Source organism: Sinohyriopsis cumingii, chromosome 16 (genome assembly GCF_028554795.1).
Source record: "Sinohyriopsis cumingii isolate HCF-2022 chromosome 16, ASM2855479v2, whole genome shotgun sequence".
NCBI classification, from domain to species: domain Eukaryota; kingdom Metazoa; phylum Mollusca; class Bivalvia; order Unionida; family Unionidae; genus Sinohyriopsis; species Sinohyriopsis cumingii.
The window spans coordinates 81,651,511-81,895,303 of NC_142976.1; the positions used below are offsets into that span (position 1 = coordinate 81,651,511).

At 36.6% G+C, this 243,793-nt stretch overlaps 4 protein-coding genes across 4 annotated transcripts; 2 read left to right on the top strand and 2 right to left on the bottom strand.

Moving 5' to 3' along the window:
* Nucleotides 1-3,168: 3,168 nt before the first annotated feature.
* Nucleotides 3,169-9,058, top strand: LOC149780892 (uncharacterized). The gene has a single exon (XM_089937989.1). It carries the CDS (start codon nt 3,246-3,248, stop codon nt 4,371-4,373), a length of 1,128 nt encoding a protein of 375 aa, XP_089794115.1. The 5' UTR covers nt 3,169-3,245; the 3' UTR covers nt 4,374-9,058.
* A 14,353-nt stretch (nt 9,059-23,411) lies between these two features.
* LOC149780893 (transmembrane prolyl 4-hydroxylase-like) lies at nt 23,412-59,451 on the bottom strand. Its single transcript, XM_089936433.1, has 9 exons — nt 59,031-59,451; nt 56,486-56,890; nt 48,299-48,380; nt 47,213-47,417; nt 33,563-33,620; nt 32,831-33,003; nt 29,901-29,991; nt 28,475-28,600; nt 23,412-24,658 (listed from the first exon to the last, which is right to left on the bottom strand). Exons 2-9 carry the CDS (start codon nt 56,864-56,866, stop codon nt 24,512-24,514), a joined length of 1,263 nt encoding a protein of 420 aa, XP_089792559.1. The 5' UTR covers nt 56,867-56,890; nt 59,031-59,451; the 3' UTR covers nt 23,412-24,511.
* Nucleotides 59,452-102,261: 42,810 nt separating this feature from the next.
* Nucleotides 102,262-242,775, bottom strand: LOC149780894 (transmembrane prolyl 4-hydroxylase-like). The gene is made up of 9 exons (XM_089936245.1): nt 242,697-242,775; nt 141,213-141,656; nt 132,650-132,731; nt 131,531-131,735; nt 111,128-111,185; nt 108,255-108,424; nt 107,087-107,177; nt 105,207-105,332; nt 102,262-102,408 (listed from the first exon to the last, which is right to left on the bottom strand). The coding sequence occupies exons 2-9, from the start codon at nt 141,630-141,632 to the stop codon at nt 102,262-102,264; spliced, it is 1,299 nt and encodes a 432-aa protein (XP_089792371.1). The 5' UTR covers nt 141,633-141,656; nt 242,697-242,775.
* Nucleotides 211,411-228,114, top strand: LOC149780895 (uncharacterized). Its single transcript, XM_089937991.1, has 2 exons — nt 211,411-211,764; nt 222,472-228,114. Exons 1-2 carry the CDS (start codon nt 211,665-211,667, stop codon nt 223,389-223,391), a joined length of 1,020 nt encoding a protein of 339 aa, XP_089794117.1. The 5' UTR covers nt 211,411-211,664; the 3' UTR covers nt 223,392-228,114.
* Nucleotides 242,776-243,793: the final 1,018 nt, after the last annotated feature.

The window sequence follows — 243,793 nt, forward strand, 5'->3', positions numbered from 1 at the left end:
AAACACAAGGACGTTAGCATTTGTGTTAGCCATCTCGCGTCACACTACATCAACAATCAATCAATCATCAGATCAAGGCTATCTACATCTTTGGTCACGCATTCGTGCACATCGAAAAACCCACACGTTCTTATAGAAACAACGTTGCAATAAGAGCGGTATCCTACTTATCATACAGAAATCACTAAATTGCGTCACACACACACACACACACACACACACATATATATATATATATATATATATATATATATATATATATATATATATATATATATATATATATATATATATATATATATATATATATATATATATATATATTCTTAATCTCATTATTCTCAACAATATCACAACAATCCGACGCATTTCTGTACATTACACTCCCACAAGTGTACACAAATATTCAAATATCCATATTATTTAAATTTACACACTGCAACCATTTCCAAAGTTACAATTTAATTCAGCAATTGCAAAATCTAGAATATCACAAAAATAAATACACTAATTTACCACGAAGTAACTAAATAGCGAATTACAATATTAATTCTGACGAGCGAGCAATCTACATAATCATAGCTCATTTCTCAAGTACGCATGTAAATTAAACAATACAAAGGTAATTCTACGTACTAACGATTCTAGTAAGTAAATATACATACTGCACATAATTACAATTACAATGCCGTAACATTCTGCAACAATCGAGCAAATAACTCACTGACCTTTACGAAGCTTTCTGTCCTTGAATGTACCAAGGGTTTCTTTTCCCGCCAAATCACGAGTGGCTCCAGGATTTATTGCTACAAATTGTCAACACGATGCTTCACAATGACTAATTCGTTCCCAGCCCAAATGACTGTTAAATTCTGGTTCGAATTGATGGCCCCACCCTTCATCAGTTCCGATTGGATATCAATTCTACCCCAGTCGGTTCAGTTAACAGACGAGCCTCAGGCCATCTGTCAACGCGGGGAGATTTACAACAGCATCGAGGGTCCTTTGTTCGAGCACGAAGCTTCTAACGTCTACATGTTAGTTTTAACACCTAACGGAGAGAACTCTTGTACAAACACAAGTCGCCACGGCAGAGCAGGGTCGACATATTCATGGCGTTTCCAATTTCTTGAATATAAACTACAATGTCTTTTATAGTTGTTTTTACTCGTGTTTAAAATTAAACATTTTAACAATTATACATTTTTAATTTATGCCTGAATTTAATAACATTCATTTTGGTCCAAATTAGAAGCTGACTTCAATCTGTAAATCAAAATGTGGTCATATATTTATCCCTTTTGGACGATTTAAGCACGTGCTGTAATATTTAAGGCTGTCCTATATTCTTACCTGTGCTATTTTTCAGCATCTACAGTAAATGTTTTACATGATCAGGGCATATTTTCATTAGTCTGATACGTGGTGCTTTTGAAATCAGCCGTAATCAAACATGCTTTTTGAGCAACTTTCTTTTTTTTGGGGGGGGGTGTGGTCTTGTCAAGAACTTGTATTTTTGTAGTACCTTTTTGTTTTCATTTTCACAATATTCCCTTTTGATAGGTTTTGGTATACAACTTGTAAACTTCAAGGATTCGTGGATTTTTGCAATTCAAATTTAAATCTTTTTTATATTAAATTCCTTTTATATTTAAAATATGTAAGAAATCAGAATGTAAGAAAACTTATAAATTATAAATAATTAATGTCGTCGACATTTCATGATTCGTGTACGATGTTTCTCGCGATATCAAGTGCTTCTTTTGAGATCCTGGTGTAATTAACTGTCAGCACCGTTAGTTGACAGTGACAGTGCTGATTAAGATATATTGACGAAATAATATTTAAATGCGTACTTCAATTCAGTTAAAATAAAACACAGTGGAAATGTCAAATTTAACTAATACCATATTTGCCACAAGGCTGTGGCCCTGAAGTGAGTGCAAGCTGTTCAAGTCTTGGCAGATGTTCAGATGTTGGTTTTCTTTACCTATTTAAGAGGAAAACCCACAACAGAGATTTTTTCAGAGGGAAACCCAACAGAGATTTTTCAGAGGGAAACCCACAACAGAGATTTTTTCAGAGGGAAACCCAAAACAGAGATTTTTAAAGAGGGAAACCCAAAACAGATGTTTAAGAGGGAAACCCACAACAGAGATTTTTAACATGGAAACCCACAGCAGAGACTTTTAAGAGGGAAACCCATAAAAGAGATTTTTAAGAGGGAAACTTGCAACAGATGATTTTACGAGGGAAACCCACAACATAGATTTTTGATGCGGCAAAGAAAAATATAAAGTGCAATTTTAATATCATGTTATAAAATATAAATCTAAAACTGAGAACTATACAGTAAAAAATATTTCACTGAAATATTTTAATATAAGGAACATAACATTTTGGTTGTGAAATAATATGCAGATATATATTTTGAAAGTTCACACCTAGAATATAATACATTTATCGAAAAACCTGACCTCCCCCCACAAAAAATGTAATACATGCATCATGATTTTGTTTGATATTTATTCATCATTATTTATGTAGTTAATATGCGTTTGAATGAAACAAAAACGTTACAGACTGCAAATATTAAAATTACAACGTAGACGATCGATTTCTACACCATGACATATTTATCACATTCCGATCTTACATCAAGTGACACTTAATTCAGGGACACTAACCAAAGTAATACTTTTGGAAATGGAGAAGTTTGTGACGCCGTCGAAAAGGAAAGTAGCTTGAAAAGAGTTTGGAGTGTTTATAAATATTTGTCAGCAATGAAAAAGTCATATAAATAGAGTTTGGAATGTTTATAAATATTTGTCAACAATAAAATAATCATATAAATAGAGTTGAACGCTTAATATGACGATTTTAATAGTTTCTTGCAATAATATAATAAAAGCGTTTAAATTCACGTTGAAGGACTAAACCATGGTACGTCGAGGATAATACTTGAATAACTGTATATGAACCATGGTACGTCCAGGATAATACTTGAATAACTGCATAATCCATCAAATACTATTTCCTTTCAAAGTAATGACAGAGCAGTTTATACAAGCGTCGTTTAGATTTATCGGTCACATGTCAAGCACTCGTATGAACCATTAAGTTAGTTCAAGTGCCCGATATTCTGTAAGAGCTTTAGTTCCTGTTCAACTTCCTCACTGCCTTCTACATTTATTTGCAACATCACAGCTGCTTAAATATACAGTTATACATTTTCTTGAGACAGTATGATTGCAGGAGTTTCTTGTTTGTTATTCCCACTTTTGATTGTTTGTGTTAGTGGAAATCAGTTTGACCCACATTTATTCCCTAAAATGGGCCCCTTTTTTGAGGGATGGTACATGAGAATTACGGATTTCGACAGGCGCGACAGCCTTGGGATTTTGTTTGGACATGTATTGCCTAAGCAAGGAATAAATACTTCCGAGCCATTGGTAATGGCATCGATTCTTCGGAGGGAAAACTGTCAGAAAAGAGTTTGCCAACTTGTTTCATACAACGCCAAATTTACGCCCGCTCAAACAAAAGTTACCGTCAACGGAAAGCCCGTCATTTCAAACCCGGATGATACATCCTCAGCGAATTTCCAGTTTGAGATGAATTCTGGATCAGAAGGAGGTTTATTCACCCAGAATGCCAACTCGACAACCTTTAACTTTAGGATCGGTAACTTGTCTCTCAGAGGGGAATTAGGGCCCAATGTTCCATGGGCCCCAAAAAGAGGGGGACCTGAAGGTTGGTTAAGTAATCTACCTCTTCCGCTCCACTGGTTTGTGTACAGTCTTCGTTCTCCTCTCAAAATGTACGATCTCACTGATATTGGAAGAAAGCAGACGATTGTAGGACACCATGGTGTCGCCCATCTTGAAAAGAACTGGGGACTTTCTTTTCCCAAAGCATGGATATGGGCCGAAGGTGTTTCAGATTACACCCAGAACATTTCATTCGCACTCTCGGGTGGACTAGTTCAATTTCCATTGATTTCTTTGAGTGCATATCTCATTGGATATCGGAACCCTCTTGAAAATATTGATATTAACTTCCGACCTGATAATAGTGTTGTCAACTTACAAAAAGATGACTGTAAAATGGAAGTGAACATCAGTGCAAAATCTTTGTTTTACACCCTCAAGATAAATCTCTTCAGCACAAATTCTTCTTTCAGTTCGTGTCTATTTGGGCCGCAGGAAACTGGTTTCAGGAAAGCTTGTGTCGAAAGCTATGATGCCATTGCCAACATACAGGTTTATAAAGCATCCGTCTTTGTTCGTAAGCTCATCGACAAACAAACGCTGACAGATATTGCATTGGAATTTGGTGGAACATATGTTTGCGGGAATATGTGTATGACATAACTGTGATTTTATCTTGAGTCTCATTTTGAAGTTTGTAGTCCATCTTGACTTAATACAAGTTCTTGCTTTCTAATTTTCTTTTACCTATAACTTCTTCTTTGGAGTCATACAAATGGCTCATACAAACGACGGAAGATTCCACTTTGCATGCATAGCTATGCATACCAATTAATAATTAACAAAAAATAGTGGCTTTTTGCAGACTTTCTTGGAAATTGTCAACATGGGCGACACAGTTTGACATTGAAGATTCACGATCACACTTTGACATCTGTTCCAGTCAGAATTACTTCCCTTAGAATTGATATTGGCCATCTCTAGCGTCTACAATCCTTGGAGTTATTAATGAGAGGAACAGTGATTTATTTTTACTTATCATAATATAAATACTGCGAAATAGATCTAAAAATACCGGTTATACTACACATTGTATTAGTTCTATTCTTGTAAAAGTCGTTTTATGTATTTTTTTCAAGACATATCGGTATCTTGTACTCATTCGGTTTTGATGGAATTAATTTCTCTCATAAATATTTTTTTTTAAATGGCAGTCTTAACCAGAATATGGCGGACGGTGATTACAAGGGAAATAAATATAAAAGCCTATGGCAATGTATGATGCTTTCATTTTAAAAAAGTATCATGTTTTGACAATAGTAGAGGAAAAGAGGGGGACCTTGATTCTGACAGGAACCATATAAGTACAACCCAACCAAATGAAACAAATTAAAAATATTATAAAACTTATAGAGAAACCCCTGCAACATAATAACTATCTGAAAAATTTTTTTCGTCAAAATTCTTTTTGATGTTTTACTGGATGACAAACGTACAGCAACTAGTGGAGGATAAAAAAGACATTTAAAGTCTTTAAAATTTTAGGAGGCCATGGGTGGGGGGACGGAACACTTCAAGAGCCGATAGCTTAATATAAATGAAAATATTAAGACTTTTTACTGTTAACCATTTTGGAAGTATCCAGCAACTCTAAAGAATTTTTTTAATTTGTTTTGTTTTTAATGATGGTATGTTACTAAATATTTAGTAAATGAGAGTTGATTCTGATTTCACTTCTACTAATTACACCCATTATGGAAGTGTTATATGATGGATAACGATGCTTGCATAATATATGTGATTTCTTGTGAAGAGTTCAGTCTAGTTTGCACGCACTCTGTTATTCAAATTAGCTCGTGTAGAGGTAGTAATGATTAAAAAGTAAAACAAGATATTTATTTCTAGAAGGTTTTATATGAGTGTTAAGTTTTCAATTGAGCAGCCACGGTTTTTCACTGGTTAGCATGTCGAAAGTTGTGGGTTTTAATCATACCGTTGGATTAAGAGAATCCATGTTGGAGTTTGCAACGAGGCAAGGAAATCCCAGTTAAGGGTTTATATTATTTGTCTCCCCGCGAAGCTCTGCAGAGTGTGTGTGTGTGGAGGGGGGGGGGAGGGACAAAAAATTGTAACTGGGATTTCCTTGTCTTGGTAAGAACACCGACATAGATTATTTTTCTCACCTAGAGTTTTCCATTTAAATTAAAACAATTATAATTGCCTCTCACTCTTATAAAGGTGATCAGGTTTTGTATTTTTTAATGAAAATCTGAATAATCATATTAATGAGGGCAATGGGATGCCCAGTCGACTCTATAATCATGTTAATGAGGGCAATGGAGTTCCCAGTCGACTCTAAGTACACAAGTTCTACGCATAAGCAAATAGAAACATAAAATCATTTGATATTATTACTGTATTATCATATTTAATCGAAGATGAAAATAACAATAAACAATGAATGTCTTATATACCGAGAACTTTTAACTTTCCACAGTTCTAATTTGGAAAACGTTGCATCGTAAGCGAAGGTACAATAAAGTACACAGCTTTAACGAAGTGTATAATGACTGAGCAGATTTCTAATTCTTGATATTCTTGACAATTTATATTTCCTGTCCTGGAAATATGGCAAGTGTTGCTATTACTGGTACAACGATACACTACATGGAAATCTTGTGGAAAAGCGTGTGGGCTGATGAATGAACCACTCTGATTGGTAAGTGCAGGAATTTTCATTTGTTTGCAAAGTTTGATTCAACTGGGGCTGGTTGGGGTTTATTGTATACTCGAATTAAACAAGTGGGTATACAGTATGCTCGAATTAAACACGTGGGTACACATTATAGTCGAATTAAACACGAGATTACAAAGTATACTCGAATTAAACACGTGGGTAAGCAGTATACTCAAAATAAACACGAGGGTACACTGTATAATCGAATTAAACACGGACTTCAGCATTGTAGCCTTGTATTTTACAGTGTCCCTTTTCTGACTTGCAATTCCATTCTATCTCGGTTACAGTGTCGCTTAATGGGGGTCTTACGAAACTCCATGACGGTTAATTTGTCATTCAATGGGGATGTTAAGAAACTCCCTTAATATTCTTGTGAATCAGTTTAAATAAAAAGTCGATAATTGATTTTTGATAATCAACAACCTTTGGTTTGAATCTGTTGGACATAGTGTCTGCATTGCTCATGGATAATTTCATTTCCGCCTGGTTGAGTTGCCTGTGTCCCTGAGCGTGTAACGGCTAATCAGTACATTTGTCGTCTGTCATGTTTTGGAGGCTTGGGATGTACTAAATAAAGTAAGTTTATATTATATGTAATTTGTTATTCACAAATTTTACTTGTCCTGAATGATTTTGTCCCGAAAAGTAGAACGGTTTAAAATAAAGAGCATTAATCGTTAGTGGGGGGGGGGGAGCATTCAACTATCGTTTAGAATATTTGGTCTTTTGGCTATTCCAAGCAATCTTTGATTGTTTTTTATTGATCGTTACTATCTCTAAATATAAAAGCCGAAGTAAGATATTTCAATTTGCAACAGTTGCATACTGGACACAGTTCGTGTGTATTGTGAAAGCCAACGTCATATATATATTTCAGTTTGCAAACAGAGAAAAATTGATTATAATTCTTTTGTATTAAAAGGTCACATTTGTGAATTTGTTCTTGTGCAAATGTACGTATGAAGTTTTCATATGATCAGTATCTTAAACCCTTCCATAATTACAGAGGGGTGTGGGTGTGTGGGTGGGTGTGTGGGTGGGTGTGTGCGATAGAGACAGAATTTTACGTTGTTACGAATCTTTGTTCTTAAATTAAGTAACTAAAAGATACAAAACCAACAAGTTTTGAAAAACTTAGCAAATAATTGTAATTATCTAAGTTATAAAATGAACATTTAAAGGGAGCTTACAGTATTATGAATTAAATCCAAAATAATCCTCTAAAATTCCATAAGTTCAAAAGAATCGAGTGTTCCGAATTTGTTCCAGGTCTTTGAATATACCGCTGTTCCAATAGTCTCAACGTAATAGTTTAGTCAGAGTCAAAGAGCACCTTGTAAGTACAACGAATAATCCAAACAAATGGTTTACTTTCAGATTATCTCTAAACACAACACAAAACGCATTTGCAGACTGATATTAAAACAAGAACCTATGAAATAAGAATATAGGAATTAAATAACTGTTCAACTCTTTCTCCTTATGCACACTCTTACGGCTCTACATTGCAATAATGTTTACGTGACTTATATCACAATTTTCCTCGTCTCAATTAACTCAACAATATATAAATAACACGTCATGTATCCATTTATTTATAATAATGAGAGAAATTACCATGTCATGAGTTTTTCAGCTATTCCTGAATTATGCCCCTTGCTTAGCAATTATCTCATGCTCAGAATTCATGAAATAAGAACCCAACGCTGTTTTTTGGTAGGTTAATTCAGAAGAGACATGTAGCATATTTGTCTGTGCATATGTTGTCCGTCTATATTTCTTCGTCGATCCTTTACAGAGTGTGTCAATTATAGGTAAAGTTTTGCACTTAGATCAGTTTCTGGCGCACTGTTGGCTTTCCGTTTGTGCACCTTTGTGTGTGTTTGCGTCATGGTGAGTACTACGGCCAAATGCAGATATCTGACCAACATTTCACTTTTTTGTGGAATAATGACTGCATTGACAAGATATAAAATTTTGTGAGAAGTGGCATGGAGGTCATTCTTTTTTCCTCGTTTATTTTCCAGGCATTAGTTAAACACATCACTCAGTTCACACTCAGGTATACGCGAGTAAAATAAACGTTTATTTTCCCTGACATGTAATGAACGTCATATCTATATTTCATTACAGATGTGAAAATTTATTGAATTCGTGTTTCAAGAAGATATTATGGGTGGATATTTCAAATATTTTGTTCGGTCTCTCTTGTTCTTGGCTGCTATTTTTGCGTCATTTGTCTCTCTGTTTATTCAATTCTTCGCCCATCGCTCAAATATATATTCGAAATAGTCAAGAGATTTCAAATTGGTCTCGCACTTGCGAATTTGTATATAAAAGCTTCGAAACAACTCGAACCTCTCTCTCTCTCTCTCTCTCTCTCACACACACACACACACACACACACACACACAAGTCCTGTGTGTATCTGTGAGAGAGAGAGAGAGAGAGAGAGAGAGAGAGAGAGAGAGAGAGAGATTTGTTTCGAAGGTTTTATTGTGTTGGTAATTATTTGCTTATTATTTATTTAGTAATTATCAACTTAAAAATTACGAACAAGCACGGTTAGATAATTTCACATGGCCCAATAAAGACTTTTAAGCCTCTAGCTGTAATTTCTTTTTTCTTTGCTTGTTGAACAAAGTTTGAAACTTGCAAACCGTACATTTGCCTTACATAATCTTGTTTATCATGACAAGGTTTCAAGTACTTCATTACTTCCGGCCTGTTAACAGAATAATAATTGCTGTCTCCACCAGAAATGACGATAAACTGATATTGCTATCGAGTCTGATTCTACACAAATATTAAATGTCCTTAGTGATTGGTTGATGAATAACCCAAGTTCAAACTTGAGTTCAGAAGCTTTATGATCGAAGTCAGACGGGTTTTTCTAGTTTGACGCGTACACTTTTAAAATGTCACTCGTAATGAAACGCTTGTAATCGCACGAGCTGTTTCAGTTCAAGTGTTTCCTTTACTCGTCGCCTTTCTTATACATAGGTAATACATCATTAACAACATGATGTGCGACACGTTTACCGCGGCACTCGGAAAAGACTTTTGAACCCTCGAGCTCAAACTCTCTTCCCTCATGCAATGACAAACGTGTCTCAAAGTCAGCGGTACCTGATTCACTTAATATTAGGTTCAAGTATTTAGAACTGATACCATCGAAATGTAAAAAATAGTTCTTACTGATTTCGAAACAGAAGCTTTTGTATTATATGCTATATTACTACTTCTACTACTTTGTCTTATTCCGCATGCAACCAGTTTCATCCGATTGCCATATTTGTTTAATTGCACTGATATAATACCATAAAATTTATAGGGCTTAAAGTCCTTCATAAATTCACATGCAACTTTATGTCGAAAATTCATTTTTTTCGGTAACAAGTTTATCATGCGAATGGAACTCTGCAGAGCCCAAACCTGGCTTTCTGTGTCTCCACAACCAGATGGTTTGCCGGGAAGTAGGTAGCTTGTTCGTATCTATGAATGTTTATAGTTGTGATTTTGATAATTTAAAACATAATATATAAAACTGTAAATGTAATAAAATCTACTTAAATGAAGTTCATAAGCGTGTATATATATATATATATATATATATATATATATATATATATATATATATATATATATATATATATTAGATAAATAGCACTCAGCTAATAAGTTGATAACCCAGCAATAAGGAGTCTACGCACATTAGGTTGGACTTTTGTGCATTGAAAGTCCGCTACCAGCGCCAATTAACACAGCCATAAAAGAGTGTGTTGTCTCTCATTCAACTGAGTCTTGAAATATCACAAAAGTTACACATCATTTGCTTGATCTAAGTAAAACCATGAGACCTAAATCTCCAAGAGATAGATATAGATTAAAAATGACAATCCCACAGTCTATTTGCTAAAATCCTAGTTGTCTTGTGTAGAATAACTTTGTAAAAGCCTTGTTTTGTGGCTTATAAATGTATATATATTTTTTTCTCGTTTTGTTGTAAAAGTTGATAGTTTGATAAACGGGCCATTTGTTAGTCTATATTCTTCCTAAGATGCCTCGGTGCTGACGGAAAATAGAAATCAATTTCATATTTTATAAGTAGTGCTAATTTGTCTCAATGTTTTCAGTACTGATTTTATTTTGTTTCCTTCTTTTTACATTCTATGTAATTTATTAGCAGATACTAGATAAGACTTATTCTCTCGTGGCTACAATACAATATTTATACTCAAGACTTTTAGTTTTGACTTTAAAAATATTCCAAATACATCCATTTATTAATCTCTATGCCTTATTTACCAAGCCATACTTTTCTTTGATGATTCTGGTAGTGGATACATATCCGGCATATATCAGACATTGCGGAGACATATTTATTCAATGATACATACTTAAGCCAAAGTACTTCCGCATGGCACGCTCTATTAGCTTGACCAAGGATAGGATCGAGGAAGTAATACTAGTTGAATGTAATCAACTGTAGCCTGTTTCCATAGATTTCTCTTCCGGTCGGATTAAAATGTTTTCACTGAACTAGCACTTGCTAATTGGGCGCTGTGTAGCCCCCCGCCCTCCGCAGTTTTAATTGATTTTTGGCAAGAAATGTTTCTTTGCTGTTAGATAATTTTCTAGACATGATCCAGTATTGTAGATAGCAATTTAACTGGCATCATCGTCTCTTTCGAAACTGAATTGTTACTTCTTTCTTTAGTCTGTCAAACTCTTGTCGGTTTTCAGAGTTGTTTTCTTTCTTTTTATTACAATAGCACTTCAATATACGAATGTAACTTGTTTATATCTTCTTTTAGTCAAGCGGGAAAGTTGTCGGTTCTGAGATTTTTTATTTGAAATTTCTTCATTAAAATCTAATGCTTTGCATTTCTCCATAGAGCATCTGTTTATATTTTCCAATATTTATTTTTCAATAACATATTACCTTTTTCTTTTTGTAATTAGTTGAAAGACAAACTGGCAAACGCTAAAGAAAAAAACGAAATACAGCAGTTACAACGCTTGTAGTCATTCCAGGTTTTAACAATAAAGAAGTGACAGCCCAAGATATACATCAGAAATCCCCATGTACAAACAGTAGAAATATAAGTGAAGACAGACAGCATAATCAATTTTCAAAAGAGTTAGCGCAAAAGGATTCCATAAAACTAATGTAAAAACCCACCATGGTGCAATAGTGAACACTATTATGTGGAAAATATTGAAAATGGATATGTCGCAATATCATACTCTGATTCTTGTAATTGGTGGCAACAATTACAGTAATTGCCAATATCTAAATGCCATTAGGTCCAAAGATACAGTGCAAATTATCATCTTAGGTCTACAGCCAAGAAAGGATGTACATGTGACTCCAGTAAATGATATCTTCCGTACTTTGTGTGAAAACTTTCAATTGCACTTTGTTCCACAATACAAGTGGTATGGACTTCTTAATAACATTCTAAGCAAACATGCATCAACAAAAATAAAACGAGTCAAACACCAATATTAGCCTAAATGGACAACTGCTGAAATACAGGAGACAAGGCATATAATGGATACATTTCATCAAAATAAAGAATAGAAAGGTCGTAGAAAATGACGAAATAAAGTAAATGTTTTAATACGTAAATCTAACAAAAATTGCCATATAACTTGTATTAAAGAAAACAAACATTCTAGCTACTCGTGGCAGGATCTGAATGAGCTCCAGTCCATTAAAAACATTCCATTCCAACTCACCTGAGCTATAATGACGTCCTTGCTTCTTCAGTGCATGATATAGCTGACATGTTTAACCAGTTTCTCACCAAAGAGACGTTCTTTACACCCTTAGCAAAATAACTCAAAACGGCATGTTCTAAAGATCAAGTGTGACCAAATGTTCTACAGTTATCTGCACCAGATCTGTTATCTACTTGATTAACCTCAAATGTTTCCCAAATAAGCTAAAATATGCTAATATTACTCCTATTTTTAAAGACGTTATCCTGTAAATAATAGACTAGCACATTTGTCAAAAACGTTTGAAAACCATGTAGCGAAACAGGTTTATAACTACTTTAATACCTTTTCCCCTTTCCACAAAGAGCAGTAAGGTTTCCGCAAAGGGCATTCATGTCACAAAATTGACTGCTCAATGGCTGAAAGAAATGAATCATGGTGACCTAACTGGCATACAATTGTTGGACTATCAGAAAGCCTTTGATCTCGTTTAGCATAACATTCTCCTAAGTAAGCGACATTGTTATGGATTTCTTAACCATTCAAAAAATTGGTTTAATTCATATTTACTTGATATGAAGTAGCAAGTCTCTATTATAATGTCGACTCTGTCCCAGTTACATAAAACATGGTTCTCCACAAGGCGCTGAACTTGGCCCCCTTCTCTTTCTTTTATTTACCAGTGACCTTCCACTATGTATTCAACATAAAAATACTGACACTTTTTCAGACGATGCAACAAGTTCTTCATAAAGTAGCAATGTCTATACCCTGGAATGCAAACTAAGCCCAGACCTTACATTGATTGAGGAGTGGTCAAAACAAAAAAAGATGGTAGTAAAGGAATCTAAGATAAAATAGATGCTTATATTAACATTTTAAATTTTTTAAAAGAAAAATGATTATCACTGTTTATTAATAATATGGCAATTGACAATGTACACGATGAGAGGCTGTTGTGAGTATTCGTTGAAAGAAATCTTAAGTGGGGAAAAGAAGTAGATAATATGTGTAGGTCTCTCACATAATTTTTTATTATTTCTTAGTAGAATAAACAAGTACCTGACGCTGGACTTCATGATGCTCTACTATAACGCTTATATACTTCCAATAACTGACTACTGTTCAACAATATGGAGAATGTGTACTAGTTCCCAACTAGACATGATTAACAAGCTTCAACATCGAGCTGCTCGATTGATTATTACTGTCCTCATTGATGCATCATTATCAGACATATGCACATAATTAAAATGGAAAAAAATAGACGAGAGAATACATTTTCTAAAAGCTATTCTGGTTTTAAAATAATAATAAGGGAGATTTCCAGAGTACATGACTAAGTTATTTTGCAAAATGTCTTCTCTCTATAATCCAAAATTGAATTTTAAGAATTTAGAATAACTAAAACTTTGCATTGAACAATCGGAAAGACGTTTACAGTATTCAGGGGCTGGATTATGGAACTCATTTCCTGCTCACATTCGATCTTCTAATTATGTTAAATCCTTTAAAAAATGTACATGCAGTATTTCAAACCTACATATTAACGAACTAGAAAAAAAATTGAGCTCGGGGATTAATCGTAACTGAACTCTTCAAATTTATCACTTGCTTGTTTTTCATCTTTTATATTAGCATATTTTCAAAGTATGTAAAACTCTCTTATGTATATAAATGCACTTATTAACATCTCTCTGGTTGTACCTAATGTTGTTTTACGAAAAAGTATTATACCGATGTAAACTTTATTACATGCCACATATCTACAGAATAGCTTAATGCTACATCTAAGCTGAAGTGATCATTAACTGATGTGTATACATGAAGATCTTGTTGAAAGTCATTTTCATAACATTATTGCAGAGATGAGACAAAAATTTATATACGCAGTTGAACCCTCCAACATTCATCATTTATATTGGTATGTATTTGTAGACGCGCTTACTTGTAAATATTTATTTTCATGAGAGAGAAAAATGTGCCTATAAATATACTTGTTGTTTTTTTTTTGTTTTTTTGACAGGGCCTTAGGGGAGATTAGTTGTATTGAACTGAGATATCTCTTTAAATAAAGACATTATTATTATTATTATTATTATTATTATTATTCTATCTTGTAACGAGCACATTCAGAGCATCTGTAGTGGCAGAAAACTTTAGGAGTTCTGAATGATCAGACTCGGCCATATTCACAACTGCTCGGTCAGTCCAGCAGGTCATATTTCGAATGTACGCTTATGACTGACGTTTAGACCACCTCGGCTATTTACAAAACAGGTTAGACAGAGAACTTGCGAATGTAAGGAAATGTTTTTCATTCGAAACTTCTCAGTCAGTGGTGTGGTCTACCCAACTGTAGAAATAGGGCAATTCGAATAGATTGCGGCTTCTTTCTTTTTGAAAGTACTTCTGTCGAACAAAATCTATGATTTTCTGCAAATTACAACACCGACACATATCTGATTTCTTTGTTTTTTGTTTTTTGTTCTGCAGAAGCAGCCAAGATGGTCATAATGAGGGGTCAAATGGGAACACCCCAGGCCTATCCACTAATGATGAGAAATAATACAACCAGCTAAAGTTGTCCTAATTTCAGAGATAAAGAGAACCGAGAAGGTCACGTAACAAAGGATCACTGAGTGATTAATTCATTTTTGGCACAGAGGGAATGCGTATTCTTTCCTTTAATCATGCATAATGTCCTGACATCTGGGTATAGGGCAATAGGACTCTACCCTAAACCCTGAGGATGGCACTCTCTCAGCCATAGACCTAACCATCACTACCCCAAAATTGGCTCAAATCACAAATTGGTGGGTGGATCAGGAAGATAAGTTAGGAAGTGACCATTTTCCCATCACAATCAATATTCAAACAAAAACTCAACACATTCCAAACGAAACCCCACCTAAATGGAGGTACCAACAGGCAGACTGGGACCAATTCCAATTATTACTAGCTAGAGTAAATCCAGATAACTTAGAAAGCCCAAGTATTGACATGTATTATGATAACATAACAGACACAATTATAGAAGCAGCTAACCGATGCATACCAAAGACAACTAATATCCAAAATAAAAACCCTGTACCATGGTGGACTAAACAGTGCACTATAGCACATAAAGACAAAGAAAGGGCCTTAAATAAATATGAACGCACCAAAAATTATATCTACTTCCAGCAATATAAAGATAAAGAAAAAGCACTAAAACAAACTATAAAAACTGCTAAAATTAATCTATGGCAAACCTTTTGCTCTAAACTGAGTCTAAAATCAAACTCAAAACAAATATGGGACGAGATAAAAGTCATCAAAGGGAAAGCAACTACCTCAGCCCCAAAAATTAAAAATGCCATAACAAAAGGCAGACCTCCTAGCGAAGCATTTTTCGAACATGAGTAGCAACAATAATCACACCAGAAATTTTCAAGAACACAAAAAAACTAATGGAGGGAACCCAACCTCAAATGTTTCAAGACCAAGGAACAAAATATAGCGACATCACAGTACATGAATGGAAGATAGCCCTACGATCCAAAAGCGGAACGTCCCCGGTAAGGATCAGTTAGGTTACATTATCTACAAAAAAACTACCTATCAATATAGCAATAGCCATAATCAAACTCTTTAATAGGATATGGGATAAAGGCCAACTACCCACCAAATGGAAACAGGCCATAGTAATACCAATCCCCAAGCTAGGTAAAGATCCCAACAACATAAATTCGTACCGACCCATCTCCCTTAACAAACAATATTTGCAAAATAATGGAGACAATAATTGCAAATAGGTTAAAACACCACCTAGAAACCAAAAACCTACTCTCCATAAATCAATGTGGCTTTCGGAACAAACGGTCCACCACTGACCAACTTCTCAGATTGGAAACAGACATCAAACTCGCTTTTAACGCACATAGGAAAACCGATCGCAACCTCATAGCGGTTTTTTTAGACCTAGAAAAAGCTTTCGACCTAGTATGGACCAATGGACTAATGGCCAAATTAAACCAATTTGGAATAACTGGACGCTTGTTCAACTGGATTGGCGATTTCCTCACAGGCCGGAAAATTACCACAAGAATAGGCAACACCCATTCGGAAGAATTTTCACTTGAAAATGGAACACCGCAAGGTAGTGTAATAAGTCCCTTACTATTTAACCTAATGGTAAACGACCTTGACCTCAATGCAGCCTCCACAAAAATAAACTTGTCACAATTTGCAGATGATAGTGGCATATGGAGGAATGGAAATCCTGCCAATAATACAGTAGTTAAAGAAATCCAGCAGAGCCTAGACAACATAGGGAGATGGGCGGACAAATGGGGTTTCAAAATATCTCATGAAAAAACTGTGGCAATCATATTCACCCCCAAACGAAATAACAACCTAGTCTATCCAAACTTCTATATACAAAATCAATTAATCAAATACGTAACAGTAGTAAAATTCCTAGGAATGTTCTTTGACAACCACCTCACATGGAAACAGCACATTGAACAACTCACCCAGAATTGTAACAAAGATCTCAATTTACTCAGGAACATCAGAGGGACTGACTGGGGATCCAACCAGGAAACCCTCCTCACGATATATAAAAGCCTAATTAGATCAAAACTGGATTACGGTTGCCAAGCATATAACTCGGCTAAGCAACCTGTACTACAAAAACTTGACACTATCCAGAGAAAAGCCTTACTATTATGCACAGGAACACTCCCCTCAACATCATTAGAAGAACTACAAACACTAACAGGAGAACTACCCTTAAAATTACGTAGGCAAGAACTGCTCCTCCGATACTCCATTCGATTAGATACCCACCAAGACAACCATCCCACCAAAATAACTATAAATAAGTGTAAAGTTGTCTTCAAACCCAAAATCATACCCATCACACCAAGTGGCAAAGTAATCTTTGAACTAAGAGAAAAGATACCTCTACTAAAAAAAACAGGTAACAAACAATACAGACCAGAACAAATCACCATGGTTCCAAAACCACTAAGGATTAACACTGAAGCTACCAAATTAGGCAATAAAGAAGGACAAGAAAACTTACTAAAACCTGTACTGGTAAACGAAATCAACCAAAAATACCCGGACTATGTTAAAATATATACCGATGGATCAAAAACAAACAACCCACCAAGAACAGCAGCAGCAATAGTCATCCCTGAATTCAATATACAAACGGGATCCAGATTACCTGACTATTGCTGCATTTACACCACTGAATTCTGGGCTATACTTGAATCACTACAATAGATCAAAGACAACCAAATACCTAAAGCAGTCATTATAAGCGATTCCCTAAGCGTTATCAAATCGATCCAAAATCGCAATACACACTTTAGGGAACAATTCCTCGACAGAGCATGCCAATTAATCGACGATATCACCACAGCACATCAATTAGTCGAGCTCATGTGGATACCGTCGCACATTGGAATCTCTGGCAACGAAACAGCAGACAAAGTTGCAAAAACCAAACTAGGAGATCAAAACTCTATCAAGCTTAACTATAGCTCTACAGAAGCAATAAGCTTCGCACAAACATATATAGACCAAACATGGCAAGATTTGGAACTCCTCCACAAAAGGTAAAAAGCACCATGAAACCAAAATAAAAAACGTAGATAGGAACATACAGCTACCTAAGGGTACCTATTTAGAACAGAAAACCATAAACAGGATAATAACTGGAAAAACTAAACTAGCAAGCAGTTTTGGAAGGTTTATAGGACCCAAACCAGCAACCATTAACTGCTTTAACTGCCACACCACCGAAGATCTACACCACGTATTCAATATATGCCCAAAATATCAACCCGCTCGGAAAATATTTATCAAAAACCAAAAAGAGATTGGATCACCACACACATACCCAGATTTACTTATGGACTCTAATAAAAATAAACAATCAGCATATAAAAATATAAATCAATTCATAGACTCAGCAGGACCTAGGAACAAAATATAATTACTATCCCCACAAAACCAAAAGACCCAGTAACTAGCTAAATAAATGTAGAAGCCACCACATAAAAAACCATAACATATCATTCAGTTTTATAAAGTATTAATAAATAATTCACTTACGAAGCACCTATAAAAAAGTAAGGAAACCGCAAAATCGGATGTCCTAGATGTCCTTAACGAACCGAGTAATCAGCTAGGATTCCGGTCCTAGATGTCCTTAACGAACCGTGTAATCGGGTAGGACTCCGGTCTCTTGCTAAATAAAGTATAAATAACATTCAATCTCTAAAAACATCAATTAATAAATAACTTAAAGAGGTAATATCTAAAAACTTATAAATAACATAACGTAGAAAACACACCCTAAACACCTCAACTAGTAATACCATAATAACCTTGAAAATCTCTCTCATACATGATATCTACTAAGAACCTCTATAAACAGCATAGAAGATCCCCCCTCCTTTAGAACATTTTGAAGAAGAAAAAAAAAATCGAAAAAAAAAATGAAAAAAAAAATCGCAAGAAACACCAGGCAAATGCAACAAGAAACCAGCGATGTAAAGCAAGCAGGACCGTTCCCGAGCTCTCCTTCCCACTAATGACAGCCAACCATTCAACTGTAGGGACCTTTATGGACCCACAGATTGAGGCCAAACTATCAGGGTTCCTTGAATCCATAAAAGCCTGGGGGAGGTGGCACTATCCCCTTCCCCAGGAACAACTAGCAGACTGCGGTGCAGTCAGAAAAAAGTGGTACATGCACAATTGTGCGCACGCCACTATAATTAAACTCAACAACAACAACAACCCTTCAATTCACAAGGGCACGCCAGGCGACCAAAATTGGACCAACTAGTAGGGTTGGAAATACGATGGGTGAGGAATTGTGCCTCCCCTTGTGTATTATTGTTATAGTATGTATAAAACGCACTCAGTCTATTTTTAGGGCATTTTTCCTTTTGAATTTCTTTCTTTGTTATTCTTGAGTTAGATTTAGGCATTCCTGGTATTGAACATAAATTGTTTATTCTTTATATTATTTGCATTATAGTGGGATTGTGTGTATGCATGTCTCTGTGTGTGTGTGTGTACGTGGTTTTACGACGGCTTTTAAGACAAACTAGCAGGGTTCGAAATACCTTCCCTTGTGTAATATTGTTACTACTTGTGTCAAATGCAATCTCACATAAATTTAAGTTATTTTTTCTGTCTTATTGTTTCTTTTTTTTTATTATCCTTGACATAGTTCTAGGCATTGTTAGAACTGATTTAAAAGTGATTTTTTAATTCTATATAACTTGACCATTAGTGTGTGGGTGTGGGTGTGTATGTATGTGTGTGTGTGTGTGTGTGTGTGTTTCGGCGACAGTGCATAGTGAGTAGTTTATGCGTGCCCATAAGCGAAACCACTGACCCATAGCACTTTCTTTTGTTTACAGTTCAGCCTCGCAAAGATAATGCAGGTTAACCTATGACACGAACTTCATCGCCAGGTTATCTTTGCTTAGCATAATATTTTTATTAGGATTCAGGAACATAGGAAAGTTCATTACTGACAAACAAATGCAGAGCATGTAAAGGGTAAGCAGTTGTTATCAAAGTCCATATGTTAGAACTGGGGGTTGAAACAGACAACGCGAGGTAAAAAAAAAAACAAAAAAAAAAAACAAACAAAAAAAAACAACAACAACAAAAAAACAGCGTTATGGCATTTTAGTTTGTATGAATGAAGTCTACTTGCAATCAACCCTTTATCGAAGCTGCTCATTCAACTTTATGCAGGGTTGGCAAATAGAACCCCAGCATCATGACCCTAAAAATTTACATAACAACTGTCGGTCCGATATTAAATGTGGGGCAACAGTCACAAAAACAAACTGACGAATCTGTAGAGAATTTCTCCAAATCTAGTCGACGTGGTTTCTCCAAATTGATCTAGATTATCCTATCTTTCAATCCAGAAGACCAATGTATAACCATTGCAATTGGAAATTTCACCTGTATTTTCCAAGCAAGCAATCTCAGACCACGTGAGTCTAGTGTTTGTAGCTTGATGAAAAGCTACCATCTGGGAATTTTCAGTAAATGTGCAATATTCTGTAAATATTGTGAATCAATGTCATGTTAAAGAAGGAAAAATAAACATAGGCTAATATGATAACATACAATGTTCATCTCATCAATTTCAGAGTTCTTGAACTTTTCCACATGTTCATACGCATGCCCCCTGCAGCTGTGTGTCGTAAACTATACAGACACTCAGGAAACACGTTTTTGTATACTTTTAGCTGTTTAACGTTTAATAATATGCATAATAACTTGTGTACCCGAATAGAATTATTCCATTAGTTTGTGTCGTTGATATATAGATATGTAACTAGCGCCCGAACATCTGTTTCCCAGTAATTGCCTTCTACTTCCATTACCTAATCGCCTAAAGATATGTTTCCCAGTAATTGTCTTCTACTTGCATTATCTAAGCGTCTGAAGATCTGTTTCCCAGTAATTGCCTTCTACTTCCATTATCTAAGCGTCTGAAGATCTGTTTCCCAGTAATTGCCTTCTATTTCCATTATCTAAGCGTCTGAAGATCTGTTTCCCAGTAATTGCCTTCTACTTCCATTACCTAATCGTCTAAAGATATGTTTCCCAGTAATTGCCTTCTACTTCCATTACCTAAGCGTCTGAAGATCTGTTTCCCAGTAATTGCCTTCTACTTCCATTATCTCAGTGTCTGAAGATCTGTTTCCCAGTAATTGCCTTCTACTTCCATTACCTAATCGTCTAAAGATATGTTTCCCAGTAATTGCCTTCTACTTCCATTACCTAATCGTCTAAAGATATGTTTCCCAGTAATTGCCTTCTACTTCCATTACCTAATCGTCTAAAGATATGTTTCCCAGTAATTGCCTTCTACTTCCATTACCTAATCGTCTAAAGATATGTTTCCTAGTAATTGCCTTCTACTTCCATTACCTAAGCGTCTGAAGATCTGTTTCCCAGTAATTGCCTTCTACTTCAATTATCTAAGCGTCTGATGATCGGTTTCCCAGTAATTGCCTTCTACTTCCATTACCTAAGCGTCTGAAGATCTGTTTCCCAGTAATTGCCTTCTACTTCCATTATCTAAGCGTCTGAAGATCTGTTTGCCAGTATATTCCCTTCTACTTCAATTATCTAAGCGTCTGATGATCTGTTTCAGAGTAATTGCCTTCTACTTCCATTATCTAAGTGTCTGAAGATTCAAGAAATGGGAAATCTTATAGACATTTGTTTGGGTTGCAACTTTTGTGTTTCCTTTCTTTTATTACTGCTAGTCCGTTAAGCTTGGCACATATAATATACCAGTCTCATAAGTATGACACATATAAGCTACTAGTCTAATAAGTATGGCACATATAATATACTAGTCTCATAAGTATGGCACACATAATCTACTTGTCTAATAAGTATCAAACACGAGATCTACTAGTCTCATAAATAAAGCACATCCAATCTACTAGACAAATTAGTATGGCTTATCAAATCTACTAGTCTAACAAGTATGGCATATCCAATCTACTTGTCTAATAAGAATGTCACATCTCATGTAGTAGTCCAACAAGTACGATACATTTATTCTACTAGTCTAATACGTATGGTTTATCCAACAATCTACTAGACTAATAACTATGAAACATGAGATCTATTAACCTAACAAGTATGGCATATCCAATCTACCGGTCTAAAAATTACGGCACATCCAATCAACCGGTCAAATAAATATGCCACATCTCATCTAGTAGTCTAAAAAGTATATATCAAAATTATTGCACATCAAATAAACTGGTTTAAAAATCATGGCACAGATAATCTACTAGTCTAATAAGTTTGGTACAACTAATCTACTAGTCTAAAAAGAATACCAATTTTGATGAGCCATCGTGAATGGATTTTGAGTTGTACTCTAATAAACGAAAGTAGTAGTGAAGGATGGATAGGAGGACAGATAAACGGATGAAAACATTTTTAAAAATCGAAGCTGCAGAATCGTAATCAGAAAAGGTACATCTGGACCACCTACTAGTCTAATATATGTAACAAATTTCATGGAGAAGTCTCAAAGATGTTTGGAGTTTTGCTTTGAAATGAACTTGTGGAGGAATAGATGCTACCATGGACCGACCAATTTACAAAAAGATCAATTGTGTTGAAGGCGAATTTGTTTCAATATAAAATGTGTACCTGATTTCACAAAGATATCTAGAAAGGTTTTGGAGTTATGCTCTGGAAACGAAAAGAATGACAGACTGACGGATGTGTAGATTAACTTCGTTAAGCCAGAATGAAAAAGCATAAGAAAATTCTGAATAATCGATTAACGCAAGAACAAAATTAGTTTTTAACGTTTACTTTATTTAATCTTGTTCGAGTCTTATATAAATTTTTCTTTGAAATTCACGATATAGAATACCTGCATAATCATCGAATGAAATTTATGAAATTTTGCTTAAACCTAGATTTAAACAAATTGACGGCACTCCAGTTAGCCCCATCTAGATTAGTCCAGTCTACTAGCTCGAGTTCACAAAACTGTGTACATAAAAGCAGAATATATTTCATTTGGACAGGTATCTATACTCATGAAAATGCATAATCAGTTTAGACTACAAGCGCCATGTTCGCATTCCGAGGAAGAGAGAGAAAATTCACCAGCTTTTGTTAGTCTCTTTTTGAGTCGTTATTACAGTCGTTTTGCGTTGAATTTTGGCGGAAAAGTTTACAGCAAGCAATGAGAATGCTCAAGTTCTTTGCAGAGGTCCTAACATTTTTATATTCTATGCTGCCATTTATATATCCGAAGAAAAAAAGGTAAAAAGACAATAGCAAGAGCTTAGGCAATAAATTGGCTGGGTTCAACACTTTAGCAGCTAGTGACAACTTTCCATCATCGCAAGGCACGAACGAAAATCCGCCACTTTCTTCTATCACAGTTGGCTGCTTGTGATATGATTTTCTCATTGCCTTTAACATGGATTAACAAACGGTCTTAATCAACAGCACAATTAGAACAAGTTCTTACACGCCATCGAATGTGCCCTTTTTACGATCGATAAGTGACTGTGTTTCGAACAGAAAGTAGGATTTGCTCGTTCAAACAGAATGAAAGCTCACGTGGGGTCAACTTTCCGAAAACGTTTACTCTGGCCTGAAATGATTGGTTAATCAAGTCTATGCATGTTCATTATAAACGAGGAAATCTAGCCACTGGCAGTCACGGGTGAAAAGGAAGTGTAGCTAATTTTTGGCCGTGCTTTGCGACGGTGCGTCATATCAATGATGCCATTATGTAATGGTCACATCATTTCGCGCCGTGCAGGAAGCATTCATTTGCAAAAGCAAACATAAATTATGTGCCATCAAAAGTATGTGTTTAAATAATGATCAATGAAACTCAATATACAACAGGTAAATCTAGACACAGTAATAACACTTTCAAACCATTTTATTATCTCTCCTTCTTTACAACATGGCAGAAATCAGCTAAATACTGATAGAAAATAGCAACTGTTTCTACTACTGCTGCTAGCTAAAGTTAATATTGTCATTGTTTTTTGTACGATGTACACTGTAGAGGGAATATCATATTGCTAGATAGAGGTATTTACGAACAAGAAAAGAGCTGGATTATTGGCATTCCGCCGTAACAATATGTATTGTTTTCGCTACTTGCTATGTTATCGTACATTCCAAACGAACCTTACAAGTTCCATTGGCCATTGCAGGTCAACCATTGTGGACAAAACTCAGAAGTGGAAGAACATATCTTGATAATTATAAATGTTCCTTCTTATTGCTATGGATGTCACACAGTTGTTAGGGTAGCTGCAGGCAGTAACATACGGTTACTTGGTATTAGGACAGGCGAATCGAAAAGAAGGATAAGTTGTAACATACATAACTATAATAAGAGTCCAAAAGCTAAATGCATTTGCATTATGGCAATATACACACAAACATACGTTCAAAGTAATAAGAGAAGAGGAATTCTATAAGAATTTATATACATTTCAAATAAAATCCAAAAAATACATTAACAATAAAATCAGATGTCAGAAAAAGGGGACTTTTTACAAATGGATCAGAAAGCTCATGTGTCTATAAATGTATCTAAATTTGCACTTCCCCTGTGAGCAGATACTGTGACAATATGACGAAAGTAAAAGTAATAATGCCAAACGGTAAACGGTTATTGGAAATTACATATGCAGTCCTGTTTGTAATCCATACATTTAGGAAATAGTGTGATAGAAAGAAAAAATAGACTTCTAAATGCATCCTTCAGGAAGAAGAATTAATTTCACTTTCTCTTGTAAAAAACACTTGGTTTTAAGCGATCGTGATAAGGTGGTGTGGAGATCCAGGAATTAGCAATCCATTTTGATCCCTTCAGAACGTCGCAGCCCCCGTGATAGGACCTATTGTCAATAAGTCCAAGGTACCCAGTCTGAAACAAATAGTTTAAACGATGTTTATACGCAGGGTTCTAAATATATTGCTTTTTAACATATATTTTAGTATTCATCTGCATTGCCTTTGATGTCCTCAGTCCTGTCCAATGCTAACATTGTGTTACTGATATATGTATCATCTATTGAACTTATAGCTTGTATTTAAGTCATTTATGTTTATGACATTTATATTTTCAATTCTAAAATTCAGTAGCTGGCTAGCACTATAGCAAAGTACGTGTATATTACATTGTAGTAATCTCATTCATAATCCACAGTAGATCGCTCTGATCAACTTAACAACTATTTAGGTCAAGTGTGCCACGCTTTATCTTGAATGGAGGTCATGTGAACATATGATTCTAGGTGCACATTTGTACTGTGGATACATCGCGAGCGCCCTAACCGCTTTTTTGGATAATAAATCAAAAAGTATTGCTGACGAAGGTATTTTGAAAGGGAATAAGAGAATTTAATTGTTCCAGACTAGTTTGGTGAATCAAACCATGTTTATTTGGTGAGCATATAGGGACTGTATAATAGGGATTCACGCACCACATATTCCATTCTACGGTTATGCCTCATCTGTAAGATTCGTTGAGTAGAAATAATGATTTATTCGTATTTGTTCGTTGCATCTATGAGAAATGTCATTAATATAAACAGTCAACATATGTGAATATATTCAACAACGGTCGCACACACACACACACACACACACACACACACACACATCAAATTAACAGTTTGAACGAAAAATATTACCAAGAGTGAACATACGATATACTCACTAAGCAATACTGACGTTGCGATTTTAAGGAAATATATGTGTTCATACAAGATACCCGTACTGCGTGGAAAGCAAGTTGTCATTCGTATATGGATGTGTTTTGAGAACATAAAGCAGACATATATTGACAGAAGTGCAGGGACGGGGATGTGTGGCCCCACATACCTCGCTTAGCGTTTTGGCCGACGAATGCTAAATTAGAAGTGCAGGGAAGGGGTGTGTGTGTGTGTATGTGTGTGTGTGTGACCCCACAGATCTCGCCAAGCGTTTTGGCCGGTGAAGGGGTAAGTTTGAAGTGCCGAGTGGGTGACGCGATCAGACAAACCTCATTGAGTGTTCTGGCCGGTGATGTGGATATTCTAAAACGTCAGCAGGTAAAGCAAAGATATAGTGTTGAATTATGGGACAATAAATGTAATTGAATTGTCTGCATATATGGACGTTAATTCGTAAATAATAAGTATATATATATATATATATATATATATATATATATATATATATATATATATATATATATATATATATATATATATATATTGATTGCTGACGTAAGGATGATACACTGAGTGATTTCAGGATCAAGTATAATAATTGACTTTGGTGAGTTCCTAATATAGTTCAATAATTGAAATGGACAATCAAATGAGCGAGCTGAATACAAGGACTTGAATCAGTCCTATTGTTCTTGCATTTATCCTTTTATTGCCATCCTGAGAGGAAGAGTTAGTACAATATTACTGTCTGTAAGTGTCATATTATTTGTATAATGTGCGCTGTCCATCTTCGTTCTTTGAGTGTTTATCACATTAACCCTCCCCTGTTTTAAGTATTTGACTAAGTGTAGGGGAATTCGGTACAAAGACTTGAATATTTAAATAACTCTATTGTATTATATGAATCTTTCAAACACTTTAGTCATATTCTTCGTTGGCAGGATTATATTGCATTAAAACATTTGGACTGAGAACTGTGATAATTCAATGATGCTAGCACGGTAGCACATAAGCACTTTATAACCTGCATTCGGAATCCTTGGACAGTTTGATGATTAGCGAGAATTTGACATTACAATTTAGGATAACATTCTAGGAATTCAATCAATTGTAAGTTATTATTAATTCGTTTATATTTTGGGTTTAATATTTTATTTAAATAAATTTATATTTTGGACAATTTAATGCTAGTTTGGTTTTACATGGTCTTGTTACTTAAGTTTAAGACCCTTGATGTAACAATTGATAACAAGTACAAAACTGTAATGGACGACCTGATTTCTTTAATAATCCTATGAATAAGAGTTGGTTTGTTTAACTGAGTTTATCGAGTACAGTTAATGTTGATACAATGGTCTCTCGCTGTAAATTCCTCAGTATAACACAGGCATCATCATTGATCTGGATATATGGGTTGAATTATTATTGTTATATGATATACAGGCAACTATTTAACAGTACATTGTCATGACTCCCCTGAACAGTGTTATAATGAGGGACAATTGTTTATTTGTGTGTATTGTAGTGAGGTAAATTATCGATTTTTGTCTTGTAGTGTGGGGCAACTGTAGATTTTGATGAATCAGAATTCAGCTCTACAATAATGTTTTATATTTAATCAATATTAACATCATTTAGTTGTAAATCAAATTGGCTGACAAGGACCATATTCAACTTTTGCGTTTTCTGTTGGACTTAAGAGTTTTGTGTTCGAAAAGCCTGATCTAGAGTGTCATACTATAATGATTCTGATAATGACAAAGCTAGTCTCAGACTGTTTACTTTGACTTACATAGGACTAATCATCGTTTGTAAATATATACATTTTATGGATGTAGAGTCTGAGTAGTCGTCGACATTGACCCTTTCCATTATATCATCATACCGCTGAATTACAGTTCGGTATGCGTGTCTCGTGGTACATTGTATAACGTACAATGTGCTATCTATAAAACAGCACGCCACCAGCTACTAATATCCACAAAAAAGATATTTTATTCATTTTACCGATGCAGTAAGTACTAGTAGCTTCAGCTTTGCTGCTCTGAACATTTCAATATCTGAGTTCTCACGTTTACTCTTAATAACACTCTCTGCTAACTAGATTTCATTTATAACATTTAAAATTGAGTAAATAATGTTTAGCTTATCAGTTACATTTACTCTTAATAACACTCCCTTAATAACACTATCTGCTAACTAGATTTTGTTTATAGCATTTAAAATTGAGTAAATAATCTTTTGCTTATCAGTTACAAGATTGACAAGAAAATACACATGTAGAGCTAATATAGTTAATTGAAAACACTTTAACATTTTTATAAAATTAAAGGAAAGAGATTTTCAGAAGAACAAAATTTGCAGAACAACGTGATTGTGGCATGGAAATTTTGATGTACGCATTAACGCCGCCAGGGGTTTGATTGAAGTGGTTTGACATAAGAAAGTCTACAGAGTGAATCAAGTCACATCAAGTCGTCTCTTTGACAAGACTTGAAATGTGTCCATGTAATAAATACATTGGAAGAAAGATTGTTTCCGTTGAAAAAGCATAAATACTGTATATGTCAATCAGGAGCAATAACTATGTTAAATTTTGTTAGAAACTTTGAAAAACTGAAATTTATATACTTTTCCTTAATATAAACTCTGACACCATACCTAGTTTCAATTCGGTCCTTAACATCTACTCATTGAAACGGAAATTAGAGTTAGATATAATGTGACTTACTGACATATATTAGTAACAAAAATCACCTTCAGTGGACTATGGTGGATATAACAAATATTTAAAATCATGTGACTTCCTAATAGAGATTAAATTTGTTTCTTCCTTAAACGGATTGAAGAGAATGTAATTTCATAACAATGCTTAGGGTCGATGATTACGAAAAATGCAATGTTTTAAAAATGTCAAATTCATTTGTTTCCAAGTAAAGAAAACTTCGAGGAACATAAATGCATCCTTTCCACACTTTATAACTAACTATGACAATAATCGACTGGAATTTCATCTTATATTTTACCTCTGGATCAACATGATGATTATACCACATTATGGCTGTCCCCTTCTTAGGATTCAATATGAAGGAGGCATTGTAGCAGTAATAGCTCAGATTGTACCATAGAAAATCTGTTTCTTTCAATGTGGCCTGAAAATCAATCAGTTAATCATTAAGTCAATTAATCAATTAACCAGTTATCATTGCATTTACTGAATTGAAAGTAGTAAACCATGATATACTTCTTGTGATCAAATACAAAACAATCTCCCATACAATTCATCTTCCGAAAAAGGTATCTCTCATTAATCTGGTTTTCCTTCCATTTCATTTATCTAAATATAAAACATCTCATTGACAAATCAACCATAATTTATCCATTCTCTCCGTGACTGTTTAAGACCAGTACCATGGTGGAATCAGTCTTAAATGGACAGCCAAGAAACCATACAAATTTGTCCTTTATAGGAAGCTATCGTCTATGTAGACGAAAACCTTGTATGAGAAATAACAAAAGCGACCAATCAACTTTGCTTTTCATCAATAGATGTCCTATTAATGATATAATTGTATGTGTCCACTAAAGAAGGGTTCCTGTATAAAATAAATTGAAGCTAAATATGAAATTAAGTGAACTTGTTGATAATGCATATCATGATGCAGTTTAGCTAAGTAAACTAGTCAACCAAAAGACCAACTCAGTTTTCAGTCATTTCATTATTGTAAGGAATTTCTTGTTGTAAGGGCTCATGCCAATAATTTTTTTGTTGTCAAACAAGATTGTATAAATGGGAAGAAAGAGTAAAATTAGAAATATTTACTTAATGTCACATATTCTTGTACTTATTTTATGATATATTTTTGTTAAAAGTAAAATCCCGAGGAATGAAAATGTAGTTATATATTATAGAATTTAACGCAAATATGCCTGTTTGCTTTGGGAATTTATTGTCGGAGTCGGAAGCTGAACATTCCATCATAATGAAAAAACTTACCATCGGACACTTTGGTTCCAATATATTCTATACCGAAAGTAAAAAGTATCTTTGTAATGAAATTTGTTGAAACAAGGGACTTGCTTACATTAACACATGATGCAGTTCACTAGACTGCAAAAGGAGCGAACATTGATGTGAGTATTTGATGCAATGTCCTCTACCGTAGGACCATCGAGAATGTACAATTTTGCTAGGTTACAATCATGCTGGGTTTCAATTTTGCTGAGTTACAATCATGTTCGGTTTCAATTTTGCTGGGTTACAGTCATGTTGGGTTTCAATTTTGCTGGGTTACAATCATTTTGGGTCGTAATTTTGCTGAGTTACTATCTTTTTGTATTGCGATCTTGTTGGGCTGGGTTGACTCTACATCTCTGGTAAGAATATTCATAAAATAAAACAACTTTAAATAATTGTCTGTTCTAATTCATCTAGCTCAGCCATCCCTGTACCTCATATCTATCATCAGGCATATCTGCAAACAGAAAGGCCGTCTCTCCTCCTGCTGGAACGTCAGATAGGTAATACATCACTGTAATGTACCTGTCAGATTATAACATGTATACAGTTACACAGTTTACTCATAAAAATAACTGAGATACCGTATGTATTGATTGGTCGTAGATGCATAAAAAATTGTTGAAAGTCTCAATGATTCTGTTAAACAAAATTACTTAAAATTCTAATAAAGAATTATTTTTTGCATCTCGTAATTTAACGTAGTCACATTATTAATCACAAAACATAAATTGAAATGCAGAACCTAACAGCTAAAGCAACATCTTGATTTCAAAGTATTAACTACAGATGCTATAAAAACAGATTCTCAAATTATTAAATGGGCTCTCTGTTAAAGAAACAATATATCATTGACATAATTGACAATAATTTTCAAAGTTAATGAGCCTTTGTACACAACAATTAAATCTCTTTTGATGTCTAATAGTACTGCAATTCTCAGCTCTAAATGTCCAGACTTGCAAATTGTACAGAAGATGACCCATTGTTTCAGATTGTAATCAATTAATGAAAAAGTATCCAAATTTATTGACAGTGTTTTGCAACCTTTAATGCGATCACTCTCTTTATACAAAAAAGATGCTACTGATTTCATTGAAAACTTTAAGTCTCTTCCACCGCTGATAATTCATTCCTTGTATCTTTTGATGTAACATTGCTGTATGTATAGGTTACTGCATCTGTATGGGAAAATATGAACGAGTTTTTAGGATGTAATACCGCACGACCTTGGGAGTGCATATATCCATCCGACAAAACGAGTTCATATTTTCCCATACAAATGCAGTAACCTTTTTATTATATGCTCATTTTCTTATTCTATCTAAGGCTTAATTATATAAACAAAATATACTAAAAGAAACAAAGTAAATGAATGTATGCCGTATTCCAAACTAAATACGGAAGAGAAGATTCGTCATTACACAACAACAACATTATTAATGCGCACATAACTCCGCCCAGATAAATTTGAACTTAGTCACGCGCTAGACATAAGCTTCGAAAGAAAATGGCGTTTTTGTCTACTTAAAATTGAAATTTATAGTCATATTGTGAATGAATGCGCATTGCAACAAGTTTTCCATTTGATCTGGAATGAATATATTTTTTTTGTATTTTTGTCGATTCTACGAAATTTCGTGATTGTGGACTGGATTTATATTTGACAATTCCACATGAAATACATCCGATTGAAGAAGCGAGAGAGAAGCGTATTGGCATCTGCTAATGTGTTTCTGTTTCTGTCATTGACTGTTTGAAATCATAATGTGGGAAAAATATGAAGTCTTTCAATTGCAATTATCAAAAAGACGCTGTGGAATTTAATGCTTATTTCATTTTGAGTGCAGTAAAGAGGCTGTAATTGCACTTATATTGGAAATTACAATACAATTTCGAAATGTGTAATCAAGATTGAGAACCTATAACATTAATTCGGATTTGCAGAACTAAGAAAGTACATTTTGAGGAAATTCAGGATGTAAAACTGTAAGTATATATTTTTACCATTCTTATTACCAGCTAAAGAAGACAATTTATGCCTTGTCACTTGTATGTTATTTGTAAGGACATTTTCTTGAGGCTACTGTATAGCAAGCCTAAGTCCGAAACATTGTATCAAAAACGTTAACGCGGAGTGTGCCAAAGCAGATGGTATGTGGCACTCCACGAAATATTTGCTTTACTTCATTCAGAAACAAATTTCATCAACCAAAACGTAAAGAGCCTACTACGCGAGTGTACATGATTTGTTTGCAAATCAAAAGTGCTGGCGTCTGCGTCCATTGTTTGCTTACAGTAGAAAGTAGTTTCTTTATGTACGTGAATGCAATATGAAGGTGTGCAATATCGTAAAATACTGAACGATTCTGACAACGTAAAGTTAACGGAGAACAAAATGAGCATATAATAAACAAATATACCGCATACAGATGGTATTAAGGAGTGTAAGTATGTTCTCGACACCGATCCTAATAAATACAATCTATCGATTGAGGGTATTTGCAAAATATTAAAAGTAATCTTAGAAAATGATAATTTCCAATTTAATAGTACAAATTACAGCGAAATAATGGGTACAGCAATGGTTAGTCATATTGATCCTTTATACTCTTCCTTTTTCATGGGTAAATTAGAAAAACGAGAACTTTAATCCAACTGTTTGCTTAAGATTTTTAGATGACATCGTTATGATCTGGAACTATTCAGAAGAAGAACTGCATAATTTGATTGATCGCCTATATCATTTTCAACGGACGATTAAATTTAATTATACTGCATCCAGTACGCATGCATAAATTTCTTAAATGTAAATGTAATTTAAAAAAATTTATAATGCTATCGATACAAATGCTCATGTAGAATAAACTAATATCCATCAAGATGGGGTAAATTCTTTTCGTCATCCCAGGTCACAAAGAAACGGTATTCCATACAGCCAGGTCAAAAGATACTGACACTTTTTTTTCTGGTGATTGTCAAATACAAAATTCCTTCCATGAGATAAAACCCCATTTCCAAAATAGAAATCAAAACACTCTACAACAAACAATTTTTTGCTAATAGAAGACCTAATTTGCAAGACGTTTTGATTAGAACGAAATTGACCGAGAATATATAAAGTTTTTCGTCATCTAAATGTAACAGACTTCGGAGTCAGAGTCAATGTACAAATATTAGAGAAAGTACCTATTAGTAGCTCCAACAGTAGTAATTAAAGGTGAATGAGTAATCTGCAAAATGAATTAATTATTTAATTGATTGAGTGGTAACAGTCAACAGCTGATGATTTTGCCAACATTTTTTAACTGGTAGCGTGCTATGATGCACTATATTCCGTATTCCTCTTTCCATAGTAACTTACCTACACATACGACAGCAAGTTTCCCAAATTGGTGTGTCTGCAACATGACCACAGTTATTCATCTGGAAACAGCATGGACTATGAGATGAATCTTCCTCCTCCTCATAAGAAGCATAGGTTCTGGAGCTGTCTAGATGGGCATGGAAATGTCCCCCTTCTTCATATCTAGCAACCTGTTAACAAGGGAAGAATATACTACTTTTCCTATACAACTGTGTATAGTAAAGGGACACGACACGACCATTTCTTCTATAATATAAAGGACAACACTATTTCTTCTATAACAAATCCAAGAGTGTAACTATTTCTCCTGTGACATAACCAGACAGAGGTATTTATAAGCTTGTATTTTGTTTTTAAAATCTTTTTTTAAAATGAAATTTACCGTTTTATTTTCAAATGATAATCGGTAATGAGAGACATAAATCGATAACTCGGGTATTGCAGAATGATATCTCAAATCATATTCAGTGTATGCTATGAATTGTGAATGTCAGATAACACCGATATTGTTTACCACCTTATTATTGGTATTGGTATTGTATGCAATTATCGTTAAAATGGATGATTTATTTTTCGTGTTTTTATATTTGCATGAATCAAAGGGCCAAATAAACATGTAATAATTAATGCCAGTGCTTACTTGCACATTCTTTACAGAAGGCCAAAGCTTGTACAAATTTATAAAATTACCAGTATGTAAAAGTTCATTATTATTTAAGGAATTCGTACCTGGAGGCTTTCACTTCTTTCTATGACTTCTAATGGCAGCTGTGTAATACTAGCAACTCTTGAACAAAAGATAAATAATTAAGACTGAAATTTGAGACATAGCTTTATAATTACTTCCAAATTTCCTAGCGATTCTGCATGGCAAAAATTATAACTCGTAATGGAAAAAAATGAATATTTTGCTCTGTCTATATATCCTATGGTAGTAAAAAATCATGTTATGCATTCATGAATTTCAGCTCAGTATTAGTGTATGTAATGTTGCTGTTATTTTCATTTTGTAAAGTTATTTAAAAACACCTACATCTTGTCCTACTGTACACTTCAAGTCCACAGGCAGAAGCCGGTGGGCATAAGATTGCTCAGCTAATCTACCTAAATGAGAAATTCCAGATCAGTTTGCAAAGAATTGTTTTTAATACGCTGCCTTTGCTAATTTCTTCACATTCTTTCACTTTTTTGCGAAAGAAAAATATGTTTAAAGTTTATCTACTTTTTTAACCAGATGTAACGACAGCTGTATCATTTGTATACAATTTAAAGCACATTAAGATAGAACGTTTTATTTTATTGTGTCAAAGTCTTTAAGAAAGTCTTTCTTAATTTTTTTTTTTTTTTTTTTTTTTTTTTTTTTTTTTTTTTTTTATAGCAACGTTGACTATATTACATGGCATATTAAGGCCATTATCAGACTTTGTATAGGCCTTCATGCAAATATATTTTCTGTAAACTTAATTATTATGAGTAGTATTGATAAGTCCTTTTGTGGTTTTTCTGTCTTTAGTATTGATGGTCACAATTGATAATTGCAGAACAGCATCATTTGAAAACATACTGAAGGGCCTTCTTTGCCAGGACCCTTTTTGTCGAATCTAGTTTAATTCTGTTCATGTATTTCTTGAGAATAATCATTTCAAGGTTTTTATTGTTACTTTTCGTAATTACCACCTTATTTGATCGACATAAATTGTAACAAGCTGAAGAAACTTTAAGCAAATATACATTTTGCCAAATTTGGTCTAATTTTCTAAATCCGTTTTGAGAAAGAGTAGTTTAAGGAGTTTTCTTTCGGCATTAGTAGTACAAAATGTGAAAAGTTTTTACGTTAATATCTTTTGGTTTGATTCCATTTAGGAGACGTCATTTAACCTTTTGGGGATTTTGTTATTAATGGTAGCCTTACCCGTCCTAATTCGAACGGCCTTTATTTTGTTATTAATGATAGCCATGTCTGTACTAATTTTGAAAGGCCTTTATATTGTTATTAATGGTAGCCATATCTGTACTAATTTGAAAGGCCTTTATATTGTTATTAATGGTAGCCATATTTTACTAATTTTGAAAGGCCTTTATATTGTTATTAATGGTAGCCATATCTGTACTAATTTGAAAGGTCATTATTTTGTTATTAATGGTAGCCATATTTTACTAATTTGAAAGGTCTTTATATTGTTATTAATGGTAGCCATATCTTACTAATTTGAAAGGTCTTTATTTTGTTATTAATGGTAGCCATATTTTACTAATTTGAAAGGTCTTTATATTGTTATTAATGGTAGCCGTATCTGTACTAATTTGAAAGCTCTTAATTTTGTTATTAATGGCAGTCATATCTGTACTAATTTGAAAGGTCTTTATATTGTTCTTAATGGTAGCCATATTTTGCTAATTTGAAAGGTCTTAAATTTGTTAATAATGGTAGCCATATCTTTCTAATTTGAAAGGTCTTAATTTTGTTATTAATGGTAGCCATATATGTGCTTGAAAGGCCTTTATATTGTTAATAATGGTAGCCATATCTGTACTAATTTGAAAGGTCTTAAATTTGTTATTAATGGTAGCCATATCTTACTAATTTGAAAATTCTTTATCTTGTTATTAATGGTAGCCATATCTGTGTCTATCTCAAAGGCCTTTATTTTGTTATTATTGATAGCCATATCTTACTAATTTGAAAGGTCTTTATATTGTTATTAATGGTAGCCATATCTTATTTATTTGAAAGGTCTTTATATTGTTATTAATGGTAGCCATATCTTACTAATTTGAAAGGTCTTTATTTTGTTATTAATGGTAGTCATATCTGTGTCTATCTCAAAGCCTTTATATTGTTATTATTGATAGCCATATCTTACTAATTTGAAAGGTCTTTATATTGTTATTAATGGTAGCCGTATCTTATTTATTTGAAAGGTCTTAATTTTGTTATTAATGGTAGCCATATCTGTACTAATCTGAAAGACCCTTGTATTGTTATCGCTGGTAGCCATATCTGTACTAATTTGAAAGGCCATTATATTGTTATCACTGGTAGCCATATCTGTACTAATTTAGAAAGTCTTAATTTTGTTATTACTGGTAGCCATATCTGTACTAATTTAGAAAGTCTTAATTTTGTTATTACTGGTAGCCATATCTGTACTAATTTAGAAAATCTTAATTTGGTTGTTACTGGTAGCCATATCTGTACTAATTTTAAAGGCCTGAATATAATGTTGACGTAGATTGCATAACTGAATATAAGCTATTACAGCACATACTTCCATTTTGCGATTCTATTCGTTCTGATTATAAATGCACTTGTAAGGTCGAGGATATTTCCTCTAATAGCACGTTAATAAAATGTGGTAAAGAAGGAGTTGCAATCTTCTGCAAAACTTCTCTCATGAGATATGCTAACTTTATAGATGAAGTTAATAGTGACAGAGTTGTTGGCATATAATTCAAATTTGCAGATATGCAAAATGTTTATATATTTTGTGTATATATGCCGACCCTATTGTATGGCATATATTGTTACAAAGCGCGAACTGAATTGATTCAAAATCTGTATGATCAGTACTCACAGCTGGGGAACGTGTATTTTACTGGTGATTTCAATGCAGTAGCTGAACCGGATACTTTCAGAGATTACAAAGATAGGGTATTTCATGAGTTCTTGCGATATAATAATCTAGTGAGTGCTGGACATTTAATAATATGCACTGGTTCCCGTTATACGTTCACCCCAGCAAGAACGGTGATTGATATCTCACCACCTCCCTATCCTTACTTTCCTTCGTACAGTGACCTGTGGGAGACACTTCAGACATTCTATAAAGAGAAATAACATAGCTTGGAATAAATTAGACGCTGATATCTTGAAAAACTATCAATCTGAGCTGGACCTTCGCCTGAAAACTTTAGATATAGATACTATTTCGGACAATGTTGATAGACTTTACGAGCACATTGTTAATGCAATACAGCAGTCAAGCGACATCGCGCTTCCAAAGTCTAAATTCAATTATCATGCCAAACCATACTGGTCAAATGAACTCAAAGAAGCACATAAACTTCAAAGACAAGCTAGGTATACTTGGATAAATGAGGGAAGACCGAGGGGTAGTCAGTATAATTCTTACAGAGAACATAAAGATAAAAAGAGAGACTTTAGAAACGTTCAAAAACTGGCTGTGGAAAAATATATGGGGGAGGTGTATGAAGAAATTGAAAAAGCACATGAATGCGATGTAAGACACTTTTGGAAAATGATCAACGTTAAGAGAGGGAACACTATAATTTTTTGTCAGGAACTATCAACTGATGGAGTTTGTATCCGTGATGATGATTCCATCGCAAATGGCTTTGCCAGATACTATGAGAACATTCACACGCCGAATTTTAGCCATAGTTTTGACGGAAACTTTTATGAATTTATAGAGAGAGAGAGAGAATTAAATCGGGGTCTACAGGACGGAGTAAGCCATATCGAGGCCTTACAGACCAGTATCAGTTTAAACGAAGTAAGAGAAATCATTAGAAGTCTAAAGAAATCAAAAGCATCGGGCCATGATCAAATTTGCAATGAACATTTGATATATGGCAGCGACTACCTCATCGAATGTATGACAATTTTATTTACTCGGATGACTGATCAATCTTACATACCTTTAGATTGCAAAACAGGGTTAGTAATACCACTGTACAAAGGTAACCGAAAATCAAAGAACTCCCTCGAAAGTTACAGGCCTGTTACTTTACTGCCTGTTATCTACAAAACCTTTGAGAACTTGGCTCAAAGATACTAATTCTAGTATACCCAGTTCACAACAACATGGTTACCAAAAAGGTTTAGGCTGCACAACAGCGAGTTTTGTGCTGTTGCAATCAGTACAATATAATATAAACATGGGTTCACTGGTTTTTGCTGCTTTTCTTGATACAAAAAGGCATCTGATACCGTGTGGCACAAAGGACTGCTTTTTAAATTATTCATGTTGGGAATTACGGGTAAATCCCTTTTGATATTTTTTAACATGTATACAAATTTACAGAGTAAAGTTCTCGTCAATGGGCAATTTTCAGATTGGTTCTCAATTGACCAATGAGTGAGACAAGGGGGTGTTTTGTCAACCTTGATGTACACAATATTTATAAATGACTTGCTGCTACAGTTAGAAAATAGTGGATTTGGAGCAAAGATTGGATCCTTAGCTGTGGGAAATCCAACCCTAGCTGATGATATTTCACTTTTGGCTATATACCTTGCAATCTACAAAAGCTGTTAGATATAGCATACGACTACAGTAATAAGTGGCGATTCGAGCTTAGTGTCACAAAGTCATACATTATCATTTTTGGTCCCCAATACAAAAATTATATCAATATGAAATGGTATATTGGCCCGTCATGTTTGCCGGTTACTGATTCGGCAACACACCTGGGTCACCGGATTAACTCAAAGCTGACGTCGCATGACGCATTATCGATGCATGCAAGAAAGGGAAGAAAAAAATCTTTTCACGGTCTGTTTGGTATTGGCATTAAACCGAATGGTTTAAATCCTTTGGTTGCTGCAAATGTAATTAAAAAGGTAATTTTCCCTTCAATGTTTTATGGAAGTGAATTATGGTGTAACATTCCAAAAAGTGACCTCTCTTTATTGGATAAAACTCTGAGGTATTTTGCCAAACATTCACAAGGTTTTCCAACACATACAAGATCAGACATCGCCCTGGGAATGATAGGATGGACATCAGCGAAATTGATAGAAGAAAATTGATGTTTTTACACAGATTGTGTTTGATGCCTAACAACGCACATACTAAAGGTATGTTTAACGCTGCGTTATTTCACTTCATTTTGAGCAGATGCATGTCAAGATACGGGTTAATTTCAAATTTATATTATACCTCAAAGAAGTTTGACTTACTCGGGTATCTAACTGATGATTTGCATCATTCTGAGATTCCAGATAAACAAAATTGGAAAGAAATTGTAAGGTCAAAAAGTGTTGGTCTTGAAAATAGCCTTCGGAGAGTTCGTATGTCTAATCAAGCAGATTTTGATAGATTCTCTTGGATACACGAATACTTACAACCTGCCTCGGTGTGACAGTCAGCTAAAACCAGACAACACACTAAGGTATTTACATATATAGCTAAACTATGGGTTGCTGTTCCTCAAACACAGCTTGATATGTGTATTAGATGTGGGAATGTTTATACAGACTTGATCTTCATTGTTTTGTTAGTTGTCCTTATATGTCGAATTTTATAAACTCTTTCTGGGATTTCCTTACTGATAAATTTCCACTGAGCCTGCACATTACGTTATTTAATGCAACTACAATAACTTCTAGGTAAAAGGTTACCATCAGGTGTAATCGACAAAGAAAACTCCAAGCTATTCGTCCTGTATGCAGCATACTTTGTCATGCAGTGTGCAGCTATCTTCTGCAAATAAGGTACTGAAACTTGCAACTTATGCAGTTGACGAACACTTTGTTGACTGATAAAGTGTAAGAATTTGTATTCTAATATAATTTCTTTTTTTATTTCTTTTTTTAAATACTTATCTATTGATTGTATTCAGATGATTTATTCTTATATCATGTAATCTTCCATGGAAGGAAATAAAGATGATGATGATGATGATGATGATGTGAAAGGTCTTAAATTTGTTATTAATGGCAGCCATATCTTTCTAATTTGAAAGGTCTTAATTTTGTGGTAGCCATATCTGTACTAATTTGAAAGACCCTTATATTATTATCACTGGTAGCCATATCTGTACTAATTTAGAAAGTCTTAATTTTGTTATTAATTGTAGCCATATCTTTCTAATTTGAAAGGTCTTAATTTTGTGGTAGCCATATCTGTACTAATTTGAAAGACCCTTATATTATTATCACTGGTAGCCATATCTGTACTAATTTAGAAAGTCTTAATTTTGTTATTAATTGTAGCCATATCTTACTAATTTGAAAGGTTTTTATTTTGTTATTAATGGTAGCCAGAGCTGTACTAATTTGAAAAGCCTTTATTTTGTTGTTAATGTTAGCCATATCTTACTAATTTAAAAAGTCTTAATTTTGTTATTAATGGTAGCCATATCTGTACTAATTTGAAAGGTTTATATTTTGTTATTAATGGTATCCAGAGCTGTACTAATTTGAAAGGCCTTTATTTTGTTGTTAATGGTAGCAATATCTGTAATAATTTAAAAAGTCTAAATTTTGTTATTAATGGTAGCAATATCTTACCAATTTGAAAGGCCTTTATATTGTTATTACTGGTAGCCAGAGCTGTACTAATTTGAAAGGTCTTTATTTTGTTGTTAATGGTAGCAATATCTGTACTAATTTTAAAGGCCATTGTTTTGTTATTAATGCTAGCCATATCTGTACCAATTTGAAAGGCCTTTACTTTGTTATTAATGGTAGCCATATCCGTACCTATCTGAATGGCCTTTATTTTGCTATTAATGGTAGGCATTCTGTACTAATTTGAAGGGCCTTTATATTATTCTTAATAGTATCCATATATGTAATAATTTGAATGGCCTTTTATTTTGTGATTAATGGTAGCCCTAGCTGTACTTCTTTGAAAGGCCTTTCTTTTGTTCTTAATAGTAGCCATACATTTAATAATTTGAATGGCCTTTATTATGTGATTAATGGTAGCCTGATATGTACTATTCTGAAAGGTCTTCCTTTTGTTCTTAATAGTAGCCATGTATGTAATGATTTGAATTGCCTTTATTTTGTTATTAATGGTAGCCATATCTGTACTAATTTGAAAGACCTTCCTTTTGTCCTTAATCGTAGCCATATCTGTAATAAAATTTGAATGGCCTTTATTTTGTTGTTAATGATAGCCATACCTGTATAATTTGAAAGGCCTTTATATTGTTATTAATTATAGCCATATATTTGCTAATTTGAATGGCCTATGTATCAGAATGATTTCTGTCAATATTAATCAAAATCTGCTAAGCAGTTTCTGAGAGACAGTTATTTATACCGTTCCTATTTCAGTAATATCTCATGACAGGTTAGCATTGTTTATATAATAATGTGAAAGGATTACATACGATAATACTTTTTGTCAAACCTTTCCTTAAATTCCGTGGAGCCATTTTGGGGGCAAAGAGATTCTAGTAAGATTTTATTATTTGTTAGCAACGGTGGCCATTTTTGTTAGCAATGGTGGCCATTATTGATAGCCGATCAGCCTAATCTGCATACATTTTAAAGACCTTTATGCAGGATGCTCTGTGTCACTTTGACCAAATGTTGGTGAGCGGTTTCTATTCCTAAATGCTCTCTGTCTGTTTGTATACATCTGAAAGGTTCCTATTGATACATGCTATCAGGTGAGCGGATTTTGACAATATGTTATTTAAGTGTTCTGGTGTTAGTAGCAGCGCCATATTTAAAGAAAGATCATCATCCTTTGTAACCAGTTGTAAGGTTTTTGTAACGGGTTGCTTCTTGTTAAATCCAGCTGTATCCTCGTGGCTTTTGACACGAAATCAATAAATATTTTGTTTCGTTTTGTGTGTAGTTGCTAATGGTGGCCATAGTTACAGACAACTTTGAATAATTTGTAAAAGCGTGAAAATACTGTATACTATAATGCTATCTTTCACAATTTTAAGGTATTTCTATTTACGGTAGTGGTGACCATATTTAGTTGTTGATCAAGAAAATTTCCACAAAATTGAAAGGCTTCTGTGTTGGATATATTGAAATTTTTATCAAATTCTAAGGGGCAGTTTTGAAAAGAATTTTTTTTGAATGATTTTATAATTTTAGTAATGATGGCTGTATCTGGTAGCAGATCGGCATCATTGGTATAAATATGAAAGACAGTTGTGCCATAGTGTTTCTACCGAATATTGTTCCAACAGTGTTCCAAAATGGTTTAAACTAAAAAAATAACAAATAGCAAACGGATGCGCAACTTAATAGAGACATCACAATATGGTATCACCAATAGTAGCCTGTAAAGGTTTGAAAGTAGTTTTCGAAATCAAAACATTAAAAACATGTTGGCCCTCATAGTGAACATGATCGAGTCTAATCAGGCTATGCGTATGTATGCCACACTCATGCTCACATACACTCATACAGGAACCAGTGTGTTCAAAGTTCCGATCTAGCTGATATTCTTAAAAATGGCAGGCATAAGACACTTCATCAACGAGAAGCCTCATTGAATACTTCAGAGTAAATTTAAACAAAAACAGAAACAATAGCACAAGTAATAAAATGCTAGCTACGTAACGGATGAGATGATTTCAAAGTTGATGAATGACTTTTCGGCATCAAATTTTCGAAAACGACGGTTACCTAAGTGTTTTTCACCAACTTTTGAACCTCCATTTTCGACATTGTGATTGTTGCTGAAATGGTTCGCACTAATTTTCTGAATCTATGTTTTAGAAAGAAAAAACTTTAAATATATTTAGTTACCTTGGTCAGCCACCATAGTGATACGATATTGATTTTAATCTAGTTTCGGATCTGGATAAATTTTTAATATGTCCTATCAAATTGCAATGCAGGATAACAAACACAATCACAACTGTATCATACATTTTATGTGTTATGAAGGTAGTTTGAAAACTATTATCATGCAGTCAATGTGCTGTTTTGACATCTTGGGTTCTAGGCCTGAAAGGTGTCACCTTAAATGAAAACTTATTTCTGAACCAGAGGCCGCAAATGTCCCGACCGTCTGACATCTGCCTAATAGCAAAATGCAAGACCAGTTGAACTATAAATATGTCATCAAGACTATATCCTTTAAACGTTCATTTATTGCTCTTGATTTCATCTATTTTTTATTAATATTTTTTCAAGGTTTCTCTAGGTTTTGTATCTTCGTCTATGTTCGATGTCACGTACAATCATTTGTCAAATATCGAACGCTCTTATGCCAAACCAGTTTATGTCAGGTTTGCCCAGTTCTGTTCAGATTTGAGAACTGATTTGTGTGAATGTTTATTCTTCCTTTAGTAATGGTTGCGATATTCTTTGATAGTGGAACAGTATAATTTCTATACACTTGAAAAGCGTTCAAACAAGGACACGTTCTGTAAAATTTCACGAAGTCTGTTAAGCGGAGCTTTTCTTGAAGAAGTAATCGAGGACTTTTCTATCTTCACTAACTACAGCCATATCTGATACCATATTGGCTGCATTATTTCGAGCCTTTCATGGCAGAATGTTCCTTTATAACATTTAATCAAATTATGTGCACCGGCTTTTGAGAAGTAGTTAAAAGGCTTTCCATTTTTAGTTTATCCCGTATTTGATGGGGAATCGACTTCATTTTTGTAAATTTGAAAGCTTTTATTATCAAAATGCTGTCAAATCTAATCAATGTAAGTATTATAGGTTCTTGAGACGAAGTGGTTTAAATGGGGAGAAGGGATAATTTTATTTTTTAACAACTATGGCCACATTTGACATTAGATCTGCGTTATCTGTACAATATAAAATACTTCTATACAGGAATGTTACCTGTCAAAATTTGATCAAGTTATGCTCAGAATTTTTGGAGTAAAAATGTCATCTAATGGTTTTTTTTTTTGTTTGTTTATTTGTTGTATATTTAGTTTTAATAATGGTGACCATATTTAATGACTGATCATTTGTATAGTTTGAAATGACTTCATGTCTTTGTGCGAAACTTGTTTTAATTCTATTAAGCGGTCTTGGAGACGAGGACGTTTACATGTTTTTCTGTTTTCAGTAACAGTGGCTGTATTTGAAGGTATATACGAATTATTTGCACATGTTTGAAAGAACTTCCTGCTGTGATGGTTCTATTCAACAGTTTAGTGTTTTAGTAACAGTCACCATATTGATAGCGGATCATTTGTTCAGATCGTAATGGTCTTCAAGCCAAGATGTACTCTGGCTAGTTTGGTCATTTATATTCATTGGTTTTCAATAAGAAATAATTTTCTATTTTAGCAACATTGGGCATATCTGACAGTGCATTGGCATCATTCATATAACACTGGACAACAAATTTTTACAAAAGTCATGTTACTGAAATAAAATTAGTCAATTCTTATCAATTTTTATGTGCTGAACACGAATATGACAGTCAAATTGCAAAATTGGCTCTAGTTTTTTTGTAATCTGCAAGAAATTAATGTTTACATAACGAAATGCATTCCAATAGTAAAAGGTCAACTGTAATAGCCTACCTATAAAAAATCAAGTCATTGACTACATCTTAGATTTCTTCGCCTGTCTCTTGTACAGCTGTTCGGGAGCATCTCTGAGGAGTGTCCAGCAGTAGTCAGCCAGCATTGTAGTGGACCATTTTCCCTGGTATCTTTGTTCCATTGTTGCGATATCTTGATGAAAACGTTCGCCGTGTTCATCACTAACAATACCACAGTTGCTAGGAAAGAAATCCAAATGGGAATGAAGGAAGTGAATCTTTAGAGACATATTGCAGCCAAGTTTCTTATACTTCATCAACATGTCTTCTACTAGTTCCTTATAGTTTTCTGCCCTAACATTTCCGAGGAAGTTTGTAGAAACTAGGCGAAAAGCATTCCATGCTTGTTTCGCGTCACCTTCCAGCAAGTTGTTGAACCGGTCATCTTTGAAAAGCTCTCGAATCTGAGGACCCACAAAAACTCCCTCTTTAATCTTTGCTTCGCTGAGTCGAGGGAATTTTTCATGCAGGTATCGGAATGCTGGCAAAGTCCGGTCAATGGCTTTCACGAAGTTCTTCATCAAACCTAGTTTGATGTGAAGGGGTGGTAGCAAGATTTTCTGAGCCTCAACCAGAGCTGGGTGTTGGATATTCTTCTCTCCAATGGCTACATTCTGCCTGTGAGTCCATTCCTTCCTCATGTAGTGCATTTCCCTTGCTCGGCTATCCCACTCGCATAAGAAACACATGTATTTTGTATATCCTTGCTGCAGTCCCATTAAAAGGGCAACTACCTTCAAATCACCACAGAGGTGCCAGCTGTACTTGTTATACTCAATGGAATTCAGTAGCTGCCTTAAGTTATCGTATGTCTCTTTCATGTGGACAGCATACGCTACTGGAATAGATGGAAGAATGTTTCCATTGTGCAAAAGCACAGCCTTGAGACTCAGTTTCGAAGAGTCCACAAATAGTCTCCATTCTTGTGGGTCATGAGTGATTTTTAAAGCATTCATGAGGCCCTCAATATCGGAACAGAATATCAGATTACTTTCCTTTCTGAAGAAAGGCTCCAATTGCTGGTGGCGCTTTCGATATGCAGTAATTGTGACATCTTCTTCTAGAAGATTCCATTGTTGGAGTCTTGATCCTAGCAATTCTGCCTTGTTCTTTGATAAGTCCAAATCACGAATCAGGTCATTTAGTTCTTCCTGTGTTATTCTGTGTGGGGTTGATGATGCAAAACAGTGAAAATCTGGATCACTGCATGCTGATGGACCAGGAGAAGAACAGGTCGACTCACCTTTGTCTTCGTCAGATGAATCAAGAGAATATTCTGCTGGAGGTTCTGGAATAGGAAGTCCCTCACCATGTGGAACTGGTCTCAATGCAGACGGAATGTTTGGGTAGACTATTCTCGACTTCTTTCGCTTCGTTATTCCGCCGGAAAGAGGAGGAACCAAGCAGAAGTAACAGTCGTTTAGGTGGTTGCTTGGCTCTCTCCACACCATTGGGACTGCAAACGGCATTGATGACCTTTTGCAATTCAACCACTGTGAAAGCTGTGTTGTACATGTAGCACAGCATATATGCGGAGCCCAAGGCTTGTCTTGGTCACCAACCTTGCATCCGAAGTAAAGATGATATGCCTTCTTCACTTGAGAATTGATACTTTTCTTCTGGTTGGCAAATGTCACTTCCCCACAAATATAGCAAAAATTGTCCGCGGTATTAACACACTTTCGAGGCATTACTGTTCTTTATTGTACGTAAATGGATAAAATAATAAGTTTTATGTAACAGTAGCTTGAACTGTCTCGCACAACGTCTAAAATATTTTAAATGCTGAACCTATCTGATTGGGCTTTATATAGTACACTGCTTACGTCAGCTTCAGCAGCCGCCTGGCATTAGTATAATAGGCCTACACATGTATAGTACACTGCTGACGTCAACTTACTTCAGCAGCCGCATGGCATTAGTATTGCATTGCATCAGAAAATGATGCAATCAACTGTGGATGATGTGAGCATGATGGTATTATGCAATGTTACATCATTATTCCGGATGTTGCTGCAGTCCTACTGGAGAAATTTACACAGTGAAACACAGAAAATGAGGTATATGAATATCTTCAAAACGAGAGCCAATACAAATTTTTCACGGTTATATTCGTGTTCGGCACACCAAAATACTACAGATTAGGGCCTTTTCAAGTCAGTAATGATTTTACTGTTGACCAGTGTAATTTGTAATGTCAAGATTCATCTGTCAAATATGATTACATTTTGCTCAGTGAATTTAAAGAGAATAGTAGTTTTAAACTGTGTCTATTTTCAGCAATGGTTACTACATTTGATGAGAGATCAGCATCATTAGTAACATTGTATAGCCCTCTATGACATAATGCTTTCTGTCAAACCTTTTCCGATGATGTTAAACCATTTTTAACAAACGACCTCCATATTTGATGGTTGATCAGTATCATATATATAGTTTAAAAAGGATTATAAGTCATTATGTTTTGTGCCCAGTTTGGTTGACATTGGTCTGGTGAGTTTCCAGAAGATAAGAATTGCAATCGCTGATATCTGACTTTTTTGTAATATTTTAGCAACTGTATAACTTGAAAAGTCTTCCAAATAGAAAGGTCTCAGTCACATTTCATCAAATTCTATTAGACAGTTTTGAAAAGGCGCCTGAGTTTTCTATATTTAGTAACAGGGTCAGTATAAACTTATGCCACGATGTTTTCTGCCAAATGCAGTCAAAATCAGTCTAGTGGCTTCAGAGAAAATTTTAAAATAGCAATTGATGACGGGCACATCACAGGCACAGGGCGTGTGTGTGTGTGTGTGTGTGTGACCAGAAAATCTCTTTAATGCAATATACAGATATTTGGAAGGAAAGGGAATTGGGGTAGGTATAAACATCAATAAATGACTGATTGTGAACCATGCCTGCAAACATAAAAACTATAGCTTCAAAGAAGAGATTTCAATATTAGATTTTTCTTTTCAGCAGATATTTGATCTGTACAGCCAGTTTTTCAATGAAATGAGCAACAATTGTGGGTGAAGGACGAACCACACCTCTCCAAAGCCATTGAGGAAAACTTGTGGATGAAAGTCTAATAACACCTTTCTCAAGCCACCCCACCCCTCTAGCGATGTACATGAGTAAAGTATATTTGCTTGACTACCTGTTTAATAAAGACGTCCCCAGATCTCCAAGTTCTGCCATTTTGAGCGCGACCTGATCGCTGACGCGGAAGACATCGGCAATGTTTTTCGTCTTAAACTCTTGATCAATATTTTTTCCATTGACCATACTCCTTTTAAGTCCCAGATTCTTCGCTAGTTGGATAATATTATCACACTCCTCTGGGGTCAGGAACTCAGGAATTTCTGACAATAAGGAAATAACTCTTTAATAATTGCCTATCGGTTGTACAAGGAATTTCAACAATACTATAAATTCTGCAAAGCTAACTGTAGCTATTTGTGTACTACTATTATTGTATGACGGGGTCTTTTATGTAACTTAAAGGCATACGGACATATAATTAAATACACACCACATCAAAGGCTTCCTCCCGAAAATACAAATGCAGAAAATATTGGACATAATGAACAGTATGATGGTGCAGGCTGCCGTAGCAGTTTGTTGCCCAGGCACTGTCTTTATTCCACCAAGTTTTAATTAAAACGTATAAGTTTTGTAATATCAAACATATTCATTGAAATTAAAAGATTGCTTTTTTATTTTGTAGTTCTTTTTTAGTGAAGGAATACATTATAATTATGAATGTTATACACAACTCTGCCGACTGGTTATCAAAATTACAATAATTAAAAAAAGTGGTGCAAGGGAGACAATTCATCCCGATATAACAAAAAATGCTCGAGTTACAACCAATAACATGATTTAACAACTTTGGATTGGCTTCACATAATATTAATATCAAAGCACTAAATCAACATGCTATTTGTTACCCTTTATAGAAACGTACAGAAATGAACGGCAACATGCATTGGCAGGTGAACCTTGATGGCCTGAGAAGTGAGGGAGTGCGAGGTAGAGGGGAGGGGGAATAGTCACTAATCTCGTCCAATTCTTGTTGAAATAAAGAATTTATACCATAGTTGTCATGCCGAATTTAATCACATGCTAATTAAAATTGTTATATACAATCTACAATCACGTGTGCGTAAGTATGAGAAAACAAAGAAACAAGTACAACACATCAATGTTAAGGCAAAAATGTATATCAATAATGACAAGTTACCAAATATTGGTGGCTGTACTGCTCGCGTTATCAGCTTCAAGACTTGTCCTGGTGAATACTCTACTTCCTGTGTATCACCAACCTGAATGTAAAAGTACAGTTTGATTAAATAATATTAAAACATGACTTTTATTTAAAATATAATTTACCGGAATACATCGATATGGTTACATGTATTATAGATGACATTTTGTTGTACAGTTTTTATCCCTGACTGGCACATTGTGCGATACATTATCGAATTCTAATTGGCTATTACATGAATTTTTTTCATATATCATCACGTATCTAGTTTTCCCACTGTGGGTTCGGGGTTATACCACCCTATCTTCGAGATTACTAACAAGCTAATGTCAAGGAACAAATCAACACCACTTCCAACTACCTTCTCTCCAGTCGACCTTCCGGACATGTTTGCAAATTTCTTCCATGACAAAGTACAAACCATTAGAGATAAGCTTGATACAACAATTTCAATTGACTCGTCGTCACCATACAGTTGGGATACAGAATTTGAGCGGCAACCATTAGCAGCATTTGAACCAGTCTCTATGGATTTGGTACGTACAATCCTGATGAAGAGTGTACCAAAGTCATGTGAACTTGATCCAATTCAAACATCACTGCTGCTTGAGTGCTTAGATCCAGTATTGCCTTCACTAACTGATGTTATTAATGCCTCTCTGCTGAAGAAACCAACACTAGACCATAACGATTTAAAGAACTACCGCCCAGTTTCTAATTTCCCATTCATATAAAAAAAATCTTAGAAAATGTTGTTCTATCCCAGCTTGTATCTCATCTAAATTCAAACAGTCTTTTTAGCAATGTACAATCTGCATATCGCCCTTGCTACAGTACTGAAACTACTCTTCTAAAAGTAGTTAATGCCATTCTCTCTGCGTTGGATAGCGAAAAGATTACAGTCCTCAATCTCCTTGATTTGTCTGCAGCATTTGACACAATAGACCATGATATATTACTTCACCGTCTCCAGCATGTATTTGGCATTCAGGATACAGTCTTAGTGTGGTTCAAGTCCTACTTGGTCAACAGGACACAAATTGTATCTGCAAATGGAATACACTCCAGCCCAATTGATCTATATTGTGGTGTTCCACAGGGGTCTGTTCTTGGACCTGTTCTCTTCATTCTGTACACTCAGTCGCTCTCAAGTGTCATAGATCATCATCCAATGTCTCACCAATTGTACGCTGATGACACCCAAATATACAAATCTAGCCACCCAACTCAAGTTGATGCTACCATCCAAGGTGCAGAGAGGTGCATTTCTGATGTGAAATCATGGATGACATGTAACAAGCTGCAGATGAATGATGATAAAACTGAGGCCATTCTGATCACAACACAAAGACTTTCTCATTCACATCCTTTACCTCAAACAATAAATATCAGCAACGCCAACATTAAATTCACACAATCAGTACGAAACCTAGGTGTTACTCTGGACAGTATTCTCAAATTGCACCAACATGTCATGAACATATGCAAGGCTGCGTTTCTTGAGCTGAGACGCATCAGCTGAATTCGCAAATATCTTTCAGTTGATGCCACTAAAATACTTGTATGTTCATTAGTACTTTCAAGACTGGACTATTGTAACTCAATTATGTCTGGTTCATCTCAATATCTACTCCAGAAACTTCAAAAAGTTCAAAACACAGCTGCTCGGATCATACTTAGAGTACCACGATCAGAGCACACCTCCCCGCTGCTCTGTACCCTACACTGGATATCCATTCGATCCAGAATCAAACACAAAATTTGTTCTCTGTGCTACGTTTCACTGTCGGACTCTAGTCCAACATACCTATCCGATCTCACCCATGTGTACACACCAGCTAGATACTTACGCTCCTCTTCTGACAATCGTATACTCATTATTCCCACTATGTAAACAAAGTCATATGGACAGCGTTCTTTTGCATACCAGGGCCCAGCAACGTGGAATGAATTGCCCACTGAACACAGTGATCACATTCAAGAGGGCTCTCAAAACTCACTTATTTCGACTGCAAGAACAAACTTAAAGACCTAATAATGTTTCCTACCTGAAATATTATCGGCATGTTTTTTATATTTTAATGTTTTTCTAATTTCATGGTGTTTGTTTTTGTAATAATATTATTATGTTTTTTTATCTTATAGTTGTTGTCTAATGTTGTAAAGCGCTTAGAGCTTCTAAAGATTAGGCGCTATACAAAGCCCTCATTATTATTATTATTATTATTATTATTATTATCCGGTATCTCGCAAGAGGTGACGAAAGGAAGCAAGGTCCATGGAGATTCTGTGGTTCGAGATCATACTTTAGTATTATTTGGTTAAACATTAACCATATCTCAAAAAAAGGATAACTCAAAATCTGCAGTAAGTTATTCTGATGAGAATGAGGACTAGATCTTGAATAAAAGCAGCTCAGTCGATATTATGCCTACCTCTATTCGCCAGTTTGTGACATTACAACTGCAATTAGAAACCAGCATCCGTAAAAGAATTATAAGATCCGATGAAACAAACATGGAAGAGAAAGAGAGAATTGCTTCATATGAATGAAACAGCCAAACTAGACTCAAAAATGAAGTACACGACCAATGTGATATTTAAAGATTGCCGCAATAAACACCTAGATCAAACAGTTACTAAAAAGAAATTGAAAATATAAGTGACCGAAAAGCACATGAAAATCTCAGCGAAATAAGGGAAGGAGTAGCTTCAATAACAAATCTTACCCGAAATAACAACATATCAATGAAAGAGAAAAAAGAGAGAAGTTCGTGCTTTAAATACAAATAGAAAACGATAAGATAATGAGGCTAATGAAAATGCTGTAAAAGCAAGCTAGGAAAAGTCGGAGATGGTATACGAGCTACTCGCGTCAATGAAACATATCTTCAAAAGGGTGGAAGATGTTGAGCAATATTCCAGAGTGAACAATGCTTGTGTATGCAGAATGTATGACAGAAACAAGAATGTGTCTTCAAAAGAAACTGTAGAAAAAATAAAAAATCAGGCTGGAAAAGAGACAAATTGGTGATGTGAATATATACTCTGCAAAGATTCGTGCCATATAAATACGCGAGAACAGACCGATAATCTGTAAATCTGTACTATTCTTAGTGAAAATGAGGTTGCTAAGAAACAGGAAAAAAGCCATTGAGGTTCTTTGACGATAAGGAAGATATTACTCAGTGAAACAATTAGCAGCTGGACAAGCTAGCAGAGTAGTCATCCATAACATCATCTTGCGTTTTTGACTGAAGCTAGCAGAGTAGTCATCCATAACATCATCTTGAGTTTTTGACTGAAGCTAGCAGAGTAGTCATCCATAACATCATCTTGAGTTTTTGACTGAAGCTAGCAGAGTAGTCACCCATAACATCATCTTGAGTTTTTGACTGCAAAGAATTTGCATATTTCAGCAATGACAAAACAGGGAATTTTTTAACACCAAAAACTATTATCTTTGGTACAAAAGAAAAGCAATCAATCGTACAAAATAAGAAAATAACGAAATTCGGTACTCAATGAAATTACCACACACACACACACACACACACACACACACACACACATATATATATATATATATATATATATATATATATATATATATATATATATATATATATAATTTCAAAGACCTATTAATGTGACCTAACTCATCCAATATACATACCACCTGACCGACTGGTCCAATGGGAAAAAAAAGAATCTCGTAAACATTTTTAACAACAATTGTATTATTAGCAACTGTCAACACATACGTGAACATATATCTATAGATCATGTGCAATTTTACGTTTTATAATAACTTAAAAAAGACCCCATGCACGTACGAAATCCAGCTATATAGAATCACTACAATTTACAGTCATCAATTAAAAAAATAAACAATTAGATAAAACCATGTATCAGGAGTTTAAAAAATATAGATATACATAACAATGTATAAATAAATAATATGTATTTCTTTTTATAATACGAAATGACATAAATACTATAATTTGTTGTATACTATAGTTTGCTGAGTAGAACAAGATGACGTGTCATCATTAGCATGAACGTTATAAGGAAGGTAATTAAACTACATTAAAAATTAAGGATTATTTATTTGTTAACCTATGCTGCAGGTTCATCATAAAATAATATATACGAGAACAAAATCGAGAAACTGAAGCGAACATGTACATAATATGTGAATACAAAATAGTGTATCCTTTTCTTGTCTACGTAACAAATGGTTGAGAAAAGTATACATGTAATAACATGTAACACACAAAGGTAGTACGTTGGTACTCTGCTACATTCTTTAAGTGTAACACAGTTATTCACATTACGTGCGATACACATATGTAACACGGTTATTCACATTACGGGCGATACACAGATGTAACACAGTTATTCACATTACGTGCGATACACAGATGTAACACAGTTATTCACATTACGTGCGATACATAGACGTTGTTTACAGAAGCAACATTAAAAACCTTAAATAGATTTTGAATACGTTTGACCCCAAATTGAAAAGCGAGAACATAACATACGTTTTACCAATGTATCAAATATTTGAAAGCATCTTTATACGTAAAGTACCAAATCTCCCTTAGTAGTAAAACTACATATAACATATTTGAAACTCTCTGCTAATAATTTGTTCCTTAGAAGCCTTTGTTCAAGATAATTTGAGTGCAATCACACGTCCCATCTATTTGTAAAATGAAGCTATAGCATTATACTCTCAGCGGGGATGCCAGAGCAATAGGATTCTTAATTAGACTGTCGACTGGTTGAACTAATTGTAACTTTTTTCACATAAAATTAGAAAATATCGCTAGATTGTTTGCTTGGAGTCATTTTGTGTGTGTGTGTGTGTGTGTGTGTGTGTGTGTGTGTGTGTTTTAAATTACATTTCTGTTTTCATTTTGTAGATTTTATTCAAATTCACAATGAGATCTTTAAAAAAAGGTGCCGTGCTTTATCGAGATTATAAGCATTGAAGTCTGGACATGGTTAAACTTACAAGCTTTATTAAAATATCGATGCTATCAAAGTTGAGAAAAGACATTCAAAAAAAAGAATAAATGGATGCATTTACCGTGTGTCAATTTAAAGAACACGCTAACTTTGGAATTAATCATTTATTACTTTAATATCTTACCAAAATGTTATGGAAAACTGTACCGGAAGCATGACAAGAATTTAATAAGAGGTCGAAATGTGGTACAAATAAAAATGTTTTAATTGTTTTAAGCAATAAGGCTTCGTTCAACTAATATATTATGGTCAATGAAATGTATGTGAATTGAAGAAAGATTCAATTCAAATGACAGTTTAGGATTAAGTTAAAATTGAAACTAAAGGATAATTGTAATAATACGAAGACATTTAACAAAATAAAAATATTCGGAACCGATGGTACATAATAAAGATAAGAAATTTGACAGAACTATGATTTTGGAACGGTTTGTCCAAATGGTATTTCCTTTCTCATATGGATAACAAATCAATTATATTTAACGAGCAAAAATTTTGAAACACTACAATTAATGTAATTATTGATTAATGTAATTATTCTGCTCTTTATTGGTGTTTTATTGCATACAAAAATACACATTATATCTTTAAAGTATTTTGCCAAAACTATTTGACGTTCTTGCTATACAAACTACCGTGTCTACTAGCTTAAAAAGCGAGTCAAACTTTAAACTACACAAACCAAGATCTGCCGTCGCATAATGAACAAGCAGATTTTGGTATGTGATGTTCATTAAGAGAAATCGGTACAACAGACAGCTTAAACCCTGATCTGCAGCCGCATTATGCTACGGCATGTATGGTTTTGTGATGTTTGCAGCTCGAGTCGCTTTTTAAGCGAGTATATAAGTTCTGTGTTGTCTGCAGGATAATTCAACTTATAAACGAGTTTAAATAGTACGTCATTGTTGATAGGGCGAGATGTAAAAAAAATAATATTGTAAGATCCATTAAAAAATCATATACACAAAAAATACATGCGAAAATCCATCGTGGCGTCTTAAAATTCCCAGAATGAATCACTTCCGATGACGTAGGTTGTAGGTGGTGGTTACATTGTAATGGAACGCTATAAATATATGATCTTACTTGAGTAGTCTTTTAATGAAACAAGCTTCGTAACTTTTATTTCCTATGAAGCCATTAATAAAAACTATTCGGATATAAAAATCGGAAAAGATTCATGGAATTTATTTTTACCATGTTACTCATATATAAGTTATAACCATCTGTTATCATGATATAGTCATATCTGCCATCCCATAATTTGCCAGTATATCAGAGTATACACTACAGACCAATGTCAACATTCAAAGAGAAGACGTAAGAGTTAGGTCCCACAACCACAAAACAGAGCACACCAGGGCAAAACCGATCAACATTTAGAGGCAACAGAAACTGTTTACACAAAAAAAAGTCAGTCAAAATTTTTACAGGTTTTTGTTTTTCAAATTAATCTGATGTATTTGCATGAAGTCACCACTGAGAATAATGCAATGTTTTCCCAAATAACCTCTGACCTATTGCAGTGGTCCTAACTCCAATGTCCCCAATAACCTCTAAGCTATTGCAGTGATACTAACTCTCCTGTCCCCAATACCCTCTAACCTATTGCAGTGGTCCTAACTCTCATGTCCCCAATAACTTTTAATCTATTGCAGTGGTCCTAACTCTCATGTCCCCAATAACCTCTAACCTATTGCATTGGTCGTAACTCTCATGTCGCCTCATAATATGTGCTGACGGGTTTGTAATTCAATAACGCAAGTACAGAAACCAGTGTTAATCCTAATCTTCCATTGCATTATACATTACCAGGTGTACATTGCAAACAAACGGGAGTGTATATATTACAAGAAATACGGTACTCCTTCAAGGGGATTTCCAGTGAAATGTTTGTGTTGGGTCTCTTTTATGTTTATATATAGTAAACGTTGAAAGCAGTCCAAAATCATGAGAACATTACAAAGAAGAATATAGGAAAACGCCTGTCACTATTTGCACTTAAAATAATAAGTGTAGGAGTATTTAAAACAAATTCAAAATTTGCAAAGACCGAGAATAGCTGACTTTTCTTATCAAAAGAAAACGATTTTTTTTACTAGGATACGGCTGTTGAGATCACATATACTTTGTACAACATAACGTCTGCCTGGCCGATTTATGCATGTCATTAAAGTTGATAAAGATTTGTAATGGTCTCGTTTCATTCACTACAATTTTCCTTCTTTGCTGTTAATCACACGTATATTTTGGTGTTATTAACATCATACTTATTTGCGTAAAAAAATAAAAATCGACGAATTGGATGATTTTAAGAACATTGTTTTCCAAAAAGAATAAAGAATAGTTTTGAACAAAATATTATTCCGTTTAGGTTGCTTTATTATAATGTTATGTTACAGATCTATTTAACTCCATTTTTTTCTGGTAGCAATTTTGCCACTCTTTGTAGTTCGTTAACAATATCATATAATTAAATTTTATTTGTTTAATTTTGTCTGCACTCCTTTCAAAACAGTAGAAATAATTACACCAAGGGTGCTGGATTGGATAATATTTGGAAGCTTCCAATATGATTAACCCTAGGAAATATACATGCATGGAAACTTTACGAAATAATATAGCGACATTGGTAGCTTCCATACATAATAAATACAATGATGTCTGAACTTTTTTATCTGGATAAGTGAAACGGGTTTACTTTTGTTAAGGCTAAAGTTGACAAAAATTATATTCAGAATTAACCTGAAACCTCATATTTCAAAGGATATCCTGAATGAATGAGTGTAATTTAACTGTTTGCGGAAGAAAGATGGGGTTGACTTATTAGCTATCTTTCCTTTACACTAAATTTGAAATAATAAATTAAAGATATATTTTAGATTTAAAAAATTCCCTACAGATTGAGTGAGATTAAAATGGAAGTTTTACTTAAATCTTTTCGAATGACCATTGGCCAAATCGCACCTGTTAGTGAAGCAAGAGCTGTTTTGTATATATTTAGCAACTATAATGAAGTTTGCAATTGAAAAAGAGAGAAATGTCGTCATGTTATAAAATAATCCCCCTAATCACATAATCTGACGCCGGAATAAATTATGGGTATGGAACATTATGAATTACCTTTCTTGGATCTCTCCTTGTCAATATTGGATATTCATATGTGGGTAACACTGAATCCGCCGCCTCGGGATACCTAGGTTGACCGACACGGCTTGTCTCAGGATATCTAGGTTGGCCTGCGTCATTTGTCTTTAGCTCAGAGTAATCAAACTGATCAAAACCAAATAAAGATCTATTCGTATTTTCTTCATCCTCATCAGTGATCATGTCAGGATTATAAAGAGTATGGTCATTAAGAGTTTTCTCCCGTCCCCAGTTCCCCTGTTGGATGCAGGTGTTGTCCTTTTCAGCTTCAGTGCCATTTGCTTTGATTATTGTTTCCTTGGCAACAACAGCGAGAAGAAACAGTAAACACAGGATTATTAACTTATTGGTTTCCATAATGAATTGGTTTCTCTCTTTTCTCTGCAAAAAAAATGTGGTATACTTGTCAGTGAAGATTTCATATTCTTTATACACACCTGTTTGTACATGTCACTCGAGCAAACTAAAATCCTAATATATATATATATATATATATATATATATATATATATATATATATATATATATATATATATATATATATATATATATATATATATATATATATACATACATACATACATACATACATACATACATAATACACACCTGTTTGTACATGTCACTCGAGCAAACTAAAATCCTAATATATATATATATATATATATATATATATATATATATATATATATATATATATATATATATATATATATATATATATACATACATACATACATACATACATACATACATACATATAACAGCATATAAAGCAAGGACTATAAATGTGTTGTGTCATTTGTAATAATAATGATAATAATAATAATATGACTGAAAAATTAATAAAGCTACGTTAAAAATCTAAAACACACACAAATAATAATAATAATAATAATAATAATAATAATAATTATTTATGATCAGTAATCAATGACCTGATTACCCCCACGGAAGAAAACAAATATATAAAGAATACTTAAAAACAAATTATGCACATTATGATATGTACATATTCATTCCAACTGTCATGTTTTTGTCCCGAGGACAAATTGTCAGAAATGTGAGAGGATAACTACATAACTACGTGCATAGTTTTTAATTCATTGATAAAATGTTTACATGTGTTCTGTTGCTGATAATTGCATGTTGTTTATCTGTATACAAATTTTACATGAAAGAATCCTGTACTATTAAAAATGCTGTCAGGTAATACCCGATCATCTACATTGCAAAAAAAAATAAATGTCCCAACCATTACCATAGCTATGTACTCTATGGCTTCCACTGCTCCATCTGGCACTTTATTACACAGGCAGGTGGGATAGAGAGACACCTTGAAATATAGGGGCTAATGGTTATGGAGGTATATTTGTTATATGTGGTTATACCATAGCTATGGGGTCCATGTATACCAATAATGAAACCATAGCAAGCCGAAACAGATGGCATGCAGTGGGTGCCCAATCACAATTTACTTCCATTAGGCAAATGTCAAGTAGGTGGAGTAGATGTGCACAATGCATGCACCTTGGTAACAATACTGGTAGGTACGTTGATAAACTGACTTGAAGTGGACAAAGTAAAAGCACTTTCCGATATACTTCAAATCTATATACCAATCAGGATGTTGAATCTGTTAATTTATACTTTGCCTACTCTGTTTGATCGTCTTAGGTGAAACAATACAGACGGGATAGCTAGCTTTCCTGTACACACACACACACACACACACACACACACACACATATATATATATATATATAACGAGCAAGAGGCTGCCACGGGGGCAACAAAACTACCATGGTCAAAATCTTAGGTTTGTGATAACTACATAATTAAATGAGGCATATAACATAACAACATACCTATTGATGTGAATCAGATTATTATGCTTCAATATAATGAATTGTTTTTGAAACTCTTTCCGACGAACACTCGTCGAGGAACTGCCTTCACTATAAAACACGTCTAGCAAGTCCAACGTAAAGTATCAGCTTGAGGTACGATATAGAAACTACAGCGTAAAAAAATAATGGGATAACTAATTTCACGTATCATTTGCAGATTGCATGCAGTACGGCATCCATATTAGATCATCGATATATTCAAGCACATCAATATGTCAGAGACATGCATAATTTAAAACACGTGGTAGCTCTCCTATTCAGAGTTACACAATGATTCTGACAAACGGGTCAAAACGTATGTAATCTCCAGAGCTACCAAGCAAACCTTATGCAAGATTTGTGACGTGCCTTAACCTATTATGTCTGATTGGACCTGTGCCAGTCTGGTGGGTGAATTAATCTTATCCCTGCCTGTTGGAATGCGCGAGCTCACGAACACTTAAACCTGGAGTGGTTTATCCCCAGCACACCCGCGATCATTTGTCTTATGCAGGCAATTATATCTCCTTAAGTAGCCTGCGCACAATAGCCACAAAACAAAAATACCAAAACCGGAATTTATTTGCTAGAGCTAGCATTGTTAGGCAATCGTATATTATCAATATACAAACCTTAGCGTCTTCTTCTTCTATTCCTCTCTAACTCTCTCTATGTATTTTCTAAGTTGTCTTGACCAACTAAGTTTAGATTGGATAAATGCCCAAACCACCCTATCGTGTACCCAGCTGCTCGAATTATGTTGGCTGAATACGCTCAGCTTTTGATTGGACGATGCAGGACAAACGGAGCTGATGTATAAGAATTGGAAAGAATCCGTGCATCCAGAGTGGCTAACAGGAAAGAATGGTTCCATACTTCCTATGTTCCACGTGTTACACTCCTCATCCTCAGGTCAGGTGAACACAGAAACCATAATGTGCTATCGAAACAAAACGGCCGGCATACGGAGAATGCAAGGCTTCCACGTAGAACGATATATCAATATCAATATAAAATTTATCAACGAATCCATTTCAAGTATAATTATTTTGATGCCGCAGTGGGAAATAAGCAATATTAGCAAAACAATCAACACCCTCACATCCTCGTAGAAGAGGGTTGGTAATATGTGACAATATTAAAACTGTGATACATCGCCTCGTACCAATTTCAACGTAAACTATATCACGGAATCAACTGCAGAAGAAATTCTTGAGATAGCAAGTTGGAAAAGTGCAATACTGACAACATCTTGTTGTGTGTACTCCCTTCCTCCATCTTCGCCTACAAGTAAAAATATTTATAAAATAATTATATGGCCGAATTGCTAGGTAAGCTTGAACACTATATAACGACTTATATAGATCAAACCGAAAGTATTGTTGTGGGGTTTTTTTCTTCAATAAGAAACACAAAATCAAAAGATTAAATCTGCCACAGTTTCATTACCAGGCTTTCTCCATATGCGATCATTTTGTTGAAATCACATGACTATATGTTGCCGGCGTTTATCTGACTTCGTTTAGCGGAGTGCAACGTAGGGAACATACGAATCAGAGACCCAGACTATGCCAATCCCTTTCTAACAATCAGTTTACGATGGACAAGACTGATCTGTGAAGCTCGATCTAATACGGTATCTCTCTAATAAATCACTACACTAGTATCGGCTTGTTGAGTCCAGTTATTAAAGTAAGCAATACCACTACGTAAAATCCATGACTGGTTTTGATTTATTGCTTTTTTAGACCGAATGAGGGATCATAACCAGTTATCTTCTCTTTAAATCGATAGGTGGAAGCGTGTTTACTATGTTCTTGCTGCTGTCTTCCAGAAAGTAATTTGAGGTTTAAACATACAACTTATTATTATCTTCAGTATGACTACTATGTTTCTTATTTAAAATGAGTTTAATCTGACTTTAAGACCATAGATGACTCTGACAGACAGACAGATATTTACATGTGTGTGTGTTTGTCTGTGTACAATATAAATGTCAGATTAGTCAGAAGTGTAAAAATATTTTATTTTTATTTTATTCAGACTACCTATACACAAATTATTACTTGGAAGGGTCAAAAGGAGAGAAAATATCATGGTCTAAATAAAGTTATATTGCTCTTGACATGTTTTCATATTTGAAACGACAGCTTATAACGAGATTTAGAACATCACATTGGATTTTGTCGTGATAGAAGATATGAAGTAAGAATTTAAAAAGGAACTGTTGCGGATTAACAGACACAGACACACATGTTCATTGATGTATTGATCATATATTTACACAGAGCCTGACTATTTTCATAGAGGTAATTATTATAAATTTATACTAAGTTTATCTACCTCTCCATGAACTTATATTTCACAGTTGTTCACCGGATAAATGCATCTATTTAATTTGGTTTGAGGTGTACAAACGAAAATGTTCACTCTTTTGATTTGCGTGTATTTAATTGTCTTATAATGAGTGAGTAAAATATACAGCAATAAGTTGTACTTTTGTATTTACTTGTAAAGTTTATTCTTTTGCGTACCTTTCTTCCTTGTACGGAATGGTAGTTTGCAGCATGTCCTTTTCAACTTTTGTTTAGGAGATTTGTGTTAAGCCACACTAATCAGGAGATTTCACTAAGCCACACTAATCAGGAGATTTCACTAAGCCACACTAATCAGGAGATTTTCACTAAGCCACACTAATCAGGAGATTTTCACTAAGCCACACTAATCAGGAGATTTCACTAAGCCACACTAATCAGAAGATTTTCACAAAGACACACTAATCAGGGTAGATTTTATAAAGCCACTTATATCAGCAGATAATAAATTAAGTTAACAGCGTTAAAATTTGATACGTAATAAGTTGCCGCTAAGGTTTTAAAGAAAAGGAGTCCAAAAGTAAAATGATATACTATTTTAATTAAACTTTAAAATATAAAAACTGGCAATATTGGCGTCTTGCAGTGCTAAAGTAGCATATAATTTGATTCACCGAAAAACGAAATATTTGCTTTGATTGATACAAGTATTATTTTAGTTTTGACAGTTGTTTATCGCCTGATCAACAATTGATTGTTCTGGCTAACAATAAACTCCGAGGATAACCAACTATCGGGACATGGTTTTTCTGTCTCCATCTATTCGAAAGATAACTTGCAAAATCCGTCATTAAAATAATTGTTTTGCTTCATAAATCTACTTTATAAACAAAGTTTCTTCATGGCTTTTTAATCGTACAGAGGTGTTTTACCTACAATTTCATACAATGTTCCATTATGTAAATAACACGGAGAAACAACTCACTAAATATGCATACAAGATACATAAAATTAGATCATTAAGATACACATGTCTATATTAAAAATATGCATACAAGATACATAAAACTTTATCCTTAAGATACCCATGGCTATATTAATAATATGCATACAAGATACATAAAACTAGATCATTAAGATACTTATGTCTATATTAATAATATGCATACAAGATACATAAAACATTATCCTTAAGATACCCATGGCTATATTAATAATGTGCATACAAGATACAAAAAACTAGATCATTAAGATACCCATGTCTATATAAAAAATGTGCATACAAGATACATAAAATGAATATTCAACATCTCCGTGTCTGTATTACAAAATATAGCAGTAGAACATATATAAATAATAGAGGATACCGGTTTTATTTTCTTTCAAATATGTAGAACTTATTAAATATTATGAATTTATCAATTCATGAAGTTTATACATGATCTTAGACTTTAAACCTTTTGGATAGACAGCGTTCAAAAGGTGAATCACATATATTTCCTTTAATAAACGTTCCATTTCAGAATAAATAGTATGCATTAGCAGAAATGAAAAATCTTGTAACTTATGGAAGCGGTTGTTAAAATGCGGGAGAACACAAGAAGACGTTATTTGTGTAAAAGCTATGTTTGTTTATTTATTTATATACTTCCTCATGAGTTTGAACAATGTACCTTATCCACACTTTCCAAGTATTTAAACAAAGAACATTTCAAATTGCACAGTTGATATGAAATTGTATCTTTAATTTTCGGTAGTATTACTGATATTGAAAAAAGTACTTTAAGTTAAAGAAGAAAAAAACAGTGAGAACATCTGCAGCTAGGATCTTTAGTTGATGATCGAATTGTAAATGGTATCTTTATAAACTTAAACCAAACAAGGAAATTGGTAAGATTCTTTGTTCGTTTATAAGCAAGTGTATGCTCATGACTGAGTCTATTCTCAACAAGGAAAGAAAAAATAGTTGGATCCTATTTACCGAGAGAAGTTACAGTTTTATTATCATCAGTGTGTCGTATATTTGTCTAGAGAGAAGTTACAGTTTCAATATATTTGTCCGGAGAGAAATTACAGTTTCAATATATTTGTCTGGATAGAAGTTACAGTTTCAATATATATGTCTGGAGAGAAACTACAGTTTCACTATAAGCTTGTTGTTTTCACTCTTTTCTGTTAATTATTTTACGAGGTTAGACTCGTAACACTGTCAACAGTGTGTGATATATATGTCAAGCGAGAAGTTAGTATCACTAACGTCAGTGTGTGATATATTTGTTATTACGACTCTATGGTCGTAAATTAATAATAGAACAGAGCGAAAACCAACACGTTTTGTAAGCTTTTATAAATATATAAGTGTAGTATATTTTTCTAGCGAGAAGATACGGTTTTACTATTATCAGTGTGTAGTATATTAGTCCAGAGAGAAGATATGGTTTTACTAGTATCAGTGTGTAGTATATTAGTCCAGAGAGAACATACAGCTTCAAAACCATCAGTGTGTGGTACATTTGTCTAGAGAGAAGTTACGGTTTCATTACCATCAGTGTGTGGTATATTTGTCTAGAGAAAAGTTACGGTTTTACTATTATCAGTGTGTGGTATATTTGTTCAGAGAAGTTACATTTTCACTATCATCAGTGTGTATGATATATTTGTCTAGAGAAATGTTAGTCTCAAATCTTCAGTGTGTGATATATTTGTCCAGAGAAAATTACATTTTCACTTTCATATATATCCGGAGAGAAGTTGCATCAAGTGAGACGAGGAAAGATTTGTCTGGTTATTTCGAAAGCGATTTCAATTTACTGATGAATTCGGCAGTGCCTTTGAGAGTTGCGTTATGGGTGATAAATATGATCAACATATGATATATTATAAGTATAATGGTTACGGGAAGAAACTATAAACCTACTAGGTACCCTACAGATAGTGATTTATCACATGACTCATGTGCTTTTCTTAGAATGTAAAACTGAGATGTGCGGGGAATGCCTCATTCATCATATAGGGACTAATTGTTTCTATATATGAACTGGCTTATTGTGGCTTTTATTTCCTGAGAACGATTAACAGAAAGTTTTGTCTACTACATTTTGTCATTCAGCTGTTGTTCTAGATCGTTAATAAAATCCTCTTAATTCCTTATAACTATAGTGCTAGATTTATAAGATTTTATTATCCTTTTTGACAGGCTGTGCACAGTCGCCAAAATAAACGTAGACAACCACACCATATGCTCAAATTCTAAAACATACACAATTACCTTTACATCAATACCAAGAATGTCGAAATCGTCTCTAGTGGATGCACCAAAATGAGATAAAATTGCTTTAAAAATAGACCGGGACGGCATTAGTGTGTACTGAACCGGAAGTAACAAATGTGACCCGAGTCAAAATATACATTCCTTGAGAATATTAATGAGATGAATGGTAATCATTTTACATTTCATATTATTAATATTCGTAACAAATATAGAAACACAATTTTTGCTGTAAAGTTAATTGTTTTATATTTTAAGGTAATTTTTAAAGACATTTGTTTGTTGTGCTCATTTCGTTTGTATGTAGTTAATTTCTCCGCTATATTTGTGGTAGAATGGCTCAGGCGATGGCCGACAGCGACTTCAAGGGAAATAACAATGAAAACATTCGACACTGAATGAAAACTATCTAAGGTTGTACGTCGCATTTACTGTTGACATTTACAAAGGTATACATCAGCTCCAAATATTGTGTGTTATTGTTGTTGTTGTTGCTGCTGCTTTTGTTTTTATGTTCAGAAAGGAAATGAACGTATGCTTTTCAAAATGGTGGAATTGCAGAGTTGATTCTGATTTCACTTTCACTAAATACACACAATCTTTGGAAGTTAGTATATTATGGATAACAACGCTTGCATAATATATGTAAATCCTTGATAAGCACTTAGTCTAGTTTGTACTTTACTTATTACATGATGCTCGCTGAAGCACGCACTATTTTATTCAAATTCACTTACTTGAATTAGTAAGATTAGAAAAAAAATGTTATTATTCTATTAAGGAGCAGCCAGTATCTCAGTGGTTTGCGTGCGAAGGCAAGGGTACAAAACCTACCTACCGCTGGATTATCTCGTGGCTGCTGTAGCGTGGCTCTGGGAAAGGGACTTTACTCCAGCAACCTCTTGTACTAAATTATCATACAGGTATAACGGTACCAATTGCGCAAGTCCAGGTGGGTGGAGCTTAAGGTGCAGGAACACTGCATTCAGAAATAAAGAACAACACTAGCTGTGATTGGTGCATTATGTAAGAGTTGTACTTCTGTTAGGCTTAAAAGAAAGTTCAGCCTCTTGGCAACATGTGAGATTATGTTAATTCCTATCTAGATCATATTTTGTATTTTTTAGGATTTTTTTAAAATGTGGTACACCTGGATGAAACTGAGTCTGTTGTGACTAGATAACTCTTACCCCTGTCTAGTTCCAGCAGAGTTATCTCTCTTAAATGCAATGGAGTACCTGGTTTTGTCCTTATCAAATTGACAATCTAGCATTGTTCTCTATGACAGTGTGTGACATGCATGCTGAGGTAGGATAGAAAGTATATTTATTTCACAAAACATTATCATTGAGGTATATGGAAAAACAATTGATACCGTGATACCTACAGGGCACACGGTACAAATGCTATGAAAAAATGGGAAGCAGGCTGGAAATGGGTAAATATAAAATAGAGTATATATGGGTTTGGCTGACCAGGATTGGTTAATAATGTAAATTATGTTTTAGGAAAAAGAATCTTTTGAGAGCTTATCCTAGTTGCAAGTATAAAAAAATAGACATTGTTTTATTTATGGAATTTCAGTCCTTTAACAGTCTTGAGTTTGGAACATTCATCACTAAAATTAGCACCTGACTCGTTGATGCGGAATTGAAAGCACATGTTTCAAACCATTTAGGTCCAGAAAATGCCACGGTTCATATCCTTTCCTCTACACAGAAGCTGACATCCAGGTTTCATCTACACTGACAAATATAGGTTTGATCATGAGCAAATTTAAGTTATTGAATTTGTAATATCATAGTGTATGCATAGGTTTACTAAAGGAACTGAATTAGTACCGTGAGTCCTGTATACAACAGTTGTCCAAGCAAACCAATAAATGTTTAATTAACATTTATGAAAAAGGAGCTGAATGATTTCTACTTCTTCGTGGCCTGCAAATATTTAAATAAAAGTGCTCAGTGATCGTTTATGTTATTGGAAATGAGTACAAATATAATGATCAATTGATCGCATGATGAATTCACTGTTTTTATTCAGTATAACCTCAAAATATGATAGGCATTCAGATGTCTGGGCCAAAACGCAATTGTCTTCTATTACATCTTTGAACGCTTGTATAAATATGAGGGCTATTTGAAAAGTATTAGATATTTCTAGTCACTTTTTCTTTGTTTGAATCTGGAAATGAATTATACACAGATTGGTAGACCATATCGCGTTCTGTAAAACGAATTGCAGCTACAAGTTCAGACTACCGGTCACCTGCAGATAGATGCATATGACGTAACATAGGTAAATGACAGTGACCTTAAAATGTCGGAGAAGCACAAACGTTTTTCCTTCTGTGCAAAGTGCGTATTGTGAAATACGTGTGTTCTGATTAGGGGTAAAACGATTAATCGATATATCGATGCATCGATACTTTTGCTGAAACGATACACATATCGATACAAGAGACGGATACAAAACTATACTTACCGTATGCATGTTATTTCAGTCTTCAGCAGTCGTGAATATTTATTATTAGTTGCTTTGTTATTCTGTAAAATTATAATCCATCTGAAACAGCATTTGCAGTCACTGGCACTCATGTTTATTAGTAAAATCGAAAAAGATCATTTGAGAATACCAACTCGCCGTCTAGAAATTAACACAAAGTGACATGGTTCGTAATCTGCCCTACCCCCTTTCATGCTAATTAACTTAGCCCAGAAGTATGTTCAGCATATATTATACATTCCACACGTATTCCACATTGATAATGAAGTACTTCACTCATCATTCAATAAACACTATCGCGCAAAGATTCTGCTTTGAATCGTATCTTGACTCCTCTGGTCGATTTGAAAACTACGATACCGATGTGTTGCACGTTGAAATATGTTACATTGACTTCTCATTTTTGGTTATTGCTTGTTCCGCTCCAGGTTAGCAGTGAAGTGGGACGATAGGGCGACAATGGGAATTAGCATTAAAAACACCCCTGGGACCATATAGCGACAATAGGAAATTTAACATTATGAAAACCCCTGGGACTATATAGCGACAAGGGAAATTAACATGGGAAATATATTTTGGGACTGTTGAGCGACAATGGGAAATTAACATGGGGAATATATTTTGGGACTGTTGAGCGACAATGGGAAATTAACATGGGGAATATATTTTGGGACTGTTGAGCGACAATGGGAAATTAACATGAGAATAGATAGTGGGACTGTATAGCGACAAGGGAAATTTAACATGGGATTTGTTTTAAAAAATAAAAAAAATAAAAAGGGGTAGGCAATTGAAAGTCTATCTCTTTTCGAGAGATTGGAGTGGCCCTGAAAAGGGCCTTTGGTTTTCTTCTTCTTCTTCTAATTTCTTCTATTTCTCCACCAGCTTCTTATTTTCTGTCCTACACTTTTTCTATTCTTTTCTTTCTTTTCTTCCTCCTTTTTCTTCTTTTTCTCTTCTTTCTGCTTCTCCTCCTCTTCTTTCTTCCTCTTCTCATTTTCTTCTTCCTTTTCAATTTTTTCGTTCCATACTCTCATCCTTATCCTTTCCTCTTCATCCTCCTTCTCCTCCTTTATTTCTTTCATCAGATCACTGATCATTTCCTTTACTTTTCTTAAATTGTTGATCTCCATCTTCACTCGATGGGGACTATAAGAATAGTGATCCTCGTTTAGGTTAACTAACATTTGCTCTATCATACCCAAATTGTCCAGGACGTCTTGCAATTTTTTCATTTTGTCAAGTTGGTTTGAAGCCATCTTCTTTTTTATTCTTTGTAGAATGGTTTGAACGACGAATACTGTGGGGTCTTATAAGGAAAGCATCCCCCTAAAACAAAATTTATATTACCTAGATCATGACCAAACAACGCGCGGACGTTAAGGAAAACATCCCCTACTTTTCTCATCTCATATTATCTACTATCCACATACGTGAAGCAGCAATAAACAAACCCCAAATCTAATATCCACACACGCAAAGCATTAAAATGAAACCCAAATCTACTATCCACACAGACCAACTAAAGCGCTTACAAAACCCAATAATCTACTATCTACACAAACGTACGTGAGCGCTTACAAACATAAACACACACACTCACACTAGGAAAAAAGAGTCAGTGTTTATATTCACACTACTCTACATACACACAGTGGCAAATAGGTTACTATATCTTTTCTAAAGGTTTGGGTAGCCCTGAAAAGGGCTGTTTGTTTTGAACTCCAGGGCACCTGGTTAATGATGGCACCTTCCAGGCCTGGCACCACACACACATCTTCTACTCCAATCTCCTTTCACTCTTCTTTTGACTGGGAGCGCAGAGGGAGGATGATTGGCTTCAGCACCCCAATCCTCTGTCTCTGGTATATTGTAAGTCATCCTCTCTCCTATTTTCTGTTCCTCCTCTTCCCTCTGTCTTCTCTCCTCCTCTTCCTTCTTTATCCTTTCCTCTTCGACTATGGCCTCTGCAGCCAGCTCATTCACTATACGCCTGGCATATTCCAGGTGCATCTGGAGTTCTAGAAGTTTCACAATCCTTGTATTCATTGTCTTGCTGTTAACAGGTCGACGATGGGTAACCCAGCTGACGATTAGTTTTCAATTTATACTAAAAGCACGGACGTGAAGGAAAACATCCCCCTAAAACAAAAGTTATATTACCTAGATCATGACCAAACAACGCGCGGACCTAAAAGAAACACTCACTCACTTTTTTATACTACCCATTACTAATTTAAAAATTTTCATTTTAAAAAATAATATACTATCCACATACGTAAAGCAGCCAAATCAAACCCAAATTTGCTATCCCCACACTTCAAACAACAAAAAACATTATCATCACCTACTATCCACACAAACGTACGTGAGCGCTTACAGTGGCACAAACACACACACACACACACACACACACACACACACACACACATTTTTTAACTAAGCAAGATAAATAATTCATGTGCTTATACACGCACTTCTATTTTTTAACTTCTTATAGGCAATCGATTGTTATTTCTTTTCTAGAGGTATGGGTAGCCCTGAAAAGGGCAGTTTTTGTTTGCTATGGCTATCTTTTATATTCTAAGAATGCGACGTCCTCTGACGATGACTTTCTGACGATAGGTCTGCTTCTTCGGAAAGAGAAGAAGAACTCTTTGGTGTCGATACGACCATCGACAAAGCCTCTGTCAGGTTCAGGTTGCTGCTGCTGCTGCTGCTGCTGCTGCTGTTGCTGCTCTCTCTGTTGTTTCTGAGGTCTGTACTTCTCTGTCCATTCTTCTTTCTCCCTGTTCATTTCTTCTCTGAAGAGCGCTTCTATCAGGTCTTCAGTGACTTTTAACATTCTCACATTCTCTATGTCTTCTGGCTTCGGTATCAGACTGTCTGACCCTATGCAAATTCACGCAGGCTTCGTTTAGCTTAGCTAGTCTGGAGCACATCTTCGTAGGAGGATGAGTCGACAATGGATGGTTAGACTGGAGGCTACCCCGGCATTAAAGTCAAAGCGCGGACGTGAAGGAAAACATCCCTCTACGGTTTTCGAGCCGGAACGTTCAATGAGTGTTATGAGAGGGATAGTAAGACGTCAAAGAGCATGAATCAAGATTCCTATAGCCAAACAAAAGAAAAAAGGCATTTTTTTTCAAAACACAACATTTTTTATTCAAAATCACTTAACCCTAACAAACAACTATAACATTTTTAACAATAATCAAACAATATAACATCAAACATTTTTTTCTTCAAATACCAAACATTTTTTCAACTAACACATTATTTTGGACAGGGTTGTCAACGTTGTGAATGAAATTGTCATTTCCACTGTTGGAAGTCATTAGGCCATTGATGGACACTACGTTTCCTAGCTTGAGACAAAAGACCAGTATAATGGTCACAAAACCATTTATCTACTTTCACATCGTTTCTAGAAGAAGAACGAGGATCAAAATGAGTCACTAAATGTTCTAAGGAATAGCCCAGGCTGCGATGATGCAGAAAATACACACAATATTGTCCACACACCAAGGAATCTGTGCCTTGTAATTTCACATTATTGAATCGGGTGGTTTGAGCATTTCTTCTCATAAAGTCAATGATATCGTCTTCCAAAGGAGGCAATCCATAGGAATCGAAATATTCCACACATCCTTCTTGAGGAAAGTAGACGGCTACCCAGTGGGTTTCTGGGAGATGACTGTCGTCCGTGTTGATCACATAAGCTTGATGATTTTGAGGTGTGCGATGAGGCAGTTCATCTTTAGCACAGACGACAGGATTCCAAGAAGCAGTGTACGAACTGTGGTTCAAAAGATAATAAAGTTCCCAGGTATCCATTTGAGTGTTTTTCTTCTTCTTCACAGGTAACGATAAGTGATCAATTCGATCCTGACATTTTGCTTGAAAATGTCTGACAAGTAAAAGGCGTTTAGATCCGACTTCTTATTCTGGTCAAAGAGAGATTCGATGCGACGGCACTCCAGAGACGTTAATGGAGGAGAAGAATGTTTATCTAAGCCTTTATACCACTCGTTCAACACGAATTCTATCTCGATGAGACCCCAATCTTTGTCCAGATATTCGTCCAATTTTTCTTCTTGACTCAACATCAGACATTTGTCGTGTTGAATTTGACTGGGATGATCGTTGTGACATCCATAGCACTCTTCCTTGATCAATTCTTTCATTATATCTGCCAGGAATGTAGCAAAACAGGAGACTAAATGGGCTTCTTGTTCTGACCATCTTGACTTCATCATGATAACTTCTTCGTCTTTGTCTTGGGATTCTTCTTCCCCGGTCTCCTCACATTCCATGTCCAAAGTTTCTCCACTAGGTAAAGAGGGATAACAGTCTTCCATAGCTTCTAATAATCTAGAATGACTTCTCTTAAATTGTTGATTTCTAGGGTATTGTCAAATTCTGCATACAGGAGGACGTTCACTGTGTCAGGTAGAGGATTAGTAAACTGAAGTTTCACACGAATCTGGCCGGATTTTATAGGGTGGAAATGTCCCTCGTCGCTGCCTTGGTCTGAAGTGAAATCAAACGCCCACAAACCGTAGCCTCCTGTATAATCCTCGTACGATATGCCGTGACTGGTGTTCCTAACTGTCCGGTGGCTTCGTACAGGGACAAGTACGACCTCAAGTAATTCCTGTCACCAAACTAAGGCTCAAACGGTCGGGTACACAGTGTCTTGCCATCGCGACTGACTTCGATCTTGGCTACGTTGTAATGATGAAACAGGAAAGGATTTTCGTTGTGGACTCCGTTGAAGGCTGAATTCTTGACGATACCAAGGATCAAACGCTTGGGTAACTGTCCTTGGAACAGATGATCTTCGATCATGGATCGCTGTCCAGCAGGAATGGTGAATGTTTTTACTTCCACGCGTCGTATCGGATACTTGGCGGTCGTTCTGCTCAACGTTTGACTGATGTCGTTTCCCACTTTGGGTAACACTTCCAAGCGTCGCACGTAGAGCCTGGCTTATTGGATGATGGTTTTGTACTCGTTAGCATGGGCCAACAAATGGAAAGCGGTACTGCTACGATTCAGTCTCAGGCGAATATCCACCCCGTTCAGTAAATACTTTTCTTGTAACCACATGTCCAAATGCAAACGATCCATCAGTTCTAAACTACGTCCGTGCAGAATTTTATTGTGAGGATCGTCATCTGCTGTGAGGGCTGTATCGTTAAACGTGTTATCACCCGCTGTGTCAGGTTTCCATACCACGCAAGCATCCAGATGAGTATTCTTGGCTTCTTTTCCGTACGTCAAGAGATTTTCCAGGTAGGCACGATACGGGTAAGTATCCATGCTGCTGCTGACCAGTTTGTTATTCAAGTACAAGTCCACTTCGCTGAACAAGGAATGCATGAAATTGTTGACAGGAGCTACTCTAGCATCGCCTCCTGGATTGGTGTTGTCCGTTTTGATTACTCTGACTTTCAAATACAGGTAACTGCTATTCAGATCGATGTAATCTTCGGGTTGACCTTTGATATCAAACTCGATGGGAGCGGAATCGGTCAAAGAGGAGATGGGGTGAAATTCCACCCATTGGGATTCTTGTATGGTCATCATGGTGGGTGGCATGGCAAACAGATCCAGTTCCGACTTGGAACAAGCGCAAGACTCTCGGTGCATCATTTTTTTTCTCTTTCTCAATAATCGAAAACGTCTAAGTCTCGAACGGTTTTTCTTTTCTTTTTCTTTCTAGCTTTAGACGTGTGAAGTCTGGTAAAAATGTTTTTTCTTCGTCGTCTTTTTCTGCCTTGTCCTTGCTGTGGCTTCAAGGAAGTAGGAATGCCTGACTCGGTAGCGTGTAGGGCATTTATAGGTGTTTCCCGTCGGCCCCAAAGGTCTTTACCCGTTTGAAGCAAGACATTTTTGCCTGCTCAAGAAAGCTTCTTTGGGGTTTTGTTTGTCGATGATGACATTTTGGAGAAATTCTTTGCCGTGTGTCAATCCCGCATCTTTCAAGGCGTGCAATCCGCGTGTCACCATCGGTTTCAACACCGGATCCACTGAATGAAAAGCCGATTTTAACATATCTCCTAAACCGTGTCCTCGCTATCGAGCAACCCCTCGGTACACTGGATACATGACTTACAACTCGTGAGAGAATCGTTTTCGAAAATGGAGTTTCACCGTGACTTTCCCTTTGGTGAATGAAATATTTTGTCCCAGATCTCCTTTTATAGCAATGTTGACCGTGTCCAAATACGACTTGCTGACAGGCAAATAGTGAGGATGTACAAATTCGTGGTTGACGTGGTAAGTGTTTCCACCTTCTTCGTCAGCGAGGGTGACAGAATCCACTTTGAAAGGAATGACACGCAGTAACGGTACGGAGGTGTGTCCCACCACGTTAAACTCCACCACATCGGAGTACACAAAGATCAAATTCAGTCCTTGGTTCAGTTCTACCGGGAAACGAAATAACTTGCTAAAAGAATCGTTGTCGGAAATGACTGGTAATTCGTTTTTCTTGATCATGGCCATTCTCATGTCCATGTCCCCGCCCAACATGTCAAACAATTCAGGACAAAATATAATAGACATGATTTTACCTCCGTCAAATTCCATCAGGAAGCGACGAGCTGCTTTGTGGTACTCCAGGTGACACTTTTTTGACACTTTCCAAAGCTTTCAGAAACACGACATTAAATCTGGAGGTAATGGTGCTGACCAAATGTTGACCACTAAAATAATAGCCTGGGGGAATAAACAAGTGGTAGGACCACTTTTGAGTTTTGTCATCATAGCTTTTGTGACCATATTTGACATGGGTATTCAAGTACTTTTGCATTGGCTCGTCATGAACTTCCACCGTAAAAAATTTTTGATTGGGAAGAACATTGAGGACTTGGGTCGGCTGAATGATTTCTACCAAAGCCACTTCCCAATGGGCTTCGTGATCTAATTGGATGGCCTGAGATAATTTGGCCGTGTAACAGCACAACGTGTTCTTGGGAAACACCTCCATGGAACTGTCATTGGGTAAGGTTAAGTAAAATTGGTTTTGGTGACTCATAATTCCAGATTTCTGTGGCTGTCCGAGGGGTTACTGGACGTCAGAGGCGTGTCTCCGCCCAAAATGGGATTATTGTTGTTGGAGTGGTGACTGGCACTGACACTGGACACAAGGTTCCCGTGGTTCCCGTTCGAGGTGAATTTCAGGGAGGGATTAGGAAGCAGGTAACCGATGCAACTGCTAAATAAAATGGTCCACAATTGTTTGTCTCCTTGTTGCAAACTCAAATTGGCAATGGCTGCCCCGATGACACAATACACCACGAAGATTTGGCAGAAAAAGACGATATGCGTTTTAGGCACACGTTCTCCACACCACACCCACAAGGGTTGTTTTTGTAAATCTTGCAGAGAAGAACTGGGTGAAGGAGTGGTCAACGTAGCTGCGTCTGTGTGAAAGGGCATGATGGTCACTTCTTTTTATAGTCGATGACTTGCGAAGCGTCGATCCAAGAATCAAAACTGGGTGGATATCCTTTCCAACGTACTTTGACTTCTTTGACACTTCGTTTTCCCACTTTACGGGTTCTGCGTTCGAGAATGCTTTCGATGTCGTACACGTCGTCTTCTTTTTTGGTGACACGTTGTAACTCGGGCAAATAAAACGTTCCTTTGAGCACTTCTCCGTTCATGTCTTCCAATTTATAGACGGCAGGATCACGACCATGCACTCGTCCAGTGACACGAAACAATTCGGTCGTCCATTTAGGCAAGTAACCTTTGTCGAAAGTGCGTTTGGTTTTGCCAATGCGTACCCAATAACCTGCGGCCAACACTCCACTTTTCTTGGGGACAGCTCTCGTTGGGGACGTACCAAACACACGCTCAAACACCAGCACTTCGTTGTCGGAAGTCACTTCTTGAGGGGCACGTCCGATGCTTCGATGGTAAGATTGGTTGTACGCTTGCACCAAGTGCGGTAAGAAGTCGATGTACTTCAGAGTGTGATGATGCGTAAAATATTTCCACATGCGTTCTTTCCACGATGCTAGTTTGGTTTAAGGATTCTCGGTGGTAAAAAAATGAATGTCACGTTTCATTAATTCTTTCTGGTAAGCTTGGTTCAGAAATTCGGTACCTTTGTCCGTTTGCCATCGAAGAGGATGACGACCGTTTTGTTTCAACACTCGTTGCAGGGCTCGCACTAACTCACTGCTCGATTTGGAAGTCAAGGGTACGACCCAGGCAAATTTGGAAAAGACAAATATTTATAACCGCTATTGTAGCTGGCCAAATGAGAGACATCGGCTAAATCGGCTTGCCATCGATGATCGATGCCTTCCACTCGGGTGCTACTTCTGGAAAACTTGCGTCGAATGGGTTTGTGTAAAGTGTAGGTAGCTTGTTCTTGTAACCATCGTTGCACTTGCGGTAAAAAGAGACTTTTCAGTCGCGTTTTGGCAGCACGATACAATTTTTGAACTCCTGCGTAACCTGCAGGATGCGAGGGATCGTAGTAAATGCTGGCTAACACTTTTTCCATTTTTTGTTTGTTTGTTAATAAGGGACCCACTCTTGGAGGATGCTACTCTTTTTCTCTTGGGGTATTTTCTTGGATTGCAATGCTTTGCGTGTGCGACCAGCAATAGGTGTCGAGGTGAAGGATATCTGAACAGTTGATATCGGTTCTTGTTTCACTTCTGTCTTCACCTTCTTTTTCTCTTTTGATGAAGAAGCGGTAATCATCATCTTTTTAATCCATCCAATTCTGGAGGTAGGTGGTGTTTTTAACTTGCGTACTTTTTCTGGTGGAGTTTGAAACCCTTCCTCTTCTTCTTCTTCTCCTTTTTCTGTCTTGGTCACTGGTAGCAGTGGTGGTAGTGGTGATGATGGTGGACTTTTCATCAAGGTCTTAAAATCTTTCAGAGTGGGAATAGCTGTTTCGTCTAAAGTTTTCTGGTGAAAGAGTTGCAGTCGTTGCAAGGGTTGACCGTACTTTTGCGATTTTTCTGTTTCGGAGAAATCTTGGCGATCCATCAAGGTTTGCAATTCGTGTTGTAACTGGGACATCTCGCTCAAATGGGGATTGGGAGGTAAATGAGGGGTGCATTGTTCTTGCCAACGATGGTATTCAATCCATCGTTTGTAAGGTACTAAAGCTAGTTTTCGTCCTTCCATGGGATGTCAGGGGTCGATTCTGAGATCTTGGGACTTCAGAGGGTCTTTTTATCTTGCTCCCATCAGTCCTCCCAACATGGTTCCCAAGACTCCTTTCAGTAATGGGCCTAACAAGAGGGGTAAAATTCCTCCATGTTGGACCAACATCTTCTTCTTTTGTCCGATGGGAATTTTCTTTTGAACCATTTGACGAAGAACGTGACCATGTTTGCCTAAGCATTGTTTCTGGTGTTTGGACAAAGGGATCGTGCCTTTCAAGACGTTCAAACAACATTCGCACACGGTATTGATGACCTCTTTGGAGGCTGATTGAATGAGTTTTTTTTGTAGGGGTGGAGAAGCTTTGGACAGGACAGATAACATGTCCCCATGTTTGACTAAACGTGGAGGCAGTTCTTTCCTTTTCTTTCCTTGGGGTTGTTTAGAAGAGGGATGTTTTCTGGAGGGTGACATCTTCAGGAGCACCAAAACACTGATACCCTACTTGGTCACACAACTTTTTTATACTGGAACGCGTCGCCACTGATTGTCTTTACGTCGTATCAACTTCAGGACAGGCATGACACGTCGTGCAGGGGTACGCAACGGACTAAATCGAGCCAGTTCTTGCTTGGACAAATCCAGTAAACTTTGTAACATGCCCGATCTTTCTTGAACTTTGATTTTGGGAGAAGGTACTTTGTGAGCAGCAGCCACTGCCACTAAATTGGAGGGTCCTGCCACTGGGGAAGTTCTTGGGGTCATCAACGGAGAATTTCTTGGTGTGATCAACGTCTCCAAGTACTTTTCAGTTCTTGGTGTCATCAACAGAGAAGTGACTGAACCTGAGGCTACCGGAGACGCGGTCACCGCCGTGGCAGGTCGTGATTTGCGAGCATAAGGTTGCGTCCTGGCCAAAGTGCCTCTCTTGCGACTAGTTTTCTGTGGTCTTTTCTTTTTCTGGTGTCTTTTTCTCTGCTTCTTTTTCTGGGGGCTTCTTTTCTTTTTCCGGGGTGATGTCTGGTAAGAGGAGGGTCCCGCCACTGGAGAAGTTCTTGGAGACACAGGTCTCCTTGGGGACCTGGTCTTTTTCTTCTTCTTGGAACTTCGTTTGACTTTTTTCTTGGGGAGAACTTTGGGGGCATTAGGATCCCATCTTAAGAGAGAGCGAATGATGACCCCTCCTAGAGTACCGCTCCCTCCAGGTTTCAAAATGATTTGTTTTTCGGTTTGAGTGTCGATGCGGGGATTGGCCAGTTGGGTCAAAGCGACTTTGTTTCGATCAAAATAGCGTTTGGTTTGATGAGGAATCTGAATGATCCCTTGCAGTAATTGACGTGCAGTCATCGTGAACCATCGTAAGACTTCTTTGAGACTAGCTTCTAAGACACGAGCCCGTATTTGTGGGTTTTTTTTTCTCGACTGATGCCATACAAGGCACGAATTAATTTGACGGGGAGATGTGATTGAAGGGACGTCATGTTCAAACTGTGTGAGACAGACGAAAAGTGTTTGAGGTTTTTATAGATTTTTTTTGGTGCGGTTAAGTCGAGGACGGAGACGTGTACAAGACAGGCCCTCCGTCTTGGCCCCAGTGGTGAAACAATTGGGTACGAAATCGCAAATCATCGGGGGTCGTAGGTTTCAAATCGACGAGTAAATAAGCGTTTGGAGTTTGAGTGGCATCGTCGTACGCCTGACTCAGCCAAGGCGTTCCTAACTGTTTGGCTAAGACTTGCACTTGCGATTTATCTCGAGGGCTTTTAAACAAGACCACGTAATGTGCATTGAGACTGATGGTGCGATGGGCTTTACTTTGTTGAAACAAATTTTGAGTGATGTAAACGACACTGGCATTACGGTGATGCCCTTTGCGCGTGAACCACAGTTTAATTTCTTCTTCGTCTTCTCCTAACATGTCGTCGAAAATGACCAAACGGGTTTGACGGGAGTCAGAGACGATGCCGTCGTCTTCTTTAGGAATGCCTTCCACAAACACGATGGAATCGCCTTGACTTTCTCGCAAGAGGCTGTACGCCGATTGCCACTCTTTGTAACACCACACGATCCGTTGAGGTGGCCGATCGATCAAATGATGTTTATGTTCGATCAAACGTTTGACGAATTCGGTTTTGCCTGAACCGCTAGGTCCAGCAATGAGCATGTTAAAGGGATGGCGAAGATACAAAGCCTCCCAACTGGCACGATCTAAGTGTTCGTCGATGACTTTGACAGTGGAGAAAGAGGGAGCGGAGACAGCAGAGGTAGTCATAGTATCAGGAATGTCACTTGTGACACGAAAACAAACAAGACAAGAGTTTATATACTTTTTTCAGAACACGTTTATTGAATGCTTTAAACATGAACACGAAAGACAAAATTACATAAAAGCCAAAGGCTTAAGTACAACGATAAAAGGCACATGAAAATCATTAACGTGGAATAAAAACAAGTGTCTGTACAACATGATTTGGGTAATGTTCTGACCAGTTCTATAGGGGGTAAGGTCACACAAGTGTCCTCCCGAAAGGGTCTTTCAGGCATGTCCACGACAGTCCTATCCTGGGTAACGGGTTCTTCTGGCACCGTCACTAACACTGGTTGAAAAGTGACTTTTTTCCTTGAACAACTCTCGTGCATACTGGGGCACTTCTTGGGTCCAAGCCTCAAAACCCCCTTTTTTCCAGGCACGGACATCTGTCCAGTGGGGGTGTATGTCACAAGCTACACACACATCGTCATAAACGTCTTCGGTAGCTAAAAGTTGACGAATCTTTTCTTCCTGTTGAGGTCGAGAAGTATCCAGATGAAAACGCAAGGCCTTGAGCAAAAGGAGTCTTTCGTGACCATTTAAGGACATTTGGGTGGTAAGTACTGTTCGTAAAGAGTCCACAAGGAATCGGCTGGTAAACGAAATCCCAGAGAACAAGTCACTAAGACACACACTATGCGTCGTCCCAAATTGATTGGATACAGTTCTTGTAATAATTGATGGTAATGATCCACGGTTTGAATATGGTCATTGAGTTCCTTCCACGGAATCAGCTCAATCACATGTGATAAAAACCTCGGCATGACAGCCTGTTTTTATATTATCTTTTTTATGCAATAGACGTACTTTCTACCCAGCGATCTTCGTTCTCCAGTTGGAAATTTAAATGCTCCAAACTGTAATCTAAACTTCAAACTTCGTTTAGGAGTTTCCTCTGCCTCCAAGTAGATTCCACGTAAAATATGTTGGTAATCCTTTAACTTGTCTTCCTCAATGCGTTGCTCTAGGTGAATCTCGAAGTAACCAAAATTATGAACATGTCGATCATTGGTGACCTCAAAGTGTTGAACAAGGTCTGACCACTGAAACAATTTCTGACGAATCAGTTATTTTATACCATTCAGGTACCAGTGGTTAAACATCTGGTGACGTAACGGATGCAATTGTTCTTTACGTTTCACTTGTATTTTGATCAGCTCTCGGTAAATTGTATTTTGATCAGCTCTCGGTAAATGCGTTCTCTCAACTCCACAGGCAAAGCACGAATGTTCTCTTGTAAAGTATCCATCAATAGGTTAGTCCGTACAATTCACAATCTTCTCCTAGAGTAAAAGTAATTCACATAGTGAGTAATTTCTGACCACTGCCATTCAGGGTAACGTCCAAGAATCTCATTGAACTCTTTCGATGTAAACGGTCTAGAGTGATATAATAGTATGAATGCCCACTTGACCCAGAGAAATCTAACACATTGATTAATTTTTTTCACTTTCCTCTTGTGATTTTCTCGACACAAAAGTTCTACAGTTACCCATTGAGATTTCACTCTGGCAAGTCCCTGCCAAACTTCCTTATAAATCTTCTCTTGCAGTTCTTTAGGTAATGATTCAATATCGTTTTTGAAATGAAGCTTAAATACTGGTCTCGGTGATGTCCAACATTTGATTCCTAACCTATCTGGTTTCTTCTTCAACGACATGGTAAGTTACTTCAATGTCTCGGTCCCACTAAGGGTAAGTAATGACAATTCGGTGACCAACGAGCATGTTCTAGATAGGCGCAATCTTGTGGTTCCCAGTGGTGAAGTGACACAACGCAACTGAAGCACTTGACTTTATCCCCTTCCCCCAAGTAGAAAAATCCGGCTCTGGCTAATTCTTCGGGGGTTGGTCCTCCCAGATACTTAGGCCATTTTCCTTTGAACGATTGAAGACGATTTTCAAAGTCGCAGTATTCAAACAAACGCACAGGGAACGAATATTCGTCTTTCACAGGTTCGTTTCGATGAGGGAAGGGTGACATGGACAGAAGTTTGCTCAGGGCTGGATGACATCCGTAGGGGGGTAAACGTGAAGGTGGACATCCACATCGACCATGAAACCCAGTAAAGTGTCCAAGAGGACGAGCGGCATCGCTTTCGCATCCCTCAGGTTTGACACGCACAGCATCACTTTCCATGATAGGGGCAGTGAGAACAAAGTTCCCATGATGCTTTACGGCATCGCTAAGGTCACAACGTACAGCATCGCTCCCATCGCAAGGCTCACAATCGCATTCCACTTCAGAGACCCCAAACTTGAATTGTGCCTGTCTGAACTTGTTTTGTGTTTCTCTGAAAGTATTCATCTTGTTCGCTTGGTCTTAGTAGTCACAATGAACTATCGATCTTGCTTAGGGTTCCTTTTTATATACAGACCAATACCGACGTGTCCATACGGTAAGGTGAAGTGATTGGGAAGTCGCACTCGCTTCTGGTACACGATTTGATAGACTTTTTCCAAGGATCAACTGACGATGTGGTGAGTGGGTAAACGTACAATGTTATTGGGTTGATAGGTGGTCACTTTAAAGTGTTCATCTTCTCTAGACTGCAAGGCTTCTTTCAATACGTCAAAGTTCACCACTTGACTGGTACGATAATTCAGAGTCAATCCTTTCACTTTGCACTGCGTGTGCACTTCTCCTTGTTTGTCCCGGTATTCGTAACCGTAATTTTTAGGACCACCACTGACGAAACTTAGAATCTTGTCGTCGGGGTGCTCGTCTGTCCAGGCTCCTAAACGGTCTCCTTCGATGTCAGGGTGCTGTTGACTCGGGTGATGGATGTAAATGCAACTGTCAGTGTCAAAGTACAGGACACGTTCCCCTAACAGTTCTAAAGCTTCGTACAATTTTAAGCGAGCATGAGCTGTCCCGTAAGCCGCAATGATGACATTTCCAAGGGGTCGTCTTGTACAAAGTCCAGATCTTCTTCGTAATTGACCAAGATCAAATTGTCGCGAACGACGTCCACGTGTTTCATGAATTTGGTTTTGTCGTGAATCATCTGAAAGTAGCGGGAAGGTTCGGTCAAATATTCCGTCTTGGGTAAACACGGTCGTTGTGCCATTTTACCCCACAAACAATTTAACATCACTTTGGCAAACGATCGCCTGCCTTCGTTTTTCTCGATGTGATCTAAAGTGATGCCTTCTTGTTCTCGGTATTTCTCTTTGAATGTCTTTTGGTCTTCGGGAGTGTGACACCAGGAAGGATAGCCACTGACTTCTTGTTTCAGTTTCAAAAAGGCATCCATTTAGTCTGCGAAAATGCCTTTCTGCGTGGGGTCACCCTTGTGGTATTGTTGTGTCTTGGGAAAGTGACAAATTTCGTACACTTCTAACAGTTGGTATCCCATGTCCATAGCTTTGAACAATTCTACGCTGACCCAGGTTCCCGTCAACACCCGTTCTTCCTGGGTGTGCTGACAAGTCTGGTCTTGGTTGCACGTTTCGGCACAAGTACGGCACAAAGGAAACATCAGTTTGCCTTGGCAATGGTGAGGCAAGACGGGATGGTACAAGTCCGTGGGAGGCAAGACTATGCACTTGATCAGACCTTCGTATTGTTGAATGTTTTTCAGGTCGATGTGTTCCGTCAACAATTGTGGGTGCCTTGCAGGAAAGCGACAATCTTTGCACAGGTAGGGATACAGCGAACACACGTCCAAGTATTTGATTTCTTCTCCTTTCTCTTCGTCGGCTTGGTACAGCAAACAAGTGGCATTGGTCCTTCCTCCGTACAAACTATCCCTCGGGTTCAGGGGGTCCATGAACTGGTAACTTTCCACGAGACGTTTAAACTCGGGATCGGTTTTCAAACGGTGATCGTATTCGTGTTCCCACATTTCCACCACTTGGTATCCTTGCTGTTCTAACTTTAGGCGTCGCTGACAAGTGTCCTGGTACAAGTCTTCCATGGTTCGTTGTAAAAACTGATTTTTAGTGCCACGGTCAGGGTAACAGATGGGACATCCGTGAAATAAGCAACCGTTAAACTCGTACACGATCTTGGGGTTTTCTAAGTCCCAGCCATCGATCGAATGCGTTCCGATGGTCTTTTCACCCCCTCCGTTGCGGGCATGCTGAATCCATTTGTCTTCCTTGTCGCACAAGTAATGTAACCAGCGTAGAGCTTTGACTGAGTATTGACGTTTGACATAGTTGGTCGTTTGAGGACTGATGACAGCCACGGTGTTTTCAGGCATGAATTGTTGCCGGTACACTAAGGAACACGCTTTGGCAATGGTGCAAGCTTCTTTCAAAGGATCATCCCCTCCGTGTTCCATGAACAGTTCTCGAAATTTTCCACAGGATCGACGTAAAATGTCCACGTCGGAACGACAATACTTTAGCATTTCTTCCTGAAAGTCGAAAGGGTCCGAGGCGTGAGCCTGGTACCAAGCGTAGAAAGCTTCTCGTTGTTCGGTACGCATGTTGTCGGGGTCGTAGTCTTTAGCCTCAGGCAAATGGGGTAGAACGGCATGTTGATTGGCTTCCGTATTGAAAAAGTGTGGAAAGTACCCTTTAGCCATTTCTGTCATTCCAAACGTTTTAGGCATTCGACTCAAAGGCATGGCCAAGTAACTCATCGAATCTTTAAACTGCACTTGTCCCACTTACATGAAAATGATTTTGGTTCCGTTCAAAGTCACTTTAGGACGTTCGGTGCCATGTTCCGTATAGTACCTCAAAAGAAACTGTCCATCGTATCCGGACAAATTGTGAACCATCACCGTGGCATGGCGATGACAATCTCCGTAACGTTCGATGTCCTCTTTGCTCCACGTCTTGTCGATGGGGTCTAAGACCCATCGGGCGAGATCGGCTAGCGTGTTCGGTCCTCGAAAGATTTTTTCACGCCCTCCATGAATCTCACTGCAGTGAGGGCAATGACTGAAAATAGGTTCTTGAATGCACTTTTCGCACGCTCGATGAGCCACGCAGAAATTAGGAATGTGAATGCCGGTCTCTTGCATGCATTCGAAATCGAAAAAGATGAAATTGCCTTTTTATTCTTGTGACCGTCCTCTTTCTCTGGTTGGGGTTGGTATTTTTGCACGTAGCATTGGTGTTCCAAGTCCACGATGTGGTGACAAATGTGACATTTTTTCTTTCCTCGACATACGTGTGCCTTGGCATTATTGGTAAGTATGCCTTGTCCACACGTAGGGCACAATCTCAGCAGTTGACAAGTACATTTCTTCTGTGAACCTTGCGTCTTTAAATGTTGTTGGTAACAGGCAGGGCTCTCAAACGTGCGCAGACAAGTTCAACAATGCACTGGTTCTTGCCCTTCGCTCAGACAGGGTGGAGAGGCCAAACATCCTGAGCATTTCGATCCACAATGCTTGTGTTGCTCTCGATTGTTATAGCCATAGTCACATTTCTCACAGTAATAACCGTATCCCAGGAATGCGGTGATACTGGTAATGGTATCGAAATGGTCATCGTGATGATAAAGGTGAATGTATTTTCCATCCTTAAAGTCTTTCCCTCGAAACAACAGAGACCCGCACACTTCTTGAGGGTGCACTTTCAAGGTGTAGAGTGGAGCTAGGACATCTTGCAAGTTTTGCAGCTCAGGAATGCCACAGGGTGTATCTGTGGACAGACCAGCTTGTTGCAACAGGAGTTCTGCTTCGTTTTGTTAATTGGCTCGGTCCGATTTTTGAATAGTTTTCCAGGCTCTTTTCCATTCTGCCGTGTCGTTCTTGTTGGCATAGGTTCGTCCCACCACGATAGCCCTGGCTAAACACATCTGGTCTTGAGGGTTGTGAATTTGGACGAGGCTACGCTTAATGCTGCGAAGGTCGTTCACCAATAACACCTTACTGCGTTGTCCGGTCCCTTGAGGAGGTGAAACGTGGGTCATGTCCAGTGTGGCTTTTCCATCGGTGATGTCAAACTGGTCATTGGATTGTTGCACGTGTTGAATCTTGTCCATGACTTTGGAAGCGGTCAATTCTGCAGGGCTGCTAAACTCGATCCAAACAGGGGATTTCAAGCCGTCGTGTTGTATGGAAAGTCTCAAGCGATCGTCTTCTTTGGGTTGACATTGTCGCTTGAGTGTGGTGAGCAAAGAATCATACATCTCGGTGATGAACCCTTCTGCTTTCTCTAACGGTACTTCGGACTTGAAATCTTTAAACTTCACCGTGTATGTGTAAGCCGTGGTTCTAAATTTTCTAGAGGGACGCTTTTCCGTCTCTTGAATGGAATAGTACTTTTCAGGGTTGACTAAGGGTGGTGAACTTTGTTTAGAGGGTTTAGATTCTGGTTCACTCATGTCCTCTTCAAAATCACTGGCATGAATTTGTGCCAAGACTTCAGCCCTGGTACGAGGCGATAGATCACGTTTCTGCCTCTTACTTTCTTCTTCTTTCTTCTCAAAGGAATTGGATCGTTTCATCTTGAGTGAAAAACGTCAAATGACTCAAGTTTAAACACCATGGACTAATTTATAGTCATGGCAGGCCAGCGTATATAATGGGTATGTGTCTTGTCCTTTCACTATTCATTTCACTCTCAAACCGAGTAGAACGATGGAAGAGACTACCCAGATCGAACGTTTCATCAGAGCTTTGCGAGGGGTCATTAGAAAATTTTCTTCAGATCAGCCTTCGGACTACTCTCCTTCTTTTCGAGATAAAAGTGAAGATACTTGCTATATCTGTCAGAAGAAAGGGCATTGGTCTTCAGAGTGTCCAGACAGTCAAAAAAGAAAAAAGAGGGGTTAGAAAAGACAAAAGTCAAGATACCTGTTATTATTGTCAAGAAAAAGGACACTGGTCTCCAGATTGCCCAAAAAAGAAACAAGAGGAGTCAGAAGAAAAGAGGGATTCTTCAGAGAAAGAAGACGAAGAGGAAGAAGAGGAGGAAGAAAGCAGACAGGTAAAGAAAAAGAAACAGGAGAAGAAAAGAAGAAGGGAAGAAAGTGAGGAGGAAGAAGAGGAAAAGACTGTGACTGTGAAGAAATTTAAAAAACAGAGAGAGTAAATAATGAGACAGAAGAAATCTATGAACTTTTTAAAAGTGTTTTGTTGTGAACTGTGAATTGAATTGTAAATATTAATAAAAGAATAAATTAATTATAAAAGGTAAGTGTCTTTGGGCTTTTGATTTTAAAATAAGAACCTATACTCACGCACTCATACACAGACACGTACTACTGGGGTAAAATGTTTTTATTTTGAGTTATTGGCAATTGAAAGTCTATCTCTTTTCGAGAGATAGGGGTGGCCCTGAAAAGGGCCTTTTTTGGTGTAGGGGTGAATTTAAGCAATCAACTTTAACTGCCTTAAGCCTTTGCCACGGCCGAGGCCTACTTCTGATGATGATTTGGTTGAAATCACTAAGGGTGGTACGGTAGGCTTAGTCACATGGCTGGAGTGTTTAGCTCGGGAAGATCGTATTCTCTTCGGTCGTGATAAAGAAGTCTGATACATTTGTTTCAGACTTCCTAACTCCGCTAAAATGTCCAACAGTACCGTGACGGTTTGACTTTCACCCTCTTGTTTCTTTGCTACTTCTTCTTCTTCTTGTTTTTTTTTCTTACCTCTTCTTCTTATTGCTGCTGTTGCTGTAGAAGAAAAGCTTGTTCTGCTTCCTTTTGCTGCTGTATAAATTTCTCCAATTCTTCTTTCTGTCTCTGTCTAAAATTCTCCACGTGTGGTAATGAAGGAGAAGGTGACGAAGGTTCTGGAACAAATTCTTGCGAGGTAAGAAAATCCACATAATCCAAATTCACCTCTTCTGAAAGTAAGTCCGGGTTTCCTTGTGTAGTCTCAACGGCTGGTACACCCCAATTGATCGTTTTCTGAGTTTCCGTCATGTTGAAAAAACTGTCGCATGGATTGAGTGCGCACAGGCGCTAGCGAATCTATATAGACTACGTGACGTCACAGACTGCTCCCTTCGGATTGGACGTGGGCTGACTGAATTTTGTAACGCGTGTTTGGAATGGTCAACGAACTCAATCCGTTTCAATCCTTTCTCTTCCTATAAATAAGTTCAGTTCACTGCATTCCTTCACCTGTTAGTCGGCGCCTCAAGATGTGGACCGATGTGCAATCTTCTACGCTTGTGTCAACGATGATGTTCAGGACGGACATACCAATGTATGTCCGATCCGAGTGGACAATTGTCCATAGGACCGCCAGAAGCCTATGGATACGTAGGATTTACGTGGAGAGGCAAGGATGCCTCAAAAGAGTGTTAGTCTATGGACCTACCATTAGACGAAGCCTAAGACGAAGAAGATGTTGCAGATGCCCTTTATGTTAAGGGCATATTAACATAAACCCAAAGGCCCTTTTCAGGGCCACTCCAATCTATCGAAAAGAGATAGACATTCAATTGCCTACCCCTTTTTATTTTTTTTATTTTAAAAAAAAATCCCATGTTAAATTTCCCTTGTCGCTATACAGTCCCACTATCTATTCCCATGTTAATTTCCCATTGTCGCTCAACAGTCCCAAAATATATTCCCCATGTTAATTTCCCATTGTCGCTCAACAGTCCCAAAATATATTTCCCATGTTAATTTCCCTTGTCGCTATATAGTCCCAGGGGTTTTCGTAATGTTAAATTTCCCATCGTTGCTATATGGTCCCAGGGGTGTTTTTAATGCTAATTCCCATTGTCGCCCTATCGTCCCACTTCACTACTCAGGTTAAACAATAACCACCAATCAGAAATCAATGTAGCTTGTTCTCTGCGTGACAAACAGGAAGTATTGGCAGAGCAACAGAGAGACTTCGCGGAAAACTCCTTAGATATGTCAAGTACTTAAGTGGAGATGATGTCAGGATGTGTCATTGCGCGAATCGTGCAAAATTGTTACGAATTCTCGTACTTGGAGATCGAAAAACGAAAACTCCCGCAAATTCGTTGAAAGTCCCACATTTAAAAATGTGTTCGACGAAGTATACAATTTTTATTTAACCATTCTTGTCGAAACATCTGCTTTTCGGGTAAAAACTGTTCCACGTCTGGGTTCTTCAAGCACGACATAAATGGTTGTGAAACTAAATTTAATTAGAAATACTAGCCCAGGAATAAAAGTTATGGCGTAGTTTGAACCATTCATGAATAACGTTTTACAAATGCATGTTTAAAATACGGGCTACCTAGAAAACCCAAAATGTCTGATTCTCAGCGTGGTTCATTACGATTTCTTTCGGCAAATACTTACTGATGATAGCGATGATGAAAATAATTTTTAAAGTTATGAAGTTGTAACAAGATAACCGGGTTAATTTTGGATTTACAACAGAACACATTTGATGGTGATACAAATACAATGTTTATTGATGAATGAGAAAAGAATTATGATTAATACGTGCGTATATAAGATCCAAATATTGGACAAATTAACATAATCCGCATGAACCTAATAATGCAACAAATGAAAACAAATAAAAGACCTTACACAGTAAAAGAACAAAGGTGATTTCACACGACGAAAAGAATGATGTGTTTTACTCAAATAGTAAAAAATGTGGTACTTTAGTCACTGATCACCATTTAATTCCTTGGTCAATCAAGCAATCAGCGCCCACCAAATCGGTCAGCACGCCCGATTATCTACTACTCCACCAGCAACACTGTTAACTCAGCTCTACGGCTGCTATAGTTTAACTTTACTACTGCTATGGTCAACTTCTGTGCTTGGCTCTACAGCTGGTATCACGTCGACTCCGATCAGTTCAACAACTACGACTCCGATCAGCTCTACAACTGTGAATCCGATCAGATGATAACACATCTAACACCGTGTACTATGCATGACAAGGGCATACGCGATAAAACGTAATGTACGTTGTATACGGTAATTTATACAGATTACATTATCGGCACAATAATTACAAAACAATATACAGGTTCAGAAGTAAACCTACCCGTGCCCGATAAGAATCCTACGGTACTAAACGTTTCTTAAAAATGCAACTTCATATTGCTAATATAAATCTCTTGCTAAGTCACAAACAAGAATAGAATAGAACATATTTGCATTATACTACGTAAGCCGAAGCTACATAGAAAATATACAAAAATAAACGCGGTAGTACAATAGTTATAACTTATACACAAGAAATTAATAAATAACTCACATACCTCTACAGCTGAAGATGTGCAAGTCCTTAAAGTATACCGCTCACTGACGGGACGTTCCGTGAAGTTTTACGGTGAGGCATTTATACAGATGATGTCTCCATACATCGTCTGTAAGCTGAAAGTATTCGGTTCTTCACATCGAAGGCACTTGCACGTGCGGCATAGGATGAACCGAATTCACTGTTTCGAAATATTGTACAATATACATAAATCACCCTCGGGTATCGTTGTACACAAAGAAAAAGCGAAACCCGAGTACATGTATTTAATAAGTAAAAGGATTTATACAATTCGGTGACCGAAGTATATCAGATTATTGGAGCATAGAAAGTGTTAATGGAGACACCAGTGAGTGAATTCGAGCCCAATATGGTGTTAAATACGAGTCAGAAGTATATGCTGGATGGATAAAAAAATAGACCACATGACCCTTTCAGTGGTATTTCGAAATTAAATGTACAACGGGCAGAATACTAAGTCTAATGAAATTACAGATAATTTAAAAGTATAATGCACTTTTCATTTTTTATTCATCAAATTCGCGCTGCGGGTCATATGCTAAAAAACCATATACATGTATCCATATCAGAGTTAAGTTAAATTGAATAAAATAAGGGTTAAAAATGCAATTAAGAAGCAAAGATATTATTTTAATAAAAAGCAATTAATAAGTAAAGATATTTTATTTTAATACCTCTATCTGCACAAGCATTGATGGACTAAATACCCTTATACAGCATTATATAACAGAGAAGAAATTTGGCGTTGTAGTCAGTAAACTACAGATTTTGCAAAGGATGTTTGTGTTAGTGAAAACTCCTATTTTGGAGCAGATATATCCAAAAGATAACATCTATGATCTCTGGAAAATTGTACATAACCGTCACAAAGAGCAGTGTTCCAACATATTGAAGCCGACAAAGCTAGCATATGCCCCTTCAGAAAGAAGCACAGAACAATACTGAATCAAAGAAAAGGAGCAGAGTATGCTCAGAATTAATAGATTAATGATAACAGATTAACGATTACACAACTTGATGTGACATCTGTCAAAGATGTTGATTTCAGTAGAGCTATAATAAAATGGAGCAGGACGAGAGAGATATTGAAGTTTAGATAAATATTGATCTATGACCATTTTTCTTAGATAAAGGGGGAGGTCTACCTTAAGATAAAATCCAGTCATCATCTAAATTGTAAATGGGAAACAAATCTGGAATTTCTTTATTATGTACAGATATTTAACCAGTGAATGAAGGTGCTGATGGAATAAATGAAATTAGCAAATAGTGAGCCATGGACAGATTTCAAACTGCTCAAGTTTATCACCTTGTGTAAGATAAACGAAAACTGTAGAATAGGACTGGGTGTAGTCAATAGTTTTCCTTCTTCAATAACAAATACAAGTACCTGTGGCTGCAGCAGTCTTTTGCTTCTGCAGGAAATAAAATGTGATAGAGATTTTGGTATTCAACAGTAATGTGTGTGTGTGTGTGTGTGTGTGTGTGTGTGTGTGTGTGTGTGTGTGTGTAGTTAGATGGAATTCTCGTTGATGACAGTACTTTCAAACAGACTGTATGTTGGTTTCACTGTGATTTATCCATCATTATATGCCATTTAATGATGGCTCCATTTAACTCCCACTGAATGAGTTGGAAACATATTATTACCAATTTCGTGCCTCAGTTACATTTGGAAGACAGTACGATGCTATCTTCAAAACGGAAAAAATAATGCAATCTCCTTGTGCAAAAAATCTCTCTCTCTCTCTATCTCTCTCTCTCACACACACACACACACATAAACACATACATACATACATACATATATATATATATATATATATATATATATATATATATATATATATATATATATATATATATATATATATATATATATATATATATATATATATATATATATATATATATATATATATATATATATAAATCATGACACCCCGAATCCAAAACTTCCTCCATACAGTCCTGATTTAGCTTTAAGTGATATTTAGCTGACTCCAGTTATTCAAGAGTAGGACAGAAGAGTTGTTAGTCGCCATGTGGTTAGAAGAATATAACAAAAAAGTGAATACAAAATTGCATTTGATAATTGGATATTCAGACTGAGAATGTGTGTAGAAAATATAGATAGATGAGACGTTTCATCAAATGAATTATTTTACGACTTTGCTCAATTATCTTTACATGAGACTAAAAATATTTTCGACTTTACTTGATATATGATATTGACTTTTAACAACATACCCAAAAACATGCACCAACAAATTAAAAACATGTCAAACTTCAATATAAAAAGCAAATCTAAGAAAAGTTGCTATGCAACTTGTACTAAAAGAAAACAAACATTCTAGCTCCATATGAATGATCTCAATCCGTCAAAATAGCACTCCATTCCAGGCGTATATATATATTCAGTGTTTCACTTATATGCTTGTACTTAATGTTATTTAATGAAAAGTATAATACTGATGTCATCTTTGCATCATGCCACATTTTTGGACAATAGCTCTAAAGGTACATCTAAGTAGAAGTGATCATTAACTGCTGTGTATACGTCAAGATCTAGCTGAAAGTCATTTTCAAAACAGCTACTGGAGAGATTAAATAAAAAAATTATATTTGTATTTAAATCATCCAACCTCATGATGTAATTTAGTATGTATGTTTAGATTTGTTTACTTGTAAATAGTTATCTTCATAGCAGAGAAAAAAATGTACGTGTGTATATATTTTAGTGTGAACCGCATCAATGCAGTTTAGTTGCATGTAACTGAGTTCCTCTCTTTAAATAAAGACCTTATTATTATTATTATTATTATTATTGGCATCTTGGCCTTATCTGTAGTGGCAGAAAACTCTCTGAGTTCTGAATTGTTGTTCTGCAGAAGCAGCCGAGATGGTGATTCTGGTGCAATCGGAAAACCCCAGGCCTTTCCGCCAATGATAAGAAATAATACAACCATCTCAAGTGTATCTTGGTTTCCAAGATAAAGATAACCGAAAGGGTCACATAACAAAATACCACTTACATTCATCTAAGACTGAGTCATTAATTAAATTTTGGTACAGAAGGAATGCGTAATTTTGTTAAATAACGCATAATGTCCTGACATCAAGGAATCTGGCAATAGGACTCTACCTTTCAATTCAAAGGAGCCTGAGACGAAAATAGGACCAACTAGTAGGGCTGGAAATACCGACGGATGAGTAATTGTGCTTTCACTGGTGTCATATTGTTACAACTTGTAGCAAATTCAGTCTCAATATAGTTTTAGAGCAGTTTTTCCTCTCTTTTTTCTTTCTTTCTTTGTTACCCTAGACTGTGATTTGCATATTCTTGGTATTGATTTAACAAATATTATTATTTATATTATGAGCATTATAGTGTGTGTGTGTGTGTGTGTGTGTGTGTGTATGTGTGTTTTGGCGACGGTGCAGTGAGTAATCTGCCACTGTTGCGTGCACGGAAGTGAACTCACTGACCCATGGCACGTTGTTTTGTTTACCGTTCAGCCTCTCAAACGTAATGCCGTTAACCTATGACAAGAACTTCACCGTGAGATCATCTTTGAAGATTCGTTAGATTAAGATATGATTTATTAGGATGTTTCTCTTTTTGAATTCATTTCACAATATTCTCATGCTAATTTTCGTAACAAATATCCAAAGGTCAAGTTTGAGCTGAAATTGTGAAATGTTCCACTTTTGCAAGATTTCAAAATTCGTACGAACGAATGATACCTTTCATCTACGGATGAACGCTGTCGTTTCTCGCAGTTCTTATTCTAGTACTGGATTCACTCGTTGATGTATGTCTTTTTAATTTTCGGTCACTTTTGAATGGTATATATTTTTCTTTTGAGTAGTTTGAAAAGTTTGTTATGAGCATGTATGGTTACATATAATTGTAGTCAACGGTAGGAGAAAAAACCTTACCAAAAAATTATCATAACAGGCAAACAGAGAATGTTACTATGGTAAGTTGGTAGGAAAATAACCAGATCTAAAGAAAATTATTGACCTTCGTAAAGAACATGTCATTTACCTTTGATTCAAATTTCCAACATCTGAAGACCTGAAACTTTACATGGAAAATAAAACACATTATTTTGCACACACACACACACACACATATACACTATGAAACGAAGTGTGCATGATGGATAGAGGGTGGATGACGAAATAAATGGCTGTAAACTTGAATAATATTTAAACTGAAAAATTGTGATTAATCAAAGAGACAACATATGTACAAAACTTCATGGAGACGTCTTAAACATTTGAAGAAGTTTTACACAGAACCGAGAGTGAAGATATTGCATCGACAGATGAATAAATAACGGAGCGAAAACATTATTGAAAAGTTAAGAACTGTTCTTATGTATTATACTATGTAAATTATTGTCCCTGATTATAGCTAGTAAGGGTTATTTAGTTAATAATATTTTTAATGTTAATATTGCTTATGATAAAAGATTTGCACTTGAAAGAAGAGGTCACTCTCGTAAGCGTAGTGCGTAAAATTCCTTCATAAGTTTCAAGATTGAGTTGTACTATTGTTAAAGAAAACATCGCGTGATCTGACTTGAGGATACGTGTTCTGGTGAAAGAGGAAGCTAACCGAATTCCTGATTGGTTAGTGTAAAGCAACTGACCTTGTTTACGAATACGGGTCATGAATATGCGTGTTTCATTTTGCTTTTGCGTTTTAGTTATCTTTAAAACAGTTGTTTTCCTAACAATTCCTTATTCCTAGCATTAACATCAGTCGTGGAAGACATTTTACTTCTTATCATATTTAGACGACCAGTCTATTTCATTCAATCATTTATTGGAATTTTAAAGTGCTCGAACATTGAAATTGTAACTATTTTGGAGTTACTGTGAATTCATTTGAAGACATTTTCGGATTTTATCGCTGTGATTGATTGGTGATAAAGGTACATAAGCACATTAGTGAAAACGTCATTTGGAATACCATTGAAACTCTCGATACTTTTGAACTTAATAGAAGAATTATGGCTATTTTGGATTTTTCACTTTGTTTATTAAGGAATTAAACTTATATTTTCAATATAAGAAAGCTTGGTAGTTTTCAATTATTTGTGTTACCTAGTTCAAGACAATAGAGTCGAAACACTGAAACCAGCACATCAAATCTACTGGTCTAATAAGTAGGGTTTATCCATTCTACTGGGCTAATAGGTATGGTACATCCAAGCTACTGGTCTAATAAGTATGGTACATCCAATCTACTGATCTAATATGTATGATACATCCATTTTACTGGTATAATAAGTATGCTACATCAATTTTACTGTTATAATAAGTATGGTACATCCGATCTACTGGTCGAATAAGTATGGCACATCGAATCTACTGGTCTAATAAATATGGTACATCCATTCTACTGGTCAAATAAGTATGGCACATCCAATCTACTGGTCCAGTAGGTATGGTACATCTAATCTACTGGTCTAATAAGTATGGTACATCCATTCTACTGGGGTAAATACAATCTACTTGTCTAATAAGTATGGTGCATCCAAGCTACTGATCTAATTAGTATGGTACATCCAATCTACTGGTCGATCTAATAAGTATTGTACATCCGATCTACTGGTCGAATATGTATGGTACATCCAAGCTACTGATCTAATATGTATGGTACATCCAACCTAATGGTCTAATAAGTATGGTACATCCAAGCTACTGAGCTAATATATATGGTACATCCAAGCTACTGGTCTAATAAGTATGGTACATCCATTCTACTGGGGTAAATACAATCTACTGGTCTAATAAGTATGGTGCATCCAAGCTACTGATCTAATTAGTATGGTACATCCAATCTACTGGTCGATCTAATAAGTATTGTACATCCGATCTACTGGTCGAATATGTATGGTACATCCAAGCTACTGATCTAATATGTATGGTACATCCAACCTAATGGTCTAATAAGTATGGTACATCCAAGCTACTGAGCTAATATATATGGTACATCCAAGCTACTGGTCTAATAAGTATGGTACATCCAACCTAATGGTCTCATAAGTATGGTACATCCAACCTAATGGTCTCATAAATATGGTACATCGATGCTCTTGAGCTGATGTATATGGTACATCCAATCTACTGATCTAATAAGAATGGTACATCCATTTTACTGGTATAATAAGTATGGTACATCCATTCTACTGGTCAAATAAGTATGGCACATCCAATCTACTGGTCCAATAAGTATGGTACATCTAATCTACTGGTCTAATAAGTATGGTACATCCATTCTACTGGGGTAAATACAATCTACTGGTCTAATAAGTATGGTGCATCCAAGCTACTGATCTAATTAGTATGGTACATCCAATCTACTGGTCGGTCTAATAAGTATTGTACATCCGATCTACTGGTCGAATATGTATGGTACATCCAAGCTACTGATCTAATATGTATGGTACATCCAACCTAATGGTCTAATAAGTATGGTACATCCAAGCTACTGGGCTAATATATATGGTACATCCAAGCTACTGGTCTAATAAGTATGGTACATCCAACCTAATGGTCTAATAAGTATGGTACATCCAAGCTCTTGAGCTAATATATACGGTACATCCAATCTACTGATCTAATAAGAATGGTACATCAATTTTACTGGTATAATAAGTATGGTACATCCATTCTACTGGTCAAATAAGTATGGCACATCCAATATACTGGTCCAATAAGTATGGTACATCTACTCTACTGGTCTAATAAATATGGTGCATCCAAGCTACTGGTCTTATAAGTATGGTACATCCAATATACTGGTCTAATAAACATGGTATATCCAATCTACCGGTCGAATATGTATGGTACATTCAAGCTACTGGTCTAATATGTATGGTACATCCAACCTAATGGTCTAATATGTATGGTACATCCAATCTACTGATCTAATAAGTATGGACATCCATTTTACTGGTATAATAAGTATGGTACATCCAATCTATTGGTCTAATAAGTATGGTACATCCAATCTACTAGTCTAATAAGTATGGTACATCCAATCTACTGGTCTAATAAGTGTGGTACATCCGATCTACTGGTCTAATAAATATGGTAAATCCAATCTGCTGGTCTAATAAATATGGTACATCCAATCTACTGGTCTAATAAGTATGGTACATCCAATCTGCTCATCTAATAAGTATGGTACATCCATTTTACTGATATGATAAGTATGGTGCATCCGATTTACTGGTCTAATAAGTATGGCACATCAAATATACTGGTCTAATAAATATGGTACGTCCATTCTACTGGTTTAATAAGTATGGTACATCCATTCTACTGGTCTAATAAGTTAGGTACATCCAATCTACTGGTCTAATAAGTATAGTACATCCATTTTGCTGGTATAATATGTATGGTACATCAATTTTGCTGTATAATAAGTATGGTACATCCGATCTACTAGTCTAATAAATATGGTACATCCAATCTATTGGTCTAATAAGTATGGTACATCCAATCTACTAGTCCAATAAATATGGTACATCCAATCTACTGGTTTAATAAGTATGGCACGTCCAATCTACAGGTCTAATAAATATGGTACATCCAATTTACTGGTCTAATAAGTATGACATATTCAATCTAATTGCCTAGTAAGAATGGCACATCCGATCGACTGGCCAAATAAATACGGTTTATCCAATCTAATTAGTCTAACAATTATGACATTCCTAATCGACTATTCTAATAAGTATTGCATTTCAAATCTACTAATCTAGTACGTTTGATACAACTAATCTACTAGTCAAAAATTAATGTACATCAAATCTTTCTGTCTAATAAGTTTGACACAACTAATCTACTAGTCAAATAATTAATGTACATCAAATCTTTCTGTCTAATATGTTTGACAACTAATCTACTAGTCAAAAATTAATGTACATCAAATATTTCTGTCTAATAAGTTTGACACAACTAATCTACTAGTCAAATAATTAATGTACATCAAATTTTTCTGTCTAATAAATTTGACACAACTACTCTACTAGTCAAATAATGTACATCAAATCTTTCTAATACGTTGGACGCAACTAATCTACTAGTCAGATAAGTTTGGTACAGCTAATCTACTGTCTAATATGTATGGTACATCTAATCTGACTGGTCTGTTATGTTTGGTACAACTAATCTGACTGGTCTATTATGTTTGGTACAACTAATCTGACTGGTCTATTATGTTTGGTACAGTTAATCGAACTGGTCTATTATGTTTGGTACAACTAATCTGACTGGTCTATTATGTTTGGTACAGCTAATCGAACTGGTCTATTATGTTTGGTACAACTAATATGACTGGTCTGTTATGTTTGGTAAAACTAATCTGACTGGTTTATTATGTTTGGTACAACTAATCTGACTGGTCTATTATGTGTGGTACAACTAATCGGACTGGTCTATTATGTTTGGTACAACTAATCTAATCATTTAAAAAGTAAGGCACATATAATCTACTGTCTAATTAGTGTGGTATTTGTAATCTTTTAGTCTAAAATGTATACGAAGTCTGATATGTTATCTTGAACGGATTTGGAGCGTTATTCTAGGAAACGAATGAAGGATGGATAGATGGACAGACAAATAGATGAAAGCATTTTCATAATTGGAGCTGAAGAATTGTGACCAACAAAAGGTATTCTGGAACACTTATATAATATATGTAACAAATTTAATGTAGATGTCTTTCAGATGTTTGGAGATTTGCCCCGAAATGAACTTATGGGTGAATTGATACATGCTTGCAACATGGATAGACAAATGGACAAAAAACATCAACAGTGCTGAAGGTGAAAATCTAACTTTGATTTCACAGAGCCATCAAGAACGGTTTTGGAGTTATGTTTTGGAAACGAAAGCAATAACAGACACACTTGATGGATAGATGAACTTTGTTGAGTGGGTAATGAAAAAGCATGGAGAAATTCTGAATAATTGAATATAAAAATGACATCATTTTTTAACGTTTAAATTATTAATCTTGTGCTAGTCGTGTGGGTCCATAAAGATCCCTACAGTTGAATGGTTGGCTGTCATTAGTGGGAAGGAGAGCTCGGGAACGGTCCTGCTTGCTTTACATCGCTGGTTTCTTGTTGCATTTGCCTTTTTTTTTCTTTTTTTTTTTCGAGATTTGTTTTTTTTTTTCGAGATTTTTTTTTTTCTTCTTCAAAATGTTCTAAAAGGAGGGGGGATGTTCTATGCTGTTTATAGAGGTTCTTAGTAGATATCATGTATGAGAGAGATTTTCAAGGTTATTATGGTATTACTAGTCGAGGTGTTTAGGGTGTGTTTTCTACGTTATGTTATTTATAAGTTTTTAGATATTACCTCTTTAAGTTATTTATTAATTGATGTTTTTAGAGATTGAATGTTATTTATACTTTATTTAGCAAGAGACCGGAGTTCTAGCCGATTACACGGTTCGTTAAGGACATCTAGGACCGGAATCCTAGCTGATTACTCGGTTCGTTAAGGACATCTAGGACATCCGATTTTGCGGTTTCCTTACTTTTTTATAGGTGCTTCGTAAGTGAATTATTTATTAATACTTTATAAAACTGAATGATATGTTATGGTTTTTTATGTGGTGGCTTCTACATTTATTTAGCTAGTTACTGGGTCTTTTGGTTTTGTGGGGATAGTAATTATATTTTGTTCCTAAGTCCTGCTGAGTCTATGAATTGATTTATATTTTTATATGCTGATTGTTTATTTTTATTAGAGTCCATAAGTAACTCTGGGTATGTGTGTGGTGATCCAATCTCTTTTTGGTTTTTGATAATTATTTTCCGAGCGGGTTGATATTTTGGGCATATATTGAATACGTGGTGTAGATCTTCGGTGGTGTGGCAGTTAAAGCAGTTAATGGTTGCTGGTTTGGGTCCTATAAACCTTCCAAAACTGCTTGCTAGTTTAGTTTTTCCAGTTATTATCCTGTTTATGGTTTTCTGTTCTAAATAGGTATCCTTAGGTAGCTGTATGTTCCTATCTACGTTTTTTGGGGTTTCATGGTGATTTTTCCCTTTTGTGGAGGAGTTCCAAAAATCTTGCCATGTTTGGTCTATATATGTTTGTGCGAAGCTTATTGCTTCTGTAGAGCTATAGTTAAGCTTGATAGAGTTTTGATCTCCTAGTTTGGTTTTTGCAACTTTGTCTGCTGTTTCGTTGCCAGAGAGTCCAATGTGCGACGGTATCCACATGAGCTCGACTAACTGGTGTGCTGTGGTGATATCGTCGATTAATTGGCATGCTCTGTCGAGGAATTGTTCCCTAGAGTGTGTATTGCGATTTTGGATCGATTTGATAACGCTTAGGGAATCGCTTATAATGACTGCTTTAGGTATTTGGTTGTCTTTGATCCATTGTAGTGATTCAAGTATAGCCAAGAATTCAGTGGTGTAAATGGAGTAATAGTCAGGTAATCTCGATTTGTATATTGAATTCAGGGATGACTATTGCTGCTGCTGTTCTTGGTGGGTTGTTTGTTTTTGATCCATCGGTATATATTTTAACATAGTCCGGGTATTTTTGTTTGATTTCGTTTACCAGTACAGGTTTTAGTAAGTTTTCTTTTCCCTCTTTATTGCCTAATTTGGTAGCTTCAGTGTTAATCCTTGGTGGTTTTTGTAACCATGGTGATTTGTTCTGGTGTGTATTGTTTGTTACCTGTTTTTTTAGTAGAGGTATCTTTTCTCTTAGTTCAAGGATTACTTTGCCACTTGGTGTGATGGGTATGATTTTGGGTTTGAAGACAACTTTACACTTATTTATAGCTATTTTGGTGGGATGGTTGTCTGGGTGGGTATCTAATCGAATGGAGTATCGGAGGAGCAGTTCTTGCCTACGTAATTTTAAGGGTAGTTCTCCTGTTAGTGTTTGTAGTTCTTCTAATGATGTTGAGGGGAGTGTTCCTGTGCATAATAGTAAGGCTTTTCTCTGGATAGTGTCAAGTTTTTGTAGTACAGGTTGCTTAGCCGAGTTATATGCTTGGCAACCGTAATCCAGTTTTGATCTAATTAGGCTTTTATATATCGTGAGGAGGGTTTCCTGGTTGGATCTCCAGTCAGTCCCTGTGATGTTCCTGAGTAAAATGAGATCTTTGTTACAATTCTATGTGAGTTGTTCAATGTGCTGTTTCCATGTGAGGTGGTTGTCAAAGAACATTCCTAGGAATTTTACTACTGTTACGTATTTGATTAATTGATTTTGTATATAGAAGTTTGGATAGACTAGGTTGTTATTTCGTTTGGGGTGAATATGATTACCACAGTTTTTTCATGAGATATTTTGAAACCCCATTTGTCCGCCCATCTCCCTATGTTGTCTAGGCTCTGCTGGATTTCTTTAACTACTGTATTATTGGCAGGATTTCCCTTTCTTTGTCTTTATGTGCTATAGTGCACTGTTTAGTCCACCATGGTACAGGGTTTTTATTTTGGATATTAGTTGTCTTTGGTATGCATCAGTTAGCTGCTTCTATAATTGTGTCTGTTATGTTATCATAATACATGTCAATACTTGCGCTTTCTAAGTTATCTGGATTTACTCTAGCTAGTAATAATTGGAATTGGTCCCAGTCTGCCTGTTGGTACCTCCATTTAGGTGGGGTTTCGTTAGGAATGTGTTGAGTTTTTGTTTGAATATTGATTGTGATGGGAAAATGGTCACTTCCTAACGTATCTTCCTGATCCACCCACCAATTTGTGATTTGAGCCAATTTTGGGGTAGTGATGGTTAGGTCTATGGCTGAGAGAGCGCCATCCTCAGGGTTTAATCTAGTGTTCGACCCGTCATTTAAGATGACCAGATTGTTCTCAGTTATCCATTTTTCAACCATTTTTCCTCTTTGATCTTTCTTTTTACCTCCCCATAATTCAATGCCAGTCCACTGGCTCGACGTCACAACTGTGTACGTAAAAGCACAATATATCTCATTTACAAAGGTCTTTATACTGACGAAAAATGTATTATCAGCTTAGACTACAAGCGCTATGTTAGCATTCCGAGAAATGAGAGATATTTCACGTGCTTCTGATGGCCTCTCTTTGAATTTTTATTTCAGTCGTTTTGCGTTGAATTTTAGCGGGGGAAAAAGTGTTCAATGACAGTGCACATGTTCTTGGAAAATAGGCCTTAAATTTCTATATTTTATGCTACCATTTTAAATCTCATGAATAAAATGTTTTTAAAAAAAGATAATTGAACGTGTTTCTGCAAGAAATTCCCTGGCTTCAACACTTTAGTAACAAATGACGCAATACCATCATTACCAGCCACGAAGGAACATCAGCTATCCTCTTTTGTCCTTAATCACCAGTGATTGATTGGGATACCATTTCTTCGTTGCCATAAATAAGGATGAACAAAATGTCATGATCAACAGCACAATGAAAACAAGTTATTTCACCTCAACGAAAGTGCCCTTTTTTCGATTGATAAATGACTGCATTTGGAAGAGAAAATCTGATTTGCTCATTCAAGCAGAATAAAAGATTATGTTGGGTCAACGTTCCGAAAATATTTACTAGGGCCCGAAGTGACCTATTAAGCAGCTGTATGCGTGTTCATTATAAACGAGGAAATCTTGCCATTGGCAGCAATGGGAGAAAAGGGATTGTACTGGATTCCTGGCGGTGCTTTGCGACGATCATATCAATGATGTCAAGATGTAATGGTCACTACATTCATTTACAAAACAGACATAAATTATGTACCATCACAAGTAAGTGTTTAAAATATGCACATATATTCACGATAGCAAAATTAAACGTAAAAGCGGTATATCTGGACACAGTAAGAAAGCTTTTAAACCATTTTAATATCTTAAGTATTTTCAATAGAGCAGATATCAGCTAGATTTTGAAATAAAAACAAAAGAAGAGGTGCCGTTCTATGCATAACACTGGCCAGAAAAATGCCATGGAATGTTTAATTACGACCATGTTGTAATGTACATATCTTATTGAATCTTGTATGTGTTCATTCCTTACTAGGTTATCAGGTTCATGTACATAAATAACATTAGTCAAATACTTCATTTAATTGAAGTATAATGCTTGACAATTAAAATTTGGTAGTATACTAATACTAGTATACTAGCATAGTAGTAATAGCAGTGTTTAGTAAATGCAGGTAAATGTAGTTGAAGCTGTAATCGCACTAGTGGGACTGCGTTCGGGAACATTACTAATACTTTTAATTAAAAAAAGGACAACACCAATCGCAAATACATCTACTACCGCTGCTAGCTAAAGCTAATATTGTCATTGCTTTCTGTACGATGTACACTGTAGAGGGAATATCGTATTGTTAGACACAGGTATTTACCAAAAAAGAAAAGAGTTGGATTATTGGTATTCCGCAACCATATGGATTGTTATAGCTGCCTTCGTGCATTCCAAACGAACCTTACCGGTGTCGGTCATTGCAGTTCAACCGCCGTGGAGAAAACGCAAATTTGGTAGAACATATCCTTATAAACACACATTTTCATTGCAATGGAAGCCACATATTTGTTGAGTAGCCGAGGTCAACACTTAACAGTTATTTGGCCATAGGACAGGTAAAGTAAAAACAAGGATAATTTGTAAAATACATAAAACAACTATGAATCCCTGCATCCCCTTGCATTTGCATCATGAAAAAATACACACAAGAACACAATCAAAGTAGAAAAGGAAAAAAAAAATCCAGAAGGGTTAATATAGATTAAAGGACAGTGTAAAGATAAATTTACAATAAAATCAGATGTCAAACATTAGGGATCAAAATATTTAAATGAATCAGAGCTAAAATTTGCGTAAATGAATCGAATTGGACACATTTAAAACTTTGTAAACTTCACTTTTGAACAGATACTGTGACAAAATGAAGACAACAATTAAACTATTGTTTAACTTCGCATTTTCAGTTTTACAAAAGGGCTAATTATCGGCAAAATATCACAGTTCGAAATATATTTTGGCTCGATTCCAATAAATCAAGAAGGCAGATTTATTTTTAATTAAAAAGGGTCTTTAAAAAACATCTGCCATCTTGCATCTAACTCCTACTTTTAGTAAATAATGGGGTACAAAGAAAACTTAAAATTATAAATGCATCCATGAGGAAGAAAGAATTCATTTTATTTTCCCTTATAATGAAGACTTGGTATTAAGCGATTGAGATATGGTGGTGTGGAGATCCATGTGTTTGCAATCCATTTTGAACCCGTCAGAACGTCGCAGCCTCCGTGATAGGACCGATTGTCAGTAAGGCCAAGGTACCCCGTCTGAAACACGTAATTTTAGCTATGCTTACAAGCATCAGATGACAATTTAATGTAAGTGTTCTAAATATTTTGTTATTAAACATATATTTTAGCAGTTCTCTGCATGATCTTTGATGTATTCATTCCTGGCAAGTGCTAAAATTATAACAATTACAAAAAATATATTGGACAACCTGGTTTGTTTGATAATCCTGAGAAAAAGTATTGGCCTGTTAAATTGGTGTTATCAAGCACAGATAATATCAATACAGTATTTCTTCGATTTAAATCCCATCAGTACATCAGAGCCCATGGTATGTTAATGGATCTGTTTGTATGACTTGAATTCTAGAATATCTCTGTACCCTTTAATGGCTCCTGAAGAGTATTGTAGTGATGTATAATTGTAGATGTTTGTGTTATTGTGAGGGACAACTGTAGATTCTTGCGTTGTAGTGAGAAACAACTGTAGATTTTTGTCTTATTTTCAGGGACAACTGTAGATTGTTGTTTGTAGTGAGGGACAAATGTAGAAGTTTATGTTGTTGCGAGTGACAGCTGTAGATTCTTGTGTTGTAGTGATGGACAACCTTAGATTGTTGTGCTTTTTGTGAGGTATGACTGTAGACTTTTGTAAATGAAAGAATTCCGTTTTGGATGACAAGATTACATATGTAATCAATAGTAACATCATTTAGTTGTAAACCAAAATGGCTGACAATGACGTCTTCCAGTAAAGCAGAATACTGCTCAGATGACTGCGTAGGTTGCTGTCATTATACGTGTCTGCTTTATAACTATTTTACTGAGACAGCAATCATGGAGCTGATAAGTTGCTGGCTTCGGTGGACCCATCCACAAATTTGAGACAGTCAATTTATTCTGCGTTCATTTGTAGGTCTAGGTCATACAAATAAACGTATGAATATCAATCCAATTTACCCCAATAAAATAGAAGAAAATGCATCGTTCTGCTCGAGTTGATGATGGATAGGTAGTATAGCCCCCCCCCCCCCGCCCAAAAGTAAAGTTATACATGATATTATTACCGCTATTAAAACCATTCTTCAGGTAGTCAAGTCATTTTACAATCTCTCATACAATGGTCTCAGCTTGGTGTCACGTTTAGCTTAATATATCTTTTCTGACACGAAAATTTATTTACTAAACTTGTCCGATTTCTAATTGAAACGAGTTATCCAGACATGTCTGCTTGGTTAAACTAAGAAAATATTCCTATTTGCGTCTTGATGTCGCCATTAAGTTCTATATAAACTTATTCCCGTTTTACATTAAAAAAGATTGCAATAAATTTATTTCAAGTCTGGTGAAAATACGTTGGTTGTAAGAAGTAGATTGAAACAAATTTAAAACGCTGAATGTAAAAATATTTTTAAAAAATTTAATCGCTGGTTTAATGAATCCTGTGTAAAATATGGCTGGCATTATAAAAGTGTATTCCGATTGAAATCCCAGCTCTAGCTGAATATCTAATAATCTGGACAGTCTGTAGCTTGAATTAAAATGAATTTGGAACCACATAACATTCAGTATTTTGTTTACTTCGGTTGCTCACCTTTCTTTATTAAATGGACAGTCTGTAGCTTGAATTAAAATGAATTTGAAATGACATAACATTCAGTATGTTGTTTACTTCGGTTGCTCACCTTTCTTTATTAAATAGACAGTCTGTAGCTTGAATTCAAATGAATTTGGAATGACATAACATTCAGTATTTTGTTTACTTCGGTTGCTCACCTTTCTTTATTAAATGGACAGTCTGTAGCTTGAATTAAAATGAATTTGGAATGACATAACATTCAGTATTTTGTTCACTTCGGTTGTTCACCTTTCTTTAATAAAGGGACAGTCTGTAATTTGAATTAAAATGAATTTGGAATGACATAACATTCAGTATTTTGTTTACTTCGGTTGCTCACCTTTCTTTATTAAATGGACAGTCTGTAGCTTGAATTAAAATGAATTTGGAATGACATAACATTCAGTATTTTGTTCACTTCGGTTGTTCACCTTTCTTTAATAAAGGGACAGTCTGTAATTTGAATTAAAATGAATTTGGAATGACATAACATTCAGTATTTTGTTTACTTCGGTTGCTCACCTTTCTTTATTAAATGGACAGTCTGTAGCTTGAATTAAAATGAATTTGGAATGACATAACATTCAGTATTTTGTTTACTTCGGTTGTTCACCTTTCTTTAATAAAGGAACAGTCTGTAATTTGAATTAAAATGAATTTGGAATGACATAACATTCAGTATTTTGTTTACTTCGGTTGCTCACCTTTCTTTATTAAATGGACAGTCTGTAGCTTAAATTAAAATGAATTTGGAATGACATAACATTCAGTATTTTGTTTACTTCGGTTGCTCACCTTTCTTTATTAAATGGACAGTCTGTAATTTGAATTAAAATGAATTTGGAATGACATAACATTCAGTAGTTTCTTTACTTCGGTTGCTCACCTTTCTTTATTAAATGGATTGAAGTGAATATAATTTGATAGAAATGTAGATGAATTATTATGGGATGATGTGTGACCCCTTAAAACTAAAAGTAGAAAATATTTAAGAGTAATATGTGTAAGGATCTTTCCTTTAGTTGCCAATGAAATGGTTAACCTCAAACAAAAAAAAAATCATAAGGCAGATGATTGAGAAAAATGCAATTATTTTTTTTCAAAAAAAGTAAAATTGATTTGTTTCCATGTATTGAACTTTTGTGTCTATGCCTAATGCATTCCTTTCACATTTTCGGACTAAACATGACATTAGTGGGATTTCTTCCTACATAGTTACCTCTGGATCGACATGATGATTGTACCACATTATGGCTGTCCCCTTCTTGGGCCTCAGTATCAATGAGGCATTGTAGCAAAAATAGCTCAGATTGGACCAGAGAAAGTTGTTGTCTTTCAGCATGTCCTAAAAATCAAAAAGGACGCAATTAATTAGTCAGTAAATGAATTGAAAAGTGTATATTGCCCATGGCAAGATCCTTATGTTTCAATACAAAATAATCTCCCATACTCGTCATCATCCTCAAACGGCACCTCTCATTAATAGCCAGCATCTGTTTTCCTTCTCTTTCATTTATCTAAATATTAAATATATCCATTACAGATCAAACAACATAATGTATCCATTCTCTCTGTGGCCGTTAAAGACCATTAACTCTGCAGGGTCTATAATGGTCAGTCAAGAACCATACAGATGTGTCCATCATAGGACGTAATCATCTATACAGAGGTAAACATTATATGAGAATAAAGAAAAGCAACCAATCAACTTTGCTTTTAAGGAACAGCTCTCCATTTCATGATATAAAAGCAGGTTTCTGTAAACGAATTTTTCAAGCCAAACATGAAATTTCTTGAACGTTTTAATAATAATAACAAGACACTTGGTGTCAACGTAAATTATATTGACTCTAGTTTAAATGAATAACTTCATTTCCAATCATTTAATTGTTGTGACGAATTTGTTGTTGTAATGGATTATGCCTATGCTTTCGAGGAATTATCTTCTTTGTTTTGTCGTCGACAAACATGCTTGATTCAATGAGGAGAACGAGTCGAACTAAAAATATGTACTTAATATCAAATACTATTGTACTTATTGTTCTATGGTGTATTTATGGTAACAACAAAATCCCAAGGAATGACAATATAGTTGTTAAGAATAAATTTTAACGCAAATATACCTGCTTGATATTAGTACTGACGTAGCATAATATGCCTGTAAAATCAGGGTTATGTTATTTGTTCTACTGATTAATCCTAGTAATCTGCACAATATGCGACGGTAGATCTGTGTCTTTGGAGTTTTCAGTTGTACTCGACTTATAATGGGATATATACGGTATTAACAAGTGACGAAGCTCAGTATGCTGCCAAAAGACCAAGACACGATTTAATTATTTGATACAATGATACCTGCTTAAGGACCAACAAGAATATACAATCTTGCTGGTTTACAGTCTTGTTGGGTTACAGTCTTGTTGGGCTGAGTTGATTCTACGTCTGTGGTAAGTATTTTCATAAAATAAAGTTAGTTTGTCCTCTTCGTCCCGTCTGTTTTATTAGGGTGCAACTATCTTCCGCCATCCAGGTCGGTCTGGAGCAATGGGTTGTACCTCGACCAAGGAAACTCCTATCTCATCCATCTAGGTCATCACTGTCCTTCGCCAGGTTATCTTTAACCGTCCACATTTACGCTTACCATCTGGTGTCCATCTGAGGGCTACCTTGGGTATCCGTTCTTGGGGATCTTCATTACGTGGCTGAGCCATTTGATCCTGCGCATCTTGATCTCCAGGGAAATTTTGTTACATCCCGTCTTTTCATATAGGTTGACTTCGGAGATCTTATTTGGCCAATAAATGTTGCAGATTTTACGGAGACAGCTACTGTGAAATGAGTTTACTCTGCTCATACCTGTCTTCACTACTATCCAACATTCGAAGCAGTACAACAGTACCGACTTTATGTTGCTGTTGTAAAGTGTGATCTTTATCCTGAGGCTATATTCTTTTAATTTCCTTTCAGGGCGGGGTCTGCTGAAAGCACTTCTGGGTTTATTTTATAAAATAAAGCAGTGTAAATAATTGTCTGCTATAAATACAATCAACCATACATGTTCCTGAAAGCAATCTTAAATGAAATCATCCATCCCTGTACCTGATATATATCTTCAGGGATATCAGCAAGTGGAAAAGCAGTCTCTCCTCCTGCTATAACATCCGTTAGGTAATACATCACTGTGATATACCTGACAATTTATGAAATGTATAAAATCAGCTATACAATGTACTGATAAATGAACCTGAGATAGTTTATGTATCGATTGATCATAGATGGATACTATATTTGTAGAGAGTTTCAAAGATTCTTTTAAAATAAAATTAATAAAAATTCTTATTATTTTTACAGCTCCTAATTTAACCTAGATTCACATCAATATTCAAAAAACATAACATCAAATGCAGAACCTAACAGTTTCCTATTAGTTAACAGAGCATTTTTAGAAAATTTAATTCCGACCTAGGTCTGTTTAGAGGGGTATATAATCGTGTTACATTGTGATTATTCATTCGTGACTTAACCTATGAAGCAAAGTCATTCTTATCGTTGTGTTCAGTTTTTAATTTGGGTGGAAATTATTCAAATTATATTCATTGGAATTACAAAGTGCGCTATAATATTTTTGGAAAGAAACATTAATCGGGAATTATAGTGAATTCACACCAGAATATTTTGGATTATATTAGAGTGATACATAAAAATACTGTTAGCACATGTCCACACATCATACCATTGACGCTATAGCACGTTTTAGACTATAGGTACATCGGCACACCCCATGTCATAATTTATTTTGAATACCACTGGAATTCAATTGGAACTTCATACACTTGGACATGTGATATAAATTTTAGGACCTTTGAGATTAAATTTACAATACTGTAAGTTTGTTGTGTTTTACGTTTTTGTTCGTTTGTTTTGTAATTTTCACTTTGTACCTTTGTATTCTAGAGAAATAAATTATTATTTGTTTCGTATAATAATACAAAACTTGTTGGTTTTCGGTCTTTATGTGAGTGACAGAGAGACAGAGAGAATGAATGAAAACCGCAGAACATTAAAAAATGATAACGATCTGACAATGCAAGATTACACTCTATGTATTTATTTTTAGATAACCTCAGTGGGTGATCCTAAGGGACTTTGTGATAGATGAGACGCTGATTTGTAATTTGAATATTTCACTATACAAATATTGTATTTCCCAAAATGTTTAACGGTGATTGGGGATGCATAACTTATGCCTCTTTCCAAAATAACTTACCTACATAGACGACAACAAGTTTCCCAATTTGGTGTCTCCGCATTACACCGAATTTTCATCTGGAAACAGCATGGGATGTGAGATGGATCTTCCTCCTCCTTATACGTAGCATAGATTCTGGAGCTGTCTAGATGGGCATGGAAATGTCCCCCTTCTTTATAACTAGCAACCTGTTACCAAGGGAAGCATAAACAATGTATCATATGCAATTGTAGATCAGAAAGGGACAGCACTATTTATTCCATAATGTATCCAAGGGCAACACAAATGTTTCTATAATATATCCAAGAGCAACACCATTTCTCTTGTAATGTCACAAGAAAGCAGTAATGATATTATTCGAAAAGGAAGCTAGAATTATCACTGCCAATATTTTTCCAATTCTCAACTGAAAATCACCAACAAGAGTACCATGAACGGAATAGTATAAGACCACTGCAGATTTAATAGTCCTATTAGGGCATTGTTGGTAGCCTATTATTTAATAAGTAGACCCAGTGATCCGAATCTTTGGTCAAGGTTTTGAACAAAAGTTACTGTACACAATCCAGTACTTGAATGTGACTTGCCATGATCATTCCCTTTAACAGTGAGACCCCAGAATCTGTTTCTGTATTACCCTAAGTGCAAGTCGTCCAAAAAAGTCAAGGAACTTACTTTTGAGCAAAAGTTTTAAAAAATTATTGGATCCGCAGTAACCTCTACATTTGACATTTCACAAATACCACCGAGAAAACGATTTCATTTTTGCCTTTTTTGCATGCTGTTATTGTTGTTGTTGGGTTTTACGCCATTTTTCAGCACACGATAGGCTATACATGGCGGTCAGTATTAATGGTGGAGGAAGAACCCGGGAAAACCCCAGAAAGAACCACCGAACCACGAGAAGCTACTGGCAAGCTTTCTCACATAACCAAAATGGCTGAATCCGAGATTCGAACCCACGTAGACAGAGGTGAGATGGCAGTGATCCGTAACGGAGAGCGCTTTAGATCACTCGGCCACTCAGGGCCCCGCCTTTTTTGCAAGCCCTACATAAACTCTGGTTATGTTAGGATATCTGGAACTAAAGTTATTATGCAAAATATCATTTGTCAATCACAGCAATCACATTGACCCCTATCTTTGACCTTTTGACTAAAAATATTAATGGATTTCTATCTTACTCAATGTATAAATCATCCATAATCATTGGTGAAGATACGTGGTAGAGATCTGAAGAAAAGAAAAAACATTTTTCTTCTTTCAGTCAATGACTTTGAGTTTTGACTTTTATCCCCAAAATTGATCGGCTTCATTTTTACTACAAGTGCAATCCATCCACAAAGTTTGTCGCAAGTTTGTGATTTGTAACTTATGGCCATCACTTTTGACCTATAATCCCAAAATGGGCGTGTTTTTTTTTTTTTTTTTTATTGCTTCACTGTGCGCCCTCAAGAAAGTCTGGTCCAGCCAATCGGTCTAAAATTAGTGTTATTGTGCAGAAACTATTTGTCTTCTGTAAGTAATTATTCTAGACCTTTAACTTCCAAATCAATTGGCATTGACCTGTCCGAAAGTGCAAGCATTCCCCAGGATTTCCTAACTCTGGATTATGGAGATCTCCAGTGCGGAAACGAAAATGGTAATAGACGACAAACCGACTAATATATACACAGATCGATGGATGAGAAATTGGACGGAGAGACAGCATCATACCATAGTTAACTCACCCCTATGGCAGGCATATAGCAATGTCTTGAAATAGGGTATGGGCTTATCATCAAACATGAGTTTATTACGGTTACAAAGGTAATACAGTTGATATTTATAATCAAGCACAAAAACTATTAAAACCTTCATTCAAAAACAAATTTTAAAAAATCCAGTTTAAAACCTCTAAAACTCAGAAACCAGTACACTTGATTTTTGGGGGTGCGGTTGGTGGATAGGTGTGAGACCTGGTTTGTAAGGCAAATTCATATAACATTTAACTTAATTTGCAATATATCATTGTGTTTATGTACTCTAATATTATTCATATTTAATCATCAAGATTTGGCATTTTCATATCAATTGGTCAAAAATGCTTAGAAATTATAGTAAAGTGTACCAAATTTCACACATTTCAAAATTACTAGAAAAATCATGAAAAATTAATAAAATGCTGTCATTAAAATTCCAAAAAATGTGTCTACTTCTTCCAGTTCCTACTGAACTCTGCTTTCCCAGCTTAGATACGTGGATGTGACTAACAATGGTCAGCAACTGCCTACAGTGGTCAGTCGATTTCCATGAAGAAAACAAATAACAGATACCTTCATGCCAAACCTAATAATAGTTCTTTTCACTGATCCATCGTATAAAGAAACATTTTAAAAATTGAAGTTCAAAGGAATCAAAATTTGAAAAATGTCTTGCTATGTAATGCCTTCGAATATTTTGACCCTTTGTTACGGCTCCAGTGCCTTTATTTAGAAGGTTGAATGCAGAGAATCCCTTTTAATCCAATGAAAATATTTGATTACGCTGTTGGATTTCTTCGGGTCTTTCTCAAAGAATTTTTCAGGTCAACGGTAATTAACACAAATAAAAATCAAGTGAACCAGTCTTTTCTTTCTGACAAGCATGAAATTTATTTTTCTTGTTGGCAAAATAATGTCATTGCTTAAATACCGGGGTATTTTCAAGTAGTATTCAAAAATGAGAGACACTCAGTTATTGTGGAATAAAAATAAAAATGTCAATTCATATTAAGAATTTTGAACGATGTAGAACATGTCTATATTGCATGCTAGTTTATTACTGCCATGTCTATTGTATACATTTACGGTGAAAAAATAGATGAGTTAATTTTTACGTGCTTATTTTAAGCACAAATGAAGAAGTTATACCTGAAGGTCTTCACTTCTTTCTATGACTTCTCTTGGTAGCTGTGCTATACTAGCAACTCTGCAACAAAAGATAAATGTTTAAGGTTAAATGTTCTGACAGAAGTTTTGTAACTGCTGTTTCTTAGTGATTTTGCACACCTAATATTGTAACTCAAAATGAGAAAATTAATATTAAGCTGTCTCCATATTTTGCGTTCATGCCTTTCGCCTCTTTATTAGCATGTTTATTTTTGCTGTTATTTACATTTACATTTCTTTAAAGTCATTAAAAAACAACGGCAGCCTAGACCTACTTCACACTTCAAGTCCAGAGACCAACCCCAAGTGAGCCTACCATACGCGCGCACACACATACACACAAAAAAACACACACACAATCACACACACACACCAGATAGGGAAGGAGAAAAAAACCAACATCTCCTATAAAAAATACCCCAATATTTACTGTCAAAACCCCCAGTATCAACTATACACACAAACGTACGCGAACGCATACAAGCACACAAATATATACACACACACCACAAAGAAGGAAGGAGAAAAAGACCAATATCTACTATCAAAAATACCCCATTATCTACTATCCACACAATCGCACGCGCACGCATGCAAACACTTATTCTACTATCCACACAGAAGGGAGGGGTAAAGAACCCAATATCTACTATAAAAAAATACCCCAATATTTACTATAAAAAAAGCAAATCTAATATCTGCACAAACAAACGGGAACGCTAACAAGCCCCGAATACACTATCGACACACGGGAAGAAGAAGAAGAAGAAAATACTATCCACACAGAGGGAAGAGGAAAGAAACACACACACACTCTACTATCCACCCAAACCCAAATGTACTATTCACACAGCGTACGGACACGCATACAAACACACACTCTACTATCCACACAAGCACACACTCTACTATCCACACAAACGTAACGCATGCATACAAACACACAAATACGCACACAACACACATAGGGAACAAGGAAAAACAAACATAAAATATACTATCCACACAGAGGGAAGAGGAAAGAAACACACACACACTCTACTATCCACACAAACCCAAATATTCTATTCACACAACGTATGCGCACTCATAAAAACACACACTCCATTATCCACAAAAACGTGCACGCGCGCATACAAACAAATATTCAACTATCCACACAAACGTACGCGCACGCATACAAACACACACTCTACTATCCACACAGAAGCGCAGGGTAAAAAACCGAATATCTACTATCAAAAATACCACAATATTTACTATCAAACAACCCCAAAATCTACTACCACACAAACGTACGCGAACGCATACAAACACACACTCTACTATCCACACAAACACACACTCTACATTCTACACAAACACACTCTACTATTCACACAAACGTACGAGCACGCATACAAACCCCAAAAATCTACTATCCACACAAACGTACTTGAACGCATACAAACACACACTCTACTATCCACACAAGCGTACTCGAATGCATGCAAATAAACACTCTACTATCCACACAAACACACGCTCTACTATCCATACAAACGTACGCGCACACATACAAACCCCAAAATCTACTATCCACACATACGTGTGTGTGTGTGTGTGTGTGATTTTGATTTTTAACGTAGCTTTAACAATTTTTCAGTCATATCGCTACGATGTCTGCAATGTGGCAGTTTATAGTGATGTCTAGCACTGGGGCATCATGCTGCAGACATGTAGCATGATGTCCCACCCAGTCACATTATCCTGACACCGGGCCGACCAGTCCTAACACTAACCTCTTAATGCTGAGCGCCAAGCGAGGCAGCTGTTAATACCATTTTTGTAAGTCTTTGGTATGACTCGGCCGGGGATCGAACCCACGACCTCCCGCATCCGAGGCGGACGCTCTAACCACTAGGCCACCGGAGCGGTATCCCACACATACGTATGCGAACGCATACAAACACACGATCTAAGCAGCAGGGAGGTTCTACAGACCAGACCGTTCCAATAAAAAAATCCTCCTACGAGAACATTTCCCGTAGAAACCTCAGAAAGCAGAAATAAACCTTTCCAGAAAAACTAATTTGCGTAAATTCGACCCCGAATGTAATTTTTGTGTGCAAATTATATCATTCTGGACAAAGAAAAAATACGATTTTTTAGGGGTGGGGGGTGGGAAAAAGTTCGGGTGTCGAGTGTGCATGCAAGAAAAGGCTGCAATTTCATGAGTAAATTTGATCAAGACCGATTCGATACCTACTACGCGGATCATGAAGATTAATCGTGATAAATCCGTGCGGTGTTGCTTGAGCGTGACTGAAGAAATTTTTAAATTTATTTATATCCATATCGCCGTTACACCAAGTCTGATGAATGTTTCTCAGCGTGTGAGTATCAACGCCATTGAATACTGATAAAATATTACAATTGTCCCTAATTACTTTTGGAATTTGTGTATATCGCTGCGTCACGTAAATCACATCAGTATTCTTGTGACGGCCACGCGAGAATATCCTAGCCGGATTAGTTTGCTTATCTAGCATCACATCATCGAAAACAACAAGATTATTAACATCGCCATCTAAATTTTCCACTGATGGAGCTTCATTGATATCTGTGATGAATTCGATTGTTCCTTCGTCAGTATTATCGCTAAATTCTTTTAGTACTTGATAACATCGCTGATCATCAACAGATGGCGCAACCAAATACAATTTATCCCATTTCAACCATCGCATTATCAAATTTAATAACAACTGCGTTTTTCCAGATCCTGACGGTCCAATGATTATCATTCTTATCGAATTTGGTAACGCCGCGGTGTGTTTTATTTGCTCGCGTTTCTTCGTGGCCGAAAAATCAATTACATTCATGTTACTAGAATACATGGATCTATATTGTGTTAAGTGTCGCACTCGCACAGATACGATAAATCCAATCGAAATCGTTACACGCAACAACAGGAACGCAATCAAGGGTGAATGCGCAGTTTGCAAGACAATCAAATTTAGATTTGTAAAAAAAAAAGTAGAACCGGAGGAGACATCACAACCTCCTTAACAAATTTACCTGGAGCTCCTTGGGCGAAATATCCGGGAGAGAAGCATCTGCCAGGATACAATTACTGTGGACCCGGCACGAGGTTAGATATAAGACTCAATAATAATAATCAACCAAATCCCGGTGAGGATCCAGTAAACGCTATCGATAACGCATGTTACTACCACGATCTTGCATATCGTAGCGGGGATTTACAACAAAGGCATCTCGCTGATATCAGGCTAATTCATGCAATAGACGCAATTCCTAACAAAAATTTTAAAGAGAAATTGGCAACTTGGCTGGTAAAGGGTGCGATGAAAGGTAAATTAGTTCTCGGTGCTGGTAAATTATAATGGAGCAGATATATTATTCTCCGCGAGGTTTTTGGCGAGGAAAATCAGCAATTGCCAAACTTGCCAAGGCAGCAAAAGTAAAACAGTCCGTTGCTGCGTCATGGTTATCGAAACAGGCAGTCTGGCAATTGTATCTTCCTCCACCTAAAAAAATACCGTACGCGAGTTTCTCTGTGAACGTACCTAATGAAGTTCATCAGGCTGATTTAATGTTTCTTCCTCACGATACCGTTGACGGAGTTACATACAAGTACGTATTAACGGTTGTTGATATTGCTAGCAGATACAAAGAAGCAGAACCACTATCGAATAAAACAGCAACGGAAATTGCAAAGGCATTTGAGAAAATTTATTCACGATCCCCGTTGACATGGCCAAATCTTCTTCAGGTTGATCCAGGTCGAGAATTTCTTGGCGCGGTTACTTCATTGATGAAAAAGAATAATGTTAAAATCCGTCGCGGTATTGTAGGTGTTCATCACAATCAAGCTATCGTCGAAAGATTCAACAAAACGCTTGCAGAACGATTATTCGGATACCAGTACGCGCGTGAATTTATTCAAGATAATCGATCTCACGATTGGGTATCAAGATTGCCTCAGGTAATTAACGCGCTGAATAATGAGACGACTCGAACAATATCAATGAAGCCCGCAACTGCAATTACAAAAACAAATATACCCCTAAAGCGAGATTCTACAATTCAGCCTGTACTAGGTAGCGTCACGGTCAGATATTTATATAAGGAAGGAGAAGCCGAAGGAGGAAGAAAAAGAGCAACCGATCCAACTTGGAGCGTTACGACACATAAAATATCAGCCGTAACAAGATCATCAGGAAGACCAGCAATTTATTTTCTAGATTCGTTAGCGCCACAACGCGGATTTACCAAAGAAGAATTACAAATAATACCAAAGGATACTCAATTACCGCCATCGTCGTTAATGTAAAATTTAATTCTACCTAACTGAGATAATTTTCTTACTCGAGATACGGCTAGATACACTAAATTTGACCAGGAAATTCTATCATCGACGATCCAAACTTGGCCATCTACTGTCAATCCCTGCGATGAATGTATCGTTGTTGCGTATCCGAGTTTCCATGGAGATCTTTCCGCGTTTATCGCATCATTGACAAGATTAATATCAACGAAAATAATATCATTCAAAACCATCATTTTTTCTTCTCCGCATGGCAAAGTAACATTAATATTTTGTTTCCTGGTATCAGCTGGCCTGTAACACAACGGTACCTGCAATGTTGAAAATTTCTCACAATGAAGTTTGAATAACATTTCCTGAATAGCATCGCGAACAATCTTTCTGCTAGCAACAATCAGATGATCTGGACGCCACGAATTTAGAAAATTATCCATCGGAGTTTCGTCGATTATTCTTCTCATCACGTCACATTGAAACTTATTCGGTTGTAATCGAATTATTTTCTTAAATTCGGTCAGTAAAATATCATCGGATCTATAATCAGCGTCAATTTCTTCATAATAGTCAACGAATTTTCTGAGCCATTCATGAGGAGATTCGCCATCAATAGGATCTGGCTGACCATGATCTCCGCACATTATTACAGCGGTATTTTTCTCCTCTAACCAACCCAGGAATGATTTTAGTGTGATTAAATTTACCGTGCAAATTTCATCAAATATAATGATTTTGTTGATATATTTGTTTCCCATGCGAGCCGAATCCCACAATCCACCGCTGTACTTGAAATAACTATGATACGTACAAGAATCAACGCCGCGTTGTCTTATTTCTCGCGTTAATCTGTGAGTTGGAGTCAGCACGATCATATCAGATTTTGAAAATAAATTTATCGCTCTTGTTGTTTTACCGCTACCGCCAGGACCGTTCATGTAGACAAATTTACTTCGTGAAATCGGATCAAATGCAGATGCGGCCGTTGATACTTCATCGCATTTATCTCGATGAAACTTATCGCAATCTTCGACATCGGCGTCTTCGCAATAATCTAGAATATCCTCGTTTTTTATTCTCCAAGTTCCCCAAGAACCATCAGTGATTAAATTTTCTAGCCTGCATTGATATTTCTTATCGATATAAAACGAGTCCGTTGCAACCCTTACCGCGATATCAGCAAATTTATTTATCATCGATAACAAATTTATACTCACATAAGCGAGCATCGACGATCTCAAATGAGTATATTGCGCTGATTCTCCATCGAGATAACTAATCACGGTACCCAACTTCGTTCCATCAATGATAATATTCTCTCTGTTGCAGAATATCCCTCTCGATACTGTATCAGCAATAATAAAATCCATCTCGGCATCATTGATAAACAACCTAGCGTGCCGATGTTTATGATCAACGGATCCTCCTTGAGTAAATTTGCCAATTATTTTTCTTCCGATATCTTTCGCATTTTCACAATCCGTTGGCAACCACACCTCGGTCTGTTTCCTGTACGATATAATCGCCTCGCTCACCGTCAACGATATTAACATCGACGAATCCAGCATATATCTCAACAATACCGTAGGGACCCATCTGCGTTGAGATAAATGCCGACCAAACCAAATATAGCAGATTTTATGTAAGTTTTCAGCAAACTCGAATGAAGTAACATAAGCGAATCCTGTCATGACAAAATCGGGTAACGGTCCGTTAATCGATACCCTTGTCATATCGCTGGTTGGATGACCAAATTTAGCAAAATAATCAGCACAATCGCCATATCCGAGAAAACTTCCAGGATAACATGCGCTCATGTCAACGGAGATCATATCCTCGAAATAATACTTGGTATTCCATAATCCTCCATGGCCGTATTCGATACAGCTAAGTTGAATATCAGTGAGAAATTCGTTCCTTGTAGGTTTCCACGAGTTTCTCTCTCTGGCAGCGTGAGCAGTAACAGATGGAACAGTAAAGCAGTTCGTTAATAACTGATCAGGATTTGACGAATATTTCACCGCGATATTTTTCATCGATTTATGTAATATTTCATCACGGTAAATATCTCCTCGCGGTAAGATAAACTGATCATATTTTTCTTCGCTAGAAAATAACCAGACCGATATTGGATCGGACGCGGCTAATATTTTGATATACCTGAACATTGCATCGGAATTGTCTTTCACATCATCAACGGGATAAAATTTAATGGAGCGATCCCTCGGGAATATCATTACCGACTGCGACCACGCGTGCGAATTATGATCAACAATTTCGATTGGTGTTCCTCGAGAACTATACGGTGATGAATATAATATTTCACCCGATAGTGTTTTAACCGTGATAGGAAATTTAAGTTTCTTGCTCAACACAGCAACATCGTCAATCGATGCACCATTAACAACCGTCTTCGCCCATGAGTTAATTTTATCCAACCTCAATTGAGTCAAGCCAGATCCGCGTCGGGCATTTTTCATGTGCTCGATAACTCGCTCGGCAACACAATTTATCATCGGCGATTCTTTCATCGCAGGTAGATTTTTTACATCAGGATTATTATTCAGCCGATAGATTCCATAAACAACAGCACTAGATGGATAAGCTCTAGCATAATAAGGACCATCAATCCCTAATAATAATCCCGGCTTCGAATTTTTATCAAGAACAACATTTTTCTTACCGCCGCGTACTGGATCTCGTTTATCGCGAATGATCCAAGTATCATCAGGTATTTGTGCGATAAATTTTATTCCAAAAATAAATCGTTCTTCTTTATGTGAGTTTTTTATATGATCGATTATCTTCTTCGCTCGCTCTAGATTCATCGTAGCATTAACGAAGTTAGTTTTCCATGTTGACCAGGTATGAATCGCTCCATCATCGAAAAATTCCTTCTTCGCACGATCAACTTCAGGAATGATAAATTCTGCCTCATCAAGATCAAATATATCCATTATTATATTTTAGACAAATGTTTAAATATAATGAATCAGTGTTCATGGATACTAATCGGATCAACAAAATCATGTGACAAATCCTGCAGAGGTGAATATTGCGGCGCTCATATATACGCAATTCGACGAGGCAGTAAAGGACCACAGCGATGTTTAGTTTGTCAAATTGGCACCCGAGGAAAGACACGATTGTGTTTCTCCTGTGGAGGAAAAAAATATCGTGAGTTACGGAGATATTATGAAAGAAGATCTTCCTCAGTGATAAAATGTGAAGAAGATTATATTAATAGATTCAAGGCAAATTTCGATTTAGACATATAAATATTATATAATGGATTCAAAATCAACGATTCCTACACACGAATATAGATCACATCCAACAATCATTGGATACGAGGCATCTGCCGATGGTAATGTCAGACACATCAAAACAAAAAATTGTATTGGTAGTGTTGTTAATTCGGGTTATCTCAGCTTCACCGCCTCCCGCAAAAACAAAACAAGATATTATAATCACAGATTCATTTACGAGTGTTTTTGAGGACCAATAGAAATTGGACTTGTTATTGATCATATCGATGGAAATAAACTCAATAACAAACTAAATAACCTTCGAGCGGTAACCCAGAGTCAAAATTGCGCCTTTGGTAATACAGGTGGTTCACGATTCGCTAAAGCTGTCAAATCGATAAATCAGGAAACAGGCGAAGAACTTGCATTCGAATCAATGAATGCTGCTGCAAAACATTATGAAATTAATTCCATCACAGTATGGCGAGTAGCAGAAGGAAAAATTCACGCTACATTTTCATATAATTCCGACGCATGGATCAGATTCACCTACATCCAAATAATACCAGACTCAGATAACGAAGATTTTGAAGAATAATTGAATATTACAAAATTAATATAATGAACGAACAAATCATAAGCAATATCATCGAAGCGATTGATGATCTGAAGAAAAAAATAAATCTTTCATCGGAGTTAGACACGAATAAAATTCGATCGGAATTCGAAACAATTGTTCAAGGAAAACTCGAATACAAATACACACTGCCGTCCGAATACAAATTAATAAAAAAAATCCAAATTGCGATGTATCAATCGCTAGCTACAGTCAACGATGATCGCATCGAGGATTTCGTTAAATTATCTACGCTAGTGGAGAAAGCTAGGTTGATTTTATCTGACGCATATGAATCACGAAAAATTACAAGTTCGCGTGTCAGACAGTTGAAAAAACTTGTCGATGAAAACAAAATTAGGGAATCTTCCGATTCCTAATTCCACAAAACAAAAAAAAAAGATTAATTTTGAAAATTTCCCTGGATTTTATTTATTTTTTTCGCCCATTTTTTCCCGTGGACAGATTTAAAAATCTCTGATTTAAAAGTCAGAGACTCTCACTCACGATCTTACTAGCAAATTGATACTTACAGTCTCTCCTCGTATATCAAGTAAATTTCCTTTTTGATCCGTTAGTTTGAAATTTATTCTCGACAATAATCGATTATGACATCGCAGGTAAAACGGATTAACTGGCTCCTTTATTATCAAATAACCAGGAGAGGCGCTAGGAGAAAACGAATACAAAATAAAACCTTGATGCGCTTGATTTGACACTGACGAATCAACATTATAGCTACCCTCGACAACATCCGCGTGAAGATAAATCGCGATAACATCCGTTATATTAACAATACGAGGAGATATATGTCGTCCACCTTTGTCAGGATCGTTATTGTGTTTGAGAATTAATTCTGAATATACTTTTTTAGTCCACGCGGCATGTAATTTCGGAAATAAATCATCGATGGTATCAGTGACAGATTTTCTCATCGCATCAAAATCAGAATTGGGAAATTTGAAATTTGGTAGCTTTTCCTCGGTTAATTCAAATACTCTCATGAATTTTTGTTTTTCTCCTGAGTTTTTGATCAACTCGAATTTGCTAATAGGGAGAACATAGTCGGCAATTGATATATCGTCGACTATCGCCTGAATGAACATATCATGATAATATTCAATATCATTCGCAAGCTGATTTAAAATCTTCACGTGCCTTATAATTTCGCTACATGAACCAGATTTATTTAGGATGCATTCATGAAATGATCCGCGCAATAAATTTAATTGTAATTCGTGTTCTTGAATAAACTCGTCTAGGGTTCTTCTTACCAAGATACCGTCTATGGGGGCTATTATCCTGTTAATGTGGGTATCGTCGAAGATTTTCACATCCGGGGGAATTTTAGGAAGAGGTAACCACGAGAGAATTCTTTCGTTAATAAAAGTGAAAGCGAACATTACTAGATTAAATTTGTGGTTATTCATGAGATTGATGGCGCTGTGGATCAAGGGTTTGTGTTTGTTATCTCCGTACCATCCTTCGTCGGTGGTAAAATCCGATTTTTTTGGTTCCGGTAGTTCTGGAAGGGTTTCATCATACCAACCTGGAATAATAACATCTGGTTTTTTTGGTTCTACCAGAGGTGCGACCTCGGGCCAACCTAATATATTCCTAATCGATGATTGGTAAATATCTACCACGTACGGTGATTTCACTTCTATCATTGACGATAGTGTTGGATCATGTGAAGATATCTTTATTCCCGGAGTAGCATCGCCGGTTAAATTTGATATTCTGGTAGTAAACTCATTATTCAGCTGATCAATTTCATAACTGCCCGTTGGTATACCAACGACGATCCAATCGGGTGTTCCATCGGGTTTATTTTTATTTGCAAAAACAAGTGAATTATTTGGCATCAAATTACCGAATGATTTTGATCTAACATTAGGCCAGCTATTGTAGACGCGCAATTGTGTTAATGCAATTTCGTTGACGCTGATTGGTGTTGAAAAATTAATGCTAAATTCTGGTTTCGTTGAACTTAACGATATTAACGTTGTTGTCGGCGGTGTCGTGTTTGTCACGATCTGGGCTAGCTCGGACATTATTAATATTCATTTGTTCAATCTCCGAGTAAATATTGATCATTGTAGAAAATTCTAGATCGGATATAATACCATCGTTGAGACTTTCGGAAAGTAGCGATGATAACTTCGAGTACGCGTCATTGATCTTAGTTAGTTTACTTTTATACGATGATAACTTTTCACTTGTGCACGATGATATTTTCTTCGCGATGATATTTAAAACACCCGCGATTGTTGTTGTTGACGAGATTATTATTGTTGCTACGATCGGCGCGATTGTTGTCACTACGGATAAAATTATTCCTGCACCAGCGACTACAGCTGATACTGCGTAAACAGCAACATCAATAGTAACTAATCTACGTTGATACTTCTTTATTTTTGTCTGATAATCATCGAGAAGTTTTTTTAGTGAATCCTGCCATGATCGCGCCTGATTGTATCGGTAATCCGATGCGGTCATTTATTAATCTACGATAACAATTACGGGATTACCATGTTTATCCTGGAATACCAACTGTTCCCAATCCCGATAAATATTCGAAAATTACAAAATAATCCACCGGTCCTGTGGTGGTTCTATCTGGCGGTTCTAGATCGCATGTCACGCCGGTATTTTTTTCTATAGAAATAATAAAAAATCCGGGGTAGAATTCATGAATTTCACGATTCGATTGTATTTTAAATTTTATCTTGGAAATAACATATACTCGATATACGCCGGTAATTGACACGGTGAAATAAAATCCGATACTACCTTTTTTAGGGTCCCAATCATAATTGTATGTCTTAAATACAAATGGCACATTACAGGGTAGATTTTTTGTTTCTACTTCCTCTGGTATCGAAATTCGCGATAATCTTCCAAGTTTCATTGATGATAATTTTGTGCTGATTTCGTTGGTTTTTGTTGTTAAGGTAAGAAATTTCTCATTGATAGATTTTATTTCTCCGTAATACACTGATGGATCGAGTTTTTTATGTGTGAGTTCAAACATCTTGTTGATATTGTCGTTAACTTCCTTAATGGTTTTCTTTGTTTCATCATGTGATGTTTTATCGACCTTTTGTTGCACTAATTCACGTATCGCTTCGATATCATCGTTCGATACTTTACTCGCTGCGGAATTTGCATTATTTTTCTGATTCGTCAATATTCGAGCTGCGTTTATTTGCTCGATATCTTCATTGATTTTTGTTATTTTTTTATTAAGTTCGTCATGTGTAATTGAGGAGACATCCGTGAACTTTTTTATATCATCATCAAGTTTTTTTCCAAGTTTACTTGATGCATCGTCGAATTTTTTAATATCGCTAAATAGTTTGTTGAGTCGCTTATTTATTTTATCTTGGGCGTCGTTGTGTGATGCTAACGCCGCTGATAACTCGTTATTTTTTTGTTTTATATCCACGAGATCGGCCTTTGGTGGAAACTCTGCGATGATATCGGTAATATCAGCGATAGATTTTAATACCATATCCGATTGACGAGTAAATTGACTGATATGATCATTATATTCTTCTCGCTTGATTATATCAGCTATTTTGATATTACTAGTTTGTAATCGCCCTTCGGTATTTTGAAAAACAGCAACTTCGCCAGGATCCACTTCTGACAACGATAGAAGATTGTTAATATCGCTCTTGGTTGCAAATTTTGATGTATCGATGTCGGCTGTTGTTTCTCTTTTTTCCTTCCTAAAGAGGGATCTACCGTAAATGTCAACCATGATATTTATCTACGGTATATTCAAATAAAATTTTGCGATAAGGGTTGGATGATTTTGAAATTGCATCGAGGACGTTAATTGATTCTGGACCGCATATTGGTGGATCTGCTAGTGTTTGTGTTGGAAGTGTTGAATACCAAATTGGAATATTTAGTTTTGACACATACCTAATAAATTCATTTGGCGGCGTTAATCCATACGAATCGAAGTAAATAACTTCGCGAGGATTAATCGCGTAAGCAACCCAGTGAGTGCCAGGGCCGGAATTTTTATCGAGATTTATTATTCCTGTCTCGGTACGATTCGGTTTATCTGGTAGTTGATCTCGCATAAATACGCCTCTGAAAAATTTTATTTTCTTTTTTTTTGCTTCATTGATTAAATCTAAATTTGAGGCTGGTAGGCTAGATTTAACCCGGATCCGTATGGGGGGCGTCTTAGATAAAGGCCCGATCCTTGTGTTTGCTGTTGCCGTTTTCGTGCTGCTCCTAACATTGCCATGGCTAGAAGAGGAGGAAATATCCCTCCCTTTTTTTTGCGATATCTTCCTCCGACGACCTTTTTTCCTAATACGGAACCTATCCCACCAAGTGCACCTAATCCTACTGCCTTTCCAATCATGGGGAGAGCTCCAGCTATCAATCCTGGAATAGCGGCCAATAGAGGGAAAATACCACCTACTTTGATCATATCTCTGATTGCTCCTATTGAGAGATTCAGACGAATACCAGTATTTGCTGATCTGGCTCTGGTGAAATGTCCATGTTGATTTTTAGTTAACGATAGTTTGTTAGGTCCACCGTGAAGCTGATTGCTTTTTAAGGTTAAACTTAAACCTCGTCGCGCTGTTGTTGCCGATTGAAGCTTTTTTATCTGACCGGGAGTCAGAGTTACGCTGACGTGATCGTATGGCATATTAATAACCGATTAATCTAAATTTGGAATTTGTTACATGTTTTCTACGGGCGCGTCGATGACTCTCATTCTACCGCTGATGCCTTCCAGAAACATTGTTCTATCGCTGAGAATAACCGCAATGGCTTTTGCGTTTTGTCCAAGTGTGTTAATTCTGGCCTTGAAGTGAATATCGACAACCGACTGTTTTACCAAATCGAGATGTTCCAGGGAAAAGTAATAGATGGGATAGAGAGTATTAAAATCCAATTGTGATATTTGCAATCCCGTATCAATATTTTGATCACGGCCCATAAAACTTAGTAATCGATGACATGCGCGTGCCGTGGAGTAATTTTCAAAATTGATAGCTATTTCTTCGGTTGGCTCCTGTTGGCCATTTATTCTCAATGATACGTTTGTTGCCACAAATCTATCGAATATCATGTGACTGTGTTCTTGATCGTATCTAGCCATATTTTGTATAACAACAAAGATGTGTCTTGGTGCGGATGAGCCCTGTTGTGACGCAATTCGCCAAGTAAATATTCCGTTAATATTAACATTTTCGATAGAATCAGTCATTGTTGTCAACCAAGACATAACGGATTTTCCCCCCTGATTCATAAATGATAATAATTTTTCTTCTATGATCATCGATGGTGTTATCGCTGGCATCCACAAAGTAAATTTTTCAAGGACAACTTTACCGACATCAGCTGCTGCGCCACCTACTCGCCAGATGGCTCTATTATCACTGGCATCCCGAACGAAAGTTATCGTATGCTTCGCTCCGTAAATAACTTTTCTAAAATGTCTACAAAATCCAAAAATATGAGATAATGGAATTGCACAAGAGAATCTTCGACTATTTCCCAGTAACATTTTTTTTCGCACATGAAATCCAAGGTTATAACGGTCATTAACGCTAATTATCATATCTTCAACAGGAGCGGGAGCAGCGGCGCGATCATTAGGTTGTCTGACGACATACGGAAAATGATCGGGGTCATTAGTATTATCCTTCACAAACATCATACTAGGACCGGCTGATCTGGTAAAATCATCCGAGTATCTTGCTAATCCTATAATCGTCGTTGCTACATCAACGTTATTCGTAATTGATTCAATCTCCTTTCCATCGATCATGTAAGTGGCGCTATTGAATAGTGCCATAATTCCATTATTAACAAACCCAACTTTAAAATCCGCTCCAAAGTCAGTATCATCGGTCCTAACAAGCCTTCCAACAAATTCAATATACGCCTCAGATGGAAGAAAATATCTTGTTGTATCGTGGACTTGTATTTCCTTTCGATTTCTTGAATCTGGCTCAACTGTATCGTACGAGAAATACTGGAAATCTCGCACTGATGTATCCCTACCTACTGGTTCATCCATGTCAAATACTTCATTTGACACTTGTGCGAACATTTATTATTAATAATATCGTCTAAAACGAAGACCATCGCCTGAAATGAAACTTGTATTTGCTAGATTTGTATTAGCAACTTCATTTGCAATATTTGTCTTAGCAACCTCCTGCGCTAGATTTGTTATAGCAGCTTCTTGTGCTAGATCATTTATTTTTTTATTTGCCGCATCATTTATGGCCTTACTGACTTCAGGTGGCATTTCGCTGGTAATGGGTAATTTGACGGGTTGTTTTTTACGTACTAAACTTAATATTTTATTTTTGATGGCGTTGAAGCCTTTACTAGCCAAATTACCGATACCAGAAACAGCAGTCTCACCTATCTTTCCTATCGCTTTCAATCCTAGTTGTTTTACCATTGGTCCAATTTTAGGTATTACTCGCGTAACGAGACTTCCAACAATATCGCCGAATCCGTTGCCGTGGATATATTTGTACACGGGCAATCGAGAGTTAACTACGCGGACCTGTCTTGGTCTGCGCTGATGTTTGTGAACAATCATGTTATTTCAATTGTGTTATTTTAATCGATAAGCTCATCGACGAGTTCCTTGTAAATGTGAGAATCAATGATACCACCACGAAATAATCGCTGACAAATATCTGAGGCTTCGTTGATTATTTCACGAGAGTTATTTCCAGCTCGTTTTCCTCCGATTAATACTTCGAGGCGAGATACGTCGTTGACAACACTGTCAGGACAGATGGTATATCCACTTCCTGTTTTGGGTTCATCTTCAGGTTCATCTTCAGGTTCTTCGGGCGGTTTTAATATTTCTTCCTGATCTAATCGTCTTATTTCTCTTGTAAAAATTTTGTAATCAGGATCTTCGATATCAATAGGTTTTCCCACAGAAGCAAAATACACAGTAGGTATCCATTGTTCCCTTGACATTTTTAAATCACGATGTTTTGTTTTCAAATAATTTTCTGGTTCTATAAAACCAAACCTTGCGATTTGAATTAATTCATCTTGGTCACTAAATTTTTCAAGAGCAGCACTGGTAAAATATCTTGATGGCATGATTCTTTTTTGTCTAATTTCTGGAAATTTGGGTTCAAACTCTTCTGATTCAGTTTCAACTTTGTGAAATGAAGGCAAAGATAGCGATAATGGTTTAGATTTGTATATCTTTTCATAATTATCTACCAAAAGAATAAATTTAGTATATTCTGGATCATTAATTTTAACTACTTTGACATTCTTGTATGCATAATATACCCACCTTTTCCAATTTGCGAATACTACTTTCTCGGATTGACCCGGTTTCATCAGTTTTTTTCGTCTGTTTTTCTCAAAATTTTCCACAGTAAATTTTACAATCTCATCCGAATTCATTGATTTTATTCTTGCGATAGTTTCATCGGTAAATTTATCGGAACCCGAAAATTTTATTTTTTCACCTTGAGGTTGTTCTTGCGGCAATTGTTCTCGCTGTTCTTGTTCTCGCTGCAATTGTTCTTGTTGTGCTCGTACTTCTGCTCGTTCTTGCGTTTGTATTCGTGTTTGTTCTTGTTCACGTCGAATTTGCTCAAGTTGACCCGGAACCACTCGGGTATGTTGCTCGATATCTCTTGTCATAGGAATAACCCCGAGCTTCCTTAATTCCTCATCCTTCTTTTTATCACCATATGCAAACTGCTCAATTACTCCGGTAACTGGACTCAGCCATTTTGACGATACCTCACCAATATGATGTTGAGAATCATCGTACTCACGAACTTTTTTCTTAAATAATTGTTTTGTCGGGATGAGCTTCCTTACTGCCGCTAATTCTTCTCGCGTTAATCTAGCAGAATGAGGTTCTCCAACTCTACTAATTTTCCGACTCATCTTATTTTCAACTATATTGTTTTAATGTGAGATAAAATTAGTATCTGCAGCCTTTTCTTGCATGCACACTCGACACCCGAACTTTTTCCCACCCCCCACCCCTAAAAAATCGTATTTTTTCTTTGTCCAGAATGATATAATTTGCACACAAAAATTACATTCGGGGTCGAATTTACGCAAATTAGTTTTTCTGGAAAGGTTTATTTCTGCTTTCTGAGGTTTCTACGGGAAATGTTCTCGTAGGAGGATTTTTTTATTGGAACGGTCTGGTCTGTAGAACCTCCCTGCTGCTCGATCTACGTTCCATACGAACACACATTCCACAATCCACACAAACATCCAATCTACAATCCACACAAACGTACGTGAACGCATACAAACACACAATCTACTATCCACACAAACGTACGTGAACGCATACAAGCACACACATACACAAACAAATCAGTAAAGAAGTGGGTGTTTATAGTCACGCTACTCCAAGCTCATACCAATTGGCAATTTGAATAGTCTCTTTCCTAGTGTTGGGGTAGCCCTAAAAAGGGCTGTTGTTTGTAGATGGGGAGTTATGGCAATCTTTCTGGCGGCAGGCTTTCTCAATAGATAGGGTCTGCTTCTTCGGAATGAGAAGGAGAACTCTTTCGTGTCTACAAAGAAGTCGACAAATCCTCTGTCTGGTTATTGCTGATCTCTCTGCTTCTGAAGCGTGAACTTCTCCGTCCACTCTTCTTTCTCCGTCTTGATTTCGTCTCTGAAGACCTCTTGTATCAGGTCTTCTGCTACTTTCAGCATCCTGACATTATCTTTTTGTCTGGTCTGGGTATTGGGCTTTACCTGACACGATGCAAATGCAGGTAGGATTCGTTTAATTAACTAAATTAGAAGGCATCTTCAAAGGTGAACGGGTCAACAATGGATGATCAGACTCAAGACTGTCTCGCTTTATATTGTTCAAGCGCGGACGTGATAGAAAACACCCCTACGATATTTTGTTGGGTCGGAATACTATTGAGTTGATTTTAGGGTGAGGGATAGAGAGAAGTCAAAGAGCATGCAGAATGATAAAATTTAAAACAAACGACGGAAATCTTTTTCAAAGCACAACAGTTTTATTTAAACAAATAATAACCAACAATTAACCATAAAACTTTTTTCAAACAAACAAACAGTTTTTCAAACAAATAAACTATTTTTTGACAAGGTTGACAACGTTGTAAAGTCAAGCTAGGCTTCCACTTATGGAAGTTATTGGGCCATTGATGTACACTATGATTCCTAGCTAAGGACAAGAGATAACCATAATAGTCACAAAACCATCGATCCACTTTATCATCGTTTCTAGATTAGTGAGGATTAAAATAAGTCACTAAATGTTCTAAAGAATATCCAAGACTGCGTTGATGAAGAAAATACAATATTGTTTACAAACCATGGAATCTGTGTCTTGTAATTCCACAGTATTGAAACGTGTCGCCTGGGGATTTCTTCTCATAAAGTCGATGATGAATCAAAATACTCCAAACAACCTTCTCTAGGAAAGTAGACGGCTACCCAGTTTGTTCCTGGAAGATGACTGTCGGCCGTGTTGATGACATAAGCTTGATGGTCTTGAGATTTGCAATGATGAAGTTCATCTTTAGCACAGGATTCCAAGAAGTAGTGTACGAACTGTGGTTCAAAAGGTAATAAAGTTCACAGGTATCCGTTGGTCACTTCTTTTTATAGTCAATGACTTGCGAAGCGTCGATCCAAGAATCAAAACTGGGAGAATATCCATTCCAACGCACTTTGACTTTTGTAATACTGCGTTTTCCCACTTTACGGGTTCTTCGTTCGAGAATGTTTTCAATGTCGTACACTTTGTCGTCATTTTTGATCACGCGTTGTAACTCGGGCAAGTAAAACATTCCTTTTAAGACTTGTGTGCGTGCTCGTATGTTTGTGTGGATGGTAGAGTGTGTGTTTGTGTGGATAGTAGAATGTGTGCATGTATGTGTGCGCGTACGTTTGTGTAGATAGTGTATTAGGTTATTTTTTTCTTCTTCCCGTGTGTGGATAGTATTATATTTGGGTCTTGTATGCGTGCGCGGCCGTTGTGTGCATATTATATTTGGATTTGTGTGTGGATAGTAGAGTGCATGTTTGTATGTGCGCGCATACATATGTGTGGATAGTATTTTTGTGTTTGTTTTTTCTTCCTGTGTGTGGATAGTATATTTGGGGTTTGTGTGCGTGTGCACGTACGTTGTAGGAGTATATTTGAGTGTGTTTGTGGATATTAGAGTGTGTGTTTGTATGCGTTCGAGTACGTTTGGTTCGTCGTGTACGTTTTTGTGGAAAGTAGATATTGGGTTTATTTATAGTAAATATTGGGGTATTTTTATAGCAGACATTGGATTTTTTACCCTTCCCTTCTCTCCGAATAGCAGAGTGTGTGTTTGCATGCGTGCGCGTACATTTGTGTGGATAGTAGATATTGGGGGGTTTTATAGCAAATATTGGGGTATTTTTTATAGTAGATATTGGAGGGGGGGGGTTACCTTTCCCTTCTGTGTGGATAATAGATTGTGTGCTTGTATGCGTGCGTGTACGTTTGTATGGAGAGTAAATATTTTGGTTTTTGATAGAGAATATTGGGGTATTTTTATAGTAGATATTGGGTTTTTTCTCCTTCCATCTGTGTGGTGTGTGTGTATTTGTATGTTTCGAGTACGTCTGTGAGGATAGTTGATATTGGTTTTTTTCACTTACCTTCTGTGTGGATAGTATATTAGGGGTTTGTTTTTACCTCTTCCCGTGTGTGTGTGTGTGTGTGTGTGTGTGTGTGTGTATTTGTGCGCGCGTATATTTGTGTGTGTATGAATTGATCTTTGTTTTTCTCTATTAAACTCCCTTCAGGTCAGCAACTTGCATTACTGTTGCCATTATTCCCCTAGTGTTCAGTACATTGACGTCATTGAAGCTGGAAATTTTTAGACTATCTATATAGACTTGGGGTTTTCCACAAGTTGTAGCTATAGATAGATACTATGGCTCTTAAACAGGAACGTCACACAAGCTGAGGATATAAATAGTGGGGTTTTCCAAAGGAATTTCCCACAAGTTGTATCTATAAATAGATAGTATGATTTCATAGGAATTTCAACGGGTTATAGCTATAAATAGATACATGGGTGTTTATCCACGATCGTCGCACAAGTTGAGACTATAAATAGTTACTAGGTTTATCCATTTTAGTCTAAACCAATGTAGTCCAATGTTCGGGGATATATTTAGTCTTCTTTAAATTCTGAGACCATTTCGTCATTTTAACATTACTTGTAGTCACATCCATTTTGGCGTTGGTTTTTTCCTTGGTTATAGCTATTTATAGCATCATTACAATTATGCAAATTTATTAACACAGCCAACATAATTTCAGGTCGAGGTAATGCTTTATATATAAATCTCGGGCATGTATTAGTATATGTCTGTCTCTGTCATTGTTGTGTTTGGCCCTCTACCATCCTTGTCCCTAGAAAGAGTCCCTATACAATTTCCCCATTGTCCCTAGACAGTCCCAACCTATGTTAAACTTTCCCTTGTCACGCTAGAGTCCCACCCATGTTAAATTTCCCCATGTTAAATTCACTTTGTCCCTATACGTTCCCATGGTGTTTTTCATTATATGTTCTCATTTGCCCAGCGATATCAATCTATGTCGACGTGTTGTATTTGTTATATAGGTCTATGTCTGTGTCTTTATCTCTCCTGTATTTGTCTCTCCCTAGAGTATTCAGGTCAGCCACTGTGTTTCGCCCAATTGAGGTGAGCCCCTTGCTACATTGTTACCAATTTCCAGCACTGCGACGTCACTTCACCTGTTCCATTCCTATTCTCGCTATACAACAACCCCACTTTCCCTTGACGCTATACAGGCCCAATATTCCCCATGACGCTAAATGTGCCAAGGGTGACCTGAAAAGTCTTGATGCTATACAGACACAAAGAGATCGGTAATGTATTTTCCATTGACGCTATATCGTTTCCATATACTAAAACTGACCTTGAGCCTCACCTGCAAACTTAAAGAAAGCTTATAGACGATAGTTTAATAGAGTGACAGTTAGGTTATAGATGTTAGATTTACTTCTCAGCAGGTATTTGATCTGTAAACCCAGTTATTCAGTGAACTGAAGAAACGTTTGTGGGTGGAATTCGAATCACACCTTTCCCAAGTCATCCCCAACCCTCCAGCTATGTACATGAGTATAGAACATCTGCTTAATTGCCTGTTTATTAGAGATGCACCCAAAACTCCAAGTTCTGTCATTCTCAGCACGGCCTGGTCGCTGACGCGGGAGACATCAGCAATATTCTTGGTCTTGAACTCTTCATCAATATTAGTTCCATAGACCCTACTCCTTTTAAGTCCCACGTTCTTCGCTAGCTGGATAATAATATCGCACTCCTCTGGGGTCAAGAATTCCGGAATTTCTGAAAATTAGGAGATAACACTTTAGTTATTGTTCTTCAGTTTTACATTACATACAACAAGGGTAGGATCTGAAAGTTTGCACAAGCAATTTCAATGGTACGATAATTTGTGCAATACTGACTGTAGCTACTAGGGTACCATTATAATTTCATGACAGTGTATTCTGCGTAAATTAAAGGCATAAGGAAGCGGTCAACATTTAATGTTCTGTGACATATAATTATAATTAAATACCAACTCCACCTCGTGCCAACATACTAATTTAGAATTAATAGACATGACGAAACATTCCGGCGCAGCAGACTGCCATGACAGCTAAACGCCCTCTACACGGATGGTTTTTACTTTTTTTTAAAAAAGAAGCTTTAATTTTGTAACCCAAAACGTATTCAAAGGAAATAAAAGTTGTTGTTTTTTATTTTAAAAAAATACTTTTTCTTTCTTTTTAGTGACGGAATACATCAGAATTACAAATTGTACACTCAACACTGTAGATTGGTTATCAAACTAACTATCACTCATAATTTTTTGTAAGGGAGACAACTCACTTCGATATAACATTAAAATGTACCGGATTTACAAACCTATAATATGACTTGGCTCTGTGCCTAACATAATGCTAACTACCAAACATAAATAAGCCAACATGGCTATTTAGGACAACATTTACAAACGAAAAGGAATGAATATCAACAACCATAGGCAGTGGTGACTTGCGGACTGAGAGGATGCGGAGAAGTTGGAGGGGGAGGCACTTGCTCCTAACATTTCTGGCTCAAATCACGAATTTGAACTTAAGTTGACATGGTGTTATACTCTATCTAAAATCACGTGTGCATACGTAGAAGAAAAGAAAGGGAAAGTACAAAACATTGATGTTCAGTACAAATGAAAAGTTATAGTGTCAAGTTACCAAATATTGGTGGCTGTACTGCTTGAGTTATCAGCTTCAAGACTTTTCCTGGTGAATACTCTACTTCCTGGATGTCACCAACCTAAAAAGCACAAGTACAGTTTAACTTTTAAAAAGAACACCATATACTTAAAATGAACTATACAGGACTACATGAATATAAAATATGAAAAAATAGGACATCTGTTCAAAATGAATGCAGGACTACACCAATATGTTTACAGCTATTATAGATAGTTTTGTTGAACAATTTGTATTCCTATCTGTCCCACTGTATGATACATTATCGATTTCTAATTGTCGATTTACATGAATTTATTTTAGAGTCTTATGTATCTCCTTACCACACTGTGTACTCGATGATATAGCCTAGGCCCGATGCACTCTCCTGCATGTCGTACGAGGTTACTAAAGGAAGCAGGATCCACAATGGTTTAGTGTTTACTACAATTACCTGGGTACTAAATAACCTACTTGTGTGGTTGTGCCAAGTTAAGATCGGTTGACTATACTAAACTACTGTAATTAAGGTATAATTTGTTTTCAACTGTACATTTTTATTCAACTTTGGGAGTGTATTAATGTTGTAGGCATCCACGTGTTTTGCATGTGTATGATGTATGCATGTACACTGTCCTTAATGGTTGCTTGAAGAGATCATACTAGAGTTTTATTTTGCTGAACATTGACCATACCTCCATACATCAGAATCTTCCAGAAATAACAACAGATCAACAACAAGGTAGAGAAAATGAGAAACGTTAGTGCTTTAAATGCAAGCTGAAAGCGATATGATAAGGAGGAATATGGAAATGCTGGAAACGTAAAGCCATGAAATTTTGGATATGATAAAAGGGTTATGCACATTAAACAAAAATATATCTTCAGAAACGTGGAAGATGTTAGCAATAATCTAGAGTGAACAGTGTATGGATATACAGAGTGTATGACAGAAACAAGAATGAGTCTTCGAAAGAAATTGATGAAAAGGTCATAAATCATCTTTGAGAAAGAAGCAAAGGAGTAATGGTGATTAGATACGCTACAAAGAGTAGAGCTATTCAACGAACTGCGAACAGACTAGTAATCTGTAATTTTGCACTATTCTTTGTGAAAATGGGGTTGCTAAGAAGCAAGAAAAGCTGACATGGTTTTTCTGTGACGATAAGGAAGACATCACAAAGGGAAACATGCTGGACAAGCTAGCTAGGCAGTCATGCATAACATCATCTTGAGTTGGTGACTGCAAAGAATTTGCAAATTATAGCAATGACAAAATAATGATTTTATAATATCAAGAATCAACTGTTTGGTACCAAAGAAAATTAATCAGTGAAACAGTGAAAGAAGGAGAGAAAATCGGCACTTAGTGAGGCAATTAAATATCGGCAACACGATTTACCACAATATACCACAATTTACAACCATCTACCACAATCCTCTACAATCTACCACAATTCGCAACCATCTACCACATTCCTATACAATCTACCACAATCTATTGTGAAAATACTCAGTTGACCACATATTCTATAATCAAGCGTGAAAATACACAAAATGACCAGTATATATGCTCAAGTCCATGACAATACCCGACAATCCACGACAATCTGCCACAATTAATTATGAAAATACCACAATCCATCACAATCTACCATGATCCACAACAATCTTCCAAATCTACTACTATCAAGCGTGTAAAGGCTACAGTATACCAGTAACAAAATTATTATTTACAGATACGTATATTATTCGTTTTATAATGCTCCGCATAATGTAACACAACATATTACAATCTAGAACAATCGGAATGAAGTCCAAACGCACTTCAACCTCAAATTCCCTAACCCAAATCAACCCGTACTCATGTCAAAACGTACCCAAGTCAAAACGTACACAGATTAAAGCAAGACCCAACACGAGGTTCAGACATTTACTAAGGTAGTACAAGAAACTTAGCAATAACATCCTAAAATTTCATGTTGAAATCTGTTCGAGTTGCTAGTTGTTGTTTAAAAGAAAACGCTCTTTCTCGGGGGGGGGGGGGGTACATAAAGATTAAATTGGATAATGCTGGGCCTGCCACCACCACCACCACCACCCCCCTCTCTCTCTCTCTCTCTCTCTCTCTCTCTCTCTCTCTCTCAGTCTGTAGTCATAATGCCATTTTATATTTAAGAAATTTCTTCTGGTTTGTAACATATGTTCTTCCTGGTATTTCCTTAGTGTTTTTGTTAAGCCAGTGCTTCCATACAAGCAGATGCAGAGGGACATAATGCAAACAAATTGATCAGTGAGCTTTTCGATGAAAAATAACATCCTCGCAAAATCACAGAAATTAACGTAGAGAAATTAATGATATTGACAGTGTCATGTAATCGCAGCTCAGACTAAAAAGTTGCCGAAAGTTAATTTGGATGTGGATGGATTGCAAGTGTATAATCATTGTTTCAGGATAATGTGACTGGGTGGGACATCATGCTATATGTCTGTGGCATGATGCCTCAGTTCTAGACATCACTATTTTACTGCCACACTGCAGACATCGTAGCGATATGAGTGACATTTTTTAAAGCTACGTTAAAAATCCTAACCACACACACACACGCACACACACACACACACACACACATTTCAAGAAATACGTTAATTGTGAAATGGTAATTTCTGCCACGTAGTGAATACACGTGCATATACTAATTATGTCTGTCAGAATCGGCATGCATCCATGATAATGACTTGTGCAATCGTTCACTTTGTTTCATTTAATTTAAAGTTCGTTTGCCATAATAATTAAACTTTAAGCGAAGTAACTGATAACTTGTGAGAATTATTTATTCATAATTTAAAAATGAGAAGGAATAAAATATCAATTCAAATCATAGTTTTACTGATTTTCATTATTTTTTCTTGATTTTAAACATTTAATTTACAGATTTAGGTCAGCTTTAGAGAATGGAAAGCTGGGAATCCTGCTTAATGTAGCGAAAATAAATCAGAAACTTCTACGCATTCAGCGTGTCATCACTAGTTGCAGCGATTCTGACTGCAGTACTAGTGTTTTATCATGTATTATCTGTTTATTTTAATACATGAATTAAACACATCAGACGCGAATTGGTCGTTTTATTGGTACGTTTTCGTGTTGTATTTCTTGTATATATTTGCTCACGTTTCATACTAATAAGACTAATATTATAAGTTCATTATAATTTATGTGATGCAGTGTATATAAACATGTATATACTATGAAATTATTATCTGGAATATAAATAATAGTAATATGGTAATTAATTGGTATATTTGAATGAAAATGAATTTCGCTACACACAATGAGATTGCACACATTTTATTTTATTGAAATAATATTTGGATTACTGTGCACTTTGAATGGGTCAGTTACAATCGTATACCTATAAAATACAATTAGGGTGGCCATTCGTACGGTTTTATACCGGACCGTTGGGATTTCAGCTGGTCTGCTTCCTTATTAACATATAAATGTTTTGTACATTATATTGTTTTCAGGGTCAGCTGTAGTTGATTGTAGCATTGTTATGGCCGATTGTAATGGATTGTGGTATTTTCATATGCACTTGTGTAGATTGTAGTGGATTGTGGTAAAGTGTAGTGGACATGGGCATATATACTTATCGAGTGTGGTATTTTACGCTTGATTGTATAAGATCGTGATCGATTGCGGTATTCGCATAGCAGATTGCGGTAGACTGACGTGGAGTATTATAGATTGTATAGATTGTAGTGCATTGTGGTAAATCGTGGCGTTCTTCAAATGTATATATTTGCCCACACCAATGTTATTTCATGTTGAAAAGAATAAATGAAACTAACTGTCCCACCTGGGCTCGGTTTTGGGTATGTTTGGCTGAATGAAGAAGTTGGCGACGAAAAACAATTTTTCACACTACTTTTGCAAAGAATTAAGGATTTGACACGAAAAAATGGCAAAGTGATATTGACAATTCACATAAATGTGTATTATAGCATGTATAAAAATGACATTGGTCAGGAAAATACCTGACCTTTGGATTATCGTTTTTTCTTAGGAAATTACTTGCTAAATTTAGAATGCTCAGCGAATACGATTAAAATAGAGACAGGCAAGCATAGCAGGATTGAGAAAAATAATAGGTATTGTAAATTATGCTGGAAAATAATGTTTATTTGGTAGAAGATGAATTCCATTTTGTTTGTGTTTGTCCGCTTTTGACCATTTAAGACAGAAGTACGTTAATAAAGTTTATTATCTCTATCCTTCTGTAGACAAATTTGTATCCCTCATGAGTCATAATAATATATCAATTATGAGAAATCTGTCTTACTGTATCAATTCCGTTTTTCGTCTTAAACAATCTCTGACAGCTCAACGAACAGTGATTAATATACTTAGGGGTAGTACGTCTTTATAATAGTTTGCGCCGTTTATAGGAAATAGTGTACGCATGCACATAATGGACACCACTTTTAACTTCTTTACACCATGGCGCAAATTATCTTTCCTTGTACTGCATTTTGTACTATGGGTCGCTAGCCTAAATTTTTGAATAAAGTATTGTTACACGCACACGGGTATTTACTTGACCGAGCGGTTGTCAAACCATGGCGCGATTCTCGCTAGAAGTCATAAGTTTCCCCGACTTTCCAAAGACTTCCATACAACCTCAGTTATAAATCAGAAAGCCCGACGTGTCCATTCTATACCTAAATTTTCCTCTAATTAATGCAAGACCACAGATAAACCAAACTGCCAACTATCTATCAACCGTACATCTGTGTTTTTTGGCTTCATTATGTTTCCGTACCACAAACCGTTCACGCCTTAGAACATATATGAGTACTCCCTAACAATGGGAACTATTTTAACTCCGCCACCTTAGGCCAGTCAATGTATGCTTTCCAGGCACATTTCGCCGATATAACTGCACCATATTCGCCCACATGGCGACATGAACGGTGTCTGTCAAGTCCCATTTTATTTCTGCCCTTGTGTAATTTACCGGTTTAATACCGTAACTACCGTCCTTGCAGTCACGCTACCAATGTATACCACTAGATTTTAATATGTACTATTTTACGACAGGGACATTCATTCGGTTTTGGTCAGAATTCACTATTAGTAAACCGGGACATCATGGAAACATACTAACACTTCACTCCGTGACGTTTGCTCCTATTCATTAGCTCATTAGTTCGGGCCAGGAATATTTCAATGGCGCCGAATTCCAATAATCAAACAAGTAATCACACAAATCTAAGAACTGCTTAAAATGGGGCACTACAACCAAGTGCACATACTCTAAATTTACTACAGTATATTGTTATTATTATTGTTGTTGTTGTTCTTTAATTATTTGTAAGTTTTGAAATCGTTTTATTTTTAGTTTCATTACATGTCAAAATAATGTAGTTTTGTTTACTAAGAAAGGAACTTTTAGAAAATAGTTTCACCTTGACTCTTCAGTTGTAAACACCTAAAGCTGACCTACTTCCCGACCTTGATTTAGAAATCAGTGAGAGATGAAAAACAATTGTTTTTTTATTCTCTGAGTAAAATGATTAGTTTTTATCAAGGCATACTGGGGTTACGTGATCTTTTATATGTTAACAGCCTACATTTCGCAATTCTGGGCTTTCCGAAATTGCGCATTAGTTAGTTTTAAAAGTAATGCTTCGAGAGAGATCTCTTAGTTGGGGCTTGTTCTTTACACTAAAAAGCGTTTGTTTGGGACCAGTTAGGGAATTACATTTTAATTTTATTCGAATAATTTGGATTCTAAAAGATAAATTCTTTTTCCTGGAAATATTTGAATGCTCATACAAAATTATATGCTCATGCAAAATTCTTGGACAAAGACATTTATTAAAATTTTATTCGGAATTCAAACACTGGACTATTGTTTTATGTAGTTCACAAAGGACTTTACACATGAGCTCTATACTGACTTCAGTATACGTCATCGCCTTCTATTTTGGATTTTTCGTAGGGACTCGAACTTGAATTCTGAATACGTCCCATCCCAATTTTAAATTTTAGCATAATGTAGGTTTTACCAAGGTATCAGATATTTCAATGGTATCGACATGGATCAGGTACTAAACTTCCTTCAGCAGTAAAAATACATATATTTGAAACTCTCTGCTGTTACTAATGTTTCTTCAGCATTTCTCCAAGATAATTTTAGTGTAAACACACGACCCATATATTTGTAAGATAGTTTTAGTGTAAACACACGACCCATATATTTGTAAGAGAATTTTAGTGAAAACACACGACCCATTTATTTGTAAACTGAAGCAATAAAATTAATCTTTGAGCGGGGATTCCAGAACTGTATTATTCTTTATTAGACTGTCGACTGGTTGAAATAATTGCAAATTATTTTACATAAAATTAGAAAATATCCCTAGCATGTTTTTCGTTCTGTATTTCATTCTGTAGATTTGTTTGAAACTCAGGGTCTATTACTACTTTTAAAAGAGGTGCAATTTGTTAAGATTATAAGCATGTAATTTTGAAAATAATTTAAATTACCGATTGATGGTAGTTGAGAGCAGGAAATACAGACAGAAATAAATGGATGTATTAATCGGAGCAGATAACAAATTTGACAGAACTATAATCTTTGGAACAGTTGGTCCAAATGTTATTTACTTTCTCATAAGGATAGCAAAACAATGTCTAATGAGTGACAATTTTGAAATGATATTTAATTTTGAATTATTTGTTCAGTATTATAGTAGGTATTTACAATTAAGAAATATGCCTCAAACATAAAGAATCCCATCAGCAAATTCTTGTACACTGTTCTTTGAAGAAAAATCACTTCAAATTCTTGCAGAATTTTGTATTTCTAATTTGTCTGATGTATTTGAATGGACACATCATTGTGAATAATACAATGTTTTTCCCCAGTAACCTCTAACCTAGTGCAGTGGACCTAACAGTTAATGTTGCCTCATAGAATGTGCTGACGAGTATATAGTTCAAAATAATGTACAGAAAACAGTGCTAACCCTAATTTTGCCAGTGCATTATACGATACTAGATCTGGGTCAACACTGCAAACAGATGGGTTATTACAAGAAGAATTACCCAAATTACCTTTCAAGAGGATCTCTTGTGAAATGTAGGGGTTTCTTTTATGGTTTTACGTAGCATAAGTTCAAAGCGGTCCAAAATCGAAAAAGAAAATGTTGCATAAATGAAGTAAGGATAATTGCATACAAGAATATGGAAAATACCCTGTCACTATTTGCCCATAAAATAACAAGTTAATGCGTATTTAAAAATTAGCAAAATTTGCACAGATTGGGAATCACTGGCTTTTCTTTTCAAATACACAAAAGAAAACAATTTCGTTTTTACGGTGATTCAGTTGATATCACATCGGTTTTCTGCAACATATTGCCCTCGTGGTCGATTTATGGCAAAGTCGTACATATTGCTAAAGATTTGTAAAGGTCTTACACTACTATTTTCCTTCTTTGTGAAAATCCTAAAACGTCGACGAACTGGATGATTTTTAAGGACATTGTATTCCAAACAGGACGATGGATAATTTGAACAGAGTATTATTCCATTTAGGTAGCTTTTTCTTTTGATGTTATTTTACATATTTTACGTACCACCTTTCCGGCGGGTATTTGACCTCTTTTTCTTGTTCGTTAACAATGTCATATTATTAAATTTTATTTCTCTATATTTGTCTGCACTTCCTTCAAAATAGTAGAAATAATCAGAAAGAAGATACTGAATACGATAGTTTTTGGAAGCTTTCAATATGATTAACCATATAATATGTACATGCATGCAAACTTCAAGAGGCAATACAGCAACATAATCAGCTTTGATGCACAGACAATACAATGATATATAAGCGTTTTAGTTTTTATGTAGATAAGTGAAACGAGTTTACTTATTAAGGCCACACTGAACAAAATATATGCTCAAAATGGGCCTGAAACCTCATATTTCGAACGATATCCTCACTGGACGAGGGTGCGTAACCGCTAATTTGAGGAAGAGGGATGAGATTAACTTATTAGTTGTCTTGCCTCTCAAAATTGAAATAAGCCATTAAAAAATATGTAAAACATAGATTTTTCCATATAAAGTGAGATTACAGTGCTAGTTTGACTTAAATGTTTTCGAATGAATATTGGCCTGTTCACACCTGTTAGTGGAGAATGAGCTGTTTGGTTTATCTTCAGCAAATATTCATGCAGGGCAAGGGCGTCTGCACATAGGGTAAAGGAAGGGACACGTATAGCCCCCATCTCCCACCCCCATTTCACCTTTAAACATGTTTTGGCTTACATCAGTAAACTTTAAAAGCTGACCACTATTCGCAAAAATAATTCATGCCGGGTCTGATTAAGAAAGATTAAAGGTCTCAGTCACAATCGAGAGTTTGTTTAACAACATTAGTGCACCTTTTAATTGAAAAACAGATAAATGTGGCTTTGTTTTAAACTAATTCCCCGTACCCAACCCAATAACAAATTATAGATCCACCCGTATATATGAAACATTGTGAAGTACCTTGCCTGGATCTCTCCTTGTCAGTGATGGATATTCGTATGTGGGTAACACTGCATCCTCCACCTCGGGATACCTAGGCTGGCCTGCGTCATTGGTCTCGGGATATCTAGGCTGGGCTGCGTCGTCTGTCTCAGGATAGCTAGGTTGGCCTGCGTTAGTTGTCTTTAGGTCAAAGCTACCAAACTGATCAAAACCAAATAAAGACCTATACATATTTTCCTCATCTTTATTCTCGTCAGTGACTTGGTCAGGATTAAAATGTTTAAAGTCAACAACAGTTCTCTCCCATCCCAAGTTGCTTTGTTGGATGCAGGTGTTGTCCTTTTCAGCTTCAGTGTCATTTACCTGGATTCTTGTTTCCTTGGCAACAACATCAAGAAGAACCAGTGAACACAGGAGTATTGACTTATTTATTTCCATTACAGATAAGTTTCTCTGTTTTCTCTGCAACAAAAATGCAGTATACTTCTCAATGAAGAATATAGCCTTTATATACACAAGTTTGTTAATATCACTAAAACAAACTAATATATATATATATATATATATATATATATATATATATATATATATATATATATATATATATATATATATATATAAGAGCTTTACAAGATTGAATTATTATTGTGTAATAATAATAATAATAATAATAGCTATTTATTTATTTAGTTTTTATGGATTTAAGATCAATAATCATGTACATAAACAATACTTTAAAAAAAAAACATGCACACAGTTAATATATAATTTTCTTTCCAACGGTCAAGGTTTTTTCCCTAAAGTCATTTTGTCAAAAAGGAATGTGTTCTGTGGTTGCCAATTACATGTTGTTTACCTGTATACAAAATTTTACATGAAAGAATACTCTGCTATTAGAAATGCTGCCAAAGAGAGCCCGAATTCTTTCTTCTCTATCCCTTTAACCATGGGCAGAGACATTTCTTAACTGATGAGTAATTCCTTCTCATAGCAAGAAATGAGAAGGAGGTAATGATACAAAACTCCCTATCATAACAGTGGGTGGAGACTTATCATAACATAGTTATGTACTATTATTATGTACTTACAAGTGCTCCAGCTGGCGCATTCTTATACAGGCAGGTGGGATAAAGAGACACATTTAAACATTGTGTCTAATAGTTATGGAGGTATGTTTATTATGTGTGTTTATAGTATAGCAATGGGATCTATGTATACCAATAATGAAACCATATCAAACCGAAATAGACGGCATCCAGTGGTGCCCAGTCACAAATTATTTCCATTAGGCAAATGTCAAGTAGCTGAGGCTTATGTGCACAAAGCCTGCACCTTGACAAAATACCCAGGGCCGTAGAGAACGATCACGGGCCCTGTGGGTAAGAAATACCCGGCCTCTCCTAGTTCTTAATTTTCTTTTATAAAATTAAAAAGTGCTGGTCGGCCTGGGCCCCGTTGATATATTACCGGTTGCCCCCACCCCACCCCACCCCCTTGTCGCCCCTGAAAATACCTGTAGATACGGTGAAAAACTAATTTGAAATGGACAACTTACTTTCAACTATAGTTGAAAGTCAACATAACAGTGAGGAGAACAATGGTTGTTGAATCTATTAGTGTATAGTTCGCGAACTTTGGTTAAGTGTCGATGGTGAAATAACGCACTCGAAGGGGTAGTAAAACTTTGCTTTTGACTTGTATTATAAAGCATTCTCCTCTGGAAACATAGGATATCAATGTCCCTTCTATCTGGTCTGTATATGGGGGCGCTCACCAATTAATATGTACTTTAGAGAGAGTGACGTATGTAAGGTGAAGTAGTTTGCATTTAAAACATGCACAATGGAGAGAATGTTGGCATACCTATATGCTACAGTAATGTAATGTGGATGATATTTCTTTGGATATTGTACTTTTGGAAATTTTACATGATTTAAGCACACTGCTAACTAAAATGACTGCTCCCTTGTGTTAAAAAATCAGCCTGAATTAGTCTAAAGTACACTATACATAGCAGCTATTAAAATAGGGAAAATGAATTTTGCCAGACTAGACAATACCAGCCTCTGAAAGTACAATGAATGAATTACCAAATATGTAAAATGTGAAAAAAAGTTATCGGCTCTTTTTTATACAATTTACCTCTGAAGTTCAGGAAGTGAAAATGACCAAGTAGAGCTAGCACTTTTTTGAAAGGTTCACATTTGAAGTAAGGCCAAGCTGTATACTCTATAACCCATAGTACACCCATCAATCATACATCAAAATAAAGGGAATTGAAGGTTCTTTTAATTATACCTAAGATATACAAGGTCTTTTTTAAATAGCCAGTATAACCAGTGAGGAAAGCCGGGGAAATTCTTTTTCTTTAAAATCTTAACTATGGAAAATGCGAAACTGTATAGCGCCACCTATACCATACGGCATAAGACATGAAAATAATGCTTCTTTTCATTTGTGCAGTGTTTAAATTCTCTTGCAAACAAAGCAACACGGTTTATTTCCCAAACACTGTATTGATTGTGTAGTCTTACAAATTAACATTTCGACCCTGATATTTATGATTGGAGAGGAAGCGGGGGGGGGGAGCATAGTAGAAAACTACTGAAGCATACAACATATCAATTGCTTTGGTCGATTTTTATGATGCAACAGATCAATTGTTATCCAGTCTCTTTCCAATGACCACACCTTGCCGAGGAACTGCCTACATTACTGAACACGTATCGCAAATCCAACCTTATGTACCAGCGTGAAGACATTAGCTAACGGAAGTACAAATAAAATAAAACTTCAAATCGGATGACATAGAAACTACAGCGTTAAAGATTAATGGGACAGCTAATTTCACGTATCATTTGCATCTTGCATGCAATATGCCATCCCAGTTAGATCAGCGATACATTCCGGTACAGCAAGATATTAGAAATCTGCACAATTTAAAACACATGGTAGCTCTCCTATTCAGAGTTCCACAATTATTCTGACAATGAGCTATTTAATAAAATAATTTTTAAAACGGGCCGAGATGTTTATAATCTCCGTATCTACCAAGCAAACTTTATTAAAGATTTGTGATGTTCCTTTTACCTATGATGTCTGACTGGGCCTGTGCCAGTCTGGATGGTGAATTAATCTAACCCCTGTCAGTTGCAATTCGAGAACTCATGCAAACCTAAGCCTGAGGGACAGGAACCAGTTTTGTGTAAAAATTTAATGCCGCTATCAGCGACCTAGTATAAAAATATCATTAAAAAATCAAGTACACAAGTGGGGTCAAAAAGGTCCATATTTTTGGATACATATATTAAAACAACGCCTAAGAATATTATTCACATGACCAAGTAAGTCAATGGCAGTTCATAGCAGAAAAAGTGTATGCACCCCAACCCTAATTTCTACCTGCAATTGTCATGTCTGAAGGTCATTTATGACACCATGTGATGCTCACAGTGTAAACACAAGCCCTTTTCCTAGATGACAATTCTGAAAAAACATTGTGTACTAAACATACTGATTCAACTGAAAATAGTTGTCATCCAAGCTGTTTTTGAAATATTCTACTTGGCCCGAACCCATATGTTTAATGATATGGGAGGCTAGCTCTTCTTCCTAGCCGACTATTGGTATTTCACTATCAACAGAGTAACTATGGAAGGTGTACGTGCCTGACATCAATTTCAAGAACAACACAAGCCCGAAACACCTAGTTCACAAATATATCTATATTTTTAAATAATAAACAATAATAGCTGAAAAAGTCACACCATAGCCTTAAGAAATTTGCCAGGGGCTAATTTACGAAATTGGACCCTTCACCTGAGGCGGCTTATCCCCAGAACTACTGTGATCCCTTGCCTTTTCGAGGCAACTTCAGCTCCATAAGTAACCTGTAGACAATGGCCACAGAACGCCAATAACAAACCCGTATTTATTTGCATGAGCTAGCCTTGTTAAGCAACCGTATGTTATCAATATACAAACCTTAGCTTCTTCTCTTTCTCTTCCTCTCTGTTTATGTATTTACTATGTCGTCTTAACCGTCTAACTTTAAAATAAATCGAATGCTCAGATCACCCGATTCCGTACCCAACTGCTTGAACTCTTTTAGCTCAATAAGGTAAACCTTTGATTGGATGATGTAGGACCAACGGTGTTGGTGTGTAGTGATTGGAGAGAATCCATGTATTCTGATTGGCTATTAGGACAAAAGAATTTCAATCCTAGTCTGTTTCCTGCTTCGTATGGACTCTGGTAACAATTATAACTTCTGGTTCAGGACCCAATAAATGAAGTCCCTGTCTTTTTTTAGAGCATTTGTTTTCTTTTCTCTCATCTCTGTGGTGATACAATAATTATATTTAAGGCATTATGAGTTTGATTTTTAAAATTTGTCTGAAAATGTATATTGTTCGCTAGCATTTATTTTTCGAAAATAAAATGTTTATTTAAATTTAGTTTATCCATATTTTTGTATTTGAAACATATTTTCATTTCGAACTTATATTTTATTACAATTCTGTCTTAACTACATTGAGAACTTCTTATAATTAATGAAGATATAACAAATTTGGTTTCAATTTCTCACGAGGATTTTGGCCAAATCTTGTACCCTGTGCAACACAAGCACAACCGATGCACATTTTCTCGATACTGTTACAAATCTTGTTTGCTTTGAAATTCAGAAAGACGTTGTGTGCAAAGTTGAAATAGGTATGGCATGCACATATAAAAGTTTATTTGAAAAGGACAAATAATTTGATTTAGTACCCACAAATGTAGTCCCAGTCTTAATTTGCCTCTCTCATTTTTGGTAGTGATACAAGAGCTGCATTTAGGCGTTCTTTGTACTGATTAAAAGGTAACTGTTTATTCTTTGAAATTTATTTTAGCAGTGTTGTCTGTGTGTATATCAGCGACAATTGTATATCGGCAACAGTGCACGGTGAGTAATGAGGAATTGATGCTAATATGGAAGAACTTCACTGAGAGTTCATCTTTGAAGGTATTTTAGATTAACATATGCTTTTTTATGATTTGGATACAGTGGAAAGTTCAGTAATGATAAACAAATGTCAAGACCATATAGGAAAAACAATTGTGATTTGAGTCTTTATGCACTCCGCTAGAGGGGCTTTCACGGTTATTATCTCCCCTCGAAAACACCAGAGGGCATATCGGTGCAACTCACTTCCTGATAGTTCAGTCAGTTAAGATGGCAGATGTAGATCAAGAAAATGTGACAGACCGCTCACATTATGCAAGCAGGATCGATATCTCACTATCTTAAAAAGAAATTCTATCAATATTTGATCAATTTTTTTACATCGTTTTTTTTCTTCTTTCCACTAACTTGAGCTGCTCCCAGCTTTCAAATATATATTCTCTGCCCATTTCAGAACTTCATTATCTTTCCATTACTACCTTATGCTCTAGTTTGTATTATTTGATTGTGCGAAAATATATCGCTGCGTAAAAAGTTCTTGCAATTTATCTAGCTTGAAGAATAATGAAAATATGTTTATGTTTTACAGCTTCAATCGTAGCAGTTAATGGAGGTTGAACGAAAAAGAGAAAAAAATTATAACTTCTTAAGGTTCTTTTATTATTGATTTAGACTGTTGCTTTTCTATTAATGTTCATTATATTTTTCATGAAATACCTTGAGTTTTTCAAAATGCACAAATGTCAACCACGCTTGAACAGACAGGCGCACGTACGAGTCTCCTTGGTGATTATTTTAATTTTATTTCCTTGAAGGTTGGAAATTTTAGGTTATACAGTTTGGAGAAATATCGATGTTAGACACACTATACATATATAAGACATTTGTGGCTCTCACCTATTTGCCTGTCTGTATGTATGTATGTCTGTCTCCTTTCATCTGGTGCATGGGCATGTATATCCTCGAATGAATGTGTGTTCGCATACGTATATTACATAAACATACTTTTGGTTAAAAACGAGTATAAAATGATGCTAAGATAGAAAGAGTGACTGATAGATAAAGACAACAAATATGAATATTTGTGAGTATCCATTTATTATTGACTTGTACAGCATGTTCTTACAAGCAGTCACGTTTTTTAAATCATACTGTTTGCAATTTTACATGCGGTCACGTGGATCAATATTGATTTAAAAGGCGAACCAAAGTAATAGGACGGAATCTGGGGAATAATTGGATCTTTAAAACTAACATATTTGATGTAAGGAACTTTAGACAGACTTAAACTAATTTTAAGAAGGATGTTCTAGATGAATTTGCTGGTGGCAATCAGATATGTTGTCTAAAGACCCCAGCAAATTTGAGAGTTATTACAAAGTGTCAGCATAAGCAAAGAAAAATCATGCTGAAAGTTATTGCATGTACCGTCCGATACTTGATGTTTCAAAAGTCAAAAAGAAAATGAAACAAAAAAAAAAACGTCATTGGGTATGTTATTTAATCTGAATATTGTACGATATTTACACCCAAATATGAATAAATATTCCGTCTGCATTAATTACGCTCCTTTATCGTTATTGTAGCTAATGTAATAATAGTTTTGTTAAAAAACTGTGTTGAATTTTAAAAAAAAAACTGTTCTGGTTTAAAATATTCAGCATTTCAAATCAGCTGACTATCGAATTCATGTTATAATTTTTCTTATCGAACTTGTGTTATAACTTTCTTAACTCGTGTTATAAACAGACTATTAGCCTTGCGAAAGTAACTGAGAAAGAAGGATATATCAACATATGAAAAATGCAAATTGTTGAGATTGTTTTCGTTAAAGTTATATAGCAAAAATGTGTAATAAATGTTTAAAATCGGAGTGCAAAATGAAATATTCCTACAAATGTATCTGAAATTATGGATAATGAATCTATATTATCAGGTATGGACAGTGTATTTAATTTAATTATTTGATGTCATTTAAGTATGGAAAGTAAATATTATTTAATTATCTAACCAAATGTAAGTATGGACACTGAATCTAATGATCTGATTTAATGTCTATAATTATTATCCTAGTATGAACAAAAGCTGTTAGACGTACATAATTTATTCATTTGCTTAACCATAGTGATCTGTAGTACAGCAAAGATTCCTTCCTTTGTTGACTTTATGTTTCGCTAACCAAGTGTAGAACGGTGAACTATCCGGAACTGGAAATTTTTGTGGGCATGCGCATTGGAGGTAATTTTAGGCGCTACGATCAGTAACTCAGTTGCAACCGTGAAACCTACTAAGTCAGGTCTCACTGGACAGTGTTTCTTTGTTGTTGTTTATTGTGGGGCGTTTCGGGGGGTGGGTGAGGGGCGGTTTGGGTGAATTTTCATAAAACAATGACCTATTGCAGAAAAGTGAGAATAATTTTACATCAAAGACACAAATTAAAACTAACTTGTCTTTTTTGTAGAAAGCATGCTTGTACGATTTTGACTGAGATATTCAGGGTTATTCCTTGTACCACTGGTGCCTTCTATATTGAACACACACTACCACCAACCCCTCTTTTTACATTCATTTTTGATAGCAAAGGACTATTTTAAATATTTTCCAGTGACAAGGCCGCGAAAAGATTTAGTATGGAGCCTATGCATGAATACAGTTCACTATTACTATAACAAATTAACATACTTCTCATCACCCCTCAAACTTTTCGATTTTTAGATATCTACCTTCGTAGTAGACATACGTAAATATGTAGGACCAGTAGGCTGCTCATTTGCAGCACAAGTTACGCATTTGATCTCCAATGCTATTCTGACTATGACATGCAGTCATCAAACAAACCAAGCCATTTTCAAGGCAATACAACGTAAATGTAAAATACATTACAGTGTGTATGTGTGTGTGTGTGTGTCTGTGTGTGTGTGTGTGTGTGTGTGTGTGTGTGTGTGTGTGTGTGTACTATTTGGATTATCAAAGTAGCTATGGCAAGTTTTTTGTCATATTGCTACAATGTCTGCAGCGCGGCAGTTCATAGTGATGTCTAGCACTGGGGCATCATGCCGGAGACATATATCATCATGTCTAACTCAGTCACATTATTTTAACACCAGGCCAACCAGTCCTAACACTAAAATCTTAATGCTGAGACCCAAGCAAGTCAGCTGCTAGTACCATTTTTATAAGTCTTTGGTATGACACGGCCGGGGTTAGAACCCACCAGCCGCAAATGCAGTGTAACACATGACAGATTTAGCTTATGTGTGAATTTATAAACGTTAGTTTTATGATAATTAGGCTCATGCCTTTCACCTTAAAAATTTGGAGTGGGGTGTCAAAATACGAAACTGTGCAGTCAGACCTTAAGGTGAACGCCACCGCCATATTTCACGGGTGATGAAAAATGGCTGCATGGGAGAAAGCTCGGTAATCAAACTGTGGCAAATTTATTTGCTGGCTTTTCTGTCTGTTAGGGACACAGTACCAACATTATTAATACTTTCGGTTTGATCTATAGCAGTCTAATCTTGTTTTCAAACCTAACCAGCAAATCGTTCATATAATTATTTTTTAGAAAATACTTAACATTCCCGAAGTACATCTCAGCTCCATAGAATGTATGTTGTTGATATTGCTCCTGTTGCTTTCATGTTTATAAAAGAAAGTATAGTATGCTAGTAAATATGGAGGAAATGTAGAGTAGATTCTGATTTCACTTTCACTAAAACACCCATTTTTGGAAGTTGATATATTATGGATAACTATACTTGCATAATATATGTAAATAATTGATAATTAGTCTATTTTGTACTGAAGCTGACACACGCACTCTGTTTTACAAATTATCACGTGTCGAGATAGTAAAGATTAGAAACAAATTCACGATATTTATTTAAGAAGTACTTTACACGAGTGCTCGTTCTTCAATTAAGGAGTCACCAGTGGATCAGTGGTTTGCATGCCAGACTCGCAACTGAAATGGTGTGAGTTCAAAACCTACCGCTGGATTATCTTGTCTTGCTTACTGTAGCGTGGCTCTGGGAAAGGCACTTTACTCCAGCTACCTCCTGTGCTGCTCTACCATATAACTTTAAGCCAAGAAAACCAATAATTATGTAATTAACATTTATGAAACGAGTTGCAAATGAAAACAAAAATTGTAAGGATCAATATATCGCATGATAATTCTCTGTTTTTGTACAATAAAACCTCAAAATATAATGGGCATTCAGATATCTTGGACATGACGCCATTGTCAGCAAGCTTTATAAAATTCAGCAAACAATTTATTTCCCTATAACACAAAGTGAAAATGACAAAAAAATAACTTTATCTTGTATCAATGAAATGTTCGTGTACCGAGGATCTAAATCATATTAAACTAACTGAGTTGTGCAGGCAATAGGTTGAAATCGAAAATCGGTGACTTGTTCATCACAGACAAACTACCAAAGGTTTTAATCGGTTGGAAATATTTCTATTTTTCATTGGTAATATCATTTTGCAAACTATATTATAGTCAGGTTGCCTGTGTCCCGGAACGTATACATATTTACCAGCAGGGGCGCCCGCATAATTTTTATTAGGGGGGGTGGGCTTGTTGTTGTCACCTATTAAGTTTTACGGATGTAGAACAAAACATGTTTAGAGGTGAAGTTGGGAGGGTGGAAGTGGCCCCTATGTGCGGGCGCCCACGCTGAACGGCACATTTGTCGTCTGTTTGTGGGGCTTGGGCTGTACTAAGCAAGCGAAGTCTATATTATTTGGAAGTTGTTATTCGCGTATTTTTCCATGTCCTGATGCCTGATGTTGCTAATTTTTTTATATAAAGTTACGTTAAAAATCTAAACCACACACTTTAACACTTGCCCTGAAAGATTTCGCCCCAGAAAGTCTAAAATGCTGACTATAATTCGCGTAAAATGCCAACGTAATATATCTTTCAATGTGTAATAGAGACATATTGACTATTGTTTGTGTGTAATAAGTATATGTTCAAAAGCCACATTTGAAAAATGAATCATTTGTCCTTCTGCAAATGTATGTATGAAGTTTTTCATAACATCATTATCTTAAACAGTTCGATAATTAGTGACATGTCACGTACGCGTGTGTGTGTGTGTGTGTTTGTCAGATACAGCACTTATACGCCATGACCCATTTATATTTAATTCTAATACTAGGCGAAATTGTCTTTGTTGTATGTTTCTGATATCCAATATTATGTGACAGAAAACGAAATTTGTTTGCGAAAAAGATATCTATGCAATTCGTATGAAACTAATTTATATACATGTACCAGGAGGTCATTATTATGTCACTGCTTTTACAGGTATTCTTGAGTTACATCCCTTGTAATGGCTTAGGAACTGACTTACGGTCGGAATTCACAAAATAAAAACCTCAGCGCTGCTTTCGTATGTATCCGTCTTTATTTTCTTTTTCAGTCCGTAGTAGATTGAGTCAGTCTTAAGTTAAGTTTAGCTCGTGCACTGAAAACCGTAGGGTCGCGCGCCTTGTTGTGTGTCCTGATGCCTTAAAACAGCCAAAGTTCGATCTTTCTGAAAACATTTCTCGTGTCTTTTCTTACAGGTAGCATTTATTATACTATTCTATGCAATGCATTCATATTTAGTGCGAGTTGGTGTAGGAATCATTTTTTTCTTCTTCAAATGCATTACTAGGTCTCATTTAGTTTCCAAGCTTTAGTAATATGAATCATTCCATTCACACTCGAATGGACGAGGGTAGAATAAACGTTTATTTTCTCCGACAAGATGGCCATGTTCTTATTTCATTACAGGCTATATCAACGGTTACTAATTTAGTTTTTGAAGAAGGTATCTTTAGCGGATTTTCCAAAAACACTCTTGGTCTCCTTTTCGAGGAATCGATTTTCCTACCTGTTTCTCGATCTCTCCTGTAAACAGTGGCGTACAATGGCGCCCCGGGGTCTCTCTCTCTCTCTCTCTCAAAAGTCATTTGTGTTGGTAATTTGCTTAATTGTCTTTTTTTAAATAAAAATATTCATGTGAGAATAATGAAGAGAAACAATTTTACAAACATGGACCGAGAAAGATTTTGCAGCCTGGAGCTACCTTTTTCTTTCTTTGCGTTTTAGCAAACTTTTAAAATTTGCCAACCATGTACAGTTCTGAAAATACACGTGTATATCATTACAAACCTCAACCTATTTCGTACCAACTGGCTAATTAACAGAAGATTAATTGTATTCTGTCCCGGAAATGAGGATAAACTGAGATTCATATTGAGTTTGATTTTACGCTAGTAGTAACTGACCGTTAAAAAAAAAAAAAAAAAACGTCTTTTCTGACTGGTTGATACAAAACTCGAAGTTCAAACTCGAGTTCAGACGTTTTATGATCTAAGTCCACTAGACTGGTTTTTCTAGTTTGACGCGTACGAATTTACAGTATCACTTGTATACGAGCTCTGTAATAGCATTTCAGTCAGTTCATTTTTTTTAAATTTCCTTTTTCCTTTTTTGTGAACACTCATGTTATATATATATATATATATATATATATATATATATATATATATATATATATATATATATATATATATATATATATATATATATATATATATATATGTATATATGTATATGTATATGTATATATATATATATATATATATATATATATATATATATATATATATATATATATATATATGTATATATATATGTGTATATGTGTGTATATATATATATATATATATATATATATATATATATATATATATATATATATATATATATATATATATATATATATATATATATATATATATATATATATACTCATAGAACCACTATCAGTATGCAGTTATAACACATAATAAATATGATGGCTTTAAAACGTGCAACAAATCACAAATCACATACAACTTCAGGACACAAAATAATTTCCTCAGCAACACGAGTCTAATACAAATTAGAATTTTTGGAATTTTTCCCAGTCCAAACCTCGCTTGCTGCATGGGCATATTGCATTTAATATTGGTGGCTTGCTGCGTGGGTATATTGCATTTAATATTGGTGGCATGCTATTGATAAATTCGTGTCCAGTCTCTCACAAAAAATGTTCCAAAGTCTCGTAAAATACTCTTTTTTATAATACCTTACTAACGTGATAGTTCTCTTGATAGGTGGGTAGGTAGATAGGTAGATAGGTAGGTAGGTTGTTGGTTTGTTAGTCATGAGGCTTATGAGCTTGAATATAATATTAAAATGTGTTGACTTCAATTTCAATCAAATTCCTTTAAATTAAGCATGTCTACGCAAATGTATGTATGTATGTATGTACGTACGTACGTACGTACGTACGTACGTATGTATGTGTGTATGTATGTATGTATGTATGTATGTATGTATGTATGTATGTATTTCCCACATCACATAAATTATGTACAGTTGATTTGATGATAACCTTGGAATGAAGAATCCTAACTCACTAGGTGGTATTTTGTAAAATGAAACTAACTCTGCTGTCAGCCCGTTTGGGCAAGACAATAGCGTCAAATTGGAACAACATGAGCATCTCAACCGGCATGTAATCTAACAAAGACATGAAAGAGTCTTCATTCTCGCGATAAGATCTCGCCCGAAACGAGACTCCGCGAAGATGGTGCGATAACCAGTGAGGTGTCGGATAATATAAATCAAAACTCTCCAGTGAACACTTTACATTTAGTCAGTGGTACTAACAATCAAAGCACCATCTTTACTCACATCTTATGCAGACAATAATCAGTTCGCAATCGGATGAGAGAAGATAATCTTTCTTGCTAATAAACTGTGACGTACGAAAATCTGTGGCAGTGGGTGAGAAAGTGCGAGCACCTTAATTAATTTTGAAAACAAAAGTGGTTGCTATCTCAATTAACTTTGATTTTGAGCCTCATAATTATATACTACTATGAATTAAAAAAAATAATTCCTTATCAATAAAGCCTTGTATTTTTGTATAAACATAAAAAAATGCATCAATATTTTGTTGTTTGGTGATAATCAGCATCGGATTTAGTACTCATTCACTGCAAGAACAACGGTCGCGCATCCAACAAGATAATCAACAATAATTAGTCCTTTTAAATGCCAAAACAAATTTAAAATTGTTTCCAAAACAAAAACGTCCATGTTTACAAGGGACAAGAACTGTTAATTGTCAACATTCTTTTTAAATTTTATGACCAGCATAAACTTTAAAAAAAAATATAAATATTTCCCCATTTGGAGCGCTCCTTTTGTTAATATTGCTAAGGATTTTTCACCACTTGTGTTCGATGGACTGCAAGGACTTACTTGGATTGCTACGGCATGTTTGCTGCGACTTGGAGCAACCAACAAGATATTTCTGACTGAACGCTTTGTTGGTTTATTCAGAATGCTACAACATTTTCAGTACCCAAGATACGAACCTCGATAATTGTCGAATTACTGAGAGTCACGTCTCAAACAGTCTGCATGCCTACCTGTCGTGGCCAATAACGTCAAAAGACCGGGAATTCCAGCGAAAATGACATTTGCAGGACAAAATGCAATAAAAGTCAGACAATAGGTCACATGACTCGCATGTCAGATAAAACTGCACTTGTCACATTTGGCATTGGTTGTTTCATGTTGTCATTTAACCAAGTGCCATTGCACTGAAAGTACCGATTCATATCATGTAGTATTGTATTGTAACATTGGTGCTCTCAAAATGAACATCACTGGACCATTGTTACAATAGTTTCTATAAAGAATTATAGCTAGAACTTCTCATGTAACTTTCTTCTCTAGAATAATCGTAAGAAATTAATTTTTCTGTAACTTTGATCTCAAGAACTGTGGTTAAAACGTATTCTGTAACATTTTTATTTCTCGAATTACAGAATTTGCTTAAACAGTGACTTCAGTGATTCTCCAGTGCGTGAAGTATTTATTATAACTGAATGTTTTAAATTAATTTTTTATTTAAAAAAAAGTCATTTGAACACTTTTCTCTAACTATCTCAAGGAGTTTTTGATGACTTGTAAGATATGTTTAGGCTCAAAGTATTCAGTTTTAATTAAATTAACTAATCTCTTAAAATTACTGAAATAATTTTATCTTGATGTTTGAACAGGGCGGATTGTTAGATGTGGCATAGTGTTTTTTGATAAATGAAAAGTTGTCGTGAATCACACTTTCGTAGTAGGTTGTTTATTTTTTTTAAATGCAACTTGTAATACTCGTAGTCTTTTAATTTTGTTTAATTTACAACGAGTCTACTATCCGCATTTTGAATTTATTAGAAAATGGTGGTGGTCGCGTGTTTTAGGATCACTTGTCGGTGGTCTAGCACGTACGGTATATATCTACTACTTTTATCGTTTGTCATAAAGCTCACTCTACGAACCTTGATGAAGTTTTCTAAACGTTTACAATGTGTTTTTAGCATCCCCAAACCAAACTAAAAATAGTAATTTACTAGTGTTTTATTTATCGTTTCCTGTACGCATGCTAGATTCAGTTGTTTTGAGATAGATAAATACACATTTTACAAAGACAGTAACCATCATATACGATTATGTCGATGCAATACGATGTAAGGAACGTCGATTTTCTTAATAATAAAAACGTACAGTTTTTTTTACACATCTGTCTGGCGAATCAAGGATGCTTGCTCGAGATGTTATGATATTAACGAATCGTCATAACTTCATTATGCAGACGCTAATGGGCATTCTACTTGCGAATTTAAACATTTGCCGCGTCAATCAACCGAATGACAAGGCACCACCCACAACCTTGACCTTTCCCCTGTGTTTTGACTTCGTGCCAACCTCGTTCTATTTCTCATCAATATTGGATGAGGCATAAATAATTTCTGACAGGTCGGGGGCACTGAATCATCATGCATAGCAACCAAGTACAACACGAGCCATGTTGGTTTCTGGTGCGTGTTGGACAATAATATTCTATTCAAAATTCGTTTATATTTAGAAGACGCTGGAATGTCCTCTTTGTCTGATTGAGGTTTTATGTACGGAATTTTCGTCTGCTTATATTGCCTGAAGTAAAAGAGTGCCTTTTATTACTGTCATTGTCAAAATCGTAAAGAAGATTTTATTGTAATAACAGAACAAGGCATGTACGATGCACAGAAGAATGGTATGCCCCACAATATTAGATATTAATGCAAAATAAAATTATATTTTAAATCTAGAGAAACATGGTGTGCCAGTCTCAAACGAAGCAAAAACGAAAACAAAATGCACCTGTGTACGACAAGAATATATATTCAACAATGAGATAATGTTCACTTCCACTCCTGTGCATACATAGTGTGGAATGGTGAAGGCGGAAGTGTGTGATGGGCGAAAACGTAAAAAGCAGTAGCTTGAAAGCAAAGTGCATACTTTAAAGGGAAACCAATAATAACTTGCTTTTAGGTAATCGTTTCTTATATCCGTGAACATCTTTTTTAGTCATACATGGAATGCATAGTGTCAGCGCAAAGAAAAACAAGTTCGGCTCATACGAGATTTGTGCAAATTATCATAATCAATGTTAGCGGCTAATTGGGGGTGGGGGTCACACTTTAAGTATCACCGTTATATAAATTTTTAATTAATTTAAGTTTGAGTTTGTTTTTGTGCTGTCGAAATAAAATCATAAAAATAAGAATGTTCAGGGTAAAAAGGCCGACAATTTAATTTTAAAAGTCAAGTAGATCTAGAGGTCTTGGACGTAAATTTTCTTGAAAATGAAAGGACTATTTACTGCTGTCGTCGATTGGATGAGATCCCTTTAATGCACAGTAACATATTCTCCAGAGAGTAAAGCAGTTTGATCCACTGTCATTAGACAAATATATGTAGAAAGTCATTTGTTGTGTAATTATTGCTTATCTTAACACCCATACGAAAATAAATTGTTCTTGTAATAACATTCTCTTTGTACCCAACATGGCAATACCATATTTTGGATTATGCACTATACATGCGAAACAGGCGAGACATCATTCATGAGACTTTCCTTCTGTTCATTCGTAATATAGACCTTCAAATTTTGATCCTTTTATAAACCTGAAAGAGAGAAAAAATCTTTCATTTGCATTGATTTCATTTTTTCATGAAAAATTTCACTCACATTCTCCTTGGTACGTTTTTAAAGCAGCAATTTTATTATTGTATTTTCTTAGTTGGTATTTTAACTAATTATTAAACGAGAATTTGGTATAGAAGTTGAAGTCTCTAAAATAAAAATAAATAAATTGGTTGATTTTTGCATACTTAAAAGATCGTGCTACACGCGGCGGAGAAAAATGTTTGTGTGGAAAATTTCAAGGTCTATACAACATGTTTTATACGAGTTTCTTGGGCTGTACATATTTTATTGCTTTCGTTATATGTTGTAATTCATGGAATGATAGAGTCAGTAAAACATGCTTTTACAAAGTTGTTATTTTGTTATCGGTGCCACTGGACAACAATATTTTACTCCAATCAGGGCCAGGTTTAGACGTAAGCTAAACAAGCTACAGCTTAGGGTCTCGCAGTCTGAAAGGGCCTCTTAAAATTTCAGAATTTTTTACAGCCTTTTTCTTTGCTAACACTTGCTAGATAGGGCCTCTACAGCTACCTAAAGGTTAGGGCCTCAACAAGTATAAATCCAGCCTTGACTGCAATCTGTCATCATTGCAACAACTGGGGTTATCATCTTCCTCTGCGTATGACTGAATTGCTCCAATAGACTAATAAGAGATGGGCAAAAAGATATATGAAAATAAGGTATATGTTTAATCAGCAATTTTGTGATCAAATTAGTACTTAATAACTTTTTAATAGAATATATGTTATGCTTGTACATATATAGTTTTAATAATATGAATTAGTGAGTTTTGGCAATCTGACTATGAATTGAATAATTGTAATGACTGGTTGATATCATTATTTCCTCCTTATAGTACACCGCTCCGGTGGCCTAGTGGTTAGAGCGTCCGCCTCGGATGAGGTAGGTCGTGGGTTCTATCCCCGACCGAGTCAAACCAAAGACTTACAAAAATGGTACTAACAGCTGCCTCGCTTGGCGCTCAGCATTAAGAGGTTAGTTAGGGTTAGGACTGGTAGGCCTGGTGTCAGAATAATGTGACATGGTGGGACATCATGATACATGTCTACGGCATGATGTCCCAGTGCTAGACATCACTATAAACTGCCACATTGGAGACATCGTAGCGATGGGACTGAAAAATTGTTAAAGCTACGTTAAAAATCCAAATCATATTTCACATCACATCACATCCTTATAGTACAATCAACAGTGTAATGTATACGGCAAGAATGGAAATTACGGGTAATTGAAGGTGAGAAATAGCATTCATTATTTAAACTTAAATATTTTTTAATGAATCTACAAAAAGCTGAATGAACAAACAGATATTTGATCAGAGTTAAAAAGTAAGAATAAAACATGATTAATGAAAGAACGAATAAATGAATGCACAAGAAAAAAGACAACTAGGAGAATAACGAAATATATGAGAGCACAAATAATTCGGAATAAAGAAGAGGAAGGCTAATACTGTCGATATTTGTACAAAAATGACGGATGTTTTCAACAGCTTGAGCAATAAAGCAATTATATGTGTTTGTCACCTCCAGACGTACACAATAAACTTTGAACAAGTCACTACTCTGTCGTAATTTGAGGACTTGAAACAATTAAGCACATCTTTATTTTATTTAAATCGTCATAATCTGATTTATTATTGAATCTACCACATCTGGTGTGTGTGTGTGTGTGTGTGTGTGTGTGTGTGTGTGTGTGTGAAATAAGCCACAAAATCGCTTAAGACTACCATCAGTTTAATTTCATGTACGAAAGTGTTTCATGTTAACCTAATGAACAAGTTATAGGAAGATCGATGTTGTTGAAACAGTGCCTTTAAAAAGAAAAGTATAAAGGATAAGAAAATTGAAGATCAAAGAAGTACCCGGATTTGAAAGTTGATATTATGAGATATTATTACTGGTTGATATACACACTGATAATCGCTCAGTTCAAGTGGCACCAATCACTGCTAGTCTTTACTGAGATTTAGCTGCGATTTTCTTCTCACCGCTGTTAACTCAAGGTACAACATATGCATACACTAAATCCTATCATTAGTCTCTAGGCCATATAATCACAGCGTGCAAGAAAAGACTAACTGATGAAATCACACTTTGCGCGAATTATTTTACCTGAGAGAAGATTTAAAAAATGTATAAATCTAAACTTTGCATACACGCTGGATAAAATACCTCATATTGCAATGATCCCAACTTTAGAGTAGCGAATGTCTTATAATAATCAATTTTAATTCATCTACACGGTACTTTTTAATGGTTCATCTGAGAGAGCAGATGTGGAAATAGTTATGTTGCTGTCCGTGCGTACAAACAAAGGTAGTTAAAAGCAGTGTGGGATGTACAGTGGGATTTGAAACCCGAGTTCCTGTTCATCAATGATCGTGCCTGGGTCTATTACTGTTCATAATTGTAATGGGTGCCGTCAGTGAAACTGCCAGGCGAGAAGTACCGTGGGATATGCTATACTCAGATGATCTGACTACGACAGAAGATTCAGCGACGAACCTTCAGACAAGGTTCAAAAGATAGCAAAGTACCTTAGAAAGTAATGGCCTTAAAATCAATGCTAGCAAAACAGAAACTACGGTATGCTCAAAGATTGAGAACCATTGGTAATCACGGAGAGCAAAAAAAAAAGGAAATGTACTGAAACAAGTGGAGACTATCAAGTATTAGGGATCAGTTGTAAAAGCTAAGGGAGGGTGAGATGGAGATGTCAAGCTGAGGATCAAGGTAACCTGGCAAAAGTGGACAGAATAACAGGTGTAGTCTGTGATCGAAGATGGCAGTCAGAGTTAAAGGAAAGGTATACAAAACAATGATAAGACCAGTCTTAATATACGGAAGCATGTTCAGAAGAAGACCTCCTAGAAAGAACAGAGATGAAAATGCTACGTTGGACACTTGGGATCTCACTTAATGAAAGGAAAATAAATTAAGACATCCGCCGAATCGTTGGAGTGTCTTATGTCACAGACAAGGTTCGTGAAGCTAGACTACGGTGGTATATGCACGTGGAAAGGAAGGACGAAAACAGCTGCATCAGAAGAATCACGAAGACAAACGTGCATAGATAACAGAGCAAATGACGGCAGAAGAAAAAAAAAGATGGATAGGTGTGGTAGAGCAGGATCTCAAGAAACTTAGCCTTACTGCAAAAAATACTGAATACTAGTGACAGGGTTGAATGGATAAAGAGAACCAACGTGGCTGACCCGTAATCAGAGAGGGATTAACAGCCCAAAATATATATATATATATATATATATATATATATATATATATATATATATATATATATATATATATATATATATATATATATGACCTGTGAGCAGATGATTTCATTAGCTACAGGGCTATTATAATATTTTTGGATATTTTTAACGTGTCAAGAAGAAAAAAACTGAAATAGACAAGTGAAATTTAGTATTTATAGTTCGATTTTTTTTATAGATAACCTAATAAGATTTGTTTTTCTAACTAGTTTTAAAATATTGATAATTTTTAAATAAAAATGTTGGACTTTGCCCTTCTTCTTGCTTCAAAGAAAATTACTATTAACATCAAAGACGGTTCCTAATATCATCGCAGCAGTGGGGGTGTACATGTTTCACAAACACAAATTCGAGTTTATGTATGTCCTATTTTAATGTATTTTGACTTTAGCTGTCTTATTTACTATATTTTCATTCTTATTTTGAGAAACACCATCTCATGTGGTGCTTTTTTTATGTCAAGAGTGAAAAAGTGGTGAAAACATGCAGATTAAAGTGACCTTTAACTCAGGGAAAAATCTACATTTTGGTACACTCAGGTGTTAACTCATTAACCCCTGGCGCCTAGTTTACGCGTCAGGTGGTAGTAGCCTACTTCAGAGCTCTGTAGCATCAAGGTCATTTAAGATACACTAAAGTGGTTGGTATAATAGAAAGCTAGATAAATGATATAAAATAATCTGGACTTACTAGTTGCTCTACAAAGTAAAGAGGGAAAATCTTAATTTTTTGGGCCAGATTTTTTTCCACCAAAAATTCGCCCATGAATCCGATTTTGTGTCCGGATTTCAGACTGATTGGCCTCAAAAATAAGGCAGACTGGTCTGAACCGCACATAGACAGGGGAATCTTCTCAAAAAATAGGATAAGATGCGCGTCTGGAATAAACACTGATGCAAAAAGTTAAAAAGTTAAGCAAAAATAAAAACTCTGACTTTGACCTCTCTGCTCATGCACGAGCGAAATAACCAATGAAAAGCGACGTTTCTAAGACAATTAGGCATTAGATTAACCGGAAATCTCTTGGAAGTCGATGTATTAGGATTGTGAAGTTCTTTGTGACCCCCTGTTATGCGTTGGGGTAGGGTGCTCCCAATATTTATTTGAATTACTGTGGAATTCCCACCCTGGCTCGTTTTTGTAGGAAGTGAAATTAGTGATAGAGAGAGGTAAAGCTCCTAGCCCCCAGTCAGCAATACCGACAATTAAATTATTAAGAACACAAAGGTGAAATCCAAAAGAATAACAATTTAATACAAATTAAAAGATATTAATTTCTCAACCAATCTACTTCCTCTCGACCGTGTGACAACCTATTTCATCACGTGATTATAGTGTGAGATGGCTTCCCCTGTACTCGGTTTCTACTCATCTGTGTTACTACGCCAATTGCTTTCCTCCTTCTGACGTTCTCCGATTCTTCCTGTCCTCTTCCCCTTTTGTCTTCTTTTCTCCTCCTCCTGTTCTTTCTCTCTTTCTCCTTCAACGAGGCTTGTTCCCCGCCTACTTCTATTCTCTATTTCTCCTTCAACGAGGCTTGTTCTCCGCCTACTTCAATCCTGTCTCTCTGAGACTGGGGACTTGACTACTCTGTCCCCAAAAGCTTCCTTTACGAAGCTTTCTGTCCTTAGAATGTTCTAAGAGTTTTCCCGCCAAATCACGAGTGGCTCCCTCGGAGTGAGTATATTCTGCTTTACCAGTACGACGGCTTACAAATCACTAATTCGTTATCAGTCCGACTGACTGTTAAGTTCTGGTTCGAATTGATGAAAGAAACCTCTTGAGACAGTAGAAAATTTAAAAATGTAAAGTGAATATCTATCTATCTTCTTATACTAACAACTCTTTATGTGAAAAGAAATCTTTAAATTTTTGAAGTTTCAAGATTTTTAAAAAAAATTTAAATTTTGAAATTTTGAAATTTGAATTTTTTAAAAAATTTTTTTTTTAACCACAAACATACCATTATCAACCATCACTGATGAACTTTCGGATCAATTATAATTAAAAGATAGACCATCTCCATGGGGGAGACACACAAAAAATAAAAAAAAGTGTGAACCCCTCCTGGAGCTCAGTCTCATCTCAGAAATAGAAAGGTGATTTATTTATACACTACATAAGAATCACTAAGATTCAAAACACTAAGGGGAAAATCACCAATCTTCCAAATTCAAATTAATAAAAGAAATTTTCCGTTGTATTATAAACACGGAATATAATAGGAAAACTAATACACGACAAGAATTTGATGGTAAATGCTATCCCAACAAATACACATTATAACATACATAACATATAGCACAAACATATAACAAACACGGGATTTAGGAGACACTAGCATGGTCACCAAAATACTAGGGGAAGTAACCCGAGAGGAGAATTGAAATCACTCTCGGAGATACACCATTTAGATACACTAGGGATGATATAAATACCCAAAATCCTAGTTCACGTTACAAAAAAAAAAAAAAACGATGAAATAATACAATACAACGAATCTGGGGGAAAACAAAAAAAACAAAAACACATAAAATAATTTATTAAATTAGGATGGGGGGGTGGGGCATCTGTCTCGTATCCAAAAAAAAAAAAAAAAAGAATTGATGGCCCCACCCTTCCTCAGTTCTGATTGGATATCAATTCTACCCCCAGTCGGTGCATCTTAACAGACGAGCCTCAGGCCATCTGTCAAAGCGGGGAGATTTACAACAGCGTTGAGGGTCCTTTGTTCTTAGAGCAAAGCTTCTAACATTTATATGCGAGGGTTAACACCTAACGGGAGGTTCTTGTACAAACAAAATCGCCGTAACAGTGCAGGGTCGACATACTCATTGCGCTAACCCATTCCTTTGTTCCTAACTTACGTAATCGCGGGCAGGCAAACGTAACAAGGATGTATTCACAAATAGCCCCCAAATTGTGTTTTCTAACTCATTAAGCCCTGGAGAATTTTGTCGGAGATGCATGGCAAGCGCTTTACCAAAGAGCATTACAGATAGTAACCGCAGTCCCGAAAAAATTGAATTATAGTGAATTCAGACAAGAACATTTTGGATTATATGATTGTGATACATCAAAATACTGTTAGCACATCACCATACTCCAGGCCATTGGCACATTGGCACGTTTGAGGCTACAGGCACATCAACACATTCAGTATAGGAATTTATTTGGAATACCACTGGAATTCAGTTGGAATTTCATACATTTGGACTTGTGATAGAACTTTTGGGACTGTCTTGGATTTAATTCACAATACTGTACTTTTTAACATTTTTATATTGTATTCAAGGAAACTAAATTGTTTGTTGAATTTTACAAATCTTGTTGGTTTTTGCTCCTTTTTGTAGTTACTTAGTTCAGGACCATAGACGTGGCATTAATAATTTCAATGAGTTAATCATGAAAAAATCATCATAATATTAATTCACCATGGAACACAGACCGTATAGACCTTTTTCAGGAAGTAGAATTTGGTTTCTTCCACGCCAATATTTAACGCATGCGCAATCAACATATGGCAACTTTTAAGCGATTGTCATTAACATAGAGTATGTTCGGAAGAAAGTTTCAAACAAATTTGTATAGGTTTGACATCTGTACACGCTTCACAGAATTAGTGTGTTTAAAAATCATGAGTGAATTGTTCATTACTCAGTCTAAAACAGAAAAGTAGATATGAGCACAAAAAGAATCAGAGCGGACCAGAACAGCGGACAGGAAAAATTATCCAATAGGCCCCAATGAATCACAAATTGAAACAACGGTGGACCCACTTACCGTTGTGATCCCCCGGGATTTGTCCTACCCTGTCCGCGATTCTGGATAAGACTTGCAAAGTTGGATGATCCATTTCTGAAAGGAAAGGGGTGAGTGGACGTTTTCCCTATGTGACCAGAATTACAAACTGTACAAATCTACGTGTATTTAGATGACTCTTCAAGATTATATACTCGCGAAAACATGATGACTTACAAATCTCTTTGTTGCATATAATTAATTTCATAGTGGATGGATGCATACAGGTAAACACAGCATTATCAATGCGAACGTAATCAGATCCCAAGCCCAATCTGAGAAACCACACGAGTTACACATAGCTGATAGTACTGAAGCAAATGGCCGTTGCAAATGTATCGCAGGATGAGTTAACTCATCATTAGTATCCATATTTGTTCAAGTAGTTAGCAAACAAAGGAGAGAGACAGACAGACAGACAGAGACAGAGAGAGAGGGACAGAGAGAGAGAGAGAGTAAATTCCTTAGCCAATCCAATGTACATTAAGCAGTTCTGGGATTTATATTCATTCCCATTTAATTTATTAACTAAATGGCAAATCTTTGAGGAATCTGCTTAATATGTGATGTGCTGCCTTTGGTGTTCATTGTTTGCTGCTAATTAGACAAGTTAACTTGTTTATTTTCGGATTATTCATTACCACGCTGTCATGGGGGCGGGGGGGGGGGCGGAGTTAAGATGAGAGTCACGATGCAGTAACATAAAGCAATAGATACTCATTTATTGTTAAAAATACTTGATGAAGAAAACGTACAGTTCAGCTCTTATACTTGTGTGCTGGCATGTTATTGTTTACCACTATCGGCGGCGATCTGAAATGACAAATGTTCTATTCATGAAAGAAGTGTAGGTCACTCGGATTGCCCTACGTCAAATGCGCATGACCGTACCGTATGCTGCTCTGGGAAAAATAGTATCTGAAAATGATCTATATACTCGCCTATACGTCTAGTCCAACTTCAAACTGCGGAGAGCTAGATTTGCCATTCCATAATGCGCCGGCAGATCCGGTTTGTTGGGTGAAATAAGTACAAGAAACAACATAGACCCTGATCTGCATTCGCATTATGCTACTGCAGACCTTGATCGTTGTTGTTTTCAGTTTGACTCGACTTATAAGCCAGGGTAGACGGTACAAATACGTCTGATTACATATATCAGGATTATGTAAGTAATTAATTCAAATTAACTTTAGGGGCCCCGAGTGGTCGAGTGGTCTAAAGCGCTCTTCGTTACGGATCACTGCCATCTCACCTCTGTATGCGGCGGTTCGAGTTTAGGATTCAGCCAATGTGGGTATGTGAGAAAGCTTGCCAGTAGCTTCTCGTGGGTCGGTGGTTCTTTCCGGTGTTTTCCCGGGTTCTTCCTCCACCATTAATACTGGCCGCCATGTATAGCCTATCGTGTGCTGAAAAATGGCGTTAAACCCCACAACAACAACAACAACAAATTAACTTTAACTAAAGTTTACACAAAATGATATTTTTACTGATTATTTTTTCTTCCTGGAATTATGGGCTGTGGTCACCAAAATAATGCAAAGAAATACATTGTCAGTAGGCTCACGTTTGTCCCGACGATAATGTGAGCCAACCCCAACCCCCTTCCGTCTCCGTCACTCAGGGTACTGGTCACCCACTGATATAGTTAATATTACAGCAAGCTAAATAATATTATAGCCATTCGCACCAAAATTCACAAAAATGCCATAGGTTATTTCTACAAAATGTAACACGTCGGTGAAAAATGCCATTCACGCTTATGTTCTATGAAGATCTGTCATTTGATATATATCCCAGTTAAGATTTCTGCTTAGTTTAACATAATATGTATATTTCAAAAAGCTACAACGATTCGAGAACTTTGAAAGTTTGAATTTTGCAAGTGAAAATCGTTGTATTACTGAACGTTTGATAAGACCAGAGAGATTTTTAAGGACCATCAGTAGTGAAGGGGGAGGGACTAGCGTCAATGGGAAATTAACATGGGAATACCCCTGGGTCAGATTAGCGTCAATGGGAAATTAACATGGAGAAAAATCGTGGGTCAGATTAGCGTCAATGGGAAATTAACATGGAGAAAAATCGTGGGACAGTTTAGCGTCAAAGGAATTTAAACAGGGTGGGACTTTATAGCGTCAAGGGAAATTGAACATGGGATTTTTTTTAAAAAAAATAAAAAGGGGTAGGCAATTGAAAAGTCATTCTCTTTTCGAGAAATATGGCTGGCCCTGAAAAGGACCTTTGGGTTTATGTTAATGTATTCATTAACATAAAGGGCACCGCATTGGTCTTCTTCTTGTCCTTAGGCTGCGTCTTACTGTTGGTCCGTACATCAGCACTCTTTTCAGGCATCCTTGTCTTTCAACGTAGATCCTACGTATCCACAGGCTGGTGTTTGTCCTGTGGACAACGGTCCACTTGGATCGGACATACATGAGCATGTCCCTCCTGAACATCATGGAAGACACAAGGGTGGATGACTCAACTGTAGTCCACATCTTGAAGTGACGAGAACAGGTGAATCAATGCAGTGAACTGCGATTATTTATAGGTAGAGGAAGGATTGAAACGGATTGAGTTCATTCACCAATCCTAACACGCGTTACAAAATTCAGTCAGCTCGCATCCAATCCGAAGAGAGCAGTCGGTGACGTCACGTGGTCTATATAGATTCGTTAGCGCTTGTGTGCAGTCAATCTATGTGACAGTGATTCAACATGACGGAAACTCAGAAAACGATCCATTGGGGTGCACCAGCAGGGGAGACTGTCCAAGGGAACCCGGACTTACTTTCAGAAGAGGTGAATTGGGATTTTGTGGATTTTCTCTCTTCGCAAGAATTTGTTCCGGAACCTTCGTTACCTTCTTCATTACCGCAAGTGGAGAATTTTAGACAGAGACAGAAAGAAGAATTGGAGAAATTTATACAACGACAAAAGGAAGCGGAACAAGCTTTTCTCCTACAGCAACAGCAGCAAGAAGAAGAGGTAAGAAAAAAACAACAGCAACAACAGCAAGAAGAAGTAGCAGCAGAGAAACAAGAGGGTGAAAATCAAACCGTCACGGTACTGTTGGACATTTTAGCGGAGTTAAGAAGTCTGAAACAAATGTATCAGACTTCTTTATCACGACCGAAGAGAATACGACCTTCCCGAGCTAAACACGTCAACCCTGTGACTAAACCTACCTTACCACCCTTAGTGATTTCAACCCAATCATCATCAACATTACGCAGTCCAGAAGTAGGCCTTGGCCGTGGCAAAGGCTTAAGGCAGTTAAAGTTGATTGCTTAAAGGAGACTAGAAATCAAAATTTTCCTTCTACGTATGTAATTCTCTACAGATTTTAATTCGAATGACATGTTTATAAATTAAATATCGTAAGCGGGTAGTGATTTTATTGCATGGAAGATACCACGATTCCGTAAATTGCCGAGTTTTTCCGAGTTTTAATGAGACGACAGATCACGTGGTACCGTGACGCAATACTAGCCAGTCCTCGAATACAAACATAAACATTGGCGAGCGAGGCAGACGGAAGGAGACCACATTAGGGTTGCACATTCAAAACTTGAATCTGCAGTCTGATATAATAGTGTATGTACTGTACTGGTCAGTGTTAAAAGAATTTTTTTAGGCACAGGCCCCGGGCTGGTGACTTAAATAAACTCAAGCCCTGACTGAAATTCCACAAGCCCGGACAGTTCATACCCGTCAACTCTCAAGCCGGGAGAAAAACCTCCTGATTTTGGGGGTATTTCCTCATCTACATCCCGATCTCGTAATATCTCTAAATTTTTCGCAGCGAAGTCCCGATAATTACATTATGTCTGTCAATTTTCATTTGTCAGAAGAAGAAAAAACCAACCCCAAACCGTTTATAAATAGATACAACGTACGCAATCCACAGTCTAAGCTGCCACACTGCAGACATCGTAGTGATATGACTGAAAAATTGTTAAAGCTACGTTAAAAATTCAAATCACACGCACACACGTCTAAATCCGGCACTAGACGAAATAATTAATATCACACAACAGTTTTTTTCTTCTTTTTTTTCTTCTTCAGTAAATAGAACGTGAAAATTAAACATTATTAAAGTAAATTTCAGATGTTTTTAAACAACTACAACAGTACTATAGTATAACAAAATTAAAAGAATACAATTGTCACCAATTAGCTTAAATGAATGATCACTGTGAAATTTTCTCTGCAAACAAAAATCGCATCTCCATTTCCGCCAAAGAAACTCGGCCAGTTAACACCTGACATTCCTCGACCGTATATGTAAAGTTTAATTACCATAATTAAATTAAAAGGAATAAAACAAAATATACCATGCAGTATATGTGGCCCTAAGGAACTAATTCTGAATAAATATTTTGTTCAGCAAACAGTGTTACATGCATTAAGACTTAAACCTGAAGTCCATGGCATCGTAAGTAACAACAAAATAGGCATCGTTTATTTTGGCAATCAATTGCTGGTGCTTACACACACACACACTGTCGAACAGGGTTTCTTTGAAGTATGTCCGAAGGGCAGTCCTTTTCACAAGATCAATGCAAGGATGGAGTATGTTCATCAGTCACATCGGCTTTATTGTGATGTGATGTGATTTTGATTTTTAACGTAGCTTTAACAATTTTTCAGTCATATCGCTACGATGTCTGCAATGTGGCAGTTTATAGTGATGTCTAGCACTGGGGCATCATGCCGCAGACATGTAGCATGATGTCCCACCCAGTCACATTATCCTGACACCAGGCCGACCAGTCCTAACACTAACCTCTTAATGCTGAACGCCAAGCGAGGCAGCTGTTAGTACCATTTTTAAAGTCTTTGGTATGACTCGGCCGGGGATCGAACCCACGATCTCCCGCATCCGAGGCGGACGCTCTAACCACTAGGCCACCGGAACGGTCACATCGGCTTTATTGTTTGCGTACTTAAATCAAAACTTTAGCTATTTTGCAATTTAGCCAGAGCTGACCAGAATATGCAAAATGGGCTTGTCCTGGGGGAATAATAAGGCGTATCACATGGAGAAAAGGTACGTCCCATGGGCGCTCGCACATTGGGGCAAGGGGTTGGGTCAATAGTCCCCCCCCCCCAGTTTCTATTGTCAGCCATTTAATGTGAAACTTTGACCTCTTTTCTTTTAATCGCTGTTATTTAAACTGCCCAAGGAATAATTTTATATCAGTTCCAATCATTACAGATTACCGTTTATACATACTACATGTATACAATGATTTTTTTTTTTAAATTTGTAATTTTTATAAGATTACTGAAAATTTTGTTTTCTCGAAACACGACAGGTTTAGAATATTATTTCTGGCAAAGCCTCCATTTGATTAAAATCAAATCTAAATTTCACCTTGGACAGTAGTGATTTGATTTAGATTGTGCCGTGTTAAGGCATGCATGTCAACATCTTGAAAATACATTTACTAATTTCACCAGCGCGATCAAAGTTTCCTCAGGCAATTTTTGTTTCGACAAGCCTGACGGGCACCTCATTTTGAATACAGGATGGGCCGGAACTAAAACCAGAGGGACCCAGGGTGTCGGGCTATCCGATTTATTTTTAGCACTGCTGGTGTAAATAAAAGATCTGTGAATTGATTGTTGCATTTTGTGGTCACTTACTCGGCCTTCTGCCTATTTTCGTAACTCACACATTTAACACTTTTCCCAGGATTTAAAATATTCAACGTTATGTCTGGAACAGAGCCAACTTTTTGTCTAAGCCTAGCATTTGCGTATCCTTGAGCTGCCATTTTTTCAGAATCCCTCTCGTAACAGTTCTTTGAGAAATGTAACGAGCACATAGGGCTGTATGGTGTTGCTTTGAAATCGACTCGTTTGTAATAATGCATCCATTCTTTCAGTATGCCTTTATCTTTCGGAAAAGAAAAAAAAAATGTTGTCCACTGGCTTTTCTTAATGTTTTATTACACCCGTAAGCAACGCAAAACGGTATTGTCTTTTACTCTGGCAACTCCCACTTGGGCTGCTGGAGTCGCTACTATGACGTCACATCCCGAAAGTAACCGAATAGGCGCGGAAATTTTGCATACGAGGTCACGGAAATTCAGCTCCTAGAAGATAGGCCAATATTTTAATATTGGCATTTCGGTCGCAAATGATACTTCAGAATAAGGTTTACTGCTATAGTACCATTATTATTATCCAATATTTCCATTGGTTTCTGGTCTCCTTTAAACTCACCCCTACACCATGAAGAAAAAAAGCCCTTTTCAGGGCCAGCCACATTTCTCGAAAAGAAATACAATTTCAATTTGCCAATCACTCAGAAAAACCCACCCATTTTACCCTTATAGTACGTGTCTGTGTATGAGTGCGTGAGTGTACGTTCTTATTTTAAAATCACAACTCAAAGACACTTACCTTTTATCATTAATTTATTCTTTTCTCCATTGTTACAATCCAATTCACAATTCACAACTCACAACTTTAATAAAAAGTTCATTAATTTCTTCTTCCTTCTTCTTTAGTCTCTCTGTTTTTTGAATTTTTTCACCGTCTCACTCTTTTCCTCTTCTTCTTCCTCCTCGCTTTCTTCCCTTCTTCTTTTCTTCTCCTGTTTCTTTTTCTTCACCTGTCTTCTTTCTTCCTCAGAAGAATCCCTCTCTTCCTCTGAAGAATCTCTCTCTTCTTCTGAAGAATCTCTCTCTTCAGAAGAATCTCTCTCTTCTTCTGAAGAATTCCTCTTTTCTTCTGATTCCTCTTGTTTCTTTTTCGGGCAATCTGGAGACCAATGTCCTTTTTCTTTACAATAATAACAGGTATCTTTACTTTTGTCTTTTTTAGCCCCTGTTTTTTTTTCTTTTTTGACGGTCTGGACACTCTGAAGAACAATGCCCTTTCTTCTGACAGATATAGCAAGTATCTTGACTTTTATCTCGAAAGGAAGGAGAGTAGTCCGTCGGCTGGTCTGAAGAGAATTTTCTAATGACCCCTCGCAAAGCTCTGACGAAACGTTCGATTTGGGTAGTGTCTTCCATTGTTGTGCTCTGCTTGAGAGTGAAATGAATAGTGAAAGGACAAGACGCACACCCTTTTTATATACGCTGGTCTGCCATGACTATAAATTAGTCTATGGTGTTTAAACTTGAGTCATTTGACGTTTTACACTCAAGATGAAACGATCCTATTCATTTGAGAAGAAAGAAGAAGAAAGTAAGAGGCAGAAACGTGATCTATCGCCTCGTACCAGGGCTGAAATCTTGGCACAAATTCATGCCAGTGATTTTGAAGAGGACATGAGTGAACCAGAATTTGAAACCTCTAAACCAACTTCACCACCCTTAGTCAACCCTGAAAAATACTATTCCATTCGAGAGACGGAAAAGCGCTCCTCTAGAAAATTTAGAACCACGGCTTACAAATACACAGTGAAGTTTAAAGATTTCAAGGCTGAAGTGCCGTTAGAGAAAGCAGAAGTGTTCATCACTGGGGTATGGGATTCTTTGCTCACTGCACTCAAGCGACAATGTCAACCCAAAGAAGACGATCGCTTGAGACTTTCCATACAACACGACGGTTTGAAATCCCCTGTTTGGATCGAGTTTAGCACCCCTGCAGAATTGACCGCTTCCAAAGTCATGGACAAGATTCAACACGTACAACAATCTAATGATCAGTTTGACATCACCGATGGTAAAGCCACATTGGACATGACCCACGTCTCTCCTCCTCAAGGGACTGGATGCAAAAAGATGTTATTGGTGAACGACCTTCGCAGCACCAAAAAGAGTCTCGTCCAAATTAACAACCCTCAAGACCATATGTGCTTAGCCCGAGCCATCGTGGTGGGACGAACCTATGCCAACAAGAACGACACGGCAGAATGGAAAAGAGCCTGGAAAACTATTCTACCGAGCCAAACAACGAAACGAAGCAGAACTCCTGTTGCAACAAGCTGGTCTGTCCAAAGACACACCCTGTGGCATTCCTGAAATGCAAAAATTGCAAGATGTCCTAGCTCCACGCTACACCTTGAAAGTGCACCCTCAAGAAATGCGCGGGTCTCTGTTGTTTCGAGGCCAAGATTTTAAGGACAGAAAATACATTCACCTTTATCATCACGATGACCATTTCGATACCATTACCAGTATCCTGGGATACGGTTATTACTGTGAGAAATGTGACCATGGTTATAATAATCGAGAGCAACACAAGCAATGTGGATGGAAATGCTCAGGATGTTTGGCCTCTTCACCCTGTCTGAGCGAAGAACCAGTGCCTTGTTCAACTTGTCTGCGCACGTTTGTCAGCCCTGCCTGTTACCAACATCATCTGAAAACGCAAGGTTCACAGAAGAAATGTGCTTGTCAACTCCTGAGATTGTGCCCTACGTGTGGACAAGTCATACGTACTAATAATGTCAAGGCACACGTATGTTCAGGAAAGAAACAATGTCACATTTGTCACCACATCGTGGACTTGGAACACGAATGTTACGTGCAAAAATACCAACCCCCACCAGAGAAAGAGGATGGTCACAAGAAGAAAGGCAATTTCATCTTTTTCGATTTCGAATGCATGCAAGAGACTGGCATTCACATTCCTAATTTCTGCGTGGCTCATCGAGCGTGCGAGAAGTGCATTCAAGAACCTATCTTCAGTTATTGCCCTCACTGCAGCAAGATTCCTGGAGGGCGTGAAAAAATCTTTCGGGGGCCGAACACGTTAGCCGATTTTGCACAATGGGTCTTAGACCCCATCGACAAGACGTGGAGCAAAGAGGACATCGAACGTTACGGAGATTGTCATCGCCATGCCACGGTGATGGCTCACAATTTCTCCGGATACGATGGACAGTTTCTTTTGAGATACTATACGGAACAAGGCACCGAACGACCTAAAGTGATTTTGAACGGAGCCAAAATCATTTCCATGCAAGTGGGACAAGTACAGTTTAAAGATTCGATGAGTTACTTGGCCATGCCTTTGAGCCGAATGCCTAAAACGTTTGGAATGACAGAAATGGCTAAAGGGTACTTTCCACACTTTTTCAATACGGAAGCCAACCAACATGCCGTTCTACCCCATTTGCCTGAGGTTCACTATTACGACCCCGACAACATGCGTACCGAACAACGAGAAGCTTTATACGCTTGGTACCAGGCTCACGCCTCGGACCCTTTCGACTTTCAGGAAGAAATGCTAAAGTATTGTCGTTCCGACGTGGACATTTTACGACGTTGCTGTGGAAAATTTCGAGAACTGTTCATGGAACACGGAGGGGTCGATCCTTTGAAAGAAGCTTGCACCATTGCCAAAGCGTGTTCCTTAGTGTACCGACAATGATTCATGCCTGAAAACACCGTGGCTGTCATCAGCCCTCAAACGACCCACTTTGTCAAACGTCAATACTCGGTCAAAGCCCTACGTTGGTTACATTACTTGTGCGACAAGGAAGACAAGTGGATTCAGCATGCCCGCAACGGAGGGGGTGAAAAGACCATCGGAACGTATTCGGTCGATGGCTGGGACTTAGAAAACCCCAAGATCGTGTACGAGTTTAACGGTTGCTTATTTCACGGATGTCCCGTCTGTTACCCTGACCGTGGCACTAAAAATCAGTTTTTGCAACGAACCATGGAAGACTTGTACCAGGACACTTGTCAGCGGCGCCTAAAGTTAGAACAGGAAGGATACCAAGTGGTGGAAATGTGGGAACACGAGTACGATCACCGTATGAAAACCGATCCCGAGTTTAAACGCCTCGTGGAAAGTTACCAGTTCATGGACCCGCTGAACCCGAGGGATAGTTTGTACGGAGGAAGGACCAATGCCACCTGTTTGCTGTACCAAGCCGACGAAGAGAAAGGAGAAGAAATCAAATACTTGGACGTGTGTTCGCTGTATCCCTACGTGTGCAAATATTGTCGCTTTCCTGTAGGGCACCCGCAATTGCTGACGGAACACATCGACCTGAAAAACATTCGACAATACGAAGGCTTGATCAAGTGCAAAGTTTTGCCTCCCACGAACCTATACCATCCCGTCTTACCTCACCATTGTCAAGGCAAACTGATGTTTCCTTTGTGCCGTACTTGTGCCGAAACGTGCAACCAAGACCAACCTTGCCATCACACCCAGGAAGAACGGGTCAGCGTAGAATTGTTCAAATCTCTGGACATGGGATACCAACTGTTAGAAGTGTACGAAATTTGCCACTTTCCCAAGACACAACAATACCACAAAGGTGACCCTACTCAGAAAGGCATTTTCGCCGACTACGTGGATGCCTTTTTGAAACTGAAGCAAGAAGCCAGCGGTTATCCTTCCTGGTGTCACACTCCCGAAGACCAAATACAATTCAAAGAGAAATACCGGGAACAAGAAGGCATCACTTTAGACCACATCGAGAAAAACGAAGGCAGGCGATTGTTTGCCAAAGTGATGTTAAATTGCTTGTGGGGTAAAATGGCACAACGACCGTGTTTACCCAAGACGGAATATTTGACAGAACCTTCCTGTTACTTCCAGATGATTCACGACAAAACCAAATACATGAAACACGTGGACGTCGTTCGAGAGAATTTGATCTTGGTCAATTACGAAGAAGATCTGGACTTTGTACAAGACGACCCTTTTGGAAATGTCATCATTGCGGCTTACGTGACAGCTCATGCTCGCTTAAAATTGTACGAAGCTTTAGAACTGTTAGGGGAACGTGTCCTGTACTTTGACACGGACAGTTGCATTTACATCCATCACCCGATTCAACATCACCCTGACATCGAAGGTGACCGTTTAGGAGCCTGGACAGACGAGCATCCCAACGACAAGATTCTAAGTTTCGTCAGTGGCGGCCCCAAAAATTACGGCTACGAATACCGGGACAAACAAGGAGAAGTGCACACGACGTGCAAAGTGAAAGGACTGACTCTGAATTATCGTACCAGTCGAGTGGTCAACTTTGGGGTATTAAAAGAAGCCTTGCAATCGGGAGAGGATGGAAACTTTAAAGTGACCACCTATCAACCCAACAAGATTGTACGTTTACCCACTCACCACATCGTCAGTCGGCCCTTGGAAAAAGTCTATCAAATCGTGTACCAGAAGCGAGTGCAACTTCCCAATCATTTCACCTTACCGTATGGACACGTTGGTATAAAACATTGGTTGTAAGAGGATAGTTACCCCACCAGAAAGATGACTTCGCCACAGCAAGAATCGAGTGAGAAACCCGATGAGAACTCCAAGTTCAAACCCTACCATTTTTCAGTCTTCTTACCTGACTATTGTGATTGTGCCCGTCGATTGGACACGTTTCAGAAATGGCCTACGGATAGGGAAGGATTACCTTCTTCGCATGTTTTAGCTAGAACAGGATTTGTCTACTTGGGACCTGAGTCAGGATTGGGATACGAGGTACAGTGTTTCGCTTGTGGACTGAAGTTACGAATGGATCTATGTATCTATAAAGATTCAGCTATTCTGGAACATACTCGATGGTCTCCGCACTGCCCTTACCTTTCTATGGCCTTTCCACCCATCATACTACTGTACAATGTTGACGGTACCTTAGAGACGGTACCTTCCAGAACAGGACATAAAAAACGTAAAAAAGGAAAGATGTACAAGCTGGAGACTGCATTGAGACTAGTATAAAAAAGGGGCTATGGTCAAGATCGATAGTTCATTGTGACTACCAAGACCGAGCGAACAAGATGAATACTTTGAAAGAGACATCGTTCCAGTTTGGGGATTGTAAAAAAGTTGTATCTTCCTCTAGTGTGACTAATACTGGATGGATAAGACCCAGGCATTGCGACGGAAAATGTCCGGAAGGAAACTGCGATTGTCCATGTGGTTACCATTGTAATTGCGTAACGGAGTTTGCAGACGAGTGCGATTGTGAGCCTTGCGATGGGTACGATGCTGTACGTTGTGACCTGAGTGATGCCGTAAAGCATCATGGGAACTTTAGTGTCCCTACCCCTATCATGGAAAGTGATGCTGTGCGTGTCAAACCTGTGGGATGCGAAAGTGATGCCGCTCGTTCTCTTGGACATTTTACTGGGTTTCGTTTCAAAGGGGAATGTCGACCTTCACGTTTACCTCCCTACAGATGTCATCCAGCCTTGAGCAAGCTCCTGTTCATGTCACCCAACCCTCATCGAAACGAACCTGTGAAAGACGAATATTCGTTTCCTGTGCGTGTGTCGGAATACTGCGACTTTGAAAATCGTCTTCAATCGTTCAAAGGAAAATGGCCTAAGTATCTGGGAGGACCAACCCCCGAAGAATTAGCCAGAGCCGGATTTTTCTACTTGGGTGAAGGAGATAAAGTCAAGTGCTTCAGTTGCGGTGTGTCACTTCACCACTGGGAACCGCAAGATTCGGCCTACGTAGAACATGCTCAATGGTCACCGAATTGTCATTACTTACCCTTAGTGGGACCGAGACATTAAAGTAACTTACCATGTCGTTGACGAAGAAGAAACCAGATCGTCTCGGAGTCAGATGTTGGACATCACTGAGACCAGTATTTAAACTTGATTTCAAAAACGATATTGAATCATTACCTAAAGAACTGCAAGAGAAGATTTACAAGGAAGTTTGGCAGGGACTTGCCAGAGTGAACTCTCAATGGGTCACTGTAGAACTTTTGTGCCGTGAAATTCACAAGAGGAAAGTGAAAAAAGTCAACCAGTGTGTTAGATTTCTTTGGGTCAAGGGTGCATTCATCCTATTATATCGCTTTAGACCGTTTACATCAAAAGAGTTCAGTGACATTCTTGGACGTTATCCTGAATGGCAGTGGTCAGAAATTACTCACTATGTGGATTACTTTTGCTCTCTATGAGAAGATTGTGAAGTGTACGGACTGACTTATTCATGAATACTTTACACGAGAACATTCGTGCTTTGCCTGTGGAATTGAGAGAAAGGATTTACCGAGAGCTGGTCAAAATACAAGTGGAACGCAAACTCGAAGTGATTGAACCGTTTTTAAATTATGCTCTGTTCCAAAGTACAAGAAGACTGATTATGAGTGGATATTACATTAGGCACAAAGTTAAACGAGGCTATTGGCCACCACCCAACGATTCCAAAAACAGTGTATATACTTATGGATACTTTACAAGAGAACATTTTGGGCTTGCCTGAGGAGTTGAGAGAAAGGATTTACCGAGAGCTGGTGAAAATACAAGTGAAACGTAAAGAACAATTGCATCCGTTACGTCACCAGATCTTTAACCACTGGTACCTGAATGGTATAAGAGAACTGATTCGTCAGAAATTCTTTCAATGGTCAGACATTGTTCAACACTTTGAGGTCGCTAATGATCGACATGTTCATAATTATGGTTACTTCGACATTCACCTAGTGCAACGCATTGAGGAAGACAAGTTAAAGGATTACAAACATATTTTACGTGGAATCTACTTAGAGGAAGAGGAAACACCTAAACGAACTCTGACGTTTCGGTTACAGTATGCAAGATTTAGATTCCCTACTGGAGAACGAAGATCTCTGGCTAGAAAGTACGTGTATTGCATCCGAAAAAAAGAGAATATAAAAACAGGCTGCCATGCCACGGTTTATGTCACATGTCATCCAACAGATTCCGTGGAAGGTACTCAATGACCATATTCAAACCGTGGATCATTACCATCAATTATTACAAGAACTGTATCCATTCAATTTGGGACGACAAGTGGTGTGTGTCTTAGTGACTTGTTTTCTGGGATTTCGTTTACCAGCCGATTCTTTGTGGACTCTTTACGATCAGTACTTACCATACCCCCATGGCCTTAAATGGTCACGAAAAACTCCTTTTGCTCAAAGCCTTGCGGTTTCATCTGGATACTTCTCGACCTCTACGGGAAAAAAAGATTCGTCAACTTTTAGCTACCCAAGACGTGTATGACGATGTGTGTGTAGCTTGTGACTTACATCCCCATTGGACAGATGTCCGTGCCTGGAAAGAATGGGATTTTGAAGCTTGGACCCAAGAAGTGGCCCAGTATGCACGAGAGTTGTTCAAGGAAAAATGTTACTTTTCAACCCGTCTTAGTGACGGTGCCAGACGGTGTCACCCAGGACAGGACTACTATAGAACTGGTTAGAACATTACCCAAAACATGTTGTTGTACAGACACTTGTGTTTATTCCACGTTCGTGGTTATCATGTGCCTTTTATCCTTGTACTTAAGCCTTTGGCTTTTATGTATTTTTGTCTTTCGTATTCATGTTTGAAAAAAAACATTCAATAAACGTGTTCTGAAAAAGTATATAAACTCTTGTCTTGTTTGTTTTCGTGTCACAAGTGACATTTTTTCACACAATGGCTACCTCTGCTGTCTCTGCTCCCTCTTCCTCTACTGTCAAAGTCATCGACGAACACTTAGATCGTGCCAGTTGGGAGGCTTTGTATCTTCGCCATCCCTTTAACATGCTCATTGCTGGACCTAGCGGTTCAGGCAAAACCGAATTCGTCAAACGTTTGATCGAACATAAACATCATTTGATCGATCGGCCACCTCAACGGATCGTGTGGTGTTACAAAGAGTGGCAATCGGCGTACAGCCTCTTGCGAGAAAGTCAAGGCGATTCCATCGTGTTTGTGGAAGGCATTCCTAAAGAAGACGACGGCATCGTCTCTGACTCCCGTCAAACCCATTTGGTCATTTTCGACGACATGTTAGGAGAAGACGAAAAAGAAATTAAATTGTGGTTCACGCGCAAAGGGCATCACCGTAATGCCAGTGTCGTTTACATCACCCAAAATTTGTTTCAACAAAGTAAAGCCCATCGCACCATCAGTCTCAATGCGCATTACGTGGTCTTGTTTAAAAGCCCTCGAGATAAATCGCAAGTGCAAGTCTTAGCCAAACAGTTAGGCACGCCTTGGCTGACTCAGGCGTACGACGATGCCACTCAAACTCCACACGCCTATTTACTCGTCGATTTGAAACCTACGACCCCTGAGGATTTGCGATTTCGTACCCACTTGTTTCAGCACTGGTGCCAAGACGGAGGGCCTGTCCTGTACACGTCTCCGTCCTCGACTTCATTTCACTCCCCATAAAAAAATCTATAAAAACCTCAGACCCTTTTTCGTCTGTCTCACACAGTGTGAACATGACGTCCCTTCAGTCGCATCTTCCCGTCAAATTGATTCGTGCCTTGTATGGCATCAGTCGAGAAAAAAATCCACAAACACGAGCCCGTGTCTTAGAAGCTAGTCTCAAAGAAGTCTTACGATGGTTCACGGTGACGGCACGTCAATTACTCCAAGGAATCATTCAGATTCCTCATCAAACCAAACGCTTTTTCGATCGAAACAAAGTCGCTTTGGTCCAACTGGCCGATCCCCGCATCGACACTCAAACCAAAAAACAAATCATTTTGAAACCTGGAGGGAGCGGTACTCTAGGAGGGGTCATCATTCGCTCTCTCTTAAGATGGGATCCTAATGCCCCCAAAGTTCTCCCCAAGAAAAAAGTCCAACGAAGCCCCAAGAAGAAGAAAAAGACCAGGTCCCCAAGGAGAACTTCTCCAGTGGCAGGACCCTCCTCTTACCAGACACCACCCCGGAAAAAGAAAAGAAGCCCCCAGAAAAAGAAACAGAAAAAAAGTCCCCAGAAAAAGAAAAGCCCACAGAAGAAAACTAGTCGCAAGAGAGGCACTTCGGCCAGGACGCAACCTTACACTCGCAAACCACGACCTGCCACGGCAGTGACTGCGTCTCCGGCATCCTCACGTTCATCCACTTCTCCGTTGATGACACCCAGAACTGAAGAGTACTTGGAGACGTTGATCACACCAAGAACATCTCCGTTGATGACCCCCAAAAGAACTTCCCCAGTGGCAGGACCCTCCAATTTAGTGGCAGTGGCTGCTGCTCACAAAGTACCTTCTCCCAAAATCAAAGTCCAAGAAAGATCGGGCATGTTACAAAGTTTACTGGATTTGTCCAAGCAAGAACTGGCTCGATTTAGTCCGTTACGTACCCCTGCACGACGTGTCATGCCTGTCATGAAGTTGATAAGACGTAAAGACAATCAGTGGCGACTCGTTCCAGTATAAAAAAGGCCTGTGACCAAGTCGGGTATCAGTGTTTTGGTGCTCCTGAAGATGTCACCCTCCAGAAAACCCCAAGGAAAGAAAAGGAAAGGATTGCCACCACGTTTAGCTAAACATGGGGACATGTTATCTGTCCTGTCCAAAGCTTCTCCACCCCTACGAAAAAAACTCATTCAAACGGCCTCCAAAGAGGTCATCGATACCGTGTGCGAATGTTGTTTGAACGTTTTGAAAGGCACGATCCCTTTGTCCAAACACCAGAAACAATGCTTAGGCAAACATCGTCACGTTCTTCGCCAAATGGTTCAAAAGAAAATTCCCATTCGTCAAAAAAAGAAGATGTTGGTCCAACGTGGAGGCATTTTGCCTTTCCTGTTAGGCCCCTTACTGAAAGGAGTCTTGGGAACCATGTTGGGAGGACTGGTGGGAGCAAGATAAAAAGGCCTTCGGAAGTCCCAAAATCTCAGAATCGACCGCTGACAACCCCATGGAAGGACGAAAACTAGCTTTAGTGCCTTACAAACGATGGATGGAATACCATCGGTGGCAAGAACAACGCACCCCGCATTTACCTCCCAATCCCAATTTGAGCGAGATATCCCAGTTACAACACGAATTGCAGTCCTTGATGGATCGCCAAGATTTGTCCGAAACAGAAAAATCGCAAAAGTACGGTCAACTCTTGCAACGACTGCAACTCTTTCACCAGAAAGCTTTAGACGAAACAGCTCTACCCACTCTGAAAGATTTTAAGACCTTGATGAAAAGTCCAGCTCCATCACCAGTACCAGTACCAGTGCCAGTGACCAAGACAGAAAAAGGAAAAGAAGAAGAAGGGTTTCAAACTCCACCAGAAAAAGTACGCAAGTTAACAACACCACCTACCTCCAGAATTGGATGGATTAAAAAGATGATGGCCACCCCTTCTTCATCACAAGAGAAAAAGAAAGTGAAGACAGAAGTGAAACAAGAACCGATATCCCCCGCTCAGACATCCTCCTCCTCTTCAACACCTATTGCCGGTCGCACACGCAAAGCATTGCAATCCAAGAAAATACCCCAAGAGAAAAAGAGTAGCCTCTTCCAAGAGTGGGTGCCTTATTAACACAAAAAAATAAAAAATGGAAAAAGTCTTAGCCAGCATTTACTACGATCCCTCGCATCCTGCAGGTTACGCAGGAGTTCAAAAATTGTATCGTGCTGCCAAAACGCGACTGAAAAGTCTCTTTTTACCTCAAGTGCAACGATGGTTACAAGAACAAGCTACCTACACTTTACACAAACCCATTCGACGCAAGTTTGCCAGAAGTCGCACCCGAGTGGAATGCATCGATCATCAATGGCAAGCCGATTTAGCCGATGTCTCTAATTTGGCCAGCTACAATCGTGGCTACAAATATTTGTTTTGTGTCATCGACGTCTTTTCCAAATTTGCCTGGGTCGTGCCCTTGACTTCCAAATCGAGCAGCGAGTTAGTGCGAGCCCTGCAACGAGTGCTGAAACAAAGCGGTCGTCACCCTCTTCGATGGCAAACGGACAAAGGCACCGAATTTCTGAACCAAGCTTTCCAAAAAGAATTAAAGAAACGTGACATTCATTTTTTTACCACCGAGAATCCCGAAACCAAAGCCAGCATCGTGGAACGTTTTCAACGCACTTTGAAAGAACGCATGTGGAAATATTTTACGCATCACCACACTCTGAAGTACATCGACATCTTACCGCACCTGGTGCAAGCGTACAACCAATCTTACCATCGAAGCATCGGACGTGCCCCGCAAGACGTGACTCCCGACAACGAAGTGCTGGTGTTTGAGCGTCTGTTTGGTACGTCCCCGACGAGGGCTGTCCCCAAGAAAAGTGGAGAGTTGGCCGTAGGAGATTGGGTGCGCATTGGCAAAACCAAACGCACTTTCGACAAAGGTTACTTACCTAACTGGACGACCGAACTGTTTCGCGTCACTGGACGAGTGCATGGCCGTCATCCTGCCGTCTATAAATTGGAAGACATGAACGGAGAAGTGCTCAAAGGAACGTTTTATTTGCCCGAGTTACAACGTGTCACCAAAAAAGAAGACGACGTGTACGACATCGAAAGCATTCTCGAACGCAGAACCCGTAAAGTGGGCAAACGACGTGTCAAAGAAGTCAAAGTACGTTGGAAAGGATATCCACCCAGTTTCGATTCTTGGATCGACGCTTCGCAAGTCATCGACTATAAAAAGAAGTGACCATCATGCCCTTTCACACATCAGACGCAGCTACGTCGACCACTCCTCCTTCACCCAGTTCTTCTGTGCAAGATTTACAGAAACAACCCTTGTGGGTGTGGTGTGGAGAACGTGTGCCTAAAACGCAAATCGTCTTTTTCTGCCAAATCTTCGTGGTGTATTGTGTCATCGGGGCAGCCATTGCCAATTTGAGTTTGCAACAAGGAGACAAACAATTGTGGACCATTTTATTGAGCAGTTGCATCGGTTACCTGCTTCCCAATCCCTCCCTGAAATTCTCCTCGAACGGGAACCTTGTGTCCAGTGCCAGTGCCAGTCACCACTCCAACCACAATCAGAACCCCATTTTGGGCGGAGACACGCCTCTGACGTCCAGTAATATCCCCTCGGACAGCCACAGAACTCTGGAATTATGAGTCACGAAAACCAATTTTACTTAACCTTACCCAGTGACAGTTCCATGGAGGTGTTTCCCAACAACACGTTGTGCTGTTACACGGCCAAATTACCTCAAGCCATCCCCTTAGATCACGAAGCCCATTGGGAAGTGGCTTTAGTAGAAATTATTCACCCGACCCAAGTCCTCAATGTCCTTCCCAATCAAAATTTTTTTACGGTGGACGTTCTTGACGTGCCATTGCGACAGGAATTGAATAAGAGAACCACCATATCTGACATTAAAACCTATAATGAAAGCACTAAAACGTGGACCTACCACTTGTTCATTCCCGCAGGCTATTATTTTAGTGGTCATCATTTGGTCAGCGCCATAGCCTCCAGGTTCAACGGCGTATTTTGGAAAGCTTTTGAGCAGGTCAACAACAAAAGTGTCACCATGGAGTACCACAAAGTAGCTCGTCGCTTCTTGATGAAATTTGAGCGGAGTAAAATCGTGTCCATTTTATTTTGTCCTGAATTGTTTGCATGTTGGGCGGAGACATGGAGCTGAGGAAGAAAGTAGAACAAAAACCCGAATCATCAGGCATTTTCGACAACGAGACTTTTGCCAAGTTTTTTCGTACCCCGGTAGAACTGAACCAAGGACTGAATTTGATCTTTGTGTATTCCGATGTGGTGGAATACAACGTGGTGGGGCACACCTCCGTGCCGTTACTGCGTGTCATTCCTTTCAAAGTGGATTCTGCCGCGAACGCTGACGAGGAAGGTGGAAACACTTACCACGTCCACCGCGAATTTGTCCATCCTCACTATTTGCCGGTCAGCAAGTCGTATTTGGACACGGTCAACATTGCTATAAAAGGAGATTTGGGACAAAATATTCCATTCACCAAAGGAAAAGTCACGGTGAAACTCCATTTTCGAAAACGGTTCTCTCACGATTCGTAAGTAAGTCATGTATCCAGTGTACCGAGGGGTTGCTCGACAGCGAGGACACGGTTTAGGAGATATGCTGAAATCGGCCTTTCGTTCGGTGGCCCCGGTGTTAAAACCGATGGTGACACGCGGATTGCACGCCTTGAAAGATGCGGCACTAACGCAAGGCAAAGAATTTCTCCAAAATGTCATCATCGACAAACAAAACCCTAAAGAAGCCTTCATGAGGGCAGGCAAAAATGTCTTGCTACAAACGGGCAAAGACATTTTAGGCCGACGAGACACACCTATAAATGCCCTGCACGCTACCGAGTCAGGCATTCAGCAAGGACAAGGTAGAAAGAGACGACGACGAAGAAAACACCCTTTCACCAGACTTCAAGCGAGAAAGGCCAAGAAAAGAAGAACCGTTCGAGACTTAGACGTTTTCGATTATTGAGAAAGAGAACAGAACAAAAAAAATGATGCACCGAGAGTCTTGCGCTTGTTCCAAGACGGAACTGGATCTGTTTGCCATGCCCCCCACGATGATGACCATGCAAGAATCCCAGTGCGTGGAATTTCATCCCGTCTCCTCATTGACCGATTCCGCTCCCATCGAGTTTGAAATCAAGGGACAGCCCGAAGATTACATCGATCTGAATAGCAGTTACTTGTACTTGAAAGTCAAAGTTCTAGATAAGGATAATGGTCCAGTAGAAGACACTGAGAATATAGCTCCCGTCAACAATTTCATGCATTCCTTGTTCAGCTCAGTGGACTTGTACTTGAACAACAAACTGGTTAGCAGCAGCATGGATACTTACCCTTACCGTGCCTACCTGGAATATCTCTTGACGTACGGAATAGATGCCAAGAACACTCATCTCAATGCTTGTGTGCTATGGGAACCTGCCGAAGCGAAGGTGTTTGACGAACTAGATAAAGACAATGACTGCTTTGTGGAAAGACGAAGCAAAATCCTAGGTGAAAAGAGTTTAGAACTGATGGATCATTTGCATTTGGACATGTGGTTGCAAGAGAAATATTTGCTGAACGGGGTCAATGTCCGCCTGAGACTGAATCGCAGCAGTACCGCTTTCCATTTGTTGGCTGATGATACTGCTACTAAGACTGGCAATCCTAAAAGCAAAATCGAGGAGGCCAAACTCTACGTACGACGCGTGGAAGTGTTACCCAAAGTAGGTAACGACATCAGTCAAACGTTGAGCAGAACGACCGCCAAGTATCCCATACGACGTGTGGAAGTGAAAACGTTCACCATTCCCGCTAGCCATCATTCTATGATCGAAGATCATCTGTTTCAAGGACAGTTACCCAAGCGTTTAATCCTTGGTATGGTCTCGAATTCAGCCTTCAACGGAGCCTTCGCTGAAAATCCTTTCAACTTTCAACACTTTAAGGTGAAGAAAATCGAAGTCAGTCGCGATGGCAAGACCTTGTGTACCCGACCTTTCGAACCTGACTTTAGTGACACGAAGATGAATTACTTGAGATCGTACTTGTCCCTGTACGAAGCCACCGGCCAGTTAGGAACCAACACTAGTCACGGTATTGAGTACAACGATTACGCAGGAGGCTACGCTTTGTGGGCTTTCGATTTCACTCCAGATCAAGGCAGCGACGAGGGACATTTCCACCCTATAAAATCTGGCCAGATTCGTGTGGAACTTCAGTTTGCAGAACCATTGAACAAGACAGTGAACGTCATCCTGTATGCAGAATTCGATAATACATCAGAAATCAACAGTTTGAGAGAAGTCATTCTAGATTATTAGAAGCCATGGAAGACTGTTATCCCTCTTTACCTAGTGGAGAAGCTTTAGACATGGAATGTGAGGAGACCGTGGAAGGAGAATCCCAAGACAAAGACGAAGAAGTTGTCATGATGAAGTCGAGATGGCCAGAACAAGAAGCCCATTTAGTCTCCTGTTTTGCCAAACACTTGGTGGCAAAAATGACGGAATTAATCAAGAAAAATTGTTATGGATGTCAAAACGATCATCCCAGTCAAATTCAACACGATAAATGCCTAATGTTAAGTCAAGAAGAAAAATTGGACGAGTATCTGGACGAAGCTTGGAGTCTCATCTCGAACAAAGACGTGTTGCACCAGTGGTATAAAGACTTGCGTGAACATTCTTGTCCACCATTAACCACTCAAGAGATTCATCGTATCGAAGCTCTCCTGAATCAGAGTGAGGAAACAGAACGAATAACCGTTTATTCGTCAGACATTTTCAAGCAAAAAGTCAGGATCGAATTGACGACTTATTATTACCTGTGAAGAAGAAGAAAAAAAACACACACACAAATCAATGGATACCTGGGAACTTTATTACCTTTTGAACCACAGTTCGTATACGGCTTCTTGGAATCCTGTCGTCTGTGCTAAAGATGAACTCCCTCATCGCAAACCTAAAGACCATCAAGCTTACGTGATCAACACGGACGACAGTCATCTCCCAGGAACCCACTGGGTAGCCGTCTACTTTCCTCAAGAAGGATGTGTGGAATATTTCGATTCGTACGGATTGCCCCCTTTGGAAGACGATATCATCGACTTTATGAGAAGAAATGCTCAAACCACCCGATTCAATAATGTGAAATTACAAGGTACAGATTCCTTGGTGTGTGGACAGTATTGTGTGTATTTTCTGCATCATCGCAGCCTGGGCTATTCCTTAGAACATTTAGTGACTCATTTTGATCCTCGTTCTTCTTCAAGAAACGATGTGAAAGTAGATCGATGGTTTTGTGACCATTATGCTTATCTTTTGTCTCAAGCTAGGAAACGTAGTGTCCATCAATGGCCTAATGATTTCCAACAGTGGAAATCACAATTTCATTCACAACGTTGTCAGCCCTGTTTAAAGTAGATAGTCAATTGAGAAAAAATGTGTGATTTGAAAAGATTGATTGATGTTATATTGTTGGATTATTGTTAAAAATGTTAGAGTTGTTGTTTAGTGTTAAGTGATTTTTGAATAAAAAATGTTGTGTTTTGAAAAAAATGCCTTTGTGGTTTGTTTAGCTATAAGAATGTTGGATTCACGCTCTTTCATTTCTTACTATCCCTCTCATGACACTCACTGAACGTTGCGACTCGAAAACCGTGTGGGGGATGTTTTCCTTCACGTCCGCGCTTTGACTTTAAGAACCGGGGTTGTTTCCAGTCTAACCATCCATTGTCGACTCATCCTCCTACGAAGATGTGCTCCAAACTAGCTAAGCTCAACGAAGCCTACGTGAATTTGCATAGGGTCAGACACAGTCTGATACCGAAGCCAGAAGAAATAGAGAATGTGAGAATGTTAAAAATCACTGAAGACCTGATAGAAGAGCTCTTCAGAGAAGAAATGAACAGGGAAAAAGAAGAATGGACAGAGAAGTACAGACTTCAAAGACAGCAACAACAGCAACAACAACAACAACAACAACAACAACAGCAGCAGCAGCAACCTGAACCTGACAGAGGCTTTGTCGATTGTCGTATCGACACCAAAGAGTTCTTCTTCTCTTTCCGAAGAAGCAGACCTATCGCCAGAAAGTCTATCCTCAGAGGACATCGCATTCTTAGAAACTAAAAAAGAATGCCATAGCAAACAAAAGAAACAGCCCTTTTCAGGGCTACCCAATACTCTAGAAAAGAAATAACGATCCATTTGCCAATGTGTATAGGTAGAGTAGTGTGAATATAAACACTAACTCTTTTTTTAAAAATGTGAGGGTATGTGTTGGTGTGTTTGTGTTTGTAAGTGGTTAAGTAAGTTGGTATGGATAGTAGATTAAAATGATGTCTTTTTTTGTGTTTGAGGTGTAAATTTGGGGTTAGATTGGATTGCTTTGCGTATGTGGATAGTCTATTGAAGTGATTTATAAAAAAATTTTAAAATAGTGATGGGTAGCATAAAAAAAGTGAGTGAGTGTTTCTTTTAGGTCGGCGCGTTGTTGTTTTTGGTTATGATCTAGGTAAGATCAATTTTATGTTTTTAGGGGGATGTTTTCCATCACGTCCACGCTTTCAGTATAAATTGAAACTCGCTCGGCAGTCTAGCTACCCTTGTTGATTGATCAACACCAGAAGAATGAACACCAGAATAGTGAAACTGTTAGAACTCCAGATGCACCTGGAATATGCCAGGCGCATACTAAATGAACTGGCCGCGGAGGCCATTGTCGAAGAAGCAAGAATGAAAGAGGAGGAGGAGGAAAGAAGAAGAAAAGAAGAGGAGGAGAGAAGAAACAAAGAAGAGGAGGAGGAGGAGGAAAAGGAGAGAAGAAGAAATTTCAGAATCCCAGAAACCGAAAATTGGGATTCTGAAGCCACATATCCTGCCTCTGCACTCCCAAGAAGAAAGGTGAAAGAAGACTGGGGAAGAAGATGCGTGTGTGGCGCCAGGCCAGGAAGGTGCAACCATTAGATAGGTGCATCTGGAGTTCAAAAAACAGCCCTTTTCAGGGCTACCCAATACTCTAGAAAAGAAATAACGATCCATTTGCCAATGTGTATAGGTAGAGTAGTGTGAATATAAACACTAACTCTTTTTTCATTGTGTGAGGGTATGTGTGTTTGTGAGTTGGTGTTTGTAACTGATCACGTAAGTTTGTGTGAATAGTAGATTATGGGTTTGTTTATTGTTTCTTAGCGTATGTGAATAGTATAGTTTGGGTTTGATTATATGAAATGAGAAAGTAGGGGGATGTTTTCTTTCACGTCCGCGCGTTGTTCGGTCATGATCTAGGTAAGATCAATTTTATGTTTTTAGGGGGATGTATTCCATCACGTCCGCGCTTTCACTATAAGAACCCACAGTATTCGTCGTTCAAACCATTCTACAAAGAATAAAAAAGAAGATGGCTTCGAACCACCTTAACAAAATGGAAAAATTGCAAAACGTCCTGGACAATTTAGGAATGTTTGAGCAAATGTTGGTTAACCTAAATGAGGATCACTACTCTTATAGTCCCCATCGAGTGAAGATGGAGATAAACAATTTACGAAAAATGAAGGTAATCATCAGTGATCTGTTGAAAGAAATAAAGGAGGAGAAGGAGGATGAAGAGGAAAGGATAAGGATGAGAGCATGGAATGAAAAAATTGAAAAAGAAGAAGAAAATGAGAAGAGGAAGAAAGAAGAGGAGGAGGAGGAAGAGAAGAAAGAAGAGGAGGAGAAAAAAAAAGAAGAAAAAGAGTGTAGGTGAGAAAATAAGAAGTTGGTGGAGGAAAAGAAGAAATTAGAAGCAGAAGAAGAAGAAGAAGAAAACCCAAAGGCCCTTTTCAGGGCCAGCCATATTTCTCGAAAAGAGATAGCCTTTCAATTGCCTACCCCTTTTTTATTTTTTATTTTTATTTTTTTTTTTTAAAAAAAATCCCATGTTCAATTTCCCTTGACGCTATAAAGTCCCACCCTGTTTAAATTCCTTTGACGCTAAACTGTCCCACGATTTTTCTCCATGTTAATTTCCCATTGACGCTAATCTGACCCACGATTTTTCTCCATGTTAATTTCCCATTGACGCTAATCTGACCCAGGGGTATTCCCATGTTAATTTCCCATTGACGCTAGTCCCTCCCCCTTCACTACTACCGTCAAATTTTGCTTCAAAATGGCATTAATATGAAAACGAACATTTAAATATTTGAAATTCCTACTCTGCACATAAATTACATAATTTGCGACAACACCTTGTCGACATAGTGGCCAATTGTTTTATTTTATTTCTTTTGTTTTTTGTATGTTTAAAGTAAAAGTAGATTTTAGATGACAGTTTCATATTGGTACTTGGAGTATTATGTATGTTATAAAACAAAAGAATTCTGGAACAATGACTACTGTCACGAAAACCGCAGAGAAGTATGAATCAAACTCACACTCTCTCTCTCTCTCTCTCTCTCTCTCTCTCTCTCTCAATACCTGTATATCCTGGAGAAAAACTATATTTAAATTAAAAATTATTTCTTATTGTCTATTCCTAAATGTTACTTTCCTGAACGAATGACATCGAAAGAATATCTGACAATACGCAGTCTAAAACGGAAATTATCAATGTTAAACGGCTGGCATGGGATGACTATCTGACAATAAGCATACTAACACGGAAATTATCAATATGGAACGGCTGGCATGGGATGGCTATCTGACAATGAATATTCTATAACGGAAATTATCAATATTGAACAGCTGGCATGGGATGGCTTTCTGACAATGAATATTCTATAACAGAAATTATCAATATTGAACGGCTGGCATGGGATGGCTTTATGACAATGAGCATTCTATAACTGAAATTATCAATATTTAACGGCTGGCATGGGATGACTATCTGATATTGGGTGGTCTGTAAACGAAATTATCAATATTGAACAGCTGGCATGGGATGACTATCTGACAATGAGTGGTTTGTAAAAGAAATTATCAATATTGAACGGCTGGCATGGGATGGCTATCTGACAATGAATATTCTATAACAGAAATTATCAATATTGAACGGCTGGCATAGGATGGCTTTATGACAATGAGCGTTCTATAACTGAAATTATCAATATTTAACGGCTGGCATGGGATGGCTATCTGATATTGAGTGGTCTGTAAAGGACATTATTAATATTGAACGGCTGGCATGGGGTGACTGTCTGAGAATGAGTGGTTTGTAAAGGAAATTATCAATATTTAACGGCTGGCATGGGATGGCTATCTGACAACGAATATTCTACAACGGAAATTATCATTATCAATATTGAACGGCTGGCATGGAATGGCTATCTGACAATGAGTGGTATCCGACAGTGAGTGCTCTAAAACTGAAATTATCAATATTGAACGGCTGGCATGAGATGGCTATCTGACAATGAGTGGTCAAAAACTGAAATTATCAATACTGAACGGCTGGCATGGGATGGCTATTCGACAATGAGTGGTCTAAAACGGAAATTATCAATATTGAACGGCTGGCATGGGATGGCTATCTGACAATGAATATTCTATAACAGAAATTATCAATATTGAACGGCTGGCATGGGATGGCTATCTATCAATGAGTGGTATCCGACAATGACTGGTCTAAAACTGAAATTATCAATATTGATCGGCTGGCATGGGATGGCTATCTGACAATGAGTGGTCTAAAACGGAAATTATCAATATTGAACGGCTGGCATGGGATGGCTATCCGACAATGAATGGTCTAATACGGAAATTATCAATGTTGAACGGCTAGCATGGGATGGCTATCTGACGACGAGCAGTATGTAACTGGCATTATCAATATTTAAAAAAAATTATAGCTTAGTTTTAAGTTTCTTGCTGCAAAATGTTTCCAGCATATAAGATTTATGCCTTACCTAAATAAAATAGAACTCAAACAGAACTCAATAAATTAATAAAACACCTTGATATGTCGGTACTTAGAGACTACTATCTGAATATCGTAATTGTAATAATAAAACGATTGTATAAAGAACATGAGTTACCTTTCTATAAAGAGCTAAAATAACGACAATAAAAATAAAACCATAATTAAATAATAAATATAATACTGATACTGATATCGGTCCCGGCAAAACATCCTTTATGCCGAAGCTGAGTGCTTTGGCAGGGCATGGTTAACTATGAAAGATCTGTGCAAACGATAATGCGCTCTTATCAAATTATTTATTTTTTGTTTTTGCATCGTATATTCATAATCCTAGAGAGTGGTGTCCCATGGGGATATAATATATCACGCAATCTTTTTAATTCGGTGGTTAGGATAGGGAAACGCTCATCGAGTGAAGGGTTATCGAGGTAAACCACCGCTTTCTTCTTGTTTTTGCTGCAATGACTCAAGTATTAAATGTCCCAAAAAGCGATATTCCAATAGCCAAATGGCTACGTTGAGTGAGTCACACAGATGAATAGTATGAAATAATTTTGCTTACATTTATCAGAACATTTTATCGAAATTTCAAATCAAAATCTCCTTGGAAATAACCGCTTTTTATCACGATAATTCGCGTCATGCACTCGCTTCGGCCGTAGAAAGCGCAGCAGGCAATGATAAGACATGGGACACGTGCAAAAGTACTTGTTTATGGGTAATAAATGATGTACAGCGGGTGTTAGAAAAGGCATAAAGCGAACACCTTTGTTACACAAACTGATCTCGTTGCGATTACTGGTAATATATATATATATATATATATATATATATATATATATATATATATATATATATATATATATATATATATATATATATATCAACGCGTTTGCTGTCGAGAAGGAGGCCAAGAACGCAAAGATAATATCACTCATCATAGCAGGGTGTCAACCAATAAGTTTTGCCTGACCACATTCGAAGCCTCGACTACGTTATATTATGACAAAGGTTTGCACATACAAGAAAGATAAACTAGAGTGAACTCTAAAGTACGAAAAACAGACAGGTAACATTAGATGATTCTATAATATGTTGTACTAATCAAAAGCAATACATAATTTGACAACAAATGCTGCAAAGACTTGTTTCTCTTGAATATTTATGATCATTCCAATTACTGATTGTTGACCAGTGTGATTGTATACTGGGCATTGCAATCATTTATTATTGTCCAGTTTTACTGATTACTAGAATGTACTTGGGCTAGTTCGAGTCTCACCAAATAATCCCAATCCAATAATCGCCCACCACTAACTCTTGTACACGCGTAAAAATATCTCCAAAACAAGCGATTTTAAAACCCATAAGGAACCTATCTGCAATACAATTAGAAATAATGTTTGCATGACTCTTCAAATATGTGTGTACCTTATGGCCAATGAAGTCAATGTGTTTAGTGCTGCACAATGCTCTGTTGCATGGCACTTGTCTGTACGTGCCATCACATGCAACACGGGTTCGATTCCTATATGGGACAAATGTATCGCTCTTTAACCCAGCTGATAATAATATCATCTCTCTCTCTCTCTCTCTCTCTCTCTCTCTCTCTCTCTCTCTCTCTCTCTCTCTCTGAACAGGAATATTGCATTTATTAATGCAACCCAGACTCCACAAGATGTAATGAAGCCTACACGCCACACGCCAAGAACGTGATATAACGAGCAATCTGGAATTCATCTCTTGTTTCTTAACAATATTATGAAATATTTAAAGTACTTGAAATTTTTGTGAAGCTTGCGTTGCGCTGTTAGGCCAGAATGATCACAATATGTATGTATTTTGGTGTGTATGTATATGTATGTATATATGTATGCATGTATATGCATGTATGTATGTATGTATGTATGTATGTATGTATGCATGCATGCATGCGTGTATGATTGTATGTGTGTGTGTGTGTGTGTGTTTGTGTGTGAGGATAGGTACGTAAGTGCGTGCGCTTTTATTCAGTCGAGATACCGCAACATAAGCCGACGACCCATATCGAGTCTATGATACATACGTAAGCCAAACTATTTATGCATGATACGTTCAAGTAGCTTGACCTAGGATAGGGTCGAGGAAATAATAGTAGTTGAAATTAATCATCCGTGGCAAGTACTGATTCTAAGGACTGCTTACACTCCACAGTCTTTGCTTCAAAATATAATTATACCACCAATTTTCATGGGCCTGAATGTGCTAATCAGGCATGGAATGGGACACACACACACACACACACACACACACGCGCGCGCGCACGCACGCACGCACGCACACACTATAACTGTCTTCTGGAAAGAAATTATTTCTTCTTGTGAGATAATTTTCAAAGTCTAGACATGTTTTAATAATGTAGATGGCAATTCATATTGGTACAGAGTCTGAAACTAAATGTCTTTGTCTTTAGTCTGTCAAAGTGTTGTGTCGCTTGTCAGGGCTTTGTCTTTCTTTGTTCAGAAGAACAGCGGCGAATCTATGGGTTTGGATGGAATGTTTCCTTGAATAAGATTTCTTTGCGGTTTTATGTCTAAAATTATACCATGGACACGTTTAACATGCAGGTCCTTCAGGGGGGCTTAGCTCCCTGGGCTATCACGTTTTACATCTTGTATAAGAACACTTTGGTTCTTCTGTATAGTTTTGCATTCTTGCACAGGCATAACAATTCGATAAAAAGGTCTACCCTTTGATTTTCCCAACTGGTGATCGTTGCTATCAAATGAGAAAAGTGTGTATCGTAACGAACTACGCTATTTTTTATTTGGAAATCTAAATAATGAAGTTGATTTGTGTTTGAGAGTACACATACAGGTCGTACAGCTGATGTTCAGCTCAGAAAATTGCTATATTCACTTCCCAGAGGTAAATTAATCAAAAGTAGCCGATAGCCTTGTAAATTGTTTTTCCATTTTAGAAGTGCAATTTAAAAAATTAGTACACCGCAAAAATTAGTTTCTGTATTTCAAGGACCGGAAAGTTCGTGTACTTTGTTCTACTTTCAATACATTCCCAAGCACACATTAGCAGTCGTATTCACGAGCTGTCTACTCAAGACAGATCGTAGTTTTCCTAACAATTACCAAAAGTAATCCATGTAGGTCAGGGTGTCCAAACTTTTTGCAAAGAGGGCCAGATTTGATAAAGTGAAGATGCCCGGGGGCCAGTAGTTCCTTCTGATGTTTTTTTTCACCACAAAAGTTACATGCAAGTATACACTGTTATAGAACAATAAATAAATAAAAAACAAATAAACAATAAATAAATAAAACAATTTTCATTGTGACAATTATCTTTATTTTTCAAATGGTAATGTAACTAAATATAAGCCACTCAGGCAGACATGAACAACTCTAAAAACACAATTCTGCCTTTCAGTCATATCTGGAGAGTCATATAACATTGAACTGTATGTACTATCTTAAATTTCCATGAGTTAAATATCTTTGCCTCATTTTCATTTTAAAGAGGAGTTATAACTAATGCAGAGTTTTCTGTTATCATTAAAGTTTAAAACAAGTGAATTTTGCTTTTGTCTTTTAAAAGATCTTTCAGAAAATAATAGTTTGTGCCACATATACAGGTACATAACATCAACAGTTATAACCAAATCTTATTCAAGAGTTTAATAAAATAAGTGCCGTAAGTCCAAGTGCATAAGTGTGCATCAGTCGCCATGGCAGAAATGAGCGGAGAAGGGTTCGTGTGCTAGCGGGCCATAAATAATACATTATATGACCGAAGCTGCGGACCGTATGAAATCTTACCGCGGGCCGTGATTGGCTCGCGGGCCGGACTTTGGACACCGCTGATGTAGGTAGAATACAGGTATATATAGCTTAATTTCTCTACAGTGTATTTGAGTCTGTGTATAAAAAGCATATAAAACAATCACAGATTGTAGATCTAAGTAACTGCGCGCATATTGTCAGTGTAGCCAAAGCATATAAAAAGAATAAAAGATCGTGGATGTTCGTAACTGCTTGCATGTTGTATAACCCGTAGATGACCAAGTCCTGTTTAGTTGTAATAGTAACCCTATTTTCAAACACAACAGATGAATCATTGCATGTCGAAAACATAAACAGTATAACATTTACACCAACTTTTACTCTCTTCATCTGTATTATTTGTTTTCCATTCATGTCATGTTACAAAATGTATTGATCAACTGGCCATTTGCAGTGATTGCAGTTTTTATGTTTCTATTCAGAACTGTGTTTGTGCTTAATAATGCAAAACATGCGTTTTTTAAAAACATTATATTGCACATGTATCATACTAAAACCAATTATGCATTGTCACTTATGGGATAAAAATTAAAACTGAGGAAGAAACGATAGTGCGGAAAATATTAGGACAGCCGGATTATCTCTGTTGGAAAAGTGTCGGACTCGTAATCTAAGAGTCCCGGGCTGGGTAACCGCCCATCGCAGACCGGATTGGCTGCTCCGGTTTGTAATTACGATAGGAACTTATCTCTCACTTCCTTGGCATGATATAGATAATAACGATGTTAACAATGCTTTTAAAACTCAAGATTTTTTTAAAGTTGTTTTCCAATATGCCCTTTAAAACAAATTAATAACAGGCCTGGAAATATTGCAATTTGCGACAATCGTATTCTAAATGGGTTTGCCTCGTATAAAAAATAATCAGATTGCTTCATATTAGAAAGGCACAGACTGACGCATATTCGAAAGTCCCAGACCGCCGCGTATTCGAAAGTCCCAGAATGCTACGTATAAGAAACACCAACATTAAATCTTGCTACGGCAAGAGAAGGGTTACCCTGGTTACAGAGGTAACGAATTTATATTGATATTTTAACAGTTTCAATAGTATCTCTAACACTTCTAATAGTGTCATCGTCTGCGTCTTTAATCTGATCAGTTGGCTTGTTCCCAGCGTGCAAGTTTGAAATGCGTACCACCAACATGTACGAATTTACTCGGATGCCTTCGTTTGTATATCGTTGTTCGAGCAACATCGTGGACATACTTAAAAGATATTGCAATAAATTTCGAGTATGTGGATTTGGTTATAGTGCTCCGTTTTAAGGAATTCTTAGAATTTGTGTGATTGCTTGTTTGATTATTGGAATTTGGTGCAATGGAAATATTCCTTAGCCCTATATAATTACCCAGTTACTAGGAGCAAACGTCACGGATTGAAGTGTTAGTGAGTTTCCATGATGCCATAGTTGACTTTTAGTGAATTCAGGTCAAAACCGAATGAGTGTCCCTGTCGTACCATAGTCCCTATTAAAATCTAGTGGTGTACATTGGTGGTGTGACTGGGGTGGCATTATTTACGGTAGAAAAGCGGTAAATTACACAATGGAAGTGACTCGAAGGATACCGTTTATGTGGCAATGGTAGCAAATGTGATGCAGTTTGACAGGTGAAATGTGCCTTGAAACCATGAATTGACTGTCCCAAGGTGGTGCAGTTAAACTAGTTTCTTGTGTTAGGGGTTAGTTGTATAGTTTCTACGGCGTGAACTGCTGACGGTACGGAAAGCTGATGTAGAGAAACCATTCAGATGTGCGGTTGATAGACAAGTGACAAGTTGTGAGATCTGTGGTCTTGCATTGATTAGAGCAAAATTTATGTATGGAATGGACACGACGGGTTTTCTAATTCACAACTGAAGTTGTACAGAAGTCTATGGAAATTTGGGGTAAACTTGTGACTTCTAGCGGGAATCGCGCTATGGCTTGACACCACTCGGTCAAGCATATACCCCTGACTTGTAACAATAAAACGCTAACCATGGTTCATGTTAGAAATACATCAAGAATAATATGATTGATTGATACAGAATTCATCAAAGTTTCGGTGTGCCTGCATTCGAAACATCCCTGAGGCTCCAGAGAATGCAGTAGAAACATATTGGCTGTTTGTGCACTGGCAGGGATGCCCAAAATATTCAGAATGCTAAGAGCGTGAAATCTCAACACGCACAGATTTTTCAGCAAATTATCGGAAACATATAAGAAAATAAAGCAGCCGTCATTATATATACATACACCCGTTCCGAATACCTCTGCTATTTCTATGAGATAAATATATGCATCAGATACATTTAGTAAATTAAAGTACTTTTTACGGATTGTTCACAAACATGAAGCCGCAATGATTTCTGACCCCTTCGACTGATTATATGATTGGATTGACCAAGAATTTGCGAATAAAAAATAGTTCGATGCATTCTCAGCTTCTCAAGGAATATTAGTTTCGTACATAGACAAGGAGTTCCGAATGGCAGCTGTCGCACTTGGACTATCTGAAAAGGACTTGGAGGTAGTGATACTTTCCAGATTGGTAAGAATTTGGCGGACAAACATCCAGAAAGATGCTAGAAGTAAATATGTGTTTTCTATAACGATAAGTGTTGAAAATAACCCTCGACGTTTCAACTATCAGTGCAATACCTGCACTTTTATTTGTGCAACTTTGTGACGAATAAAGTGAAGAAATCGTTCGGTTTCAAAAGATTGAAATTATTGCTTACGTTGCTGTTAGTGGTGACACGTCATCTAGTCATTGTGACGTTATGGCGTAGAAACAACCACGGGTTTGTAGGAGTTTAAAATGGCCATTACTTTCGTCTGAATTTATTTCTAGCAAGCAATGTAAAAGGTATGGGATGTTAATTAGCTGACAGCTGTCGGCATCCATTCGAGGTATGATCTGTAGGATTGACGTCGAAGGTGCGAATGACAATGGGCATGAACTGAATTTTAATTGGACTCTTTTGGCTAACGGTTTGTGTCTGATAAGAATGCAATGTTAACGCAAGGTCAATGGCAGTAAATGACAATAGTATGAGACAAACCAGTGAAAAGTTTAAGAAGTTTGGGACCATTTGAAATGGGTGTCATAAAATTATATTTTCCCGAATATTTATTAATAAAGGCGGTCCAGAGAAGATTATTCTAATTTAGATGGGAATAATACAATATTTTGACGGTTAAAGTAGTAATCCTGATTGGCTAAGTTAAACGAGGGGGCATGTTCCCAGACGGAAATCAGGATTTTAAAATAATCTCTCCCGCAATATTAGTCAGTCCAAGTTTTTTTATTTATAGATTTGTTCATCAGGATAACGGAAAAGTTAAATGAATTTCGCATAAAAATTGTAAACTCTGTTTCTGAGAGGACGCGAATTATTCACATATCGTGTTCGATTTCATTTTGTGCATGTGACTGATTATGTTGTATTTTACATACGGGGCCTCGTGATGTTCTATTCTAAATCTCTCCTCGGATCTCTGTTACGCCATCCCTTAATTTCAAATTCTATTTTATTGTTTACTCGATCCTGGCAGTATTACCGTGGTCGATCATCTCCTTGATGATGATAACCAAAAATGATTAGTGGAGATCACTAATCTTCACCACCTCCGGAAAACTTGTTTATGGAATGAAGGCACGTACACGTCATACAATACCAGAGCGTTCATTAACGTGGTTTATTTATTGAGGGTTTTTTATCCTTGGTCAATACATTAATCAGCTTCCTTATCAAATATAGACATATTCGAAGTCTTTCTTCCACTTTATTTGACACTGCGGTGGTCGAAGTGGTTAGATCTTCCCCGTCGGATACAGCATTTCGCGGGTTCAAGCCCCTCCCGGGTCATACCAAAGACTTTTAAAAACTGGCGTTAACAATTGCCTCGATAGGCGCTAAGCATTAAGAGGTTAGTGTTAAGATTGGACGGCCCGGTGTTAAAATAATGTACTTGGGTGGGACATGATGCTACATGCTACATGTCTGCGACACGATGCCCCCAGTGCTAGAAAACACTATAAAATGCTACACTGCATATATAGTAGCGATATGACTGAAAGATTGTTATGGCTTCGTTATACAAACAAACAAACAAATAAACACACACACGCACACACCACTTAATTTATGCAAACAACTCCATACAGGTGTTATGATGCTTTAGGAATATTTTCTACATATTGTCTGCCTCCGGTCAATTATCAAGCAAACCCCACCCCTTGTCTTTTTTTAAAGAGTTTAGCTGGTTCAATTACAATCTTGCCGAGAATCACTTAATCCATTCATGCCTTAAAAATTTCAAACCATAACTTGCTTTGTCATCGCAGCCTAATGTTCATCGTAAAGTGCAAGGTTATGTGTGTTAATTTTCATGACTATAGATTTAAGGGTCCTTTAGCAAATAACATATCAAATACTCATTATCTTTATAGTTGTGGCTTTGTGCTCTAACAGGTCATTTTAGTAGACACATTACCTAGCTTCAGGAGAGAAGGAAACATGAAAAGATGAGTTCAGGTTATGGGTTTTCTTGAAAAACCAGCTGAGGCTATTCCTGATTGGGTAGCTGTTAAGGTACTTGACCTTGTTGACAAAGTTAGAGTGATTTCGAAATGATATACATATAAATACATACATATAAATGGTATATATATATATATATATATATATATATATATATATATATATATATATATATATATATATATATATATATATATATATATATATATATATATATATATGTATATATTTATCTATGTATCTATATATATATGTATCTGTATATATATCTATCTATGTATCTATATATATATATATATATATATATATATATATATATATATATATATATATATATATATATATATATATATATATATATATATATGTATCTATCTATGTATCTATATATATCTATATCTATGTATCTATCTATGTATCTATATATATCTATATGTATATCTATCTATCTATGTATCTATATATATCTATGTATATGTATATATATATATATCTATGTATCTATATATATCTATGCATCTGTATATATATGTATCTATGTATCTATATATATCTATGTATCTGTATATATATCCATCTATGTATCTATATATATCTATGTATCTGTATATATATCTATCTCTGTATCTATATATATCTATGTATCTGTATATATATCTATCTATGTATCTATATATATCTATGTATCTGTATATATATCTATCTATGTATCTATATATATCTATGTATCTGTATATATATCTATCTATGTATCTCTATATATCTATGTATCTGTATATATATATACATATATCTATATCTCTATCTATCTATCTATATATATATATATATATATATATATATATATATATATATATATATATATACATATACATATACATATACATATATATATATATATATATATATACATATATATACATATATATATACATATATATATACATATATATATATATATATATATATATATATATATATATATATATATATATATATATATATATATATATATATATATATATATATATATATATATATATATATATATAGTAACATCTCCACTTACGCTTACTGTGTATGCAAAATTAAGGGCGTAGGTGTGGATCTGCTGAATCGTGGAAAAACTGGTCTTAATATATATATATATATATATATATATATATATATATATATATATATATATATATATATATATATATATATATATATATATATATATATACATATATATATATACATATACATACATATATATATATATATATATATATATATATATATATATATATATATATATATATATATATATATATATATATATATATATACCTATATATATATATATTAAGACCAGTTTTTCCACGATTCAGCAGATCCACACCTACGCCCTTAATTTTGCATACACAGTAAGCGTAAGTGGAGATGTTACTATTTTCGTGTTATAGTCAGTCTTTCTTTTGTGTATAGTTGATAAAGACAAACATTATTGTTTGGAAACATTTTCCGTTTATATTTTAGTTAGTTATTTTGGGGAACTGAACTTTCCCCTGTGTCTAAATGCAAATAAATAATATGTTAATATAAAGTACCTTTAAACATGAACTCACGGTGTAATAATTGTTATAGGTTATCCGGCATTTTTTAATTTTGAGACACTGATATGTAAAGAAAGCAATGTGCATTTAGTAACAGATTTCACTTCCAGATCAGCACCAGTGCCTCGTCTCTCACTGCACTGTTGTCAAAATGCACACAGAGAACCACACCATATTGCTCCTATTCTAAAGAATAAGCAATTACCTTTAAATCAATACAAAAAATGCATGCAGCTAACTCTTGTATCACAACCAAAATGAGAAGAAACATCCTCTAAAATGGACTGCAACGACATACGTGGGTACTTTAACGGAAGTAACAATTTTGACACTAGTCCTTCAGTCAGAGTGCCCTAAGACCTGTTTAGCCTAAAAACGAAACTTATTTCGTACCCAAGAGCAAGCTGTCGGCAAAGTTAACAAATATAGATGGTGGGAAACTCGATTATTACATGGAAACCAGTTTTCTTCTTTCATCCATAATGACCGTGACCTAAAAATATATCCACATAGTTTCCTAACAATAGATGGTAAAGAACTTATTATTTTTCAGAACCGTATGTCATGTTTCGGCCACCTTGACTTTTGAGCCCCAGATCGAAAGGGTTTTTTCGTACCCAAAGTGTAAGCCATAGAGGGGCCCCGAGTGGCCGAGTGGTCTAAAGCGCTCACCGTTACGGATCACTGCCATCTCACCTCTGTCTGCGTGAGTTCGAGTCTCAGGCTCGGCTAACGTGGGTACGTGAGAAAGCCTGCCAGTAGCTTCTCGTGGGTCGGTGGTTCTTCCCGGGGTTTTCCAGGGTTCTTCCTCCACCAATTATACTGGCCGCCATGTATAGCCTATCTTGTGCTGAAAAATGGCGTTAAACCATACAACAACAACAACAAGCAAGCCATAGATATAATTTGGTACTGGATAGATAACTCGAGCTATTACCAAGAAACCAAATTGGTAACAGACGAACCGACAGAAGGACGTCTTAGCATAATACGCATCACCTTATTACGGGCGTGTTCAAATTAAAGGCATGACTTTGCATTAAAATCTGTAAATATTGTTTGAATCTATAACTCCACATAAGACCCTCTCTCTCTCTCTCTCTGTACTATTCAAAAGCACGTACATGTATTAGACTAAACGAAAAAGTCGGACACCATCATTCATCATTCGCGTGCGAATATTGCAGACGATACAGGAATGTTCATATCCTTGTTGACGTGGTCCTCTGACATCTCTTTTTAGGGGGCGAGGAGGTGTTCGGGAGAGCACACATTGAAAACAATGCTCAATCCCTTCTCTTTCACGAAGTTCTTAGCATGCTAGCTTGGCAAAACGTTAAGCAAAATGATAACAACGCATAGGGAGACACTTGTTGCGTAGACTGCTACTTAGATAGATACGACATAGATTATGGAAAACGTAAACATAGCCTGGGAAAATCACAAACTTCATTCACAAGCGGCATCGTGCACTAAGGAAGATCAAGATCCTTGCGAAAAGCTTGCCAAATTAACAGCATGCAACCACGTGGCCAGCTCGATTGTCTTACGTATTGCTTTATCTGGGAGCCTGTAGTAAAGACACGCAGACTTAACAACAGCGATATACTTGTAGATTGTATTCAACCAGTAATATGCCGCAGGTAATGGAAGACACTATTAGGCTGTTTTCAAAAGAATAGAGCGAAACTTTATTCAGAACACCGGTATAACAATCAACAAGTGACATTAAGCACAAATGTAAAGTATTAACGGTGTAGTGGATAACAAGAAAAGTATAAAATGGAACAAATAAAGAGACCCTAATCAATATTAGTAACACGGGCATAAATGGGAATTGGAATGATTTAAATATCAATTCTCTAAATTTAACTAGTCTAATTCCTAATCACTTCGTAAACATTTGTAATATTTAGGAACTCAAAAAATGTCTATGTATGACTTATTTTGCGTATTGATATAATCTGGCTTATGTGTTTTGCAAACATCAGAGTCTCGGTTATGTGTTTTGCAAACATTAGGGTCCGTCGGCCAATCAAATTGAGCACTCATTAGGAATAAACTTTATAAAAATAAAGAAAACATATGCGAAAACAAATCAAAATGAGAAGACAGTGAACGCCTCTACAATCAAATGTTTTACATCAAACCGGAACATTGATTACATCCAATGCCCTTGTAGAGATTGACACTACTTCCTCGCATTCATTTTGCTTATATTGATGGAGGGAAATGTAAATGAACCACCTTAAGTGCATCCAGCTTTCACGACCAAGATAACCCAAGAAGGTCAAAAACAAAATATCAATTACGTCCGTTAAAAATTGTTGGCGCTAATTAATTTTAGGCTGTATCACCAGAAAGGGATAGCCGAATTTTGCACTAATAATGCTCAATACTTTGACACCGGTCATGGTTGCATGGAACTTTGTTCCGAAATTGGGTCTCCCATCATCTGACAGTTAAGCCCTCTCTATTTTGGAACCAACGAATAGAATTTATACTTTTGAAAAGAGGACGCGGATGAAGTATTGGATGAAATATAAATTCAAATTTAAAAAAAAAAACTTTATTCTTCTTTCACGCTTATTAGATACACATTTGAATATCTGTGCTAAGATAGAATCCAAAGGAAACTATGTTTCAGCTGTATATAGTACATGACTCAAAAACATGGCAAAACCAGTTTAACGAGAAAAGTAGGTCATTGCAACCACAATTTACGTTGTAAATATGTCAAAATGAGCGATGCGTTTAAATGCACACATGAAACCGCATGGCCATACATGCAACAGTGTCAAGGGGACTAAGGTACAAGGTATCAGAATGTCCGTAACACTTTGCCAAAGCAATGATGATGGCTGTATATTACTATTTACAATATGAGATGGGGAGAGAACTTTATGGGCATACGTTCGCTCGGTAACAGACTGAATGATTCACAAGATGCCATTACACAAGCAATGACTAGCTTTATCTATTGCTCTGAAATTGCTTGCTCCTTGGAGAATACATTATTGTGCACTAAAGCGTTTCATGCCATTGGGAACAACTGCAAATAGTCCTCTATTACCATACAGATCAATGTGAAAGCGTCAAGATGCCCACCTGCCACTGACGTCTCAGATTACACATCGAAAGGTCAAGTGACCAAATTACTCGTAGTCATATTTTGTGGTGAAACCCTTATATATATGTCTGAACTTATATTTCTTTCAACGCGATCATCGATCTTTGTACATTTAAAATCAAAATAAAATGTATGAAAATTTATAAAATAGTATTTATTTAAATGTCATTCTTTTTTTGCGCCGCTAACGTTATTTATGATCGTCACAAACCTATTCTAAACGGACCTTACAAAGTAGCAGGCGCTATACAATATATGAATGGCTGAAGAAGAGTGCATGAAACAAGTAAGATCAATCTGTTTGAAGCAAACTATTGTTAGCTACATTTCAGAATATACATTTTGCTTTAAAACTGCTGCTATCAATGTTTCAAACCGCCCCACCCACATTACGCATATACAGAAACAGAAAGGGAGCATGATATCATCGATAAAAAAAGATTATTGTGTCCTATATACTATTTTGACTGCGTCAAATACGGGTATTTTTATACTATAAAATGACATTGCCTTGCACCGAGGTGCAGAAGACAGTCCAGTATTGTGTGGCACACCATTCGATTAACAATAGGTGTGCCTGGTACACCATATCGCAATTATACCACATCTTTCTTTATGAGTGCTAGTGAGACAGTCCAACAAGGAAGTAATATTGTACTTCAGATGATAAAACAGCTCAAAATACCCGTATGTAATAAACCAATGTAAAACAGAAAACGCTTTAACGACCATTAATGGCTTTTCTGGGGAGGGGGTGGATGAATAAATGGAATTAATTTTTGTTTTGACAAAATATATATCTACTCAACAGCACATGTTCGAACCACAGGGTATGGATGGATGTATGTATGTACGTACGTACGTATGTATAGTTTAAAGACACGGCAGTCCAAAACTGGCTATATAGTGCAGATTAAAAGTTAAATTATAAAAATGGAAATATAAAAAGTTGCATAAAATTACCAGGAAGATAAACCCTTCTAACATAAAAAAATAAAAGGTAAAGTTGTTGAAAGAATACAAAACGTATATGAAATAAAAAATAAAGGTAGATAACTGGAGAGCTGCAACATTCTGACCGAGTGTAGTTAGACACCCAGGCATTTCTCGCTATGTAACATTTAGTTTTTCACTACACATCATTGAGACATTGAAATTATTCTTAATTCAGAGTTTACCATTCAAGTTTCAAGAAGTCTCACCACAAAATACTTTTTAGTTACTTCGTACTGTTTTTAAGTTAATGTTTGAACGAAGGCGTGACTACCTCAGATCTAGTCAATCGCCATCGAACACCTGTTTCTTGATTGGCTGAATCACAACAGGGGAAGTTTTAGCTCTTGTACATATTTATCGAGAATATAACCTTGAAGATTCATTGGTATTATATAGGCCTTGGCATTATAATGGCCTTGGTAGTTGATTAGATTGAGATCAGTAAAAGAAACTTAAGTTCATAAATGTTTCTGCATATTAAACACTTTCAAATATCCAGCAAACTATATAAACCACAAATGGACAAATACAAGCGTTGCATTCAACCAGTGGCGGCGCAAGGATTTAAGGTACCCGTGAACCCCTACTTTGCCACAGAGAACTGTTTTATGCCTGTTGCCAACCTACCTCCCCGCTCTTAAATATAAATTTTACCAAGAATTGTCCCCGTTACTCTCAAGTGAGGTCCATAACTATAAAATTTCAGCTCACATACCTCGACACCCCACTCGCTGCCACTGCACACTGCATTAAATATCATTGAAACTGACCCTACCACACAAAGCGCACTAACTCCTCTCGGATCACTAACATGTTCATTTTATTTGTGGAAAAAAAATTAAATGATAGCACTAATGACGCTGGGTTAGACCTATAAATAGACCTATAAATAGATTGATGTTCAAAGTAAATCTATACTTCAAGTGAAACACGATCATTTATTTAAATTCACTCGCACGTAATTAACCGCTCCAGTGGCCTAGTAGTTAGAGCGTCCGCCTCAGATGCGAGAGGTCGCGGGTTCAAATCCCGGCCAAGTCATATCAAAGATGTAATTAAAAAATGCTACTTACAAGCTACCTCGCTTGGCATTCAGCAATTAAAGGTTGGTGTTAGGGCTGTTCGGCCTAGTGTCAGGATAATGTGACTGGGTGAGACATCATGCTACATGTCTGCGGCATGATGTCTCAGAGCTTGACATCCAGGGCCGGCGCTACCATATAGGCAAACTAGGGAGCCGCCTAGGGCGCTGATTTCAGGGGGCGCATTGTTTTAAAAAAAATTATTGTTTATAAATTTTGAAATTGATATTTTCCGGGGGGGGGGGGGGGCGCCAGAATCTAACCTTGCCTAGGGCGCCAGATAGTCTGGCCGGGTCTCGCGCCGGCCCTGTTGACATCACTATAAACTGTAACACTGCAGACAATGTAGCGATATGACTGAAAAATTGTTAAAGCTACGTTAAAAATCTAACACACACACACACGTAATTTGTCAGTTCTTGAGTGTGGTGGACAGGTGGGTGGAGTGGCACGTCAAGATTTTTGTAGTATGGCCAGGATTGTCTAATATGCATGAGACAGTGACTTGATCTTCGGTTAAACTGAACTTGTTAATTACCAAGAACAAAAGATATTTAATTTCAAATATCTCATCAAAATTTATTAACCACAGATGGACAAATACAAAGGATAGTTAATTACTAAGAACAAAGGATAGGATGGCATTTTTTTAATCATTTAATTTTGTACAACAACTGGGAGCAGAGGCTCAGTAGGTACCCGCGACCAAAAGGGTGCGGGTTCGAATCCTATGATTTGTTTAGCTAGGTTTGGCAACCATGATGTATCGTTGGTTAATGTACTTTATTCCAATTGCCTCAGAAACAAATAACCTATTTGTTTTGCCCTGTAATAAAGCACCAATCGAAACCAAACCTTACAAGTTCCCACGATTTCCCATATTTTGACTTGTGCAAATTATTTAGCAAAATGCGAACAGCGAAGACCCATGTCTGTCATCGCAGAATGCATCGGCAAATGATGGTATGTGCGTTCCTCTGTACGCACGTGTACAACGAACATCTCAGAGCCTGGTTTAGCTAGCACATTCTAAATCTGCGCTATTGGCGGTTGGACGTGCGTAATATACGGACAAATACGTGAGACGTCCCATATGTTGTTATAGGGTGGTCTCGGAAGTGAAATGATAAAAAAAAATATGAGAAAACTCAAGGTATTACATGGATAGTCACATGCTTGAGAACTAGGGATCGAAATCATGTTGCTAAGTGCAATGTAAGTTTACTATTTCTACGCTGTCTAGACCTCGGTTGCTAGAGATACGCTTTCAATGAGATGGCGATTGATTTGTGCCGGTGTTTGTGTCTAAATATTGATTGTACACCTGAAAGCCTGTACTTTTACTTTCAGACTGTTATCTTTACTGCCAGACTGGTTTTAGAGGTCAATTTTAATCTAAAAGCATACGTTCACTTTTCCGCCGCTAACGGTTGAATATCCTCCAACCCCAACCCTCTCAAAGATGGTTACCCTCTTTCCTTCTTCCATGTTTTATTTTTTTAGTAGCTTCACACTTACAGTATCATAGCCCTACCTGTTGAAAGACAGAAAATAGTTCATCTATTGCTGAGAACGATTAAAACTGCGGATTGCGTGTGATTGGCTACAATTACAGATCGATCCGTGGTTGTTGTTGTTGTTGTTGTTGTAGGGATTAACGCCATTTTTCAGCACAAGATAGGCTATACATGGCGGCCAGTATTAATGGTGGAAGAAGAACCAGGAAAACCCCGGAAAGAACCACCGACCCACGAGAGGCAACCGGCAAGCTTTCTCACATATCTACATTGGCCGAGCCCCAGACTCGAACCCACGCAGACAGAGGTGAGATGGCAGTGATCTGTGGCGGAGAGCGCTTTAGACCACTCGGCCACACACACACACACACACACACACACACACACACACCCGTGGTTGTTTGTTTTGAACTAAACGGTTGTGTGATTGGTAACTAGTGAACTGAGTGATTCATGTCTGTTATTCAAATTAAATACAAAATAAATTTTAAAAATCTTTGATTTTAACCCATGCCGAAACTTTTGATACAGACATTTTGAATTTTAGAAGATAAAAGAATTTTCATCTTATCTATTGATGGATAGACGTTAGCTAGAAAAGATGTTGATTAAGTGACCATCAGGTTTGTCTTACGCGCGTTTTAAATGATTAATCAAAGGTGGGTGTATGTGACAAAGCATATAGCTTTACTAATGCAAGTAACTGATACTCTGGAAAAACGCTGGAAAAATAATCGGTTGTCTCTACCTTGTTGATGGTGCATCACTGCTGCACCGTTATCATCTCGCAGATGTGGTTTGCAGCCCTTTCACATATCAATATCAGTCAGACTACATGTACGTCATAGTGCCATAATCAAAGCGTTCTTATAAAACGTTATCAACAGATATCCGTCAAGAAGCTACGAAAGAGAAGATAGAACAAGCATATACACAGTTTTAGGTGATTATATAAGTTGGTCAGAAACGTCAAGAATGACACCTGCTTGACATATCGAAAGTAATACCGAACCACTCATTTGATATTTTGGTGAAATAAAACAATTTTTTGGGTGGTATTTTGGGGTATTTAAAAAAAAAATCTTACTGCATGTGCAGATAATTGGCTCCCACCAAAAACTGACAATGCAATAAAAAAAATGCTCAATCACAAAAAAAAATAAACATGCAGATGCTAAAGTATAGCAATGAGTAAATAACATTTCGATGTCGTTTTATTGCAGTTACTGAATGAATAACAATGATACAAAGATAAAATATTTAAAAGCGTGATACATAGATCAAATATTTCAAAGTGTGATACATAGATAAAATATTTAAAAGTGTGATACATAGATAAAAATTTTCAAAGTGTGATAATAGATAAAATATTTTAAAGTGTGATACATAGATAAAATATTTTAAAGTGTGATACATAGATAAAATATTTCAAAAACCTCTGTTACGGAATACAAATTTACATTATGATCCTACACTTGTTATAAAAACAAACCTAACCTATTTTTAAAACTAGTTTGGATTATGGTGAAATGATGCAACGATAAACAAATCCACCTATCCACCCATACATACATACATACATACATACATACATACATACATACATACGTACGTACGTACGTAAAACAGAATTAGCCTCTTGGGCCGTGTAACTAACGCAAAAATGGATGACACACAATAAATCACGAATATGTATCATCTAAGCCAAAACCATTACACATTATCAACTGGTGAATATATCAGGGTGGTTTTGGCGTTAGCAATTCCACAGGTGAGTTTCTCAATTGACGCAGGTGAGTCAGACATACATTTGGACGGGCGCCATCAGCTCTCCCCTGTAGTCTGTTAAGTTAAGCAACCCATCAGCTGAAGTAAGTTACCTCTATTACATAGTCTGAACGACTGGTGTACTAAATAATTTTCATGTAGTAGATTAAATTTACAGCAAAATTATCACATTTACATCTAAAGCTAATTTGTTATCTGTTGTACAGCTTATCTCCGTACACCTACATGCAAACACAAAATGCATACACACAGAAAGATATTGAGAAACGAAACAAACTAACAAAGATGATGTAGCATTTATATTCTTAAATTACAAATCATAATACCATAAATTGGGAAAAATTGGCTGAATTTTTATGGCTTCGACTGGTTTAATTACGCTGCTTTTATTTATTCATTTATTGAAAATATTAAATATAATATCGGTGCACCGTTGGAGTTTAGTTCAGTTAAAAGAGGATTTATATTTTCGCTTATTGTTTTTAATATTGATATTCTCTCTCTCTCTCTCTCTCTCTCTCTCTCTCTCTCTCTCTCTCTCGCTTGCTTGCTTGCTTGCTTGCTTGCTCGCTCGCTCTTTCCCCAAAGGCTATCATATATGCTTATGTCTGGACTACCGGATTTTGCAACTAGACAATCCAGTGGGCAATAATAGGATAGTATTCATTCTATATTTTCAAAAAATAATACAAGCATTCACATACTAGTATTTTGAAACTTTTCGGGCCTCAGACTTTCTGTTCATACGTCATTTAAAGTTATGTGTTCCAACCTTATGCATGAGATGGAGAGGAAGTTGGGGAGGGACATGATTTTTAAAAACAAATCACACGAAGGTGTGAATTTTACATAGCTATATATGTGGGATAACCTGCTAAACGACTCTAAATCACATGTCATATGTTCATGATCAGAGGCCAAACGAAAGTAAAAAATATGGCTGATATATAAATGTGCCATAGAAACAATGCTTATGTCAAACGTCAGCAAACAATTTTGCTCTCCGATAAAGAAATTTGCTATGAAACTAAAACCAAATCTGTAGACCTGCATACCCTCTGTAAGTGGTATTATAAAGCATTGCTAGAAGGCAAAATAATCCTCCGAGCCGACCCTGAGCGTGCAATTTAAACGTGTTTAAACTTACAAAGTTGGGAATAAACACATTTCCGCTTAACGTTAGAAAAATATAGAATAAACTAATCACGTTAAGTATATCAAGTCACGACAGTATTTTATATGATACAGTTTTTGAAATTCAATTTATTTCTGAGGAGTTATTCTCTAATGGAATACATATAACAGAAAGGTGGTTGTGCTAAAACAAAATACATGAAAATGCTGAATAAAATGATCTAGTCATCCAGACCTGTACGGGAGAGATTGGACAACTGTATACGAAACACAAGCCGTAAGCATCATCGGAAAAAAAGGAGATATCTTCTCTGAATCCAATCTATTTTACCGGGTCTATTGTTTGAAGCATGTCAATGTCATTTCTCTTTCTCTCCTGCTGGTTGGAGGGGGAGGGCCACATGCCCTAAAATGAAACCCGAGAACCCTGTCGGTCTCTCCCCTTCGCGGCGGCTCGTGTCGGCGGCAGCAGCAGCAGCAAACCCCAAATAATAAAACCTGCACATGGATGGGGAGTGCAGGCATTGGACACTTGTTGCTCCCACGAATAAGCAGCCGCAGCGAGAGTAAGTCAAGTTGGCCCCATTCGCACTGTAGGTAAAGGAAGAACGTACATAACGAAAGGTTGACTTTAGCCTGGGTACCTTCAGCAGCAACAACTACGACAAAATAACGGCAAAACCACTCTGATTCCGCAGAGCACAGCGATCATGCCGCGTGCGTTTCTTCTCACAAACAAAAGATACAAAGCCAAACAGAGCAACAAAATCCAGGAAACTCAGGACCAAGATTCCAGGAGCGCGTGGAAAGGTTAGTTATAATTATTTTGCTACTTTAACCTCCGTATTTTCTTTGAAAAGCGATGGTTGGCTGAAAATTGTTCAGCATATGTACCGTACCGTACTTTCTTTGACAAACAATGGCTGGGGTCAAAATTTATCACCAGATGCTTCATTACAGGTCAGGCCTCTTTCATGCAACTTTGAATTTGCATTCATCTAAATCAGTGAAGTACTATACCACAATATCAAAGCAAGTATTGTCTCAAAGACTGCTTAAACACGGTGTATATTAATGACAGTGTTTCCCCCATAAATGCTGTATTTTATGGGAGGTCACCTTGTTACATACTACATCTGTTTGATTTATTAGGTTTCCTTATTCTTCACTTTGCTTTTATTGCTCCAGGGAAGTTTATTCCCCCAGCTTTTTGTGCTAAACGGTCCTGTTATAAGCAAAGTTCACTTCGTTCTACTGATTAAAATCTTTGATTCGATTGAACGTCACCTTATCTTTCACCTTTTCTTTCAAAATATTCAAATAATAATAATAATAATAATAATAATAATAATAATAATAATAATAACAATAATAATAATAATTATTATTATTATTATTATTATTATTATTATTATTATTATTATTAATGGGAAAATTTTCCTTATGTTTCATTAGGAAAAAAACATTTTCTCATAGATCTGGGTTTCTTGTCTGATATAAGTCATCATCATTGCCTGTAAAGCGAGATCGACGACAAGAATAGCTGGTTCTTGTAACAGTCAGTTAATATGACTAATGAGTATTAATTATATATATCTGTATATACAACACCACCACCAACAACAACAACAACAAGAACAGCAACAACAACAACAACAACAACAACAACAACAACAATAATAATAATAATAATAATAATAATAATAATAATAATAATAGTAATAATAATAATAATAATAATAATAACAGTAATAATTATAATGATGTGGGTAGCAATTTAAGAATGCCAAAAGAATCAGTTTTTATTTATGTCTCAGCAGAAATTGCAGTAGAAGTGGAAGGTGTGTTAATTTTTGTTTTATTTTTATACCCATTCTTTCCGATGAAAACGTGTGAAATGTATGGTTCTGTATGTTTGTATATGCAAGCGTGTTAAATATTGACCCACTCCTCCTGCACACATTGAGATGACCGAAGGCGTTGGGATTTACTATCACGTGATTTTTAAATTTGCACAAAATGGTCATTCACCTTCGGTCCCTCTCTGAGGATTGACAATTGAAGAAAAAAAGAGTTGTTGTTCTTAGTATTATTAATATTATTATTCTTCTTCTTCTTATTATTATTATTATTATTATTGATGTTGTATCGTCGTCATTGTGTTGTTGCTAACATTTTTGTTTCTTGTTGTGCTTAACAACAACTATTGCCACTGAATTCTTAGTTGATTTATTTGTGATTTTTTTATATTATAGTGTTTCATTTTCTGTTTTCACAATACTTTGCTATTTCCATATTTCGTATCGATTTGACTACTGTACACTTTGGAAAACGTACAATAATTGTGTCAAAGTGCTCTAAAACTAAAAAATATGTTTCGGTAAGCAATCCAGGACTCTTTCCTTCAAGCCTTTTCTCTCTGAAAAGATGCAAATAATGCATCTAAAACTAGGGTTATTTTTTCAGGTAGGAGATCCTGGGTTAATTTGAAATAATATCCATCTCTCAGTAACGTTCAAAACACGTCGTATTGCGAAAATCAAGTTGAATATCGTACATCTCAAGGGGGCATTCAAAACATATTGTATTGATGAAAACAAGTTTTCCACTGCTGGAGATCGAGAAAAAGGAAAATTTAATTAATTCACGGTTGACCGACATTTAACAGCAAACAAATAAAATAACGACAACCGAAAACAAGAAACACGTAAACTAAATGCGCCTTCAAAGATTTTTGCCCAGAAAATTTGGTTTCTCAATCATTACACATATTATTTTCTTACCGACTTTCGTGTCTTTCGATATTTTTCACCTACATTTGATAATCATTTAGCGATCTGAATTTAGCTCTCTCTCAGTAAAAACATGCATTCCTAATTTCTACTGATATGCAGAATGGTGTTTGCTAAAGAACGCTTTCCATTAAATTCCAGGGACATTTTACCTGATTATACACCTGTGGCGAAATCCTCAGATACCTGTATGAAGGAATTTGGCTCTCTTCCCCAAAAATGTAATTGGCCTTGGTTTACATTCTGATTTGACGATATAGTACTACAACTCCGTAACACCTGCATTCCTGTATAGTACTATTACACCTCCCTTTTTTCTCATAGCGCCAAGGCAATTAAGTCTAAAGGAATGCATGTTGTGTATTGATGCAGCGATAGAAGAAATTTGTTTCCAAGGATCCACTAATAAAACCAAATTCAATCAGAGCAGGAATTAGTACAATTTTATTGGATGGCCAATTTATTGTTAATTTTCAACACAAAAATGTCTGGTATGACTTGAGCATTGCTCAAGAATGCTTTGAAAAATATTAATAACTGAACATTCTTCTGTTTTTATCACAAAGAAATTGGAATGGAAGCAAATTAAAACTTAACGAGTTATTATTCGCACAGTATTAATAACGACAATGGTTTTTAATGATTGAACAAATAGATCACGTTCATCTATCAGTCATAAAGTAAAAGTAAAATTATTGAAAGTTAAAGGATGCATTGCCATAATGCTGGAAGTTATGAATATTATTTGGGAAAGAAAACGAAAAATGTATTTATTTTGGATAAAGTCATGAGAAAGACAAATCGCGATATCAAAGTCACTTTTAACATATGCATCTCATATTGTTTCCATATTTGCTAATTGATTTTCGTTTACACTTTATTTACAATTTACCTCTGAAGTTCAGGAAGTGAAAATGACCAAGTGGAGCTAGCAGTTTTTTGAAAGATGCACATCTGGAGTAAGGCCAAGCTGTATGCTCTATAACCCATATTACACCCATCAATCATACACCAAAATAAAGGGAATTAAAGTTTATTTGAACAGTGCCTAAGAATACAAGGTCTTTGTTTAAATAGCCAGTATAACCAGTGAGGAAACCCATGAAAATTCCTTTTCTTTAAAATTCTTACCCTTATGCAAAATACGAAACTGTGGAGCGTCACCATACGAGGGTTTGGCGCGAAATGCTTCATTGATGGCTGTTACCGACAGAAAGTGTTTTGATATTTTTTTAGAAGCAATCATAATTCAGTTCTAAGTTCAAAAAGATATCGTTAAGTAGCATTAAATAAACAAATCCGAGGGGTGTGTTTCCAACAGCCATACCACAATAGTCTCAGCCTTTTCTGTCAAATGCTTGAAAAAATACATCAGATGTAGCTATCATGTTTAACTGTCCCTAAGCCTGTCATTGTTATTGCATCATAACAACTTCACTAACTTTACAGCAATTCAATAACGTTTCATTACTAATAAATACATTAACAATAGTTTCAGACTATATGAAAACGAATGAAAAATGATAGTGCTGCATTGCTGGTTGAAACGCTTTTGAGCGTTAGTTTAAAGTACGTATCATTTGTTAAGGATCTGTTCTTTGTACGTCTAGCTGAATGTTCGTCGGCCAAAAAATTAACAATTTCGAAAGTATCACCGCGATTATCTGACTTTGTTTCGTAATATTTGTATGTGGCTGTAATTTCTAAATACCGCCTTTAACTGATATCTCCATTAATGATTTATTGTTTAAGATATCATATAGTTTTATAGTCTGTAACATAGTTTACAGAGACAACGTTTCATCTTCATTTTTGTTTTTCTTCAAATACCGACTTTAACATCCACATTAAAAGAATCACCTAACTAAATAAAAGTATTTCCAAAAACTATTTTTGGCGAATAAAACAAACATTCTGTACACAAGGGAAGATGTATCTCATACGCTGATTATCACAGTAATAGTGTATGTTTAACTTTTACCTTGATTATCACAGTAATAGTGTATGTTTAACTTTTACCTTGATTATCACAGTAATAGTGTATGTTTAACTTTTACCTTGATTATCACAGTAATAATACATGTTGCACTTTTACATTGATTATCACAGTAATAATACATGTTGCACTTTTACATTGATTATCACAGTAATAGTGTATGTTTAACTTTTACATTGATTATCACAGTAATAATACATGTTGCACTTTTACATTGATTATCACAGTAATAATACATGTTGCACTTTTACATTGATTATCACAGTAATAATACATGTTGCACTTTTACATTGATTATCACAGTAATAATACATGTTGCACTTTTACATTGATTATCACAGTAATAATACATGTTGCACTTTTACATTGATTATCACAGTAATAATACATGTTGCACTTTTACATTGATTATCACAGTAATAATACATGTTGCACTTTTACATTGATTATCACAGTAATAATACATGTTGCAATTTTACATTGATTATCACAGTAATAATACATGTTGCAATTTTACATTGATTATCACAGTAATAGTGTATGTTTAACTTTTACATTGATTACCACAGGTATAGTGCATGTTTCGCTTTTACCTTGATTACCACATCAATAGTGGATGTTTCACTTTTACCTTGATTATCACTCTAATAGTGTATGTTTCGCTTTTAAGTTGATCACCACAGTAATATTGTATATTTCGCTTTTACACTGATTACCACACTAATAGTGTGCTTCAGTTTTCAATGATTGTCACTTTAATAGTGTATGTTTTACCTTCACAATAATTACCACAGTAACAATGTATGTTTTACTTTTATATTGATTGCCACAGTAATATTGTGTTTTACCCTTTACAATGATTATTGCTTTAATTATGTGTTTTACCTCTACAATAAGTATCACAGTAATAATGTATGTTTCACTTTCACATTGATTACCAGAGTAATAGTGTATGTTTTACCTTTACACTGATTACCAGAGTAATAGTGTATGTTTTACCTTTACACTGATTACCAGAGTAATAGTGTATGTTTTACCTTTACACTGATTACCAGAGTAATAGTGTATGTTTTACCTTTACACTGATTACCAGAGTAATAGTGTATGTTTTACCTTTACACTGATTACCACAGTATTAGTTTATGTCTCACTTTTTACAAAGAAGTTTACTTTAATAGTGAATTTTTCGCTTTTACAATGAAAATTACTTTAATAGTGAATGTTACACTCTTACAACATTATCACAGTAACGGTGTATGTTGTTCTTTTACAGCGATTATCACAGTAATAGATTAATGTCTCCCTTTCATAGTGATTATCACAGTAATAGATGAATGTCTCACTTTCACAGTGATTATCACAGTAATAGAACAATGTCTCACTTTCACAGTGATTATCGCAGTAATAGATTAATGTCTCACTTTCACAGTGATTATCGCACTAATAATAATTTCTTTTACTTTTACAATGATATTTACAGTGGTAGCGTATGCGTTACTTTCACAGTGATTATCGCAGTAATAGATTAATGTGTCATTTTCACAGTGATTATCGGAGTAATAGATGAATGTCTCAAGTTCACAGTGATTATCGCAGTAATAGATGAATGTCTAACTTTCACAGTGATTATCACAGTAATAGATTAATGTCTCACATTCATAGTGATTATCGCAGTTATAGATTAATGTCTCACTTTCACAGTGATTATCGCAGTTATAGATTAATGTCTCACTTTCACAGTGATTATCGGAGTAATAGATTAATGTCTCACTTTCACAGTGATTATCACAGTAATAGATTAATGTTACACTTTCACAGTGATTACCACAGTAATAGATTAATGTCTCACTTTCACAGTGATTATCACAGTAATAGATTAATGTCTCACTTTCACAGTGATTATCACAGTAGTGTTTATCTTCGCACTTCATAAGCATCTATCCTCTTGACGATTCAAGCGCAAGCTAAGTACGTTGCAATAAACCATGTGGAAAAATAATAATTTAACAACTTTAAATATCTGGAAACATTAAACGTCGGTGTCTGTTTTCTTGGCGAAAATAAAGACTAAGAAGAAATATTTACATTCTTAAATATAGACTCCTCTTCCTTTCCAGACATAAAATAAATTTTCCCCATTCCTAACTCTATGCAACAAATAAACAAAACCTAAATATCATGTAATAATAATAATAATAATAATAATAATAATAATAATAATAATAATAATAATAATAAAAATAGTAATAATAATAATAAGAAGAAGAAGAAAAAGAAGAAGAAGAAGCCATCATCATGTTTATCATTATCATCATCATCATCATCATGTCCTTATATACAGATATACATACAATATCATACATGCATACATATATACAGGCACAGTTTCCACCAATATTTTTATCTTCTTAATTCCTCCCACGTATGTTTTCAATGAAAATAGCATAATATATATTAGATTTCATATATTGTTATTTTTCAATACGGAACTATATTGAATTCAGTGTATATAATTCGCCCTTTGTTTCAAGAGGTGAAAACCTTAATTGTCAATTAAAAACTTTCTTTCATTTAACTAATTGGTTCGTTGATTGTTTTGTTTTGTTTTATTATATATTATTTTTGGGGTGGATGCATTGGGGGCTGGGGGAATTATAGTCTGGCAATTTTTTATTTTATTTTTTTGTACCAAAAGTGAATCTTGATTAAACAAGTTTTTTTTTTGTCTTTCATTTCTTTATTATAAAAATAAATACTTAAGTGTGTATCCTTACTAAGATTTTTTTCTCTTATTATTTTATGTTAAATAATTATTATCGAATAAAATTTTCTTTATTCCCCGTTTCGAAAACAATTTGTCCAAGATTACTTTTAAATTTCATTGTATGAATATGTCAAAGATTTTCGGTTATCTGGAGCCACTGGGGTGAAAGCGGGCGTCTGTTCTTGATTAGGCAGCGCCAATGTATCCGTTGCAACGGCCTTGATTTGATATTAACTCTCCCATCTCATCGGTCTGCCTAATGCATTAAATTGATGGTGCACCTGTGATTACATTTGCAGATATTGCTACTTTTGCATAAATCGTTCTGCCAACTTTACGGTAGCATCAACCACAATGTTAGATAACATCAACCACAACATTAAGGTAGCATCACACCCACCAGTTGCATTCTCGGGCTGGTGTTATGATCGCACCCATGTGTCTGCCGGAAATATTGGATACATTTTCAGAGAAGAATTATGGAAATGATGTTAATTTTTTTGCTGCCGTTGTTGTTGTTTTGCTTTGTTTTTATTTAATCACTAACATACCTCCACACCCAGCCCACCAAAAGAAAACCACATAGCAACTTTAAAAATAAAAATAAACATTTAAAATTAAAAAAAAAAACGTTTGAGCTTTCTAAACTTTATCGACAAAATAGCGTTTCTGAGCATCTAAGCTATTTTCTACCTTAAGTTTAATCTCGGTGTTCATTCTTTTTTAAATATAAGTCATACTGAATCATAATTTCAAGTTTTTGTTTTAAAACTTTCTTCGTGTGGATATAATAAACTTGAAATAATAATCGTCCCTAATATGTTAAGATTACTTTAAAATACACTTAGTTCCAGAAGAATCTTTCCTTCGCTTTATAGTAAAGAATTCTTACGAACTAAGATCTGTAAAATATCTAGCTTCATAGTAAATTGTGCAATATATATATATATATATATATATATATATATATATATATATATATATATATATATATATATATATATATATATATATATATATATATATATATATATATATATATATATATATATATATATAAGGCATTTAATTCCTAACACCTTTAAGTTGTCTTTCTCACAGGAATCACATTTTATTTTAATTTGAAACAGGGTCAGGGTTATAATATGGACTGATTTTTTTATATAAAGTTATTATGAATTTTATCCACGTCAATTTTATATAGAATCTTTCTGAGTGGACTTTTTCCTATTATCTGTCTTTTTCAACTATTGAATCGATGGTCATGAAAGCAGTTCAGATGTCATTGTTCCAATAAACAATTAAATTCAATATTTCTTTTAAAGTAAATAAGTATATAGTTGACATATATTTAACTGAAAATTTACGTATGAAACAGTTATGTTGAAAATACATTTTACCTTTTTCTGTTCGCTTATTATGTCATGAGTCTGATCTAAGGGAACTTAGAACATGTTTTCAGCTAGAGATGCAAAACTTAGCTGCGTGATACATTTTCATTGACCTTCTGCAGCTTTCAGGTGATTTTCAAAATAAATAATAAAAGTGTATAAACTTCAACCGAATAATTTTGTCGGGGACATTGTATCATAGAAAAATAAATGAATAGGTCAGTTCCTACATCTCAGCTACCTTTGGTATAATATTGACTATGTTACCCTTTGGCTTTCATTACACATTCGATGATGAAAGATTTCCACGTGGTAACTGCAAATAATACAAATTGACTTGTTATACAGGTTTCAGGATAAATATGTTTAGCAAGCCAAATTTTCTAACAGGTTTATAACTTTACCCACATAACCACGAAAGTATGACTCAGAACTTGAAGTTTTTGTGAAGCGATAATTTGTTTATCAATACTCCAATATAATACGTTGTGCTTCTTGTGATAAAACAACACGTAATTCTTGCGTTATTAATTTCCTTTTGAATTTGTGTTCGAAAATAAAGTGCGTCATTCTTCCAAAGTTCAGAAAAATACATATGCTATAAAGATATCAATGAAGTATGTTACTCCATAAATTGCTGATATATAATTGTTTTAGAGTAAGGCTGCTTGTTTGCCTTAATATTATCCAATAGGACAAAAGAAAGTCGGATTTTGATAAACGCAGATAAAGCGTACCTAGGGAGAAAACTGTTCTGCCTACTGCACGCTCCCCTCTCATATTTCATCAGGCACCAAGACCCAGATAATCTGAAAACGATTACACGGAGTGTCCCTGGCTCGTGCCATTCCCGTTTCCATGACGACCCAGAAGTCATTGAGGCTCGTGTGGTGGTTTTCATTACAAATTAAAAGTTTACATGGTCTTGTGCTGGCAATATTCATTCCAAGGCTATCGGATTTCCGTAGAACGCAGCGCCGACTAAAATACCATCAGCTGTTCTTAGATATTTGGAATGGTTTCGGCGAAGAAACTCATTCCATATGTAGCTGACACTTGAACTAGTAAACCAGTCCAAGTAGCGGTGCACGGTGCCCCGGATGTGACCCTCGATACGACTTTGATTAAAACTGTTCAAGGAATTGAGTGGTTCTTGGTGAAATATGCCCACTCACCGGAAAGAGTCACCCATCAACAATTGAGGAATGGATTTCATATACACTGACACGCATCTTAAACGATTTGAAGTTAATTAGAATAAACTTATTTAATATACTTGTTCTACCAGTATCATAATTTTACTGTCTAGTGGGTTTTTTGTTTGTTTGTCTGTTTGTTTGTTTGGATTAGTTATTAACCAGTCGTCGTTGGTGTGATTGCGATATTTGTTTCTATAAGCGTGTCACTACGGTGAGTTACATCCGCAGTTCTTTTCAGATGTTTATCAGCTGTATCTTCCTAGCCCGTCTCTGCATTTGGAGAAATGTCTTGTGCCTCTTGTCAAAGCACACATCAATCATCTCGCAATATTGCATTCTCAAGATACACGCTCCTTTGTTACTTGCGCCTCGCAAAAATATGCGTCTGAAACCAGCTTCCTATGAAAGGATCTTGTTACATGTATATTATTTTTCGTTTCGAAAGGTCGATATAAAAAGCCGACCAGTCACCATAAATACATTATGAGCTGTTATTGAACGAGTCGGTGTAAAATTAGTGACCTAAGCGTTTCGAGAAAAAAAAAACTCACTCCACACACATACTGGTCAATCATATGACGCAGTGACCACAAGTGTAATACAACCAATTAAACAGTGTCAGGTGATTTACAAGGTGCTAAGCTTCACTTGTCAATCACCGTCTGATTGCATGATTGTCTCCAATGCATGAAAATCAAGAAAGATTTCAACGTGTTCACATTCATTGACGAAATTAAAAATGTGTGACTGTTTAGGAATTTTGATGTAGGTTAACAATTTTTCAGTTATATTGCTATTATGTCTGCAGTGTGGTAGTTTATAGTGATGTCTAGCACTGAGGCATCATGCCACAGAAATGTGGCATAATTGTCCCATCCAGTTGCATTATCCTGACACCAGGCCAACTAGTTCTACCACTAACCTCTTAATGCTGAGCACCAAGCGAGGCAGCTGCTAGTAGCATTTTTTTTATAAGTCTTTGGTATGAATCGGCTGAGATTCGAACCCGCGACCTCCCGCATCCGAAGCCGACGCTCTAACCACTTAGGTCACCAGAGCGGTCAAATTTAGAATGAAGATAAGGGCATTCAGCGCAGTTTTTAGTGGGGATTCGGTTTTTAAATAGATCAAAGAATGAAGCTCGAAATAGAACATAGCTTCTCAGAGGAGATTCATGCCACTGCTTTTTCAGATCGGTGGTTTATACACGTGTTACCGACACGCCATGAATCCAAGTGTTCTGCATCATACTTGCTTCAAATCTGGTGCTGTCAGAATTGTTATTTTAAACTCATTCAACGTCATTGTTGAGTTTAGAGAAGAAAAGATTGTCAGTTTTATTGATCAGATATTTTCTTTGTTTTTATACTTCCAGGTGTGGAAAACTCAACATCCTTGTCCCAACCAACACTGCAACTCTCGCCAAATAAAGAATCCACGCCAGCCTCTGAGCCTCTGGATTTCAGGCCATCCGTCATAACGTATAGTCCCGCCGTCAGTCCGTCGACGTCAACATCATCATGTATTCACGATGACAGCGACAGCGGATGCTCTTACGCCTCAGAACACCGTGCAGTGACGCCATCAGTTGACGAATATGGCTTGGAATGCAAGGAGCATTTTTCCTTCCTCTACGAGCTGATGTCCCAGAGTCCCAGCAAGACGTTATGTCGGGACAACGCCGAGCCGTCTTACGACAAGGAGAAATCTTATAATCGAGATATGAACGAAGAATTCTCAAGGATCAGCCAAATATTTGCACCACTAAACGACATCATAAACCGTCCATATTTACAAGTTTCCAGTTCAACCTCAACAGATCAAGATAATAAACACGAGGTCCATGTTTGCGTTGATTGTGGAAAGCGCTACAGTACATCCAGTAATTTGGCGCGACATAGGCAAACTCACAGAAACACAAGTGACAAGAAAGCCAGAAAGTGTCCGCACTGTGAGAAGGTATATGTGTCCATGCCAGCCTACAGTATGCACGTACGCACACACAACCAGGGATGTGAGTGTCCTTACTGTGGAAAGCGATTCAGTAGACCGTGGCTGCTTCAAGGTCACATCAGAACGCACACTGGAGAAAAACCGTTCGCCTGTCACAAATGTGGTAAAGCATTTGCCGACAAATCAAATCTTCGCGCCCATGTCCAAACCCACTCGACAGACAAACCCTACAGTTGTGGCCGTTGCGGCAAAGCCTTTGCTTTGAAAAGCTACCTATACAAGCATGAAGAGTCCTCGTGTATGCGAGGCCAGAGATTAAAGCACGGAATTACCGTGCAATAACATGTCAGCAAGTCGTCAGCTATCGGTCTCCAAAGATAGATATGTTTCATTTTAAGACTGGTGCAGCTCGACAAATGTAACCAGTCCGTGATTTTAGAGCCTGATTTTCTGGAGAAAACGCATGGTGTAAAGCATGAATTATGCATGCTGAATGAGCACGAAATAGCTTCTGAAAACCAAGCAAGCGAGATGCATGAATACATCTTACCGGTGGACTAAGCCGACAGGAATATTACAGCGAAAAGTCAAGCGGACAGGTCACTCTTGTTGAACTAAGCAATTACATATAGGCAAATGAGTTCCGTCATGATATCTTTTTATTTTAGTATTATTTAATCTTTTTTCACTTGGGCAATTGCTTCAGTTGCACGAAATAATCGAGCTAAAAGCCTGTTTGCTTTTATAACTGTTTACTTTATTTAAACATATAACAACAATATCATCAAACAGAGGTACAGTGCAGTAGAACTCGGCTTAAGAACCCGCTGGAGACCTATAGCTGCTGACCAAATCTGATGATCAATTCCAGTATTACCAAGAGCACAATATTTATTAACTTCATTTTAATCGAATGCACGACTGAAGACATGGGATGATGTAACATGACACATACTTACCACGATATCAAAATTAGGACCACACACATTTTTACATGTATTATAGTTGTCTGCGAAGCAGACTAGCTCACCCCGTTTTTGTGTTTTTTATATACATCAGATGTCCTTGTCATGCTGCTATTTTTATAAGATTATTATTGTTTACTAATTAATTAACATAGATGTTCTTTTGCTAACAATTATTGCGGGTATTCAGCAAATGCACCACCATGTTTCTTCCAGAAACAGAAAGTTTACTACTGATAATAGCTTCCGCTTTTCTAGGATTTTCCGCATCTTCTCCAGTTTACAAAGGATAGCTAACTACATGAATAGATACCTCAGTAATTAGATGTGATTTATAGTGTTATGTAGTCTACCTCCTAACCGGTCTAAAATATTGCATAGAAAGATTTACAGCGGCAAGTTGCAGTTTTTAAATTTCTCAAGTTTCACACGAGTCAGATTTTCGTAATTAATTTATGTATTTATTCACTAATTCATTTATTTATTCACACACTTTTCTCATAAATACTGAAAAAGTGATAAGATATATAAACGGCGATGCTAGTTTTCACGTTGAATTATTTCATATTGTCGATATGCTACTAAATGCGTTCCATGGATGAAAGTATGCAGTATCGTGCGTTATATCTTATTAAATTAACATTTTATGAAATATTTATCATAGACACCATCATTCCCGTATTTATTTTTTTTTTGCTTTACAAACATAGACACGTTTTAGAATGAGCAGAAGTGAATTTTACTGCTTCAATTTTAATATTTCTTTCTTCACTTTCCGTTACTTTTGTGATGGATTTTATAAGTACCATTTTTTTCTAACCAAGAAAACCTTTTCACAAAATGCATTCTCGTCCCATCCCCACGCACATGTACTTGCTCTCTCATATTAAAGATAGTATCGTGTCAGCAATTTTTGAGCGTGTACTTTTAACAAAGTTTGTTTTGCCACTAATGCTGGTATTTTTCTTGCATATGAAACCTTTGCTGTTGCAATATATCACTGTGGTGTGGTTTATTTTTGTCCACGGTTTCCTTCCTTGCTTTGTAAAGACATGCATCACACTTATGATGTTATTTTATAATTTATTATGTGAACAAGGCTATATTTATTTAATAAGCTTATTTATTTCAGCTATTTATTTCATAGACCTATTTATTTGACTTAACTTATTCAGCTAATTTATTAATGTGTATCGTGTCGCTTTATTTATGAATGCATCAAAGTTTGATGTGATTGGGCTTAGATCTCGATGTTCAGTCCCATTATGCAACTTTTTTGCACGTTTTTAATTTGATTATATATACTTTTCCATAATACAGCCTTCAAATAGATTAGAACTTATGTCATATAATGTACAAGACTTATTGTAGTTTGTTCCTAAACAGCTGAAAGGATGAATTGGATGTGGCTTGCGTACAAGTTAAGGCGATCAGGTCGAGACGCATTCATAAGTCATATTTAATGTGTTGTCTCCCTCGACTAAAAGAAAACTAATATTAATTTTGTTTTGTATATATTCTTTCACATTTATCAGTGGCGGCTTTTAGCGAGGTGCGAAGGGTGCTAGGGGGTCCCGAAAATTTTGAAGTTTGTTCAAAACAGATTATAATTTAAGCAACTTATTTAAAAATAAGTTTGATATTTTAAAACAAACCTGTATTTTTCAATGAATATTTCACAGAATTTTTTCAGTGATATAGAAATTACATCCTGGGGGTTCATTGTCCCTAAAACCGCCACTGTTTTTTTTTTCTTCTTCTCACTTTCCAGATGTTTAAGCTGTACAGTTTAAATGGAATTCAAAATAAATTGGGAGTGATAAATTGTTAGACTTAGTGCACACTAAAGAACATTGACGCGCAGACGATAGTGAAAACACTAGAACCGTTCCGTTCATAACCACGGATTTAACATCCGCATCAAATACCAGATCAACCATGCAGGATTAAAGATTAAATTATAAGATGCTGCACGACACTTCTTTGCAAATATATTTTTAAAGACAAATTTGGATATTATGTACAAATAAAATAAGTGTCATCGTACTAGCATATGAATCTCGAGGCGATTTACCAACGCAAGAAATGGCTGTTGAGACAACATAACTACCTATGAATTGTCAATATATTTGTTAAAGTGCGTTTAAAGTATTTATGATCTTTTATGTTACTAAGACAACTGGATATAAATCAATATCACAGCTGGTTACCAACATTCAATTGGCAAAAATATCTTTACGTCTACAATTACATGTATTTGTATATATTTATATATAGATATATTTTAATGCCGTTTTGTGTGTTTTTACGTTTTGAGTGCCTTCGTTTTTATCATTGTGTGGTTTTGCAGTTTTCGTATTTATTTGTAGTGTTATTTATCAAATGTTTGAGATTTTGCATATATTTTTTACAAATCTTCATATTTATTTTATTACTTAGGAAAAGTCTAAAATTGGACCAAGCATTCATTGGAAACTTCCATACGTCAAAAAGACGCTAAAATTCATACATCTCTTAGACAACGACGCAGTTAAAGGAGTTTTCGTGGCAAGCAAATTTGACTCATTATTTCTAAAATAGGAAGACAAATTACATTTATAAAAAATGAAGTGAACTGGTCACATGCTTCTTTTTCTAGTTTATGTTATAACCTATTTTTGTCTTTTGTCAGTTATATTAATCGCTGAGAAAACTCCTTTAACCATGATCATTTCAATCATTTTTCCAGCTTTTACAATAAACAAAAATTATGAGTCGGTTTTATTGCCATTTACAAAACGAGGCTTGTGCACTATAAGTGCTATCACTTCATTACAAAATCCACTTCAGTATATGTCCATCGTCAGCTGGATCAAAATATAATTAAATAAAATAAATCGAACATTTATCGGGGTTTATTTTTCCTATATTTCTTTTTCTATTTATTTCGATCCTAAAGTTAGTGTACATTACACAATAGAACTGCACACCTGAATTACAAAATGTACTCGAAGCAGTAAACTTCCTTTTTGTGGTTTAAGGTCACTTTGACCTCTATTTTAGAAGCTATGTGGTACTGTTCCGTAGGTATTGCATTGTTTCAAGAGGCTTTGCATCCACAATTCGTTTTTGTTTTTCTTTCTTTTTTATTTGAAAACTATTGTTTAAAAGTGAAACATAAGATGGGAATTCCCTATTGAACCTTCATGATAATAGATCAATAGTTGGAAGAAATGTAATCTTGCGAAATGTGTTTATCGCATTGTAGATTTTTACCACTTTTGTGATATTTAAAACTTTTATGATATTTAAAACTTTTAACATTTTGTTCAAGGTCGTGCTTTTATGCAATATATTGTTCGTGAATTGTCTTTGATTTTTCTATAGCCTGCTAAAGGCAGCAAGCGATAAGGAACTCAAAATATCAGAATGTATCAACTACGCTAGTGATTCAGACTGGATATGGTTAAATATGAAATTAAAAATCTTGTGTTAAGATCGATATTAAAAACAATAAATGGAATATGTATCTTACCGTATTTCTTCGGCTAAAATATGGTATATGTTTTCAAATCAATGCGAAAGCGATAGACAATTTCAAATTAAGATGTTCCCTTCAATATTTTACTTACCTTTCATATAACACTTGACATTAAGACATAAACGGTATACAAGGGACATAAACGGTTTCTGGTTTTTACAAATTCGGGATTTGTTAACACTTCATTACAATATACTAGAAAGCAACAATGATCTATATATTTTGTATATCATAAGTACAGTTTTATGTGTTAGATGCTTTATTTTTTAAATCAGAAAATTATTACGACATACGACTGCTTGTGTGGCATTACAGTCGTTCATGACATTTTCTATTTGGCTTCGAAGCTAATGACTTTGGTACGCATGGAATACGTTTTGTACATTTGTTTCACAGGAGAAGAATTAAAATGATCACTTATGTTTTGACAAGTTTGCATAGCCTTTCTACATAAAATTTCATTTTAACGCATTACACTTTTTGTATTGACGATCAGTTCACATTCAAATGAAACATTTATTTTCGGACATATATTGTCGTAATTTTTACAAGCTTAATTTAATAAAGAGGAAAACTTCAATTATATTTGGTTCATTTTTTATTCCAATATATATATGCACAGTTACCACAATTTGAATATACATGTTGAAAAATGTCGGCATTATTCCACATTTCTCATTTTCTTGTAAATCATACATACATTATATTATTCGACTAAACCAAACGCCTTTTTTTTCGAAAGAAAAGAAAATTTCCTCAAAATGACTTTAAAAAAAAGTAAAACTTGTTCTTATAAATCTCTAAATTTTTGCTTCTTTCGTATCATACCGGAAATTGCAAAAGCAAAACCTTTTCTCGTCTTAGTATGACCTCTTCGTAGTTATGGTGATATGCGCAATCCATCCTTTTTTCACATAAAAATGCATGCGCAGCATTGTTGGATGAGTTGTGAGAATGTAGCCGTTCTCACTGTCTCAACATCGGATTTCACCCGGCATTGAGGCCCTGATATAATTTTACTTATCGTATTTCCAGGACACAGCCCCAAACAAAATTATACCGTATCGTGTTTGTATTGACCGAAAACATGTAATCCTGTTATGTTCTCCAGTCATACAGAAGAGAGAAATTTTCTGAGTAGATAAATAAGACAATGCCTCTTGCCCTAGAACATCATATACACTCAGAGATATAAAATAGCAATGCAAGTGAAGTGGATTTTCAATTTGTGTGCATCACTGTAACCGGTGTGTGCCCTTATTTGTGTGCCAATCAAACTAAGCCTCATAATTCACTGCAACCAGTGTGTGCTCTCATTTGTGTGCCAGTCAAAATTCGCCGCATAATTTGTGTAAATTCACGTATTTACTGGCCAAACATCTGCCAGTTGCTTTCTTCCTCAGAAACATCAGATGTAATGACCAAACTCGCAAAAGTGGTTCTTTCCCAATGGTACATCGAACATTTCAAATCAGCTGATCAGAAGCGTATGCCGCCCCGTAAAAGAACTGAGTAAAGCCAATGTACATGATAGGCGCCTTGATACTGCCTCTGAAGAGTTTAAAGGTTTTGTTTTGTTTTCATTTCTAAATAAGAATAGTGATAATGCGATTTTTTTCTGGTATAAATGCGCAGCCCACTCGGATTATATTCAGACTTTACACCGGGATTTACAACTGAAATTGATCGTGCAATTGCAGTCCCTCCCCCCCCCCCCCACTTCGCCTCCAAACAACAAGCCATTAACAATTTTAAAAAATATATGAGTGGCATTCATAGGGGAAAATGCATTACCGAAATGGATTAGTATACATGCCTTCCTCTGATATAAATCAATCACAGAAATCGCGGACATGAGTTAAATACATCTTTTACAACTGTTAACTTCACTTTTCGGCAAGACAGCGATTGACAGGATAAATATAAGGTTTCTTGTTTTCCCTGTTACTTTTTAACAACCGCTGAAAATCAAAATCACACAGGCTCTTCTGACATTTAAAGGAAAAGTCCATATTCCGCTCCATTTATTATATATAGTACACGAAATCTCCGCATCAGAATATAAACTATTTTGTGTTTTCAACCAAATAAATCGCTTTGAAGTACCCTAATATCTCTGACATTGCCCGTCCATTAGAAACTGTTCGAGATCTCACAAGTCGGTTAATATTTACAGTAGTCAGATAAATCAAACCCCCATATTCGTGTCGATATTGATGGACAAATCGTCCATTAGTATCAACACATTTTTTTTGGGGGGGGGGGAGGGTTGGGGTTGATTTATTGGACTATATTTACAGCGTCTACGTGTACTAAAGCAACTGAAACTCATAATCGCAGTACTTCCACGTTGAGATTAAGAAACTATTTGCTATCTGTTTAGATATTCCTGCTGCTGAAACTAAAAAGGAGCCGATGCTTTTAATTTTCATCCCTGATAAGCATAATTTATCTGTTTTCAAGAAATAGTTACTGTGATCATGGACATCGTCTTTTTACCTTAGTACCTTCATTTGGGTCGAAACCTGACACAACCTTATGTTCTACTTGACAAAAGAAAGACACAGTTGAATTAGAAGTAAACATAACTCTAGGTATACCGTGGCAAAAGTTTTGATTTTGTGAAAGTATTTCGCTCGAACAGCGGTCTTTGTTGTTTTCTAAACGGCACATCAGTGAACACAGTCCGACCTCTAATGCGTACATCTTACTCCAACATTTTACCTTAGTCCGATAAATCAGCCCCCCATCCAAAAAATATGTGTTGGTACTGATGGACGATATGTGAGTCTGATGTCACCTGTTCGTTAAAATGTACAATATTGCTGCATGCAAATCTTTCCGGAACACACCTGCGCACAGTTTAGATACATACCGGTATTTGGTAATAGCTATATCCAGCGAGAAATTCAAAACGGACACAGGACAGATGGTTTTGTCATTCCACGTGGATTTTCAAGTCGACAAACATAGGATTTGATCCGGAAATAGTATGTACATATCTCCAAATGAACCGTTCAGCCGACGATGGCTCAGCAGCCGTGAAAAATACCAGTTAATGTATAAAATATACACCGATGTGTTTAGACAAGACTAAAACCAGATATTGTAACTTTAAATGAATAGGTGATATCAGCCCCTAAAGTGTCTGTCAGTATTATTATAGGAGTGAGACTGATTTATCTCTGCAATATGGCATTACCGAGCACATGGTAGCTACGACAGATTTTCAAACATTTTAACTAAATATTTGCCATATGTACAAGTTTTACCGAACTTCATTGACATTTTCTGTATTTATGAAGTTAATATCTGTCAGATATTATATTAAAAAAATTAAAACTTTCGCGGACTTTTCCTTAATGACTTTCACAGATTTATGGCTATATGAATCTCGCCTGTTATAATTGAATAATAAGGCCGACAAAGCAAAATATAAACAAAGGCACACACTATTATACCGAGCATATAACCGAAGTCACAATACGAATTCGAGTTTGATGATCAGCGTTTGAAAATTTTAGTAGTAATCCAGAAATTCTGGAGTGACTACATTTAGGGGTAATTAATTAACGGTACATCAAACATATTTAATAACGACGTTTTGAATGCGTTGGAAATCCACAAGAATGAATGTCATTTAAACATTGTTTGTCCAGTACAAATGTCGATAGGTTTTGCTTAGGTCGCCTGTCAAATGTTTTGATAAATAATTATTTTATAAGAGTTTCCATCAGACTAATCTGTATTCGAACCTACAGAACCATAATAGAATGTCATACAATATACACACGGGTTACGCATTGTGCAAGTTTTCGTTGATTGTGCAAACCATACACCGTGGATTCTAGTACTTTTTGCGTGAGAATTTTAGTTTCAATATCACCAAAAAAAATACATTATGGGAAAGTATTAGCGTAAATGTAGTACATCTCGCATTAATTGGAAACGCATGAAAGTGCCAAAACCATAATGCGAAGTCACACTTTTCTTCATTTCCACCACATGCGAATATCAGAGTATGGGTAAATTTTTTTACAGGAATTGACCTGGACGTGATGATCCCCTCTTTGCCCAAGGATATATTGGAGTGGTTAGAGGCGACAAACTATACGCAGTCAAAATGCCCACTATTTTATCGTCGGGACTATATGTTTTGTTCTAACTATTGAAGCGTTTAGATTGTACCTCACCATGTACGCTGATAGCTAACCAAAATTCTTATTAAGCACAATGAACTTCCAATGTTCTTTAAGTTATATTTACACAGTTTCAAACGAATTCACATTTCAAGGTTCCACAAACTTTAAGCACAAAAATAATTTAAATGAAAGTAAAGTGACGATCCCTTTCGAAAAAAAAAAGTAAAAATTCTTATTTGATGTAAACTCTTTCCTGTTCCATCTGGTTTAGGCGTATGGTTTTGTTGCAAGCTGTTTCATTTACGTTTGATCTCGGAGGTTTCGACTTTGCAAAACGTGTTTAAGGACAATGATATCCAAGGAGATGGAAAAGCACTGCTTTACGGCAAGTGGTGCCAGATGAAGAAATTGCTGTGGGAAATTTTCAAATGGCTTACTGCTTTTATTTGGCGCTGTGCCAGTCGCAGTGATCGTTTATTGTTTTTATGTTGTGCAAGCTGAGTCACCAAAATTTCTGCTAAAATGTGTACAGCCGAACTTTTCCTTACTTTTCCTTACTGCAATTAACCATATGATGCTGGTACACAACAACATTGTTGGGACCATATCCTAAAATCATGGACAGTTACAATGCAGCTTGCAAAATTCAATCCGTTGAACGGTGCAAAGATTAGCTCTCATTTCATCATCTTTTTAACATTTCTTGTCTGTTCCTGTTTTTTTTTTTTTTTTTAGCAAAGTGCATTATCTTGTAAGTAAAACACCTTGCTTACTTTGGTAGCATTAGTTATAATTATCTTTATTAAACATCTAAACTAATAATAACAACCAGCAAAAATGGTTGCCATACATCAGACGATGTTCATAAATTCCGAAACTGAAAGTAAATGGGCACAGATAAGTGAAAATAAACACATAACCACACACACACACACACACACACACACACACACACACACACAAACCTGACTGACTAGTAAAAAAGAAACGAATTGAATAAAAATGGACCTGAGAGTGCATGGTAAATAACTGATGGTAATACTATTTAAAGATACTCTTGATAACATAAATGCTATGCATTTTTCAATAAGGGAGTTGAAATCTTACCATACCTTATAAATTTATAAATCCCTTTACCAAAACGAAATTATCTGCTCGTTCGACTTCGTAATTAAGTGCATTTTTTTAAAAGAAATTGCTTGTTTAAGCTTCTTTCAGATAAATTAAAAGATCGAACACTGTTAATTATGTCGCTTCTGTGTTTTGCACTCATATAAACTGTAGTTACGAGAAATTTGTAAGTCTTGCAAGGAGTATGGTTTACTACGGTTAAAAATAATGTCATGTTCCGTTTACTTCGGTTAGAGAAAGTTGGGTTTCAAACTTAAAATTAATCGATCCATTTTGTAATTTGACCCGTCTACGATACGTAATAATAGATACGTAATAATAGTCGTATGGTGAGATATTCACCGAAAGAGGCAGATGAAAAATGCACAGACGAACGAGCACATGACCAAATCAGCCACATCAAATGAGCGAAGTCACTTCTGAGCGGTTCCTCATTATCGATGGAACAGCTAATTATCCATTGACGTAGCCGGTATACTTAGATGGTGACAGGATGTAGGTCTGTGTTATTCCACGTTGATTTTAAAGTTGTCAAACATCGGATTTTGTATGAAATGCATCTTCAACCAAGCTTAACTCATGAACAGTAACAAGTTGTAGTAAGCATCGAATAACGATCAATAAGTACGATCACATACTCTGATGCTAGGGTGAGTCCACTCAACGAATATATAACTTTACTCTGAAACGAACGGACAGCACCGCTTGAAAGGACAAAAGAGGAAATATTAACATACAGTCATGTTGGCATTACACGTAAATTTACTTGTTAAATATCATATGAAGGAAAACGCTTGGAATGAATAATCGACCTTGTAATGGTACAACATTTTGTATATATTTTCGCAATACATTCTGTCGTGGTCAGTGTGACACGTAACCAAGAAGATTGACGTGTGGTCAAGGCTCGCCATAAATTGGTAGCTTGCGATAGTTAACCTCTCTTGATTGGAGGAATGGTTGGATTTTTAGGACCCGCTAGGATAACGGTCCGACAGAGATGTTAACGTAAAGTCATGTAGAGTAAATGACAAAGTAGAGACATTCCAGAAATAATTTGTGCCATTTGGAAATAGTTGTGATAAAATTATATCTTCCAGAATAGTTATTATTAAAGGCGGACTAGAGAGATTTATTCTGTCTTCGATGGGATTATTCAAATTTGGACGGCTAAAGAAATCCTGGCTGGTTAAACTAAGTGTGTGTGTGTGTGTGTGTGTTTGTGTGTGCAGACGCAATCCGAGGTTTTAAGTAATCTCCTCGCGAAATTAGTCAGTCCAAGTTTATCTGCAAAAGGGAAGTCTTAAGGATTAAGGGGAAATTAATAAGTAATTTTTCTCGTTAAATAAATCGTCCTAGGAACTTTGGTCAAGAAACATTTGAGAGACCCGGAACCAAATAAAAATTCTGCTTCGTAGAAATGGAGCTAGTCTCGGAAAAGCACGAGGAAACAAATAGTTCCATACCTGTACTACGTAGTATGAATGGACAGCAGACAGCCAGGTTACAGTTAAAGACCCGAAGGGGAGAGAGAGAGAGAGAGTTGTTGTTGTTGTTGTTGTAGGGTTTAACGCTATTTTTCAGCGCACGATAGGCTGTACATGGCGGCCAGTATTAATGGTGGAGAAAGAAACCTATAAAACCCCGGAAAGAACCACCGACCTACTGGCAAGCTTTCTCACATACCCAGATTAGCCAAATCCGAGACTCGAACTCACGCAGACAGAGGTAAGATGGCAGTGATCCGTAACGGAGAGCGCTTTATACCACTCGGCCACTCGGGGCTTATGATTTTTGTACGAGAGAGAGAGAGAGAGAGAGAGAGAGAGAGAGAGAGAGAGAGGAGAAGAATAAGAAGAAAAACGGCAACGCTGACCTGCCAGCAACAGTTCTTTGGAAAGGACCGGAAGTAACCAGATTATTATGATAAGCTTGCAATTGAGTTCGATCGGTCATTCGCTTCTATAATGCCATATGTTTAATCGGTATAACAAAATGGCTAATCGTATTTCGCATAATCTTTGTATTTCTATTTCTAAGAGTAGTTGTATCTTTCAAATGTCATGTTCAGTTTCATTTTGTTTATGTAATTCGGTGGTTCACAAACATTTTCGGGGTCAGCGCCCCTTTGATTATCCTCAGCGCCCCTACCTTACCCCGTAAAAAGCATTATTCAGCATTAGCGCCCCCCCCCTCAGTAATTCCACCGCCCGCAAGGGGGCGGTACCGCCCACTTTGGGAACCACTGATGTAATTGATTAAATTGTTATATTTTAGATACGCAGGGTCGTGTTTTTCTGTTCTTTATCTCTGCTCAGATCTCTGTTATTCCATCCATTAATTTCATATTTGATGTTATTGATTACTCGATCTGAGCAATAACACAGTGGTCGATCAGCTCCTAGATAAATAGCATATCACATATCACCCTACGTCCTAACAGACCTTTTCCAGAATTATTGCTGGACAGACGTTTGATCACGTCATTCACAATTTAGTAACCGTCACCCTTTGTCCTGTGGCAGACTGTAATTAACAAGAAGTATGTGACAATGCTTTTCACTTAATAAGTTTCGTTATTCGTTTCGTTATTTATTTTCGTGACGAAATTGTACTGCATAATGTGAGTACTGCTCAAGAAAGAAGGAACTAAAAATGCAGTGGTTTTCACCTACGAGAACCCGTTTACAAGTCTTCAAGGTTTTCATTGGTTTTAAGTGGACCTTCATTTATTATAATACCTCAAAAAAACTCAGAAATAAAAGTACATGGACTCCAACATGCATATATAATCCGCAGGATTTTCTACCCTTTGTTAAATATATAAGCTTTTCATAATTTTAATACAGGACGAACACAAAGAATGTAACAAAACATTTGCTGTCATTAACTCGGGAATGAGCCTCGAGCCCGTATGTAAAAGTTGTGCATCACTTTGAAGTGGACCTTTACTTGAAAAACTACCTTAAGATGTAAGAAATTGAAGTACGTACATTCCAACATGCATCTACTGCACGTGATGTCAGCGGGGAGCATACTGCATATAATTGTAACTCGGCATCCCGTAATTTTCCCGGCTGCCGTGCACGCGCTAATGATCAAGACGTGCATATCTCATGTCCAAAGATAGCGATATGACAGTGAAAGTGAGTGAAATGGTTCAGTAAATGCTTTATATACCCATTTGTGTGTTCGTCTGTGTACATTTGGCTCTTAAATAAACTTTGAAAAGCAATAACGTCATTCAGGCTACAAGCTCGCAACCAAACATATCAACAGGGTAGACGATGGAGCTCAAAGAGCAAAATAAAATAAAATAAAAGAACACAAGGCATTGAGCAGCAAGTGAACAAATGCCACTGATTATTACGAATGTACATAATGGCGGCCTCTTTTCTTTGGGTTCTCACTGCTCTGGGTTAAAGTGTTCCAATGTGTACCAGGTGTCTAATTAAAAGCTTGGTAAGAGGTCTGAGCAGCAGGCTACCAATCGTACACTATTACTAGTTCTAAAAACCAAATATCAGATATACAATATTCCTAGTCCCATATCAGATATACAATATTCCTAGTCCCATATCAGATATACAATATTCCTAGTCCCATATCAGATATACAATATTCCTAGTCCAAAAACAACAAATATTAGATAAACAATATTCCTAGTCCAAAAAAAATATCAAAAAATAATATCAGATATACAATATTCCTAGTCCCAAAAACAAATATCAGATTCACAATATTCCTAGTCCAAAAAACAAATATCAGGAATACTGCTACGGCGAAACTCTTATATGAGGACAGCGATTAAGCCGTACAACTAGTATGAGAAAACATTATAAATAGTCATCAGAAATATCGCAAACTCTGTAATTGCCCTCTCTCTCTCTCTCTTACAGAAGGGATTTGCATGGTAATCCTCATACCTTCTTTATCTAAAACGAATTATAAATATATCGATTTAGACGGTTTGTGATTATAGGCATCTTTTATAACACGGGTCACGAGCACAGGATCAAGACTTTCTCAATCTTGCATTACGTTCCATAATAATGTTTAATAATGTTTCTAAAATATTCAGAACTTTCCCTTTCGCATAATAGAAGTACATTATATATATATATATATATATATATATATATATATATATATATATATATATATATATATATATATATATATATATATATATATATATATATATATATATATAAACGTAGGCGATTGTAAACACTTCGCTCAAATACGGTTCTTACATTAAAAAATAAAACCAAATATGACATTTTTCCTTTCTGATTTTTTATTCTATCTGCTTTGTAAGAAATACTTTGGAATCATGTTTTTTTTTTTCTTCTTCTCTTTCGAATACTTATCGTGACATTATATTTAGCTTGGTTTCATCTCAGTCCTTCAGCAATGGGATTATGTGATAACATGTTTGTCCACCTGTCTGTCTGTCACAACAGCTCCTCCTATGTCGCTGCTGGAAATTCATAAGATTCGTTACAATGGTTACCCATGTGGTTACTATCTGCAAAAGGGTTTGAGTTTTGGGTCTCTGTCCTGGGGTGGCCAAGTGGTCTAAAGCGCTCTCCGTTACGGATCACTGCCATCTGACCTCTGTCTGTGTGGGTTCGAGTCTCGGATTCGGCCAATGTGGTTATGTAGAAAGCTTGCCAGTAGCTTCTCGAGGGTCGGTGGTTCTTTCCGGGGATTTCCCGGTTCTTCCTCCACCATTAATACTGGCCGCCATGTATAGCCTATCGTGTGCTGAAAAATGGCGTTAAACCTAACAACAACAACAACTGTCCTGGGGTTCCTGGGAGAGGTTCAAAGCAAAGTATGCACGAATTGCAATTACATTGACATTTTTATATCTTTTTTCCAAGCTATGTACATGCATTCATACGAGAAGGACAAATAATATGTGTCACGAAATTTGGATTACAAATCCTGGGTCACCGTTGGATGGGTCTGATGCAGATGGAGAAGCCGTGCATTACAGAGCGCGAAGATTTGATATGGGGTGACAAGGGAGAATCCCCCATCTGCGAAATAGCATTGTGACTGCAAACCATACGTTTATGCCGAGAGAGTCCAACATACTGGTGTACTCGATGTAGAGAGACTGAGTTTGTTTACACCACAACTCTCTCCTTCAATTACGTATACTACTCGATTGAAAACGTGATATGGCATTTTTTCTTATATCAAGTCATCAGAACTCCGCCGTATTTCTGTTGTTCGCTTTAAACATGTTGTTATATTTCAGATCGATTACGATAAATGAAATGTAAGAAATGAAACATATCCCTATTTATGTGTTTCTTCGAGTTTCTTGATGTATTGTTGTAGGGTTCTTTGTAAAAATTAACTGGCTTGGAATCCTCTCTCTCTCTCTCTCTCTCTCTCTCTCTCTCTCTAACCGCTCCGGTGGCCTATTGGTTAGAGCGTCTGCCTCAGATGCGGGAGGTCGTGGGTTTGATCCCTGGACGAGTCATACCAAAGACTTACAAAAATGGTACTAACAGCTGCGCCGCTTGGCGCTCAGCATTAAGAGGATAGTATTAGGACTGGTCGGCCTGGTGTCAGAACAGTGTGACTGGGTGGGACATCATGTCTGCGGCATGTTAAAGCTATGTTAAAAATCCAAGTCACACACAAACACACATACTCTCTCTCTCTCTCTCTCTCTCTCTCTCTTTTCTTGGGCTCATACAACCACTGTGTTCGTTTAATACATACAAATCTTTTTGCAGGCAGTTTTCCCCGGAAACACTAAACCATTATCTTTCAATACCTAACTGTCTACCCCGTCGAATGCATTTCTTCGTGTCTCAGAGTTCAATAGAAGGTGTGCTGTTCACTCGGCACGAGACAAAAAGATTACCAATATTTAGAGGAATTTTAGTGCTTTTAATACACATTTGTCACTCAGTGAGCCTTATTTTATTGCGAGAGTTAAATATACATATAGATTTAGAAAGAAAAAAGCCCCTAATATAACAAAATATAATCTTACAACAATTATAGGTTAACTCGAAAAAGCGTGTACATTTAAAAAGACACCAAGCAACTGATCAAAAGTTACATTATTGTATCGTAGCGTTGTATGTATACATTACGAGGATAAACTAAAAATTTTGCTCGTAAATAAACAGATAAGCAAATGCAGCTCTAATGGGTTGATTTAACATTGAAAGCAAACCCGAGATAGCACAGCAAGCTCCTAGCGGGTGTCTCTTCCATCGTTACATTTAACTCGAAATTGATACATCAGTTCATCAAGTATAAAAATCATAAGCAAGTAACTAAATGGAAATCCGTTGTAATTTTAACTTCTTTTAAATGATTCAATTGAGAATTTCCTGATCTGGCTTTACAGTTTGTTTTTATAAGTGTCCGCATAACCTTAAGGGCGGCATTTAACGTATAGCAGAAATAAAGCAAATAGATAGACAGTGTACACAAATTCAACCGACTGAGTTTCACTCAGCTTATCGTTATAAGAACAAATGAAAATCGTATTTAGCCTTCCTGCAGCATTCTCGACTTTCACCTTGACCACATGGTAAACGGTAAGTGTTCCGCATATTGTATTGCAAATGCGCATTTATGACTAGTCCGAGTTTCCTCTGACCCTTGCCACCCCATTTTTTGATATTTGGACAGTTTTTTGGGTGTAGGGTCAGAGCGCATTCCTTATCGAAAAGTTGGAATTACCATTTGGTGTCGGCATGGGGTTGCCGCTTTCTAGCCGACCCAGCACAATTGAACCAGCTTTCATCGAGATATACCTGCATGAAATCGATAGGAATATGATTTATTTTCTCAAAAATCGTGAGCATAGCATTCGTCATGTCTTTAATCCGCTGACAGACTAGACGAAAGTACGTCGTTGCTGAAATTTGACCTGGATCTGGCCATTTGCATTCCGAGTCACATGACTATACAAATCTCGGAACCTACATGTCAGAGGTCATATAGTCACGTGATATCGAAATAAATTTCCCAAGTTGTTGTACATATAATTTGGACATATTATATAGAAGTCACTTAATGTTTGCAAATAAATATAATGCACACTTAATTCTCAACATATTTATTCTAAGAGCAACGAACAGAAACCTGTCGGTATCGCAGCAGGGTGGAGAAAACCATTTTCAAGAAGTACCGAGCACGTGTCAGCGATGTTTTTTTTTTGTTGGTGTCACGTGACTACCACATTGACACTTGCCTTTCATAGGGAATCTGGTTTTCTTCAAATTTCTGCAACATTTACAGATTTTCGTCGTTATTTTCACAATAAATATTTTGAAAGTTTTTTTTATTATTTTTCTATAAAAATTACATGACTTTATTTATATGTTCGATTTGTTTTCCTACAGCAACACTAGAAATGGTCTGTTGTTGATATCACGTGACTGTATGACCTCTGATATCATTGAGATATCGGTTGCGAGAGTTGTGTAGTCACGTGACTAGGAATACAAATGGACAGATCCAGGTCAAATTTTAGCAACGACTTACTGTCGTCTCGTGTATCAGCGGATTAAAGACATAACGAATGCTGGGCCGGCTAGTAAGCGGCAACCCCATGCCGACACCAAATGGTATGGTGTCGGCGAATTCCAACTTTTTGATAGGGATTGCGCTCTGACCCTACACCCCGACATAAATGTCCAAATATCAAAAATTAGGTGGTATGGGTTAGAGGAAACTCGGACATGCCTTAAGTAACGGCATCGTCTATTGAGAGATTATATGTTATCACGATTTAAATAATATATTCCCAAAAATGGTGGCAACAAATATGTCACAGAATAAAGTGTCATTTCCCAATAATTAATGAATTAAAGAAGACAAAGAAGAATTTAGAGGATTTGGTCCAATTAACAGCTTTCCCAAAATGCTGAGAGAAATCAACGCAAAACTAACTTCAAAATCGATGACTGTACCGGCCATTGCACGACAGGGTCACTTTGATTGTTGTATCGGTGTAATGAAAGACTTTTTTTTAAATTATTATTTCTCAGCCTTTCGGGTGAAACTATGCTTTAAAATTTTCCATTCAATAAATCGTTCTATACATTGACTGGACATTTTTCCCGTCACGTTAGATTTACATAGAAATGTACACTTTGCGATGCAATTCATCTGTTGCCAGCTGAAAAATAGCGCGCATATCTTATATTTGCTAAGTGCTATCAAAAGAACAATGGTGCCATCTCTTCTGTAGCAAAGATTATCGTTTCTAATAATACTATTAGATTGACTGTGAAGGTCAATTTAAACTCTAAGTTAGACTTTCTAAAATCTGGAAATATATGAGCGAATTCTTTATTGTATGGTCTTTGTAATGTTGGCCAATAATGGAACAGCACAGCGATAGTCACGACCTTTAAGACTTGAATAAGGAAGAAGGATTTGGAGTAGAACGACGAAGAGTATGATGGTGAAGACGAGAGTACGAAGGGGATCAACTGTCATTTAAATATACTTAATCGGTTCAACTGAGAGAAAGAAAAAAAAAGATTTTGTTTGAAAGTCTTTCACGTCTTCATTACAATTGCTATGTAGCAAGTATATGTCTATCCATGTCTTAAAGTTGGAGCTATTGGAGTTCCAATGTCTAAAGGGCTGCGTTTAGTCTCTTGCCATGATAGCAGCAGCCATTCATTAAGAAATGCGTGAATATCACGTTAGTGGGCATCTTCGTCAAATTTATATTGCGGAAAATTTGCATCCTATCTGAGAGTAGAGATATCAAATCATATTATCTTGTTAATACATTTCTCCAAATTTATGTGCTCGTTTTTTTCTCCACACATCTGGCTACTTAATGTTTACCAATTGAATTGAAACGCGTTTAAAAAGCAAATAAAATCAGTTCATTTCCTAACCAATATCTGAGCTTTCTTTAGTACAAGATTTATACATTAAGAAAATTTTCTCCTCCGTTATCTGCCTTCAACTTCACCCCTTTGATAACAAATATAATTTAAATACAGATGCAAAATCTGGAATCAGGGCTGCGATTGTCGGCAACAACTGTCTTTGATTCGAGCTATCTCCAAGATAGGGAGGGATAGTTTTCCTGCCTTGAGTCACTTGGTGATAGCATCAACCGCTCGCTCTACTTCAACGACAAATATTGCCATCTTCAGTTACCAATAACAGCTGCAGGCAGACGAAAAACATTGAGCATTTGTACAAGTCGTCTGCCACGGATGACAAATAAGTATTTTCACTAATTAAAGGTCATTTTCACCAATTAGGGCTAGGCAGTCGGAACACGTTCCATCCAGTCAGATGAAAAATGTGCCAGTGGACAGTAATATAACGGAAACACACAACACGTGGCATGCTGTAGATACCGTGATGCAGGTTCGTTGACTTGGTGCCGTGCTTTCATACGTATACCAGGCCTAAGTTTCCTTAGGTTTAACAAAGCATTGAGAGTAAAGCATTAAAATAAAATAAAAATTGTTCAGATTTAATTCATATTTTGCTTGTAAAGTTTGTAGCTAACAAAACTTAGAACATAGTCGTTGCTAACAACAAAACCACTACAGCGTACCCTACAATAACGCTGTTATATCAACATGTAGCCAAACTTAGATCCAGCTGCACGGCTTTGAAAACTCCATCAGGTATTACTAATACAACCCTAAAATATCACATCGAAAGTTGTTTTGAAGAGTAGATTACAATGAAAATTTTGTATGCAATATGACTTCATGTTAAACATTCCTTGGCATTTTCTTACAAAAAGATTGACAATATCTTTGAAATTTCAAGACTTATAATACTACAGTCGGTTCTATGTAACATTGAATAAATGATATCGGAGCTGGCATTTATACGAATTTAAATAAAATCCACTTACCGTAAAAGCCTATTGGATTGTTACAAATGCTAGCTTCTGACGAAGCAATGAAGATGTTTTCCGTGCCCTTATATTCCATACATCCAAAGTAATAATAATGGGAATGTAATCAGCTGAGGCTATCCCCCCACACACACCGAACGTTCCCCCCCCCCCCACGACCTCTCCCACAAAAAAAAAAAAAACGGGTTTTATAAACAAGATTTAAGTCTTGGTTATAAAATCAACCCTAGAAACCAGCCTCCGCCAATCTAATTGGATCAAATTAAAACCCTACATAAACAATGTACAATCAAATATCACTTTTAAGAATGTCGGTGAAATTGGGGTCAGAGTGAAATTTTCGCTTTTTTTCTTGCTCATAGACAAAGGAAAGAAACATAAAATAATCTATCGATTGATGAATCAGTTTGACACTTGTACTAACAGATTAAGTGGTCAAACTATTAAATGCAGATCCGTTCAAGAAAAGGTGTTTCATACTTGTCAAAATGTTAGAAAGGTTAGATAGTGATTTCGTACCGGTTTCAAAGAACACGATGACAAAAAAACAAAACAAAAGAAATAACTAGTGGATGGTGACGTTTCCCTGTTTTCAAGCAATATGTGATACTAAAATGGTCATTACAAGTTTTATTATGTGCAAAGAATGTAATGCAGAATATATATATATATATATATATATATATATATATATATATATATATATATATATATATATATATATATATATATATATATATATATATATATATATATATAGTAGAACTAATGAGGCTGTGTGAAGAAAGAGCAAGGATGTAGATATATACAACATTAACAGATAAGCACGGTGTCTACCTTCGGCTAGTTAGGAAGATAATTATCAGATAGGTTAAAGAAATATTTTCATCAATCATCACATTGGCGTGAAGCATTCGGAACTGAAGCTCTTTGAAGATTCTGAATATTTACCGCTATTAAAAAGATCGGTTTTGCGACAATAATTCTTGGAATTTCCAACCAGCTTTTAGGTCTGTATTTGAAGTCTATCTCACTTTTGCCTCGGAGGTACTTTTTAAAGACCTGTGTTATATGACAAATGTTTGGAGTGCATC

What these genes read in the sequence shown, in the direction of transcription:
- LOC149780893 (XM_089936433.1), bottom strand. Translation starts at nt 56,866, where the DNA reads ATGGAAACCAATAAGTTAATAATCCTGTGTTTACTGTTTCTTCTCGCT. An exon ending in AGTACAGCCACCAATATTTG is followed by an intron (nt 47,418 to 48,298) that starts GTAACTTGTCAT and finishes CCTTATTGTCAG; the next exon opens with AAATTCCTGAGTTCCTGACC. An exon ending in GGGACGTCTTTATTAAACAG is followed by an intron (nt 33,621 to 47,212) that starts GTAGTCAAGCAA and finishes CTTTTGTTCAAG; the next exon opens with AGTTGCTAGTATTACACAGC.
- LOC149780895 (XM_089937991.1), top strand. Translation starts at nt 211,665, where the DNA reads ATGCCGCGTGCGTTTCTTCTCACAAACAAAAGATACAAAGCCAAACAG. An exon ending in TTCCAGGAGCGCGTGGAAAG is followed by an intron (nt 211,765 to 222,471) that starts GTTAGTTATAAT and finishes TTATACTTCCAG; the next exon opens with GTGTGGAAAACTCAACATCC.
- LOC149780894 (XM_089936245.1), bottom strand. Translation starts at nt 141,632, where the DNA reads ATGGAAATAAATAAGTCAATACTCCTGTGTTCACTGGTTCTTCTTGAT. An exon ending in CAAGGAGAGATCCAGGCAAG is followed by an intron (nt 132,732 to 141,212) that starts GTACTTCACAAT and finishes TGTGCTTTTTAG; the next exon opens with GTTGGTGACATCCAGGAAGT. An exon ending in ATCATCATGTCGATCCAGAG is followed by an intron (nt 102,409 to 105,206) that starts GTAACTATGTAG and finishes TACGTGTTTCAG; the next exon opens with ACGGGGTACCTTGGCCTTAC.
- LOC149780892 (XM_089937989.1), top strand. Translation starts at nt 3,246, where the DNA reads ATGATTGCAGGAGTTTCTTGTTTGTTATTCCCACTTTTGATTGTTTGT.